At 34.1% G+C, this 264,336-nt stretch overlaps 38 protein-coding genes, 7 long non-coding RNA genes, 3 other non-coding genes and 1 pseudogene across 69 annotated transcripts; 27 read left to right on the top strand and 22 right to left on the bottom strand.

Annotated features, from left to right (window-relative positions):
- Nucleotides 1-2,310: 2,310 nt before the first annotated feature.
- LOC103867925 (putative receptor-like protein kinase At2g30940) lies at nucleotides 2,311-5,201 on the bottom strand. Its single transcript, XM_033290911.1, has 5 exons — nucleotides 4,107-5,201; nucleotides 3,621-3,914; nucleotides 3,295-3,547; nucleotides 3,012-3,224; nucleotides 2,311-2,926 (listed from the first exon to the last, which is right to left on the bottom strand). The coding sequence occupies exons 1-5, from the start codon at nucleotides 4,640-4,642 to the stop codon at nucleotides 2,858-2,860; spliced, it is 1,365 nt and encodes a 454-aa protein (XP_033146802.1). The 5' UTR covers nucleotides 4,643-5,201; the 3' UTR covers nucleotides 2,311-2,857.
- A 264-nt stretch (nucleotides 5,202-5,465) lies between these two features.
- On the bottom strand, nucleotides 5,466-9,354 carry LOC103867928. Its single transcript, XM_009146021.3, has 3 exons — nucleotides 7,278-9,354; nucleotides 6,999-7,187; nucleotides 5,466-6,884 (listed from the first exon to the last, which is right to left on the bottom strand). Exons 1-3 carry the CDS (start codon nucleotides 7,566-7,568, stop codon nucleotides 6,789-6,791), a joined length of 576 nt encoding a protein of 191 aa, XP_009144269.1. The 5' UTR covers nucleotides 7,569-9,354; the 3' UTR covers nucleotides 5,466-6,788.
- A 3,011-nt stretch (nucleotides 9,355-12,365) lies between these two features.
- LOC103867930 lies at nucleotides 12,366-13,952 on the top strand. Its single transcript, XM_033292032.1, has 5 exons — nucleotides 12,366-12,402; nucleotides 12,502-12,698; nucleotides 12,982-13,027; nucleotides 13,110-13,159; nucleotides 13,236-13,952. Exons 1-5 carry the CDS (start codon nucleotides 12,366-12,368, stop codon nucleotides 13,278-13,280), a joined length of 375 nt encoding a protein of 124 aa, XP_033147923.1. The 3' UTR covers nucleotides 13,281-13,952.
- Nucleotides 13,953-13,997: 45 nt separating this feature from the next.
- On the bottom strand, nucleotides 13,998-17,406 carry LOC103867929 (actin-related protein 2/3 complex subunit 1A). The gene is made up of 15 exons (XM_009146022.3): nucleotides 17,103-17,406; nucleotides 16,809-16,900; nucleotides 16,637-16,713; nucleotides 16,473-16,567; nucleotides 16,305-16,374; nucleotides 15,938-16,007; nucleotides 15,684-15,757; nucleotides 15,544-15,586; nucleotides 15,358-15,439; nucleotides 15,160-15,248; nucleotides 14,983-15,068; nucleotides 14,782-14,845; nucleotides 14,527-14,633; nucleotides 14,375-14,433; nucleotides 13,998-14,289 (listed from the first exon to the last, which is right to left on the bottom strand). Exons 1-15 carry the CDS (start codon nucleotides 17,170-17,172, stop codon nucleotides 14,222-14,224), a joined length of 1,146 nt encoding a protein of 381 aa, XP_009144270.1. The 5' UTR covers nucleotides 17,173-17,406; the 3' UTR covers nucleotides 13,998-14,221.
- Nucleotides 17,407-27,509: 10,103 nt separating this feature from the next.
- LOC117134185 lies at nucleotides 27,510-28,335 on the bottom strand. The gene is made up of 2 exons (XR_004458366.1): nucleotides 28,095-28,335; nucleotides 27,510-27,859 (listed from the first exon to the last, which is right to left on the bottom strand). It is a non-coding gene; the product is annotated as an uncharacterized LOC117134185 (long non-coding RNA).
- Nucleotides 28,336-30,259: 1,924 nt separating this feature from the next.
- Nucleotides 30,260-33,231, top strand: LOC103867931. Its single transcript, XR_004458367.1, has 2 exons — nucleotides 30,260-30,391; nucleotides 30,748-33,231. It is a non-coding gene; the product is annotated as an uncharacterized LOC103867931 (long non-coding RNA).
- Nucleotides 33,232-37,341: 4,110 nt separating this feature from the next.
- On the top strand, nucleotides 37,342-43,166 carry LOC103867932 (DExH-box ATP-dependent RNA helicase DExH6). The gene is made up of 12 exons (XM_009146025.3): nucleotides 37,342-37,783; nucleotides 37,878-37,968; nucleotides 38,060-38,375; nucleotides 38,465-38,539; nucleotides 38,641-38,685; nucleotides 38,948-39,041; nucleotides 39,129-39,187; nucleotides 39,284-39,409; nucleotides 39,663-39,715; nucleotides 39,954-39,987; nucleotides 40,188-40,277; nucleotides 40,358-43,166. The coding sequence occupies exons 1-12, from the start codon at nucleotides 37,669-37,671 to the stop codon at nucleotides 43,010-43,012; spliced, it is 3,753 nt and encodes a 1,250-aa protein (XP_009144273.2). The 5' UTR covers nucleotides 37,342-37,668; the 3' UTR covers nucleotides 43,013-43,166.
- Nucleotides 43,167-43,230: 64 nt separating this feature from the next.
- On the top strand, nucleotides 43,231-44,686 carry LOC103867933 (oxygen-evolving enhancer protein 2-1, chloroplastic). Its single transcript, XM_009146027.3, has 4 exons — nucleotides 43,231-43,715; nucleotides 43,796-44,028; nucleotides 44,106-44,156; nucleotides 44,235-44,686. The coding sequence occupies exons 1-4, from the start codon at nucleotides 43,469-43,471 to the stop codon at nucleotides 44,493-44,495; spliced, it is 792 nt and encodes a 263-aa protein (XP_009144275.1). The 5' UTR covers nucleotides 43,231-43,468; the 3' UTR covers nucleotides 44,496-44,686.
- A 729-nt stretch (nucleotides 44,687-45,415) lies between these two features.
- On the bottom strand, nucleotides 45,416-48,437 carry LOC103867934 (PTI1-like tyrosine-protein kinase 2). 4 transcript variants are annotated; one of them, XM_009146029.3, is made up of 8 exons: nucleotides 48,147-48,437; nucleotides 47,371-47,513; nucleotides 46,977-47,230; nucleotides 46,759-46,885; nucleotides 46,402-46,675; nucleotides 46,188-46,320; nucleotides 46,000-46,086; nucleotides 45,416-45,887 (listed from the first exon to the last, which is right to left on the bottom strand). In XM_009146029.3, exons 2-8 carry the CDS (start codon nucleotides 47,465-47,467, stop codon nucleotides 45,762-45,764), a joined length of 1,098 nt encoding a protein of 365 aa, XP_009144277.2. In that variant the 5' UTR covers nucleotides 47,468-47,513; nucleotides 48,147-48,437; the 3' UTR covers nucleotides 45,416-45,761. The 4 variants fall into 4 exon arrangements, with proteins under 4 accessions (XP_009144277.2, XP_009144276.2, XP_033146936.1 ...); XM_009146028.3 differs by having other exon boundaries at nucleotides 46,977-47,233; nucleotides 48,147-48,436; XM_033291045.1 differs by having other exon boundaries at nucleotides 47,967-48,391.
- Nucleotides 48,438-52,957: 4,520 nt separating this feature from the next.
- Nucleotides 52,958-55,666, bottom strand: LOC117133916 (annotated as a pseudogene).
- Nucleotides 55,667-55,715: 49 nt separating this feature from the next.
- On the top strand, nucleotides 55,716-58,949 carry LOC117133917. Its single transcript, XR_004457981.1, has 3 exons — nucleotides 55,716-56,380; nucleotides 56,748-56,781; nucleotides 58,737-58,949. It is a non-coding gene; the product is annotated as an uncharacterized LOC117133917 (long non-coding RNA).
- Nucleotides 56,551-60,431, bottom strand: LOC103867936 (probable myosin-binding protein 4). Its single transcript, XM_009146031.3, has 2 exons — nucleotides 58,701-60,431; nucleotides 56,551-58,035 (listed from the first exon to the last, which is right to left on the bottom strand). Exons 1-2 carry the CDS (start codon nucleotides 59,713-59,715, stop codon nucleotides 56,915-56,917), a joined length of 2,136 nt encoding a protein of 711 aa, XP_009144279.1. The 5' UTR covers nucleotides 59,716-60,431; the 3' UTR covers nucleotides 56,551-56,914.
- A 1,849-nt stretch (nucleotides 60,432-62,280) lies between these two features.
- On the bottom strand, nucleotides 62,281-67,153 carry LOC103867938 (callose synthase 1). Of its 4 annotated transcripts, XM_033291046.1 has the most exons (9): nucleotides 65,535-67,153; nucleotides 64,036-64,788; nucleotides 63,810-63,942; nucleotides 63,625-63,725; nucleotides 63,406-63,538; nucleotides 63,093-63,177; nucleotides 62,887-62,977; nucleotides 62,697-62,807; nucleotides 62,281-62,605 (listed from the first exon to the last, which is right to left on the bottom strand). In XM_033291046.1, exons 3-9 carry the CDS (start codon nucleotides 63,931-63,933, stop codon nucleotides 62,447-62,449), a joined length of 804 nt encoding a protein of 267 aa, XP_033146937.1. In that variant the 5' UTR covers nucleotides 63,934-63,942; nucleotides 64,036-64,788; nucleotides 65,535-67,153; the 3' UTR covers nucleotides 62,281-62,446. The 4 variants fall into 4 exon arrangements, with proteins under 4 accessions (XP_033146937.1, XP_009144281.1, XP_033146938.1 ...); XM_009146033.3 differs by lacking the exon at nucleotides 65,535-67,153 and having other exon boundaries at nucleotides 64,093-65,219; XM_033291047.1 differs by lacking the exon at nucleotides 65,535-67,153 and having other exon boundaries at nucleotides 64,068-65,219.
- A 5,162-nt stretch (nucleotides 67,154-72,315) lies between these two features.
- On the top strand, nucleotides 72,316-75,791 carry LOC103867939. Of its 2 annotated transcripts, none has more exons than XM_033291268.1 (2): nucleotides 72,316-73,123; nucleotides 73,426-75,791. In XM_033291268.1, the coding sequence occupies exon 2, from the start codon at nucleotides 73,442-73,444 to the stop codon at nucleotides 75,653-75,655; it is 2,214 nt and encodes a 737-aa protein (XP_033147159.1). In that variant the 5' UTR covers nucleotides 72,316-73,123; nucleotides 73,426-73,441; the 3' UTR covers nucleotides 75,656-75,791. The 2 variants fall into 2 exon arrangements, with proteins under 2 accessions (XP_033147159.1, XP_009144282.1); XM_009146034.2 differs by having other exon boundaries at nucleotides 72,321-73,123; nucleotides 73,415-75,791.
- A 207-nt stretch (nucleotides 75,792-75,998) lies between these two features.
- LOC103867941 lies at nucleotides 75,999-78,739 on the top strand. The gene is made up of 8 exons (XM_009146037.3): nucleotides 75,999-76,296; nucleotides 76,381-76,604; nucleotides 76,672-76,733; nucleotides 76,809-77,030; nucleotides 77,121-77,241; nucleotides 77,371-77,693; nucleotides 77,760-77,904; nucleotides 77,989-78,739. The coding sequence occupies exons 1-8, from the start codon at nucleotides 76,056-76,058 to the stop codon at nucleotides 78,247-78,249; spliced, it is 1,599 nt and encodes a 532-aa protein (XP_009144285.1). The 5' UTR covers nucleotides 75,999-76,055; the 3' UTR covers nucleotides 78,250-78,739.
- Nucleotides 78,609-79,748, bottom strand: LOC103867940 (histone H1.2). The gene is made up of 2 exons (XM_009146035.2): nucleotides 79,508-79,748; nucleotides 78,609-79,439 (listed from the first exon to the last, which is right to left on the bottom strand). Exons 1-2 carry the CDS (start codon nucleotides 79,682-79,684, stop codon nucleotides 78,843-78,845), a joined length of 774 nt encoding a protein of 257 aa, XP_009144283.1. The 5' UTR covers nucleotides 79,685-79,748; the 3' UTR covers nucleotides 78,609-78,842.
- A 2,871-nt stretch (nucleotides 79,749-82,619) lies between these two features.
- Nucleotides 82,620-104,020, top strand: LOC117133976. Its single transcript, XR_004458063.1, has 3 exons — nucleotides 82,620-82,701; nucleotides 93,955-93,959; nucleotides 104,010-104,020. It is a non-coding gene; the product is annotated as an uncharacterized LOC117133976 (long non-coding RNA).
- On the bottom strand, nucleotides 82,711-88,469 carry LOC117133975. 3 transcript variants are annotated; one of them, XM_033291269.1, is made up of 3 exons: nucleotides 85,662-88,469; nucleotides 85,048-85,591; nucleotides 82,711-84,971 (listed from the first exon to the last, which is right to left on the bottom strand). In XM_033291269.1, the coding sequence occupies exons 1-3, from the start codon at nucleotides 86,137-86,139 to the stop codon at nucleotides 84,845-84,847; spliced, it is 1,149 nt and encodes a 382-aa protein (XP_033147160.1). In that variant the 5' UTR covers nucleotides 86,140-88,469; the 3' UTR covers nucleotides 82,711-84,844. The 3 variants fall into 3 exon arrangements, 1 of the variants encoding a protein (XP_033147160.1); XR_004458062.1 differs by having other exon boundaries at nucleotides 82,772-85,591; nucleotides 85,662-88,467; XR_004458061.1 differs by having other exon boundaries at nucleotides 84,915-84,971; nucleotides 85,048-88,467.
- LOC103867942 lies at nucleotides 89,085-90,175 on the bottom strand. The gene is made up of 2 exons (XM_009146038.3): nucleotides 89,346-90,175; nucleotides 89,085-89,148 (listed from the first exon to the last, which is right to left on the bottom strand). The coding sequence occupies exons 1-2, from the start codon at nucleotides 89,661-89,663 to the stop codon at nucleotides 89,089-89,091; spliced, it is 378 nt and encodes a 125-aa protein (XP_009144286.1). The 5' UTR covers nucleotides 89,664-90,175; the 3' UTR covers nucleotides 89,085-89,088.
- Nucleotides 98,991-105,977, bottom strand: LOC103867943 (probable WRKY transcription factor 21). Of its 3 annotated transcripts, none has more exons than XM_033291270.1 (8): nucleotides 105,837-105,977; nucleotides 105,508-105,605; nucleotides 105,250-105,329; nucleotides 105,063-105,130; nucleotides 104,446-104,844; nucleotides 99,608-100,197; nucleotides 99,404-99,529; nucleotides 99,066-99,320 (listed from the first exon to the last, which is right to left on the bottom strand). In XM_033291270.1, exons 5-8 carry the CDS (start codon nucleotides 104,467-104,469, stop codon nucleotides 99,176-99,178), a joined length of 885 nt encoding a protein of 294 aa, XP_033147161.1. In that variant the 5' UTR covers nucleotides 104,470-104,844; nucleotides 105,063-105,130; nucleotides 105,250-105,329; nucleotides 105,508-105,605; nucleotides 105,837-105,977; the 3' UTR covers nucleotides 99,066-99,175. The 3 variants fall into 3 exon arrangements, with proteins under 3 accessions (XP_009144287.1, XP_033147161.1, XP_033147162.1); XM_033291271.1 differs by having other exon boundaries at nucleotides 105,806-105,957; XM_009146039.3 differs by lacking the exons at nucleotides 104,446-104,844; nucleotides 105,063-105,130; nucleotides 105,250-105,329; nucleotides 105,508-105,605; nucleotides 105,837-105,977 and having other exon boundaries at nucleotides 98,991-99,320; nucleotides 99,608-100,344.
- Nucleotides 105,978-112,933: 6,956 nt separating this feature from the next.
- LOC103867945 (E3 ubiquitin protein ligase DRIP2) lies at nucleotides 112,934-117,214 on the bottom strand. 2 transcript variants are annotated; one of them, XM_009146041.3, is made up of 8 exons: nucleotides 116,987-117,214; nucleotides 116,759-116,882; nucleotides 115,465-115,564; nucleotides 114,724-115,051; nucleotides 114,211-114,614; nucleotides 114,054-114,104; nucleotides 113,708-113,780; nucleotides 112,934-113,467 (listed from the first exon to the last, which is right to left on the bottom strand). In XM_009146041.3, the coding sequence occupies exons 2-8, from the start codon at nucleotides 116,874-116,876 to the stop codon at nucleotides 113,288-113,290; spliced, it is 1,254 nt and encodes a 417-aa protein (XP_009144289.2). In that variant the 5' UTR covers nucleotides 116,877-116,882; nucleotides 116,987-117,214; the 3' UTR covers nucleotides 112,934-113,287. The 2 variants fall into 2 exon arrangements, with proteins under 2 accessions (XP_009144289.2, XP_009144288.2); XM_009146040.3 differs by having other exon boundaries at nucleotides 114,715-115,051.
- Nucleotides 117,215-122,024: 4,810 nt separating this feature from the next.
- Nucleotides 122,025-123,063, top strand: LOC103867946 (photosystem II reaction center W protein, chloroplastic). The gene is made up of 2 exons (XM_009146042.3): nucleotides 122,025-122,286; nucleotides 122,579-123,063. The coding sequence occupies exons 1-2, from the start codon at nucleotides 122,193-122,195 to the stop codon at nucleotides 122,884-122,886; spliced, it is 402 nt and encodes a 133-aa protein (XP_009144290.1). The 5' UTR covers nucleotides 122,025-122,192; the 3' UTR covers nucleotides 122,887-123,063.
- Nucleotides 123,064-124,799: 1,736 nt separating this feature from the next.
- On the bottom strand, nucleotides 124,800-127,085 carry LOC103867948 (glycine-rich cell wall structural protein 1.0-like). Its single transcript, XM_033291254.1, has one exon. The coding sequence runs from the start codon at nucleotides 125,178-125,180 to the stop codon at nucleotides 124,902-124,904; it is 279 nt and encodes a 92-aa protein (XP_033147145.1). The 5' UTR covers nucleotides 125,181-127,085; the 3' UTR covers nucleotides 124,800-124,901.
- Nucleotides 127,086-127,667: 582 nt separating this feature from the next.
- On the top strand, nucleotides 127,668-128,603 carry LOC103867949 (monothiol glutaredoxin-S9). Its single transcript, XM_009146044.3, has one exon. It carries the CDS (start codon nucleotides 128,101-128,103, stop codon nucleotides 128,407-128,409), a length of 309 nt encoding a protein of 102 aa, XP_009144292.1. The 5' UTR covers nucleotides 127,668-128,100; the 3' UTR covers nucleotides 128,410-128,603.
- Nucleotides 128,604-129,806: 1,203 nt separating this feature from the next.
- Nucleotides 129,807-132,330, bottom strand: LOC103867950 (L-type lectin-domain containing receptor kinase IX.1-like). Its single transcript, XM_009146045.3, has one exon. It carries the CDS (start codon nucleotides 132,328-132,330, stop codon nucleotides 130,384-130,386), a length of 1,947 nt encoding a protein of 648 aa, XP_009144293.1. The 3' UTR covers nucleotides 129,807-130,383.
- Nucleotides 132,331-135,345: 3,015 nt separating this feature from the next.
- On the top strand, nucleotides 135,346-138,537 carry LOC103867951 (root phototropism protein 2). The gene is made up of 4 exons (XM_009146047.3): nucleotides 135,346-135,600; nucleotides 135,696-135,765; nucleotides 135,877-136,254; nucleotides 137,069-138,537. The coding sequence occupies exons 1-4, from the start codon at nucleotides 135,530-135,532 to the stop codon at nucleotides 138,323-138,325; spliced, it is 1,776 nt and encodes a 591-aa protein (XP_009144295.1). The 5' UTR covers nucleotides 135,346-135,529; the 3' UTR covers nucleotides 138,326-138,537.
- Nucleotides 138,538-138,820: 283 nt separating this feature from the next.
- LOC103868243 lies at nucleotides 138,821-140,695 on the top strand. Its single transcript, XM_009146355.3, has one exon. The coding sequence runs from the start codon at nucleotides 139,078-139,080 to the stop codon at nucleotides 139,975-139,977; it is 900 nt and encodes a 299-aa protein (XP_009144603.1). The 5' UTR covers nucleotides 138,821-139,077; the 3' UTR covers nucleotides 139,978-140,695.
- Nucleotides 140,696-141,696: 1,001 nt separating this feature from the next.
- Nucleotides 141,697-144,406, bottom strand: LOC103867952. Its single transcript, XR_004458052.1, has 3 exons — nucleotides 144,034-144,406; nucleotides 143,835-143,878; nucleotides 141,697-143,745 (listed from the first exon to the last, which is right to left on the bottom strand). It is a non-coding gene; the product is annotated as an uncharacterized LOC103867952 (long non-coding RNA).
- A 2,357-nt stretch (nucleotides 144,407-146,763) lies between these two features.
- Nucleotides 146,764-148,959, top strand: LOC103867953. Its single transcript, XR_004458612.1, has 2 exons — nucleotides 146,764-146,985; nucleotides 147,080-148,959. It is a non-coding gene; the product is annotated as an uncharacterized LOC103867953 (long non-coding RNA).
- A 5,007-nt stretch (nucleotides 148,960-153,966) lies between these two features.
- On the top strand, nucleotides 153,967-156,116 carry LOC103867954 (trans-cinnamate 4-monooxygenase). The gene is given in 3 exon segments (NM_001301932.1): nucleotides 153,967-154,838; nucleotides 154,913-155,046; nucleotides 155,475-156,116. Coding segments are annotated over 3 exon segments (1,518 nt in total). The 5' UTR covers nucleotides 153,967-154,053; the 3' UTR covers nucleotides 156,074-156,116.
- Nucleotides 156,117-156,306: 190 nt separating this feature from the next.
- Nucleotides 156,307-163,006, top strand: LOC103867955. Of its 4 annotated transcripts, none has more exons than XM_009146051.3 (20): nucleotides 156,307-156,530; nucleotides 156,702-156,774; nucleotides 156,921-156,943; nucleotides 157,074-157,249; nucleotides 157,362-157,427; nucleotides 157,500-157,542; nucleotides 157,669-157,754; nucleotides 157,918-158,013; nucleotides 158,110-158,164; nucleotides 158,318-158,411; nucleotides 158,501-158,708; nucleotides 159,058-159,193; nucleotides 159,275-159,312; nucleotides 159,663-159,729; nucleotides 159,813-159,905; nucleotides 159,986-160,011; nucleotides 160,117-160,422; nucleotides 160,531-160,870; nucleotides 160,957-161,006; nucleotides 161,097-162,690. In XM_009146051.3, the coding sequence occupies exons 2-20, from the start codon at nucleotides 156,733-156,735 to the stop codon at nucleotides 161,207-161,209; spliced, it is 2,058 nt and encodes a 685-aa protein (XP_009144299.2). In that variant the 5' UTR covers nucleotides 156,307-156,530; nucleotides 156,702-156,732; the 3' UTR covers nucleotides 161,210-162,690. The 4 variants fall into 4 exon arrangements, with proteins under 4 accessions (XP_009144299.2, XP_009144300.2, XP_009144297.2 ...); XM_009146052.3 differs by having other exon boundaries at nucleotides 156,308-156,530; nucleotides 159,040-159,193; nucleotides 160,531-160,865; nucleotides 161,097-163,006; XM_009146049.3 differs by having other exon boundaries at nucleotides 156,308-156,530; nucleotides 159,040-159,193.
- A 2,164-nt stretch (nucleotides 163,007-165,170) lies between these two features.
- Nucleotides 165,171-168,921, top strand: LOC103867956 (B3 domain-containing transcription repressor VAL1). Its single transcript, XM_009146054.3, has 9 exons — nucleotides 165,171-165,651; nucleotides 165,767-165,848; nucleotides 165,921-166,010; nucleotides 166,076-166,644; nucleotides 166,725-166,996; nucleotides 167,077-167,578; nucleotides 167,657-167,770; nucleotides 167,843-167,907; nucleotides 167,979-168,921. Exons 1-9 carry the CDS (start codon nucleotides 165,524-165,526, stop codon nucleotides 168,542-168,544), a joined length of 2,388 nt encoding a protein of 795 aa, XP_009144302.2. The 5' UTR covers nucleotides 165,171-165,523; the 3' UTR covers nucleotides 168,545-168,921.
- Nucleotides 168,922-169,246: 325 nt separating this feature from the next.
- On the top strand, nucleotides 169,247-169,317 carry TRNAG-GCC. The gene has a single exon. It is a non-coding gene; the product is annotated as a tRNA-Gly (tRNA).
- Nucleotides 169,318-173,012: 3,695 nt separating this feature from the next.
- TRNAA-GGC lies at nucleotides 173,013-173,083 on the top strand. The gene has a single exon. It is a non-coding gene; the product is annotated as a tRNA-Gly (tRNA).
- Nucleotides 173,084-173,087: 4 nt separating this feature from the next.
- On the top strand, nucleotides 173,088-173,175 carry LOC117134527. The gene has a single exon (XR_004458712.1). It is a non-coding gene; the product is annotated as a small nucleolar RNA snoR114 (small nucleolar RNA).
- A 928-nt stretch (nucleotides 173,176-174,103) lies between these two features.
- LOC103867957 (tubulin-folding cofactor A) lies at nucleotides 174,104-175,287 on the bottom strand. The gene is made up of 4 exons (XM_009146055.3): nucleotides 175,145-175,287; nucleotides 174,780-174,938; nucleotides 174,606-174,692; nucleotides 174,104-174,344 (listed from the first exon to the last, which is right to left on the bottom strand). Exons 2-4 carry the CDS (start codon nucleotides 174,930-174,932, stop codon nucleotides 174,252-174,254), a joined length of 333 nt encoding a protein of 110 aa, XP_009144303.1. The 5' UTR covers nucleotides 174,933-174,938; nucleotides 175,145-175,287; the 3' UTR covers nucleotides 174,104-174,251.
- Nucleotides 175,288-176,190: 903 nt separating this feature from the next.
- On the bottom strand, nucleotides 176,191-183,361 carry LOC103867959 (transcription repressor OFP2-like). Its single transcript, XM_033291677.1, has one exon. The coding sequence runs from the start codon at nucleotides 181,339-181,341 to the stop codon at nucleotides 180,391-180,393; it is 951 nt and encodes a 316-aa protein (XP_033147568.1). The 5' UTR covers nucleotides 181,342-183,361; the 3' UTR covers nucleotides 176,191-180,390.
- Nucleotides 183,362-183,761: 400 nt separating this feature from the next.
- LOC117134155 lies at nucleotides 183,762-184,514 on the top strand. Its single transcript, XM_033292033.1, has one exon. It carries the CDS (start codon nucleotides 183,762-183,764, stop codon nucleotides 184,512-184,514), a length of 753 nt encoding a protein of 250 aa, XP_033147924.1.
- Nucleotides 184,515-188,537: 4,023 nt separating this feature from the next.
- LOC103867960 (transcription repressor OFP17) lies at nucleotides 188,538-189,368 on the top strand. The gene is made up of 2 exons (XM_009146058.3): nucleotides 188,538-188,859; nucleotides 188,952-189,368. Exons 1-2 carry the CDS (start codon nucleotides 188,592-188,594, stop codon nucleotides 189,293-189,295), a joined length of 612 nt encoding a protein of 203 aa, XP_009144306.1. The 5' UTR covers nucleotides 188,538-188,591; the 3' UTR covers nucleotides 189,296-189,368.
- Nucleotides 189,369-189,732: 364 nt separating this feature from the next.
- Nucleotides 189,733-194,438, bottom strand: LOC103867961 (protein GRAVITROPIC IN THE LIGHT 1). Its single transcript, XM_009146059.3, has 2 exons — nucleotides 191,207-194,438; nucleotides 189,733-191,049 (listed from the first exon to the last, which is right to left on the bottom strand). Exon 2 carries the CDS (start codon nucleotides 191,029-191,031, stop codon nucleotides 189,790-189,792), a length of 1,242 nt encoding a protein of 413 aa, XP_009144307.1. The 5' UTR covers nucleotides 191,032-191,049; nucleotides 191,207-194,438; the 3' UTR covers nucleotides 189,733-189,789.
- Nucleotides 194,439-196,265: 1,827 nt separating this feature from the next.
- Nucleotides 196,266-198,077, top strand: LOC103867962 (CBL-interacting serine/threonine-protein kinase 11). Its single transcript, XM_009146060.3, has one exon. The coding sequence runs from the start codon at nucleotides 196,478-196,480 to the stop codon at nucleotides 197,804-197,806; it is 1,329 nt and encodes a 442-aa protein (XP_009144308.2). The 5' UTR covers nucleotides 196,266-196,477; the 3' UTR covers nucleotides 197,807-198,077.
- Nucleotides 198,078-204,712: 6,635 nt separating this feature from the next.
- LOC103867963 (LOB domain-containing protein 13) lies at nucleotides 204,713-210,240 on the top strand. Its single transcript, XM_009146062.3, has 3 exons — nucleotides 204,713-208,044; nucleotides 208,137-208,416; nucleotides 209,644-210,240. The coding sequence occupies exons 1-3, from the start codon at nucleotides 208,031-208,033 to the stop codon at nucleotides 210,154-210,156; spliced, it is 807 nt and encodes a 268-aa protein (XP_009144310.1). The 5' UTR covers nucleotides 204,713-208,030; the 3' UTR covers nucleotides 210,157-210,240.
- A 15,043-nt stretch (nucleotides 210,241-225,283) lies between these two features.
- Nucleotides 225,284-227,766, bottom strand: LOC117134050 (the record flags this gene model as incomplete). The annotated part of the gene is made up of 8 exons (XM_033291505.1): nucleotides 227,453-227,766; nucleotides 227,247-227,376; nucleotides 226,831-226,950; nucleotides 226,575-226,751; nucleotides 226,254-226,475; nucleotides 225,897-226,159; nucleotides 225,622-225,704; nucleotides 225,284-225,564 (listed from the first exon to the last, which is right to left on the bottom strand). Coding segments are annotated over exons 1-8 (1,524 nt in total), but the record flags the coding sequence as incomplete, so codon positions are not given.
- A 5,428-nt stretch (nucleotides 227,767-233,194) lies between these two features.
- On the top strand, nucleotides 233,195-235,101 carry LOC117134051. The gene is made up of 2 exons (XR_004458158.1): nucleotides 233,195-233,955; nucleotides 234,043-235,101. It is a non-coding gene; the product is annotated as an uncharacterized LOC117134051 (long non-coding RNA).
- A 434-nt stretch (nucleotides 235,102-235,535) lies between these two features.
- Nucleotides 235,536-243,674, bottom strand: LOC103867966 (protein NUCLEAR FUSION DEFECTIVE 4-like). 4 transcript variants are annotated; one of them, XM_033291504.1, is made up of 5 exons: nucleotides 240,411-243,674; nucleotides 240,198-240,326; nucleotides 239,437-239,629; nucleotides 236,511-239,346; nucleotides 235,536-236,230 (listed from the first exon to the last, which is right to left on the bottom strand). In XM_033291504.1, the coding sequence occupies exons 4-5, from the start codon at nucleotides 237,620-237,622 to the stop codon at nucleotides 235,798-235,800; spliced, it is 1,545 nt and encodes a 514-aa protein (XP_033147395.1). In that variant the 5' UTR covers nucleotides 237,623-239,346; nucleotides 239,437-239,629; nucleotides 240,198-240,326; nucleotides 240,411-243,674; the 3' UTR covers nucleotides 235,536-235,797. The 4 variants fall into 4 exon arrangements, with proteins under 4 accessions (XP_033147395.1, XP_033147393.1, XP_033147394.1 ...); XM_033291502.1 differs by having other exon boundaries at nucleotides 239,437-240,326; XM_033291503.1 differs by having other exon boundaries at nucleotides 240,198-243,674.
- Nucleotides 243,675-243,941: 267 nt separating this feature from the next.
- LOC103867967 (RNA-directed DNA methylation 4) lies at nucleotides 243,942-246,231 on the top strand. 2 transcript variants are annotated; one of them, XM_009146064.3, is made up of 10 exons: nucleotides 243,942-244,176; nucleotides 244,265-244,366; nucleotides 244,451-244,531; nucleotides 244,597-244,685; nucleotides 244,781-244,855; nucleotides 244,938-244,979; nucleotides 245,095-245,249; nucleotides 245,318-245,509; nucleotides 245,602-245,678; nucleotides 245,816-246,231. In XM_009146064.3, exons 2-10 carry the CDS (start codon nucleotides 244,273-244,275, stop codon nucleotides 246,091-246,093), a joined length of 1,083 nt encoding a protein of 360 aa, XP_009144312.1. In that variant the 5' UTR covers nucleotides 243,942-244,176; nucleotides 244,265-244,272; the 3' UTR covers nucleotides 246,094-246,231. The 2 variants fall into 2 exon arrangements, with proteins under 2 accessions (XP_009144312.1, XP_009144313.1); XM_009146065.3 differs by having other exon boundaries at nucleotides 243,987-244,176; nucleotides 244,243-244,366.
- Nucleotides 246,232-246,406: 175 nt separating this feature from the next.
- Nucleotides 246,407-248,210, top strand: LOC103867968 (U2 small nuclear ribonucleoprotein B''). 3 transcript variants are annotated; one of them, XM_009146066.3, is made up of 5 exons: nucleotides 246,407-246,658; nucleotides 246,890-247,062; nucleotides 247,208-247,301; nucleotides 247,620-247,693; nucleotides 247,791-248,210. In XM_009146066.3, the coding sequence occupies exons 1-5, from the start codon at nucleotides 246,586-246,588 to the stop codon at nucleotides 248,061-248,063; spliced, it is 687 nt and encodes a 228-aa protein (XP_009144314.1). In that variant the 5' UTR covers nucleotides 246,407-246,585; the 3' UTR covers nucleotides 248,064-248,210. The 3 variants fall into 3 exon arrangements, with proteins under 3 accessions (XP_009144314.1, XP_009144316.1, XP_033147397.1); XM_009146068.3 differs by having other exon boundaries at nucleotides 246,445-246,658; nucleotides 246,925-247,062; XM_033291506.1 differs by lacking the exon at nucleotides 246,407-246,658 and having other exon boundaries at nucleotides 246,796-247,062.
- A 228-nt stretch (nucleotides 248,211-248,438) lies between these two features.
- Nucleotides 248,439-249,947, top strand: WRKY25 (probable WRKY transcription factor 25). The gene is given in 5 exon segments (NM_001301948.1): nucleotides 248,439-248,657; nucleotides 248,783-248,899; nucleotides 248,990-249,474; nucleotides 249,557-249,718; nucleotides 249,809-249,947. Coding segments are annotated over 5 exon segments (1,122 nt in total).
- A 2,965-nt stretch (nucleotides 249,948-252,912) lies between these two features.
- LOC103867970 lies at nucleotides 252,913-258,457 on the bottom strand. Its single transcript, XM_033292294.1, has one exon. It carries the CDS (start codon nucleotides 258,095-258,097, stop codon nucleotides 257,561-257,563), a length of 537 nt encoding a protein of 178 aa, XP_033148185.1. The 5' UTR covers nucleotides 258,098-258,457; the 3' UTR covers nucleotides 252,913-257,560.
- Between the last annotated feature and the right edge of the window lie 5,879 nt (nucleotides 258,458-264,336).

The following is a 264,336-nucleotide window of genomic DNA, read 5'->3' on the forward strand; positions in this document are numbered from 1 at the left end:
GTTGAATTGCAATAAAATTTATAATTTGATGTAAGTCACAGTAAATAAATTTTCTGTAAAAAAATAAGTTACTATATTTTTAAAATTATTGAATGGTAACATTTTTGATGTATAAATTGTAGTAAGTAGGATTTAAAATAAATAAATATAAACAACAATAATATTTATTATAAATTTAATAAAATATATATAAATATGTTATGTTAAATAATTGAATAAAATTAAGGAAATATATTTTGCATATGTTTTAAACAAAATATACCTATACATATTTACATATAATTTTATGTATATAAAAAATTTAGTTACCAAATAGAATTAGAAATTAAAATTATATAAATAGTTTTGTTTTAAGTAATTCAAATGAAAATAGTACTTTATAAACATATTAGACTAATAAGTAATAGCTATTCGAAATTATTTTATGAGTTGACAAAAGTTAAATGTGAGACAATCATGTGCATATTAAAATAATTTAAAAAAAATTGCTGGTAAAAAAAAGTAACGTGTGGGACTTGATCCAAAACAAAAAAAAAAAAAAAAAAAAAAACAAGTTCTAATACATTGAGACTTTGATTGATGACGTGAGTTACATTTGATTAGTTTGAGCTAGAAGCAGAACTAAAAAATATTGCCAATCATAGAGTAATTTAATTTCTTGAGTTAATGTTTGACTTATGATGTGTTATATCATTTTTTTTTGTTTTTGGACTAGTGTCTTACGTTATTTTTTTAAGAGTAATTGGCGTAGATACACCCAGAAATTCATGTAATTTGTCATATAACCTTGTTTTTTTTAAATATTTTTAATGACTATAATACTCTTATCTCTATCTTTCTCTCTTCTTCCTTTTATGTATTCTAATCTCTTTATCTCTCGTACAAATTCTTCAAATCATTTTCTAATTCAACACAAATCTTTATTTTTTTATTCTAATTCTTTTGACACCCATAATGTTAATCTTATTATCTCACCACAATTTCAATGTTTCCAATTTCGAATCACAATCAACTTTTAGATAATATATACGTTAGTAGGTATTTTATTACTTACCTGCTATTATTTAAATTTTAATAGATTCTTAATCGATACATGAAGTGTTAGCTGTTACAAATAGACTTGGAGCTATTTAATAGATAATTATTTAATTGTTAATAATTTCATTAACTGATATATGATTTGTTAGTCGATACATAGATTGTTAGATGATACTGAAATTATTAGCGGATATGTTAGTTGGTATGTAGATTGTTACCTGCTATGTAAATATTTACCTGATAGATCTAGAGTTACTTGTTTTCGACAAAGCATAAGGATATTTTCGTCCGCACAATGTCAAAAGGTTACTCCTTCTTAGGTTATCCATAATTATGAAAATTCAGCAAATTTGGACCTTAATTGGGGAAATTCCACACATTGTCTTTTTTTTTTAATGTTTGTTAAGAGTTTTATGAATATGCACATGCTGTCTTACGTTTAACTTTGATCAGTTCATAAAATATCTTTTAAAAATATATAGCTATTTTTTTATTAGTCGAAAATATTTATAAACAACTACTTTAATTTTAGTTACTTAACCAAAATTATACATAAAATTTTAATTTTTAATTATATTTGGTAACTAAATTATATATATATATATATAATTATATGTAAAATTTAAGGTATTTTTTAGAATATATAGAAAGTATATTTTCTTAACTTTATTTTAATTATTTCATATAATTTATTTTATATCTATTTTATTAAATTTAAAATAAATATTATTATTGATATTCATATTATTTTTTAAATTATACATACTGCAACTTATACATCAAAATTACTAGTCAATAATCTTTAACTTATATTTTTACAATAAATTTACTACATAAATCTAATGTTTCTACCACATAAATCTTACTACGACTTACATCAACTTATAAATTTTATTACATCAAATCTAATCGGAGCCTGAATTTTGTTTGATGTTGAGTTAACAATTGAGTTGTCTATTTTCTCAAAAGATTAACTCAAAATTATAAATCAAGTACAATACATCATAACTCTAAAGATTAACTCAAAAAAATAAAACATATCCATGATTGATAACATTTTTGAGTTAAGCTTCTAACTCAAATTTAATCAACTATAATTCATGTCAACAGCTTTAAGCTGGTTTCATTTTTTTTTGATAACACGTATAAGCTGGTTTCATAGGATTTGATTATCAAGTGTTTTTTTCTTGTTTGTTTCCAGACTCGTCCATGGTCATCTTTTCTCTGTGCTTATCTACGATACTGCCTCTCTTCTTTTATCCCCCAAACATCTTTGTATACAAGTCTTTGTTTTTTTTTGTTTGTTAAAAGTATACAAGTCTTTGTTCTTTAATAAAATATCATGTCGCAATAGAAAATATTTTACAACAATCAAACAGAGAAAAATGGAGTATAATTGAGTGTTTAGTGTGTGTATGAGTTTCTTTTTTAATTATGATTTGATTTGATTGTTTTTTATTTATGTATTTGCTTTAGTTTCTGTGGTTTTGCTGAGTGTTTGTGAAGTTCTCTTTGTTCTGTATTTGTTGTGTTAGATGCAATTAGTTAATTTTTTTTGGTCAAAGATGCAATTAATTGTGTCTCAAAATGTGAACTGGAAGTAGAATAGAACAAAGGAAGTTTAGTCCAAAACCATGGAGATAAGTGATAAAGAAAGACATATATGGGCAGTTGCATGATCAGATATGATGCCAAAGAAGGAGGTTGAAAAGCAGACCAATGCATTTTATTGGCACACGTCTCAGGCGACTGTCGTTTAAACGCTTCCATATGGCATGGTAACTCCAAAACTAGTAATCAATTATTGTTGGCTTGGGATTCATGTTCCGATGATACTGATTCTAGAGACCTCGCGTGACCTGGTAACCTTCTGAGGCTTACGTATTGCCTGCACCAGAGACCGAACAAAGTAATGTAAGAAGTTAAGAAATGGACAATTGTTAAGGCAGCACAATTAAAGTATCATCAATTACATTACTATTCAGTAGCAAGTCATGCGGCTGGAGCATGTGAATCACATCTCCCATTTTAGGTCTCTGTTCTATTTCTGGATCAACACAGCGCAAGGCGATCAAGACAATCCGTTTGAGTTCTTTTAATGTTGGAAACTCGGGGAGGCTAGGATCAAGAACATCTACTATCATATGATTCACCACCATCTCTTTGATCCAGTCCACCAGATACACCTGAAAAGAAGCTTAAGAAATGTACAGCACATATAACAAAGGGTTTATGTTACACTATGTGTACGCTTACATGTGGTGAGCTTTGGTCAACACAGACTCTCCCGGAGACAAGCTCCATTATCAAAGTCCCGAAGCAATGAACGTCGATTTTCTCATCCAGATTATTAGGTGAAGGAACAAATGTTGGGTTCATTGGACTATCATTATGAGTTGGGATATCTAGTATTATCTTAGGGTTCCATTGATAATCAATAAGAATTTCGCTCGGTCTTATGTATTGATGAGTGATCCTTGGTTCAAGGTCTTCATGAAAATACGCCAGTCTGTAACACACAAAACATAATGAAACAACAACAAAAATGACATGGTTTGAAATGCGAAGAGAAGAGATCAAACCCTTTTGCTACTCCTTGAATGATCTTCATCCTCTTACTCCATGTCAGAGGTTGGTTTCTCCCTGAAGATCCATGAATCCATTCGTGCAAATCTCCTTTCTCTACATTCTCGTACACGAGAGCCCTAAAAATTCTTACAAACTTGTGAGTCAAGATTCCGAAGCAAGTCACACATATATATATATGTATGTACCTCTCGTCTCCTTCAATGCAGTATCCGAGTAGTCTCACAACATTCTTATGTCTAACGTTTGCAATCATCTCAGCTCTTGTTATGAAGTCGTTATCGTCATACCTGATTTTATTATTGTCTTGTATCAAAATATCAAAGATTCTAAGACAAACAAATATATAAACATGTATTTGAGATTTAGAGGGTTATAAACACTTAGATTAATCCTAATGTTTCATCAGGTTGTATCTAGTTTCGGCAGTGCAATCAATCAACGAGACCAAAGAGAGAGAAGAGTTAAAAGGTTAAAAAAACCTTTGATAGATGGGGAAGAACCGTTTGACAGCAACATTGACGGTACCCATCAAGATTCCACGGTACACCATTGAAGAATCTCCTTTAGCAATCAGATTCTCGTCTGCAAAACCATCTGTAATACTCTCAATCTCCATGAATGTAAACACGGTGAAGCTTCCAAAGCTGCTGCTGGTAGAGGAGAAGCTTCTAGTGTAGTAGGGAAGATGAGCAGATGACCATCCAACCTGAGAGGAGATTCTCCCGCTCTCTATATACTCGGGGCAACGGTTGTAAGGATTATATCGTCTGTCACTGTTTAAGGGAATGTGTGACAACGGCAGACAAAGCTTTGATCTTAGTCTGAATGGCTCTTGTCTACATCTTCTCCTGTGAAAGATGAAACATAAGGAGACAAAGACAATGAATGCTAAGAGGAAAGCTATGGAGGCGGAAGCTGTGATGAGGATCCATAGCTTGATGCCGAAGAAACAAGTGTGTTGTGAGAGTTTGTGTTCAATCAAGTCTGATCTTTGTGATGATATGATTCTGTTCATAGCTATTTGTCTTTGTAGTGATAAAGATGATGAAGCGGTGAGAGTGTGAAACAGTGAGATCTCGAGTCAGTTCTGCATTCTGGCTTTGAGTAAAGTTGAATCGATATGTTATTTTTATCTCTTTGAAATTGAAATGTGTTTTGAAAGAGTCTTGAGAAGATTTAGTAGTATTCATCCAAAGATGTAGCAAAAAGAGGTTGCTTGACTGTGTCTGTAACAAACATTGAGAGTTTTTAGCGATTAAAATCTTATACATCTCAAGGAGTTGAATAATTAACGTGTCACTCAACAATAAATAAACTATTTCCAAAAGAAAAAATATCAGAAATTAGTTTCTTATAACCATAAGATTAAGATGATCTATTATTCGCTTACTCTTCGTTCCATACCCTATCACAGTGTGTTTCAATTCCCTACGCTATTACAGCTTCTATGCTGCGGATTACATGTATGGTTGCATTTGGTCTTGTTAGTGTTTTATTTTAGTCTCAAACATTTGGTACTATATAACGTGGTTGTTTACTATGTTAACATGATCCATAAAGCTTTAAACCTATTTATGCTAGTAGCTGCAAGTTTTTTGAAGTCGTATCTAGTGTTTCTCTTAAATGAGACTAATTAATAGCCGTTCGAGTTGTAGCTTTTCTTGGTTTGAGTTTTGTAGCTTGGATATTGAACTAACTGATACAGAGAACCAAATATAGCATCACAAACTTAAGTTAAATTTAAACCAATATGTTCATGTCTTCAAATCTTCAATTCAATTTTGGTTGATGAAAAGATAACTCATCATGGCATTTGGGTGAAGTTGAACATAATAATAAAATTAAAAACACAAGTTATATTATATATGAAGGAGAGTTCATGCATCAAACCATAACAGATAGAGATTTCATATCTTTAAAATTTCCCGTCAGAACCTGATCCCACCACTCAACTTTACTCCAAATCTCCTCTCCCTGAGGTCTTTCCAGCGCACACCAAATCTCACCTGGTCTTCTGAAAAGCAAAGCCAGATTCCCACCATATCTCACAGTATACGACCAGTCTGAACATATCGTCCTAGCCAACAATTCTTCCACGCCTTCCACCACTCTCTAAGACTTCTGATTTGGATTATACGCTTTTAAGGTGTTCATAACACGATCATGGGAGTCAGAGACGGATCCAGAAAATATTTTAATGTGTGGCACATTATATATTTATAAAATCTTATTTATCATGTGTAGCACAATATTTTAATGTGTGGCACATCATCAACCACACATTCATTCACGCAACGCTTAGAAATCAGCATATAGTCTATTTCCCATTTTCTTTCCTTTGGCTCGTACACATAGCTTCCATAATGATGAGGTATGTATGTTTTGGGATAGGTTCTTCCTTCTAGTGCTCTGTCCTTCCTTCACGTAAATTTAAAATATTTCATATGATGATATGTTTAGTTAAGATATATATATATAATTTATAGAGTTCCGTTTGTTAATTTAAGATTATAATATATAAACATATTAATCAATTAATTCTATCACAATCAATCTATCATGTGTTTTCTCAAACAAAAAAAAAATCAATCTATCATGTATGAATTTAATTCTCTTACAAAAGTATTTTGGTAACCCAGAGAAAATTAACTAATATTTTTACGATTTTAAAAGTTCTTTTGTTAAAGAAAGTTTTTTTTCTTGTGACAAAGAAAAAGGTTATTTTCCTTGATGTCTTCCCTTTCTTTTGTATGAATCTTGAATTTGAGTTTTCTAGTTACGATTTTAAAAGTTCTTTTGTATGGAAGAGTCTTGTTTCTAGTTACGTTGAGAAACTTATTGTAAAGGGTCCGTTTAGCTTTTAGAAGTTCCGTTGTTCAAAAAAAAAAAAAAAAGCTTTTAGAAGTTCTTTAGAATCCGTCACTCATCACAAAGGAAATTACATTTTTTGGGGGTTTATTGGCTTGTACACAATTTCTTGAAAACAATCAAGACTCAAAAGGATTATCAACAGAAAAGCAAAACAAAAAACAACAAAAATAAAGATAGACACAATATCAAATCAAAATAAAAGAAAGCAAATACATAATCAAAAGTTGTTTTGGGATAGGTTCTTTCTTCTAGTGCTCTGTCCTTCCTTCATGGTGAAATGCATTAGCCTTTCATTTTGAAGTAGATGTCTTGAGAAGATCAAGAACTCCACAACAATTTTTCCACCACGGGGTCGTCTCAGCCCCACGCTCACCAGCTAACAAAGGCTGCAACCCACACATTAAGTTTGTCAATACATAATGACATTACAATCTCCTCCTAAGAGACAATTTAAGTTTTTAGTTTTGAGAATAGAGAGAGTTTTGCTTTAAATCTGTGACCTGATTGTCTGTGGATATAGGAACGTCTCGGTTTTCTACGGTGGTGCTGCTCGATGCACCAGCAACAGCCTTGGTAGCAACGTCAACGATCTTGGAGGAAATATCAGTCTTCTTCTCCTCAAAACCATGAAGCAAGGTGTTGAATCCTTCAAAACCTTTTGATAAAACATTGTCCACTACCTCTCTTGCCTAAAGACACAAGACCGTCATATTACAATATGTTTTAGCTTTTCGGACAACATACATGTAAAACGATGTAAGAGTGACAAAAAAACATACCTGTGTTGACACATTAGACACTTTCTCTGGTGCTGCTGCGGCTTCACTCTTGACCGTTTCTGTGGAGGCTGCAACGGTTTCTCCAGCATCGGTTAAAGACCTCTTGACGGTTTCCGCGGAGGCTGCAGCGTTTTCTCCAGCATCGGTTAGAGAGGTCGTGACAGTTTCAGCGGAGGCTGCGACGGTTTTCTGAGCCTCAGTTAGAGAGGCACCGACGGATTCAGCGGTGGCTGTAACAGATTCTTTGGCTTCGTTAAAAGTAGAAGCTGCCTTGTCCAAGAACGATGCCATTTTCTATCTGCGGATGCTGTAATATTTTTGTGTGAGAGAGAGGAACATATATATTTATATAACAAGCAATTAGAATATTCTCCAAAATGGAGAGGAATGTGAAACCAAGTGAGCTGTTAAGAGGGCCGTTTCAACGCCTCCAGCGAAACAACTAATCAGAATCTCACAACGTGACTTCCTTTATGAATTCTTGATTTTGTTTGACAACAAATTTATTAGCAAAATTTATAACTTATATTGTATCAATCATAGTCAAGAGTATAATAAGGTATATTTGAGGAAATGATTGGGTTGCATTATCTATTCAGATGGGTTGATGATTGAGGTATGGAGTTGTCCTACATTAAGTTGCATTGCCAGCTTCTTAATTCACATTACCAACTATAAGACAGCCCCTTTTAGTGCCCCACTTTTTTCTGTTCTTCTTTACGTATATAACGTGAATATTCCAGCAAAGTTTGAAGCCGTATGTCACTACTGTTGCTATACACGATTGATACATACCATTAATTGTGATTAGCGTGGTGCAACTTAAAATATTGAATAGTAAATCAAAATGGTAGGGAAACTATACCCAATCTTCTTAGTACTTAATTGTTTTACAAACTGTTTTTTTTTCTTCCAAAAGTTACAAGTGGAAAAATATAAAATAGAGAAATTCTCTAGAATATTCATTTTTAGTTTATTTTCACAAAAATAGCTTCCAATAAAGAAAATGACAAAAAACTTTTATTTAGGGGTAAATATACATTTATATACTAAGGTTAACTAATTTATACTAGAGTTTAGAGTTAAGGTAGAGTTTTCAAGGTGGAGTTTTAAATTTAAAAAATAAAAATTTAAAATTTTCAAAATAAAAATAGAGTATTGTGGTTATTTTTTTTTTTGAAGATTTTTTTATTTTTTTTAACACTACTTTCACTAAGAAACTCAAACATTCAGGCTACAATGGAAAGGAGAGTTGAAGAAATCCACAAACATAAACATTGCATCATAAAAGGAAGCTACGAAGAGTGTGATTGGCTATTGTTGTAATTGTTCTCCACAGCCACAATTATATCCACAGCTCTAAATCTACACCAGTCTTGATTTATATTTTTTTTAAAAAGCTCACAGCCGTTTTTTTAAGTCCACATCACTTCTTTAAATTTATGTTTTTATAATTGTTCTGCAGAGATAAATTCCTACAGTCCAAATTAAAAACTTTTAAAAAGTAAAAATCTAGAGCCAAAGCCAAAAAAGTCACACCAATATTTCTACAGCCAAAAAAAAAAAATCACAGTTCTTACCAATCACACCTTAAGACTCTAAGATAGAGAAAGATAGTGAATTCAGAGCAAGACTCGAATGCGTCAAAACAAGACTACGGCACCGCCAAAAACTTGAGATTTAGTCATTTTTGAGGATTATTTTGATGACAAAAAAATAAAAATAGTTATTTAAGAGAATTGCATATAAAATATGTTACTTTTAAAAGAATATATTTTAGTCTGACACAATGTGAATAAGTCTGACCAAGAGTTTATATATATAGAAGCCTTTAGGAAAAAAGGGGGTTTATATAGATGATAATAACTGATTCCAACATATCCAAATCCAACCGCTCTTTTGAATTTGTGCGACTTTAATATTAGTTTCGTTACACCAACTTTTGGTTTATAAAGCACAAATATTTTTCTTTGTTATAATGGGAGAGTTATGAAAACAGCCTAACTTTTCCTGTATACTAGGTTAAGACCCGCGCCTTGCGCATGATGAATATTATATATATAAATTATTTGATATATTATATGTTTATAACATATTATGAAATAATAAATATATATTGAATAATTAAAAAATCATTATCTACTACTTATATAATTAAATTAGTGCGAACATATAAATAAATTTTATAAATCAAAAAAATATTTTTTCCGTTTGATATGATATATTATTAAATTTAAATAATAGTAACATATATATGGTATATTTTAATATTAATATTTATTAGATGATGCTTTTTGCTCATATTTTTCTTTTATCATTTGTATATGTTATAACAAAAAGTCTAAATTATTGATAACAAAATTTTCACTATGGGATTAATGGTTTAAGTAATTTATCATATTTTAAAAAATTAAGTTGTCAATATTGTTTCAAATTTTTTATCAAAAAAATGTTCAAAGTAAATTTCAAAATTAAGATATTTATGTATTTTTTATATGGCATATAGTTTAATTTAAAATGATACATATATTTATATATTTTTTATTTTTGATACTTATTAAATGAGACTTTTAACTTATATTATTTTTTAATTATTTGTATCATGTCATAACAAAAGTTTTAAATCATAGATCACAAAATTTGAATGTGAAACTTTTAACAGTTTTAGTAATTTATACTCGTTTTTAAAAATTTAAAATATAATATATAAATATTTTTTTAATTTTTATTATATGGTTACTATGATTATTTAATTTATTTTAATAGCTTAAAATTAAACGAATATAATTACAATACAACTTATTTTTATCAAATCTTTATTATTCAAAATCATTAATTGTCATATATACTTTAGCCACATTAGGCAATTCTGTAATCTTATTTAAGGAAATAACGAAGCACATTAATAATGTATTTATTGTGTTTTAATAAAAAGGTTATTATATATTTAGATGGGTCAACCTATTTTTCTAAAGATTCTAAGAATCATTCTAGTGATGACATGTGACTACAAAAAAATATTGCAATGCTTCTCAAATAATATATAGGAGATCAGATCTCCACATTAATTCTGTATTGATGATTTCCGAATTTTATAATTTTTGTTTAGCCATTTAAAATATAGGGAAATTTAATCCAATAATAAAAAAAAACTATATTTCACAAATAACAATATCAATCCTTCTCTCCTATTTTCTCTTCTTATCTCTCTCTACTCTCTTACTACAAATCTAATATTTTCCCCAATATATTCATTCATCAAATTAACCCTAAAATATAATAACAATATATCGGTTAAAATAATGATATTTGCACTTTCCGTACCTTTTCACTTATTAAGGGCATGAAAAGAAATATGCCAAGTACTTGTTAAGGGCATAAAACAAATAGGCGAAGCGAAGGAAAAATAGTTCTAATTTTTCAATGAGTAGAGTAAATTTGCGAGAAATCCACTTGAACACTTATCAAAAGGGAAAATCGCATAAAAAACCTTAAAAGTGTCACTTACTAGCACTTTAAACCTTGAAGTTTTTTCACTAACACTTTTAACCTTCAAAGTGACATTTTTATCATAAAAAACCTCCAAAGAAGAAAAATGACCGGCTGAACAGGTTAAAAACAGTTTTTTTTTTCAAAAAATAATTATTTAATTAATAAATAAACAAAAGAACTAATAAAAATCAAAACATTTAACAAAAAAACTCATAAATTTAAAAAAAGTGAGATAAATAAATAAAAATTTAGAAAATTAAATAAAAAATAACTAAAAATTCAAAAATAAATAAGATCAAATTAAAATAGAGAAAAAAATAATAATAAATTTCAAAAAATTGAAAATTCAAAAAAGTTTTTTCCATTTTCAAATATAATGTCGGAAATTACATTGAAGATATGCCAAAAACATTCATTGGAGATATGTCGGAAATCACGGTTTTTGGCATATCTCCAATGACGGTTTTTGGCATATCTCCAATGATAATTTCTGACATTATATTTGAAAATGAATGTTGATAAAAAATTCATTTTCATTTTCATTTTTTTTTTGAAATTTATGTTTTTTTTTATTTTTCTCCATTTTAAATTGATCTTATTTATTTTTTGATTTTTTTTTATTTAATTTTTTAAATCTTTATTTATTTTTTGATTTTTTTTTAATTTATGAGTTTTTTTGTTTAATTTTTCGATTTTTATTAATTTTTTTTGTTTATTTTATTAATTAAATAATTATTTTTGAAAAACAAAACTGTTTTTAACCTGTTCAGCCGGTCATTTTTCTTGTTTGGAGGTTTTTTATGATAAAAATGTCACTTTGAAGGTTAAAAGTATTAGTAAAAAAACTTCAAAGTTTAAAGTGCTAGTAATTAACACTTTCAAGGTTTTTTACGTGATTTTCCCCTTATCAAAATGTTAGTTTTTAATATTTTTGAAATATAAGAACTTTTTTTTATTAGCTCTGTTCTTTTCATGAACGCTGCGATTAGCGTCAAGAAAATTACACTTATCAACGATGGTGGACACAACATCCCTGAAACAATGTCAACTTGTTTTTTAGTCGCACGGCAATCAACAAAGAGTGAAACAGGTACTTTAATCTTTGGTTCCATCAAATTTAGCTTCGTCGTAGTGTTCTTGTGAAAAGAACAGAGGTGGCCTGAAAAAAACAATTAGGCCTGGGACTTCGGTTTTTCGAAACCGAACCGAACCGAACCGTCGGTTTTTGGTTAACCGAAGTTTTTAAAAACAATTCACTGTTGTAAATTCCCATTTCGCGGCTCCTATCATTTTCGCTCTTTCCTTTTCTCAGTCGGCGGCATAAACCCGACGTCAGTTATGCGGACCGCCGTTGGCTAAACTCTTGATCGCGCCATCTCGCAGTCGCAAACTGTAACATCAATAGTGCTGTTCGTTTCGAGAACGCGCTGCGTCAACCACGAACGATCAAAAATGTAAAGAAATTTTAATGACAGCTCAGCAACCAATTAAATTAGAGAGTTAGAAAAGGCAATCATTAGACGCTGCGTCACTTCTCGTATGAGGTGGGAGACGCTGTTATTTGCAGCGGCAATAGAATTACAGAAAAGAGGAGCAATGGAAGTCGCCGGCGGCAACTATACAACAACACACCGTTAAAAATTTTCTCACCTGTTTGTTAATTATTGGTCGCCGCCGCTGACGCTGCGTCAGAGAAACGAACAGGCCTAATGATAATGAATCAAATGCAAAGGATTCTTTTCTCTGCTCCTCAATCATACCCCCACCCCCCCCCCCCCCCCCCACCCCCCGTCTTGTTTTCGACCTCAGAGACCGACGCTTCGTCTGCAGTATTGTCCTCTTCGCATCAAAAAGATCCAAAATTTCGAAGAAGAGCACAAACACATCTTCTCTCAAGGAACATCAACTTGCCAAATTCTCCGCCACCTGGTTCGAATGATAGTTTAGTTCTGTCTGAATACAGTCTTTTGATTCCACCTGGTTGTGTTCACATTGCTTATCCACATGATGAGAAAAAGAAAAAAAAAAGACACCTTCATGCAATTTTAATTTTAGAGTTTAAAATTTAACTTCGGGGTTACCATCTTTAGTTGGAATACTCTTCCTTTACTTAGACCATTCTAAGCTTGGAATGACATTGCTGTTAGTTATGTATTTGATCTGTCAGGGTGCATTTCTTCTCTAGTTTGACTTTTATTCTTTGACTCTGCAGGATATGGATCCTATGACACTTCATCAATTGTACTACATCGCAGATGGTGAACAATTCATAGAATCTTCTATTCTATATAGGTAGGTTTCTCCTGTGTCTACTTGCTAAAGTAATAGTCTCTTGCGCAGACAAGCTAGTGGATGAGGGGAGGACGTTTGATGCTGTTCTCGCCTTAGAGGTTTGTCTAACTTCTCTGATACTTTTTTTCATTCCTGTTTGATTCTCATAAATGTTCTCTGATTTCTACAATAAAGGTCATCCAGCATGTAGCCAACCCTGCAAATCCTTGTCAGCATTGACCATCCATCCCCAACGGAGCCACAATACTCTCTACAATTAACCGCTCTGTGCGAGCAGAGTACATTCTACAATGGGTAATCTTCAGTCTCTTGTTAACACCAAGTTTTACATTTGGTCTTTTGTAAAATCAAATCACCTGCAGCTTCCTAAAGGCTGCACACACCAGTGGTCAAGCTTTCTAACTCCTGAAGAACTTACTATGATTCTACAACGCACGTCACTTGATGTAAGCTGGTTCTCTCTCCCATCAATACTCTCTATGTTAAGCTGACTGAAACAATACAAAAGTACTATACGTCTGTGGACAAGAAGGATTGTTCATCTGGTTTTCTCTTAGAGGACATTGTGGTAGAAATGAAAAATCATGAAATTATTGGTTTGCAGGTGAAGGAGATGGCTGGATTTGTATACAACCCGATAACAGGAAGATGGTTATTGTCACAGACGACATAGGCGTAAACTTTATCGCTTATGGGACCAAAAAAGAATGATTCTGTAGAGTTATAATCCATCGTTCAAGCCTTGTGTTTCTGCATATCTGCTCCAAGAAGTTGCTTAGAAGAGTACAGTAGTTAAATTCGCAATAAGTGAGAATTGTATACAACCTAAAAACTTCAGTTGTCTGTTGTGATATACATCAGCAGATTTTGTTCTTGATTATTGTTATCTCATCCGAGACTAGCAGTTTCATTTTTGTTGATATTAAGTTATTAACGAAAATGAATCAATCTTGAAGCTTTGAAGATATTACAAAGATCCAGAGGCAAAGACATAGCTAAAACTTATGAATGCCCTTATACCAACCTTTATTAATGTGGTTTACAAAGTTGAAAACAATTATGAAATTGGAAATGGTTACAAAAGACTGGGGAAATAAAAATCTGATAAACAATCAAGCAAACCTTAGTTGTGATCCAGATTTGTATTATTTCTGTGTTTATTAAAACTGGTGGCCAAGCTCTTCTTCCATGTTCTCTAGATCCCATATGGCTATCTTGCCATCCAATCCTATAAATAGCAAACCAATATAGGAGGAACAAATGAATCCGGTTGATTCCATGAAGAAATATATGAGTTTTAATAACTGACTGACCTGAAGTGCTGAATCGCATTACTTTAGGACTCCCAGCTTTGCTAAGAGATACAATGGCACTACAAGTTTCAGGTAAGATTAGAGGTCAGGCTACCTTGCAGGTTATTTTGTAAAAGCAAAGGTAACTTAAAGACAAGACAGTATTTTCTTACTTTATGCAGTTATCATGAACGCCTTCACGTGATTTAGAGGACTCAGAAGCTTCGTTGGCTGTTGTAGCCTTTGACTGACCGTAGAATTTCGTAAATGCTTCAGAAAACTGAAAACATTAACATAATGAACAGACAGTTAGACAAAACAGAACAAGCTTAAGGAAAACTTGGGGAATAAGCTTAAGTTTCACTTATATTTATATATACTAAAGGGATAATACAAAACATATATAAGAAACAAGATTTGGTATGTACCTGCGAACTATAACTGGCACCTGAGGATTCCGGTTTCTTCTCTCCAATGTATCTGATAAAGCTCCTGCATACCAAAAACTAAATGCTTATAACAAAGCTAATATCGAGGTGTGGATTAGTAAGAGGATGGAAAGGATTCAATTATCCGCAAATAGCTGATAAGAGGAGAAAATTAAGAAGATATTTGTGAGAGTTACACACCATATTCCAGTATCATCTGCAGCGAAGACCATCGGGTTGCTGTCATAACCAACGGCTATCACCATTTTCTCAGATATAAAGAGGACCTGAAAATAGAAAGTTCCCAGATAATATATCAGTTCAGAACATAACAAGCGGAGGTTCTCAAACGTAAAACAAGGGTGGATGCTGACCCACATCACGAAGCGGCAAATCTCTAAATGCAACGCTTTGGGCTAAAGGAGAAGGACCAACGTCATCAACAAAGTAAATCATGGAGCTATGACCTATACAAAGATTACAGATACATAGAAAGTGAAAAAGCGGGTTGTATATATTACATAACAAAGTTGAATTTAATGAACAATCATCTCACAGGGTTAAGGATGTTCTGACCTACATAAGCTAAGGTGTTTCCACTTGGAGACCATTTCACACCAAAAGCCCAAGAATATGAAAGATCAAGCTGAAGAATTTGCTGTTTCAACAAAGACACAGCCCGAAAAAATCTCCCTAGTATTAGATGAGAGGATGGGGAGAACATGGTATAAGCATTAGTATATTCAGTCAAAGGAAACAAACCTCCCCGAATTTAGATTCTGCCGGTGAGCCTGCTTTTGGATCCCTGTATCATCCCAGTCAGTGAAGACACATAAGAAACTGGCCCACATCCGCAAAAAGTGGTTTTAGAGAGTAGATAGATGTTCAAGTAATGTGCTTACTTTGTGTCAACTCCTTTGATGAATGTTGAAAACACCCGACATTTTCCATCCGTAGATGTCGTTGCCAGAAGAATCTAATGCAAAACAGACAATAAGAGAACACCACATCGGAAAATTATTATTCTAGTTTAGGGATCATGTACTCTAGCCAGTGGAGAACTTTGTACACTATTTTCGGTAGATAAAGCATCTATAGAAAGACTGATCAATATTATAGCTACTGAAGTACACGAGGTTGTGTTGATTGCACGCACATTATTAGGATGCCAAGCAACGCTTGTGACTGAAGATTCATGCCGTTTCCGGATAAGTTTACTGACCCACCTGAAGAAGAGTAAAACCAAGGAATGTCAGCCTGCCAAAATACCAAAACTTTACACTAAATTCAAAACTTCACTCACACACATTCCAGATATTTTCCAAAACCTCTAATACAATACACAAAATATATATGTCCAGATAATAGAAACTAACATGCCAGTACATAACACAGTATCCACCAAAAAGAAAGTAGATTAAACAAGTTATATACCATTTAATAGACCATCAACACTATTTGTAGCAAAATGCCAAGGAAAAATCCATGACTAATAATGAGAATATAAGAGAAGAAGTAGTTACCAGTTATTCTCTTGCTCATAGTAGCATATACAAACAGTTTTAGCACCACTTCCAACAGCAAACTTGTTCTCTAAGAGTATTGGGAACAAAAAGAAAGTAGATTAAAGTTATAGGAAAAGTACATTACATATATTATTAACTAGAAAATGAATCTAACTTCTCGTTTACCATTTGGACTCCATTGGACACAGAGTGCAGCACGATTGAGTCTAAGAATAACAAGAGTTGGTACCCATTCACCTCCTTCCAAGCTCCACACGTACCTTCAGGAATTCCAGATTCAGTTTAAACGAACAATCACAAGAGTGAACAATCAAAAGATTGCAACTTACGAGTTCCTGTCATGGGAAACAGTGACGATTCTGTTGGACTTCGAGCTCCAATCTATTCCAGAAACAATCTGGTCATGCTGCAAACAATTCAAACAAAACTCATCAAGTTGTTGTAAGAAAAAGAATGCATGCTCATTCGTTTTCAGATGAGGAGAGAGACAGAAAGATTCACCTTTTCGAGGACGTGTAACCTCTCCCACTGGTCTTGCTCTTGTGATGATTTATAGATATGAACTTCATTGTTGTTAGGACAAAGTGCAACCACTACAAGGGGGAAACAGATAACTGATTATTATAGGCATAGACCAATTCAATCAACCTTGTGACTGATGTGCCTTCTTTAAGCAAAGACAGACAAACAAACACATGTCGGAACACGAATTTTACCAGAAAGATATCAACTTTCCGGAATTTACAAGAAAAAAATATTTACTTTCTCATCTTCCCAAAAGGACAATGAACTTACTGGAGAGATCAGGACTCCAAGCATGGCAAGTGATTGACTCTGCGAACCTGTGAACATCCACCACTGCCATGAATGATCCTTCTTTAACTCCAATTTTCTCAGATCTTCGGTGGTGAGATTGATTGGTGAAACTCCAATGAGATCCGAGACGTGAATCGAAAGAGAGATGTTTGTTTGTTGTTTGTCTTTTGCGCTAAGGCTATGTTAACTTAAAAATGACCAATTCAATTTTACTTTTCCTTTTCTAAAATAAAGCCAAAAAACAAATAAATGTTTTTTTCTCTACACTAATAACTTTCGTAAACTAAAAAAAGTCCGCCGACGTATTTTTGGGGGCGAGTAAATATTATAGATGCAAACAATTAACTTCAAGTTATTCCAATCTTTGCATGTCATTAATTCGTCGGAAGAAAATATACATGTATATATATATACATAGATGACCGGTCCGCACCCTGTGCGGACATAACAAAATTCAAAATATAGAATAAATAGTGTATAGTTTTAGAAGTAACGGATTTTACATCTTCATACCACCGTCTTTGCGAGAAAGCATCAGTCATGGAGAAAAGCTGGTACTCAATATTTGACATGGACGAGAGGGAACAAAGTAACTTCAGTATCAAGAGGCAGTTATTGTGTATATGTATAATTGCAACGTCCCAAAATAATTTGTGTGTTTAAGAAGAAAATTTCAAGAGGGATTTTATATTGTAATAAGGTAAGTCATTACAAACGAATTAAGAATTTAGACACATTAAGGTAAATTGGCATTTAAAATTTCAATAAATGTGATAATAACTTGGGCAAGAAATTTTAAAAATAAATAAGGTAACTTACATTTAAACTATTCATAAGTTACTTTGCAACTTGCACATGTCAAATCAGAAAACAACATGTACAATAAGAAAAGAGCTGAAGAAAAAAAAATGATGATATAGCTCACATTTCCAAAGAACATATAGAACCTCTTATTATAATTTAAAACAAATGATAAGCCAATATAAATAATTTTATAAATTTATTTATAATTTAATAAATGATTTATAAAGCATGCATGAAATTTATTAGACATTAATAGTTATTATGATACTTTATATGTAAATATAAGGCTTTCTATACGTATATAAAATCATTATATCAATTCAAATAAACATTTTTGTTTCTTATTTTATGTAATTTATAAATATATAAAAATTTGATCACATTATTACTCTTTCATAGTTTCAACAATTAGTTACCAGAAATAATTATTTCTAAAATTATGTAGATTATTTGGAAAGTGGTAATTGAATTATCCTTTCCTTTTAGATATAATTATAATAAATAAAATCCTCAAATCATCGGCCAATCAAATTATATTCATTTATGATCGATATGTAATAAAAAAAAAAATCACTTATATGACTTCTCAATCAATACGTAGTAGGTTTATATTTTTATAAATAATTTATAACATTTTATAAATTATTTTAAAATTCTGATAAATTTATTCTTTAAACAACGATAAATAATTTAAAAATAATATTAATAAACATGTTTGGATTTTGTTATATTTAAAATAGTTATTATATAACTATATTCGAATACAATTCATGAAGTAGAGTATAAAACTATTATAATTATCTTATATAAAATTTCGTTCATTATATTTTATAGTTTATAAATGTTTAAAGTAATAAATAAAATATTATTAATCTTTCTATAATTTAGAGAATTAGTTTCCATAAATTGTTATTTGTAATATTCTTTAGATTATATGGCACGTGATGTTAAATGATTTTAGACTTACCTTAAATTTATAGATCTAAATTAAATAAATAAAAATTAAGAACAATCGACCAATCAAATTATAACAATTTCTTGAAACTTCACCTATGAGCGACCCGTCACCAGAAATCACTAAAGTGACTTCTCTTTCAAAATATGGAATAAATAGTGCATAGTTTTAGAAGTAACAGATTTTATATTATCATTAATTAGAATTGTATTGTATATGTGTTGTAATTCTTTATTTTAGGTGAATAATATTAGTTTTACATAAATAATATCGAAAAATTTATGTAGACATATTAAAAGAAAATATAATAAAATTGAAAATATTATCCATAAATAATATAAATTATGAAGTACAATTCTCGATAAAGAAAACAAAATCCATTAGAAACCAGCAAAAAAATTCTTAAATTTTGTAAGCAATTGGACGGGTTAACATTATTTGATTAGATCTATAAGTTTCTAAATTTTATTGAACAGAAAATAATATTAAATTGACATACCGTCATCGAAATAGTCGAAATACTTGATTCGTAAGTTGTGAAGGTATACCGCGCATCTGCAAAATAATCGAAATATTAAATTGAAATAGTCGAAAGATTAAATTGACATACCGCGCATCCGCAAAATACTTCTCCGGAACTTCACTCGGAAATTTATCAGTTGTTCCAACAAAATTTGTTTGAAAGAAGCCAATTTTGTACGGATGCGCGGTTGTCCAATAATCACCAATAGCATCGTACAATTTGAATAACTGGACGACCTTCGCATCGCCCTCGGTTAGTTTCCCTTCAAATTGTTTGATGAGCTGTTCACCAACTGAAGCATGAATTCTTGTCCCCTACACGAAAATGAGATAAAGTCATATGAGTTGGATTGAGAACAAAAGACTAAAGACGATTATGAGTTGTAAAAAATGTAGTAATCTACTTACTTCTTTATCAATGAAAACCATTTCGATGGTGTTTCTGGAATCTTTGTTGTAATTTCTCCACAAGCGAAGAATCCTAACCTCAATACGTCATGTATCTTTACATGGTTTTAATTGCCTGATAAAAGACACTCGGTTTTTGGGAGCTTGAACTATTGACATACTGTTTTTAAAAAATTGATATCTTCACAACACTGTATTGTATTGTATGTAAGATCTTGGGAGTATATTTATATATAGTCGACTTTTCATAATAAATGACGTTTGAATATTTATTTTCTGCAGTAAATATTAAAATAGATTAAAGAAATATATTAACTCTACATTGTCATAAGTTGGTTTGCATTTAATATATATAAGAACTTGCGCAAGTAATACATACTAGGTGCACCGCCCGCACGCATGTGCGGGCATTAACATTAATATTAAATTGATATTATATTTACAACTATATAATACTTATGTTACATGTATATGGTTAATATGAAAGATTCGATGTTACATATTGATATTTATACTATGTTCATATGAACAAAGAATACATTCGAACGTTTGGAAAACGATCACATTTAACACTAATCTTAAAACATCATAAAAATATAACTGAGAGAAAACAAATATTTCACGCATAACCCCAATAAAAAAATCAGCCATGAAATATAAAAGAGAGATTTGAATTACCTGAGATTTATTATCATTGGTTTCATTGTAACATCATAGATGATTTATGGTTTCCTTTTCTAAGCCTTGAGTCAGAAAAGAGGTAATTCTAACAAAAATATTTAAAGATGTAAACAATCTCCAAAAGATAAAAAATTATATAATTGATAGGACAACGTCAATGAGTTTCAAAGTTTTTAAAAAGCTTTGAGATTACCTTTGGCTCTCAGACGTACCGAAGAGGATCACGCACAATAAATAAATTACACTTGATTAGCATACACATCTTATATTATATTCTTGATTAGTGATTTAACTTTATAAAAAAAAAAAGAATTACCTTTTTCGAAAGGGATGATCGATTTCTGGATAAACAGAGTCGTCTCTTTTTGTTAGTTGAATCACTACTGATGCAAAAATATAGATAGAGATACAACATGGAGAGGAAGAGATCAAAAATAAACGGAGAAGAAGAATCCTCCATAAAATTACCAGTAATGGTGTTCCCGTCTATGAGTTACTTATTGATTATCATACACCTACGCAAGATCACAAAAGTAGAATTTAAATTAGAACGATCAAAAACATATGAAAACTTAAAAAATAGATGCGTGAAATTAATGGGGGTGGCGTGATATTTATATAGCAAATTAGTTTAAGTTTCTAAATAACCTAGTTTTCAAGAGAAGCTATGAGATAGAATATCCTCTAATAAATTTTAATTCAGCTATGAGATAGGATATCTTCTAATAAAATTTTAAAGATATTCTGGTTATAATATATACATAATTTTGGTAACCCAAATCTTGTTATATATATATTTAAATATTAAATGCATGATATTAGGAAAGAAGATATTTCGTCAGTTGATTGCAACTCGTTTTTGATAAAACAAATCCCACTATAAGGTTTTAAATAATAGATAATAAGGAAAGAATAATGAATTTTAACGTTAAAACCCCTCAACTAAGTTTGTTTTGGGTAAAAAACCTCAAACTAAGTATTTAACGAAAAACTCCATAAACTAACTTTATTTAATGAATTAAACTCTAAAAGGTCATAATTACTATTACTACCAGTAAATCTTTAGTTTAGGAGTTTCTACACTAAGTAAACATAGTTGAAAAATTTTATCTTTAAAAATAAAAAAAAATTCAAAATATTGTAATAGGAGGATAAATTTTCAAAATACATTTTATAAATTAATGTATAAGCTTCTATAAATTACTTAGAACCTCTTATAATAATTTAAAAGTCTGATTTTTATTAATGTATTTATAATTTTATAAATGATTTATAAAGCATGCATTGAATTATTAGACATTAATAGTTATTATGATACTTTATATACAAATATAATTCTTTCTATACGAATATAAAATCATTATATCAATTCAAATAAACACTTTTGTATATTATTTTATGTAATTTATAAATATATAAAAAAATTGATCGCATCATTACTTTTTCATAGTTTCAGCAATTAGTTACCATAAATAATTATTTCTAATATTATGTAGATTATTTAGAAAGTGGTAATTGAATTATCCTTTCCTTTTAGATATAATTATAATAAATAAAATTAAAAATCATCGACCAATCAAATTATAACATTTTGAAGAGTTCATTTATGATCAACACGTAATAAAAAATCACTTATGTGACTTCTCAATCAACATATTGTAGGATTTATATATTTATAAATAATTTATAACACTATATAAATAATTTTAAAATTCTGATGAATTTATTCTGTAAACAACGATAAATAATTTAAAAATCATATTAGTAAACATGTTTGGATTTTGTAATATTTAAAATATTTATTATATAATTATATTTGAATACAATTCATCAAGTAGAGTATAAAACTATTATAATTATCTTATATAAAAATTCGTTCATTATATTTTATTGTTTATAAATATTAAAAGTAATAAATATAACATTATTAACCTTTCTATAATTTCGAGAATTAGTTGCCATAAATTGTTATTTGTAATACTCTTTAGATTATATGGCAAGTGATGTTAAATGTTTTTAGACTTACCTTAAATTTTTAGATCTAATTTAAATAAATAAAAATTAAAAACAATCGATAAATCAAATTATAACACTAATCTTAAAACATCAGAAAAATATAATTGAAAAAATATAAATATTTCACGCATAACCCCAATAAAAAAATCAGCCATGAAATATAAAAAGAGAGATTTGAATTACCTGAGATTTATTATCATTGGTTTCATTGTAACAGCAGAGATGATTTACGGTTTCATTCTCTAAACTTTGTGTCAGAAAAGAGGTAATTCTAACAAAAATATTAAAAGATAACAAATTATATAATTGATAAGACAACATCAATGAGTTTCAAAGTTTTTAAAAAGCTTTGAGAGTACCTTTGGCTCTCAAACGTACCGAAAAGGATCACGCACAATAAATAAACTGCACTTGATTAGCATACATATCTTATATTATATTCTTGATAAGTGATTTAACTTTATAAATAAAAATTACATTTTTCGAACGGGATGATCAGTTCCTGGATAAACAGAGTCGTCTCTTTTTGTTAGTTGAATCACTGCTGATGCAAAAATATAGATAGAGATACAACATGGAGAGAAAGATAACAAAAATTAATGGAGAAGAAGAATCCCCCATAAAATTACCAGTAATGGTGTTCCCGTCTATGAGTTACTTATTGATTATCATACACCTGCGCAAGATCACAAAAATAGAATTTAAATTAAAACGATCAAAAACATATGAAAACTTAAAAGATAGATGCGTGAAACTAATGTGGGTGGTGCGATATTTATATAGTAAATTAGTTTAAGTTTCTAAATGAACTAGTTTTCAAGAGAAGCAATGAAATATAATATTCTCTAATAAATTTTAATTCAGCTATGAGATAAAATATCTTCTAATAAATTTTTAAAAATATTATGGTTATAATATATACATAATTTTGATAACTCAAATCTTGTTATATATATATATATATATATATTTAAATATTAAATGCATGATATTAGGAAAGAAAATATCTCGTCAGTTGATTGAAACTGGTTTTTGATAAAACAAATCCCACTATAAGGATTTAAATAATAGAAAATAAGAAAAGAATAAGGAATTTTAACGTTAAAACCCCCCAACTAAGTTTGTTTTGGGCAAAAACCCCCAAACTAAGTATTTAACGAAAAATCCCCTAAACTAACTTTATTTAATGAATTAAAAGTATTATAATTATCTTATATACAAATTTGTTCATTATATTTTATAGTTTATAAATATTAAAAGTAATAAAATATAACATTATTAATCTTTCTATAATTTCAAGATTTAGTTGCCATAAATTGTTATTTGTAATATTCTTTAGATTATATGGCAAGTGATGTTAAATGTTTTTTGACTTACCTTAAATTTTTAGATCTAATTTAAATAAATAAAAATTAAAAACAATCGACCAATCAAATTATAACAATTTTTTGAAACTTCACCTTTGAGCGACACATCATCAGAAATCACTAAAGTGACTTCTCTTTTAATGTATAGAGGGATTTAAAACAAGGTAAGTCATTAAAAATGAATTAACAATTTAGAAAGATTTAAAATTCGAATTAATGTGATACTAACTTGCGCAGGATAATAGTTCACTTTTCCCTAGAACTTTTGTTTTTTTTTTTACTTGAAAAAATCAAATAATCAACAAATAAGACTTTATTACATGCCCTCATTCGAATAATCAAGATTTTTTTTCAGATTTTTGTACCGTATAAAATGGTTAAATCCCATCTTGGAGATCTACATTCTACACGTGATAGAAAATTGAATTGTATAGAAACGATAATTATGTAAGTACAGAAATATTCATAAACATTATATTTTAGTACACAAATGGAGGATACACTAAAATTAAAAATTGGATGATTTTTCTTTGATAAAAATCCATTCAAATAAAAATGTAAAACGATGCACTAAGAATTCTACCTAGCGAATTTTACCAAATATAATGACATGTTAATTAATATGTTTTGATCAAAATTTCTTATATACTTGAAACATACATGATGAGAAATACAAAGAAAAAAAAATAGCTTTTAAAAATAGTTAAAGTGTCTTTCTATAATAAAAGTGGTTTTTGAAATATGTGTATTTAAAATTTAGTTTTTAAAATAGTTAAAAAAAACTACTACCAAGAGAGACAATAGCGGTTATAGTACAGGAGGTCAATGCTTATACATACTTCCATTAAATTATTTAACTTATAGAGATATATTATGTCAGATCGAGAATAAACCCAAATATTGATAATAGTGTATGCTAAATAAATTAATTCAATAAAAATAATATCTTAAGTTAAGCTTCAAATTTATGTAACTTTTTTGATGGTTACGGAGAAGATTACATTGAAGAGATAGTGATCAAATTCAGTTACTTTAATTAACTCCATGTGTTGACAAGCCAGTGGATTGTCATTTGGCTGATCAAATTCAGACAATTGACAAGCCAGTTTTACAGACAATTGAATAATTAACTCCATGTGTTGGTGATATAGTAACGTGTTGCAGGGTGTGTTAGGTACACGGATTCTGAGGTAATAGGTGAAGAACCGATCAACATTTAATTGAAGGTTTTATCTTTTGAAATATTATATGATAGTTAAATCCAATTTTGTCACTTGAACACAAAACTATTAATGCAAAACACATGTATTATCAATAAAGCGATATAACTGCATGCAAGATACTTTTGTAATACATATATTTTTTAGAAAGTAATTGTAAACAAGTTTTTAAATGTATTTTGACATAAAATATGACTTTTTTTTTATAAAATGAGTTTCCGTACGATATCGCACGGGTTTCTTACCTAGTTGTAATAAGGTAAGTCATTACAAACGAATTAAAAAATTTAGAAACATTAAGGTAAATTGCCATTTAAAATTTTAATAAATGTGATAATAACTTGGACAAGAAATGTTTAAAATAAATAAGGTAACTTACATTTAAACTATTCATAAGTTACTTTGCAACTTGCGCAAGAAAAAAAAATTATTCATAAGTTACTTTGCAAAATAAATAAGGTAACTTACATTTAAACTATTCATAAGTTATTTTAAAATTTTGATAAATTTATTCTTTAAAAAACGATAAATAATTTAAAAATAATATTAATAAACATGTTTGGATTTTGTTATATTTAAAATAGTTATTATATAATTATATTCGAATACAATTCATCAAGTAGAGTAAAAAACTATTATAATTATCTTATATAAAATTTCGTTCATTATATTTTATAGTTAATAAATATTGAAAGTGATAAATAAAACATTATTAATCTTTCTATAATTTCGAGAATTAGTTTCCATAAATTGTTATTTGTAATATTCTTTAGATTATATGGCAAGTGGTGTTAAGTGATTTTAGACTTACCTTGAATTTTTAGATCTAAATTATATAAATAAAAATTAAGAACAATCGACCAATCAAATTATAACAATTAAATTGAAACTTCACCTATGAGCGACACGTCACCAGAAATCACTAAAGTGATTTCTCTTTTAATATATAGGGGGATTTATACATATTTATTAGGGCTTATTTGTGAACTAGTCATATTTGGAGAAGAAATTAAGTAAATGTCATTGATTTTGATATAATGCAGAAACTAACATTTAGCACATCTTTGATCCGGTAGAGGTTATTGTGGTTGACGTCGATATATTAATAGCACATCACATAAAAAAGCAACGTCACAACATTATTTACCGCATGCTTAGTTATTATGGATAGTAAAATGAATAGATAACATAGAAAGTTTTTTAATAAAAAAAGTATATTCCATATCACTAAAATAGTATATAATTGTAATCACATTCACGACCACTAAATATTAAACGCTATTCTAATTTTTAAATGCCAAGTCCCAAAAAATCCATAATCCAATGTTAACCTCAATATTTCATAAACTAATCCAAATTTTGAAATTTCAGTAAGATGCATTACTATTCTACATCAGACATATGGAATAGAAAAGGTTAAAATGTAATTGTAATCTAAAGATCATTTTAACATATTTCTCAAATGTTGATATGGTTATGCCTTCATGGAAGGTGGTAATACTTGCCCTAATGTCAACCCCAATCATACATAAACTAAACCCTATCAACTAATCACTAAACCCTACATGACAATATAAACCATAATTCAATGTCAACCTCAATCTTCCATAAACTAAACTCTAGCCACTAATCACTAAACACTACATAGATAAGACATAGGCTTTTCACTTAATTACCACAACCACTAAATAATATACCGAAACTCCTACTTAGTAAATCTAAACCCTAGTCAGGAACCTATAAACCAAAATACAATCTATAAATTGTTTTCTGATATTAAATCTATGAATTATTTGGTTTGAAAGGTTGCATATGGGTTATATCATACAATCTAAGTACTATGATAAACCTTACTGGGAAAACCTACATATTAAAGCCGCTCACACCCGCAACTTACTATACCTAAAACCCTAAAAATAAATCGATTTATAACAATGATACAACAAGAAAATATAAACCCTCTTATATCCTCGTAGCAAATCATATGTTGTTACTGGTAAACCATAAACCCAAATATAATGGAACAAAATAAATAGCACAGTACATATCGTTGAAATTATGAAATGTCTATGATTACATAAAAGAAGTTGATGCTGACCTCAACTATATCCCCTCACCTTCAAAATACTAAACCCTAAACTTTAATCACTAAACTCTAACCCAAATATAAACCAGAAACCCAAATAGAATGAAACAAAATAAATAACATAGTACATATTGGTGAAACTATGAAATGTCTAACCATACCCCTTCACCTTTTAAATACTAACCCCTAATTCAATTCAGTAAACCCTAGCCCAAATATAAACCCTAAATCTAAATATCAAAATCTACAAAATACATAATATTACGTAATATTAAATTATATTATGTAAATATTAAACTATACAATATAGATCATAGTACGATTTTTACAGGCTTAAAAACATGTAACAATAATTAAAACTTAAGAAAATTACAAACTATATTTCTAAACAAAATAGATCACTTTTTAGTAATCGTCAGATGGAATGAAACATGATAAAATAGTATAGCAATATAACATAAGTCTCAAATTAGAAAATAGTATTACAGAGAATGTATGGGACCCCATCGCAATAATTCCTCGTAATGTTTCTACAATTCCAAATGGTCGTCCTCTAGTCAGTCTTGGACAGTTCAATTCAACAGAGGTTGAAATAGTTATTTACCCTTTTCCAGCCAGCTAGTGCAAATCCAGTTTTGAACAATCAACTTGGCATCCCTAAATTGTCCATTAAAAATCTGAGACACCGAAAAAAGGTAAATGTGTTAACATGACTATCTATATACATCAATTAACTTTTACAAAGCTATTCCATTTACCAACTCACTCAGATGGAATGACTTAGAAATAGAATAGAAGAAACCATACTATGCAAAGAGAAAACCCCTAACTTGCGGTTACTATATGTTAATAAACAGATTCTGACATGCAATTTCAGATTCATGAAATCGAATCGAGCAAATCGAAACGTACAGTAGGAATGCAAATCGGCGAAAATCGACGCAAATGCCGACGGGCCTGTTACTTTCTTGTCTCTTCTGTAGATTTTGAAAGCGTTGAGCCGGAAACTCAGACAACAGCATCCTCTTCGCAAACGCCTTCTTAGTCAAACTAGCGCCGTGATTAAAGTCGGGGAAAACACAGTACGGAGAGAATCTGGGGTGGAACTACTCAATTTCTCTGATTGTTACCAATAAAAAGTTATTGTGGAAAAGGTGTGACTCTTAAAAAGACACAATTTATTTTTGCAGAATAATAATTATTAATTTAATATTATAACTAGTAGGTTTTCCCGGTTTCGAACAGGGACAATATGGCTATATTATATCAAAAGCAAGAGAAACAGTGAAAAGTTAAGGCATTTAGTTATAGGGTGAATTATAATATTTTTTGATAGCCATACAGTGCAATTTCTCTATTTATTATTTATTTAGCTAGGCTATTTTTAACCAACACTCATATATTTGTAGAAACAAAATATGCCGCATATACAGGATATGATCTCATTTTAGATCCAAAGTTATATATGGTCTTTAATCTATATTTGAATTATTATTTTTTAATCTATAATAGAATTTGATACAGCACAATTGTCCTGCGTGTTGAGAGTACTACATCTTAGTAAAAAGCTCATAAAGGGGAGGAGTGTTATACTATCTCTCTAAAGTCTTTTCGAATCCGTTGCTTAACTCTGGTTATGTATATAATGAATCCGCTGAGAAAATGGAACGAACGATGGGTGATATTTGATCCAACAACAGGAAAAATGGAGTACAAGTGAGTAGTATCAATTACATTTGTATTATCTCTCGTGTACTTCCATGATTCATGACAAAACGAAACAAACCAACTATATCAAGGGAACAATTTTGTTTGACAAACACAATCACTATTTCTCATGTTTGTACTAGTGTCTTTGTAAGACCATGCACGATGCTTTCAACACCCATTTCATTTTTAACACCCAATTTTTTTTTTAACATTCCATATCATCTTCTTTTTCATCCACCTAATTTATTCAACATCCTTTTCATTTTTAACCTTTACACTGGTTTGTTTATAAATATTCAACACTATACCCCACCATTTTTAATTCATATTTTTATCTTTATAATATAATCACTATATATTAATAATATTTTTGATTCTAATTAACTTAAAAACTAAAATAATGTAACTTTTAATAAGAAAAAATTTGAATTTTAAAAAGGTTATTATTAGGATTTATTTAACAAAAAAGGTTTAAAACACTAAACTAGTTAATTAGAGGAAAAAATAACGTTTTTTTGTGTGTCCAAATGAAATATATAAGAGTAGTCTCTATTTATAGATTGTAAAAAGTTATGAATTTTGATATAATTTTATTATTTAAAAATAAAAATATTATATAATAAATGAGTTTTAGTTATTGGGTAAAAATTAAAAATAAAGTAAATGTACACAACATTTCTATCTAATCAATTTAAGCCAAGTGGCAAAACTGGTCCACGTAAAATTTTATCAACATGTTAAATTTTCCAACGAATGTTGAATCCATAGAGATAGACACAATATTTCAACACTCTCATTGCAGGGTATTCAACAGTTGAAACTTATTTTCAATACCTCCACTGTGGGTGGTCTAACTTTTATCAAAACTCTTAAAATCATATAAAATCTTAACATTTTTACCAAAAAAAAAAAAAACAAACACAATCACTATTTCTCATGACAAAAGTAATCAACTATAAAGTGTGTGGGTTTGGCTGCATATCCATGATGTAAAATATATCGACCCACATCCATCTGAAATCATCCGCTTCGCATAAACAATTTGAAAAAAATACCCATATCAGCCCCACGGCGGTCAAACGGTGTTGACCCACTAAACTAAATTCCCAATTCTACAATAGTCCAGACTGTCCACTAAGGGGATTCTTTTATCTCCAATGGCTAGTTTAAGACGTTGACAAAAATCCGAAGACTTAGTATGGCTTGCCGTTTATGGAGTTTCAAATTTGAATTGACTTACTATGAGTCCAACCACCAACCATGACTTTCCTTATTCTGATAATTTCCATCCACTTCAATACTTATCCTATCATCCTCGTTCTCTGTAAATAGCAGGCATTCAGTGTAACATTTTTCATTCATTACTTCTTTTTTTTTATCAAGATTGTTATAACATAAGCAGTTGAATAAAATGGCTTCCAAGGCTTTGTTTCTGTTGGGTTTCTTTACTCTTTTCCTCCTTGTCTCAGAAGTAGTCGGAGCATCTGAAAGCCAGTCGGGTACGTAAAATATACAATCAAACTGTACAGTGTTTTATCAACCAAAATGTTTGCAAGACTAACTGCACCCTAAGTATGTAACATTTAATTACTAGTTTTATCTAACTCTTAGACGATCTCTAAGTCCAAAAAAAAAGTGGGTTTGTACGGTGGTCAAATTTTCGGGACTTACTAAAAGTGAAACCACACTTAGTTACGTATTAATTATCATATAAATCAAGACGTAGTTTATATAAAAAACAAGAGTTCCGAATAATTTTAAAAGGTAAGAGAAACTAATTTTGAACTCCGGCAGAGTAAATACACATTTCCCCATGCTAAACAATATTTTTGAAATAACATGTTGTTTTGGACAGGCACTGTTAAATTGGGGAGTGAGGAAACAATCCAAAGTGGTGATGGTGGCCGTGGAGGCTACAACGGAGAACGAAATGGGGTAGACAAGGAAGGACCAATTAATGTGGGATACAACAGAAAGGGACAATGGGGATACAGATACTCGGGTTGCCACCACGGCTGCTGCTTACAAATTATTGGCTGCTATAAATGCTGTCCGTAAGTCGGAAAGCTGTTTAGATTCAGTCTGGTCACTAAAACTATATAATGCATAATGGTCTGTTGAGTTGTAACCTTTTCTACTTGAACAATAAAATGTTAGAGATTCTAATGCGGAAGCGGGTTAAACCGAAGACATACCTTTAGCCCGGTTTAGCGGTGAACACTACTTGATACAATCTGGCAAGTCGGGGATGAAATCCCAGATGGAAATCAACCACTTGTCACCGTTCAAGTGCATTTCTAGTTGATTCTTATAGCTTTCTCTTTCTAAAACGTTTCTCTCTCTCTCTAATATTATCTTGTTATTACTTCTATATCGACCTCTTCTCTTTGCAATGCATGTGTCTTATTTATAGACAATCAAAGGATATATATGTGAAGAGTCACATATCTTCAAGGAAGAGACACATATCTTCAATGAACAAACACATACATTCATGAAGAGTTGCATAGGTTCATTTATGGAGTTTAACCAACAACTACCAGTTAACTAAACCGGTTCGGTATGCTGCCTAATCATGGGCGCAAACCAACCATAAACCAATATCTCCCACTCGCACATGATGGCGAGCATGTCAATTACTAGAGAAGTCTTAGAGATCAAACTTGAGAATCCTAACTCAGAAATCATACGGCAAATGAACCTTGCGAACCTTGCGAGTACACCTGCACTTGGGATCAAACTTGGGAACATAATGGTCTGTAGAGTTGTAACCTTTTCTACTTGAATAATAAAATCATTTCTAGTTAAAAAAAAAAAATCATTTCTAGTTTTATGATTTTTTCTTGCGGTATTGGATACGAAAACAAAAACAATTATGACACATGTTCAGACGGCTGTACCGTCAGATTAATATTCCCCTCAAGAAATAAAGAGAACTTCAAGAATCGGTTAATTAAGTGACATAGACGCTGGTTATCTTGCACATAGAATATAGACATCCATTGGCAATTGAGTTATGGAGTGACATCTTACAGGAAGCTCTATACGTCTACCTTCATTGTGTTTCTGCCAGGTTTGTTTTATAGAGCCACTTAATCTTCAAAGATGAAGAATTACAGAAAATCATGTTTATGGGTTTTGATACTATTGATGGGTTTTAAAGTTACATTGGTCTGAATGTTTTAGGGGAAATCTTGTTGGAGTATTCAAGGGGATATATGGAACTAGGGGAACTAATCATTGAGATTTTATTATAAGCTTTAGGGTTGAATCCTAACCATCTGAAAGAAATGGAATGCGCAAAGGGTTCATCGATGCTCTCTCGTTACTTCCCGCCTTGTCCTGAGCCTGATCTAACTTATGGCACAAGTCCCCATTCAGACAGATCTTTTCTCACTATTCTTCTCCAAGATCACATTGGTGGCCTTCAAGTTCATCAGAATGGTTAATGGGTGGAAGTTCCTCCGGTTCCTGGAGCTCTTCTTGTCAACCTCGGAGATATTTTACAGGTAATATAAGTTTATTATAGATAGTCATTAATCCGTATTGATCAGGCGAAGCAACGAGTGACCGAAAGTGCTTGGAAACAAGGGAGAGCTTTGGATAGTCGAATCTTGATGAACGCGCTAAGATATCAATGATGACATCTTCAGGAAGTGAGGGAATCAGAGACGGTGCTTTTTAGGATTTCTCATCCTCTGCCTTTATTTTTGAAACCATGTTAAAGATCGACAATCACACAGAGAACAAAAACAAAAAGATAAAGCTCAAATCAGCAATCACCGCCGTGCAAGAGAGAAAAGCAACCTAGGGGCTAGGGTTCGTTGATGTGAGGCTTTCCAATAAGAAAACAATCTTATATAATATAACCCTTTTTAATAATGTAAATTTTGTATTTACTTTTGTAAAAAAAAGTAAATTTTGTATTTGTATTCACTAAAATACTAGGTGATTTTTCCATACTCATGCACCGATATAAATATTTATAAAATAAATACTATAATAATTGATTATTATTTATTTTTAATTTTAAATTAATTTATAATTTTTATGTATAATTTATATTAATAATATTATATTACTTTAATTAGACATATGATTTTAGATATGTTATATCTAGTCGATTTTGTTATTTTTATAGTCGCTTTTGTTATCATTTGGATATATTAGATTGCATCTATTTCTCTGAATTCAACTATAATATTTATTTTATTTTAAATATATTAAAATTATTATTAATTTTCTTATTTGCATTTACTTTGGTTGTTCTCTTAGATATATAAATATATTTGAGGAAGATTATTTATAACTTAAGATATATTATGCTTAAAATGAAATATAAAATAAACTTAAGTGTCTGATTCTAAATTACGTAAATTAATATAACGATAATATTCTACCGCTTCATGCATATATATAAACTTTACAAAAGAACTAAATTATAACAGTTGGTTAATATTTTATTTTCAGTTGTTAATATTTTTTGAGTCATCCTATAGTTAACATATATTTTTTCAAATTCAAACTGAAGTATAATTATTTTTTATTATAATTAAGTAAAATGAAATTAATTTTATTTATCATTTAAATATGCATGTAGTTTCATAATATTTATCAAATTATATGTTGATTTTTTTAAAACAAAAATCAGAAAATAAAGTGATGATCAATATGAAGTTACATACATAAGTAACTAATACATTTTTAGAAGCTCATGAAAACATATCAATATTTACAATAATTAAAATATTTTATAAATTTTAAATAATTTTATGCCTTAGATTTATTAAATGGTAAACTGAAATTTATTTTAAATAATCTTAAAATGAGGTTCAAATTTGCTTTGGTATTTTAATTATAGTCATATTAAGTTCCACAAACATAAAAACATAAAATTTAAAAGCAAATTTAACATTATGAAAACAAATAATTTTAATAATGATAAAATATAATATATCTACCTCATTAAAGTATATAGTGGTATGTTATTTTAAAATATTTTGTAATTATTTGATCAAAAGATATTTGTTGTTAATTCTTTTTATTTTTTAATATCTCTTAAAATAAGCAGTTTAAAAAAATTGTGTGATTGTGTTTTAAATATAATATTATATAAGGAAAATATAATTAATAGATTTATACTACTGTAATTGAATATATTATAGTCAACTAAATATTTAAAAAGTAAATAAAACATTTCAATAATATTAATTATAAACTATTTTTTATCAATTAAACATATATCAATTTATGTTACTTAACTATTTTATGTAATCATTTAATAAAATAGATAGATATATAAAAATTATTTCTATTACTTTGAAAATATATATTTTTGTATTGTTTAAATTGTGTTTTAAAATAAATATTTTATTTTATGATGTTTTAAAATTATGTTTTAAAAGATTATGAGTGTGAATCTTGTTTTATGAAATCACATTATATGCAAAAATATATTTTCATCTAAGAAAATATAGATATAAAGAAATATTTTATTACTTCAAAATTATATATATTATGTTATTTAAAATGGAATATTTCTATTTTGTGAACTTTTCTTTTAATGAAATAATATTATATATACATATATTTTCTTTTTTAAATTTATTTTTAAACTTTATAAATGTTTCCTTTTTATTATATACTAGGTTAAGATTCGCGCCTTGCGTGGAATAAATATTATATATAAATTATTTATAAGTATTATATATTTTTTACATATTATGAAATAATAAATATATATTGAATAATTAAAAAAATTAGTAACTATTACGTATATAATTAAATTGGTAAAAATACTTAAAATAAATTTTATGTATCCAGACAAACACTTTTTTCTATTTTATATGTTATAAAATTAAGTTTAAATGATATTAATATAGATACATAGTACATTTTTAATATTGACATCTATTAAAAAATATTTTATACTCATATTATTTTTGATCATTTGTATTTCTTTATAACAAAAATTTTAAATTAATGATAAAAAAAAAATTTGTGGGATGTTTAATAGTTTTAGTAATTTATAATTTTAAAAACATTCAATGCAAAGTTTAAAATCTAAATATTAAGTTGTCAATAATTGTTCAAAATGTTTATCAAAAAATTTCAAAGCAAATTCGAAATTAAAATACTTATGTATTTTATATGGTATATAATTTATTTTTAAAAAATATTATTATGCATATATATAATATTTATAAAATGAGACTTCATACTTATGTAATTTCGTAATCATTTGTATCTTGTTATAACATAAATTTTAAACCATAGATCACAAAAATTTCAATGTGAGATTCTTAACAACTTGTCATTTATATTCGTTTTTTTAAAATTCAAAATGTAACATATACGAGAAAAAATCTAAATTTTTATTATATAGTTAATGTGGTTGTTTAATTTATTTTAAAATGAATTAAAAATGATAGAGAATAGACTGATTTTTATCAAATCTTTATTATTCAAAATCATTAATTGCTATATATACTTTAGCCACATTAGGTAATTCCGTGATTTTTATTTAAGGAAACAATGAAGAACATTTATGATTAATTTATGGTTAGTTTAATAAAAAGTTTATTATATATTTATATGGACCAACATATTTTCTAAGGATTCTAAGAATGATTGTGGTGATGACATGTGGCTACAAAAATATGTTGTAATGCTTCTCTTTTAATATATAGGGGATGATATTTGGAAAATTTGAAAAAGGAAACTATATAAAAATTTCAATAATAAATGTAATATTTTAATTCATTAAGGGTATCAGTGTAATCAACCATCGTGAGAGTTAACATGAGCGCGACACATAAGAAACTGACTTCTCAAATAATATTATAGAGATTAGATGACTACTTAATTTTGGTGTGATTGGAAAGTGTTTACAGAACTGTTGACAATGTCTCCTCAAATGACAATATGCAAGGGGTTTTAAAGACACAACTTCGCAAAGATTTGGTGTGTAATGGTGTGCATCACACATTTTGAATCTTATTGTTCAAGATGGCTTGGCTGTTATCAGTGATGCCTTAGAGAAAATCAGAGAAAGCGTGAAGTTTGTAAAGTCTTCAGAGTCGAGAGAGCAAATGTTTCAAACATGTGTTGAAACTGTTGGGAGCAAGAAAGAAGTTGGTCTTGTTTTGGATGTGGCAACGAGGTGGAATTCTACCTTTCGGATGTTATCTAGAGTTCCGTTTAGAGAAGCATTGCGTAATCTCTCTGAAGTAGATCCGAGTTACAAGTGCTTTCCATCAGATTTGGAGTGGTCTAGAGGAGCACTCATCTGTGACTTTTTGTCTCTATTTGCTGAGCTGATGAGATGACAAATCTGATATTTGGCTCATCATATCCAACTGCGAACTTATACTTTATGCAAGTCTGGAAAATAGAATGCTGGCTGAGAGCGCATGAGACTTCAGATGATGAGACAATTTGTCAAATGGTGGAAACAATGAAGCTGAAGTTTGACAAGTACTGGAAATAATACAGGGACATTCTTCTATTACTGCGGTGTTGGATCCAAAGTTAAAGTTTGCTGCCATGGAATATTGTTATGACACCTTAGATCCATTAACAAGCAAGGCGAAAATCGATCATATCCGAAAGAAGATAAAAAAATTGTATGGAGTTTATAAGAAGAATTCTAAGAGCACTACTGCTAGAACTTCAGAAACCACATTGGTGAACAATTTACCAGCTGGATATGGGGTAAGTAGTTGGTGTGTTCTTACTGTTTTTATGTTCATAATGCAGGAGTTTTAGTATTTGGTGTGTTCTTACTGTTTTTATGTTCATAATGCAGGAGTTTTATGCAATTTTTTCTCAAAATGCGGGAACAGGAAAAAAGCTTTAGATGTGTACTTGGATGAACCGATTTTAGATATGGATGCCTTTAAGACTCTAGATGTCTTGAGATATTGGGAAAACAATGCAACACGGTTTAAACAGCTGTCCCGCATGGCGTGAGATGTTCTTTCAATTTTTATTACAACTGTGTCTTCTGAGTCGTCATTCAGTGCTGGAAGCCGTGTTTTTATCAAATATAGAAGCTGACTTCTTCCATCAAATGCTCTCATTTGTGGAAGAAATTGGCTGCATGGGTTTGAAGTGAAGAGTAAGTTTTCTGATTTTATACTGAAATGTTTATATGTCTCTTTACTCAACTGCATTGTTTATATGTCTCTTTACTTGGCTGCTGTGATTTTTATACTGATTTGCTTGCATGTTTACTTGTGGATTTGCTTGTGAAGAAAAAGAAGAAGAAGAAAAAGAAGAAGGAAGGTGAAATTGAGGAAGAAAGAAGAGAAGGATGTGAGAGTAAGCGAAGGAATGAAGCATGAAAGTTTAAGTATCTTTTGTAAAACATGAAGAGTTTAAGTTTAAGTATCTTTTGTAAAACATGGAGTTTAAGTTTAAGTTTAAGTTTAAGACTTTAAATATTTTATATATATAAAATTTAGAATCTGTATATTCTTTAAATTAAAAATTAGATTTTTTACATTAAGTAGACGTCTAAATTCCATGAATAGTCCAACTCGTTATGGTTAGCTATTTGGTTATTGTCCTATTTGGACTTCGCCCAAAAACGTCCAAGAACAAATAAGCCCAAAAAATAAGTCCATCAGGACACAGTCCAAATCCACCCAGCCCGTGGAATTGACATACCTAAGCAGAAAACTCATCGAACAATTACATAGACGCCGTACAGTTTCTTCGCCCTCTACTGCTTTTCTTTTCTCAGACAGAGAGACAGACGAAACCCTAATAAGCGATGGGGAACAAGAGGTCCACGTCTGAAAATGCAGCTGGCGAGCAACCTTCCGTCAAAGCAACTAGGATTTGGGCTTCTAAGGTCATCCAAGACTTTCGAGCCTCCGCTAACGAAGGCAAGTCTTCTCTCTCATGATTGATCAAGACAAAAGCTCTAGTTGCGAATGTTTGATTGAGATGTGTTTGCTTTTTGTCTATTGCATTGTGTAGCTTACACGTTTGAGCATAATCTTTCAAACAGCGAACGTAGAGTCATTCATCTGATGTGTCGGAAAATGGGTCTTCGATCCAAAAGTTCTGGGTGAGTGAGTGAGTTCGTTGTAGTACTCTTAACAATGTTTTGTGTCTCTGATTAAAGTTTTTATTTTTAATATTGTGGATATGCTTTGTAGGCGTGGGGATCAAAGGTGTCTTTCCATATACAAAAGGAGTCACAAGAATGGATGGAAGTCAAACAGAGAGAAGCTCAGATGTGTCTCGTTTCCGCCAGGGGCTGATGCTATTCTGCAGGACTTGTTTACTCACTATCCACCTTGTGACGGAGACGCTGCTGAAACGTCGTTTAACAAGTATGTAGGTCGTTCAGGTAAACAAGGGCGATGGAGAGATGATGACTTTTTCCGGAAGCCACAGATTAGTTGTGACGAGATTGTAGAAAAGGCGGCGTCTTTGAGTTCTAGGCTAAGGAAAGATAAAGCTCTCCAAGAGGTTAGGAATACTCAGTTCTTGAGTTCTAGGCTAAGGACATATAGCAGCAGCGACTGAAAGGAAATTGTTTTTATTGGTTTGTATTACAGATCTCTAAGCTGCGGTCAAAGCTTCCCATTGCATCATTTAGAGACGCAATTACCTCTGCTGTTGAATCCAACCAGGTTCTGTGAACTTTTATTTGATATGTTTTATTTGTTCTTTTACTTCAGAATTTGAGATATAATTTGTATGAATATGGTGATGTTCTTATTCTATATGCCAGGTTATTCTCATTTCTGGTGAAACTGGTTGCGGGAAAACTACTCAGGTGATTGTTACTCCTTGTCTCTTGTAACTAAGTAGTACAACCATCCCCTTAAATATTATAGTTAATCACCCCTTGGATGAGGGTCAAGCTGTTGACTTATTCGTCCACGGATATCTTTTGTTATAAGGCTGTGCCCAATGTGAGGCTGGGAAGTTATATTAGCCAATAGCTGCAAAAAAAAAATGTCCTTTTGATTTACCCTTAATCTTTCATTTTTGAGGTTTCTCAAGTGCCTCTGTTGTTATTTGTTAATTTTTTTTAGGTGCCTCAATATCTTTTAGACCATATGTGGTCAGCCAAAAAAGAGACTTGCAAAATTGTTTGCACCCAACCTCGTCGTATCTCTGCCATGTCAGGTTGATCTTTTGAATTTTTGGTTTCAACTACATGTATGCTGTGTGCTGTAAACATCTTTCTTAATGTTTTTCATTCCTGTCTTGAAGTTTCTGAAAGAATATCCTGTGAAAGAGGTGAAAGCATTGGAGACAACATTGGTTACAAGGTAATTAATCTTTGTAGGTTTACATTTGCGTTTGGACATCAAAAGTGGGTGCGTTTCAGGGTTGTATTGTAGTTTGACTTTGTATTGCAATTTCAGGTTAGACTGCAGAGCAAAGGTGGAAGGCGCTCATCAGTTGTTTTCTGCACCAATGGCATTCTCCTGAGGGTGCTTGTAGGCAAGGGCTCTGTTAGCTATGTTTCCGACATAACTCACATCATTGTGGTACTTGAGATCTTCTTTATTTCATCCACTATCATGTGTTCATTAAGTATGTGTTTCATATCTATATGCCGGACTTCTTCAGAAAATTAAATTGCTTGAAGATATAAAATGAAATTGTGAACTGTCTGTCACTGTGGCATGCCATCTTGTTATTGTTTTGTCATCTAAGATTCTCCGCTCTTTTTCTTGGCTCTTTATTTGATTCTTTGGCTGTCTTCATTAGTCAGTAACCTAAATGTTACTTTGTTTGTAGGATGAAATCCATGAAAGGGATTGCTACTCCGATTTCATGTTGGCAATTATAAGGTAGATTCCTAGCCTTCTCAAACTATCAAAATGTTTATCATACAAGTCAACTCAACGTGACCGAAGAAACTGATGATAAGACTATTGTTCATTTTGTTGCCCACTGCAATTCATATACCATAGTGGTGCACATGTGTTTCTGAAGCTGCAAGCCATGATAAAGATACTATTTCAATTTCTTTGAGTGGATGGCAGAAATTCAGATTAGTTTCCAATGCTTTTTTGTTTAAATTTGCAGGGACTTGCTTCCATCAAATCCTCATCTCCGTCTGGTTAGTTACGCTCTATGTCTTTCTTTTATTTTGCACTGCTATGATAAACGTATAACAAAAGAAGAAAGAAAGAACTCCGACGAAATTTTATATATGGCCTAGGAACCTGAGATAGCTGGGCATTATAGACTTGGTAAATGTCAATATGGCCTGGCTACAGTATTATTTAGCTGATTTTTGAATATTTTCTGGATCAACAGATTCTAATGAGTGCTACGCTTGATGCTGAGAGATTTTCTGGATATTTTGGAGGTTGCCCTGTTGTCCGTGTCCCTGGATTCACTTATCCAGTTAATTTCTCTTTTATCTCTTTCTCAAACCTTGTGTTTCTGTTATGCCCAAGTATAATCTCCTTTCTTTGTGTCTGCAGGTGAGAAGCTTATATCTGGAGGATGTGCTCTCTATTCTTAAATCAGGTGGAGATAATAACAATCTATGCTCTACCAACTTGAGTATACCGGTCCAGAACTTGACTGATGAAGATAAACTTGCTTTAGACGAAGCAATCATCTTGGCTTGGACAAATGATGAGTTCGATGCCCTCTTAGATCTAGTTTCTTCTCAGGGAAGTCCACAGGTCTTCAACTATCAGCACCAATCAACTGGGCTAACACCACTTATGGTCTTTGCTGGAAAGGGAAGGATCAGCGATGTCTGCATGCTCCTCTCATTTGGCGCAGACTCGATATTAAAGTCTAAAGATGGTATGACAGCGTTAGAACTGGCCGAAGCAGAGAATCAGCCAGAGGCTGCTCAAATCATCAGGGAGCATGCTGAAAATTCACAGTCTAACTCTCAGCAAGCACAACAGTTACTTGATAAGTACATGGCGACAATCAATCCGGAGCAGGTCGATGTGAGTCTTATACTCCAGCTAGTAAGGAAGATATGTGGTGATTCAGAAGATTGTGGTGGTGCTGTTCTTGTTTTTCTACCTGGTTGGGATGATATAAACAAAACAAGACAGAGACTACTTGATAGCCCTTTTTTCAAAGATAGCAGTAAATTCGACATCATATGTCTTCACTCAATGGTTCCAGCAGGGGAACAGAAGAAAGTATTTAGCCGCCCTCCACGAGGTTGCCGCAAGATTGTGCTTGCGACTAATATTGCTGAATCAGCAGTTACCATTGATGATGTGGTTTATGTGATAGATAGTGGCCGGATGAAGGAGAAGAGCTATGATCCTCACAATAACGTTTCAACTCTTCAATCTTCTTGGGTCTCCAAAGCAAATGCTAAACAGCGTGAGGGTCGAGCAGGCCGTTGCCAACCTGGCATTTGTTATCATCTCTATTCTAGACTTCGTGCAGCCTCTATGCCGGAGTTTAAAGTTCCTGAGATTAAGAGGATGCCTGTAGAAGAACTCTGCTTACAGGTTAAGATACTTGATCCAAATTGTAAAGCAAATGATTTCCTTCAGAAGTTGTTGGACCCGCCTGTTGATCAAAGCATTGCAAACGCCTTGAGCATCCTACAGAACATCGGGGCCCTGACACCTGAGGAAGAGCTGACAGAACTCGGAGAGAAGTTTGGTCATCTCCCGGTTCATCCTCTTATAAGCAAAATGCTTTTCTTCGCTGTATTAGTAAACTGTCTGGATCCAGCACTTACACTGGCGTGTGCAGCCGACTACAAGGAACCGTTTACAATGCCTATGTCGCCCGTTGAAAGACAGAAAGCTGCTGCTGCGAAACTTGAGCTCGCGTCGCTCTGTGGCGGTGACAGCGATCACCTAGCGGTTGTTGCCGCCTTTGAATGCTGGAAAAACGCTAAAGAAAAAGGTCTTTTGGCTGAGTTTTGCTCTCAGTACTTTGTCTCCCCAAGTGCTATGAAGATGTTGGATCAGATGCGTAGCCAGCTTGAGTCGGAACTTAAAAGACACGGGATTATTCCAAGCGACATCTCGAGTTGTAGCCAGAACTCCAGTGATCCGGGTATACTCCGTGCCGTCCTAGCGGTAGGATTGTATCCTATGGTTGGAAGACTGTGCCCATCTTTTGGTAAAAATAGAAGATCTATAGTAGAGACTGCGAGTGGTGCCAAAGTCCGTGTGCATTCGCTTTCCAACAACTTCAACTTGTCGTCGAGGGAGTATGATGAATCTTTAGTTGTGTTCGATGAGATCACACGTGGAGATGGAGGCATGCACATAAGAAACTGCACCGTTGCTCGCGATCTTCCTTTGTTGCTGATCTCAACAGAGATAGCTGTAGCTCCTATAGAGAGTAGTGATGTTGATGATAGTGAGGAAGAAGAAGAAGAAGAAGAAGGAGATTCTAGTAATGAAGAGAGGATCAATATAAATAAAGTAGAGAGTAGGGGTGGTGAGAAAGTGATGTCTTCGCCTGAAAATTCAGTCAAGTTGGTAGTTGATCGGTGGCTGCCTTTCAAAACCACAGCCCTTGAAGTTGCTCAAATGTACATTTTGCGTGAACGACTAACGGCGTCCATCTTGTTCAAAGTGAGACATCCACGGGAGAATTTGCCGCCTCATCTTGGAGCTTCTATGCATGCAATAGCTTGTATTCTCTCATATGATGGCCATGCGGGACTTTCATCAAAACATTCGAAGACTGAGATGTATGAAACTGGTGGAAGGGAGGAGAAACCGAACTCTTTCCTTAGCTCTCTCTTTTGGTCTCCGAGTCTGAAAGAGACTAAGCCTTCTTCTAGAAAGAGGAAAAGGAATCGACAGCATGGCTTCAACACGGCTCCAACAGAAGCTTCATCGATGCCTAGGCAGCAAAGCAATAATCAGAGAAAGCCTGAATCAGCCAACAGTTTGGTTTCGGGTAACAAGAAAGAGAACAAGCCTTCTGATCAGGTCTGTGGGAATCAACAACCAAACACAGCTCCGAGAGAAGCTGCTGTATCAATAGCTAAGAATCAAAGCAGCAAGAAAAGCAAGACAAGGTCAGGCAACAAGTCGGATTCGGGTAAGAAGAAAGGCGTGGATGTTCCAAAGATTGATCTCCATAAAATGCAACGCGAGGAAAAAACAAAGCTGAAGGGAAATTCATGAATAGCCAAGGGTTATGGTTTTGGTTTTGGGTCCCATGGAGGCAGATAAATTAATATATAAACCAATCTATGTTGGATTGTTCCTCCATTCTATTTTGGCGGCTCTTGGGCGTAGAAACTTTATGAAATATATCATGAACCGTGCTTTTAATCGCTTTCATGTTGTCACAGTTTCTGAGTGTTGGTGTTGTTGTAACTCATAAGAGACTCTTCTAGCAGTTTCATGTACCTTAGTGAAATCATAATAGCATATAATGTCAACACGGCCACGTGGCGTGATGAGGCACATTTACAAGTATACAACCTTATCGCGACATCAACAAAGAAGATGCTCCCAAATCCAGAAACAGCCAATGAACATTGAACACTCTAGACATCAACTCTATACTTTTAAAAACACTTTCACCACTTTGGTCTTGACACTTCTTCAGGTTCAAACAGGAAAGAGAGAAAGAGAATGGCCTACAGCGCATGCTTCTTGCACCCAAGCACACTTACCTCCTCCACCGCACGGTCATCCTCCTTCCCCTCGTCCCTTCACCACGTGTCCTTCTCGAGACCCGTCCATTTAGTATGCAGAGCTCAACAGGCTCAAGAAGAAGCTAACTCCGCCATCTCCCGTCGTCTTGCCCTCACCTTCCTCGTAGGTGCTGCCGCCCTCGGATCCAAAGTCTCTCCTGCTGATGCTGCCTATGGTGAAGCCGGTACGATCCCAAACTAAGACACTTCTCTTTCTCTCTACACATCTCGATCATATCAATGAAAATCTTGAAACGTTTTGCAGCAAATGTATTTGGTAAGCCAAAGAAGAACACAGACTTCATGCCGTACAATGGAGAAGGATTCAAAATAGAGATCCCATCAAAGTGGAACCCAAGCAAAGAAGTTGAGTATCCAGGACAAGTCCTAAGGTATGAAGACAACTTTGATGCCACCAGTAACGTCTCTGTAATGATCACTCCTACAGACAAGAAAACCATTGCTGATTACGGTTCTCCTGAACAGTTCCTTTCTCAGGTTTCTCCTTACAGCATTAAAGTTCAATCAATATGAGAGTTGCAACAACTTGATGATACTGTTTCTGATTTCTGCAGGTCAGTTATCTCCTTGGAAAGCAAGCTTACTTCGGCGAGACCGCCTCTGAGGTAACTTCCCTTGCATTATATGGAGTTAGTAAACAAGAAGAGACAAGATCAAAGATGATGTTACTGATCTATTTGTAGGGAGGGTTTGATGCAAATGCAGTAGCAACTGCCAACATTCTGGAGACGTCTACACAAGAGGTTGGTGGGAAGAAGTACTATTACTTGTCGGTTTTGACAAGAACAGCTGATGGAGATGAAGGTGGGAAGCATCAGCTTATCACAGCCACTGTGAATGGTGGAAAGCTTTACATCTGTAAAGCACAAGCAGGAGACAAGAGGTGGTTTAAAGGAGCTAGGAAGTTCGTCGAGAATGCTGCTACTTCCTTCAGTGTCGCTTGAAAGTTGAAACTAACTATATCCAAAACAATATTACTGGAATGTTCTGTTATTTTGTTTTCTTCTTAATTGTCTCTTGTATAAAAACTATGGATCAAGAAAACAAAACAAGCATTTGAGAAGTATGAGTTTTAGGATTCAATGGTTGTTAAGTCTAGTGTGATGAATGAAGCCTTTTCCTTTTACTGGCAGAACTTTTCATTTGTGTCATGACAGAGTAAGAACTGAATATTTTGTTAATTACATTTGATCCCCTCTGTACTGAAACATCGTTGTAGCTGAGCTCTCTTTTTCCTCTAAATTAAAGTGAACATGAGAGCGCTGCATGTTGGTAGCCTAACAACAACAGAAAATGTCAACTTATGGGCGCAGAGAGAGAGAGAGAGCTGGCACAAAGAGAAACATGCTGCAACGTCTATCAGGTTTTCAAGGTAAAACTCCACTTGGTAGTTCTTCCAATCTATTAGCTGTTACACAGGCAATCAAATAAACACAATGCAGACCCTGAGGTTCTTCATAGCTCACAGAGATTTTTGCTTATCCACCAATATGTTTCAAACTTGAAACTCTTGCCGGTAACATGTACAATTATCGCAAGATAATGATGACCAAGTCACTCATGACGGGGAGAAAGGTGATCTAGTCTCATTTCAAAACTCCGGTGACAGAGCCTAGCCAGCATCTCTTTAAGCAAAAAAAAAGAAAAAAAGTTTGTGACTGACTAATTTCTGTTATTTTTATGACTTTGCGCACTGAATCAGAATTCCGGATCAGCTTAGAGAATCGACAGTTTATATGGCTAGGGTTCCGGAAGATATCTCGAGCTCCCTACACTACATTTTAGGGACAGTTCATAGATTCTCTGTTTTGTAATGCATACACTTTTCAGGCACTGTGTTGACTCTGTAAAGACCTAAAGAAAATAATTTAAATGGTCGAATCAAACCTTAAAATAGTTGTCACTAGAGTCAATACAAATATTCAAATGATCCCTTTTATCTATATAGAAAAAAATCAAAGAACAGCAAATGCAATACATCATTGTTCTCCTCCACGACAAGCACATACACAGGAGCCTGTTTCAAATCCGGACATGACACATGCAAAATAAAATATCTGTCCCCTTGCACACCAAAATGCAAACTAATAATTTCCATCCCCTCAAATAAATATATGATCTTTTACTTTTTTGTGTTTTAGTTTTCTTCCCCAAATCAGAGAAAGATTCTAACTTTGTATGAACAAGGAATCCAACACTCTTGCACAAACTCAGGGTTCCGTTACTGGGACTGGCGCTGGAGTTTTGAGAAGTGGCTGCAAAGCTTTCACAACTATACTCATATTCGGTCTAAACTCTGATTCATATTGCACACACAATGCTGCCACCGCTGCTAGCTGCATTGCCCACATTACAGAAAAGTTTAGAGATTAAAAAAAGGACAAGGCAATGTACTTCCAGTGATGCAAAAACTGAGTTATTTTCAGTCATGGGGTGAAGACAAGGTACCTTAGCTACTGATTTAGGAGGATATTCTCCTTTTAGCTTTGGATCAACACACTGCTTCACTTTGTCTTCACTGAGTCTCGGTGTAGCCTGCAATAATAATAAACAGCAAACTCCAACTTATAAGAGAGGAGATTAAGACAGAGCAGGATACAGATTTGGACAGGCACTGATAAACAAAAAAAACATACCCAGGTTACAAGACTTTGTTGGCCACGTGGCATTGTATGATCCACAGGTTTCCTCCCTGTCAAAAGCTCTAGTAGTACAACCCCAAAGCTATACACATCACTCTTCTGTGTCAACTGTCCAGTCATAGCATATCTGCAAAAATGGGAAGACACACGTTTTAGCTGCCTTGTATCTGGATGCAACAAAAGTTTTGACGGTTTTAAGGAAGATTACTCTGGAGCGTGATAGCCAAAGGTGCCCAAGACTCTTGTAGAGTGAAGACGTGCAGCATTGTCAGGAGCTTGATTTGAGAGATTAAAATCAGCAACTTTTGCCTGATAGTCTTCAAAGAGAAGCACATTGCTAGATCTCACGTCTCTATGTATGACAGGAGGCTGAACCTTCTCATGAAGGTATTCTAAACCCCTAGCTGCCTCAACGGCGATCTTCACCCTCGTTATCCAGTCAAGTGTTGGACCTGGCTGTGCACCTTGAACTCCCTTCCTACCTGTTATAACAACACATTTCAACACCCACAGATAAAATCAATTCTATTTTATAGTAAAAATGGGCTGGGAAGCTCAAGCATACCATGTAGAACGTCGTGCAGTGATCCCATCGTTGCAAACTCATAAGCAAGAACACGGAGGTTCTCATCGACACAATAGCCGACCAGCTGAATGAAATTCTCATGCTTCAGTCTTGAAACCATGGAAACCTAAGAAGCAAGCAAGCAATAGAATGTAAAGACAAGTTTCCCTAAGACAAAAGTTGAGAGAGGGGATTGAAGAAAAAAGAGGTTATATAACCTGACTCAAGAACTCGGTGTTTGTTTCAGCTTCAGGGGCAACATCGAGTTTCTTCAATGCAACTGCTTTACCATCACTTAGAGTTGCGTAATACACCCTTCCATAAGAACCCTCACCAATGAGTGACTTTGATCCAAAGTTGTCAGTCTTTTCTTTAACCTCCTCCACAGACAAGAGAGGAACTTCAATGGGAAGAGCTTCCTTGGGCGCCTCAGGTTTTGCAACAGCTTGTGGTTTTGGCTTATTATTATTTGCTGCTGCATGTGTGTGACAGACAAGCAACCAAACGTATTCCAATTAGAAACATACAAAGCCTCGAGTACACAAACAGTAGCACTATAACCTATTCCCAATAGATCAATAAGTTAAAAGAAGTCTCTTGTCAGCAGCATACCTCCTTCAGATTGCTGCCATTGAGTTTTCAGATGTTGCTCATCATTAGATACATCCGAATCTCCTGAAGTACGCCCACAACAGATCCACCTGTGCATGCTTGTTCTCCTCTTCAACTATCAATCCTCACAGTTTCTTTAGTCCCTGAAACCGCTCAAAACCACCAAAATCAACATGTATGCATACAAGAAACAATCTTCTACTATCTCGCCGCCATAGTAGCAGCATCACTTGAAACCTAAAATCTTCTCTCAGGTTAACTGTTCTCAGAAGTGATCCCAATATCATTCGTGTATATAATACAAAACAACCTAGCAAATCACAGTAACGTTTTTTTTTTCCAAAACGGATCAAGATTGCAACTTTAATAAGCACAGCTTTTGTAACAAAACGTTGGTTAATCTCTTGATAAACAAATTCAGTTGCTACAAAGACAAGAAACCCAACAGCAATATTACAAATCACAAAGAGACAAACTTTTGTCGGCAGATGATGTCGGCAATAGTCAACTAACTGGATTCAAAGATGGGAACTTTCGAACAAGATGCGTTACTCAGATGAGAAATCTACTCGAGTTAAAAAAAAAAAAAAACATACAGTGAGAATCGAATCGAGCTTGAAACGAAATCGAATCAGAAAAGTGAAGTCTATAAGTAAGGAAAGCAAAGATGGGTCTGACTTGAAACGATCCAGGAAGGTAGAGAAGATCGAGAGAATTGATCCTGAATCCAAAGTACAGAAAGAAGATTAAGTAATAAAGGAAAACTCTTTCTTTACCGGTTTGCACAAAACGTGTTTAAGCTGAGACTTCTCTTTGCTCTACTTCCAGAGGGGTTGCTTGCTTGCTTGCTTGCGTATGATTTGTCTCCTGTGTGGAGACGAGACGAGACGAGAGAGATGCGTGAGTGGAGAAGGAGGAGAGCTTTTGTTTTTGCTTGACGAGAGAGAGATGGGCAAACGCGGGGGGAAGGGTTATGAACCGGCCAAACCGAAAGGAAAGCCTAGCCGACTTTTTTTTGAGCTTTTTCTTCTTTACGTTTCTCTAATTTCTAATCATTTTTCCTATTCATTTTCCTCCTATAATTGAAAGTTGAAACCAATCACTCACCCTTTTTTGTTGTTTTCTTCTTGTGTTTTAATTATTTGAAGAACAAAAACTCAATTTACCTCATAAGTATTTGATTTTTATATTCCAGATATGGAACCTAATCATTATTTATAATTTTCCGAACCAAATTATTATTAGATTAAAGTATCCATACAAATCGCATTAAAATAAGGTTGAATTCTGATTTTTCTGTAATGCATGATTAGGGAAAATGGATGACGTGTAATCTGCTCACAATCACATTCAGTCGTGAAATATCGAACAAATTATTGATTTTTTTTAAATATGAAATCCATGTTTTAAAAATATAAAATTGAAAGTTTCAAAAATATATATATATATATATATAATTGAATATCATAATAGTCTCAAACCCAGAGTGTGAAAGTAACTTTACAATGCATTACCAATACATCACTTCTACTTATTTATAATTATTTTACATTCCATATATATATGATTACTTTTTTAAGTTAAAAGAGAAAAACAGTAAAAAATATATATATAAAAAAATATATAATACTGGCCTTAATACGGTTCTAAGATTTTCTATCTAATCACCTCTGAACCGGTAAGAAAAGACTTGTATGAGTGTATCTGAGGAATAGTGTTTAACTAGATGAAAATAATAACAGAATCTTTGAACTATTTATGTAACTGTTATAAAATAACTTATAATTTTATAGTATAGAGAAATTTAATTAAGAGCGAAATTTTATACCCGCAGAAAGGAGATACTACTGATATAAGATAATAACGAGAGAGAATATGTTATAAGAGGAAGAAGAGATGGTGTATTACAATTGATCGAAACGATCGTTTATATAGAAGTGAAAAAGAGAAAGTTACTGTGTGTGCATAGTGACGGTGGGCTCCACATAGTAAATAACAATGCGAAAATGTCAAGTTTTGGTGCGTATTATTTTAACGTTGTTTTTCTTCACGTTTACAACACTCCCCCTTGGAGACCAGTGTCACTATCGCTTCTTGCTTAACGTCTTTGTTGCCTCGTTAAAAACCTTTCTAGGAAAACCCAATGGGAAAAACCATAGTAAGGTAAAAAGAGTACAACTACGTAAGCTCCCCCTCGAATGAGCAGTCATAGATCCTTCTGATGACGCATTCCAATGTTATGGACATGTTTTCTGAATACCGCAGTCGGAAGTGATTTTGTGAAAAGGTCGGCTGCATTGTCGCATGATCGGACATATCTTACTTCAATCTCTTTCTTTTTCACGAGCTCTTGAGTCTATGAGAAGAACTTTGGATGAATATGCTTCGTTCTATCACTTTTGATATATCCGTCCTTTGTTTGAGTAACACATGCTGCATTATCTTCATAGAGGATAGTTGACTCTGTATTTCCGTCAATCCCACTGCTTGAACAGATGTGTCGGCTTATTGATCTTAGCCAAACACATTCTCTACTTGCTTCATGGAGTGCGATGATTTCAGCATGATTTGAAGAAGTAGCCACGAGCGTTTGTTTCTGAGAACGCCAAGATATAGCAGTGCCTCCAATCGTGAAAACATATCCCGTTTGCGATCGGGCTTTGTGTGGATCTGAAAGATATCCTGCATCTGCAAAACCAATCATTTGACCTTTTGAATCTTTAGGGTAAAATAAACCCAAATCAATGGTCCCTTGGAGGTAACGAAAAACATGTTTAATCCCATTCCAATGTCTCCGAGTTGGAGATGAGCTGAATCTTGCCAAAAGATTTACAGCAAATGATATATCAGGCCGTGTACAATTTGCAAGGTACATTAGCGCTCCAATTGCACTTAGATATGGTACTTCCGGACCAAGTATCTCTTCTTTCTCCTCAGGTGGTCGAAATGGATCACTTTCAATATTAAGTGACCTAACAACCATCGGGTGCTAAGAGGAGTCGATTTATCCATGTTAAATCGTTTCAACACTCTTTTAGTGTATGTGGATTGATGCACAAATATACCATTTTGTGAATGCTCTATTTGTAGGCCAAGACAATATTGTGTTTGTCCAAGATCTTTCATCTCAAATTCTCCTTTGAGATAGTCTGATGCCTTTTGTATTTCCTTCTGAGTTCCGATAATGTTAAGATCATCAACATATACCGCGATTATTACAAATCCGGACATTGTTTTCTTAATGAAAACACATGGACATATAGGATCATTCACATATCCTTCTTTTGTTAAATGCTCACTGAGACGATTATACCACATACGTCCAGATTGCTTTAGCCCATATAATGATCTTTGCAATTTTATTGCACATAACTCTTTAGGTTTGGAATTTAATGCTTCTGGCATTTTAAAACCATCAGGAACTTTCATGTAGATATCAGTATCTAATGATCCATATAGATAAGCTGTAACAACATCCATGAGACGCATCTCTAGATTTTTATCAGCGGCTAGACTCATCAGAAATCTAAACGTGATTGCATCCATAACTGGAGAATATGTTTCTTCATAATCGATTCCAGGTCTTTGAGAAAAACCTTGAGCCACAAGACGAGCTTTGTATCTCGTAACCTCATTTTTCTCATTTCGTTTTCGAACGAAAACCCATTTGTACCCGACTGGTCTCACATCTGCAGGTGTGAGTACAATAGATCCAAACACTTCTCGTTTATTAAGCGAATCAAGTTCAGCTTGTATTGCATCTTTCCATTGTTTCCAATCATGTCTCTTTTGACATTCATAAACAGATTTTGGTTCTGGATCATCGATTTCTTCATTTATTTCACTTGACACAATATATGAGAAAGCATCATCAACATCATCATGTTCATTTCTATTCCATATCTTCTTATTATGGATGTAGTTGATAGAAATCTCATGATTCTTTTCTGACTCATGATGCTCTACTTTGTCAGTATCCTCATTATTTGTTTCTTCCAAAATATTTTCCGCTATTTTGGGTGTGTCATTTATTTCGACTTCCTTTTGTTTTCTAGGATTTTTATTCTTAGAACCAGTAGGTCTGCCACGCTTCAAGCGTGTTTTAGACTCTCGTGTATCGTCTGCCTTTCTTTGCTCATTTGTTATTTTGATACAAGCAGGAGCATTCGCGGCTGGTATATGAGATTTAGTTACCGTTTTGGTATCCGCAAATGCATCAGGTAGCTGATTAGCTATACTCTGTAAATGCATGATTCGTCGAACTTCTAGTTCAGACTCTTTAGTAGGAGGATCAAGATATAGTAACGAAGGTACACTCCATTTGATATCATTTTCTACATTTTTGTTTTCTCCCCCTAGAACTGGGAATACTTTCTCATCAAAGTGACAATCGGCGAAACGTGCCGTAAAGACGTCACCAGTTTGTGGTTCGAGATATCGTATAATTGATGGGGAATCACAACCAACATATATTCCCAATCTTCTTTGTGGTCCCATCTTTGTACGTTGTGGTGGTGCTACAGGCACATATACTGCACAACCAAATATTCTAAAATGGGAAATGTTTGGTTCTCGACCAAACGCTAACTGTAGTGGAGAATACTTATGGTATGCACTCGGTCTAATCCGAATAAGTGCTTCAGCATGCAAAATAGCATGTCCCCATACAGAGGTTGGAAGTTTTGATCTCATGATCAATGGTCTTGCAATCAATTGCAGACGCTTAATTAAAGATTCAGCCAAACCATTTTGCGTATGAACATGAGCAACCGAATGTTCAACTTCAATTCCCGTTACCATACAATAGTCATTGAATGCTTGGGATGTGAATTCACCAGCGTTGTCTAGTCTAACTCTTTTAATAGTATAATCAGGAAACTGTGCTCGCAGTTTGATTATCTGAGTTAGAAATCTCGCAAATGCCATATTTCGAGAAGATAATAGACAAACGTGTGACCATCTACTGGATGCGTCAATTAATACCATAAAATAGTGGAATGGTCCACAAGGTGGGTGTATAGGTCCACATATATCGCCTTGAATTCTTTCAAGGAACTTTGGTGATTCTTTATCGATTTTGGTTGGCGATGGCCTTACGATCAATTTTCCTAGAGAACATGCAACACATGTCATTTTATTCCCTTGAGAAATCTCCTGGACTTTCAGTGAATGACCATGCGAACTTTCTATGATTTTACGCATCATTGTAGTGCCTGGGTGGCCGAGACGATCATGCCATAATGTGAACTCTTCTGGGTTCCGTTTTACCACAAGGTTTGATTCGATCTCATCGATATAAGTATGATGTAGTCCCGAAGGAAGTTCTGGAAACTTTTCCAATATGTGTTTTCTGCCACATTGCTCAGAAGTTACATACATGTATTTCTTTCCATCCTCAGTTGCAGACTGAGTGTCATATCCATGAAGATATATGTCTTTAAAACTCAACAAATTTCTTTTAGAACTCGGAGAATATAGAGCATTATTTATGGAAAATTTTGTTCCATTCGGTAACGTAAAGTTTGCTTTACCGGTTCCTTCAATCACGTCTGCAGGACCTGATATTGTATTGACGACAATTCTTGTCGGTTTTATATTAGAGAAATATCTCTTTTGTTTCAGAATAGTGTGTGTTGTTCCACTATCTGGTATACATATTTCACGAATCCGTTTCTTGGATTTTGCTCCATTAGTATTTCGATCCATTTCTGAAATTGTTATTAATAAAAGAAAAACATAAAATTCATTCATATAATAATCATATAAGGAAACACACAATAATTATACATTAAGGTGACGTTAAAACATCATTATTTGTTTAAAACAGGAAATGTAATAATTATACATGACAATACTGAAAATTATTCAATAGTCTTATTATAAGCATCTCAGTTCTCTTCAGGAGTAATCTAGTCCAGCTCATTTGCGAAGTCGGAGGCATCGAGGTACGATGTCCCTTCAAAGTTTTCAGTGAGGTTCACTTCTTTAGCTTTGCCTTTCGTGGACTCTTGATATAACTTACAGAGATGTGGAGGAGTACGACATGTACGGGACCAATGTCCTTTACAGCCACATCTGTAACACACTGTCTCACGCTTCTGGGTGGTATCCCCTTGAGTTTCTTTACCCTTAGAAACTTGTTCGGATCTAACCCACTTGTTAGATCCCTTCCATTTGGGATTGTAAGTTTTTCCACGTTTGTTGTTGAAACGACGACCATGACCTCGGTTGGTCTGGTTCCTCCTTTCCGAATTTTCTATCGCCGTAGCATTCACTTCAGGAAATGCCTTGGCTCCCGTAGGTCGGGAATTGTGGTTTTTGATCAGGAGCTCATTGTTCTTTTCAGCCAACATGAGCGCAACCATCAATTCAGAAAATCTTGTGTACCCGCATTTTCTGTATATTTCGGGCAGGAAGTGAAGCTGTTTGTGGAAAGTATTGTATGTTTTATTCATCATTTCTTCCTCAGAGACAGGGTTACCGCAATATTTCAGGAGTGAAACTATCCTCAGGACAGCGGAATTGTAATCCTCAACCTTTTGAAAATCTTGGAACCTCAAGTTTTTCCACTCTTCTAGAGCGTGAGGGAGGTTGACTTGTCTCTGGTTATCAAACCTTTCTTTTAAAGCTTGCCACAGTTCAGCTGGGTCTTCGACGCTTGCATAGTCGTGCGTTAGATTCTCATCTAAATGCTTCTTCAGGAAGATTATCGCCTCGGCTATATGCTCGGGCGGCGATTTGTTACCGATTACAATCGTTTGGTTATCTTTTTCATCACCAGATATGGTTTCACGTTCGTGACCCATCCGACGTAGTTTTCGCCAGTTATTTTGAGAGCCGGGAACTGAAGTTTCTCGATGTTTGCCATTTGTATTTCTAAACACAAAATAATATGTTTTATTAGAATTTCGTACTTTTAGAACGAACCATTTATATTAATAATACACGCAATTACAAGAAGAAACAATGCATAGAAAAGTAAACCGACATTAAGCGTAAATTGTTCAGGAGCAAATTCTCCAATAAAAAGACCGGCCATAGAAGCAAAAATTAAAATTGCACATAAAACCAAAAATATGCGAATCATCTTTCTTGCAATGAAAAACCGGAATGTGGCGATTTGAAAATATTTGAGAGAAGATGAAATATTTTGGATGAAGTAAATGAGTGAAGAATGAGTATATTTATAGATGAAAATACTGTTCATAGCCGTTTGAAAAGGGTAAAAATTTTGAAATTTTTTCTTTGTGACCGTTGGGATTAAATCGTATGAACTGAAAATTATTCTGAAAATACTGTAATAATCAGTCAACCAAATTCCGTAAATTTCATAATATTTTATATAGGTGACCAAACATTTATATAATAACAATAATATAATAAACAAATAAATATCAATCATATTATGGTGATAGAAAAATTATAAGATTAAATAAATTAGGCGGCGGCACAGCCAAGCCAATAATTATAGTGTAATTAGCAATCAAGGTTTATTAACGAGGCGACATACCGCCCGCATTAATATAGATAAATAATGATAATTAAAACAACCACTATAAAATTATAGATAATAATATAGGCGGTATACCGGCCATTATACCAGAGTAAATATGATACATATAAGTTTTACCGAATCGCAGAGTGATCGTGCTGATAACGTGTTATAAAATAACTTATAATTTTATAGTATAGAGAAATTTAATTAAGAGCGAAATTTTATACCCGCAGAAAGGAGATACTACTGATATAAGATAATAACGAGAGAGAATATGTTATAAGAGGAAGAAGAGATGGTGTATTACAATTGATCGAAACGATCGTTTATATAGAAGTGAAAAAGAGAAAGTTACTGTGTGTGCATAGTGACGGTGGGCTCCACATAGTAAATAACAATGCGAAAATGTCAAGTTTTGGTGCGTATTATTTTGACGTTGTTTTTCTTCACGTTTACAACAGTAACATTAGTTCATATAATTGTTTTGTATATATATTGACAAGGAATAGTGTTTTATAGCAAATCAATAATTATTTTACGTTATTGAAAAACTCCAGCAGAAATGTCACTAAATTTTTTAGGCATCGGCATTCGGGATCTCAATCGGGTTTCGGTTTTATCCATTCGGGTTTTGGTTTTTTGGGTTTATCAAAATCAACCCCATTCGAGTTATATAAAAGTTCGGTTCGGGACCGGTTCGGGTTCTATCGGGTTCGGGTCGGGGTTAGTAAAAATACCCGATTTGTACCTATTTTGTAACTAAAACATAAATGAAATCGGATTTAAAATACATGATTTGTATATATTTTAATAGCCAAAACATAAGTAAAATCGTTTCAAAAATAAGAAAAAACATCAAACGTGATCATTCAAAATCAAGCGAAAGATAAACATAGTTAGTGATAAAAAGAAAAAAAGATAAATGAAATCATAAAACAAAAACTAAGTTCTCATGAAATGAGAAACATTATTCAATGAAAACAAAACCAAAATCTAAAAACTTTAGGCTTCAACCGCCACATTCCACCATCAACCTTCATGTAATAGATAATTATTTTAAAAGTTCAATAATATCCTAAAGTATTTTAGATACATATTAAGAATTAAGATCATATTTGGTAGAAGTTCTTTTTGTCATTTTATATGTTTCGGGTTCTATCGGATATCCATTTAGGTTCGGGTTCAGTTTGGATAATACCCGTAACCCAAAATACCAAAAAAACAGGATCCATTCGGTATTTATATCGGGTTCGGATCGGTTCGGATTCGTTTTTATCGGATCATGTTCGGTTCGGATTTTCGGGTTCGGTTTATTTGCCCAACCTTAAAATTTTTCATACAAATAAAAGGATTGATGATGATGAGGTCATCAGCTTTTAAGACAGAGTGCTGAGGTAGAGATCTTTTAATTTTCTTCTTATGCTTTCCGTTTGGTGTGGTTCATTCAAATTAACTCTCAGTCAGTCTTCTCTGCTTAAGACTCTTCATCACCGTAATCTATCCATAATTTTGCAGGTATCTTCAGTTGTTCCCCTTCTTCTTCTAGCTATCTTTTCTCTTATTACTAGTGATAGAAAAGTGTTGAATCACTTCCAGTTTTGAGATATACTTTGTCTGATAACAAGTAGATTTTTTTTGTTTGAGTAGGAAAGGGTAAAATCTCATTTGGATTGAGCATGTGGTAGTAGCGTTAAAATTTCAGTTATATAATAGTCTCTGTAATCTTGTGGTTTCAGTGGGATGATTGGTGTGTTCTCCATTAAATAACACTAACAAAAGGAATAACAAATGATTCAGTTACAGGCAAATCATTCACCTTTTCTCAACCCCAGAGCTCTCTGTCTTCAACTAACTCCTAACATCTCCTTATTATTACATGCAGAAGCTCTCCAATGTTTAAAATCTCATTCTCTAAGGTAACAACTCTTTCTTTCCCTTCCTGTGTGCTTGAAAGAGCTGCTTTCTTCACCATATGGTTCCTGTGACCATCAGGCCTTGGAGCTTCCATTTTCAGCACTCCTGTAGCTTCTGGAAACGTTGAACTCTTTCTTAAGCATCTGTTGGAACTTTCTCGCTAGTCTCATCAGTTTCTGAGTTTTCACTCGTCTCTACACCCTCAAGAACTCCCATGCTAGCGAGGATCTCTTCTCTCGACTCATCTGGATACTTCACTCTATAGTACTCCAACTCCATCTCGAGATCTTGTATCTCCTTTTCCCTATCAGCCAAGACATCGTTTGCTCTCTCAAGCGCATCAACGTCGTGCTCCGCTTGCTCGTCCATCATCCTCAGGTACTGCAACGCTTCCATCTGGAGAGCTGCTTTCTCCTCCTGCAGCCTTGTGATCATCGCCATCGCTTCGTTTGTAGCGATGGCCGACGCGTTTCTCTCTTCCTCTAGCTCTTTGCTCAGCTCTCTTAGACATTTCCTGTCGTACTCTAGCTGTTGTTTCAACAGATCGACGAGACTTTCTCCCTCGATGTCGCTGCTGATGCTTGCAAAGGACTCCACAGATGCGGAGTGCTTTAGTTCCTGTGTTGGATTTGAAGTAGATTGAGTCTCTGTCACCTTTGAGGAATCTTTATCGGTATGTTCTAATGAGGGTTTTGGTGACTTCAAAGGCTCAGTCTCTTCATGATCATCTCCATGCTCTTCTTTACCAGAACCAGTTGCATTGTTTGATGTTAACTGTTCAGAATCTCCATTGTCCACATCCTTTACTTCATGACTATCATCTACTTCCTCACTGGATTGTTCTTCAGCTGAGACAGATACTTCTTTTGAGGTCAACGGCGGCTCCGAGTGTGCGTTGACCTCATCTACTTCTTCATTACTGAAGTATTCTTCTGCAACATTCTTTTCGTTAGTCTCTTTTTCTTCCTCACTAGACTGTTCATGTGCCAGAGAATCTGACGCTGAAGGCTTGAAGTCTCCTTCAGCTCCATCTTCCTCATCATCTGCAACAGAATCAGGCTGATGAGCAGACACTTTTTCCTCCATTTCTGCATCAGATGCTCCCATCTTCACATCAGAGTCGGAGATGTTTTGAGCAGAGTCTGCGGAATCATCATGCTCTTGAATCTGGAGTTCCTGAGAGGCAGAGTTTTCTCTAGGACTCAAGAATTCTCCACCAGAAGGAGATGAGTTGCCACTAGTCTCAGTTTCATTCTCTGCAAGAATAACTTCGTATTAAGAAATAGTAGTATGACATGAATTCATAGATTGTGACAAGTGTGTCATGAGGTATATTAGAGATATATTGGGTCCCAAAACGTGAATCTTACGTATAATTCACGAAACGGAGGTATTCTATAGTTATAACCGATTCATACACAATTTGTACAAGAAGCAATTACTTCTTAATCGAAAATACTTACACAAATAGCTTTACTAAATAAGAGTTGTCTTTATACTATTTCAAATGAGATCAAAAAATGATGGGATTAGAAGAAATCCACTAAAATATTTGAAATAGAGTTCTTAAGGAGAATAATTACTTTGAAAACAAAAAAAGAAAAGTCATGTTTTCTCAATTCCAAAAAAAATTATTTTTTTAGTTTGCTTTTTCTATCTTCTAGAAGGATATAGTAGACGATATATATATAGGTTCCCGATGTGTCGTCTTTCGAAATCAAAATCTTGGAATTGGACTTGTCAATCGATTCATAACCTTTGAACTGTGAAACCCATGAAAACCTTCAAAACTAAAAGGAAAGACTTGAGATCAATTTGCTCTTCAAATTTTTCGTTTTATTCTCGAGGGTCTTTGTGGGTTTCAGGTACTTCACAGTTTTAGTCCGTAAGATACAATATATCTCTAATAATGTAAACTTACCTTTATGTGTTACTTCTCCTGCATTGTCATCTTTAGGTAAATCCAGTGAGAATGGACGAGCTTCACTCATAGTTATAAGTTCAAAGATTACAGATGCATGCTCTCCTATTGGGACAGGTGGTTGGTCTTGAGTCTTATCTACAATCTTACGTTCATGCATGGGAGATCCGACGTTTTTATAATCTTTCTTCTTATCCTTATTGTCTTGCACATCCTGTTTACGCTTCGGTGTCTTCTTGTCTTCAAACGATGTCCTAGACCGAGACTTGCGAACACGTCTCTCAGGTGGCTCAACCACATTGAAGTCAGTCATCTGGAGGAAAGCATCATCATCTGTAAACAAAAAGTCAGACTCAGAGCCGGAGTGAACCTTCAGCTCTGTGTATCCCGCATGAGCCACACCGTCGCTGCGGCTTCCAGCGTCAGCATACTCACCACCGCTCGTCGCTGGTCTACGATCTCTCATCTTCTTCAAACTCCCACCGCTTCCTCTTCGGGTAAGATGATGCCTCGGAGCAGGAATGTTCGGCTTAGAGTTTCTTCCCCGAGAGCCTAACCTAATCAGTCTCTGCGTATGGTGCCTTGCCCTCCACGGTTTATCGCAGCAAGAACACGACCTAAGGTGAGCAGAATGGCTTGTGGAGAGCAGATCATACCCTAGCTTCCCTAGAAGCAATCTGTTCACGTCTGGATTCGGACCGGTCGTTTTGGTGAAGGACAGTAGACAATCGTTGCACATTCCTCGGCAGTCGGAGAGCTTGTTGTCGTGGTTTAGACACGACATGTAAGATGAGACCTCTGATCTGTGGTTTCTGCAGATGAGCAATCTCCAGTGGAGAGGATGGAGGATCTTGGAGCAGAGAAAACATGGCATCTGCAATCTGCAGTAGCGTGCGAACCAGACGAGGAGATAGGAGAGGAGAGCGTCGATGAGCATGAGGAATATGAGGAACCATTCGCATGCTGCGTAGGTTAGCACAGGAACCTTTTGATCAAACATGACATTTGGAACCATCTTTTTCAGACTGGTGGTGACAGTGAGTTCTGGAGAACATTAAAACTCATCTTCTTGAAAGCAAATTAAGGGGGGAAACTCAGAATCTTGTGTCTGAGATTTGCATATTTTGTTTAGCATTTGGAAGTAAGAACGTGAAAGATCCTAAACCTGAAAACTTGGCTTCATGAATAATCGGTCAAACAAACTTGTTCAACGATTTGTTATTTCTGGTTTGCCTAAATTAGTGTACATTCTTTTTTCGTATGAAGAAATGGTCGACCCGGTTTTCTGGAGAATCTTTTTAAAAAAAACTGATAATTTATTTGCGGTTGCAGTTAATAAAAAGTAAGAAATATACCATTTTTATTAAGTCACTAAGTCTACATCATAAACAGCAAAGTCATAGCAATATAGCATACTGAGTATTAAAACTGCGCGCATCACATATGACATGATATCCAAACTCCAATAAGAGATAGTTGTTGGTTTCAGTCCTTAGCAAGCATGGGAGACCTTAAGTCCTCTACTGAAGACTTGATTAAACAGGAGTCTTGTTTGAATCTCTGGAACAAAGGAGAGCATGGCCATCACCGAGATTACAACAAACAAGAGGAACCCCATCGTAAAGTCATGACCCCACCCAGTAGCGGTCCTGATACCAAGCATAGGAAGCTCTAGCTTCCGGCCCAAAATAATATATATGTTTTACCGGCCGTAAATTGACAATAAATTGTCCGTAGCTTAGTGGTAGTCATGGTGTGTATAGTCTATAGGTGATGACTTCGAATCTCCACCCCACCAAAATATTTTGAACATTGATAATATACTTACTATCACGGCCCTCAAATTTTTTTTAGCTTCTGGACCTCAAATTCAATGGGCCGGCACTGACCCCACCGCTAATTTCATCATTGAAGGCCAAAGCCGTTAAGTTAGACCATCTCCAATGATTTCTATTTTTAATTTTTAAATTGAAGTAAATTTAAAAATGAACTTGTGATTTATTTCAATGATTTCTCTCATTTTCTTTTTCAAATTTTAATATTGTTTCTCAACTTTAATTTATTGTTAATAACACTTTCTATTTGATCAAATCTAAAATTACATCACTTATTTTTAAATTTAACAAAAAACTAACTTTATTTAGTAATCATTTATTATATTAATAAAATTACATAACTACATACTAAACAATGGTAAAACTTTATTTAAATAGTAATATTACTATGTTTTCCCAAAATAATCAATCAAAATATGTTTTATTTTGTGTTAAGTTATATGTGCTCTATAATTTTATATTAGTTATGTATTTTTAATATTATTTTTTATTATTTTATTATATATATATCATTGTTGAATTATAAGTTTTTATTCGACTATTTAACTAATTTTTATTTATAATTATATTTTAAAAAGTTTAATCAGTATATACATATTAGATCAAAGTTTTAAAAGTAATATTTTGTTTATGCATAGGTTATGAACCACTCTTCTTGATATATGTTAAAGTGAGAACCATTTGAAAAAGCTACATACACTCAGACGAACATAAACCATGAACTCACATATACATTAAACATTAGTAGATAAATAGTTAGCAAAATTAAGAGACACATAGTGACATTAAAATGTAAACAAGAATGCACATACTCATATACTATGTTTGTCTTCAAATTCGGTGAGCTGAACATAATTCCATATTGTAATATGAAAAATCGTGAAGCTAAGATAACCTCAAGTATCCATGAGTGTTGAAGATGTTTTTGTTCTTACTAGAAGTGGGTTGAAGATGGTACTAAATTGGTGTATTAAACGTGGTTTACAACTGGTAATGATGAAAATGGTGTTTGAAGGATATGTGAGTTACATGTTTTCAAACCTCTTTCTGATATTTGGAGTGATGATCCGTTTGAAGAAAAACAAAAATTTAAGTATAGAATAAACTATGTTTTTACCGGTTTTTAATTTTTGTTGAGTTTTTATTGAGTCAAAATATATATTTTAGAGTTTGTTAATAATTTTACAAATCATTTCAAGTTTTAGATTGATTGGAAAAAAAAGATTTTTTAGTGGAAAATTAATAATTTTACAAATAATTTGAAGTCTTAGATTGTTTGGAAAAAAAAAGGATTTTTTAGTGGAAAAGAAGGATTTTTTAGTGGAAAAGAAGGATTTTTTTAGTGGAAAAAAAGGATTTTTTGTGGAAAAATGGATTTTTTTAGTGGAAAAAATCATAAAATGTAAAATTGTACAGATTCTTTACAAGTTTAGCAATGAATAAAATGCTATAGAACTTAGAAATAGAAATGATCATTTACCCAAAATAATTAAACAAGAGAACTTATATATTTGATAAAAATCGATTTTCTCTATTTTAAAACTTGTACTTACTTTCATTCTAACCATATCGTAATACAAAAGAAATACTTTGTAGTTTTTTTTATAGGAAACGCAGTTGATTACACCACGGCTTTAAAGTTTAAACAAGCAGAGATCATCCACCGGAATGCTTTATTATCTTTAAAATGTTTTTGTCATTTCAATCCTTTTTAACACTTTACCTTTTATATAAGGAGTTTAAAAGAAAAGAAAGGTTGGTTGATGCGTTAGTAGTTCTTTTTTAATGTTAACAAGTTTGTAGTTTAAATAGCTTAGGTGAAGCTGTCAAAGAAAAAAAATACGAAAATGAAAAGAATAATTGTTCCTATTATGTGTATCCATAGGCTGATACCAATCCCGCCAGGATTGCTCACGGGCTTATCGCCAATAAGTATATCTTCGGATTTGTTGGGCCTCGCCTTTTTGGTTGACAGATTTCTAGTGGGGTGGGCAACGGTTGAGTTGTATTACGCACACAATTATCCCTAGAGTAAACCTTTACACCAAGTGCGGCTTCAACAGCTCTTATCTGCAAAACAAGCAGATACTAGATCTTTAGACTCAAACTATAACAAAACAGAGAGCCAAAATAGAAAAAATGAGTGTATCTCTGGAACAACCGCAGGCAGTCTCCTCATGGGATGATCATCACTATAAGGATCGTTGGGAATATGGTTGTATGGTCTAAATATTTGGGCTAGCCGTTTCACTTCATTGTGGGCTTCCAAAATCTACAGACAAAAAAAAAGACAGGAAAATATTGTAAATTCTTTATCGAAGAAAGGAAGAAAAAGTTGAAATTAGCTTCACCTGAGGAGGTAGTTGCACGTCTTTAGAAAGATGCTCAACGACTTTGTAGAGAGCAAGAGCAGCTCGACATGCATTTGTGAGAAGTAGAGCCCTAGAGTCGAATAGAAGAATGTAATGAAATTTATACATTAAGAAAGAAATACAAGAGCTGTGTAAAATTCAAAATCTGAGCAAAATGATATTTTCATTTAAGCCACAAAAAAGACCTGTCAGCTCTGACACTGAGAGTTCTGGAAGGTTGTAAGCCGTCTGTAGGAGTAGGCCAGAGAGGCATGGGCCCTGGGCCATCTCCTAAATTCAACAAAAAAAATATCTTTTATACAAAGACAACCAGAATTATTATCTTTACAAAAAAAAACATTAAAAACCCTAAAAGAAAATGAAAATTTGGTGGTGAGAAGAGTCCAGTTCACTGTCATTAAGAGGAGAGACTTCAGGGCAAGGACAGAGGTGGATGCACTATGTTGTTATTTACAAATATTTGTTGCCCTTTGTAAAATAAGTACACTACGTACGTACCTTCAAAATATCGGTGGTCTTCAAGAAACTTGAACAAAGCTTGGATGTTTTTCTCGTAATACTCGAGATAGAAATTATGCATATCACGTGCATCACTCGGCCTCACTTTTCCATCCCCATGTGTTTCATCATTCTACACAAAAGTGAACGAAGCATGACGAATAATGCAAGATAGACAAACTGGAAATGGAAAAGGTTTTGTTGGTTTGGTTTACATACAGTTTTAGTCCAATACCAAAGAGAATTCTTAAACTTGAAAGCATCAATTGGAGGGTTCAAGGAGCAAACGATTTGCGACTCTTCAAGTGCAGCAAGCACACCTGATAGAAGCAACAACCGGTTATCTCGAGATTTTATAAAGATGAGAAAGTTATCGTGATTATGATATTTGTTACAGAACTCACATAGGTAAGCAATCCGAGGATGTGTGGGATGTATTTTATGGGCCACGCGAAGGATTGGTGAGACCTCTGGAAGACTTGATGGCACGGCCTCGCTGTCGGGAAGATTATTTGCTTCAGCTGGCATCTTTAGATCCTAAACAAAATGATTTGATCAAATAATTTAGCCACACAAATGCAAACAGCTACTCAGATATACCAATCCTATCTATTAAAATCAATGATTTACGATGGACAAGTTCGGGACTTGGAGAGCAATACAAGATAGGTGTTCAGCAGAGAGAACCTAAAATTTAGAGATATTGGCAAAAGAAAAATGATTTTGATCCCGTATGTGGTTAAAAAGTTATCTCTTATTTAAAAGTTCCACATGGGTAAAATATTTCCATCCAATTAAATTGACACATCAGATTCATGTCATGAAAACAAAACAAGGGTCCAACGTAAAAGGTTTCTATTCATGACTGTTACTCATCAAAAATCTACTATTATTAATTTCTAGCCCATCTCTTCAGCTTGTTACTCATCAAAAATCTACTATTATTAATTTATTAGATTGATAATATTATTATCAAGAATCTGCTATTATTAAAATTTACTATTATTAATTTATTAGTGGAGGTTATTTGTTCTACTATTTTAATAGATTTAGAAATTCTATTTGAATTTAGAAATCTTGAACAAATCACTAGATAGATTTCAGAATTAAAAGATATATATTTCAAAATCAGAATAAAGGGATTTGGAGTTGAAGTTTTCATTATCGCTTCTTCAAATATATAATTTCACAGAAAATATGTATGTCATCTATTTCATCGAATATCATTTTTCTTCTGAACTTTCTTGTTGTCCAAGAAATTATGAATTCGTGTTTGATAATGTATAAATTTAACACAAAAATTTTAAAAAAACTATCAACAAAACATCAATGACGTACATTTTTTTTTGACATCCAATGACGTATATATTTTCTGTCAGCAATCTCCTATACTATATTTGAGAAGTGATTTGTATATGTATCATCACTACATTAACTTTCACAAAAAAATGATGACATGGCTTAAAAGAAATATGACATGACATAAATTTAATTGTGACATGGAAAATTTACTATATTTACATTTATGTTTTTGGTAAGATTTCTTAATATAATAATGATGATTTTCTATATACGGATTTATATTTTTGAAAAAACTTCATAATATAGTAATAACTAATAAATTTTATATCAAAAATATTTTTTTTCAGAAATATTCATTTTGGTACGATTTTATGATACCTAATAACTTTTCTATATCTATTAAAATAATATGTTTTTATATATAAATAATAATTACGAATATTAAAATTTTACATCAGCATATGAATCATATTTTTATTATTAAAATAAGTGTAGTTTAAACTATATTTTATCAACGTATATAAGTTATTTTTATTTAATTTGTATATTATTAGAAATAATTTATATATTTACAAATATAAATATTTAAAAATGGTAATTAAATAAATAATAATATAATAAATTAACTTTATAAATTTCAATTATTTTTATCAAAAGTTAAATAATGTAAAATTAAAAGGTCAAAGTAAACTTGAATAAATCAAATTAAAAACAATTACATTATGGTTTTACTTTTTAAACTAATTAAAGTAAAATAGAAAAACAGAAAATTTTATTTATATATAACATTTTTAAATATTTTATATCTGCACATGGTACAGGAGAACTCCTAGTTATAGAACTGTGTTCTTCTTCGTATTTTTTTGTCAAGAATGACTTATCAACAGAACTGTGTTCTTCTCCATATACCTCCGGCCAGCTTTGACTTCCACACTCCGTCAACAAAACCTCCGACAGACAAAGCCATAAAGTTGAGTCGCTGGTGAGGAGTTCTTATAAAATTTGAAGTCGTATATCAATCGATGTTTTTAGGACACAGAAATATAAAGAATAACCAATAATACAAATCCAATCAAAATAACAAAGTTCAACTAAATATTTGTTATTTTCTGTTTTTCTCTTAAAAATAGTTATAAATTCACTCAAATCTAAATCCAAATTAAATCTTTACATAAATCCATACTATAGAATAACTCATGATTTTAAAATTTGTTTTAAAATCATAAAACCCAATGACAATAGATTGGAAATCATATTTTAAAATTATATAACTAATAACACTAGATTTGGCTTGAATTTATAAATCTATTAAAATATATAAGCAAATAACACTAAATTTGTTTCAAAAAGAAGAATACTAATTTATTATCTCTTCCGCTCTTTTTTTTTAACATCGTCAAACCCCCAATAACAATTTCTCATAGAATCCTTTTCTTTGCTTCAACAATCAAATGCCACTAACCTATTTGGATTTCTTTAGATTTGTTATATGCCTTATTTTCTTGTTTTTCACCGAGTACTTTAAATCTTACTGTCTATCCGTTGTTAACGATTTTGAATTTCATTTTTAATGGGTTTCGATTCACTGATTTTCAGAGAATAAGTAATAGTATAACCAATTATGAGAGTAAGAAATATTTAATGAATTGGCTCTCACAATTACATGCAAACTTTGATAGAGCATAAAATATATGAAGATTAAAAAAAAAGGTGTTTTTCAAAACCAACCCATATTTTCAAGTCAAACCCAAAACCAACCCCTTTTTTTTGTCCATACTATTCATCAATAAAATTTCAATACTATCCTTATGTTTTTGAATTATTCACAAAATTGCCATTTTTATTTATTTTTTTATTAATTTCGAAATTAACAAAAAACCAAATACGCCCTAACTATTTCTTCTTATCTACAAAAATGCCATCATCATCAATTTTTTCAACCACCATGAACCACCATTTTTGAGCTCTAAAGCTCTAGAATTCAATTTTCAACCACTTTTTTTTCTCATTCTAACCCAAAAAACTTCATTTCCTCTCATCTTCTCTACATTTCCATCTAAAAAACTCTCATAACTATCATTTTCATAATCACAAACTTCATATTTTCGAGTTTCTTCATTAGTGAATCGTTAAAGATGCTTCTTTTTGCTCATATTTGGAGTTTGGACGGTTGAAAAGGTTGGAAACGAGCTTTACACAGGAAAAAGATAACTATTGACATGGTTTTCGTTCTTTTTCAGATCTGTGTCGCGACGGTAGACTGTTTTGTATGTCTACGCCTCCGTGGAGACTTACGATGCAGTCTATTTGTCAACGCACGGGTTAGTTTTGCAATTGACCAGATAAATTATTTTTCTAACGCAGACTTCTCTAGTAGTCTCCGTTTTTACCTTTGACAACAAAAATAAAACTTTCGGTAGACTTACTAAGACGTCTACCTAAAAGAGGTTAGTTTTTCATTTGACCGAACTTTTAACTTTTCAAAATAGACTTCAATGGAAGTCTACAAAATGTAGACTGCCAACGAAGTCTATAAAAGGTCAGTTTTGCATTTGACCAAAACTTTGACTTCGTGGAATAGGTTAGTTTTGTGTTTGACCAAAAAGTTTAAAAAACAATCAAAAATTTATTAAATTGTAGACTTCATATGCAGTCTTCTTATCTTAAAGAAAAAAATGTAGACTGCGTATAAAGTCTACTTTTTTATTTTGGTCAAATGCAAAACCAACCCGTCGGATTTGAGAGTAGACTTCACAAGAAGTCTACACACCCGTAGACGTTCATTTCAATCTACTGATTGGAAGTCAAACTTGGTCAATTGCAAAACTAACCTCTTTCAAAAAAATTCAAACATGTAGACTGCATATGAAGTCTAGTTCTGAAAGTCAAATCTTGGATGAATTCTGGTCAATTGCAAAAAGTAACTTTTTTAAATTGTAGACTGAAATGAAAGTCTACATGTACAAAATCACAACTTTTATTCAACTATAGAAAGCAACCCGTAAAATGGTCAATTGCAAAAACCAACCCAAAGAGTAGACCTATTTGACAGTCTACGTCTGTAAACTGAAAAGAACGTCTACATCTTCAGAGACTGAATATTAAGTCTACATAGAAAAATCTATAAAAATCTGAATTTGTGTATTATTCATTAAATTTTTTCTAGTTTTTTTGTTTGACAGTGTGTGTTAGTTAATCCTAATGGGTTTGTGTGGTTTTGAAAAGATTTTTTTTTATAATTATGAAGGTATAATTCATTTGATTTGACAATGTTGTTAGCTAATAATTGTAGATATATTTGTAAGTCTCCGTTTATAGTTTTGCTAGTAAGGCTGAGCTTGTTTCAAAGCTGAAGTCGGTGACTGTGGAATATAAATTTACATTCTCAGCATATAAGACAATGAAAACTCTGTATGTGGCTAAGTGTCGTGTTCAAGGATGTGGTTGGAAACTTAGAGCGAGTGTGAAGAATGGGCCAAAGACATTTTGGGTGACAAAATATTCGAAAAGGATGAAGAATCGGAAAGGTTGAAGAATGTTCCTTGTGCATGATGGCTGTACACATGGTAAACTTCTTGAAATGACACAAGAAGATTATGATCTGGACAGAAGATGGTGCTAACCTATTCCTTACCAAACATCATTTAAAACAAATGACTCCGAATAGGCAAATACTCCTCTTATGCATGTTACGAATAATCGACAAGTACGGAACTTGATCGAGTTATCTAAGACACACTTTGTACGCCTTTGTGTATCAAGCCTGCGCCAAATACACTAGAAATTTTTGGATTGACTATATGTTAGATAATAAGTGTAGACGTTTTTGTAAATCTACAAATGTAGACTGTAGTTGAAGTCTACGTCGTAAATTCTATTAAAAGTGTATTTGTGTATTATTCATCATATTTTTTCATGATTTAATTATTTTACAGTGTATGTTAGCAAAATTTTAATGGTCTTGGATGAATTTCACAATTTAATGTGTTATAATTATACACTTGATACTTATTGCAAATTGTTTTGATTAGTGTTACTCTTGAAAATTTTTGGGAAAATTTTGTATAGATTTTCTTCTTCTCACATGTGTGTTAGTTATTATTTTAGCTTATGGTGGTTTTACTTGTTTGGTTGGTTAGATCTTGTGAAAAAATTGATATCTAAGAAAAAATTAATAATATCATACAAGTGAAAACAACTAAAAATGAATACAATGTTTATTGATTATGCATTAAAAATTATTTAAAAATTAAAATTTTATTATGAAAGTTATTACAGAGCAATATATTAAAAAGTATTCTTGAGTATGTTTGATTTTTCATAATCTTGATGCCTCAAATAAAGTCTTGAAAAAAGTACCTGCAAAATAAGATAGAGTTATGAGAAAAACATAAGATAAAAAATGAAATCAGATTTTAGTAGACTTTTTATTAAGTCTACGTAAAGTTATTGTTTAGTAGACTGTAGTTGAAGTCTACACTAATGGAAAATTTTCATATCTAAAAATGTGCATTTAGAAAATTTGAAAATACTTTGTTCTGGAAAATATTTTAAAAATGGTTTTTTGTCATCCTTGTAACAAAGCAAAAATATAATGTATGAATCTATAAATTTAGTTCATTATAAACACAAAATATCTTATAATGAATATATGGAAAGCTTACATTTTTGGGAAGATGATTTGAAAACATTGAAAGAGAATACCTGTAAAATAAAATAAAATTATAAAAAATAAGATAAAAATTAAAATCATATTTGAGTAAACTTCTAATGAAATATGCTTAAAAGTCAAGGCTAGTAGACTTCATTTGAAGTCTACCAGCAGTAAGTTTTAAGTAGATTTCAAATGAAGTCTACTGTATCAAAAAAAAATAGATCTGAAAAATAAATACATTAAAAATATGAAATAAGTTTAAATCTAAAAAACTTTTTAAAATATGATTTAATAGACAAAATAGTTATAAATTAAAGACATATTAATATGAATTTTAATATGTAACTTTATTTGAATATAAATACTAGAACACATATTTTAAATCTATAGATGTAAACCTTACATTTCTAGAAGGAGAAGAGAACAACTATGGAAGAAAATACCTGCAAAATAAGGTAAAATTATTAAAAAACATAGAAAAACAATTAAAGTCATATTTTTGTAGACTTCCAATGAAATCTGTTTAAACTTTGTGGTTTAGTAAATTTCATATGAAGTCTGCAAGCTTTAGTAAACTTGTTTAGAAGTCTACATTGTCTGATAATTTTCAGATCTGAAAAAATCTATATATTTTAAAATGTGAAAATAATTTTAAATCTGAAAATACTTTACATAATAGAATTTATAAGGTAAACTAATAGCAAATTAATGTAGAGAGCTTGATCTATAAATTTATTTGAATATAAACATGTAAATACATATTTAAAATCTATTAATCTAAAACTTACATTTTTAGAGGAGAAGATGAAATCCATGAGTGATAATACCTACCAAAAAAAGATAATATTGTGAGAAATAAATAACATTAAAATACACATTTAAAATCTATAGATCTAAAACTTACATTTTTTAAAGGAGAACATGAAAACCATGAATCATAATATCTAAAATGACAAGATAATATTGTGAGAAAGACTTGAGAACATTTTAGAGAGAAAGAAGATAATGAGAGAGTTTAGAAACAATTGAGAGAATTTTAGAGAGAAGAGAGAAGTTTTAGAGAGAAGGGAGAGAGTTTTAAAAACTTGTGCAGCCACTTTAGAGAGAGATTGTATAAATTTTGTTTATATAGGGAGACAAAAATGTAACTAGGTTAAAATTTACGATACTGTAGACTTCGTTTGAAGTCTACTAAAATTAAAATTTTGGAGTAGATCTTACTATAACATAGTAGACCTTTTTGGAAGTCTACTATAATAATTTAATTATTGTTGTTTATTTTTATTATTTTAATAATTTTAATATATGATTTATTAAATTTATTTCTTTATTTTTTAATAGTTATAGTATATGATTTCACTTTTTTATTTGTAAGGAACTTAACTTAGTTTAAATATAATGATTTTTTGTAAAACAAATTGAAAAATATAGACTGAAAAAGACGTCTTCAGATAAATAGACTTTATTGTAGTTCTACGAAACCCTAAACCACAAATCTCAAACCCTAAATGTTTTGCTTGATAATCAAAAAGTCTCATTTATACAAAATATAAACTATTAAACATTAATATGCAGATTTAAGTTAATAAAATAAAAAAAAAATCTAAAATCTAAAATCTAACCCTATGAAATCAACTACTAAAAGACATAACATGTTAGAACCTTTTGTTTTTAAACTATAAACATAGTCTAACACATGATAACCAAATTAGTATATATTCTTCAAAATTGTTCGATTATATGAAATTTTAGTTTATTTACTTCATATTATCCATTAGAATGATGATTAGTTAAAAATATCACAATAATTATTTTTATACATTTTTAAAATTAAATTATTAGATCAAATTAGAGTGTAGACTACAAAACAAGTCTATAAGGTAGACTTCGTAGGAACTCTATATATATGTAGACTTCTTTTATTATGTGTAGACTTCTAAAGGATAGAAACGTAAAATACATTTCTGTTTTTTGTTTGGTCATAAGGGTTAAATAGTACTTTCACTACTCCTTTAGGTTGGTTTTGCATTTGACTGAAAGTGGGGTACACTTTTACATTTGACTTGAATATTTGGGTTGGTTTTAGCAAATGTCCCTTTAAAAAATCCCCTATATATTATTTGAGAAGAATTGCAACATTTTTTTGTAGCCACTTGTCATCAATAGAATGATTCTTAGAATCCTTAGAGAAATAGGTTGGTCCATCTAAATAGATAATAAGCTTTTTATTAAACCACAATAAATACATTATTAATGTGCTTCATTATTTCCATAAATAAGATTACGGAATTGCTTAATGTGGCTAAAGTATATATAACAATTAATGATTTTGAATAATAAAGATTTGATAAAAATAAGTATGTATTATAATTATATTTTTTTAATTTTAAGCTATTAAAATAAATTAAACAATCATAGTAACCATATAATAAAAATTAAAAAATTATTTATATATTATATTTTGAATTTTTTAAAACGAGTATAAATTACTAAAACTGTTAAAAGTTTCACATTCAAATTTTGTGATCTATGATTTAAAACTTTTGTTATGACATGATACAAATAATTAAAAAATAATGTAAGTTGAAAGTCTCATTTAATAAATATCAAAAATAAAAGATATATAAATATATGTATCATTTTAAATTAAATTATACGCCATATAAAAATACATAAATATCGTAATTTTAAAATTTAGTTTGAACATTTTTTTGATAAAAAAATTGAAAAATTATTGATAAGTTAATTTTTTAAAATATTATAAATTACTTAAACCATTAATCCCACAGTGAAAATTTTGCTATCACTATTTTAGACTTTTTGCTATAACATATACAAATGATAAAAAAAATGAGCAAAAAACATCATCTAATAAATATTAATATTAAAATATACCATATATATGTTACTATCATTTAAATTTAATTATATATTATATCAAATAAAAAAATATTTTTTTGATTTATAAAATTTATTTATATGTTCGCACCAATTTAATTATATAAGTAGTAGATAATGACTTTTTAATTATTCAATATCTATTTATTATTTCATAATATGTTATAAACATATAATATATAAAATAATTTTTATATATAATGTTTATTCCGCGCGAGCTTAACCTAGTTTTATTGTATTTGCGATTTGCCACATATTTTGTGTATACCAATAAGGTGGCTTACATTCTCGACTCGTAGATGAATTACAACACTATAAAGAGTGCTTTTCCATATTTTTGTCATTCTACATATTTATACCACATGTATACAGAAGTGGTAGTCTTCCATCTTTGTACTTCCAGTTTGCGTTTTCAAAACCGTTTAGTTTAGAACATCTGTAAAAACAACTTTGTTCTTCAAATTTAAAGTTTGAAAAAGATTACCTAACTTTAATTTTTTTTGTATTTTACACTTAATTTTTTTATTTTTAATAAAGATTAATAAATAGCACAATAGTTATATATAACAATAATCATATATAATAAATATACAAAATTAATGTAAGAAATATAATATTCTAGTTATGTGTAAAATCATAGTTTTTATGATAATTATTATAAAAAAAAAAAAGAGGAACAACCCAAGTTATGAAATGACTAAAATACCCTTGTAAAACCTAATAAAAGGGGTTGTAATTGAAGAATATCGATGAGGAATCAAAAAAAAATTCGCCGGATCCCTTCTTTGCCCTTCTCCATCGCCCAGAATTTCCCCCTTGTCTTGTCTTCTTCCTTACCCGCCAAATCCTTCCTCTTTGAATCCCGTGAGTTTCCATCTCTTCCGATCTCCTCTTTTCTATCGAATTTGGGTTAAATCTTGTTCCAAGTTTTAGGTTTTTTTCTCAATCTCGGAAGCTTTGGGGGTTTTGGCAGATTGCTTCCAAAGTTGTTCGTTACTTTTTGTTGCTATACCTTTGGAGGGTACTTAGGCTTTGGGAACCTGCTCTTCGTCTCAACTTGTTGTTAATTTATAAGTTCTGATAATCCTAGGAGCTCTTTGTTATTCTCACCTTGTCTTATGCTGTTGTTCATATATATTGTTTGCTTGCTTGCAGGTCTATAACAGATTGTACTGTGATGAAATGGCAAATCACCAGCTGATGATGATGATGGCGGAGGAGAATCTCGAGGAGCATCATTTTGTGGAACCTAGACAGAACAATGAACTGTTTCCTCCTCCACCTCCTGCTCACGGCTACAAGTTTGCTTTCCAACCGCTACAAGCAACTGACCTTCAGATTGGTGTTTCACGTGATCAAAACGAGGTCTGGAACCACAGTGGAGAGATACACGAAGAACAACAGTCTCTCGAGGGTAAAGATGAGGTTGATTCTCAGGAGATCCGAGATGGAAGCTATGACAATGCTTATGACATCACATTTCCTGATAACGATGATGACTCCGAGGAAGCTTCGGAGAATGATAAACTAGCTTTAGTAGTTTCCGAGGATCTCAATGATAGCTTACAGTTAGGGGTGGGTCACTGCATGAATACAAGCCTTTCTCAGCAGCTAGAGTTGGCTCCTCCTCCTATTGTTCAGTGCAGGTCTCTGGCTCCATCTCCTGAGCATAATTTGGAAGTTGGTATGGAGTTTTCAGATGTTCTTGCTTGTAGGAGAGCGTTGAGAGATGCAGCAATCGCCTCGCGGTTCGAGATGCAGACGGTTAAATCTGATAAAACTCGCTTCACTGCTAAATGCGCTAGCGTGGGCTGCCCTTGGAGGATTCACTGCGCCAGGCTTCCCGGTGTGCCAACGTTTTCGATAAGGACTATCCACGGGAGCCACACGTGCGGTGGTATCTTGCACCTCGGTCACCATCAGGCTTCGGTTGAGTGGGTTGCCGAGGCTGTGAAAGAGACGCTGAGAGAGAACCCTCATTGCAAACCTAAGGAGATACTTGAGGAGATTCATCAGGTCCATGGGATTACACTGTCGTATAAGCAAGCGTGGAGAGGGAAGGAGCGTGTGATGGCTACTGTCCGCGGTTCGTTCGAAGAAGATTACCGTCTTCTCCCTCGGTATTGCGATGAGATTAGAAGAACTAATCCTAGGAGCATCGCTGTGGTTAACGGACACCCTGATGATGGGAGCTTCCAGCAGCTGTTCATCTCTTTTCATGCATCCATCTCTGGCTTCCTCAACGCGTGTCGTCCTCTCATTGCATTGGACAAGATTGTTTTGAAGAGCAAGTATCTAGGGACGCTGCTGCTCGCCACGGCCTTCGATGGAGATGGAGCAATGTTTCCTTTAGCTTTTGCGATTGTTAGCGAGGAGAACGATGGTAGTAGCTGGCACTGGTTCCTCTCGGAGCTGCGTCAGCTGCTTGAAACGAACACGGGTAACATGCCGAAGCTCACGATTTTATCTAACAGAGAACCGTCCCTTGTTGACGGAGTAGGAGTTAGTTTCCCAACGGCGTTTCACGGCTTCTGCATCCATCACCTCGTGGAGTCTTTCATCAAGGAGTTTAACAGCGACTCTGTTCTCGTGAACCTCTTTTGGGAAGCGGCGAAATGCACCACCGAGTTTGAGTTTCACGCAAAGGTTCACGAGATGCTGCTGGTGTCCCAGGAAGCTGCCATGTGGGTCAGTAACATCCCTCCCTCTTTGTGGGCCACGTACTGCTTTGATGGAACCAGGTTTGGTCATCTGAATGTGAATGTTACCGAGTCGATCAACGGTTGGATTCAAGAAGCTTCGGGTCTTCCTATAATCCAGATGATGGAGTGTATCCGTCGCCAGCTGATGACTTTGTTCACCGAACGCCGTGAAACAAGCGTGCAGTGGTCGAGTATACTAGTTCCATCTGCTGAGAGACTGGTCCTCGAGGCGATAGAACAGTCTCGTGCCTACCAAGTTCACAAGGCTAACGAGGCGCAGTTCGAGGTCATGACCGGTGAAGCAACGTTGTTAGTGGATATTAGATGCCGTTCATGTATGTGCCGCGGATGGGATCTATACGGTTTGCCTTGTAGCCACGCGGTTGCAGCGCTCCTCTCTTGCAGACAGGACGTTTTCAAGTTCACAGAGGGTTACTTCACTGTGGCGAATTACAGGAGAATTTACGCGGAGACCATACATCCAGTTCCAGACAAGACCATGTGGAAGAAAACAGAAAGTGGTGAGGATGGTGATGAGGTTATGATAACGCCACCGAGGGTGTTGAGACAACAGCCACGGCCGAGGAAGAGGAGAGTTCAAGTAGAGGACCGTGGACGTCAAAAGCGGGCGGTTCGATGTAGTAGGTGTAATCAGCCTGGCCATTTCAGAACAACTTGCACAGCTCCTACATAAAAAGATACAAAAGATGATCTCTCTTTTATACTTTTTTTTTTATAGGTTTTAGAACATTCTTTGCAAAGCTTTTCTCTTAAACTCAATTTTCAAACAACAGTGACAGTTAACTAAACATCTTTAAGAGTCAATTTATCTATCTTCTTATGTTATATAGCTTTGAGTAAAAAGAGTTTTCTAGTAGCTTGTGAAACACGCAACATACATATAGAATAAGATTGTAGCCAACACAAAACTAAACTAAATGGTCAAAACCACAAGAAACATCCGGAGTAATAGGGCTTGAAGCTATTTTAGTACAGTAGAGTATACACGTGGAGGGAGCAGATACATTGTCTCGTAACAGAAAACAAACTCAATCAATGGTCTCAGTCTTAGGAGTTTAACCAATCTCAATCTCATGCCTCTTGATGAAACCAAATCCGTTCATATGTCAGACAGATCAATGTGTGTTTCAGAGTTTAACAGCAACACGACGGCCTTCACACAGATTTTCTTAATCTCAACCATTGGCTTGCTATTAGCCGTCTCACTGCTTTACCGTCTAAGGAAGCTACGTTACTCCAAGATCATCCCTCGTCTCAGAGTGTCTCACAAACACAAAGGCCATGAGAAGCTCGAGAGATTCTCTCACTACGTTGGTAATATCAAATCTACTTAATATCCTCTTTGAAATCTCTGTGATCAACAGATCTTGATGCATTATAAGGAAATGCTGTTTGCAGTGAGGCAGATGGGATTCAAGGACAGGAGAGAATGTCCTCATCTCTGCAAATTAGCTAGTGAGTACATAAGAAAATCAGGTTGCTGCGAGGAAGACATCTACAGCTTCTTCTCTGAAGAGCCTGATGCTGATTCTCTCTTCATTAAACTCGTTGAGGAGTTTGAGAGATGTATTCTCAGTTACTTTGCTTACCACTGGAGCCATGCCGATCTCATGATCAGTCAGGTTTAACTTTCATAATCCTTTCTTCATAATTAGTAGAGACCGAAAACATCACATGGGTTTGTTTCAGATACTTAGCGCCGATGCTGAGCCTAAGAAGAAGCTCAAGCACATTGTCATGGCAGCAACGAGGTGATCCTAAACTACAAAAGACAATCCAGGTTGTGATTTTTATCAAATGATTGTTCCTTGGTTGGTATGTTATAGGGAACAGAGGTTTGAGAGGGTGACTAAGAATCTAAAAGTAGCAAGAGTGTTTAACACATTGGTAGAGGAAATGAAAGCAATGGGGATTGCACCTGTTGACGACTCGGAATGTACAGAAGTGATGGCTCCAGTTGCACACAAAGACAGAAGCCCGGTTCTACTCCTCATGGGAGGTGGTATGGGCGCAGGAAAGAGCACTGTTCTTAAAGAGATTCTCAAAGAGTAAGTAGAGATTTCAAATATAAGTTTCACTAGATCTATATGTGTCCTTGCTCTCATTTAGCTGTACATGTTTGTGTGCTTTTGGATCAGACCATTTTGGGCAGGAGCAGATGCTGTGGTTATCGAAGCCGATGCTTTCAAAGAATCTGATGTGATATATAGAGCTCTAAGCTCCAGAGGCCATGTTGATATGGTCAAGACTGCTGAATTTGTAAGGTTCTTTCTTTCTTTATAGGTGCAACAAGAATTCTTTTACAAATATATACTTATTACCTTTTGTTATATTCAAATATCTTGAAAATGTTATGAAACTCTTGACGTTAAAATGGATTTAAAACAGGTTCACCAATCATCAACAGATGCAGCATCGTCGCTGCTAGTTACAGCTCTCAATGAAGGGAGAGACGTGATAATGGATGGAACACTCTCTTGGGTACCATTTGTAGTCCAAACCATAACCATGGCGAGGAATGTGCATCGCCATCGCTACAGAATGGGAGCAGGCTACAAGGTTGGTGAAAACGGAGATGTTATAGAGAACTATTGGGAGCGCATAGGGGAAAGACAACAGCTGCAAGAAGATGGAAGGGAGAGAAAGCCATACAGGATAGAGTTAGTTGGAATTGTATGTGATGCCTATTTAGCTGTGATCCGAGGCATTAGGTGAGAGTGAAGTGTGTGTGTTCTTTTTAACATAAGGTTTTTGGTTTAACCATGTTTTATATGCAGGAGAGCAATAATGTGTAGAAGAGCGGTGAGGGTGAGATCTCAGCTGAGATCTCACAAGAGGTTTGCGGATGCGTTTCTTACTTATTGCAACATAGTTGACAATGCAAGGCTTTACTGCACCAATGCTCTTGAAGGATCTCCAAAGGTTAGATGCCAATTAAGAAAAAGAACCTGAAATGTTTTGAGTAATGAAAGTGAGCGAATCAATGTTTGTGGTATTTGTGTGCAGCTGATAGGATGGAAAGAAAAGGAAAAGACATTGCTAGTGGATCCAGAGGAGATAGACTGTTTGAAGAATGTAGGGAGGTTGAACGAGGATGCGGAATCTATTTATGAGCTGTACAGTAGACCAAACCCTGCTTGTGAAGCTGGATCGATATGGAAAGACATTGTTCTTTCTCCTTCCAGGTTCAATGTTCAACAGGAGCTCAAATACTCAATTCAGAAAGTGGAAAGATTCAAACAATATCTCCAAGAATCACCAAGATGAGGAGGAAGATAGAGAAGTTCAGCAGTTTTTCTTAGCTTTGTTTCCTGGTATGTCACAAAATTTGGTTTAATGTAACACTCCTAAAACGATCAAACACAAGTAATTCTCTCTAAGCAAAGAAAGAATGGGCATTGCTTAACTTGCTATCTACTTATGTAAGAAAACTTAATAGCAGAAACCAAACAGAATTGCACAAACAATACCAAATGCAAGAGATGTGTTGTAGGTAGCAAATGCATCAAATGATTCAGACATAACCTAAGAATCTCAACTTAACGTTGCTAAGAGAGAGAGACCAGTTCCTTCAAAGCACAGTTATATGTTATATGCATCTCTCTCAGGAGCAATAAAACAAGAAAGAAACTGAATCTACTCGAACACATTGATTCAATGCAAAAACACATCTTTGCAAACCCCATCACATATAGCTATTGAATTTTCAAACAAACCAAAAATTACAAGATAAAAGGGTTTCGAGAAGAAACCAAGACAAAGATAAAACTTTGGAAGAAAAAAAGCAAGCCCCCTTCATAGACGATTCAATTATACAAAGACTTTAACCCTAAGAGAAGCTAAAACCAATCATCTTCTTATCACTTCTTCCTCGTCGAAGCCCTCTTCGCTGGAGACTTAACCTTCACACTCTTAGCCCGAGCCTTCTTAGTCGCAGCAGCAGCTTTCTTAGCAGGAGCTGCAGCCTTCTTCCCTGGAGACGTCCTAGTCGAAGTCCTCGACGCTTTAGCAGGTCTCTCCTTCGCCTTAGGCTTCGCAGCAACCGCCTTGGTCTTCGAAACAGCAGCTACACTCTTCGTCTTAGGTTTGGGCTTCGCAGCGGCTTTAGTTGTTGCTGTTGTCTTTGCCTTAGGCTTAGCAGCAGCAGCAGGTTTCTTGGCTCCTTTAGCAGCCGGTTTGGCCTTAGCAGGAGCTTTACCCTTCGGTTTAGTAACAGCAGCAGCTGGTTTCTTGTTAACCGGTTTAGTCGTAGCCGCCGGTTTAGCCGCAGACGGAATCTTGAAAGAGGCTTTGACTTTGACTAGCTTCCCGGAAGCGACGAGTCTCCTGAGATTGACGAGGAGAAGCTTCCTGAAAGTTGGAGGAAGCGACTTCTGCTTCTCCTCGATGAACTTCTGAATCGCGTATTGGCTAGATCCGGTTCTCTCCTTCAGCGTCACGATCGCGTCTTTGATCATCTGCAAACCAAAATTCAAATTAACGAATCTGTAAAACCTAATCAGATCGGGGAATCTGAATCTCGTACCTCTTCGTAAGGAGGGTGAGACGAAGTGGTTCTCTTCCTCGGAGCAGCAGCAGGCTTCTTCTTCGCCGGCGTCTTCTTAGCTTTAGCGCCGCCTTTCGCAGCAGGCTTCTTCTCCGTCACCGCCGCTTCGGCGTCTCCTGACTCGACGACCACCTTGGTTTCTTCCTCCGTCGACATCTTTCTAGGGATTTGAAAGTTTTTTTTTTGATGAAGAAGAGGAGAGCTACGAGAAATGTTTATATAGTCTCAGATGTGAATATGAGAGACAAAGAGGTTTTCTATCTCTTCTCTCATTGGTTAATACCGTGAGTACTCGGATCGGTGTAATCCTTCTCTTGTTTGAATTTCGTCCGTTGGATTTATTCTCATCGACGGTGTGGAGATGGCGATTGCGAATGTTTAATGAGGAGGAGGGTTACTAGATGTGGATAGGTCCTCTCGGTGTGTGTTTGGTGTGCTTTTAGCCTCGAGTAATCTGGTCATAACTTGAGTTATACTTGATGAAATTCAGTTTTGTTTTCTCCAGTTTGGAGATAATTTTGTAAGGTTTATTTTGAATATCTAAACGTTTGAAATGGATTATTGTAGGATGAGAAAATCGGTTTTGAATCAAGGTTGGTCGAGGCTATGGTTTGTTTTGATAGTAATAAGGTATATTTGATTTTCCGGATAATGCTTGGGGGGAATATTGTGAATGTTTATATTCGTTGGAAACTAGACTAATCAAGGAGTGTAACGAACCAATATTTGTTGAAATCGGTTCATGTTTTGGTAGGAAAACATGCTGTTGAATCCGACTAAAGATGACCATTTTCTAATCTATGGTGTCAAACAACTTTGTTGCATGTGTGATGTGTCTATCTTTAGAAGAGTCTCGACTAAAGCTAACCAGAGGTTTATGAAATGGATTCATTTTCATATATCAAACTCATTATATTATGTAATGATTCACTAGATAATTTTCTTATAAATTTAAAATGTGTGAAACTCAGTGAGGCATATAGATAGTTTGACAATAACGACGATATATGAAACTATGCATCTAGCTTCTTCTTTTATCATCAATAGTGTCATATTCATTAGCAAACATAAATCATGATTACGAAATTCAGATCTTATACTTCTTATATATATATATATATATATATTATTAAACACATAGCAATATAGTTCTATATTGGAATATTAATTTTCTTAAAAAAAATTCCCCATGGTTTGAAACCTGGAATATTGATACCAGGTTTGAAAACTTCCCATGGTTTTAACTTTTAACGAACTAAAGTGAATATGTATGGACGATGTTTTCATATATAAGATCCGGGGTAATTAAATGTTCTTAAGATTATATTCAAAAGAAATTAGTCATTAGGGTTTCTTTTTCTATATTGTTATTTTATAAATAAAAGCCATCTACATATTCTTCTATAGTAAGATATGAAATCTCTCTTTGACACGAACATGAATATCACGAGAGTAAACGTGTTAGACATTCCACTAATCTTCCATTCAGATATTAACTGCGTTATTATGGTTTAATTTCGGATGTCAGTTACATTCTACGACTACGACTAAGCTAATGTTGGTTTCAAGATACTCTGAAGTCTAAAGTTTGCAAGTTTATATTTAGATAGTCTAAGATTACTTGTATAACCATTATCAGACATACAGTATAATAGTAACAATGAACTTTTACGCGACGGATTTAGTAATAACCTATTGAATGGTGATACAAATTACACTACAAGAAACATATTTTTTACGAGGGCAATATACGTTGTACCTTCGTCGTAAACGGGGTGTTACGACGAATTAACCTCGAAACACGTTTCGTCGTAAAACGTCCGTCGTAACCGAAGTTTCGTCGTAAATGACTTGTTAACTTTACGACGAAATATATTCCTCGTAAAACGCAGGGCATAGTTTCGTCGTAAACGAGACGTAATAATTCGTGGTAAACTCAACGTAATGGATTCGATGTAAAGCAGACGTAAATACTTGCGTTATAACAAACACGTAAACATTTCGATGTAAAACCCTCGTAAATATTTCGATGTAAACTCCACGTAAATGTTTCGACGGTAATCAGTCGTAAATATTTACGTCGAGTTTACATCGACGTTTCGTTTTATAATATAGATTTTGAATATTTTTTTAACCTCAAATATATTTAATTTTATAATATATATTTGAATTTATTTAAAATTCGGAATTTTAAATTATTTTAATTTTAAAACAAAATATGAAAATAAAAAAACATATATTAAAAAAGCATTTAAAAGTCATAATATTTAAATTCATAATACAAACCGAAATATTAAAAAAACTACATATCATCGAAGTAGTCGGCAGGGTTGCTCGGCTGTTGACGGGTTAGATCGGACTCTTGGGGGATCTCGTACTGGCAACCCAAGAGCGGCTCGTCTGTCACTCAACATTCGCTGCATAAGCGGATTTCCCACGGCCATCACGTCTAGCAAATCCTCAAGAGAGTCTAAACGAACCTGCTGGCTATCCATTCGAGCTTTCATCTGAGAAGTCTCTTCATCCCGTCTCGAAGTGTATGACGAAGTTGCCCTTGCAACTTCGTTAACAGAGCCTATACTGACTATTCGTCCCTTCTTTCTAGGAGCCAGCTATAAAATTAAAACATATATTAATATAGTTATTAAAAATAATGTAAACAAAAATTTTTAGTTGTACTACATCTTCGAAGATTCTGTCGGCTTCTTCGGTGGACAATGTGATGGGTAATCCATCGGGAGACTCCTGAGTTAGTTGCGTCTCCCGTTCTTCAATCCGAGTAGCCACTGCTTGAGCGAGTTTCTCAGATGCAGGATCCACAAAAACTCCGTCGGATGTGGCGTGAGTCATCTTGAATAGGTCAGACAGAGATGGTAAGACTCCCGTCTTCTCCAACTACAAAAAAAAAATTATTAAAAATTATATTAATTGAATATTTTAAAATAAATATTTAAAACAAAACTTACAACTTCTAGACGGATGCCTGCATGTGGTTTTTGGCCGGTTATGTGAAGCATGGGCAAATTACCATCTTTATCCTTCGTTTTTCGAGAAGCCGAGCACGAATTGGCCTTTTTGATCGAAGAGGGGTGCTTCCAATAGGCGATGAGGCCATCCCACACATCCTTCGTGAGCTCAGTGGGCTTTCCCTCATACCCGTCGAGCTCCCAATTGTCCTTCCAATCAGAGACTGTGTTGCAGAGGCGGACCTTTGCTTTTGCAACGAATTTCGCCTTCACCATCTCGGTGATTCCCAAAGACCAATGCCACTTTTGCTGAAACAAAATTAAAAATTTTGAAGAAATTACAATTAATAATTAATAATAATATTTAAAAAATATATACATATTTAAAAATGAAAATTTAATTAAATTTAAAAATCTTACCGTAAACATTTTAAACCAAGTGATCTTAACGTAATTTGGAGTCTTGCTCCAGTTCGGATATGCCCCGTCGTAGTAACCCTTAATCGTTTTCGAAACGCTCCGGCCAACACGGTTGTTAGCCCCAAACCTGAAAGGAAAACAATTTAACCGTTAGAAAATAAAAATAATTTAAATTTTAATGTAATAAAAATTTATAACTTACCAATATGTTCATGGGGGTTTATCGGGGTCTAGAACATCCAAACCCTCCCGTCCAGGCCGGGCAAGCAAATCCTCCACCATATATCTCGCGAATGGGGCATATGAAGGCACACACAGATCCGGATGAACTGCACCTTCTGGGATAGGCTGAGGTGCAGCCGCTGGAGGAGGAGGTGGAGGCATCTGCGGTGGAGGCATCTGCGGTGGAGGAGGACTCCAAGCAACTCTCTGAGAAGGCTGAGAGTCTGGAACTGCGGTGGAGGATGATGGACCGGAAGACGATGGACCGGAAGAAGATGTACCGGAACCATCATCGCCAAACAAATCTCTATAACTAGGTGCTGCTGATTTTCTTCTAGGAGCCATCTAAAAATAATTAAAATAAATTTAATCAATTACGACATAATTAAAATATTATTCCGTTACCTAACTAATCACCTAAACTAATTCCGTTACCTAACTAATCACCTAAACTAATTCCGTTACCTAACTAATCACCTAAACTAATTTAAAAAAAAAAAGAGAGAGAGAAGAGAGAGTTTACCTTAGAGAGAGCAAAGGAATTTGGGAGGAATGAGCGAGGCAGCCTCGCTCTCGGCGTCTCCTTATATAGATTAGGATTCGTCGTAAAAGCGACGTAAATTTACGACGAATTTACCAGGCCCGCGTTTTTCCATTTACGACGAATTTACCAGGCCCGCGTTTTTCCATTTACGACGAAATTACCAGGCCCGTGTTTTTCGATTTACGATGAAATTACCAGGCCCGCGTTTTTCCATTTACGACGAAATTACGTCTTCTGTGTTATTTTTACATCGATTTTACGACGCTTAACCCTAAACACCGAGAATGAAATCCCTAAACCCCAAAGTCACATATCATCTAACATCATATCTTATTTCATACTACTTCTTACTCTTTCTTTTAGAAAATGTTACAATAGAGAAATCCAACATTTGATACATATATTACATCACTCTACATCGTTTTCGTTCTCATCACTATTACATCACTCTAAATCGTTTCCGTTCTCATCACTATCATTACAATCATCATCGTCACTTCTCTCGAACTCGTCTTCACGTGTTTCATCTGTCGCATCTTCGGGAATATCTTCATATTGAAAGTTTTGCGGGTCGATCAAAAGGATTTCATCAGTTGGTTGTTCTGGTACCTCAACTTCAGTGATAGCGTCTTCTTCTTGCAAGGGCGGTTCTTCTCCAACGACAATGCGTTCACGAGGTGTAATTTTGATAGCAGTTACCCAGTTTATCCCGGAAGTTCGAAGCCGAGGATAAGGAAGGAAGCTAACTTGCTCGGCTTGTGAAGCTAAAATGAAAGGCTCAAATTTGTTGTATATTCTCCCAAAATTGACATCCACAACACCAAATTTTTTATACCGAATCCCTCGGTTCACAACAGGATCGAACCATTCACATTTGAAGAGGACGCATTTTAGCTTCAATAACCCCGGAAATTCCACTTCAATAATCTCCTGCAATATCCCGTAAAAGTCTGTTTCACCTTTCACACATATTCCGTAGTTACTCGTTACCCGATGTCTCCCATACTCGTATGTGTGAAAGGTAAATCCTCGTGTGAAATACATAGGTGATGTGGTGACCTTTGCAACTGGACCTTGAACCAATTCGTGAAACCATACGGGATAATAAGGATCGTCGTAATCAACCTGCAAAAAGCATATATATATTCTTAAACACTAACTTAATTAATATAATAGTATGAGATATATTACCTGTGATTTTAACCACTTGACAAAGTGCTTATCTTTACGTGTATCCACATCAGTTGCAGATATTCTTCGTATTGCTTCTTCAACTTGAGATACAAACATCCTGCAAATTGAACAAATAATCAAATCATACATAATTAACTTCAATTCATATAATTAACATTCATAAAAATATTTACCTTTCAAAGTAACGGGTCATTGCATCCTCGCAGTTGAGCAGAATATAAGTGTGGGCACTATGTTTATCTTCTTCACATGACCACCATACTTCTTTCGTTTTACCACCAAACCGTCCAATTTCGCAGAAAATGTCAGGAACACCATCAATTGGATATGATGTCGGTACTCCACCATCATCATATCTCCTAGGAACTCTTTTTCTCGTACGAACAGTTGGAGCAAAGTAGTATGATGTGAAGTTAAATGTTTCGGCTGTCAAACTCCCCGCAACTATTGAACCTTCTACCTTTGCAAGATTTCTTGCTTTCCCCTTCAAATGTTTTATCTGTCGCTCATACGGATACATCCATCCGTTGTGAACAGGTCCACGAAGCAATGCTTCATACGGTAGGTAGACAACTAGATGCTCCATGACGTCAAAAAATGAAGGAGGAAATATCTTCTCCAGGTTGCACAATATGATCGGAATGTTCTGATGAAGTTGTTCGATGACTTCTTCTTTGAACGTACGTGTGCTAAGATCTCTGAAAAATGCTCCGATGGCTGTATATTTTAAAAGGAATCAAATTAATAACATTTCATAACATATGTATATATATAAATTTATAATTACCTGCAAGTGCTTCGTGGACATTTGCTGGAAGGAGCTCGGCAAAAGCAAATGGAAGCAGTCGTTGCATAAACACATGACAATCATGACTTTTCATTCCGGAGAACTTTTGACCTCGTTCAATACATCTTGACATATTTGAAACATAACCATCAGGAAACTTAACTTCCGATGCAACCCAGTCAAACAAGGTTGTTTTGGCTGCTGATGACAACCGGAAGATGGGAACAGAAACGTTTCCATTGCTCTTGATATGTAACTCACTTCTTGAGCAAATATTAGGTAAGTCCATCCTTGACTTTTTGTTATCTTTTGTCTTCTCAGGGACGTTAAGAAATGTATTCATGATGTTCTCAAAAAAGTTCTTCTCGATATGCATGACATCCAGATTGTGGCGTAAGAGAAGATCCTTCCAATAGGGTAGCTCCCAAAATATACTCTTCTTATGCCAATTGTGAGATACACCATACCCATCAGGCATATTTCCAGGAACATGTCAATTTCCTCCAACCTTAACTGTTTCCTGAGCTCCGTAATAATCAATGTCCGCTTCGATCTGCTGGCCGTTGAGATATGGAGGAGGACTGTCTCTGACAATTTTTTTGTGTCGAAACAATGTCTTATTTCTTCTGTACGGATGGGCAAGTAGAAGAAAGCGACGATGACAATCAAACCAACAACTCTTCCTACCATTCTTCAGTTGAAAAGCATCTGTGGATCCAAGACAATACGGACAAGATAATCTTCCATGTATTGTCCAGCCAGACAACATCCCATAAGCAGGGAAATCACTTATCGTCCACATTAGAACTGCTCGCATCGTAAAATTGTTTTTCAAGGAACAATCGTACGTCCTCACCCCTTCTGACGACAATTGCTTTAGCTCTTCTATCAAAGGTTGATGAAAAACATCAAGAGACTGTTTTGAATGCTTCGGCCTTGGGATTAATATGGCCAAAAATAGAAATTCTTGTTCCATGCACATATCCGGCGGTAAATTATACGGCGTAAGAATGACTGGCCACAAAGAATATTGTCTACCAGACATTCCAAATGGACTAAATCCATCGGTGCATAACCCAAGATAGACATTCCGAATATTTGTAGCAAAAGCTCCGTGTACCTTGTTGAAATGTTTCCACGCTCTTGCGTCTGATGGATGTGCAACCTCACCATCTCTCTGGACATGTTCGGCATGCCACCTCATCGACGCAGCAGTCCTCTCAGATTGATATAATCTTTTCAATCTGTTTGTAATTGGTAGGTACCACATCCTTTGGTACGGTACCCTATTCCTCCCACGGCCTTGCGGTTTGAATCGTGGTTTTTTACAGAATCGACACTCTTCTAACTTGTCATCTTCCTTCCAGTAGATCATGCAGTTGTCGATGCAAACATCAATCATCTCCGAGGGTAACCCAAGACTATAAACCAATTTCTGAATCTCATAATAAGATTCAGCAGACACGTTGTCTTCTGGCAAATACTCTTTAAACAACTCCGCCCATGCATCCATGCAATTCTCAGGTAAATTATGATCCGTTTTAATATCCATCATCCTAGCTGCTAGAGACAATTTAGAGAGACCTTCTCTACAACCAGTGTAGATTGGTTGATTTGCAGCATCTAGCATTTCATAAAACCTTTTTGCATCCAAATTAGGTTCTTCTACATTTCCAGTTCCATCAGCTATTGTTGTAGTTGTTTCTAAAAATGCATCACTAATCATATCTTGAACCCTATCATGATCTACCATCTGCTCCTCTTGATGATAATTATATTCATTATGCACATGATTTGGTTCTTCATTATGATGAGCATCCTCAAAATTAGCATTACTACTACTAGCTTCATTTCCCCCATAACCCTCTCCATGTTGATACCAAATGTAGTACTGTGGTGTAAATCCTCTGTTTACTAAATGATTCCATACAGTTTCACTACGTGCAAATTTCGAATTCTTGCATTTTGAACAGGGGCAGAACATCTTACCGCTTTCCTGCGTGATCGGTGTACAGCCCGCCTGGTGCATGAATGTCTCTAGCCCGTTCAGAAATGCATTCGTCACTCTCCCGTTGGAATCTTTGTGCAAATACATCCAACTTCGTAACTCGTAAATACTACCGCCACCGACCATTTTTTCTTCTATTTTTTTTAAAAATTTTTTTTTCCGTTTGGGTCTTGTGAGGAAGAGAGTTGTGTGTTGTGAGGAAGAGATTTGTGGGAAATGCCATATATATAGAGAAATTTTCGAGTTGGGTAGTTGAAATATAACAACGATTTTACAAGGAAACTTTTACACGGATTTTACATGGTTTTTTTACAACGACTTTACAACGAACTTCGATAAGTTTTTCACCTAAATACAACGGTAACATGATTCGTTGTAATGTCGATGTAAAGTTTTCTTTTCGACGTACTTGCGTCGTAATATTACATGGCGTTTACGACGAAATTTGGTTTCGTCGGTTTCGTCGTAATTGCATTGTTAACCCACCATTTACTATTTCTAAGACGACGATAAGGAACCTGTGTCGTTCGTCTGTCTGCCAATTCAGTGGAACGACAAGGAGAAAGTGGACGGAAGTGCAGCTGGTTTGTACTTGAGAGGAACCTTTGACGATGGTCGGAGGTTCCACTCAAGTATAAACCAACTGCACTTCCCTCCACTTTCTCCTTGTCGCTCCACTGAATTGGCAGACAGACGAATGGCTCATGTTCCTTATCGTCATCTTCGAAATAGTAATTGGTGGCTGAATGAGGAGCAGAGTCTAAACGCCATCAGGTTCGAGAGGAAGAGAGTTGTGTGTTGTGAGGAAGAGAGTTGTGGGAAATGACATATATATAGAGAAATATGGTAAGTTTTACATGGATTTTACATGGAAAATTTACAACGAGTTTACAACGAATTTAGGTAAGTTAAAGCACATTGAATACACGTTTTCACCTTTATATAATGGTAACATGATTCGTTGTAATGTCGATGTAACGTTTACAACTATTTCGAATTCCACGTACTTTCGTCGTAAACTTACATTGACTTTACGACGAAATCCTTTCGTCGTAAATTACCATGGAGTTTACGACGAAATAATGTCTTGTCGTAATTGCGTTGTAAAGCTGATGTAAATTTACGAGGAAATAATTTCGTCGTAAAACACCGTTGTTACTGCTACGTTTTCTTGTAGTGTTAAAGTTAATATGTTTTCAGTATATGGATATACCAGAACTGCTAACGAAAGATCTGCCCCTAATCCTTTGATGACTATCAATACTAGAGCCGGTGTCCGCGCTTCGCGCGGATTAGATGTTTAATTAAAGTACCAGTAAATTAAAATTGGGAATTTCTTGTTTCTGAGAAGTTTTGTTTCTTTTAGAATGTGAAGACGGTGGAAGCGCGTCATCTGTTTCTCTTTTAAACTAAAGTAAGTCAAAACCGGGCGCTCATGGAGAGGCTGGCCATCAACCAGCTTAAGGTGGCTAACAACATCTACAACACACAGTCAAACGGTTAGAAACAATGTATTAATAAGCTATACGGGTTTTGAATTTATAAAACAAACAGATGGTTAATAAGTTCGGGATGTTGTATAAGTTTGAACTTGATAAGAAATCATCTAATTCTTACTCTTCTCCGCTAAAACAAATAAAGTAAATATTTTTTTTTTCAAAGCAACGCTAATATACCTCTTCATCGATCATAAGCATCTCAATCCCAAGAAGGATGTCAGGTCCTCCTTTCACATTCTTGCGAGCTTCCCAGTGATGAAGAAGCCTAAACTGCATGGTGGAATCTCCTAGCCCTGGTGAAACATGTCGGAAGAGGAGAGGGGAAGAAGCTTTGCCGGTGAGGATTGCGGTTTGTTTGCCCATGATGAAGGTATGGATTTTTTCGATCTGAGGAAAGAGTGATGTGGAAGGATGTATAAATAGTCTGAGAAGAAGAGAACACAAAGAGATAGATATCATCGAGCCGGAGGAGAGATGTGGAGGGTCAATAGTCATCTTGATTAGAGGATTTATGGCAGACGACTAAGCAGCCCAGGGACCAGGACGGGGACCGGAAACCGGGAGGGGAACAAGGACGGAAAACGTCAAACTTAAAATTCATAGATACGGATACGGCATATATATATATATATATATATATATATATATATATATAAAATACCTATACATCAAATAATTGAAACATCCCACATAAGATTTAAACAGTTTTTAAAATAGTTAGAAAACAATAGAATAAACTAATAATAGTTATATGACCAATACGAAAATAAACAATCAAACATATATATATATATATATGTGTGTCAATTGTCCTAAGCTAAACATAAAAGTAATAGAAAATCTATAGTATTAGTATAAACAAATTCAGATGGTTAAATATTATTTTTGAGAAAATTTCAAAAAACACGTTAGGTCACTTGGTTAACAGTTGTAGACTATAATTTTTGGGTTCGACTTTTTTTGTTCGTATAAATGAAGGTCAAAATGGTCATTGACATTTACCCTTCATCTTCTCTACACTAGGGGTGGGCGTTCGGGTACCCGTTCGGGTTCGGATCGGGTGTTTCGGATTTTCGGGTATTTCGGTATAGAGGTGTAGAACCCGTTCGGGTATTTCTGTACTTCGGGTCGGGTTCGGGTATTTTAAGTTCGGTTTCGGTTATTTCGGATCGGGTTCGGATATTTAGATTTTGAAGAAAAAAAAATGAAAATTTTCATTTCTCAAATTTCTTGTATTTAAATATATAACTTTTCACTTAACTATTTTTTATTTTTAATAGATTGCATGGTTAATAGATTTGGACATAACATTTTCAAACTAAAAAGACATTAATTTGGTTATTGTTTTTAAATTTTGGATGTAACTTTTTGTTAATTGCTGAAATAAAAAGTTTGACATGCATTTTAAGCGAAAAACAAATCATCTTCTACGTAATTGTATGTATATCATATGAATTTAAAGTATGTGTAGTATCAATATAAATATTTTATATAAAATGAAAGATGTAAACTATAAATATAAGGTTAATTATCATATGTTCGGTTATTTTCGGATATCTATTCGGGTTCGGATATTACCCGTTCGGGTTCGGATATCCAATCTCTCCTAATTCAATACCCGTTCGGATATTTTGCTACTTCGGTTCGGATTTCGGTTCGGGTTTTTCGGATCGGGTTCGGGTGCCACTTCGGATTTCGGGTAAAATGCCCACCCCTACTCTACACGATCTGAAACTTAATCTATAGCCGCCAAAAATTTTCTTACTTGATTTTTTTTATCAACTTTTCTTACTATTGATTTCTATGGTTCCATCATCTCATTTTAATTTTTTTTTAACATGTAAAAGATAAATCTAAACATTTCTTAGTCATATTTCAAGCAAAAAAAATCATGAACATGGCTTAGAAACGTTTCTGAGATGTCTCGGTTGACTAACCAAACCGTCCCCATTTGAGTCCTCTCCGTCTGTACCCGTGCCGTACCCGTCCCCGCGCCGAACCCGATACGTGAGACGGCACTAAGTCGGCGTACCCGTGCAACTTGACGATTGAGGTTCCATCTTGAATGGAGGCGTTATGCGGGAGGCGATGGGGAAGGGAATCGATGTCGGCATCGAGACATCGATAGATGGGAGGCTGATTGTGTTTCGCTTAGAGTTACGGGGGAGATGATATTTACTTTGGACATAATACGTAAGAGGCTGGGCCAGTACGTGACTTTTTTTTTAATTTTTGGGTTGAAGCCCAGTCTGGGATGACATGGCATATTGGTTGGTCAGGAATTTTTTTGCCTATGTGGCACACTTTGGAAGCCTCCAAAATAGTCTCTTTTATATAGTAGGATATAAATGAGTTATTTTTGGGTTATCATCTACATACTTTTTTTATGAAGGGGTTATCATCTACATACGCCAATACTCTTAAAATAAAGTAATAACATTTTTGGTATCATCTACATATATGCTAATAATCTTGAAAGAAATAAACTTTACCTTATCTATAGTTTTAATTATATGGGATACTTGTTAGTTGCCACCACCCCTTTGGCCATTCAAACACGTCATTTAGGAGGCGACTGGTTTTCCCGCTAGCACCCGCAAACGCAGCTTTTGCGGTTGGTAGCGGTTGTCGGCGGGTTGTAACAATCACTCAAATCGCTCTAAATCACTCTAAACCGCTTCAAACCGCTTCAAACCGCTTCAAACCGCTCCGAATCTCATAAATTCAAAAGCTGGCTCCAGCTAGCGTTTGCGGTTGCGGGCGGTTGCGGGAGGTTAAATTTTTTTTCTTTTTTTAAAAACAATATATATACAAAAGTAAAAATATTTAATAAAAAATTTAAAATTGATATTATGAAAATATTAAAATATATCTATTATATTTTAATTAATATTATAAAATTTTATAATAAAACAATTTCAATAAATTTTAAAAAATTAAAATTATAACTTTCTAAATATAAATTTTATATTTATTATAATTTTATGATTTTTGATATTTTTATAATTATATTAAATGTAAATATTGTTAATTTATTATTTGACTGTTACCGCATTTGGTAGTTAACCAGTCATAAGTCACCCGCAAATGCACCAATTTTTAACCGCAGTACCAGTCGTACAAATCTCTTAAAACCGTTAAAAATCGCAACCGCCCACATCCACAAACTCCCGCAACCGCAACCGCTGCGTTTGAACCAGTCAGACCCTTATTCATAGTGCAAACGCCAAAACCTCAAAAATAAATTTTTGCTAGAGATTATTTCCACAAGATTTCACCTAGTAACAGAAATTATGGATAATATTTACATATAATTAATGTAAAATAAAGTTTCAAATATTTTATATTTCAGAAAAATAAATGAATAATGAGGAAGATATGTGCCTATATATACTATTTTGACAATAATATTCCTATTAATTACGATCTTTCTAAGAAACAAACAAGTTTCATCATGTATTGGCTAAGAATTTGAACAATACCACCCCCCCCCCCCCCCCCCCCCCACCCCTCACCCAGAAAAAAAGGATTCAACTAAAATTTGCAGTTGCACCATTCTTTCCCAAATTTGTAATGTCACTCGTACGAATAAAATGACACGATCTCATATATATATATATACATGTATATTTTATTTTTTTCGTCTCATATCTTGAATCAGTACTACGCATGCTTTAGATAATGACTCCGAGTGGACGATTTCAACGAGATTTTAGAAAATCATTTAAAAAGAAAGATGAAGGAGACCATAATCCTATTCTTTTATTGTGGAGTAATGCAACAAGATTGTGCCATTGTGGTATATAGTTGACTCTCCATATTTTCGGAATCTTTTGGCTTTGGCCAAAGAGACCAGAATTTAGTGAAAAGCTGCCTGTTTAGAGCCATGAGAAGTGATTGGTTCAACCTATGGCTAATGGGCTATAGAACCACTATAGTTCATATCTTCTCCAATCGGCGTTTTCGACACAACCAATTTTGTTTATACCTAGCTAACACATAAATATAGTTCTTTATGTAGACTACTATCTTTTTTTTTTTTGTCATCTGAAAGATTATATTATCACAGGTGAAATACAGTCGAAACACACCTAAGCCGGCAAGAAACATTTTTCTTCCGGAGCCATAAGCCGGCAAAGATCGAAATCTTTCCAGAGCCATAAGAGAAAACTACTAGACAACTAAAAACGATTTACAAGAAACTCTAATACATAAGCCAAAATCCAAAACATAAACGAAGGAGTAGCGTTGATGATTGCAGTCCAAAACGCAGAGCACATCGATCTCCAAACAAAGGATAGAGACAGGTCCAAGAGACTTCATAGAGAGGGGTAGGGGACCTGAAAAAGATTCCTATCCAAAGAGCCAAAACATAAGGGTGGAGGATCCTCAAAGTTCCCGCAGCAACGATCCGGTACTTACATCAGTCCGTCCATATAGTAACATAGGTGAGCCCAAATGGATCTTCAAGGGAGACACGAATACTGAAGCACTCCAAAGAAACTTACACACTGAACATGGCTAAATAAGAGTTCTTGTAAACCATCTAAAACCGAAGATTAAATGTTTCTGCTGGATAGAAGAGCCAAGAAACCTCTGATGCCTCACTTGAGAGACTGCCAGACCAAACCCGAACAATGAAGAACCCACATCTGAACCAGCTAAAAACGACCACTGCGAACCAGAAACCAGATAAGGTCTTATGTAGACTACTATCATTCAGTTTAATATTTCGCGCACTTTTAACTTTCTTATGAAAGTATTATCTTGCGAGTGGTCAAAATAGTGAAAGTATTTTAAAAATAGTTAAGAATTTTTTTAGTTGAGTTGAATCCAACTCTCTATTTGGTCTTCGACTGATTACCCATTAAACGCAGCTAACCACAAGACAGACGAGTGTTTACGCATAGCATAAGAAAATTATTATACTTTTTTTTTTTTTTTGATAAAATTACAGGAGAACTTACGAAACTTATTGCATTGATTAGCGACGAAGTTTATACTTATCCCACTATTTCTAAGTTGTTTTGATTAGCGACCAAGTGTTTTTAGTATGAAACTTCTTGTATTTTCCTCCTATACTTCTCTCCACACGAATATCTGGATTTGTTTGCTGAATGTTTTAAGCTAATTTGTATGAGTTAATCTTCTATAACATTCAGCAATTGTGATATATGATCAGGCCCAGCTTAAAATGTATGTGGGCCATGTGCCATACAATAAATTTTACCTGTGTAAATACATGATTTTAAAAATTAGATCCTTGATTTTAAAGAACTCTAAAAATCAAGGCCCTAAAAGAGGTAAAACTCAAAAAGTCAGGACCCTAAAAAAGGTAAAATTCAAAAAATAAGGGTTCTAAAACAGGTAAAAGATTATAATGAAAATAAGGGAGCCCAGTGCATTTGCACCTTCAACACCACCCCGAAGCCGGCACTGTATATGATTTTTCTTTTTCTTGGAATTAAAATGTAACATTGCGGTATATGATAAAATATGTTGAAAGGTTTTAAAAGATTAATTTAGCTATTCATGTCACCAAAATGCATATAACTTTTTGGACACATAATTCTAGAACAAATATTGTTTGAGATGAAGTAGTAGAAATTTGTGTGATCTATTATGAAGTAATTCGCGACATAGTGTGAATGCGATGATCGAAATATTATTGTTGGAAGAAATTATGTGCCTCTTGATTTTCGATCTATGATTCATAAACTCTTTGCCTCCTTCTTTTATTTTTACTTTGTTTTGTTTTGTCTTACCGGTTTATGTGTATTAATTTCTTAGTTTTTACTTCTTTTCGATCTCCATCATCATTTCTCTTTTCTCACCTGCCCTTTCCTTTTGCTGATTTCTTCTATCTGATTTTACTCTTTGCTCGTAACTTGATGACGTCTCCTATCAATGAGATTTTGGTAAAATATTTATACTCCTATGTTTTTCTCGGTTGTGGTTCCCGATGGTTTGTCGTATTGACTTGCCTACTGCGCACAGCTTTCCTGCTAGCACTACTAGCAGATCTATCAATTCTTTCATTTGAGTAGGATTTGGATTCTGACGTCGATCCCAATGGGTGGGGGGGGGGGTCACCACACAACTTATGTTGAAGGTTCCTTCGAGCAGACTTTGGTGGTGATTTCTGATAATGTGTTCCACGCTTAGAGATTTATTAAGAACACCTTAATGCTGATGCTAGGAATGAGCATAAAATCCGTAACCTGAAATTCGAACCGAATCCGAATAAAAAAACATGATTCGTACCCAGTTTAAAATAAAATAAAAATATTCGAATGGGTCTTGTAGGTGATACAAAACATATACTTGAAGTGTTATTAACCGAATCCGAACGGGTAACCCGAAAAAAACAAAAAAAACCCCAAAAAAAATCGATCTGAACGTCCAAATTAATATGCAATATAAATATTAGAAACATAAATATGTTCTTCAAATATTCAATTCCATATTTACTTTGATATGATATCTAAAAATAAGTATTTAAAGTTTGAGTAAATACCTTAAATACCCAATTATATATAAATAAGTATTTATTTTTTATGTTTGGCTTTTAAATTTTAAATTTTATTGTGAGTTTATCCGAACTGATCTGATATACCCTGAACCCGAACAATATATGGTTACTTTATGAGTTTTACGATATGATACAAATTATAACTGAAACCGATGTGTTATATCCGAATCTGACAAACACTTAAAATTTTACTAGAATGAGAGCTAGGGTATGATACAATTAGAACTGAAATCCGAAAAACTAGATCCTAACACCAACATGTATCCAAACGCTTGCTGATCCTATCATAGTTGATGATATTTATATTTTGTGTCTAGTGGAAAAAATGATGTTGGTGGATTCATAAATGGGCCAGAAAAAATTAGTATAAGGTCCCAAATCTTATATATTAAAAGAGAAGTCATGACTTCTTTCATGTGCGATTTTTTTTTTATTTGGACCATCACTTAGAAATCTTATTAAATATATTTTATTAAGAATAATAATACATAGAATCTTTAAAATACTTTAATCATAATATCTTTTGATATTTTTTTATTTAAAATATAAATATATTTATTTTAAAAATCTAACAAATCTGTTTTAAAAGATTTTTATAAGATCTTCATTTTCGAAATTATATTTAAATATTTTTAATTAATTTCAAAATTAGTTTGAAATATTATTATACATTAATAAATTCAGTAATCATTTATAAAATAAAAAATAAAAAATTCTGTAATATTTTATATATTATATAATCATAATCAATCATATTAAAAGAAAATTATTATATTGAGCTAAGTATAATAAAATTGAATTAAATTTATAAATTTTATAAATTTTATTTTCATAAGCATAAAATATTTATGTTCAAAAATAAAATCTAATATGTTGGTAAGATGGATTAAGCAAAATATATAATACATGTATAAAATTAACATGTATTTCTTTAAAGCTTATAATATAAAATCTTTGTAACTACTTTAATCATAATATATTTTCATTTTAAATATAATATATATTTATATATTATATTTAAAAATTCTAATAAATCTGTGTAAAAGTATTTTAACAATAATTTAATATATTTTAAGTTATCGTTTATAAAATGAAAAATAAATAAATTATATCCTATTTTACCCACTTTATAGTCATGATCATGTTAAAGTACAATTATTATACTTAAATAAATATGCTAAAAGTATATTCAATTGATAAATTTATAAATTTTATTTTCATAAATATAAATTATTTATTTTAAAAATATAATATGATGAACGGCTTAAAATTAACAAACCTTATAATACATGTCTAAAAATTAACATATCTTAGACTTTTGTATATACAATAATATATTATCTAAAATGAATAAGTATAAAAAATATTAGTAAAAAGAAAAACAGCTTTGAAACACGGGTCAGAATTTAGCATAAATTAAATACAAAATAATTTTTAAATATGTTTTCTCATGAATATAAGAATTTGCTTAATACTAAATGCATATACAATAAGATAAATATATAATAAGAAGTAAAAATACATAAAATTTTAACCAAATGATTAATTATAACATGTAAATTATAAAATTATTATATTTGAAATATTTATATAAACATTTAAGTATATGATTAATGTTAAAAAAATATCACTAATGTTTAAAAATAATAATTTATGTATAAAAAAAGTAAAAACAAACATCCGCGCGGTTGCGCTGGTCAAAATCTAGTATATTCTTACAATTGCAAAATGTCGATGACTGCCATCTAATTTGCAAAAGGGTTTGTTCAATTATGGGTTCTATGAATCATTAAGCCAAACTGCAATTTCGTAACTAGGGGTGGGCGTTCGGGTACCCGTTCGGGTTCGGATCGGGTATTTCGGATTTTCGGGTATTTCGGTATAGAGGTGTAGAACCCGTTCGGGTATTTCTGTACTTCGGGTCGGGTTCGGGTATTTTTAGTTCGGATTCGGTTATTTCGGATCGGGTTCGGATATTTAGATTTTGAAATAAAAATTAAAATTTTTATTTCTCAAGTTTCTTGTATTTAAAAATATAACTTTCAGTTAACTAATTTTTTTATTTTTAATAGATTGAATGGTTAATAGATTTGGACATAAAATTTTAAAACTAAAAAGATATTAATTTAGTTATTTTTTTTAAAAAAATTGGATGTAACTTTTTGTTAATTTTTGAAATAAAAAACTTGACATGCATTGTAAGTGAGTAGCAAATCATTTTTTCGTAATTATATGTATATCATATGAACTTAAAGTATGTGTAGTATCAATATAAATATTTTATATAAAATAAGAGATGTAAACTAAAAATATAAGGTTAATTATACATATGTTCGGTTATCTTCGGATATCCATTCGGGTTCGGGTATTATCCGTTCGGGTTCGGGTATCCAATCTCTCCTTATTCAATATCCGTTCGGATATTTTGCTACTTCGGTTCGGATTTCGATTCGGATTTTTCGGATCGGGTTCGGGTGCCACTTCGGATATCGGGTAAAGTGCCCACCCCTATTCGTAACATTAACGAATCGAGCTATTTTGTACTTTGCAAGACTAATAATATTTCCTCAAATGGAAGCAGAGAATAGGGGTGGGCGTTCGGGTACCCGTTCGGGTTCGGATCGGGTATTTCGGATTTTCGGATATTTCGGTATAGAGGTGTAGAACCCGTTCGGGTATTTCTATACTTCGGGTCGGGTTCGGGTATTTTTAGTTCGGTTTCGGTTATTTCGGATCGGGTTCGGATATTTAGATTTTGAAGAAAAAAAAATAAAATTTTTTATTTTTCAAATTTCTTGTATTTAAATATATAATTTTCACTTAACTATTTTTTATTTTTAATAGATTAAATGGTTAATGGATTTGAACATAACATTTTCAAACTAAAAAGATATTAATTTGGTTATTGTTTTTAAATTTTGGATGTAACTTTTTGTTAATTGCTGAAATAAAAAGTTTGACATGCATTTTAAGTGAATATCAAATCATCTTTTATGTAATTATATGTGTATCATATAAATTTAAAGTATATGTAGTATCAATATAAATATTTTATATAAAACAAAAGATGTAAACTAGAAATATAAGGTTAATTATACATATGTTCGGTTATCTTCGGATATCCATTCGGGTTCGGATATTACCCGTTCGGGTTCGGATATCCAATTTCTCCTAAATCAATACCCGTTCGGATATTTTGCTACTTCGGTTCGGATTTCGGTTCGGGTTTTCCGGATCGGGTTCGGGTGCCACTTCGAATTTCGGGTAAAGTGCCCATCCCTAGCAGAGAAGACTAATAAAACATGGAATCATTAAGAGCAATAATAAACTTGAGAAACGAGTGTTGACAAATCCTACATTTTTACCCCCTAAACCCAACAACTATTGCAGTACACCCCTAAAACAAAGGCACTGCTCCGGATTCATATATCACACAATAATGGAGCAAAGGCACACACACAAGATACAATAAAAGTTAAGTTGTCATGGCTTGAGATGGCAATTTGGGGTGGCTATGCTCTGCTTCATAAGTAACAATAAGCATTGCCGGATCTTCCAAGCATCTCTCAACGTGCTTCCTCGCTGGACAACCTCTCATGCTACTGCATTTGTAATATCCCCTGCACACACACATTATTATTATCCTCGCTGATCAAATGTTTTTGTTGTCTAGTATGAGTTCATCAATCAAGAGAGAGTGTACCTGGGATAAGGAGAGCCCTTGATGGGTTTCTGACCATACTTTCGCCACGAATAATCATCAGGAGGGATATCTGCAACCTTGTTACTTATAGCAGGCACTCTTATCGATCTCCTAACCCTATGTTTCCTGTCAATTTCCAACAATGTTTTAATGCACAATCTTTCATTCTCTGTAATGAAATACAAAACAAAACATGCAAATGACCTTTTCTTAGAGCAGTGGCATCGGCTAGAGCTCCCGCATTTGATGAGGCATTTTCTCTTAGAGTGCTGAGAACTCTGAACCCCTACCAAATGGAAGGAGTTGTTTCCTTCTACATTAGCAACGCTGCCATCTATGCTAAGGGATGAAACAAAGGATCTAGTGGATGACATGGTTTGAGTACAGCTCGAGTTGTCAAAACTCAAGCTTATCCCGCCGTTGCACTTCCTTAGCATAATCTCACCTTGACGTTTCTGTTGTTGTTGCTGCATCTGATGACGGTGAGCCTCCAAGCGTTCATGTAACTGTTGATGTTCAGGAAACATATTCTGATGGATTGACTGGTTAAGCTGAAGGAGAGGCGCTTTTGCTTTTACATCTGAGTTCAAACTGAAGGACCTGGTCCCTAAAGTGAGGGAATCAGTGCTCAACTCATGGAAACCAGACCGGAGCACCTTCTGAGATGGTGGAGGTTCTGTTCTTTGGTGAACAGGATCAAGGAAGATGCTTTGAGACAAATGGGTCTGAGGTTCCTTAGCTCTTCTAAACCTGGCATGACCCACACTAGTAGTACTTAACAGACTCGACGCTCTCTTGAACATAAACACAGCTTCTCTAGTCTCAGACAGTAAACTCACGTTGTTGTACTCTTGATCTTGTTGATGTGGTGTACATAAGAGGTTAAGAACTCTATGAGAACTCTCTACAGCTGCTCTGTTGGCTCCTTCTATCTCCTCCATGTCTTTAAAGTTTAAACCTCCAAAGACTCTTAAAAAAAACAAAATCACTAATCTAGCCTAGAAACCAAAATGGGAAAGACCCAGATAGTAAAGTTTCCATTTTTACACAAACCCATCTCCACAGGAGACAAAAGAAAGAAGTTGCCTTTCTTAAGCTTGAAGAAGAAAAGATACAAGCTTTATCAAAGGAGGATCAAACCGAAACGAGAGAATGATGAGGAAGCGAAAGCAAAACGGAGGAGGTTCCTTGCAAGGTTTAAAGATAGGGGGGGTGTTAATGAGTTGTCAAACTGAAGATTCCTCCACCATCTTTCATTAAAGAGGTTCGAGAAAACGAAAGGTGTGAAGAGAAGACTTTCTTGACTCTCTCTCTCTCTCTCTCTCTCTCTCTCTCTCTCTCTCTGTAGCTTCTGCAATCACTCAACCACATCCCTCTGTTTTTTTTTATATTGTGATTTTACCCCAAAAACCACTGTGTAGAAATCATTTCTAAAGAAAAAAAAGACGAACTTTTATTCTGGCAAAAGCAAAGAGAGAGAAGAAAAAGGACGAAACCGGCTTCTGAATTCAGAGATGGGCCCCATTTAAAGACCTTAACTTATGTGAGATTTTGATTTAGAAATAATAATTAAACTAGGTTTTTGATCCGCGATCACAAAGCGCGAATATATTTTTTGTTGATAATCTATTCTATTAAAAAAGCAGTATGACCAGTTGATAAAAGTTGTGTCCAACTATTATTCTTTCTATTTAAAAGTTTTTTAATTATTCTCTTTTTTATTTAAACACTAACTGCTGTTAATCTTATATATTTCTACCGAATATAGTAACCACCTCCATTAGTTAATTCCTATATTCTCGGGAGTCGGGACCCATAACTCCCAAACATAAAAGAAGGTTCTTTCGTGCTTTAATTTGTTTTTTGTTTCAATCATCTTGAACGATCATCATATGATCAAAGACAATATGTTTACATCGATTGTTGGGCAATTGTATATTTGTTTGCTTGACCTAAATGGATCCATTATAAAAAAGAGAGTACAATTGCTACATTAATAAAGCCTAACCTAAAATAAATATAAACTCACTTTCAATGGTATTTGTTAACTTAATAATATATAGTTATAATTAATATTTGTTATTATCGTGATATACAGTTACCCAACAGCCCATGAGTAAAAATCAATATAAAAAAATATAATCTAATAATATATAATTTTCAAAATTAAATCAAATTTTACACCAATAAAATAAAAATCAATTAAGCTAAATAATATATAACGAGAACTGTTTTATAAGAAGCTTAAATTAAGTAATATCCATTCTATTAAATACATATATATATATATTAAACAGAATATACTAAAATTATTTTTTCAAAGATTTTTTAGAAAATTGTTCTGTTTTCGGTGCGGGTTGGATTTCATATTGGTTTTTGGGTATAATACTTTAAGAACTGTTCGAATATATAAGCCATGTTTAATAAAGTATGAAACTTTGATTTTCGGATCGATTCCGAGTCGGGTTTTTTAAGCACGAATATTCTTGACTAATTATGTTAGGTAACTACTAAAAAATATAATATATTGTAAACTTTACGAATAAAGTTTAAAAATAATTCTAAAATATATACGACACAAATGTATAGTTATGTAACTTGACATATTTAATATGGTTACCAAAAATTATATTAAATTAAATTAATATTAAATATAAATATGATTACAAAAAATAATACAAAAAAATATTTAAGAAAATTCAAACAAAAAATATACCCGCCCTTTTAAGGGCGGGTCAGAATCTAGTTTCTATTAAAAAATATATAACCTTATTTGTTTTGATTAGATAGAACATAATTTAAAACTTTACTATCATGATGTTTCTTAAAATAGTGAGATGTAAATATTTTAGTTTTAATTTTTTCCTAAATATATTAAATATAAGTTTTTTTAGTTTTGCAAGACTTTATATTATACCAAATAGTTTAAATATGGTGTTTTTGTATTTAAGCCGGATCTGCAATCGAACCAGTAAATTAAATCTAATGACATGTAGAAATCTATTTAAATTTTATTGAAAACTTCATTAGTTAAAAACTGATAAAATCTCGTAAAAATACTTGAAATCCATCATTAACCCGCAAACTGACACAGTTGTTAATTTATGAACATGATTTACTATTAATTTTTTTTTTTTATTGATAATACATAATAAATTATATTTTTGTCTATTTTTAATAATTTTGACTTGCACACGTCATCTTTTTTTTAAAAAAAATTATTTTTAAAAAAGTAAAGGTTTATAATAGAAGATTTGTTTTGGGCCACTGAACAATAAAAGATATTTTATGGGTACGATTTTGCAAAAGTAGTGTCGATGGAACACTATCTATAAAAATAGTTTCTTTTTTCCACGGCAGTATATTAGATACTAGTGGTTTGCCCGCGCTTCGCGCGGGATTTTTATCATTTATACAATTTTATTGTGAACTTTGTTGTTGAATATAATTTTTTTTATTGTAAATTAACTATTGGAGCTGCTAGTGTTAAAGTTTATTTATTTTTATTTAGTAACTAATACTCGCCTCGAGGTGGTGCTAGTTGTGGATAAGGGAGAGTATATGCTGGGAACATGGTAGGGGTATTCAATGAAACCAACTAAAACCAAATCGAATCAAAATAGAAAAAGAGGTTTACGTTTGGTAATACCGAATATACCGAAAGAATGTTACTTTAAAAAAAAACATGGTATATAGATATGATATGGTATATAACTGAGCAAACTGAATAAACCGACTAATTAATAGTAGTATAGTTATATGTAAGTTACATAAATATAATTAATAATATATACATAATTTATTTTATAGATATGATCTTCATAATTAAAATGTTGATTTTAGTAATTTAATATTTTGTTTTAAGTTAATCTTTTCCAATCTTTTTATCAAATTAAACAAAACATAATTTTTACCTTTTTGTTGAAAAATATATAATATTTTTTATTTAATAATATTATAGATCACTAATTTTCTTATTTTTATTCTATAAAAATATTATTATTATTAACTTAATATGTTTAATAATTATTTTAAATAGTAAAATAAAAAAATAAAAATATTCTATCTAAAACCCAAAATATCTTCATGTTTTATTAAAACCAATATCTACTCATATAAAGTAAATTCACAAAAAAATATTACTAAAGATAAATATATTTATGTTTTTTTGGTATAAACCCAAACAAACCAATAACCGATGGTGTATAAACCGAACCAGACCGAATTAGATATTGTTTTAGTATGATAGATTTTTTTATAAACTTAAATACCAGAAAACCGAAAAAACCTAACTGAGACAGAACCGGAATCTGAATTGAACACCTAGAATGTGGTTACCCTTTGAAGTTGAGTTATATTTTTTAATAATGTGTGATTGTATTGTGAATATCTTGAAAAAAAAAATTGGTTTAGTAAGTGGATTTATTTAAATATGAATGGAAGTAGTTGGACAATATATTTTATTTGTTGTTTACGTAAACGTGCATGGTGGCTTATTATAGCTGCATGTGCTTCAAATGAAGAAGACAAAATTTTAATTTGCTTATAAGGTTGCATAGCTTCATTAGGAACCATTTATGATGTTTAGCTAGTTGTCTCTTGGCAGAAACAAAGTTTTTAAAAAGAAAACAACAACATTGTAGCTCACTACGTCTTGTGCTCAAGTCATATGGAAACTCGAGAACACCTCTTCAGAAGACGCTCGTATACTCAGCAGATTTGGAAGGGATTGACAAATAAACTGTGGCAGGAAATTATGATCTACGTTCGAGGGTTTGCCAAATGTGTGAAACATGGTAGGAACTTTTTTTGTGTCAAGAACTTAAAAAAGAAAACATTATGTTAGTGTCAAAAATAAACATTGTGCGTCTAGCTTACTCGGCTCGAGAGATATCCAATTGTGACACATACAACACTAAGACATGTGAAGTTCCGTTAACTGCCAGCTTAGACAAACCGAAATCTGAAACATTAACCCTCATGTGTTTATCAAGTAATATTTTACTTGTGTGACTGCTTGAACATACCAGGTGTGAAGATACTCGAATCCTACACAAAACAATCATAAACCAACAAAATCAGATACCTCAAAATGGTAGGAACATAGATTGTAACACTTTGTTTTGTACTAAGGTTCACAAGACCTCTGGCTGCATCTTTAGCTATTTCTAACCGTTTAACCAAAGTAAGAGGCTTTAGAGAATGCATCCATAGCGTTTTTTGCCTCGTCTTGTGGATGCATATCTCTAGGATTTGTTCTCACCCCAAGCAAACTGGATACACATTTTGCTAATTCTCCATATAAGAGTTGTGGACTTGTGATGTATGACAGGTATGTAAATATGAGTATGTACCTTTTCGTTGCTCAAGAGGGTCGAAATGTAGATGCTACTGCGTTGAATGAAAACGGAGGAGATAATGTTACATGCTCTCCTTGCAAGCTTCATTTGATGAATATAGTTGGGGACATGTGGATAAAAAAAGGTTTAATGAGAGGATGAGATTCTCATCTAATAAGATCCCAAAGAATAGGAACAAAACAAATTTATTTCACTTGCTTACTACTGGGTGATACCATAGGTTCCCAAATAAATCCATGTTTTAATGAGGAAAAAGTAAAATTTTACATTATATAATTCATATGTATGACCAATAATACCTTGTCGAAACTCATCTGAAATGTATTGATGAATGAATTCCCATTTTTTACTTATGGGCCACCTCTAACTTCAAGAGAGGAAGAATGTTAGGCTCATATTCGTAAGCACTTCAAGATATAAATGAAAGAAAACTTATAAATGGAACTCAAATCAGAACGTTTGATCTGCCGGATCACAAAATCGCACCTTCACTCATAGATAGTTTGCGTCTGGTGAAGCTGCTTTCTATGAGCTGTTACGATCGTTTAAGGCTCCAGAGTTCCTATCTGAAACACAAAACAAATCATCATCTTCATGAATGAGTAAAACGATCTGGTTTCCCAAATTCATCACACCTAAACGCAAATGATCATCATAGTCCCTAATATTATGAAGCTCCTAATTCAACAAAACAGAGAAACAATAATAAGAAGAAATTAAGACTGTGAAGGGAAGTAGAAATACCTTTCCATCAACCAGAACCGTATCAAAACTACCAGCTCTCCACTCTCTTAACATTGCGTCCCTCCCGTAAACGAAGCAGTCTTGTCACAACACTCTCCCTACAACAACCAGCCTTCAGCTAAAGGGGTATCAAATTGGGAGTTAGACATTACCAGAGGGTTTGAGGGAGAAATTTTGGGATCTATGAGGTCATAGGTATGAAGGGATTTGGAAAGAGATCTCAGCCCGTATATAAATAATCATTGAGAGAGGTACAGAAAATAGCAAAGATGCATTGAAGAGGATGTAGTGGGTTTACTCGATTGAATGTAATAACTACAGAACCTTACTCTTGCGCCCCAAAGTGGAGGTGAAGCGGTACGGTTGTTATGTCGCAGAGCGTTGTTAGCCTCCGACCTCCGAGTATCACAGATTTGTTTCCGATTAGGTTTGGGTTGGGCCTGATATTAATACTTATATAAAACAGAAAAAGTGACAGGGTTATTAAGTTGTTAATAAACTAATTATAGCCCAATAAAAACTTAAGTCCAAACCAGCATGTGCGTAAAAGTCTAAAATGTCGGGAAAAAGAAGGTGGACACGTGTCCAATTTTAAAACACTCTCTGCTGAGGTGGCTCAAGGAGGAGAGTTTCTGTCCTACTTTATTAGTATATAGATTTAAAAAATCTAGTTGTTACCAATTTTGAGAAAGCAAATAGCGTCGGATATACCGAACATTGCTCAAATTTAATTATGAAACAACTTCTCGGGTCTATTTTCTTGCCTTTAATATCGGCTGATATATTTTGATATTTATTGATTCTTTAAAATTGGGAAAGTTTATAATTAATTGTATGTTATTAATATCATAACTTAATTCATGCGAAATCATACCTAAAGATATTGTATCTAGTTATCAATTCAAAGATGTTTGAAAATGAATATCAGATACCATAAGTAGGTGAAATTGTGTAAAAGTTGTTAGGGATCAAAATACATTATATATTTGATTTATAATGTACCATAAATAGGTTCATTGATTTACAAAAGTTGTTATGGATCTAACACAATTCTTGGTCAAATCTAATTTATAAAATACCATAAAATAGATTAATCTATGATTTTTAGTATAAGAATCAGGGTTTACGGTATAGAAAATGGTTTGACATCAAACACTGCATAAATATGAGTTTCAAAAAATATGGTACGACTCATATAAAAGTTAAAAAAGAATGTCATCTGTTTAGTCGACTTACAATCTACTATTTTAGACATGAAAAGATTATGTTAATTATAAGCATAGGCATAACTATGTAGTCATATTTAGTAACATATTGACATAACCGTATAATGTTAATGTAAATTATGTTGCTAAACGTTTGGAATATGTACGTGTAAAAAAATGAGTTTTTAGATTTCATGTGACACCTAGAGAAAATATAATAGGTTAGAACAAATAATTGAGAAAATATAACAGGTTAGATCCGATAAAGAACATTTAAATCTGTTAAGTCATTTGACATAACCGATTATTAAGCTAGAATAAATTAATTGTTTATTTAATAAGTATAATAGTATATGAAGTGATTTTATATTTAGTCACAACATTTTCAATAGGTCCAAAAAAACATGCCACAGTAATTTCAAATAAGACTCTATTTTAATAGATTAGATTTAACGCAAAGAAAGCAATTAAGCTTCTCTGTAATCATGACATTAATAAATCAAATTTAGCTTAAGGATATTTTGCATGCATAAGATTCTGTGGCTTTTTTTTGCCTCATGTCATCGTTATATACAAAGTTTCAAGTAAAGTAAAATTTAAGATCGTTTAATTCCAACGTTTTGAGTTTACTTTTTGTAAGTAAAACCAAAACTCCCAATCCCAAAAGAAAAAGTGAAATTAAAAGCTTCTTTTCTTCTGCAGTTTCTAACGGTTACTTTTATTTTACCAAATTTCCTTCTCTTTTACGGATTCTCAGTAGAAATCAAAATGACGATTTTAGCAATTTTTTTTTTTTTTTTTGTAAAATGTTAAATTTATACCATTTTTGTTTGAGACAGAAATTACACACAAACAAGGAAAATGAAATGCAACTATCTACCGCAACACCGAAAACAAAAAGGAAAACACGATAGCAACAATCAGAAACTGCACCATTAGAACCCATTCGATCAGAGCAAGTCTATCTTTGGCTTCAGATTGCGATGAACCATCACACTATCAGTCTAAGTGTACCAAAACCTCTGGCTTGTCTAGTGTATTTGGTACACTTAGACTGATACACACAAGAGTCGCAATGTCGAGTCACCTTTTTTTTTTAAATTTATAACTTCCTTTTTTTTGGTTTGACAATCGAGTTTAGCACAAAGTTAAAATTAGAAAGATGAATACAAAAATATCTACTGATTAAACATTTAAACGGTTCCATTACTATACTACTTTGCTATTTGCTGAGTAACTGTTGTACAGTATTAGAGCCTTCCCCCGTATATATATGTATATATCAATCTAACATTATTGTAAAAGGTTTTTTATAAAATACTAGAAATAAAATAAATGCTATACAAAATTGACCCGAGAATCATAGAAATCACCAACCCATTTGCTATCTATACTATTATTTGAGAAGTGAATTTGCGGATTTGTCATGTTCTCCATAACTTTAGTTTGTCTTGCTTACTTGTCATATTCTCCATGATTTTAGATAATTTTGCTTATTTGTAATGTTTTAAATAAAAACTACATTTATCTAAAAGTTTATGATTGTGTATATGGTATTTTAATTCATGGAGGATTTGTTAACACATGTACAAAGTAACACTTGACCAATAAATAATTGTATATATGATATCTTTAATAATAATAAATATTTAAATTTAATATAAACTATTTTTATAAATTCATATATTATTTTAATCTTATTTTTAATATTAAAAAACAAAAGATAAAAATTAAATATTAATCTAATAAACTGAATATAATGTATATAAATATGTTCAAAAATATTACAATACGTGAGAGTTTCCAAATATTTAAACACAATAACGAATATTTTTTTTTGATGAATTTTTTTATAATATATAAATAATTTGATGCTTGATTTAAAAATTTTTGAGAGTATAAACAATAATTTACCATAATATAAATTGGTAATGACTAATGCATCTATTAACAACTAATTTATGATGTCATAGTGATTTTGCTTATTTTTAATATCTCCATGATTTTAGAAAATTTTACTTATTTTTTAGGTTCTCGATAATTTTAGTTAGTAGATTTGCTTATATAATTTTTAGATTATTCACACATAATATGTTAACGTTTCCATTATTAAACTTAATAATGATTATTTTAAAATAAAATTTTCTAAAAGTTTATAGGGAAATTTCCACAAATAGCACATTCATAGTACCACTTTTCATGTTTACACTAACCACTTTTACCCTCACTTTTAATGAAGGGTAAAAGACAATTATACCCTTAGGGTTAACTAATTTAGACTTAGGGTTTAGAGTTGAGGGATGGGGTAAGATTTTTGGAATGTGAAATTTAGGATTCAAATAAATATATAAATAAATACTTTAAAAATATATAAAAATAGTTAAAAAATAGTTTCAAACATAATTTTCGTTTTTCAAAAAGAAAATTGAAAAAAACAAATTCGAAAAAGATAAAAAAAATTTATAAAAAAGTTTGAATTTGAAAAAGTATAATTCGAAAACATAAAAAAAATTTTACTTCTTTTTTATTTTTTATTTTTTATTTTATTTATTTTATTTTTTTATTTTTTTTAAATAATGATTTATTATATATATATAACAAGGGCATAATAGTCTTTTGCCACTTAGTGAAGAAGATATTTTTGAAAATGTCTCCTTAGTGGTTGTAAAAATAAAAAGTGGTACCATGAAAGTGGTAAACATGTAATTTCTCCATGGGAAAGGGAAATTTCCACAAATAGCACATTCATAGTACCACTTTTCATGTTTACACTAACCACTTTTACCCTCACTTTTAATGAAGGGTAAAAGACAATTATACCCTTAGGGTTAACTAATTTAGACTTAGGGTTTAGAGTTGAGGGATGGGGTAAGATTTTTGGAATGTGAAATTTAGGATTCAAATAAATAAATAAATAAATACTTTAAAAATATATAAAAAAAATTAAAAAATAGTTTCAAACATAATTTTCGTTTTTCAAAAAGAAATTTGAAAAAACAAATTCGAAAAAAGATAAAAAAAATTTATAAAAAAGTTTGAATTTGAAAAAGTATAATTCGAAAACATAAAAAAATTTTACTTCTTTTTTATTTTTTATTTTTTATTTTATTTATTTATTTTTTTTTTTTAAATAATGATTTATTATATATATATATATATATATATATAACAAGGGCATAATAGTCTTTTGCCACTTAGTGAAGAAGATATTTTTGAAAATGTCTCTTTAGTGGTTGTAAAAATAAAAAGTGGTACCATGAAAGTGGTAAACATGTAATTTCTCCATGGGAAAGGGAAATTTCCATAAATACCACATTCATAGTACCACTTTTCATGTTTACACTAATCACTTTTACCCTCACTTTGAATGAAGGGTAAAAGACACTTATACCCTTAGGGTTAATTAATCTAGACTTAGAGTTTATAGTTGAGGAGTGGATATGGTTTTTGGAATGTAAAATTTAAGATTCTAATAAATATATAAATAAATACTTAAAAATATAAATTTTTTTTTGAAAAATAGTTTCAAACATAATTTTCGATTTTCAATAAAAAAGTTGAAAAACAAATTCGAAAAAAAAATTAAAAAAGTTCGAATTTGAAAAAGTATAATTCGAAAACATAAAAAAAAATTATTTTTTTCATTTGTTTTATTTTTTTTTATTTTTTTATTTAAATAATGATTTATTATATATATATATAAATAACAAAGATATAATAGTCTTTTGCCACTTAATGAAAAATGTATTTTTGAAAATATCTTTGTAGTGATGGTAAAAATGAAAAGTAGTAGCATGAAAGTGGTAAACATGTAATTTCCCCATTAATAATTGTATATATGATATCTTAAATAATAATAATTATTAAATGTAGTATAAATAAAATTATTTTTACAAAGAATTCATATATTGCCCAAATGATTAGTTATGAAATACAATTAACTTTATGTGTGTTTATCAATATTTCTACGTGTGATTCGTTGAAACATAAACCTTTATTCAGTGGATTCAATTTTTTATTATTAATGAATGTAATGTATAAAGAGATTTTTCAAAAAAAAAATAATACTGGAGAGTTTCCAAAAATATAAACGCAATAATGGATATATATAATTATATGTGGGCATAAATTATTTATAAATATTTTGATGAAATTTTTGTCATATATAAATAATACATTGTTTGATTTAAATATTTTAAGAACATAAACAATAATTTATCATAATATAAATTGTTAATACATATATTAATAAATAATTTATGCCCGCATATGCGGACTAAACATCTAGTAACTTTCAATTTTTCTATTTTGTTGTGACTTTCGATAATAAACCCACGACACAACTAATAGAACACACATAACTTAATTAATATAATAGAAACAACTTATACAAATTTATTTCGGTAAAGAAAATAGTTAAGGATACAATCAAAAGTTTAAGGGTAAAATGATAGAAAACGATAGTAGAAATAGAAATTTTTTTTGTATCCAAATCAAATGAACCAAATCTCTATTTATTAGTAAAAATTTTATGAATTTTGATATATAAAAAATAAATTTATAAATAAATTTAGTTGTAAATAATTATTGTTGAATAATTGAGATAATAAAAGAATTTAAAATCTATGCAAGTTAATAATAAAGAGACACATGTGAAAGTGGATCTCATTTTCCTGTTTATTTAAAAGTTGAATACTTTCAACTTATTGAATCCCACTCGACATTAAATACCCTCATTGCTTTTTTTTTTTTTTTCAACTGTTAAAAGTATTGTTTCAACAGGTGCAATGTAAGTAGCCTAATGATAAGAAAATATTAACCAATGTAAAGGTAACAGATTTAATAAAAATCTCTCAACAAGAGAGGTGACTGATTACTTCTGAGAAGAACTAATCAATACCTTCTCTTTTTATTTTTTACTTATTTTTGTTTTGTTATTTTAATCATAGAGATCTGTGGAGACACTCTCCAATGCGGTCCATGCGGATGCCCTAACTATCTATCTAACTTCTCTCTCGGCACTATGTGAAAGTTGAGGACCCCTTCTCGTCACGTACGTAAAGAGCAAAGATAGGTAATTCGTCGTCTAGGGAAGCCAGGCTGCAGTGACAAATTGTAACGTTTGTAAGTCGTATAGTTGTCAGACATGCTTTTGACGCGAATTCATACGGCTAGGCGTGCTTATCCTGCGAGGTGGGTCTTGGATTTGAGCATAAAAAGGAGGGAATCGAGCATTTATTGATACGGGTTGAGTGTATTGATGATGGAAATGCGAGCCACATCCAACATTCACCCAAACTAAATATATCAAATAGACATGGTATATTTTAAGAGTTATCTATGTTGAAATTATGCAAATCTCAGACGGCGTTCGGGTCTTCGGATCGGATTCGAGCTGGTTTTTCTCGAATCCAGGTCTTTCGGGTCTTAAACACTTAGATCCAATGGATATTTAAAAAATTTCGGTTCGGGTAGATTTTTTTCGGATCGGTTCAGATCTATGATTAAAATGCCCATAAAATATCCATAATTTTGCGGATATATATCGGGCCAGGATCGATTTGAGTATTTAGGATCTGAAAAGAACATGACATACCCAACTCCATCAAATTAAGTCGATATTTTTCATATATATATATATATATATATATATATATATATATATTTAAAATAAATTAAATGAAACTATTAGTATTAAAATAAAATAATTTTAAACTTTAAATTTTACATTTTAAAGCTTCATATTACTTAAAAATGTTACAAAATAATAACAAATGTTGTTAACAAAACATATTTCAACTAAATTATAAAATAATATATATTAAATAGAACACACAAAAATCATAGTTTTGGATATACTTGTTTTTAAGTCAGGTATAAATCAGTTCTTATCGGGTCGGTTTTGTTCGGGTCCAAATCTATTCGAGTCGGTTTCTCTCGGTTCTGATTATTTCGGTTAAAATAAATTTAGACCAAAAATGTATTTGTAAATTTTCGGTTCGGTTTCAGGTTAAATATTTTTGGACCGGTTCTGGTTCAGGGCCAGAATAAAATGCTCAGGCCTATCTAAGACAGCTTCAGAGCCACAAACATTGGACATTCGCCAGTTTCTTCCCCAAATACGAATCCAAACCTAGTTTTGAAGTTCCAGTTCTTGTGTAACATAAATAATAAAAGTTCCACCTTTAATTTTTTTTGGGTTGACTAAATAAATTTGCAAGTCACACAATAATTCCGTGTACATCTCCGTTAGTCCAAACAAAGGAACAAATGTTACATAGAAATGACAACAATATCCTATCTTATCATACATTCAAATGTCCAACAAGACATACAATCTCCTTTAAAAAAAGTAAATCTTAAATATCCTCCTTAGACAACAAAGTGTCTATCTCACCGATCATTCATTTTCAGATTATATGAAAATATATATATCATTACTAAACTACACAGTACATTCCACAGCTCCTGGCCCTGCACTTCACTTCTTACTCCCGGTGGTCTTAGGGAAGATTAAATGTAGAAGTAGAAGATTGATTTTTGTTTCTTCTGCAGACGATCATTAAACAGTTCTTTTAGTTGTTGCATTCAGGGACCTTCCGAGCATAAGCTAGCACCATTACAAATTCCTTTGCAGAGGAACCTATAGTTGCAGCCACTCTTTCATGCTTAGATGTTGTTTCCAACCACAGCTCCACTAAGCTGTGAAGCTCCAACGTTGGGATCACTGCTTCTCCCATACATCTTATCTCTACCTGTCATACCACATATATAAACAATTGTACAAAAGGGTGAGTTAGTTTTATTTCAAACGTTCAAGGATCTTAGCTAATTAAAACGGTAAGGAACCGGTGAGACAAATTAGCCATGATCTCAAAAGGATTGTTCCCCTATCACGCTATACTTGTGGCAAGTGAGTCATAAACATTGACTCTTTTTATAGAAGTACGGTCATCTTAAGCTAAAGTTGCAACTGCACAAAGAAGGTTGCTTACCTCAGTTTCACTCTTGAGATCAAGCTTCCTCATAAGGTACTTTTGGATAAACGAAACTGGAATATTCCCATCCCTGTCATATAATGGGACAGCAGATCAACTCTTGCACAGTTTCTTCCAAACAGAAAATTAGACAGTCCCTATCAAGAACTAGGTGTGCGACAATGTAGCCCAAAAATATAGAGGGCTCTACTGAGAAATGTATACCACATTAATAAAAATGACATAAAAACTCTCTGCGTAAAACAACTGCGAAATCAAATTTGAAACGATAAATGCAGTAAGTAATATTTTGCCAAATATAAACTCAATGCCAAGAAGATAGAGCCTTCAAAAGAAAACTTACCTTATTCTCAAGTAGTTTGCTGGAATCTGAGGCAAGGATGTTTCTCCTTCCCTGAAATCAGTAAGTCTAGTCAAGATAACAAGGCATAGAAATGGAAAGACAGAGAACATCTTGAACAGCGGTTTAAGAAAACTCAGATACAGAGCAAGAATCTCACTGATTATTTGAAGCTACAAGTGAGAACCAAACAGGACCCTTTCTCCTCTCCTGTTTCAGGCTTTCTGAATCCGGTAGTGGTGGGATTCTTGAATCACCAAAAGTGGACGACCTTTCACGTCGAGTCCTACGCGTTCTTTTAACCGTGGCAGTTTCTGATGTTGTTGGATCACCATTATTTCTGATCTCTTCCTCAAGTTTACATTTTCGTTTATAATCCTTTGTTTTGGTTTTATTCCCCTGAACATCAGCGTGAGATGCATTTCCATGCTCAGACTTTGTTCCGTTTGCCACATCCACAAGAAAATTTAAAGGTTTCCAAAGGTTTAATTTGGAATCCCAAGGTTCAGCACCATCCTTGTTTCTTCGATTAGAGAGAGACTGGCTAGGCTCTGCATATGAAGACTGCAAAGAAAAACATATATAAATGCATTGGTAACTCCCTACAGATCATAATCAGAACATAAATTAAAAGACACAAAGCGAAAGAGAGTAATCAAATCACCTTCTTTACCTGCCTTTTACTCTGAGTAAAATCTTTAAGCGTTTCAGGCGAGCTTCCGCTCTCTGTGTGATCATCTCCAATTTCTTCTTCCTTCTTCACAGTTCTCTTAGTGAATGAACCACTACCACGCACATCTTTCCTCATGAGAGATTTTGTTCTCTTTCCTGTTGTACCAGTTTGTGCTGAAACCCTTGGTGTGTCTACCACCAAAGACGAGATAGACCTCTCTTTCCTCCTTGCAGGTAATGTGATCGAGGACACAACTTCAGGCGCCCTCTCTCTTTTTCGTTTTGGAGTAAATATTTTAGCCTTCAAGTCTTGCAAAATGTGGTCGGGCCTAAAAGATATGAATAAGATTGGTTCCTTAGCAAATGTATGAGTTCACCACCAACAAAAGCTTATACAGTTATATAAGAATTAGTACTAGTCTTCTAAGGGAGAGATAGTACTAGCGAGAATTGATTCTGGTTCTCACTAAAAATAGTTGATGTCAGCAAAAGCTAATCAGTATATATGTGCTTCTGAATAAAATCATTTTTCTTTGATTGATTCCACATTATGCCACAAAACTTATTGAGAAACCTTCCATATATGACGCATTCCAGCATAGTCGTGTATAACTTTTTAGCATTATGTTAAAATTATTTGTTTCATCAATAGTAGAAGCCAAATATAGAAAGAAGGGATCACTGCTGAACCAAGCCTCATGGGTAAATTGTGTAATAGCAATAGAGGAGAAGAAGAAACAACCTTAGTTTCTCCAGTGGGGCACCCCCGAGGTCAATATCACATACTGGACAACTCTCTATCTCATCCTCTGTGATTTTCTCATAGATGCATTTTCTACAAACTGCATAAAAGTGATATAATGACTTATCTCATTTATATAGATAATAACTATCAAATAAGAAAATAAATGATTTGTATCATATGTGATCAAATTACTTCAAATATCAAACAAACAATTTCTCGGGATTCATTAACAAAAAAATAATTTCTCGGATCTAAAGTTCAACTAAAAATGAGTAGCATTATGTTTAGAGGTTTAAGCAAGATGGCTGGCTGCCAAGTTTGAAACTTATTAGGTGCAAGAATAGATTTATCTGACTCCTATATAGCAATGCCGATTATTTTTTATGGCTTCAACTGTATCATGTACTAACAGTTGTATTGACAGGAACTTGTAGACTAGTGGTTGATAGACTTTGTCCAGTTTGGTATAAATCATGCACTTAGATAGTTAACAGCCTAAGGAAACGAGATAGAATAATATCAAAACACAATTAATTAATGGTGATACTGCTTGTTTGTGTCCCCAGAAACCAAAGAGAAAATCAAAATGAGAACACTTAATTGTGACAGTGCTGTAAGCAGATAGTGCAAGGCACGGTAAACATTCCAATTCAAAGGATGCTAAAAACAGACAGAAACTTCAAGGGAAATATCTGAGTTTTGGCATATGGAATCGCAGTTGCTAACATATACTTCTCTTGAATCAGATGGAAAAGAGCATGACAATATGTGGTTTACTTAAGCTCCACAACTACAGAATGTCAGACTACGTATAATAATTTGACTAGTTTTGCAATCGCAGTAAACAAGGAAATGTTCCCCGCTGTATAACTTTGGCATTGTACATTGGTGTTGTCAAATTAAAAAAAAAAAAACTTGAATAATATACAGAGAAATCCATTCGAAAGATGACTGTGTAATGTATTAAATGAAGCTAAAGGCCAGTTAGATCTTCAAGATATCTAAATTGACTTAAATTGAAATAGAATCTTGAAGAAGTAAAGAGAGGCTACTAGTACTGGTCCTTGTAACTTGAAACTTCCCAACACAAAACTTACATGCTGGATACAACAAAGCATGTGACACCCCTAAGTAACAACAACAACATGATTAGCCAACACCATTATCGTTGACCAAGAAAACACACCGCAACTTGAAGGCCAAAACCAAGATTATCAATCAATCAATCAAGTACGTACACGAGGAAGCAACTCAAAAACCAAATTTAAAACGTAAATCGAAAAGAACTAACAGGTGTGAAGGCACTCGGAGATAGTGGTGGCGTCGCGGAGGAGGTTATCGCAGAGAGAACAAGTCATGCATGCCACCACCGTCTCCCTCTTCACCTTAGCCACCATTTCTCCCTCCATTGCTCTCTATCGAGACGAAGATTACTCGGTTAATCGTTACGTACTATTATCCCCAAAAACTGCATGTAGACTTAAAAAAACAGCGACGACCCGCAGAGAAAGAAGCTCACCCAAATTTACGTTCACGTCGGCGATAGAGACGTTCGAATCCAAATCCGATGGGATCTCTCTGCACTTAATTTGAGGGAGACGATCTGAAATCGAAGAAAGGTTAATGCCTGCCTCTCTCTCCTCTCCTCTGTGGAGAATAGAAACTATCCCGTCGTCAAACAGTGAAGAATACACGTTTCCTCCTTTTTTTTCCTTTTTTTTTTTGTAAATGGGCTTTTCGGAATCAGGGTTTTCAAAGCCCAGCAGTAATGAACTCTCTGCGGTTTTCACTTTTGTTTACTTACAGTTTAAACTAAAAAAGGTAAAAACTTCTATTCTGAGAGCAAACGTGACTCAAATGTCTAACAAAATTAAGATAAGATTTTAGAGGATGGAACCAAATGAGTTGATGGATTAGATTCTGTTAACTTACTTCAATTAATGTTCCTACTAGGTGACCGACCCGCACCCTATGCGGACATAACAAAATTCAAAATATAGAATAAATAATGTATAGTTTTAGAAATAACGGATTTTACATCTTAATACCACCGTCTTTGCGAGAAAGCATCAGTCATGAAAAAAGCTGGTACTCAATATTTGACATGGACGAGAGGAACAAAGTAACTTCAGTATCAAGAGGCAGTTATTGTGTATATGTATAATTGCAACGTCTCAAAAATAATTTGTGTGTTTAAGAAAAAAATTTCAAGAGGGATTTTATAGTGTAATAAGGTAAGTCATTACAAACAAATTAAGAATTTAGAAACATTAAGGTAAATTGGCATTTAAAATTTCAATAAATGTGATAATAACTTAGGCAAGAAATGTTTAAAATAAATAAGGTAACTTACATATAAACTATTCATAAGTTACTTTGCAACTTACACATGTCAAATCAGAAAACGACATGTGCAATAGAAAAGAGCTGAAGAAAACGACATGTCAAATCGATGGTGTTTCCGGAATCTTTGTTGTAATTTCTCCATAAGTGAAGAATCCTAACCTCAATACGTCATGTATTTTTACATGATTTTAATTGCTTGATAAAAGACACTCGGTTTTTGGAAGCTTGAACTATTGCCATACTGTTTTTAAAAATTTGATATCTTCACAATACTGTATTGTATTATATGTAAGACCTTGAGAGTATCTTTATATATAGTCGACTTTTCATAATAAATGACATTTGAATATTTATTTTCTGCAATAAATATTGAAATAGATTAAAGAAAGATATTAACTCTACATTGTCATAAGCTGGTTTGCATTTAATATATATAAGAACTTGCGCAAGTAATGCATATTTAAAACAAGGTAAGTCATTAAAAATGAATTAACAATTAAGAAAGATTTAAAAGTCGAATTAATGTGATACTAACTTGCGCAAGAAATGCTTATTCTCAATAAGACAATTTTATATTGTCGACCTTTCAAAAATAAATGACGTTGCTATATTTATTCTTCACAATAAATATTAAAATAGATTAAAGAAAGTTATCCCCCTATTAACTATTTCACCGGGAATTTTATATTGTAATAAGGTAAGTCATTACAAACGAATTAAGAATTTAGAAACATTAAGGTAAATTGGCATTTAAAATTTTAATAAATGTGATAATAACTTTGGCAAGAAATGTTTAAAATAAATAAGGTAACTTACATTTAAACTATTCATAAGTTACTTTGCAACTTGCGCAAGAAAAAAAAAATTATTCATAAGTTACTTTGCAAAATAAATAAGGTAACTTACATTTAAACTATTCATAAGTTATTTTAAAATTCTGATAAATTTATTCTTTAAACAACAATAAATAATTTAAAAATAATATTAATAAACATGTTTGGATTTTGTTATATTTAAAATATTTATTATATAATTATATTCGAATACAATTCATCAAGTATAGTATAAAACTATTATAATTATCTTATATAAAATTTCGTTCATTATATTTTTATAGTTTATAAATATTGAAAGTGATATATAAAACATTATTAATCTTTCTATAATTTCGAGAATTAGTTTCCATAAATTGTTATTTGTAATATTCTTTAGATTATATGGCAAGTGGTGTTAAATGATTTTAGACTTACCTTAAATTTTTAGATCTAAATTAAATAAATAAAAATTAAGAACAATCGACCAATCAAATTATAACAATTAAATTAAAACTTCACCTATGAGCGACACGTCACCAGAAATCACTAAAGTGACTTCTTTTTTAATATATAGAGGGATTTATAAAAAAATTCAATGATTTCATGGTAGAATCATAATAGCACACGATATTCAATAATTCAACACATTGTTACAAGTTAAAGCTTACAATTTAGAGTCACTAAGACTTAGCATACAATTGAGACCCTAAACTTATCTATTAAAATGGATTTGTACCGTTAGATATATCATCTATATAATCTATATATAAGCACGTCCGGCTCAATGTTTTACTGGGCCCTGTACAATTTTAATTTTTATATGAGTAATATTAATAATCTGTAAAAACATGACCCTAAATTTTTTTTAAAACGGACTTTAAATCTTAACTAAAATTTTGCAAAAATATACGGGCCCTGTGCAAATTCATCTTGGGCACATGCCAAGTGTCGGGCCTGTATATAAGTTGTTTACGTGCAATTTATCGTGTTTTTTTTTGCATATCTTCTGGCATTGCCATCAGGCCAAGTTGGTTTAGATTCTTATACAAGGTCAGCTTTATGGATACTGCAGTTTTTTTAGGATGTGGACCAAAAACAAATAAGTACATACTGTTAGGAAAAAAAACTGTCATAAAAAACTAGTATGCAAGGTCGGCGTACATATAAATAGGGCCCCAAAAATAATTTTAGACCCCAAAATTTATAATTTTTGTTTACATAGATATAGTCACATGCCTCCGAAATCTTAGGGTCGATCTTACTAGTATGGGTTGGATACGAAGTAGAGCTGAAAATTATTATCCGGGATCCATTTCGGATCTGTTTCGAAAATAAGATAATCTAGGATATCTGGATTTGGAAAGAAGCATGAAATACCATAATACACCCCCCTTTTTTTTTTTGATAAAGGGCTTCTACCATAATACACTTTTTCTTCCGGATATCAAAATATTGGCTAACTACCGCAGTTGAAAAGATTAATATCTTAAAGTGGTTGGCTACTTGTAGTTTTGATGTTGAATTCATGTTCTCAAGTGGATGGGAGAGTTTAGCTCACCATTTGAAATTATTATAAGATGCAATAACGAGAAAAATTAATATGGTAAATGATAAGCTATTTGATTGTGGATTTATTAACAGACACAATTTTCTGGCTTTTATCGAGATAGTAAGTATCATCTCTAAGAACTTACTAGCCAAGGTTGTGATCTTTAAATCTTCGTATGAATTGTTAATCGTTGTCATGACTCTTAAAACACGTCACTGAAAGAATATTTGAAATCTTTAAATCACGATTTTTATATTTAAATAAGTTCTTTCAATTTCATTTAAGATACATGCAGAATTATCATTGGCATGCGTAGCCTTACATAATTTGATTGGTAAACATTATCGATCAGATAAATTCTCTGTTGAAGATCCCGATGACAATGCAGAAAATATGAAAGCCAACAATGCAAGAGATGATTTTGAAAAATGAATTTTTTTTTCAAAAGACGGTGAAAACATGGAAAGAGGCTGGTTTCAATTTATTTATTTGCAACAATATTATACTCTCTCTCTGTTCCCGAAAGAAAGATTTTCTAGAGTATTCACGCATATTAAGAAAACAATTAAGTTTTTACAATTAAATTTATTATTTATTTTACTATACATTTTCCAATAAATATCAACCAATAGTATTCAACCAATTCAAAAATTTTCAATTAATGTTTCTTAAAAGTATACAACTTTTCAACATTAACTACTAAAAGTATCTTAAATTTTTAGAAAATTTATCATTTTGGAACAAAAAATAAATCTAGAAAATCCTACTTTCACGAACAGATGGAGTATTATTTTTTTATTATTGATTTATAATTACAATGAACTCCATTAAAATTCGGTATAAAATGAATATATTACAACCAAATCTATTATATTCCATCTTATTTTCCAAAAGAATTCAGTCGAATCTATTAAAATAATTATAGTTACAATTCCATAAAATTCCATTGAATTCATTTTTTCAATAATTGTCATTCGGTTCAGTTGAGTTATTTTCTTCTTTGTCAATGTTATATAATTCGCTTCAGGGAAAATTTCATAAAAATACTCCAACTAAATTTTATTAAACTTTTTAATTTCCAAACATTTTTGCTATCCAGTTTAATACCCAAACTAATTAATTTGCTCATTTTAATCCATTTAATTTAAAAATTGTGTACATTTTAATACCCAAATTATGCTCATTTTAATAATAAGTTTCAAACTAAATTTAGAAAATCTCTATTATTCAAAAACAAATTGTAAAACCTTGAGATTTATTTAATTTTTTTAAAATAAAAGTAACTAAATTTTGGACAATCTTAATATTTTATAATATTAGTTTTGTTTTAATTTCAAATTAAGTTTGTTCAGAATTAAAATTTTATAAAATTTTAAATATTATCCAAAAGTTAGTTACGTTTATTATTAAAATTTAAAATAAAATTTGAAAACTTTCAGTTTTTTTTAATTATAGATTTTTTTTTAAGTTTTGCTTAAAACGTAATAATATTTTTGATTAAAATTAGCATAGTTTGACTATTAAAATGAGCGCAAATTAAAAAGTAAATGTATTAAAATAAGAAAAATATTTAGTTTAGGTACTAAATTGGGTAGCAAAAAAAAAGGCATTAGAAAATTTAACGAAATTTAGTTGATGTATTTTTAGGCAAGTTTCTCTTAGCTTCATTTTTTATACACCACAATTTTTCAGAGCTTAATTTCAAATTTAGTTAACAGCAACAACAGTGTTGGATGCAATTTTATGTAAACTTTTTTTTTGAGCAACTATTTTATGTAAACTTATATATAATCCACATCAGTAGAGAAGAGGGAATGAGATTAAATATGACACGTGGGGGGAGACCATTGGTGGAGAATGGATAGAACCATATCCAAGCTAGATGGTTTGTATTGGTTCTGAGAGATTTTTCTCCACCACTGATTTAGTTGTTATGCTCGATTCAAAAAGCCAACACAAGCAAAACAATTAAAGGTTGTGTAGTTGTTGTAAGCAAAAAAGAGAGATAGAGAGAAATGGCTAGCTTCACCGCCTCCGCTTCCACCCTCTCGGTCGCTCGTCCTGCTCTCCTTCTCAAGCCCACCGTCGCCGTCTCTGCTCCTGTTCTTGGTAAAGTTCGTTCCCTTGTCTCTTCTTCTATCTTAGATCTCACCTTATACTAGAAACTCAATCTGGTCACATGCAAAGCGAAGATCTCTTGGTTTGCTTTATATATTCCTTGTGTGGTTGATCTTTAGTAGTTTGGTGGAGAGTCAACATGATTTCAAGAAAACCATTTTGACTAAAAGTTCTTGTTGTGAATGAATGTGTGATTTAAAAATATATAGACCGGAGCTTGCAAGAACCATTTTGGAAGTCACTGGTTTAGAGTTGTGAACTTGTTTTTATTATTGTTGCTCAGGTTTGCCTCCAATGAGTAAGAGGAAGGGAGGAGTGAAGTGCTCGATGGAGACCAAGCAAGGAAACGTCTCAGCCGTGGGAGCTGGAGTTTCTGCGGCGGCTACAGCAGCTTTGACAGCTGTGATGAGCAGCCCGGCTATGGCTTTGGTGGACGACAGGATGTCAACTGAGGGAACCGGCTTGCCCTTTGGACTTAGCAACAACCTCTTGGGATGGATTCTTTTGGGAGTGTTTGGTTTGATCTGGACTTTCTACTTTACCTACACTTCATCTCTCGACGAGGATGAAGAATCTGGTCTTTCACTCTAAACATGAACTATATATGTTCTTCATCAGTGTCATCTCTCTCCTTTTCCATTTTCGTGTGAGGACATGAACCAAACAGTGTTATTCTGGTTACTTGTAATTTAAGCAAACACCAAAAAAACTATTTTTCATGTGTACATGTTTCACAATCTGTAGAATCAAAACACCTAATACATTTAAGAAACTTAATTTTGTTTATTATAATAAAATCTGCAAGAAAATAAAAACATTATAGTAGTTTAAATTCTCTAAATAAATATTAGAAAAACTCTTAGATATTATTGAAAAAAGATAAAACAAGATGACGAACACAAGAATCTTCTGGAGCTTTATCCCACATTAGTCCAATTTCATCGTTTGTTTTGTAAGCTTTTGCTCTAGCCAAAGGACTCCGTCCTCTCTTAAACATGTACCTGCCTTGGTATTTGATTAAGACCACTTGGTGATCCCGAATTCTTGATCGTAATATAATCCATGTCTGGAACTATAGAAATCTTCAACCTTTTGTTTTGGTGGAAATAAATCCCCTATATATTATTTGAGAAGCATTACAACATTTTTTGTAGCCACATGTCATCACTAGAATGATTCTTAGAATCCTTAGAGAAATAGGTTGGTCCATCTAAATATAAAATAAGATTTTTATTAAATTAACCATAAATATATTATTAATGTGATGCATTACTTCCTTAAATAAAATTATGGAATTGCCTAATGTGGCTAAAGTATATATATGACAATTAATTATTTTGAATAATAAAGATTTGATAAAAATAAGTGTGTCTTATATTATATTTAATTAATTTTAAACTATTAAAATAAATTAAACAACCATAGTAACCATATAATAAAAATTAATTTTTTTCTTTATATGTTATACTTTGAATTTTTTTAAACGAGTATAAATTACTAAAACTGTTAAAAGTTTCACATTCAAATTTTATGATCCATGGTTTAAATTTTTGTTATGACATGATACAAATAATTAAAAAATCATATAAGTTGAAAGTCTCATTTAATAAATATTACAATAAAAGATATAGGAATATATGTATATATATATATATATATTAATCTCAGAGTGAAAATTTTGTTATCAGTAATTTAATTTTTTTGCTATAACAGATAAAAATGATAAAAAAATATGAGCAAAATATATTATTTAATAAATATTAATATTAAAATATACTATATATATGTTACTATCATTTAAATTTAATTATATACCATATCAAATATAAAAAATATTTTTTGGATTAATAAAATTTATTTATATGTTCGCACCAATTTAATTATATAAGTTATAGTTACTGATTTTTTAATTATTCAATATATATATATATTATTTCATAATATGTTAGAAACATATAATATATAAAATAGTTTATATATATAATGTTCATCCCGCGCAAGGCGCGGATCTTAACCTAGTATAATAGTATAGATGTGGAAAATTTATTGGAGTTATAAAAAATGAATCCTCGTCTTTACCGTTTTATCAATTGTGATCTATGTTCCAGGGAACATAAACGGGGATGGAAAACGGCAAAATTTAAAAACTATTTGTAAGAGACTATTTGTTGGACTTATTACATAACATAAAATGTAATTGTAAACTTTGTGCGATAAGGAAAAAGTTATTACTACCTCTTTTCCAAAAGGAAAAAGTTATGTGCGATCAATGTATACTTATTTGTAAGAGACTATTTGTTGGACTTACTGCATAACACCGGCAAAATGTATTTGATTGCCTGGTTGTAAAAGACTATTTGTTGGACTTATCACTTACTGCATAACACAGGCAATATGTGTTGATTGATTCTACGTATGTCAGTATTTTTAATTTAATTAGTACCACTATTACTGATATTCAAGAAAGCTACGAATCATATAATTATGGGACAGAGGAGGAATGGAGAAAATGAATTAGAAGCTCTTATTTTATTTGATCATTAGATAATTTATTCGGTAATAATAACCATCTTCAATGCATAAATAGTGAAATAAAGAGACCAAAGTCACTTGCTACCCTGTCCACTGCCATGCAGATTATCAAAGTAACCTTTAGGATCACTCTCAAAGTTATCTCTTGAAATGTAAGAAGAACCATTGCTCCCCGGAGCCACCATGTAGCCTCCGCCACTACCGCCACCACTTTTCCCTCCTCCCCCACCGCCACCACCACCGCTCCTACCTCCTCCACTACCGCCGCCGCCACCACCACCACCTTTCCCTCCACCACCACCACCACCGCCACCACCTTTCCCACCACCACCGCTACCGCCTTTTCCTCCCATTCTTTAATTCTTAGGTAGATGTCTATGAAATTTTTAAAGTTTGTGTGTGAATGATAGTGGAAAGTGTAGATGGGACTTGGAAGTATTTATAATAGGAAATTTTTCAAATGGATGGTCCAACCAGTCTTTACAATTAATTATAGTCGTTGCATAGTTAATTGATCCAAAGCCAATCGCCTCGTAAAAGTAAGTAGTATCAACTCGTAAGGGAAGAAACCCATGATTTTTGCCATTTAAACATTTATGGTAGCAAACTAGCAATATAAAGCTCGACCATGTTTTGATACCTACCAATGATCCATTGTAGCATAGCGGTTAAATCACTAATCTTATTATACACTATACTTGAAACATATGTGCATCCGTGTTCGATTCCCTCGGAATTAGAACGTCTTTTATTTTTTGTTATGTCATTGTTCATGTTTTTTGCCTGTGTTTGTGAAATTTAAGCATAATATTGTTATGCAATTAGTCATGAAAATCTAGAAAATGCACGATGTCTTGTGTTTGTGAAGATATGCACTTTACTTCACGTAGAGTCCCTCATGATTCTCAATATCTCTTCCCAACTTACCGTGTATCTCTCTCTTAAGATTCCCTTCATCAAAGCCTCCCAAATCTTAGCGAAATAAACACATTCAAAAAAGAGGTGTTCAAGCGTTTCCAAAGGCTCATTGCATAGGACACAAGATACACTGACAGTCCCATTCCAAAATCTCATCCGATCACCCGTAGAAAGTCTTTCTTTCATTGCAGTACATAAAATGAATGAGTACTTCGGTGTTGCATATTTGAACCACACTTCATTATGCCTGTGACTAAGTTGATGTCTTTCTCTTATGACCTGCCACGTTTCTCCTGATGATACGTATATTTTGCCGTTAAAAGAACATGTGCAAGTTAATTAGTAGCAACGCAACATCAATAGTGAGGACTGAGGAGTTTTGAGTTATTTTTAACAAAGTCCATCCAGAGAAGACGTAATCCAAAAAATCCCAATATACAACTCAAACTAGTTTGATCCCTTTTATGTGACTAGTCAAAGAATAGAATTGGGTCTTTTCCAATCCCACTGCTTAAATTTTGTCGTTTTAATTTCAAAATTGGATGATTCTCTCTTCTTTGTTGGTTAGTGATATGAACTTCAAGCACATATTTTGTAACCTATAAAGAACCGTTTGAGGTGTTTAGAAAAAAAAGAAGCGTTTGTGTTCAATCACGAATTGTATTTGAACCAATCAAGCTACTTATCTGTTGTATGTCAAATATTAGGTTAATCAGTTAGGTTCTTAAACTGAATTTATCTCACATAAAATAGTCTTATTTTAGTATATGCTATTAAATACTTAATTTTTATTTATTTTTGAAAAGACAAACCAATTACAATTTGACAAATGGACAATATATATTCTAAGAATTTTTGTGCAGAGAATTCATAACACTACTTTTTTTCTATTTTCTTTTTATTTTTTATTTAAGATACCACATTAGAATTCTTTGATGGAAGTGCTCTTACTCCGTTTGAGCATGATTAATAAAGTTAAGAAACAGTTTCTTATATTCCGCTAAAAACCTCACCTTAAAAACCCCTATTATTAATTATGCTCTCACGGACCTATTTAAAGCCTATTGGTTTCTTCCATTTGGTGTTTTTCGGTCCATTTTGATTGAATTCCACTTCAGGAACAACAACTTACTTTAATTTTCATTCTTTTATTTTTTTTGTTGAATAAACATTGTTTTAACTTAAAATCAAATACTAGCAATTAAAAATAGACTAGTCCATGTTTCCTATATCACTCTAGGTTTCATCTCAACTCGAGGTTAGATTCCTAATACATTCATTGATCTACGTTTAGTTATATGAAGGGGGGGGGGGGGGGGGGGGGGGGGTAAGAATCTTGGCAAATTGCTGAAAAGGAAGTGGCAAGCAAGAGAAACCCATATGTATTTTTTATTCCTTCACGATCACTAGTGAAGTGTGATTGAGAGAATCTCCCAAAGAAAACAATATATCTTCTTGTACAGTAACATGTTCAAGAATTGGGTTATTATTGTTGGCAAATTGCTGAAAAGGAAGTGGCAAGCAAGAGAAACCCATATGTATTTTTTATTCCTTCACGATCACTAGTGAAGTGTGATTGAGAGAATCTCCCAAAGAAAACAATATATCTTCTTGTACAGTAACATGTTCAAGAATTGGGTTATTATTGTTGACACGATCCGATCCGATCAATCCGTAGAAGAATATAAGCATATCTCTTGGGTTATTCTCCACCACCTTGCGCTATCTCACACCCTTCATCTGAGCATGATTCTTGAAACAAAATAATATTCTTAGATAAAGAAAAGAAAAAGTTCGGTCCACATAAATATAAAATTCTAATTCTCTGGCATTAAAGAACTTGCAAATAAATATATAACACATGTGCCATATTCTTTAGCATATCTGCAACAAAGAAGCATATGGGTTCAATCGAAATGCTAATCTTGGTATCTAGGAGGAAAAAAAGGGTAGGTGAATTTTGATAATCTGCAACTTTTGTTGGTCCCTCCTTACTAATATCAAATAAAAAAAAAGAAACAAAATTTTGATTTGGTTCACAATAAAGTCACTTTGATGTACTTGGGGAACCTTATGGACGATCTTCTGTGATCTCTTTTTGGTCTCAACATTCTTTTCATCTTCCTTTGTTTTGTTATAAATAGCCTATGATTCAAGAAACTCAAGTCTCAGGCAACACTGAGCTTGATACTATAGGATATACAACAACAAAAACTCTTTTCTTCACCCAAAAGCTAGGTTTATTTCATGGGCTTTTGGTTTTAAATATCTTTCAATCTACAAGAGAGAAAGAATTTTGTTTCTTCTTCTCCAAGAAACAAGCCACAGATTGACTGAGACTTCCTTTAAGAAACCATGGATAAAGTTGTGAGAATGTCTTCGGATAAAGGAGTGGTTATATTCAGCAAGAGCTCGTGTTGCATGTCCTATGCGGTCCAGGTGCTCTTCCAAGACCTCGGGGTTCACCCGACTGTCCATGAGATAGACAAGGACCCTGATTGTCGTGAGATAGAGAAAGCCCTAATGAGGCTCGGGTGTTCCACACCGGTCCCAGCCATCTTTGTGGATGGGAAGCTCGTTGGTTCGACCAATGAAGTCATGTCGATGCACCTTAGCGGCTCGCTGGTTCCGCTGGTTAAGCCATTTCAAGCTAATCTATGTTAAAATGTGTTCTAACTTTCTAAACTAAACATATAATTCAATAAGAAACAATCTAAATCACAATCTAATAGCCGATGCAAGTAAGCAACCTTTGTAATGTAGCTTTATAAATATTGTTTGTTTGTAATTTCATTAAAGTGATCCTGTAATAATTGACTAGTTTAAGCTTTTATGGTAATATTTCAGGGAAGTAAAAGGATATAGCATTTTTATTAAATATAATTAAGGATAATAAATATCATTCACAGCTATATGCTTAAGAGTTAAGACCACACCCCTAAAAGAGAATACAAAGTGTATATATATATATATATATATATTTCTACATGGCGATTACAGACAACGATTTGTCTTGTTGTCTTATTCATTACAAGACCAGAATAAAACGAGTTGTTGTGTCTCACTTGAACTCCAAGAGTTGTGGGTTTAGAGGAGTGCGGGAGAATCTGATATTGAAGACACTGAAGTAACATTAATGGGATGTACATCAGTTACTTCCTTGTAGGCATGGGCGTTCAGATATTTGGGTTGGATTTGGGTCGAATTTTTTCGGTCTAAGTATTTCAGACCTTAGATATTTGGACCGAACTAGATACTTAAATTTTGTTGGTTTGGGTTCGGATCGTTTTTCTCGTATTTGGATCAGTTTTTCTGGGGTTCGGATTAGTTGTTCTATAATTAAAATATTTGTAAAATATCTATAACTTTTGGATCTATAGTGTATTCAAGTCTGGTTCAGATATTTAGGATCTGAAAAATCTAAAATACTCGAATTTTATCAAAATTTTGCCGAAATCCGTCATATTTATCTTCAATTTTGTTAAATAACAATAAATAAACTATTAATAATTGAAATTAAAGTTTTTAAACTCTAAATTTGACATTTAAAATTCCATATTAGTTAAAAATATTACAAAAATAATAATGAAGATTGCTGATAAAAAGACATTTCAACTAAAATATAAAGTAAAATATATAAAATAGGAAAAAATAATAAAATCAGACTTTTGGATATTCACGTTTTTAGGTCAGATATGAATCAGTTCTTATTGGATCGGGTTTATTCGGGTCGGGTTTTTTTGGGTTCGAATCTATTCGCGTCGCTTCTTTTCGGTATGGTACTTTTTGTTAATTTCAATGGTGAAAATTTGTGGTTATGAGGAGTGTATTTTGGGCTTGGTAGCAATGGTTCAGTCATGGTGTTGATCGTCCCTAATCATCGCAAGTTCTTGGCTAAGTTTCTCCGGCTCTAGTCTAATGGTTTGGAGCTTTGGTTCATGTTTACTTAGGTTATGACCGTAAATGTAAGTCTTCTCAGGATTCTCTACTGGTGTTTGGGCTCAGGAAGGAAGCATGACAGTATTGTGTTTCCATGTTCCGCGAGCTCTTGTTTGGGAGCAGTATTTGTTTCTTGTTCTTTTTTTTTTTAAACACCTTTGTTTCTTGTTCTTTATTGTGAAGCTATCGTATGAAATCTAATGATGCTACTTTCTATCTTTCACTCTTTGTGTTTTTTCAATTTATTTTTACAGAGTTAATTCTTTGTTGAATTTCTCCGTTTATAGAGGGCATTCTTTACCACTCTATAAGTCTTTTATAATGATTATAGAAAGCTAGTGTTTAAAAAATATATATATATGTTAAAGCTTTCTTTTTTTTCCACTAACACTGCATAACCTAAAACGGATCTTCTAACATTGGACTCAACAAACATATTATCGATCTTCCCATAATCCTTTTCACTTACTATAGAAACAAATTGAATTCAAAACCATAATGAGACAAGAGAACATATACTCCTAGAAGAAACTTTTTATACAGACAGAACACAAGCAAGTGCAGAAGACAGAGAGATAAGTCCACAATAAATAATCACGCTGCAAGAGAACAAAGTAAAACATGTTTATTTATATGATAACAACAGATGAAACAGAGCAAACGGATACAAAAGCATGCATATACTTAGGCTGAGAGTAGTCAGCGACCAAGTTGAGCGCTAGAAAACGTTGTTGTTGCTACTCCTCCACCTGAGCTTGATGATGATGACACATGATATGTAGCAATAGGCATTTTGTGTGGCAGATTAGGCAATGGTGCCTCCAAATTCAACACTTGGATCGCTTGCTTTATCGAAGGCCTAGAGTTTATGTCAGGGTGAGCACACCACAACCCTACAATCATAACACACTCTGCTTGTTTCATGTCATAATCTTTACCAATTTGGTGATCAACGGCTGAGATAAGTTCTCCTCTTCCGTACTGATCCCATACCCTCTCTACAAGACTTGGCTCAGGCTCAACTTTTCCTTGTCTCGGCTCCACTGACTTCTTTCCTGTGACAATCTCTACCAAAACAATTCCAAAGCTATAGACGTCAGACTCTTTGCTAGCCCTTCCGGTGCTTATGTATTCAGGAGCCATGTAACCAAAAGTTCCTGCCAATCCTGTAGTCTGGGGACCTAGCTCGTGATCCATCAACCTAGCCAACCCAAAGTCACCTAGCTTGGCATTAAAGTTTGAGTCAAGCATTATATTACTTGCCTTAATGTCCCTGTGGACAATGCATTGCTCCCACTCCTCGTGAAGGTAAAGCAACGCGGAGGCTACACTTAGAGAGATCTTGCACCTAACAGCCCATGTGAGATGAGGTTTCTTACCGAATAGGTGTGAGTCAAGACTACCATTTGGCATGAACTCATATACAAGCAGAAGCTCTTGTTTCTCATGACACCAACCAATGAGTTGAACAAGGTTTCGATGTCTCAAGCTGCTGATGATCTTAACCTCCGTGATGAACTCTTTCTTTCCCTGTTTAGAAGCACCGGAAAACTTCTTCACTGCGACCATTGTATCCAGGTCATTTAAGTATCCTTTGTAAACTGCTCCAAACCCTCCTTCACCCAACTTTCTTTCATACAAGAAGTTGCTTGTAGCTGAAGCAAGATCTTTATAAGAAAACCTTCTTGGCCCTGCTCCTCTTTCAAGATCTTCGTGTAACGATGTCAAGTTTTCTTCTGTCTTCCCCGCTTTCTCCTTTCTTTGCTTTCTCTTCCGAAACAATGCAAACGCACCAGCAACTAAAGAGGTCAACAGGACAAACCCAGCAAGAGAAACACCGACAATGATGCCTTTCATGTTTTGAGTTCTCTCTCTAGGTTCTACTACATCCAAGGTTGAGTTGAACTCCCAAGACAAAATCCTATGTGCTTCCGTATTTGCTCCTGTAGACCCCGAAAAGCCAATGGTAACTTCCGCAGGAAGCACCTTGGCAAGGTCAATGATGTAGAAAAGGCTTGAACTCTCCCGGGGATTAGATGTCTCTTCATAACTCCAAGAGATGCTCAAGTTTCTAGAAGCAGAATCATACGTGATCCGTGCATGGCATGTATCTTGGCTGTGCAAGCTTGCGTTCCAAGAAGTGTAGTTAGAGGAAGCAAGCGAGTTATTGTTGATCCCAACATGAGATTTAATGTCAAGAGGATCCCACTCATCATTAAAGAAAGTATCAAATTCGACATGCACAAGCGGGAACCGAGATGAGTAGCCGTTGGTTTCGTTAAAGAGACCTAAGAAACCACCAGCTGAATTAGGAGAGATAAGGATGCCTTGAGGGGCAAGAAAGAAAGCAAACCCATGGCCAAACTCTGTAGAGTTACGTGTATCAATCTTGAAGGTGAAACTGGTTGTGAAGTCGGTAGGCCTCCCTGTTTCAGGATCCCAAATAGCAACTTTTTTAGCGTAAGTAGCCCAACCAACACGACAAGTATAACCAGCATTGTTCAGTTCGATGGCGCCATTTGGTGTAGCGTCTCCTTGGTAAGCTATGTTGGGATCACCTGGTGTGAAACGTGAGATGTTAAAGTGGAGTGAGGTAGCAAAAGGGAGAACAAGAAGGACGGAAAAGAACAAGACTGAGTTTTTCATTGTGCTGGTAGTAAGTTCTGAAACCCGTTATGCCATTACTTATAATCGTCTTCTTTTTTTTTGTAGACTAGGGACCATCAAGTCAACTATGAAACTGAAATTATAAAACCAGAATCAACTTCTGATACCGAATCCGAATCAAATCCCTGTAACCACGGAGTTTTCTTTTGTCAGTCAACGTAGTCTATCTGCTACATGAAAGGATTCATTGTGCTAAACAACATAGTTTATCCTAAGAATAAACAAATGCTAACCCAAAACGAGAAAATAAGTTTCATTGGAACACGACGTGAAAAGAACTTTAAAACATATAAGGTATATACTCAATAAACAAAAGTATATGACACTTATGTAATAAACAATTGTGCATGATACTTTGATGTTCACAAAAGCTCCTATGTTGATTGTTTCTTTCTTCGTCAAATCAATCAAGCGAGTTTCGAGTGACAATATTCGTAATTTCGTACCGTTGACTATATCTGAATCCATGCAAGCACCCGAACCATGTATAAAGGATAAGAGATTACTCAAATGAAAACGAGATGTTCTAAACTCGTCTGGCGTTTCCTAAGAAGACGACATTAGTGTATGAATTGGATGATGCGTGATTAGGAAAATTGACGTAGACATTGGGCTCTTTTGACAAATAACAAACTTTGGCCCAAATTGTTCATTTTGTTTTCTAGTTGCATCTATTTCTTAGCCTTTGTTTTGTTTCATGCCTCCTTGGTTCAGCCGTCGTGAGGTTGGGACCGCTGTTTATAATTACGTAGCCCCACCCACAATATTTTTAAGTTTCTGATCAAGAATTTGCTCCAATCCGTTTTGAAAATTCGGATATCTGAAATTTCCATATCCATAAACAATAAATATGTAGTATTATGTTCTACTTTGTGGTTTTCTTTTATAGAATTATAATCGAACTAAAATGAAACTGCAATCCAAAATATCAGTCCTTAGATGACTAGGCACTTTGGTGTAAACTGTTGATTGAAACTAGACGGCATTACAGCTCATGGCGTTTGTACTTTTGTTAATAGATGATAACACCATCCTCTATGGTCCAACAAAATTCAAAGAATGAATTCATCATTGAATAATTTTATTAGACTTTATACTAAGACATACAGCCTTACCACCTTAAGAACTTGAACAATTATTCTCTCTGAATTTATAGGCTACACACGAGCCTCGTTGCTTTGACCAATTCGAGTATTTGCATTTCAGTGTGGAGTTTGGATGCGAAACCATTGTATAAAAAAATTAGAATAGAAGTAAAGAGTTTATAGAAGCAAGTATTCCATCTTGATAAAATAAAATACCCCCACAAGATTTAGAATCACCAAATCAGTCATGGTGACTCGTGAGTGTGCAACTTCTTTTTCTTGAAAGAGAGAGTGTGCAAACTTGGGGGTTTAAGAATTCATCATAGGATTAGAAAATCAATTTTCGAGTTCTTTCACTGTGATTTGAATAATGATTATAGATTGTTTAAGCAGCGAAAAATAATATATGCTTTATAGGTTCTGAATACTATTTTAGTTTAAAAAAATTATTACGTGATCGTACTTAGATTACTTACGAAAACAAATTTTGTTAGAAGACTGAAATATTCTTACTAAATAACATATCATATTCACAAGTTCATTATAAAATATAAAATCTACGTAAATCGGTTAGGGTTTTACGTAAATTCATACAATATGAATCTTCAAATTCAAACTACAAATGTAGTTTAAAGACTAGTCTCACCGGCAGAGAATTATTAGGGCAACTAAAGATATGAGATATCTTAAAGACGATAGGGATACGTGTATAATAATGATTGGACAAAAATGGGAAACTGGATTCTGAGAGATGATTTGTTGACGTAGCGAAACCTTACACCACGAGGTTTAAGAAGAAGGGATCACCACATATTTGGAGTGGGCCTATCCATGACATGTTCCTACTTTCCCTGACTTCCCTGGCTCCCACACCTCTCAAATCGTACATCCACTTTTAATTTCGCATTTCTTAGATTTATTATCTGTCAATGATTCATATGCATTTTTTTTTGTTAATTACATTAAGCATTTTCTTCCTTTAATTCAGAATTTTTAGGCTTTTACATGTGAAATCCTTTTTTTCCTTTTTGCTATCACTTTCTCATTAACCAAACCAAAAGTAAGATCGTGGTTTTCATCTTTGATCATTCACTTGGTTTTCATCTTTTTTTTTTTTTTGATAATCCAGGTATCCGGACCTCTCACTTAGTTCGAATATCCCACCATATCCAACTGGAACTGGCGAGAAAGGTCTTGGAGACCAAACGAAAACCATATTAAATCCGCCGTGGCAGAAACTCGAACTCGTGATGACGGATATCTCAACCGAGGTTCTTTTACCACCAGACTACGAGGTCCGGTTTGGTTTTCATCGTTGATCGATTCACTTTCTACAGAATGCTGCAAAAAAAAGAAAAAAACTAATGCATGATATCGGCTAATATTTAATTTAGATGACAATTACGTGTTATGAGATAAGTTAATATTAGCCATCTATATTCGTCGTCTGTCACATTTTATCCTGACTTTTCTGTTCAGTCGCCACGACATTTTTTTTTGTTAAAACAGTCGCCACGATAATACTGGACTTGATGATAACCTTTCTTCTGACAATATTCCTCATGTCCACCGTTTTAAAAAAGGATCTTAATATTATTGGTATAGTGAACATCTACGTATAACTAGTCTATGTTATAGGATCAACGTTTTAATGATAAGTTAATATTCAAAAAAATTCATAATGAACAACATAATAGATATTAAATGTTATCTACAAATTATCAATAGGTTGGAAAAACGTACGTATGTTGTTTATGAAAGGTATACATTCCCCAATTTCCTAAAACAGCAGTCACTACAAGTATATATATCCAAATGTGGAAAGGTTAAAAATAAAATGGTGAAAAGGAAACTGACCGACGAAGACTAACAGAAAAATCAGAATGATTTAGCTAAAAGAGATAATAATAATGAAACAACATAACGAAACGACAAATGGAAAAATTAGAAAAAGAAGACGGAAGACGCCAAAATGTACATTAATATTACATAGCAATTGGGTGGATTGAATGGGAACACGTTATGTAATTTTCAATATATAGTCACTCTCCAATGATGCCTCCATCGTCTCCTTCACTGCACATCCAATAACAATGGCGACTGAAGCAAATAACCCCATCAACATGAACTCAATGTCTTCATCTCTTCAGAGAACCGGTCAATGGTATGAACCGGTCTAGTCTCAACTATATAAGATATCTCCCACCAGGTTCATCCCTGATCATATGAAATTTCTAACTTGTATGTGTGTTAATGCAGGGTTTTCTCACAAGATATTCCTACAGATGTTGTAGTTGAAGTCGGAGAAGCTAATTTCTCCCTTCACAAGGTAACAACGAATCATTTTTACTATAAAAAGTTCTAACGATTTTGTTTTGTCTAGGTCCAAAATGGTTATAACACGAGATTTATTTGTAAATTTTCTTGATCTTGTATATAGTTCATGCTAGTGGCGAAGAGCAACTACATAAGGAAGCTAATAATGGAATCCAAAGACAGTGACGTGACGAGAATAGATCTCTCGGATATCCCTGGAGGTCCTGAGATGTTCGAGAAAGCTGCCAAGTTCTGTTACGGTGTTAACTTCGAGATTACCGTTCAGAACGTGGCGGCTCTTCACTGCGCCGCTGAGTTTCTTCAGATGACCGATAAGTACTGCGACAACAACCTCGCGGGTCGGACTCAAGACTTCCTTTCTCAGGTCGCCTTGTCTAGCCTCTCTGGAGCCGTCGTTGTCCTCAAGTCCTGCGAGATTTTACTTCCTATTTCTCGGGATCTTGGTATTGTCCGCCGTTGTGTGGACGTCGTCGGTGCTAAGGTTTAACTCATTCTCACTTACTTTATAAGTGTTTAGTAACAAAGACAAAGTTCAATCGTAGAAATCATAACTAATAATATAATTGGAAAATATTATAACTAGTATATTAGTGATATGAGTTAATCCACTTACGGGAAATTAGTCTTATGTTAAAACTCATCTTAACTATATGATATCAAATTTCGATTCACACAATCTAACCCGATCGACAATTGATTTGACATAAAGTTGGTCCAGTCAATTTGTGTTTCTTATTCCGAAATTAATTACCGAAGAACTATCATCTCAGAGACATAGAGACATATAGTATTGTCAGTTGTCGAATCGTCTATTTAATTTTTTTCATAAATGTAATATCATAATAAATCAGCGTTAAGAAAAAATTATGAGATATCTTCTTTTTTTTTTGCCAAATAAAATTTAGAAGAGATCTCCTAATTCCTAATGTATAAATGAAATGAGTCAATCAGTTTGTCACCAATCAATTTTAAGTTAAAATACCAATATTAGATCCTGGTCTTGGTTAGTGTTGGTTACTTTATTTTCAAACTTTTACATAACTTAATTAGTGTTTAGGTTAATTTATTTTCCAACATTTACATAGTAGTGAGTTAGTAACCAAAGTAAACCCCGATCTAGTATTTACATTCGTTTTCTGATCAGTTACTTCGGTTTGGTTAACGATCGGTTTAATCAACATAACATCTATATATTCTCTGTTTCAGTTCCTTGAGTGACAAGTATCTAAAGTTAAAACCGAACCTGAGGTTTTGTAGTGCTTATAACATTAACTGATGATACGTTTTTATTACAGGCTTGCAACGAGGCAATGTTTCCGTGTCGAACACCACCAAACTGGTGGACAGAGGAGCTCTGTATCTTAGACGTAGACTTCTTCACCGACGTCGTAGCTTCCATGAAGCAGAGAGGCCTCAAACCTTCTTCTTTAGCCTCTGCAATCATCACCTACACCGAGAGATCATTACGCGATCTCGTCAGAGACCATTCCGGCAGAGGAATTAAGTTTTCCGACCCCGAAAACAACGACTCCGAGGAGAGATCTCAACAGAGAGATCTCGTGGAATCCATCGTCTCTCTATTACCTTCCGACAAGGGACTTTTCCCTATCAACTTCCTCTGTTCTCTCCTCCGTTGCGCCGTCTTCTTGGAGGCTTCACTCGCCTCCAAGAACGAGCTGGAGAAACGAATCTCCGTCGTTCTTGAACACGTCACCGTTGACGATCTCTTGATCCCGTCTTTCACCTACGACGGTGAAAGACTATTAGACCTCGACAGCGTCAGAAGAATCATCTCTACCTTCGTCGAGAAGGAGAAGAATGTCGGAGTTTTCAACGGCGGAGACTTCAACAAAGGATTATTCTCAGCGTCGCTACAAAGAGTAGCGAGGACCGTTGACTCTTACTTAGCAGAGATCGCTACCTACGGAGAGCTAACGATCTCCAAGTTCAACGCTATCGCGAATCTCGTCCCGAAGTCTGCAAGAAAGTCAGACGACGATCTTTACAGAGCGATAGACATCTTCTTGAAAGCTCATCCTAACCTAGACGAGATCGAGAGAGAGAAAGTTTGTAGCTCAATGGACCCTCTCAAGCTTTCTTACGAGGCACGTCTCCACGCTTCGCAGAACAAGAGACTACCAGTAAACATCGTTCTCCACGCGCTTTACTACGACCAGCTAAAGCTGAGAAGCGGAGTCGAAGATAAAGAAGGAGCAGTGGTTGTACTCCCTGAGGCTGTAGCCACGCGTGGACAGGTCAAAGCTGATGCTTCGTTGGCTAAAGAGAACGAAGCCTTGAGGAGTGAGCTGATGAAGATGAAGATGTACGTTTCGGATCTGCAGAAGAGTGGTGGGGCAGCTGGAGCTTCTTCTTCGAATGCACCACCGAGCAATAAGAAGAGCAGCAAAAGTACTTTCTTCTCGTCGGTTTCGAAGAAGCTGGGGAAGTTGAATCCGTTTAGACATGGGTCTAAGGATACTTCGAACATTGATGAGGATCTTGCTGGTGTTGATATCACTAAGCCAAGAAGACGAAGATTCTCTATCTCTTAAGCGGGAAACAAAACGTTTAATCAACTACTTTTGCGTTTTTGTTCCTTCCGTGTGTGTTTAGCTTAGTAGTGTGCTACTCTTTTTTTCATTATTTTTTCCTTTTGATGCGTGATTTATTTTGTTTTTGGAGTGTGTTTATTGTATAATAATAAGTGTGATATTAAAAAGTAAAAAAAAAAAAATCAATACCACTAATTAGATTTTGTTTTTAATTACCCGGTTCCTAAATCGAGAACCGAATTACCCAAATCTAAATAAACCTAATCAAAACCGAACAGAAAATCGAATGTTCATGTCTAAACTAAAAGTATAAACTTTTATCAGTGACTTTCTTCAGTTCTAGATTGATTGTTTTAAACGGGTATGTAGGCTGGTATATCACAATTTAATTCTTATTTGTAAAATAATATACAAACTCGAACCTTATGAGTTTCAAAATCTTTATTAGACAATTCAAAGGTTTTAGTCACTAAAACAACTCGTTGCCGCTAATTTTAAGTTGATTTAAGAAGATTAGTACACGAAAAATCTGAAAAATTCTAATTTAAGGTCATCATAGGCTTTGTTTTTTTTCTTAATGTAATAAGCCATAAATAGATTAACGAATCAAATTTGTTATAGACCAGACAGCCTTGATCTACCGTTAAGAGATTTATGACCTTAGAAGTTATCTTTCCAACCAGCCTTTCTGTGACTTGAGTAGAGAGGGAGACAAAACCTAATTTTGATGAAATCTCTAAAACAAAGCACCAATGTCGGAGCATCTTCCTCCTCCTCAAAGGAGGGCTTCTTCCGGATTTGGTGATCCCGCATTGGTATTCCCTGAGTTTGCTTCAAAGCAACGTGGCCTCGAGAAAGTTCAAGAAGAAGAAGGAGAAGGTGAAGATAGCAGCTACGGCGGGAAAGGCTCTTTTGACCTGAGCTCCAGGTTCTCGAGCCCTTCCGTCTCTCGAAACGGGTTCGAAACCCCCAAAAAGACATCGTCTCTGAAGCTGCCTGGATTCAGAGAGGAAGAAGAGACGGACCGAAGTACGAACTCGGGTTCCTTTGTGGATCGCGAGGAGAAGAGAAAGTGCCCTGGATGTTTCAGAAAATGCTGTGCATGCACGTGCATGTTTCTTTCCATCGTTCTTATAATCTTGTTGTTGACAGGACTGTCTGTGAACTCTTCGGTGAAAGCTAGTCTGCCTCAGGTTTCTGTCACAAACCTCAGGTTCTCGAGGTTAGATTACGCTAATTCGAGTACGGATCTTTTGATGAATGCGAACATGAAGACGGTTCTTGAGCTGTCTAACAAGAACGACAAGCTGTTGTATTACAGCCCCATGAAAGCTGCTGTCTCTTCTGAGAACATAAACCTCGGACAGAAGAGACTTCTCGGATTCACGCAGAGTCCTGGAAACGTTACGTATTTGAGTATTCCCACCAGACTTAGAAAGTCAAAGGTCTATGATGTTGATGCTACGTTGCTGAGAAACAAAGAGAAGAAGCTTGAAGCTGTGGTTAATGTGCGTTTGAGTGGGAAACTGGGTTTTGATTGGTTGGGGTTTAGGATTCGGTTACCAACTGTTATTGCTTGTGAAGATGTGAAACAGAGTGATGTGATCAATGGACTCAAGCCCATGTGTGATGTTCGAATCTTTTCGCAATGAAAATCGATTAATACACAAGACCCTTTGTTCTTTGCTTTTATTTTTTTTGGTTTCTAATTTTTCTTGTTGTAGATGGAATAACATAGAAAAAAGTAATTAATAGTTTCTCTAAAATTAACATCGAAAAATCACAAAAGTATTTAGTTCTTTTTTTTTGCATTACGCATTTAAATTTTCATAATTTATGTTTTACTTAAGATTATGGGCATCTTTCACCATCTGACTTAGGTTGTAAATATATGGTTATGTTTCTAAGTTTGTTGAAGGTTAGTTTGATGTCAGAAGAAATGGGTTTCATTTCATGTTAGATGAAAGCATATTCACACTTTCAGAGCCGCGTTTCCAATCTTGAAAGAGCATGAAACAGAGATTATCAATTTTTGATTAGATTAACCATCTTCAAAGCAGAGGATATAAGTGCCCAATGAGACCATTCCTTGAATATTTTCAGTCAGAAGCTTTTTTTTTCTTTCAGGATATAAGATAAGCTTTTTTTTACCATACTCAGTTTGTCTCTCTTTGTAATTTAGAATTATATATTTTTTTTAAAAAGGGCTTTCATATTTAAATTGCAGTGCTGAAAATAAAGTTACAAGGCTATGAGTTTTGACATCATAGAGTTCAAAGTAAAGCTTGGGAAGGAAAGATAATTGACAAAATCATATGTAGATTATATTATTAGTTTCATCGATTTCTCTGTTAAATATAGAACGTTGGTAAAAGCTGAAACTTTATGCTTGGATTTTCTTGAAATTTGTGGCAAATGCCAAATGGGTTTGTTAAAACTTCACGTGTCTCCTTTACCACATTCAAAATACTCTCGTATTCTTCTTGTATCATTTAACTAGGTGTTTTTCTGCACCATATGCAAAAATTTTTTTTTTTTAAATTTAGATTATATTTAAAAATAAAATTTTGTAAGCTTTTAGATTTTATTATTTGGTTACAATATTTAATTTTACTTTTTTATTTAATTAAAATATAATCTTGGAGAGACTTTTAATGCATTTCTTTTGATTAAAATATATTAAATCAAATTCAACAAAATGAAAAGACATATTTGTTTGATATATAACTATCAAATCGTAAAATAAACAATATTTATAAAATTTATAGAGATTAAAAATAAACTAATGATATTGGCATTAGAAAATTACAAATAAAAAACTGTATAAAATTTAAAAAAATCGTTTTCATAAACAATTTGGAAAAATCGTTTTAGTAATAAAATTATATAATTATAAAAATATAACTAAATTATATTTCTGAAATTTTAAAATATTTTTATTTCTATTTTCATATTATTTATTGTTATATTATTGATGATCTATGATTTATTACCATATTCTATAAATTTACCAAAGTATAAATCAATATTAAATATAAATGTCCATATTACAATTAGCTTTAAACTATATAATTATTATTAGTATGTCATGTCATCATTTTTTTTTTTTTGAAAATCATTGTGGTGACACATGGCAAATCATTTATCAAACTAGGGTCGGCCCGCCCTACGGGCGGGATGATAATTTAAAAATAATTTAAATAGTTAGGATAAATATTATTTATTTTTGTTTAATATTTGTTTTTATTTTAAAATGTTTTGTTCTATAAGAATATAAATCATTATTTTATTGATTATTGTTCTTTATTCAGTTCATTCTCATTACAATTAACTAAACTTTTTCTTACGATTAATAAGATTATTTATTTAAAGTTTTATTCTGTTTTTATTTTGATGGTGAATAATTGTTGAATTAAAATGACAGTTACCTTCACTATTCTTTGATAAATAACATTATCTTTTTAATATTTATTTTAGTTTGAAATGTTTAGTTTTATAATATATAGTAATCATTATTTACTATTATAGAAATGTGCACATTAGTATGTGTATACATATATATATATATATATATATATATATATATATATAATATTAATATGTGTTGGAGAAGAAGACATAGACGAATTATTATAAAAATAATTATTTTTTATATGTGACAGACATAAATCCACTAATATGTTTTATCCTATAAATTATTCAGATTGTGTAATAAATTTTCTACTATACAAATAACATTAAAACTTTTGTAACGCAACTAATGTACATAATTATTTTTTACATTTGTGAATAATTTGAAATCATATATCTCAAACCAATCAGCTTCTTTCTAAAAATATTTCCTTAGGAACAACAACATGCAAAGTTGCTTCGGGTATTATTATATGCTTATATATAAACACGGTAAATTTCACTTGTATATGATAAATTAAACTGAATGTCATTAGAAAATAAGATAATTTATTTTCGCATCTCATAAAAACATGATAGAATCATAACATTTTGGTATGGTCTTAGGGTTATATATATTTAAAAATAAAATTATTTGAGTTCTTCTCCTTCGTTTCGTGAGTAATGTTTAAAAGACTTATGATTTTAGGAAATCAACAACAATTTTGCACTTTCTCTTTTCAAATCATTGACAAACTATATTATGTAAATGTTAGGGAAAAAAACATCAAACTATTTTGTATAAATTATGTATTTTCATTATATTATCATCTGCTGACTGAAAACGATATTAAAAATTTGTTTGCATTGAAAATTAAATACTAATGAGAGAAAATGATGGATAAATGTCTTAGTAGATTTGATCTTAATAATAAACAAAATTGAAACAACCAAACAACTCACCGGATCAACCCAGAATTTAGAGGGAAAATTTATAACTTTCTTTTTTTGGATTCTTTTACTTAATTAAATAAAAGCTATTTTAAAATTTTGAAAATTAACAACAATTTTACACTTTTCTTTTCCAATCATTGGCAAAATTTTTTTTTAACTGTTAGGATACAAAAGATCGAATTATTTTTGCAGAAACGTTGTCCTATAGTTTTTATTTTATTTCCTGAGAAGTAAACAAAACACATTTACATAACTTCCACCAACAATATGATATTATTTTATTTCTTCAGTGGAGATAATATAATATATTTTCTACCGGAATTTACACTTGAATTTATATTTGTCCCCTTCTCATTATTTTCATGCTAATGAGCATGTTCCTATAAAAATCTAACATATATAAAATCATTGCAGTGCGTACACTCGGGACAATTCCCCAACAATAGGGTCGTCTACTAACAGCAGGCTCAGTAACTACGGAGGCTTCTAAGCTCCATCTTCCTTATCAACTCATCCGAGAAGTCAAGACTTCATTTGAACCGCTAAACACAATCTTCTTTTTTTTTTCTTTTTGAAACTAAGTGTGAAAAAGTGAGAAGCTAAGTGTCATGACACTGCAAGCTCCACATACTCGCGGCCTGACAGCAGTAGATATAATCAAACAACGATCTGTGATTCTGAGATGCTCCAACGCGACGAACTCCTACGAAGTTGAAAGGTTAAAAGGTCACAGGCGAAGAAGACAAAGTAGAGCAGTGGTTTTCTGTGACTCTAAGAAATAAATCTTAACGGTCTCAAATAGAACAAAAGCTTTTCGCTAAACATTAACCAGATTAATTGCAAAATCACTGTAACTCGGGAAAAAGAGAAGAGGACAAATCTCGGAAGAGAGACAATGTTAGAAACAAACGATTTAACAATTAACACCAAAGCCTATCCAAAACTAAAGATATGATCCACTACAGATCATCAAAAGATGAAAGATTACAACAATCAAAACCCGTAAGAAAGGTACATATAGTTTCATGCGGTTCTGGAGTGCCTCTGTTTCTTCTTGTTCCATTTGCAGTGCTTATCTAAATATACATCAGTGAACTCTAATCACTAACATCTAAGCAAAAATACAAAATGTAGAGAAACTGAAAAGAAGATGATGAGAATATACCCATATTTGGTTAATTGTTGTTGCTTTGTTTTTCTTGGTCCTTCCTATAAGAAATTGACAAAAGTCATGTACGTAGAGTAGTTAATTAGAAAGAAGAGATGGAGGATACTTAAATTAGAGCTAGCCATTTTCCAGAAAATAAAGGGATATATATGTTTGAATAGGTTGGTAGGATGATTTCGAGAATAGGAATGGTAACCTTTTTATACTGAGATTTCCACCGCCTTGCAAGAGAGAAGCAGAAATAAATGTAGATCGTGTATGATTGAATCAAGGAGGCCTTTAAGAAGACGAAGGTGAAACTGATTAAAATCAGGGTCTGAGGAAGAAGATGAATCGAAACCCTAGACTTAGAGCCTACATCCCGCCGGTGGAGAAGAATAATGGTTCCACCATTGAAATAAAAAACGACGCGTTTAGAGACAGAACTAAACTATTTTGGAGATGGGCTTTTCAGAGCTTCATCTAAAACCCATTTGCAATCTAAAGCCCAAACAAAATATGAATCAGAATAAATGAAACGCTGCATTTTGTAAAGCGGGACAGGTGACGTCACGACTTCGACCGAATTGATGACGTGTCCACCTACGTGGACCATCTAGGAGGGATCCAAAGCTTCTTTTATATATACTAGGTCCTTGTCCGCGCTACGCGCGGATAGTATTTTGATTTTTTTTCTTCATATTTTTGTACTATTATGTCAATTGTTTAGTTTTATAAAATGTTATGTTTTAACTGTAAATTTAGAATTAAAAATCTAATTTTTCCTTACTGTTAATTTTTTTAAATCTTACCACAACACATTATACATGAAGAAAATATAGTTGGCCTTTATATTTTTATTTGGTGTAATATTGAAAATTTTGATGGTTTGTTTAAATGGCTTTTTTAAATTATATATTTTAGGATTGATTTTCGTGACTATATTCTATAATTGTCTAAAAAAATTGTTTGTCCCATATAGACATCCACATAAATATGGGCTTCTGATAAATTTGTTTATTGGGATATTTAGTTTCACTTTCAACTTTATTCCTTTTTTTGGCACCCTCATGCTAGCTTGTGGGGCTAGCCAACTTGGTACAAAAGGGTTTACAAAAGCTGATCAAGATGCGCGTGATCGGACACCTTTTGCTAGGCTATTCGTACGGAATTTTAAAGATCTAGGAATATAAGCAATAGAAAGTTCAGAAAATTCTTTGGATACAGCCTGTATTTCGTCGAGCTCCTTGTCCAACGCAGGCCAATCTTCCTCCTTTTGAATGAGTATAACCAGTTGTTCACAGTCGATTGAAAGACCATCTCTCTGTGTCCAAACTTCAGTATCACTTGCATTGCCCATAGCAAATCTTCAGCTTCCGCTTGAAGTGGTGATTTAGTGTGTGCATATCGGGCCTTGCTCCAAACAGGATTGGAAAGTCACCATCCATTAACACAAAGCCAAGTCCAGATATGTCTCTTTCATTTATCCAGGATGTCTAGCAGGAGCGTTTCTTTGCGGAAGAACAGTTGTGTCCGTTACCTCAACTCCCATATCAATCTCCATAATCTCGTCGATACATTGAGCTATCCTCCAACACTCTGCTTCAATTTTATTCGCTAATAGGAAAGACATAATTCCTACGATACTATTAATGATTGTTTTTTATTGTAACACCGATACGGCAAACTTATGTTTTATTTAACAAAACTCTTATTTTAATTTTGTATTAAAAAAAATCAATCATATTTTATATTATCCATAATTTTAGTAAATTTGCTTATTTGTCATGTTTTTATTAGGTTTTAGCTAAATCATTAATTTATTATTTATTTTTAGCTAAGTCACTAATTTATTAATTTAAAAATACCCTTAATTAATATTATATATATATATTAAAAATGAATTTTATTTTAGTAATATTAAATTTATATTTTATATTAAAATTCAGTTAGTTTTTCTTATTTGTCATATTTTATTAGGTTTTAGACTTTTAGATAGTTTATTGATTTATTATTAATTTCTAACTGATTCGCTAATGTGTTAATTAAAACAATACCCTTAATGAATTTTATATATAATTAAAAACGAATTTTATTTTAATCATATAAAATTTATATGTTATATTAATATTAAATAATTGATTCTAAAATAATATAATAAAATTATCAAAAAAATTTAAAATAAGATAATTCTTATATATATTTTGTTGCTATCTGAAAAAAATATTTTTATTATAAAAGTTAAAAAGATACAAAAAATTATAATTAAATATTATTCAAGAAAAAACATTTATATAAAGATATTTTCTAAATAATTTCTAACATATGAGTGTTTTAAAAAATTTAACACTGGATGTTTAGAACACGGGATTATGCTTATGAGAGAGTGGTTCGGGAATGGGCTTCGAGATGGGTCGAATGGGCTCTGAAAATAGTTTTTTTTTTTAACTCAAGCCCAGTCCGGATGACATGACATCTTGGTTGGTTCACAATATTTTGCCCATGTGGCAGAGCTTAGAAAGGAGGGATTTAGTCCCTTTTATATAGTAGGATTCTTATATATATTTTGTTGCTATCTGAAAAAAATATTTTTATTATAAAAGTTAAATAGATACAAAAAATTATAATTAAATATTATTCAAGAAAAAAACATTTATATAAAGATATTTTCTAAACAATTTCTAACATATGAGTGTTTTAAAAAATTTAACACTGGATGTTTAGAACACGGGATTATGCTTATGAGAGAGTGGTTCGGGAATGAGCTTTGAGATGGGTCGAATGGGCTCTGAAAATAGCTTTTTTTTTTTAACTCAAGCCCAGTCCGGATGACATGGCATCTTGGTTGGTTCACAATATTTTGCCCATGTGACAGAGCTTAGAAATGAGGGATTTAGTCCCTTTTATATAGTAGGATATATATACACTAGGGGATTTGTTTCTTTAATTTTTCTTAATGCCAATTGCTTCGATAAATTCAAGCAAAACTTCAATACGAGAGATTCAAGTCTTTGGACGTCAGTTATTCACCTGAGTTTTTTCATATGCGTGCAAAGGCTAGTTGTTAGTGTATGAATCACCTTCGTTGACTATTTTGATTTCTCTTGAACTTTCTTGAAGGAAATTACTGAAATTCACCACACGCCTCAAAGCCATGGCCTCATCTGCGGTAAGACACCGTCGTTTTGTGATCTTTTCACATATTAGATCCTTGTGTTTAGTCTCATGGTCCTAAGATTTACTCACTTTGTCGGATGTTTCAGGCTCTTAGTAAGAAGCAGTTTAAAAGGTATATGACCAAGAAATCACACTCATGCTGGTGGGATAGTCACATTTGTTCAAAAAGCTCAAAACGGTATCGTCTTGCAGTGTTTGGAACTTTTCAGAAAGAAAGTTCATGTTTTTCATAAACTGGGTTTCATAGCATGAATTGAGGAGAAATCCTGATTCTTCATAAACATAGTGTTGTAAATTGTCTCTGTATCTGTTATCCAGGCTGGCTGGTTTGCTCAATAACAGTTTACAACAGTACAGTAGGATGATCATGAGAAACCATGTGTAAAAGGTAAATCAATAATCAAACTGCTTTCTGTAGAAGGAAACGTACGTAACTGCTAAACTTCGAGAGAAATAGATCGTGGTTACCCTTTTAATTTAATTAGATATAGTTATATAATTATCTGAATATTTTTTAAATAGGTGTAATTGCAAAAAAAAAAAATATTCCAAAAAGTTTTAGGGATAATTTTTTTTTTTGGTGTCAAATTATAAAGATAAATGTTAGCAATGATCCTATTTAAATAGAATAGACGAATGAAGACGAGCTTGGAGACGAGGTGGAGACGAAGAGAATAACCGCAACAGAAGTGGCTGAACAGTAAAGAGAAGCGATAAGGCAATTGTGTGTATCTCTTGACTATTACAAAGATGGGTATGAGAGGCTTTAGAAGGTGTTGCAGGACATAAGAGAGGAATGGTCTTAGCATCGTGAAGTCTGGCTAATTAATAGTAGTATAAGAACACTGACTATTTGTTTTTCCTTTGATACTAATGTGTTGTGTTCTTGTTAGTTGTTGTTGAATCTAGACTGCAAATGAATACTGTATGTTTAAAGAAGTAAATCAGGACAATTTTCCTTAACTTCAAACAAACATGGTGTGTACTGTCCAACAATTGTGTTGTGGTTGGACAATTTTTCATTTTCATTTAGTTCATCTGGCTACACTTTCTTTTTTTGGTTCGCTCCTCTATCCTTAACTTTTGTTGTTTCTGTCAATGATTACACTACATGTTCATTAACATTGTGGTTGATATTATACATAGTAACACATGTTTGTATAGATCTCATAAAGGGAACACTTACCAGAACTATTGAAACTTATTAAAATAAGCCTAGTTCTGGCTAATGCGCACATGCTGCAATGTGTCGGTGGGTCCAAGTAAGAAGGCCCATTTTAAGATCGTGGTTGTGCAAACGAGAAGGTGATGTGGAAACTTATGATCCACTCAACTAAATGAGAAGTATATTATGGTAGACAAATTTGGGGGTAATGGTGGATATGGTGAGAGGTAGGTAACACCATTTCTCCATGTCGCTGTCTTTCGTGCTGGGCTTATCTCTTTCCTTATTTAAATACGCCACAAACAAATTACGTGACGACCTTATGTGATAGGCTATCATTTATTTTTGAAGTCAATAAATGAACCATTTCACAGATGATTGCCAAATTGACTCTATTGACATTGACATTGAACCATTTCACGTGGATGTGTATTCGCCAAATGTTTGAGCCTGTCTGTGCTTCGCGTTTATTTTAACAACCACAACTTTGGGACAAACCAGTATAATATGTCTTCTTAACGGCGTCATCTGTGACGGCGTCTCGAGCTGTTCAGTTTCAAACCTACGCTCAGTCACTGTTTCACACTGTTTCTTTCTTTTTTTCTCGCCGTGACGGATTTAATTTCCTCATGTGTTCATTTCTGTGTTCTACTGACTTTTTCTTCTTGTTTGTACATGGGTTTCTGTAACTTTGCATTGCTCCCCATTGGTCCAGCCGTCAAATGCTAATTGTTTTACTCTTTGTCAGTTTGTCTGATATATTCATAATATAAAAACGATACTCCAGTATAGTGTTACTAAAATTTTCTTGTTAATACATTTTCCGAAGGATATCTGAAATTATAAAAAACAATATTTAAGGTAAAAATTGGAAAAAAGAAAAAAGTCCTAAACCATTGGCTACATGGTATAGATACAGTCCACGTACCAAAAAAGAACCAAACAGCCTCTTAAAGTTTAAAAGCCGTTTAGACAACCTTTAATTAAACAATACAACGTACCTTTACTGAACGACCATCTACAATTTATGACATTGTTTTAAGAATGTATCGTTAGATATCGATCCGCGCAACTGTGCGTGTTTTTGTTTTCATTTATTTTTATATAAATATTTTGTTTTCAATTCTAAATTGGTATATATTATAATATATATGTGTTTATCAATTTTTAAAACATAATAAATTTTTTACTGTATATTTTTTTCATTGAATAGATTATTTCAAACTTTCACATGTATTTATATCTTCTTCTATATATATATTTTTGGATTATTATTTTATTATTAAAATCGTAACTATATATATAAAGATTAGTAAAATATTATTTTATTGTCATATCAAAGATATTGTAACATTTCACAAATTTATAAAGTATTTAAAAAATTAAACTTTTCGTTTCATAGATTTATATTATTGAGTAAATAATTAAACATTAAGTTTTTGTTTAATTTTTAAAATAAACTATATAGTTTAAAATTTGTTTTCATTTGTTTAAGGTAGTAAATATTAATCATTGTTATATAATATAATTTTTGTTATTTTAAAAAAAAAACTTTCTGATTTTAAAAGTTAACAATGACAAATATTTAAATATTTAGCATATAGATATATAGTATTACAATATTAAATTATATCTATTTAATTTATACTATCTATAATTCAATAGATAATCTATTGTTTAAATTCAATTATTGATAGCCCAATAAAATTTTCTAGTATGCCCAAAATTTAAATGATAAGATTATATATTAAATGTAACATGACTTTCTAGGAATAGGTCTATTAAGTCATTTTTTTTAAATTACACATGAATCAAAGTTGTGACTTCTGTTTTAATATATAAGATGTATGTAGAACATAAGTTAATAGTATTATTTTTTTTATATAAAAAAGAATCATTGTACATAGTAATCAGACAACAAAACGATATACGTAATACGTTTGTTGTGAGAAAAAATCGATTGAATCCAGTAACTATTCTAGAAAAAAATCATAATATAAAAAGACATATTAGAGCCTAAACTACCGAATGAGTGCAAGTTATTTACGAATCCATTCGAGGGTCTAGGGCAGATTACTAAAAACATTAATTTTTTGTGTTACTTATTTACCGTATAAATTCGAGTTTAGAGCAAATTTTTAAGACAAATTCTCAAATATAATAAAATACAGAGCGGAGTATAAGTTTTTTTTTTGGGGGGGGGGGGTGAGGGGAGGAGAGTTTTAGACTTAGTTTTAGATGAATTGTATTAAAACGATAAAACGAAGATTAAAGAAAAAACTTTAAAATCCAGTGTTATTAAACTTGTCATTTTATAAAACACTTTAAAATCCACTATTATGGAACAAAATTTAAATAGGAGATTTTAGAGTGTTTTAAATATTTTTAGGGTCTTTGAGAGAGATTTCTTAGTTATAAAAAAATAAAAATTCAAATCTCATAGTTTTAGATGAGATAGAGTTATTTAACAAAAATCACACCAAATTCTAATATTCACTTAAAATCATTTAAAAATTTACTAAGATCAAATCACTTTAAATTTCACATTCAAAATCATAGGGATGTTCACATTTAAATATTTTTAAGGTGTTTGAGAGGGGTTTTTTAGTTATAAAACTAAAAATCCAAATCCCATAGTTTTAGATGAGATTCTAGGATTGTTTAACCAAAATCACACCAAATTCTAATATTCACTTAAAATCATTTAAAATTTTATTAAAATCAAATCACTTTAAATTTGACATTCAAAATCATGAGAACCCGGCCCTACACCAAAATATTTTGGGTTTTCATGGCTTTGGAATATTCACAATTATATATTAATACTTTGATTTACTTACATATATATATATATGTAAGTATATATATATATATATATAAGTTTAGAATCCTACATCGAAAACTATCTATTCAAAATGTTTAAAAGCAACTTTATTTAGGCTTCGAATGATGACTGTGGTTTGAGCGGTGCGGGACAAACGGTTCTCACAGTTATAAAAATGTATAGATATATAATATATATAGAGATTTTTGTTACTGTTAACTGCAGGGCAGGGTGAGACGATGGTCACCATTCAAATCCTTAGTTTTTTGCAATGTTCGCAACCTAAGTATCTCACCGATATAAACACAATTATATTTAATTGTGTTTAAAACCCATATTTAAATACAATTGTTTTAAGTGACATTTCTGAGATATTTAAGATTTACAACCTTTCGAGTAAAATTACTTTTAGGAGGGGACTTACACTACGACCAATCTGTGCTTCTTTTAAATTTTATTTTTAAGTGTCTAGCTCAAAATTTTGATTTTTATTTAATAATTCAAACTTCATCAAAAAAGCTGTTGGCTAACTCAAAGTTTATGATATAATACCATGCTATAAGTACTTTTAGATCTAACTTTCGTTGAGCTGAAGGTCAGTCGGCCGAATAAGTACAAAACACTGCAGTCTATACTACAGAAATTCTTTGTTAATGGCATGTGGTTGGAAAGAGTATGATACAAGCGTATGACGTTAAATGACAAATTCAAATAATACAAAATAGCGATAAGTGATCCATCCCAATCATAAGTGACAGTTTTAGTCCAAACATAATGATAAATGTGTGTTTTACTAAACAAAGTAGGTTATTAGCTGGTGATCCAATTGCCAAGTTAATGCATACAAATTTCATGATATAGATTTAGTGAAATTTACTATAAATTTCATGTTTGTGCGTGTGAGAGAGATGTAAACAAAACAAAAGTGAGGTTAATTGAGCAACAAAAAGAACATAATATAGTGAATTTGTTGTTGAATAGCTTGGAACACAACAAAAGTATATTATATGGAATGGACCAGCAGATAAATCCTACATATAACTTAAGTTGCCATGAGATCGCATCTTAGGAATATATGTTTGCATTTAGTATCTGCTTAGGAGTTTGTTTTTCTTCCTTTCGCACCTCCAGGTGGAAGATATCATATAGTTATGCAAATGATATATATATATATATATATATATATGATTCATAATCATACGACTAAGAACCTCGTAACATCTCGATAATCTAGTAATTCTCCTACATAAAGCATGCTTCCTGAGAGGACGGACAACTGACTAAATTCTCTATTTTTTTTTTTGAATTATACAGAAGTATCATGGCCTCACATAAGTGATCTAGACTAGTCACGTGTTGCCACGTGACGGTCCTCTGTCTCTGGCGATGCCGAAATGTTAATTCCCCAATGGCCAGAATTCGAATCCAGAAGGCAGTACTCACAATTGTAAGCCCTTTACCACTAGAAATAAAAGCCCCGGTTGCTATGAATAATATATAGTTAATTCCACCATTGAAATAATACTAGTTTTGCTATAACTTTTTCAACTTTTGTTTCAATTTATGCCACCAAACTTATCCCCTATATATTATTTGAGAAACATTGCAACATTTTTTTGTAGCCACGTGTCATCACTAGAATGATTTTTAAAATCTTTAGAGAAATAATTTGGTCCATCTAAATATATAATAAGCTTTTTATTAAACCACAATAAATATATTATTAATGTGCTTCATTATTTCCTTAAATAAGATTACAGAATTGCCTAATGTGGCTAAAGTATATATGACAATTAATGATTTTGAATAATAAAGTTTTGATAAAAATAAGTGTGTATTATAATTATATTTATTTAATTTTAAGCTATTAAAATAAATTAAATAATCATAGTAACCATATAATAAAAATTTAAAAAATATTTATATATTATATTTTGAATTTTTAAAAACGAGTATAAATTACTAAAATTGTTAAAAGTTTCACATTCAAATTTTGCAATCTATGATTTAAAAATTTTGTTATGACATGATACAAATAATTAAAAAATAATATAAGTTGAAAGTCTTATTTAATAAGTATCAAAAATAAAAGATATATAAATATATGTATCATTTTAAATTAAACTATATGCCATATAAAAATACATAAATATCTTAATTTTGAAATTTATTTTGAACATTTTTTTGATAAAAAAATTGAAAAAATATTGACAACTTAATTTTTTTAAAATCTTATAAATTACTTAAAAAATTATCCCACAATGAACATTTTCTTATCACTAATTTAGACTTTTTGCTATAATAGATACAAATGATAAAAAAAATATGAACAAAAAACATCATCTAATAAATATTAATATTAAAATATACCATATATATATGTTACTATCATTTAAATTTAATTATATATCATATCAAATAGAAAAAATATTTTTTCGATTTATAAAATTTATTTATATTTTTGGACCAATTTAATTATATAAGTAGTAGATAATGACTTTTTAGTTATTCAATATATATTTATTATTTCATAATATGTTATAAACATATAATATATAAAATAATTTATATATATAATGTTCATTCCGCACAAGGCGCGGATCTTAACCTAGTTTATATATTAATTTTGTTTTATCAAACTTCTCTGAAAACTTTTGTTAAAAATGATCATATTATATTTATATTTTAGAAAAAAAAGATAATTACATTCAAACACAAGGACAAAGCAAACTTTTAGTTTTTTATACCTTCACCAAACCCTCTTCACTTTACGGTCCTTACCTACCCCCCTCATCAACCCACTCAGACACACAGCCATCCCGTTAAATCTAACGCCGTTTATCATTTCATGCGTTTCACCAACTCCCACGTACCTAACGCCGTTGTCTTTTTGCCGTTGGTCTCACTTCTCAAACCAACCAACCTCTTATAAAGTCGTCTCTCTCCCCACCATCTTCTTCCTCAGCAGCTTCTTCTGCTTCTCTCTCACATTTGCCTGAAAATCAACCAATCAATCAATCACTGTAATAACAAAAAAATCGAAACCGACTGTTAATAAATAAGTCTGAGCAATGGATCTTCTCTTGCTGGAGAAGTCTCTAATCGCCGTCTTCGCGGCGGTGGTTCTCGCCACCGTCATCTCCAAGCTCCGCGGCAAGAAGCTGAAGCTCCCTCCCGGTCCTATGCCGATTCCAATCTTCGGAAACTGGCTCCAAGTCGGAGACGATCTAAACCACCGTAACCTCGTCGACTACGCTAAAAAATTCGGAGACCTCTTCCTCCTCAGGATGGGCCAGCGAAACCTAGTCGTCGTCTCCTCCCCCAACCTCACCAAGGAAGTCCTCCACACGCAGGGCGTCGAGTTCGGATCTCGGACGAGAAACGTCGTCTTCGACATCTTCACGGGCAAAGGGCAGGACATGGTGTTCACCGTCTACGGAGAGCACTGGCGCAAGATGAGACGGATCATGACGGTTCCTTTCTTCACCAACAAGGTGGTTCAGCAGAACAGAGAAGGATGGGAGTTCGAAGCCGCGAGCGTGGTGGAGGATGTGAAGAAGAACCCTGACTCCGCCACGAAAGGGATCGTGTTGAGGAAGCGCTTGCAGTTGATGATGTACAACAACATGTTCCGTATCATGTTCGATAGGAGGTTTGATAGTGAGGATGATCCTCTGTTTATAAGGCTTAAGGCCTTGAACGGAGAGAGGAGCAGGTTGGCTCAGAGCTTTGAGTATAACTACGGAGACTTCATCCCTATCCTTAGGCCGTTCCTTAGAGGCTACTTGAAGATCTGTCAAGATGTGAAAGATCGAAGACTCGCGCTCTTCAAGAAGTACTTTGTTGACGAGAGGAAGTGAGTTTGTTGTTGTCTCTTTCGAGTTTGTATTATTCTTGTTTCTTGAAACTGACATTGAGAAATTAAAACAGGCAAATCGCGAGTTGGAAGCCTACAGGAAGCGAAGGATTGAAATGCGCTATTGATCACATCCTTGAAGCTCAACAGAAGGGTGAGATCAACGAGGACAACGTTCTTTACATCGTTGAGAACATCAATGTCGCTGGTAACTTCCGTACCCTTTAGGCCTTTTCTCTGTGTACTATTTTTGTTCCTTGTAGGATACGTAACCAGTCCTCTAGACGTTTCTTGCTTGGGTGAGAAAAGGACAACAGAATCCTATAAATTTGGGACACTAACTAAATCAGTTTATTAGGCTCATCTGGCAAACACTTTTCTGGTCGGAAAATATTGAGACTTTTATGCTTACGTGTCTCACCTAAAGGTGGTGGATTGTACTTGTGTAATGGCTTTTTAGTTTGATTTCTTTTGGGTGAATCCTATAAATTTGGAACACTAACTAAAAACAGTATATTAGATGGTCGGAAAATATTGAGATTTTTAATGTGTCTCACCTAATGGAGCTGGATTGTACTTGTAATGGCTATTAAATTTGTATAATGCTGATTTCTTGTTTATTTCTAATGAAAACAGCTATTGAGACAACATTATGGTCCATCGAATGGGGAATTGCGGAGCTAGTGAACCATCCAGAGATCCAGACCAAGCTAAGGAACGAAATCGACACGGTTCTTGGACCAGGAGTTCAAGTCACGGAGCCTGAGCTTCACAAGCTTCCATACCTCCAAGCCGTGATCAAGGAAACGCTTCGTCTAAGAATGGCTATTCCTCTCCTCGTCCCTCACATGAACCTCAACGACGCTAAGCTTGCTGGCTACGACATCCCGGCGGAAAGCAAGATCCTGGTCAACGCCTGGTGGCTAGCGAACAACCCTGAGAGCTGGAAGAAGCCTGAAGAGTTTAGGCCCGAGAGGTTCTTTGAAGAAGAGGCACACGTGGAAGCGAACGGTAATGACTTTAGGTATGTGCCGTTTGGTGTTGGACGTAGAAGCTGTCCGGGGATTATATTGGCGTTGCCTATTTTGGGAATCACGATTGGTAGGATGGTACAGAACTTCGAGCTTCTTCCTCCTCCAGGACAGTCTAAATTGGATACTTCTGAGAAAGGTGGACAGTTCAGCTTGCACATCCTTCACCACTCCACCATCGTAATGAAGCCAAGGTCCTTTTAAAATGACTTCTTTTTACACTATAGTGATGTTTGTTGAATATTCCTTGTTTTTGTTTTGTACTATTTTGTAAGGTGTTGTGTAAAATGGATTCGTTCCAATATCGCAATAACTATTGGTTCCCACTGTTTTGAAATTGATACTCTCAAATTACTAATGGGCTTTTAAGGCCCATTTATTAATAATAGCCCATAGCAGCGGGAGTGTAAGCACCAAGTGCTCTAAATCACAAATTTCGAAATTTTTTGAGAAGACCGTTTGCTCCCTAGATCGCTCGCTCGCTGCATCGTCGTCCTCGATTTCCCTTTTTGCGAATTTGATCAGTCGCGCCACAAAGATCCTTCGCCGTCGCCGTCGTCTCTGTTCCGTAGGAGAGATTATCAGTTTTCCGTTTCGATGCTCCAATCGCCGTTTTCGAGACGCGGTTAAGATACTGTCGAAGCCTCTCGAATTTTTCAAAGTATCTCTCTATCTTCTCTCTCGATTTTGTAGTTTATTTCGTAGAAAAAGAAAATTCAGCTAAATGCGATTGGGAATCAAAGTTAGAGATGAATGTTAAGGAAACGCAAATCTAGTTACGTAATCGTCGCGTAGTTGCGATTGAGAATCTGATTTCGAGATCCGTGTGCAGTCGTACAGCTGAGAACCGGCGTTGTTAAAGAATGCTGCAATGGATGGGAGGATCGAGGCGGAAAGTAGCCGCTGTAAGTGACTTTTGCTTCTTCCTTCTAGTGATAACTCAGAATCAGAGAGATTCATATTATAGCTTGGGTGAATATAGCCTGATGTTTTAGATGAGTTTGATTTCTGACTTGTTGTTTGTTCTCTTGCATCTTTTGGGGGCATTCAGTCGCATACATCGGTGAAGAAGAGGTGTGTAAGCTCTTATTCTGCTGTTTACGATGTGTTTTTCTTCAGCAGCATATGCTTCACTCACACTGATGATGTTGTAGACATTTAGTGCTTACTCACTTTAATTTCTTCTTTGTTTTGAACTTGTAAGGCAAAAACAATACTTTGAGCAGAGGAGAAGACAGCAGCATCAGTTCACAGCTGGGTCTGGGAGCTGTAGTTACGATAGGAACAGTAGTAATCAACACCAGTCTTTGGATATTCTCAATTTCATCAGCCTGTCAACTCCTGCTACTCCTGAATGCAAACCTTCTCCTCCAGAAGATGGTAACTATATGCTTGTTCAAGCTCTCATTCTGAGTGTGGACCAGTGAATTAATGCTCCGAGTCCTTACATATAATTCGATTTTGCTCTCTTCCTGTTTGTGTCATTTGTTAGTGAAACAAGTAGTGGAAGATCGGGATGCTGGTTTCCACAGTCTGAAGGACAATATTACAGGAGTAGGTAAAGTCTCCAAACTCATGATCAAATATGATCTGGTCCTCTTCGGCTTATGTAGTATGTGTGATGTTACAGGAAGTTCATTTAACAATAAAGCAGAAACTATTCCCTTAAAGAGGCAAGTCAGTTTTTCTTTGTCTTGCTTTCCTGTTATGTGACTGCCTAAGTTTTGTTTTTTCTTAATTATTCTTTTGCTACTGGAACTGCATGTCTGATAGAAATGATATGCTTCACTGTCTTATAGGATTTCGCTTAGTCTCCCTGACAACCAGACAAATGATTTTAAGAAAGAAAACACAACAGCGGATCTGATGGGCGGCACAGAGCGGAGTAAGTATTCAGTATAACATAGCATTTAGAAACTAGAAAGGTTTACTGTTTTCTCGTTCTTGTACATAAGTAGATAGTTATGTTTCATTCTAGTCTGACTTCCCTATCACTTTTCACTCTGTGCTCATCCGAATCTGAGCCATGGACATTGTACCTTTTTCAGAGTTATCCGTCTTTGATTTGGTTGGTGATGATTACACAACAACCAATCGGAAAGAATGTTCTCCATCTGAGCCTCACATGGCATTTTCAGTTGAAGGTATAGGAAATCTTATGTTTCCATGTGTACCTAAATAATGTTAAGACGAGATTTTTACTTTGCCTTCCTCCTGTGACTCTTACTTTCTCCATCCAGGTTTAGGTAAAATAAACACGGAAACTCCGCCTAGTTCTCCACAACCATCAAGCAGGTGAGTAGCATTCACGACTTTGTTTGTACTTACCCCTATTTTCATTATGTTTGTTTCCCCTTTTGTCTATTTGTACTGTTTTCTCTTACATGAGAAGCTAATATGTACTGTCTAGGATATAAATCAGTGATTGTATTTAATTTTTGGTGTAAGAAACTTTGCGTACGGGTGCTCCTCTCCATGGAATGATTCCGGTCAACCTATATCAAACGTCAGGGAAAGGCTCAGCGACTTTGAGAAGGAAAGGGTAACAAAGTCTCATTATCTTATCTTTTAGCTGTCTTGTTTCATTTCTGAGCGTTCTGGAGACCCAATTTTTCAATCTTCCTCTTACAGGACATTATTGAAAGTAGCAAAATGTTCCAAGATGACAAACGTTATAGGTCTCCCATCGACATACATGCTACATATGGGGGCACAAGTCAAAAACTGCGCACTTCCACTGATCACTTGCACAAACCATATATCAGCGACTCAAGAGGCTACTTCTGTGACACTGCAGATTTCAACAAAAGCAGGGTCTTTGATGAAAACGAGTGGAATGGTAATTCTTATGCAAATTGTTTTTTTTTAAATATATTTTTAGCACAACTCGCCATCTATGCAACTCTAATTATCTCACTTATTTTCTCTTAGTTACTCACGACCATCTACCTTCTGTAATCTACAGAAAATGGCTTGATCAAAGTAGCATGTCAGTTCGTAGTAAATATAGTATAACCTGTAATGAACACAGTTTCATGTAGTGTAACGTGAACACCACATGTAACACAAAAAATTCTGGTCCAAGATCATATATGCATCTTGTTTCTTTCTTTCCTAGTGAGATCAAATACCAAAATGTATGAATTGTTTTCTTCTTCTTACCTCATCAGCTAAACCCACCTTTCCAGATGACGGGGTGGGCAGATTTTACTGGAAGGACCAACAGCCACGTCAAGAGGAGAGTTTGAACCTTAATTTCAACAATTATGGAAGGGATTACACTGGGAGCCGCTCTTCTGCAGAACACCATGCTACAAAGAAGAGGTAGTTTTCAAATTCTCTCACTTCGTCCCTCTACGCATAGTGATTCTGTAACTTTTGACATTTATACTCTTTCGTCTCTAGGGATTACCTGGAAACGACCTGGAGGTCCAACATCGAAGGTGGGTTTGGTTCTACTAAATTAAGAATAATAGCTGCCTTCATATATACTTTTTATCAAGGAACTTTTATTTGACTATGTAAGTTGTCTTCATAGAATAAATAGTCTAAGCGTATGCCGTTTTAAAATTTCATTGCTTTACATCATTCTTTGGAAATTCCTAATACCTTCCATTTGATTTACTTCACTTTCGTTTTGTATCTGCTAGCTTACTCTGTTGTTGGAGTCTGAAGTTGGAAAAGTACTTTTTTTTTTGAAACACTTTTTTTGAAACACATATCTACTTATTTATTGGATTTATAGGGCGTTGGCCTATTTATTTGGTATATCCTTTGTTCTTCCTTCTTTCAGGTTCACCAGTTCGAAGACCACAGTGTCTAGAAAGGGCCATCGATCATCCGAGTTTTGAAAAGGAAACGTAAGTCAGATCCTTAAAATGCGTCTAGTCATATCTGAACTAATGACTGAAACTTTTTGTAAATAACATCGAGTTATTTTCAGAACCCTCGCCTTTAACTTTGACAAAGTATTTGACCCACCGGTTTGGTCATCCGTTGTACTTGAGGAAGACAAAGACAACCATAGCTTGCGTAGGTAAGCAACTACAATGTCCATCTTTCTAATTGTGTTTCATATGCTTGAGATATACTGACACCTATCACTATTTCTAACAGTGAAGAATCTTGCTCGTCTAGTGCAGGTATGAACCCTTTTCTAGAATTCTTATGAATCATATGTTTTCATGTTGACAAGATTTGTTTTTCCCCCTATTTATTGAACCGTCACTGTCCCTGAATCTTTTCAGCTTGGGCCAATGAAACCTCCATTTCACATGAGACCAATACAAGACAGAGGAAAGGGGAAATTGATTCTTTTTGCAACCTTGGAAACAAGAAGTATTTGAATAATGGCCTTTCCTATGAATCTTGGGAAGACTGGGATGTGGATGATCAACAACTGAAGAGAAAAGTTGGGTCTGGAAAGCAGGTCAGACTATCAAACCCAGGAAAGTTGAGATCTACCAGTCATAGAGACTCCTCTTCCCGTGGTGGTCTCGACGCCCCTTACAATTGGTTTGCAGAAGGATTTACAGCTGCAGGCATAAGCTCAGGTTTGTATCTCACTTATTTACCCTCAAAACATCTTCACTGGCCTAAAACATAATCATTATCTTGGCGATCTCTCACATTAAAGTTCCTGTTTTTGACCTCTGTCACAGATATTACAACCGAGAGAGACAAACCATATCCTTTCCTAAACCCCGTTGTTGGTAGCTCGCACCGGCGTCAATCTCGAGCCCCTGATTCTATTCCGGAAACATGGGTCCCTAAGTTTTCAACAGAAGGCAGTGGATATGGTGATGATGAACACAACTACATGAACTGTGTATCAGCAAACCATAAATCTAAACTAGCAGGAGACGTCTGCAGTTTTGGGAGTGATACGTTATCAGAGAACGATAATGAACAAAGCAAAGAAGTGAATGATCCAAAAAATCAGGGAGATGAGACCTCATCATCCGTTGCAAAGAGCCTCTCAGACGAAAATGAGTATGTACGGTAATCACTTCTCTATTAATTCAGACAAATCTGTTCTCCCATAATCCAATGCTTCTGACACATGGAGAAATTTTCATTGTTGTTAGATGTAACCCGAACAAGGAGGTTGTGAAAGCTCGGCATCAAGGAGACAGAGGTAAATTGAATTTCGTTTCCAAAAAAACTCCATTTTTCTATTATTAGTGGGATTACAGTAAGCTAACACATGAATCTTGGATATGATCAGGAGGAGAAAAGACAAGTAGAGACTCGCACCAACAAATGATAATGCTGGAAAGACGCACGCTTCAGTTCGTTTGTTTAAACAAGACATTGCTCCTTGACTCTTTAAAAACTTAGACTTAGGTAAGAATTTCATACTAGTATTCTTGTGTCTTTTATTTCAAGTTATCTCGAAAACTGAAATACGTAAATAAAAGTTCATGTTGCTTGGGCATAAGGGAATGTGCAAATTTGGCATACTTTTAGTCGAGGGGTTACACAGATGTAAAAATCAACAATATGTTGCCCATACAGGCGTTTAGTGTTTGCGTTTGCACCTATTCTTAAATGCAACTGTATTTGTTAGTCACATTACTCGCGTTCTGTCTATACTATTTTAAGATGCTTTTGCTGTGGTCCTGTGGATAAGCGCAAATACCATCACATAAAAATGTTTTGACCAAAGTTAGTTAGGGATGATTTTGCAGTGTGCGTGATGTGAAAGTTTAATCTTTTGTACTTTTACAAGGTTCCAAATAAGTTACTATAGATCTATAGTAAGATATTAAGACAGCCTATAGGGCTTAATTATGACATCTTTGTTCTCATAATGGATATTGGTGTTAATAAAGTTAGTACCTTTTCTTTAAATATGTTGCATACTTTAATTATATGGGGGATAATGAGATTCCTTGATGTTAGTATTATAGATAAACCGTATACTTTAAATAACAAGAGAAAAATTAATGTCTATTTGCAAGCTGGGAACGTGAGCCCCAGTTACAGCTTTATGTTGTGCATCAGGCATTATTGGAGTTTCTATCACTTGATTTTATTTCTTAGATGCCGTCCTAAAATGTCATTGGATGTTACTTACATTAACAATACCCTAATAATATTTGATTATACATAAACATTAACAACAAACAAAAATATTGTGGTTTGTTTGTTTCTCATGTGCAAACATGTCTGGTACGAGATAACACTTGCTACGTTAGTCAAGATTAGCGTGATGACAACTATGTCAAGAAGAGCTCTCACATGGCTAACACATAAAAATTAGCCTAATCATATCAAACTTGAGAAATTAGTTCTTTGATCCTAATATCATATATATGTAATTTAAACTAAATTATCTTTGGATTTAATTTTCATAGGCTTTGCTGGTTTATTTATTATGAATATATAGGTTATCCGGGTGCTTCCTGTAATTTCAACAACTTAATTAAGTGTTAAGTTTCGAGATTCGAGATCATTATCAGTTGTAAAATACTATGGCAAGACACAGAAGTTAATAAAATATTTTGATCTTTATAGTTGTTTCAGATTTATAATCAAATTGTACTTGTGTGATGTCAATATAATCTAACGTAGTGGTTCGGAGTTCGGACTATACAAGTCCGTTTCATGAATTAGTTGTGAATGAAAAGAATTTAATACAAGGATAAGGGGAAAGTGTCAAAGTGGCCCTGGGATGATTATCTATCTCTCCTGCATGCTAAAATCAAGAAGAATTCCATATATTATTTATATAAGAAAAAATACATATGTAAACATAGAAAATGGCAAAAGAGTACATATTTTGCTGTCACAAAAAAAATTCCATATAAAATTAACGAGAACAAGAAAATAAAATATATTTGTCGCGGACACAGCCACTTGTTTCATCCGAATTAATATTACTCGTTCTGTCGTTCAACAGGAGTCGTGACTCGTGAATTGGTGCGCGCTACTACGAGGTAGAATGGGGTGAAAACTGAAAAATAAACGTCGTAGCATAAATAGCTAGTGGAAAGCAGAAGCAACAAAGATTCCAACAAAAAAAAAACACGTGATTAAAAAACATGGTGTCAGTTTAGTGAGATTTAGATTTGTTTTTTATTTATCAAAAATTAAAAAAAAACATCAAAAAAAATAATTAAAAAAACATTTTACTCTATTTTTCATGGTAGACAAGATATACAGATACATGTATATGAATACCCAAAAAGGTGTGTATTCTATAAAAAAACATGTTATATGCAAAATACTAATTTTTTTTTTTTTTTGGTAAAAATGTAAAGATATTATTACCAATTTTCAATTTTTGACAGAAGTACAAAGACTACAAGAAGCAGATCAAAGAAAAATAAAAGACTAAACACCAACTCAATCTTAAGCTAACACAGGGACAGACTCAACAAGCAGAACCCGCTACCCGGAAGCCTCACCTAATCTGCACCACCGCTTGCCACAAAAGAAAGAACCGCAGTTATAACGAGAGTCGGAACCCGGTAAATTTGGCCCTCCCCGATGATCCGCTCTTAAGGATTGGCTCGACCAAGAACAGCTCGAGGTAAACAACATTAGAATCCGCCCACGCGACCAGACATGAACGCTAGAGGCCAAGTACGCCTGCGTCAACAAGACTGAGCAATTATTGGACGCAAAGCCCCAAGGAGCCATACGACAAAAACCTGCACAAACATGGGGTTAGAAGTAACCGCAGCTCCACCCTTAATACTCCGAGCTACCACACACGAGCCGGATGAACACACCCACAAGAAACACAAAAAACGCCCGGGCGCTAGGCTTCAAGTGCTGGGATGATGGGTTCAAACACGAGAAGCGACCTACCCAAATGACAACCGGATAAGAGAGCCTCGACACACACAGTCTCTGAGAACCAGAGAACTGACCGACTCGAACGGAAAACGGAACAGAACAATGAAGAACAGCCGTAAAACAGGAGGATACTCGATGAGCTTCACGCAATGGAAACCAGCATGAGCGCTAAGGGGAAACGCCATGACCAGAGGGGGACAAGCAGGTAACAGACACTGAGGATCCAAACCCAAGCCATAGACGACTTCTCGTCAGATACTCAAACGCCAAGGCACACGCCAAATCGAAGATCGCCGGAGACGACACACGACGCATCCGAACAGGCTTACAGACGCGCCGATGGAGAAGAACCCCACCGAACCTACTGAGCAAAGGACAACCAGAAACCTCCCTACAACGAGACACCACGCGCAGGGAGAAAACACGCGCCTCCGATCATCTCCACCAGGACACGAGAAGAGCCGGGATACATGTGTAAGAACAGATCCAGAGTGAAGTAGCCTCCTTCATGACCACGCGCTACAGACTGACCGGGATCCGCCGTAGATCTAAGAATGAAAATCGACCAGCAACAAATCCCAACCCCCAAGAGCCGACCCTAATCACCATCCACCGCTACACCTACCTCGCAGTGTCACCAGAAACTCAAGACGTCCGCCTGCTTCAGCCTAGGTTCCTCCGCCGGCGAAGCTCGAAACCCCAGGGACACACGCATATCGGAGGCAGCCAGAGGAGGAGAGAAGAGCAAAAGGAAAACAAGAGATAAGGGGAGAAGCAGCCCTCCGGCGACGGCGAAAGGGACAACCGCACCGGAGGCAAAACGGAGATGCTTGTTGGTGTGAGAGCAAAAGCGAGAGAGAGAAGAGAGAGGAATTGTTATGTTTTTGTTCTTCTTTCTAAACAAAATACTAATTTCATCTTCTGATGATGGTTTATTTAGGATAATGTGTTAAAATACATAGTCGATCGGAAATAGGAATACAAATCTAGATTTTTAGAGTATTAGTCAATACAAAAAGGTTCACAAGGGAAAACAAGAAGACGTTCAAAGTCTTCTTTGTGTGTGTTCCATGCATGGCATATTGGCATTCTAAAATTTATGAATGACCAAAAAGGTTAAAAAGCATAAACAACTACTGTAATTAGAAATTTATCCCAATTTGGAAGAGAAAATACCTAAAATCATATAGAAGAATATATAATGAGAATATAAAATTACGTCATGATATACACCTATTAATCATGAGTAATATATATATATATATATATATATATATATATTTTTATGATAAATAGTAGGGAAAGATATGTATATCTTATTTTCCAAAAAGTTGAAACCTACCAACTGTAAATCATGTAAATTAAAAAGTCAAACCAAAGTCTTTCATCGAATGTATGTTAGTTTGGTCATAAAGCGGCGTGTGCTCTCTCTCTCAACTCAACTCAACTCAACTCAAGTGTCGTGCATGCATCTCTCTATCTCTCTCCTCTTTCTCTTTTGCATGCTCTAATCCTTTCCTTCTCTCTCTATCTCACCCATAGTTTTAATTTCACATCGAAAAATTAAAAGAAAAAAAACAAAAAAAGAAAAAAAAATTCACCCAAGAAAAACCTCGCTGCCTCCTTCTCTTCGCCGTCACAGTCCTCTCTCTCTCCTTCTTCTTCTTCTCGCCGTGGTTTTCACTCAACCTCCTCCTCCTCCTCTGATCTTTAACGCGACTTGGATTGACCACGTCGATATGCATGTTCATGACTAGTCTCTCCTCCAATTCACGTCGATTCCACCTCCGATTCGTCTTTCCCTTCCTCTTAGGGTTTTGAGATTTGGAAAAATCTTGAGTTGAGAGGATGTTTGAAGTCAAAATGGGGTCAAAGGTGTGCATGAACGCGTCTTGTGGCTCGACCTCTAGTGTCGAATGGAAGAAAGGCTGGCCTCTTCGATCTGGTGCCCTCGCTGACCTCTGCTTTCGCTGCGGGTACCTCGCTGAGTCTTCTTGTTCTTTTACTACGTATATGCTTTCTTAAATTCATAATTAACTCAATATTAATACATGATTTAACTTTTTGATTTTGTAATGATTGTGGTTATAGATCGGCTTACGAGACGTCTCGGTTCTGCGAAACATTCCATATGGAGCAATCTGGTTGGAGGGAATGCTATTTGTGCAACAAGGTTTGTTTGTTGTTTCTAGTTCTTTATTTCTCTGTAATGTTTGGTTTGATTGAGATTGTGTAATGATGACAGAGACTTCACTGTGGATGCATTGCCTCTAAGCTCGTGGTTGAGTTTATGGACTACGGTGGCGTTGGTTGTTCCACCTGTACTAACTCCCATGTGAGTTTGTTGTTTCTGATGATTCTATCTTCTTCTGCGTCTTAACGATTATCTTTTCTTTGCAGAGCAAGAGAGGTGAGAATCCAGGTGTGTTTAGCAGATTACCAATGAATATGCAACAAACAAACGGAGAAAGTGGAATGAGCATTGACGGAGTAGTAAGAAGCGAAGCTAATCTCTTCTCTCAGCCACTAGTCTCTGGGGATGACAAAAGAGAAGAGTTCACGCCTCACCGTGGCTTTGGCAATCTCATGAAACAAGATAACAATGTCACCACCACTGGGTATACGCACGAATCATCATCATCATCCCCTGCACAGCCTTCTTTGAATATGGCTTTGGCAACACTTCCTTACAGCCCATCTTTTGCAACCCCCGTCGTAGACGGGAATAAACTCATGGGTGCTGGTGGTGGTGGTGTTGCTTCTTCTCAGTCTCACCTTTTCCAATGCTCAGCGTCTAGTATACTCCAAAAGCCTTCAAAATCTGTTCTTGGAACTCCTCCTCCAGGGACTAGCAAATCCGCTCAGGCCCGGATCGGTAGGCCTCCTGTTGAAGGGCGTGGGAAAGGCCATTTGCTTCCTCGGTATTGGCCTAAATATACTGATAAAGAGCTTCAGCAGATCTCTGGAAAGTATCCTTTTCCTGCTTATTTTCCTTGCCAAACATTTTATTTTAGAGACTTCATGTTTTTCCTTAACAGTTTTTTTTTAGTTTAAATTTAAACATTGTACCTCTCTTTGAGAAAACTCTTAGTGCCAGTGACGCCGGTCGCATCGGTCGCCTAGTCCTTCCAAAAGCCTGTGCAGAGGCATACTTTCCTCCCATTAGTCAATCAGAAGGCATTCCTCTAAAAGTCCAAGACGTGAGGGGGAAGGAGTGGACCTTCCAGTTCAGATTCTGGCCCAATAACAACAGTAGAATGTACGTCTTGGAAGGTGTCACTCCCTGCATACAGTCCATGAGGCTACAAGCTGGTGACACAGGTACTGTTTTTTACCTTCATATGCTTCGGTGAAATTAATTTTATTGCTTATATATAATATTTTGTTTTATATTGTAACAGTAACTTTCAGTAGGGTTGATCCTGGTGGGAAGCTAATCATGGGTGCCAGGAAGGCAACTTATACTGTAGACATGCAGGGGTGTGGCTTCGCCAACGGTGCCTCGAACGAGGACACGTCATCGTCTGGTGTTACTGAGAACCTGACCTCCATAAATGCTCCTTCTTGTCCGTCGCAGATGCTTGAAGGTCTGCCTGAGCATTTGGGGTCGCCTCACGGTGGTAACGGCGTGAAGAAGAGTGAGATTAACGGAGGCGATGATCAGTCACGGGGTAAGGAGAAGAAGAGGACAAGAACTCTGGGGGCGAAAAACAAGAGACTGCTATTGCATAGTGAGGAGTCTATGGAGCTGAGAGTCACTTGGGAGGAAGCTCAGGAGCTGCTTCGTCCCTCTGCTAATGCAAAGCCTACCGTTGTTGTCATTGAGGAGCATGAGTTCGAGGAGTTTGAGGAACCTCCTGTCTTTGGAAAGAGGACGATAGTTGTTACTTCAAGACCTTCAGGGTAAAAGTTCTGACTCTTTCTTTCACTTGTCAAGTCAGGCTTACAAGCGGTTTACTAACGAATATCTATGTGAAGCAGTGAACAAGAACGATGGGGATCTTGCGACGACTGCTCTAAATGGAGGAGGCTACCTGTAGACGCTCTTCTCCCAGCAAAGTGGACATGTTCAGACAATGTTTGGGACAGTAGCAGGTAAGAATCTCCAAGATCGTTTTGTTCTTGTTGAGTTCTTGTTACTGTAATTTGATATAATACCATTGGTAGGTGCTCGTGTTCTGCACCGGAGGAGAGTCTAAAAGAGCTTGAGAATGTTCTTAGAGCTGGAAAAGGTATAACTTGGACTCTCATTAAGATCTCAAGAGTCATTACACTAAGTGTCTTTGTGTATGTTTATTTTTAGAGTACAAGAAGAGAAGAATTGGGGTAAGCCAGACAGCGAGAAATGAGCAAGAACCATCGGGACTAGATGCGCTAGCGAGTGCAGCAGTTTTAGGAGACGCTTTAGACGAATCAGAGGTTGCGACCACGACGAGACATCCAAGGCACAGGGTTGGATGCTCGTGCATTGTGTGCATTCAGCCGCCAAGCGGGAAAGGTAGGCACAAGCCCACGTGTGGGTGTACAGTGTGCAGCACCGTGAAGAGAAGGTTCAAAACGCTGATGATGAGGAGGAAGAAGAAGCAGTTGGAGTGCGATGGAACAGCAGCAGTAGATGAGGAGAACAAGGAAGGAGTCGAGCCTGAGAAGAATGAAGGAGAGAAGGAAGGGAGGATAGACCTGAACAGTGATCCTTATAACAGAGAAGACGCTGAAGCTGTGGCGGTGGAGAAACGAGAAGAGAGTAAAAAGAGTGAAGGAGGGGTGAGTTGGGGTGTGTCTCAAGGCGGCGGTGTTTTAGGAGAAACGGAGGTAGGAGGAGGAGAGGCTGAGAAAACCACCAGTGAAGAGCAGAAAGTTACAAGCTGATTTGGAAGATACAAGAGAAGAAGCTAAACTCGTAGCTACTTTGTATTCATATATAATGTTCTCTAAGGAAGACACCAAGTGGAGAAGAAGAGAGTGAGAGAGAGAGGTACAGTTTTGTGCTTGGCTATGTCATAGGTTTATTAGGAATAAGCTTCTGGTCCAAAAGAACAAGAATGGCAATCTTCTTCTTTTGTGTTTTTGTTTTGTTTCTTTTGGCTTTTATGGTATGAGGTGAGTTTGAGAGGGTGGGTTTTAGTTTTGTATCCATTGATCTAAGGCAAAGATGGAGCTTCGGTGTTTGGTGATGAAACAGTTGAATTTTTGTTGTTGTTTTCATCCTTACATGGAAAGCATCAATTAGGTTCAAATTATAGATTCTTCTTCTTGATCCATTTTACAAATGTGTATTGAATTTCTACATGGCCAGCAAGCATTTAAGAGAAAAAAGCAGAATACAAAAAACAAAAAAAGTGAAGTTCACTAGACTCGTTTATGGTATGGTTTCTACTCTATTACTTCTATACGTAGGAACAACTATGAGCGATTTATAAACAGTTTTGTAAGGGGTTTTTTCCATTTTTGTTGTTACAAAGTTTGCAAGTCTTTTTCAAAGTAGAAAAAGTTTTACGGCCATGTCTTGTCTGCTGAAGAAAAATTGTTTTTGTAAGCTAGAGAGAGTATACAGGTCGCATATCATCAAAAGCACGAGTGGTCTAGTGGTAGAATAGTACCCTGCCACGGTACAGACCCGGGTTCGATTTCCGGCTGGTGCAATGAAGAGCTGTGATGATATAAGGCTTTAGCTATGGTTGGGTCCATCGCATTTCTCTGATTAATCCAGATGTAATGCCACCATTTGACTGAGCTCTTTCATTTTTTTTTTAATCCTTTTTTGTGATTATATAAATTCTAGTCATGCTATAACTATATACTAAACACACTTGTCGAGTGTACACTTTCCAGGAACATATCTACCCCATTGTAAAATATAGCTTCTGTTAATTTAATTCAGTCCAACAAATATGATTACAATTGACAATCTCACAAGGCCCTTATTAGCACCCTTGGCTTCATATTTGGTAACATACTACTCCAATTATTCTTTGTATGTTTCATTTTTAAAATCAACTTTCAGTGTACATCTCGTATATCTGGAAATCTGTTTTCTCTGGTTCATTTCGAGGCTGCTTATTTTAATTACACTGAAGAATGATTCCATGTGTCTAAGTTGGAGGAATTGGTCAGGTGTCATCATGATTGTATTTGTGTAGAGACAGTTGGAATATTCTGTGTGTCAGGGAATTAAGGAAACCTTTTGCTTTCGCATTGAAGAATCTCTGCTTTTAGTTCTTCATTTCCGTGGGAAACTCCAGCCATGGTAACAATTTTTTGTGCATCATCTTGTGGCATATAGTAATTGTTGGGGTCAAAAACGGTTACGACGGAATTACCATCCGAAAATCCTCAGAGATCGTATTTCCGAAAGAGTTAAAGAAGGGATGTAATTTTCGTAAAAATAAACTATACGAGGTTATTTCTACGAAGAAGTATTCTTTGGGATTCAAACCAAACGATCGTCCCGCTCGGTCACTACGTAGCAACTAAGCTCGGGCCAAAGCTCGGTCGCTACGTAGCGACCGAGCAATCGTCCCGCTTGGTCGCTACGTAGCGACCGAGCTCAGCCAAGCTCGGTCGCTACGTAGCGACCGAGCGATCGTCCCGCTCGGTCGCTACGTAGCAACCGAGCGATCGTCCGCTCGGTCGCTACGTAGCGACCGAGCGATCGTCCCGCTCGGTCGCTACGTAGCGACCGAGCGATCGTCCCGCTCGGTCGCTATGTAGCGACCGAGCTCGAGCCAAAGCTCGGTCGCTACGTAGCGACCGAGCGATCGTCCCGCTCGGTCGCTACGTAGCGACCGAGCTCAGCCAAGCTCGGTCGCTACGTAGCGACCGAGCGATCGTCCCGCTCGGTCGCTACGTAGCGACCGAGCTCAGCCAAGCTCGGTCGCTACGTAGCGACCGAGCGATCGTCCCGCTCGGTCGCTACGTAGCGACCGAGCTCGAGCCAAAGCTCGGTCGCTACGTAGCGACCGAGCGATCGTCCCGCTCGGTCGCTACGTAGCGACCGAGCTCAGCCAAGCTCGGTCGCTACGTAGCGACCGAGCGATAGTCCCGCTCGGTCGCTACGTAGCGACCGAGCTCGAGCCAAAGCTCGGTCGCTACGTAGCGACCGAGCGATCGTCCCGCTCGGTCGCTACGTAGCGACCGAGCTCAAGCCGAAGCTCGGTCGCTACGTAGCGACCGAGCACTCGTTTCGCTCGGTCGCTACATAGCGACCGGGCTCGAGCCAAAGTTCGGTCGCTGTGTAGCGATTGAACCTTTCCGAACATCGATACGACACCAGTCTTTGCATTCTCGTCAAACCTTCGAATGCTATCTCCCGAAGACCGTAGCAAGCTCAGTCTATGTTTCCCGCTATTCTAATTCATCGATCAAACTTCGCGGATTAGAAACCGCGGAAAACTCGTAGTAAACGTGTCGAGTCGGAAGACGGCCCAAAGGGACCTAAAACACGACTCGAGGCCCATCCTACGATTTTTCCTAACCAAAAGCCCGTGAACCACAGCATGGTTCGCGCTTGGCCCGGGAAGAAGGATAAATGTCAAGTTTCCGCGGATAAATACGGAAGTTTTGAAGATAATTGTGAAGATCGGGAAAAATGGAATATCTCCGTTTTTATGCTATGACGGCTTAAGGGCAGAAGAGTAAAAGCGTAAATCGACCTTGGAGCTAGTATATAAGGAGTCCTAGGCGAGGAGCACAAAGGAGAACTTTTTCAGAGCAAACTTAGCACTTAGAGCGATTTAGGCAACTTTCCGTTTTTGTTATTTCGAGCTGCGACTCAATTAGGTTTAGCCGTCTTAGGGTTGCTAGAACTAGGAATCTCGCCGACAGCTCTCGAGCCCAGGCTTATACCTTGTTGTAACGCTCATACGCAGATTCGGAATAAGACCTATTTTGCTCTCTTTTCGATTTCTTATTTTTATCGTTGTTATTCTCGTGTTCTGATTGCTTGACGTGTGGTAATTAACAGATATCCGGGTCCTCTGGGAAACTAGGGTTTTCTTAGTTTCCTTATTTAAACGGAAATCGACAGTGCGAATTTCGGTTCCCACAGTTAACAGTGGGAAACTAGGGTTTTCTTAGTTTCCTTATTAAAAGGCTTTTGCTTTCGCATTGAAGAATCTCTGCTTTTAGTTCTTCATTTCCGTGGGAAACTCCAGCCATGGTAACAATTTTTTGTGCATCATCTTGTGGCATATAGTAATCTCACAATCTCTTGCTAGTATTTGAGCCTACAGAAACCACTATGACAAAGCTGGCTTTTTGGTCGCATTCTTTTTTATTTCTGGTGGCATTATGGTATAAAGTTCTTTTGAGCACAAGCCTTTTAATTTAGCGGAAACTACAGATAACGCAAATAATCTATTGATTCTTAAAATACCTAGAATAGTTACCTTTTTGAAATCGTTGAGAGTCGGAAGCTCTATCCGAGAACCTAGAATAGTTGCCTTTTTGAAATCGTTGAGAGTCAGAAGCTCTATCCGAGAACAAGGGTAAAGAATAAGCTTTTAAGCTCTGAATATAATTGCAATAAAAAGGTAGTTCAATACATTAGACGTGAAGTCTATATATAAGAACCGTAAAACAAATATCTAATATGAAAAGGACTTATCTAACTAATAAGAAAACCAATAACTAAAAGATAAACACAAAAGCCAACGTAAATAAAGGAATAAGCTCTATCAGTTTAGTAATGAACCAAGCCGAAACCAGTGAGGATGCGCTGCATCACCTTCTGATCCCAGAGGTGTGAAAGAGATGGAACATAGAAATATAGCTCAATCAAATTCATAGTTATTCAGTATATTAAATGGAATACTATCCATTAGTATAGCTTTTTGTTTACCTTCCAGCCGGTGATATCATGTTTCTTAGCCTCGTTGTATTAAATTATATCAGATGACAAAACTAGCAATCATCATCCTCTGTACTGAGTGTCTTGGAGACCATATCTCAGAAAGAGATTCAGGTTAGCACATCACTGATATTACCCAACTAGTGCATTTTTTGTTTTTGTTTTTTTGCTATTTCTTATGTATTATGATTTGGTTTAGAAATGACTTGTGGCTTCACATTTAACTAATAAGTACATCTGCCAATACTTTATTTTGGTTTTACAATTGAATGGTTTACCTATCTCGTGAGACTTTCCCCTTTCTTATGTATCCTGAAGTTCTTTTCCATTTTCATCCTTATTTTTTCTCGGCATAGTTTCATGGTTCCATACTTCCATTAGTTCATCAAAAGATTTTTCTGCTCAAAATGTTTCTCAATGTGTTGGCCTCAGACCTGTCTTATCACTGGTAAGTTGTGATATCCAATCTGTTGATGATTATTTATCAAAGCACCAGTGGTCTAGTGGTAGAATAGTACCCTGCCACGGTACAGACCCGGGTTCGATTCCCGGCTGGTGCATTTAGAGCTGTGATGATATTAGGCTTTGGCGATGGTTGGGTCCATCGCATTCTACTGATCTTATCGGATGAGATTTGCCGTACCCTGAGCTCTTTTTCCTTTCTTTTTCTTTTTCAACTATGTTCTTCACATATTGTTCATCTCTGTACTCTTAACAATTTTACTGCACTATCTTCTTTTTTCCCTCTTAACGTTGCCATATAACTACCTTCACTGTCTTCTGATTAGATTAAATATTTAAACACTAATATAACAATTTCCCTCTGATGTAAAAAAACATATAACAATTATCCTCAGATTAGGTCTATTTTTTTATAAACAGCCCATGTTGTTTACAAGATTGTCAAACATAAATACTCTTCTTTATGGCAGTAATTTTCTTTACACAAAGCTTTGCATCTTTCATTCTTTTTCCTACACATAATTTCTTCGGCTTTCCAACCATCAGTGAGAATCACATGCTGACATGCATATGATGGACCATAACGTATCCCGGATATCATAATGTTTTGCGTTTTCAGTTGCAGAGCTAACCAATTCTGACCGGACTGGTTTGCACAATATTGTGCTTAATCTTATGAAAGCATCCAACTTTACTGTCATGATTCAAACAACAACAGGTCCCTACCAGAACACAGCTGGGTCGTGGTACATGATGTCTTATGCTTTGCTCGGTGGCCAATACCGGAACACAGATCCTCCCGCAATGTTCATGCTTTGATCTAATTTTAAATTTTGTTACATTTACAAAACCAAATTCAAAGCGTTGTATATTAATTATAATATCGATAGTTTCTATTAAGCGGTCGTGCCAAACCCACTACTCTTCTCATTGAGCTACCTTTTCTCTCGCTTCTTTCCTCATCTACCATTAAATTTGTCAATCTCATCTAAGTGTTATGCTTATTCTTCCCCTTCTGCTAACACTCTACGATTTATTCATGTTTCAATTTAATATAATAAAATGTCTCATTTTTCTTTCTATTTTATCTAGCTTATTAATTAGACAAATATATAAAGAAAAGTCACCAGAATGAATCAAGAGCAAACGAAAACACTTGTAGCACTGAAAGAAAACCGAGAGTCTTACAATTAATAATCGTCAAACTCAGCAATTAACCATTCTCAGAATACACACACCAAACAAGACTCACAGGATGGATAAAAATCAGGCATCTTCAGTGGGAAACTGCTTCTCCACATCGGCGACAGTCTTCTTTGCATCTTCAACTTCTGGACCTGTCGTCTCTTCCAATCCCGCCTGCCAAAATTTTCAGTTTTTTTTTTTGTAAGAGACAAAACACACACACACACACAAGAACAGGAATCACACAGTTCCCTCTATTGTTTGTCTTTCATAAAAAAAAGGTACTTTCATGCAGGGAATTAATAAATAATCGGATCACTAAATAAAAATACATAAAGCTCTAGTTTAAAGACAAAAAAACTACTCTCAAGTTTGTTTTTAAAACATAGACATATAATGAGTTATAGAGATGGGGAAAGTGTTAAGTAATATTACCAAAGTGGACTTGAGGTCAGCTAAAGCAGACTCGAGACGTTTGTGGCAATCAGGAATCATCATCCTCGACTCACCCAACACATTCTCCTACATCAACCAACCACAGAGATAATCAGACAACGGATCTCTGAAGCAGAAGGAAGCTCCAATACAACACACACAGACAATGATCACCTGCTGTTTGAGGTCGTAAGGGTCAGCACCTTTGTCCTTCATGTCAGCGGTCTTGGCAGCTTCCCTCTCAACCTCTTTCTCATAGGAGTGAAGCTCCTTCACGATCCTTTTGCAAGTTGATGTCTTTATCTTCAGATTCCTAATCGCTTCCATTGTTTCCTGGGCTCAAGTTCCGAGTCAGTACAAAGACAGATCAACCCCCGCAATATTATATTAATTAGGGTTTCTAAGATTCGATTTCCGATCAGATATTCGACAGCATTACAGCAGATCGGGAACAAGTTTGATTTTTATGGATCTAACATTGGAAATGGTCGGAGATTATCAAAAACCAGTATAACAGAGAGTAGGGTTTAGAAACGAACCTGGAGGGAGATCGAAGACGAGAGCACGCGGCGCTGAGCGAATAATCCAGAAACAAACTAATAGACCCCTTTCCCCTTTCCTTTTTTTTTCTCTTTCTTTAGCTTTCAAGTTTCAATCTTAAAGTAGAGTAAATTATTACTCTTTTTTTTTTTGAACAACTGTAAATTATTACTCTAAATTTTAATTTACTCTGATTTCTACTTAATAACTTACCTAAAGTATTTTTTTCTCCTTGCTATAGAGGAAAAATACATTTATACACTTTTACTCTAATTTTTAATCTACTAATAATAGCAATCCCAATTAATTCCAAAGGTTATGTGCTTTTATAAGAATCTCAATTCTTGTTAAAAGTTGTGTTTGTTCATTAAAGTGTCTTTTGATTAAAGGTTGTGTCTCTTCCTTGATAAAAGTTGTGTTTGTTCATTAAGGTGTCTTTTTATTAAAGGTTGTGTCTCTTACTTGTTAAATGTTGTGTTTTTTCATTAATCCAAACTAATAATAAGAATCCTGATTAATTCCAAAGATTGTTTGTTTTTATAGGGATCACGATTTTTGTTAAAAGTTGTGTTTGTTCATTAAGGTGTATTTTTATAAAAGATTGTGTCTCTTCCTTGATAAAAGTTGTGTTTGTTCATTAAGATGTCTTTTTATTAAAGGTTGTGTCTCTTACTTGTTAAATGTTGTGTTTTTCTCATTAATCCAAATTAATTGTTCATTAAGGTGTCTTTTTATAAAAGATTGTGTCTCTTCCTTGATAAAAGTTGTGTTTGTTCATTAAGGTATCTTTTTATTAAAAGTTGTGTCTCTTACTTGTTAAATATTGTGTTTTTTCATTAATCCAAACTAATAATAGGAATTCTGATTAATTCCAAAGATTGTTTGTTTTTATAGGGATCACAATTCTTGTTAAAAGTTGTGTTTGTTCATTAAGGTGTTTTTTTATAAAAGATTGTGTCTCTTCCTTGATAAAAGTTATGTTTGTTCATTAAGATGTCTTTTTATTAAAGATTGTGTCTCTTACTTGTTAAATGTTGTGTTTTTCTCATTAATCCAAATTAATTCCAAAGGTTATTAATAGATGATAAATATTTTTCAAAAAATTAGAAAGTTGTGACTATTCGGATAAGTATCTTTACAAATGACTACTTTTAAATTTAAAGGACGTGACTATTTAAATTGAAAAGATGTGATTATTCAAAAAGATTTTCAAAATCTATAAATAGTCCATGTCTATACATTTCTCAAAATAAAAATTTCACTAATCTAACTAATAATAAAATGGTGAAAAAATGTTCTATGCAGTTATTTAGTACAAATTTTTAGAAGGTATTCAAATCAAACGTTGTCAACAAATTTCCAATTAATTCCAGAAGTCGTATCTTTTTATTATAAAATATAATTAATTTAAAATTTTGCCAAATTATTAAAGGATGTGTCTTTCTATAATTTGTGTCTTTTTATTATGGTATTTTCAAATCAAATTTGTTTTTCAATATGCAATTTAGATGTTTCTTTTCATCATAGAATGTATTTTACATCTAAGAAATGTAGAATACGTATATTCTTTTTTTTTAATGTATTAGTTCAAATAGATGTGTTTTTCTATTATAAAAGTCAAAATAGCATAACTAATCCAGCAAGTGTTTTTCTACAATTATTAGTTTTAAGAGTGTTTTGAAATATTTTCAAAATTGTATTTTTCATTATAAAAGACAAATTACTTTTAAAAGATAGTTAAACCAGTAAGTATTTTTCTACAATTATTAGTTTTAAGAAATTATTTATCTCAAATTTGTGTACTTTCAACAAAGGTGCATCAGTCTATTTTTAAATCAAAAGCTGTATCTTTTAGCAGTCATGATTTTCAAATCTATTTATATCTCTGTGTGAGATTATGTTATTTGTATACTTCGAAGTGTTATGAATTTCTACGGTTGTGTCTTTTCAATATCCTTTATATACTGAAGTAGAAATTATTTGACCAATCAGATTTTACTCATGTGTTTACAATCCACAAATATTTTTTTGTAACTGCCAAAAAGATTAAATCCCTATTTTCACAAACTACCATCATCACACACGATGAATTATGTAACTTCCAGTTATGTCAACTCCTTTTCAACATTTTCTCTGTCTTTTTTTTGAACTTTACATTTTCTATGTCTTCTTATCTGCAGTTTCATCTTCTCTGGCTTTTGAGTGTCTCAAAGAAAATCGACAGAATTTTATGATTGCAGTATTCAAAGTTCATTCTTCTCATTTCCTCAAAAGAATATAAACTGAACATGTCATCAAAATATATCTCTATTTTGTAGATTAGTTTTTCACAAAAGGACAGAAAAATGAGAGCTTTATTATCACAAACATGAAGTTACTTTTAACGTGAAAGAGGTATGCTTGTGATAAAAATGTATACCCATTTTATATTTAAAGTTATAATTTTAGAAATTTGTTTCAAAAGATGAGACTCAACTTTAATTGTAGACATTTCTTATATGGCAAAGAGACAGAATTTTATGTGAAACAGAAGTCAATGAAGAAATTTAAAAAGGAAGCTTATTACATTTTGTTTGCTACGTATTTATGTATACATTATTTTACAATTTGGGAATTTTTGCTAATCTGCCAATGATATTTTTGCCAGCATATATTCCAAACATGTAAACACATCTACAGGTAAATATTCATTTGAGATCTAATTATATTTGTGCCTACATCACATTTTTGTGTCTTTGTGTCTTTTTTACTTTCATTAGTTTTCTTTATAATTTCCAAGGTTGTGTTTTTCATTATAAACGGTTGTGTATTTTCATTATAAAAGTAATATTAGTTTAAAATCAATCTATAAAATTTTGTGTGACTTTATAATATATATATATATGTATATATAAATATATATATATACAGGAGATTAAATTAATTTAAAATAATTATGTGTCTTTTTGTATGTAATTATCGAAAAAGTTGTAAAAATGTTTAGATGTGTTTTTCTGTTATAAGAAGGTAAATGTGTTTTTCATTGTTTTGTAATACATTATTTTAAGTTGTTTCTTTTCATTATTAAACAATTTAGTTTAAATTTTGTAAAAGTATCCAGCTAGTGTCTTTATCTAATTATGTGTCTTTGATTATGCAATGTTTAAATGTATTTTCATTCTAACAACGTATTAATATGTGTTTATAAAAGGTTTTCATAATGCATTATGTGTCTTTTTGTAATGATATATTTTTTCAAAATATATTGTAAATGTATTATCTTAAAATAATTACTTTACATTTTGAAAAGTTATAGCCCTTCCATATAATTTTTTAAAAAAAACTGTAAATAGTCCATATTCATGAGTTTCGTGTTGTGTGATTATATGAGAGAATTTTTCAACTGGTTCGTGGAAAATATCATTTTATATACTATCTTTTGTTAAAAGATCCTTAATCGACCATTTTTTTCAAATTAAGTTTGATAAAATATAATTTATATATCGAATTAAATCAACTCTACATTTTGGAATATAACTTATCTTTTTCATTTGTAAAAATTTCTTGCTAAATGTAATTATGCTTTTTCCTAAATCTGAGCATTTTAACTACACCATGTAATTTTGTTTTACCATACATATATTTTTATGTGGTTTCAAACAAATCATTAATTACCAAAAAAGATCTCTTAACTTTATAAATTACATTATAAATTTAGTAAATGATTAAATGTATATTTTATCTGGTGTTGACAAATTTGTAAATTTATTATAGATTTTTAATATTATTAATAAAGAAATATAGCTGCATGCAAAATAATTTTGTAACACATGTATTTTACTAAAAGCAATTATATAAAATATGACATATTATCTTTTACAAAATGAGTTCTCGTGCGATATCGCACGAGTTCATTGCCTAGTTAAAATAGTATTATTTGTCGGTTAAAAAAACTATTGTCTATGTTTTTTTTTGTATTTCTTTTTTTCCTACCATTTTAATTTCTCTTTTTACATTATCTATTTGCTTTATTATATTGGTATATTACCAGTCAAATCTGTAGAATGTATTTTCAATATAGTATTTTAGAATGTTTTGAAATATCTGCTTATAGTAAACAATTTTAAATGATTTTGGATGAATAAAATAGTAATTTTGGTTAATAGTTTTCAAACCTCATATGAAACTATTTTGTGATTTGATTTTTCACATTTTTAGCGTGAATTTTATAGTTGGAGTAGTTTTACATTGGACAAATTTGTGGTTGTTAAAAAACAAAAATTTATGTAAATGTGATTTGTTTCTGATGGGTGGTGTAGTTTACTGGTTTTTGTGTGTAAACAACATTGTTTTTTGAAGGCTAACACTACTGTTTCACTGTCTAATTTCCATAACTTTTATCTTTTTATATATAAGTTCACACAGAATTGGCAGTCTATGAAATCCAAATTCACACAATGATAAAATAAGAAATATTTTATTCGTCAAAATATGTTGGCTTGTAACTCAAAACCAATTGAAAACGAATATAGATTATCAAATACTTCTTACATATTATTATAGTTCTCAATCTTATATCAATGTTTTAATACTTGATGCTCTTTAATCGAGAAAGTTCATTCAGAAATCATACTCTATTCACATGTCTTCGCTGAAGTTTCATAAGCCAAACAGAGGTAGGAGATGGGAACAGTGGTCCTCTTTCTCTTCTTCCTTCTTCAAAAAGATGAGAAGAAAGCAAAACTTTAAAGATTAAATCACATCTATGTTTCTTGATTCTTTGGTTAAATCTCAGTTTATGTGTCAGTGGTCCTCTTTATCTCCAGCGATCATGCACTCTCGTATGTTTATTCCGGACTTGTTGAGTTTCAAACTGTTCATGTCTCTTCCATGTTGTTTTTACCGCCAATTTCAACTTTGTAATTTCAAAATATTCAAAGGATAATGGCGCAATCAATCACCAAGTTCTAAGAAATAACACTAACAAATCTTGAAGCAGTAGATTAACTCTGTTTATATGTCATAGAAAAGACAAGAATATGGTAAGTGGTCAATTATGTCTCAAGTCTTATCAGTACTTGCACGCCCTTATAGTGATCGATCATTTTTGAATTAAAAAACGACAAGATGATAACTACTTTTATTATTTGGTTCCATTGCTTAAAAGAAAAATAAATAAAAGAAAAGGAAAAAACATAAAACTACAACTTCACAAGACAGAAAGATACTAATACTCATGTTACCGGAGGTTAATTAATTATTGACATTACATTAAGAGGGTTTTTTTTAACTTGGTTTTTGTAAGTTGACGCCAGATTTGCTCGAATACCTGGATGATAAGATCATGATACTCCTTTGGATTCAAGGAAAGGTAACAAGCAAGAAGATCCTCCAAGTCTTTTGAAGCTCTGATGTTGTTCTCTTCTATCATCTCCACCATTGATTCTCTGAAGTCTTTCTTTGGATCAACCGAACTCTTCATCACTGCAAAACTCTCAAGAACAGCTTGTTTGTTCTCTGATCTAGACGTGCTTCTACGCGTACCTGAGAGTTGAATTCTAGGTGAATTTACTCTTCTGAGGTTTATCCCTGCAGATGATTTTCTTCCACTAGAGACTTGCTTTTGGTATTTCTTCTCTGCTATGCATTCATCATCTTCATCTTCTTCTTTCTCTTTACTAATCTTCACAGAAAGATGGGGTTTTAGCGGTTTCTTGATTGAGTTTCTTGCAGGACAAGCTTTCTTTGTGAAAGCTTTGTTGTTTTCTTTGATCTTAAAGTTGGAATGATCGACGAATTCATCATCCTTCTCTTCGTAGAAACTATACACAAAATACTCAGGGGATCTTTCAAGAGCTGGAAATGGGCAGTGGGAGGAATCTTGACCATTCATCTTGCTCTTGTTAAAACCTGCAGATGCAAAAGGAGGAGTGTTTGGTTTAAGAGATGGCTTGTAAAGTGTCTTTCTTTTACTCATCCTTTTTCTGTGAGTAGAATTTCTTGGTGAGTTGTGGTGAGGACTGTTAGCTACTAAGCTGTTGGAGAAATGAGAGGCTGAAGATTTATGAGGAAGAGAATCTGAGGAGAGTTTTTTCTTGTTAAAAGTGTTTGAGGAAGAATAAGAAACAGGTTTGTTTTTGGGTTTAGTCATGTCTTTGAGCTTGTGAAACCATGCATTTGGGATCATATCTGAAAATTTGAACTTGTGATTCCCCATCTGATCTCTCACTCTTCAAAAGATTTTTTGAACCTCTCTTATATAATGAAACTTTGTTTTGTTTCCCTATTATAAAGAAAAGCCGAAGAAGCAGAATCTCTATGTGACAGATAATGAAGCTAAGATTGGAATGTATGTAGTGAGAGAAGAATAGGGGCCCAATTTCAGAAAAAGCTTAAAGAATGACTTATGTTTGTATAATTATCACCAGCATCAGCATGAACTACTTGAGACATCACATTTACACACGCTTTAATTCATTTAAGGATTATTTAAATAACTTCAGTGCGGATTATGGTGGATAATTGATTCAGGGAGATTTTAAACTGATTGACTACAAATATAATTTGATTAATATTATATGAGATAATAACCATGTTCCTAATTAGAAAACGAAAAATAAATAGATGAACAAATAATGTAAATAGATGAACAAATAATGCAACGAAAATCACATATACAATAAATGAAAAAGCTAAAAGTCTATGAAATTAACGTTACCAAGCAAATTTTTAATAATTTGTAACAAAATCAGTTTCAAGGAATCACTAAAAAGTATATTTAAAAAAGTTATTATGACCAAATGGCAAGACAAAAACAAAAAAGAAAATGCACTTTTTTCTTCTAAAGAAGCTTTTGGACTAAAACGTTCGCGCCATTTGCAGCCTTTAGTCCTAAATAGATAAATAAAATTTATAATATAAACAAAAAAGAATCAACATTTAGCTCAAAACCTTTCACATATGTAAATTATCTTGGCTAGTACACATAATAATGAAATTATATATTTTCCTTTTGGATGCTTCTTTGAATTTGGTAAAGTCTGAACCCATATCTTATGTTTTAGGTACAAATAATTTTATATAGTTTTGTTAAGGTGATACAGGTATGCAAATGATGAGAAAAGGATAATCGAATTTTCTATAATTATATTAAGGTGATACAGGTATGCAAATGATGAGATTAGGATAATCAGTATTTTCCTTTTTATTTGAATATCTGAATAAATAGGAGCAGCTTTTGAGTCGTAATGATGATTTTGGGGAACATTTGGTCCAATATGTCCACTATCGCCGAACACTTTGAGACCATTCTACATGGGCGAGTAAAGTTACAATCAACACAATCGTAGAACGAAGGGATCACAGGGTCAACCACAAACGTACTATACTGGCTTGAATGAACTTTAAGTCACCCATCCAAAAGTTGTAGAGATTTTGAATGTGAGACTTGATCATTCTAGACATATTCACTGAATTTTGATGCAATCAATATCGAAGCTGATTTTGAAATCAAAACAGCTATTCTTGTGCACTCTTCTCCACTTGTAACTTTAATTTCAAGCATGTGATTTGAATGAACCGTATGATATAAAACCATTTCCAATACAGTTCTATTTTTTTTTTTTTTTGAAACACTTTCCAATACAGTTTTATATTTTTATAGAAATGTATACAAATCTATTGAAAATGGTCTAGGTCGTCTCGAAACTTCAATAAACTGAAGATGATATATCTCACCACAAGTCATACATGACAAAGCTCTACCGCACATCTTATCAAAGCAAATAGCACAACCAGTCAGATATGACACCGATATAAGAACTTGAACCATCTTATGTTTATGAATTGATGCAAGAACATTCCAATCTCCGATGACTTTTTCCCCTAACAAATTACTATATGAAAACGGACTAGGTAGGAGTGTCAAAGGGTGTTTTCACTGAAGAAGCCTGTTTTTTTAATGGTTAATCAGTTTTCTTCACAGAATTGACGTGTGGAAGCAGCTGGTTGTGCATTTGCGGAGGATACCAAGTATTCTCTATCACATATCATACAATATTCCCATTCGTTAAGCTTACTCATATAGATCGGTCCCATCACATGAATATGGACCACAACATATAACGTCCAACATACAGCTGGAAAAATTAGGGCATGCTAGGCCTAAAAGAAGCAAAGCATTTATACTTTCTTTGACTAGTGTATCTGTTAAACTATATAATCTAATCTCTCCTTGATACATTTACATAAGTTAGTTATTTATGTTATTACACAAAGAGTTGTAATTCTTCAAGTTGTGTCCTTTAGTATAAAGAGTTGTGTCTCTTATACTTGTATTGATTCGATCTCTATATAAAGATCAATCATCTGTTGTAAACATATTACCGAATCTCAATAATACAAAAGTATTTTCAGAAAAGTTTATAAGCCTGAAACGTCTATCTTATTCTTTCTCTCGAACTCGTGTGTAACACACTGTGATCATTGTGTAACACAAGCGGTTGGTAAAAGATTAACATGGTATCAGAGCTTTACGTTTGAGAGGACAAAGAAAAAAGCACTAGTAAGAGAAACACTTGGCGTGGAGAAAAGGAGGCTAGAGGATTTTGTCATACGATTTCGGAATCACTCGAAACGATGAAGAATCAAGTAATCCCCATATTTGATGGAGAGAAGTACGACTTCTGGAGCATCAAGATGACAACCATTCTCAAGACCAGGAAGTTATGGTCTGTGGTTGAAGAAGGCGTAGCAGCCCCACCAGCACAAGTGGATGAAACCCCTGAAACAGCAAGGACAAGATCGCTTAGAGAAGAAGCGATGATGAACGATACATTGGCTTTGCAAATCTTGCAAACTGCTGTATCAGATCATATATTCTCACGGATTGCAGCAGCATCAACATCCAAAGAGGCGTGGGATGCATTGAAGGAGGAGTATGAAGGCTCTCCTCAAGTTCGTTTGATTAAACTTCAAACATTGCGAAGGGAGTATGAGAATCTGAAGATGTATGAGAATGAAGACATTAAGGTCTTCACAGATAAGATAGTTGAATTGGCAAATCAATTAACTTATCATGGTGAACAGAAGTCAGATGTTCAACTCATACAGAAGATACTCATCTCTCTCCCAGCCAAGTTCGATAGCATAGTCAGTGTGTTGGAGCAAACAAGCGATTTGACTTCAACAAAGATGACAGAGTTGATCGGGATCTTGAAGGCTCATGAAGCAAGGCTGGCTGCAAGAGAAGAAAGCACCAGTGAAGGAGCATTCGATGCTCGTGTTAAACACAAAAATTCTGGTGTTACACAAGACAACTCAAAGCGCCAAGGAGGCAAGAAGTGGTGCGGTTTCTGCAAGAGAGACAACCACAATGAGAGCGAGTGTTAGAGGAAACAGAAGAAGGAAGATCCAAAAAAGGATCACAGAAGTAACAAGAAGTGTTACAATTGTGGCAAGTTAGGCCACTTTGCAAATCAGTGCTACTCAAATAAGAAAGAGAAGGCACATGTGAGTCTCGAAGAAGATTCAAATTAAGATCACATGTTGTTCAGTGCGAGCGAAGCAGCAACAACAGTGATGGAAGATGTCTGGTTAGTAGACAGTGGAGCAACTAATCATATGACAAAGGAGGAGAGTTACTTCTCAAAGCTTGATAGGAGTATCAAGGTTCCAATAAAGATTGGAAATGGAAGCACAGTCATGACAGCCGGTAAAGGAGACATTACCGTCATGACTAAAGGTGGCAAGAAGACCATCAGAAATGTATTCTTGGTTCCGGGTTTGGCGAAAAATTTGTTGAGTGTTCCACAAATTGTTTTAAGCGGATACCGGGTGAGTTTCCAAGAGAAGAGATGCATCATAGATGATGCAAAAGGAAGGAGGATAATGGATATCCCAATGACTCACAAAAGCTATCGAATCAAGATGAGTTCGGCTCAGGTAGAAGAGGCCTTGAGCGCTAGTGAGCAAGGAAAGATGGAGACATGGCACAAAAGACTTGGTCATGTAGGCGACAAAAGGTTGCAACAAATGCAGGACAAAAACTTGGTAAAGGGATTACCAAACTTTAAAGTCAAGAAGGAAGCATGTGAGGCGTGTAGACTTGGAAAGCAATCACGCAAAAGCTTCCCAAAGGAATCTCAAACTAAGACAAGAGAGAAGCTTGAGATTGTACATACGGATGTATGTGGGCCGATGCAGCACCAGTCTGTTGATGGAAGCCGATACTTTTTGCTATTCTTGGATGATCATACTCACATGTGTTGGGTATACTTCATGAAGCAAAAGTCAGAGACATTCTCACTGTTCAAGAAGTTCAAAGCAATGGTGGAGAAGCAGTCGGATTGTACCATCAAGACACTGAGATCAGATGGAGGTGGTGAGTTCACTTCACGAGAATTCAACCGGTTCTGTGAAGAAGAAGGAATCAATAAGCAAGTCACCTTGCCTTATTCACCACAACAAAATGGTGCAGCGGAGCGCATGAATAGGACCTTGGTGGAGATGGCTAGATCGATGTTGGCAGAGCAAGACTTACCGCTCAAGTTATGGGCAGAAGCGGTATACACTGCCTCATATCTTCAAAACCGTCTGCCATCAAAGGCAATAGAAGAAGATGTCACTCCTATAGAGAAGTGGTGTGGACACAAGCCAGATGTGTCACACATGAGAATGTTTGGTAGCATATGCTACATACATATCCCAAATCAAAAGAGGAGGAAGCTAGACGTCAAGGCAAAGCGTGGAGTCTTTATTGGATATAGCAACCAATCCAAAGGCTATAAAGTTCTCATTTTGGAGAATGAGAAGATTGAAGTATCAAGAGATGTCGAGTTTGAAGAAGGAAAGAAGTGGGATTGGAAAAGGCAAGAAGAAGTGAGGAAGACATTGGAGTTGTCTATGGAAGACTCTCACTCGCCTGAGGATCAAACCGAAGGTGCATCCAGTCCTGAGGAACAAACCGAAGGTGCATCCAGTCCTGAGGAACAATTTGGAGGTACTTTCAGTCCTATTTCTTTTCAAAATGATGATCATGATACTAGTAGTGGAGATGAAGAAACTTCTGAGGCACCAAGGAAGTTCAAGTCCATGGTTGATATCATGGAAAGGGCACCGAGAGTAGAGCTTGATGAAGCGGCTCAAGCTATAGAAGCTTGTCTTCATGCAAATGAAGAACCATACACTTATGATGAAGCGTGTGGTACCAAGGAATGGAGAGAAGCAATGAATGAGGAGATAGCCATGATTGAGAAGAACAAGACGTGGGAACTAGTGGACAAGCCAAAGAAGAAGAATGTGATAAGTGTGAAGTGGATCTACAAGATCAAGACCGATGCAAACGGCAATCACATCAAGCACAAGGCGCGGCTAGTTGCAAAAGGGTTCTCTCAAGAGTATGGTGTTGACTACCTTGAGACGTTTGCTCCTGTCTCAAGACATGATACAATACGAGCCATACTTGCCTATGCGGCTCAGATGAAGTGGCGATTGTATCAGATGGATGTGAAGTCAGCCTTTCTCAATGGCGACCTCAAGGAAGAAGTGTATGTCACACAACCGCCTGGGTATGTGACACACGGGAAGGAACACAAAGTGTTAAGGCTACACAAAGCTTTATATGGTTTAAAGCAAGCCCCAAGGGCATGGTATGGAAGGATAGATTCATACTTTCTTCAAAACGGTTTTGAGAGGAGTATGAATGATGCGGCCTTATACATCATGAAGCAAGGAGGAGATGTGTTGATCGTGAGTCTATATGTGGATGATATAATCATCACAGGAAGCAACATTCAGAGCATCAACACATTCAAGGAGAACATGAAGAAAGAATTCGAGATGGTGGATCTTGGATTGTTGAACTACTTTCTTGGAATGGGAGTAATTCAAGACAATGGAGACATATTTCTTTCACAAGAAAAATATGCAAACAAACTTGTAGACAAGTTTGGGATGCGAGACAGCAAGAGTGTAAGCAACCCACTTACACCACAAGGAAAAGGAGTTGAGGATGACAAGGAGTATGGAGATCCGACTAAGTATAGAAGCATCATTGGAGGGCTTTTGTACTTGTGTGCATCAAGACCTGATGTGATGTATGCAAGCGCCTATCTCTCAAGATACATGTCATCACCTCGCATGAAGCACTACCAAGAAGCCAAGAGGGTGTTAAGATATGTCAAAGGAACATCAAACTTTGGAGTGTACTTCACAAGCGTGAAAGAACCAAGACTTCTAGGCTACACGGACAGCGATTGGGATGGTTCTAAGGAAGACAAGAAAAGCACTTCAGGTTATGTGTTTACTCTTGGATCAGCCATGTTTTGTTGGCAGTCAAGCAAGCAACAAACAGTGGCGCAATCAACGGCTGAGGCAGAGTACATAGCCGTGTGTGCAGCAGCAAATCAAGCAGTGTGGTTACAAAGACTATTTGAAGACTTTGGTCAGAAGTCTGAAGGAGGCATTCCGATCCTATGTGACAACAAATCAGCAATAGCAATTGGGAAGAATCCGGTGCAACACAGAAGGACGAAGCACATAGAGATCAAGTACCATTTCGTGAGGGAAGCTGAGCAAAAGGGAATCATTGAACTGAAGTATTGCAAAGGGGATGATCAACTCGCAGACATTCTCACAAAGGCATTGGGCGGTTCAAGATTTGAAAATCTAAGGAAGCAGCTTGGAGTCAAGTCGAGATATGATTAAGGAGGAGTGTTAAACTATATAATCTAATCTCTCCTTGATACATTTACATAAGTTAGTTATTTATGTTATTACACAAAGAGTTGTAACTCTTCAAGTTGTGTCCTTTAGTATAAAGAGTTGTGTCTCTTATACTTGTATTGATTCGATCTCTATATAAAGATCAATCATCTGTTGTAAACATATTACCGAATCTCAATAATACAAAAGTATTTTCAGAAAAGTTTATAAGCCTGAAACGTCTATCTTATTTTTTCTCTCGAACTCGTGTGTAACACACTGTGATCATTGTGTAACACAAGCGGTTGGTAAAAGATTAACAGTATCGACTCCGGTTTAAGCCCACACCATAAGTTTGGTTTCCATAACATTAGTATGGATATAAAACCTCCAAGGTCCATGAAACTAGCGGATGATTCATTTTAATTTTTTAAATGTTGATTTTATTTTTCACTAGACGTGGGACCGTGTTCAACAAACGCTGCTGCATTGACCCACCAAACAATAAACAACCTTTTCAATATTCATTAAACAAAAGTCATCATCTTGGACTTTGTTCATAACTCATAAGCAAGAGCCACCAAACACTCACCGTTCCTAAACTTCATGGGACTCCACCATCATGACTCTCACATCCAAAGACGTGAACTCCACGCAAAACAAGCCAATCCTCTCTAAGTTTATACACACCAAAGCAAAACAAAAAAGCGTAAAGAGAATCATCACACCAAAGCAGCAACAACAACAACAAAAAGATTCAAGACAATGAGAGTGAAAGCAACTTTGATTAACTTCAAATCAAAGCTTTCCAAATCATGCAACAGATTTGTCTCTCTCTTCCGCTTCAGAGTTAAGAGATCTCTCTTTATCAGACCTCTTCGTCGTGCTCGTCATGCCAATGTCAAACCTAGACATCATCATCGTCATCCCAAGAAGCCAATCTGTTCCTCTTCCTCTTTGCTGTCTTGTCTCTGTTTGTTCAGCAAAAACAAAGACTCAGAGATGAGCCAAAACAAACCTAGAAGTTCCTCTTGTAAGACAATTTATCAGATCAGTTTTGGATAAAAAATGAGACGTTATTATAAGTTTTTTAATCTGTTTTTTTTTTCAATTCTGATTGTGCAGTTAGTGTGAAGGATGATGATTCTTTGAAGTATATGCATTCCCCTCTTACACCAGCAGCAGCCAAGAAGCTGTTCACTTCACCCATCACGACGCCTGTTTCTGCAAAGCGGACCAAGAAATCACTAGGCACAAGAGATACATTCGAAGACAATGCAGTGGAAGACGCTTGCAGGAGCTTTGAAAACTATCTGATTCAACTGATTGTTGAAGAAGGGAAAATGGATGACTTGATGGACATAGAGGAGCTTCTGTCCTCTTGGAAAAATCTTAAGAGCCCTGTCTTCATTGAACTTGTCTCCAGATTCTATGGAGAGCTCTGCAGAGACCTGTTTTCAGGTGAATGACCTGATCCAAAAATGATCAAAACAAAAAACTTTTTTTTTTATCTTTCTTTGGTAATCATTGAAAACACCATTTTAATGTTTCTAAAAGCAAAGTGAAACTTAAATGTGTGAAGACTATCAAGATTGTATATTTTTCTCTTGAGTATTAAATAACAAAGAATTTGATAGAGGCAAATTTCAGTTTTAGAGTTTATATATTGATCTTGTGAATGAATAGATTACAACCAGTTAGACTAGTGTTTCTAAGTTTCTAACTTTTAAAAAAAAAATCCAATATTCATTTTCTCTTTGTAATTTTGTATACATCCAAGATTCATCTGGCCAAAGCGAATATGAACTTTTACTGATGCACCGAGATTTAAATTGCTTCTAGAATCAACAGACTGAATCTTGAATGTGTACATAGTTACAAAGCAAATGATATCCTTACCTACAAAACTTTCAAAACTAAAGCAGAAATGTTTAACAATCAAATCTAAAAAGCTTTTTTCTTTTCACCTTTTTGTTTGATAAAGATAAACATGGGATTTAAACACTGAATCTCCAACCTTAAACCCCGGCATTGTGATAAACTCAACTCTCAAATCCTCTTGTCCTTCTTCCTCTTTTCTTGTATCATCACCCACTACAGACTCCATGTAGGCACCTGAGAATCTGGTTCCTCTTCTGACCACAAAGATCTTCGCTTCTATATCCAAAGAAGCTGCTAACGATCCAAGAACCCATACCCACTTCGCCATTTTCGCAAAGATTCGATAAAACACAGTTCTTGGATGCTTACCAAGCAGAACAAGCCCCCTCATATCTAAATTCCCAAAGAAGGAAGCTTCCATCAACGGATGAACAACTAATAGATACTTCTGACCGCAGAATCTCGCAAACGCCGAATCTGGAAACGCTGTCAACGCGTCCAACGGATCATCTAAACTCATCAGCTCAGTCACGTCAGAAGGAATAAGCTTCATGCCGTGGAACATTCTCTGAACGATGTACGACTCAAAAGCATACTTCTTGTCTGAGTTCTTGGCGTACGTTACATTAGGCACGATAGATTCAACTGCTTTCTCAAGATTCCATTCTGTAGCTTTCATGAGAGTGATCAACGGCTTTGCAAAGTCGTGTATCGACTTAGAAGCAGCTCTGAACACGAACTCAAAGGAGGAGACGCTCACGAGCCTCTCTTCGAGTTTGTTATTCTCTGCGACCAAACAGTTTAGTGTCTCCTTGAGAGAGTGAACCTCACTCTCCTTTGCTTTCGTCTGCGTCTTGAGCTCCCACAAATGCTTCTCGTTCACTTCCACTTCGTCTCTCAACCGGTTCAAGCAAGAAGCAGCGTCAAGCTCGGTCTTGGCTTGGAGCTGCTTCGTTTTGAGGTAGAGACGTTTGAATCTTCGTATCGTTTCGAGGTGAGAGACGACGAGGTTGTCTGCTTCTATGATCTTGTCTGGATCGTAAGGCAGATGAGCTCGTTGAAACTCGAGATACGCGAGCTTAAGAGCTGAAACAGCGTCGAACAGCTTGGAGACATCATCATCGTTCCAACGGGAAGTTGGAATCTTCTTTCTCGAGGGTTTGCAAGTGATATCTTCGAAGGCTTCTGCTACTACTTCATCAGAAGGAGTGTTCGGATTCGGTTTATGGTCAGGGAACACACCAATGGATCTAAACTTGCAGACTTTAACGAACTTGGAGATGATGTCTGAAAGGTTCGATGTTTTAACGACAGCATTCTCCATTGATGGAACAGAAAAGCCCTTAAAAAATTAAAATTTTAACTTATATTAGTTTAAGTCATAGCAAAGACTTAAACACATATGCAAACGAACAGAGTTACAGAGACCGAAACTGTAGAAGAGAAAGCTACCGTTTAAAATCGATAGAACAAAAAGGATTGAAGAAAGAAAGATCCACCTGTTTGTGTGTGTGTTTGTACACTAGTAGCAGCCAAAGCACAAGTTCGAGAGTTTTGTTGCTTCTTTCTCTGTTCTCTCTCTGCTCTACACAAAATGCTTCTTGTGTTGTTTAACCTTGGAAATGAGGTTTATATTATCTATCTATATTCTTCTTTTTTAGATCTTGCTCGAAGACGAAAATAAGCAAGATTTTAAACATAAACAAATACTATATACAGCCTCGTTAATGGTGATGATTCTGGGAATCCTAAACCATAAATCGACTATAATTGGCGTTTAGTTCTCTTTGATTTTCACCTGTTTTCAAAACAATTAGTATTTTATTTTATTATATATTTTTGAATAAATCTGGGAATCCAAGAGAAAAAACCTCAGGAATCTCAACAGACACCGTCGAGGAGAAACAAAAACCTTTGTCTCTCTCTCTATCTTTATATTTTAAAAAATACTAAATCATAACTAAATTAAATAATTAATTTGTTCAACTGTGTAAATCTTATACTACTAAACTTGTTCATGCTTCTTCAAGTGTTTGGACTTTTGAGGGAAAGAGAAAGGCAAAGTACCAAAAGAGGTTAAAGGCTGATTCGCACACGAGTTTTCTATCACCCTCTTCTGTCATCTTTGTCTCTTAAACTAAAAACAAATTGCCTGTCCCAAGAAAAACGTTCGGACATGTACTAGTTACTGGGCCTCGTCTAAAGGCCCATTTTTTAATTGTTGGGTTAAATTTAACCCTTTCTGAAAATACCACCAACACCCGACTGAAATGCCTTATCAGGAAAGCGAGAGTTCCTTCTTCATTATATTTATGGCAAATGTGAATTTGTCGTGCAATCCCAAACATTTATTTACAAAATCGTTCAGACGAAGCTAACTAAAAAAAAAAGAATTTTTTTTTTAAATAGTTACAGTGGCATGCGGTCCAATGTTTCTCTCCCCCTTGGCAACCTACTCTCCTAGACCAGTTAACTTGGTTTCCTCTTGCTCACCGGACTCTTTACAATGCTCTGCTGATTTATTATTCTTCAAATATATATGTTCCACCACTGAATCTTTCAAAGATGAATCAAATATGTTCGGAAAAGTTGTTTGTGTTGCGATGATTGTAATTTGTATGGTTGTATATTACTGGATTGCAATAAAAAGTTTTGTCAAAGAAATATATCCTAAACATTACAATCAACTGTAATAGCCACCAGGCCAATGTGATTTCATTGTTTTTTTTTTCCGAAAATAGCCTAATATGCATACATACGCAAAATTTTATACATACTCAAAACTAATATCCGATTAATCTTCGATATTTAATCAATTATCCACGCTGACGGTCCAACTCACGCGTAATGTAATTTGGAACATGGACTATTCCACTGGAAACCTATAATTAAATATGCTCGTACGGGCTTCTTAATGTCACGTAGGTGTTAAGTTCATAATATATGGACTGATATAAGTAAGGAAAAGCCCAACAACATTTTCATGGCAGGTATATACTCGAGTCGTCGACCATGCAGGCATGCATTGCAGACTTGCAGTAATTCATAAGACATCTATTTCCCAACTCGTTGATTTCATTTACATTTTGTAATAATCAGGCTAGTTCAATGGTGTCATGGGCCCTGGAACAAAAAAAAAATTTAATTTCCAAACTATTATTTTTCTTGAAAAAAATCTGATAGATATTTTATTTTTCAAAATACTAGAAGTATTTTTATAAATAAAATTTTAAAAATAAAAAAAAATATTTTCATATAAAAAAATTTGGATCTTTTTTCTTATTCTTAATATAAAAATACATGTATTTTTTTTTTTAAAAAAATCAGATCCTTGTCTATTAAGAAATAGGAGGCAATAGATTGGATCCGAAACGATCGCACCGCTTGCCCTCCTATCTAAGCCGACCCTGGTAATAATATTAGTTCCCGAATACTCTAATTCATCATGCTTTGCATGGTTATACCTATTGAAAAAAATCACCATAATTAACCAGTGGGCATTGGACTATTGACACTTGACTATTTGAGGGACAACACCAACAGTTTGATCTCCGTTAACCACCAGATAATTTTATATTGCACTCTTAGAATCCAAAGAATAGTCAGTTGACATTAGTTGCCGGACACTGAACATTGTGATTAATTCACTAAAAAAAAATCACGATGTTGTTAGCAAAAGAATAATAATAATATCGCAATGTTAAAAAAAATCACGTACGACGTAAATATGATATGTCCCGTATTCTCCTTTTATTATTAAATTAAATAAATAAACAGATTTACGACGGATAATTTTTTGGTGCCGGTCCTTCTGAACAAAAGAATAAAAGGCTTATTTGCCAAATAACAAAAAAAAAATGAAAATTAGATTTTGGGAGAGAGAGTAGAGAGAGATAAAAAGATAAAGTAGGAGAGAAGAGAGAATTTTGGTTAGTTAGTGTATTTAAGTTTTTTCTATGTATATAGGGTGCAATTTCCCAAGAATAAATAGGGGATAATATAGGATGTTTATTTTGTCAAAGAAAAGAGAGGATGTTTTGTAATAATATTTCCTTATATATTGACCAATAAACAGATAAATAATTAGTCTTCAATCAGACTAAATAATAGAGGAAATAATTAGTCTCCACTCTCCAATCAGATTAAATAATAGAAGCATATCTCAGGACCGATTTTCAAAAACAACGGGACGGGTAGAAGCTGCGGGCCAACATTCTGAACCATCCAGCTGACGTCGACCTGTTCTACCGTTGGGATATTGTCGCGTGTTATCATCTTCTTTTTTTTTTTTTCGTAACACGTCGCGTGTTATCATCTCCTTTTATAAAAGGCACCTGCCACTATCTCTTGGAACATGTTCTGTTCGAATTTACCGTTCACTACCTTCTTTTAACACGTCCTGCGCTACATTAAGAAAATAAAAACCATATGAGATGAGACGCCTTTTATACGGAGGACCTACTTCTTGATGTACGTTTTCCTTTTACCATATATATAAAGGGTACGATAAAACTTATGAGGTGTTTAGGTTCGAGCTTGACTCGCAACGAATCGGGTTCTTAGACTTTGTCCGGCTATCTACTAGTTTGTCTCATTCAGTTTAGGTTTCTTTGTTTAGTTTCGTTTTCGCATTCCGCTACTTGTTTACTTTGTAACGTTTGTTTCAAATTCGAAAACTGGTATAATAATTTAACATTTTACCAAAAAAAAGAAAAAAAAACTTATGAGGTGTTTAGGCTAATTAATCACGGGTAGGCAGAGGTAATAAGCAGCTGGAGAAGCCATCCACAACAGAATAATTGGGTAACAAAAGACGACGTAATAATTTGTGTAATTGTCCGATTTTGTATGTCAAAAAAAAAAACATAATATGTAGCGTCTACCGAGTGTGCAAAAAGATAGAATGAAAACCATCATTTTTAATATAAAAACGAAAATATCATTCAACCATTAGGATATAGATTGGTTTGGATTGATTTACCAATTTTGACACCCCTATGGGTTAACCCTTAATATGTTTCTTGTCTCATTTTGACACCTCTATGTATATAGCTAAAATGAGACAAATGCCATGAATTGTCTGTCCGATTAGTGGGTTGTATTGTTATTAAAGTTCATATGCTAAATTTTCTTATGAATATAAATATTCTTCAGTTATTAATCGTTGAATTTCACTCTTTCAAAGGTAACCATTTGTTTTCTTTCTTTCTTTTTCTGGGTTCAACGGTTACATTTAAATCATTAATTCATCCAATATTTGCTCACCTTAGAGCATCTCCAAAAAAGAAACTCTATTTTGAAGTTTCCAAAACTTTATATTTGAAGTTTCAATGTGTTCTTCTCCAAAAGTAAAACTTCAAACCTAACTTCAAAATTATTTATATTTTACACTATGATCCTTATATTTGTCATAATTGATGTAAATTCATAAAACTTCTATAAATAACTAATACATATATATAAATATTACAGAAATATTAATTAAAAAAAATCTTACACTAACATATAAAATTATAAATAAAAGTACATAATTAAATATTAAACTGCAAGCAAATATTACATTATTGCATAAAATTATTTCCATAATGCTCCCATATATGATCAACTAGTGCATTTCGAAGTAAGAAATGATTCTCTTTATTTTTTATTTGTAGATTACGAGCCAAAAATTGTTGAAACCGGATATCCTCATAATATGTCTGCTGATAGTTTGATATCATCAAACGAAAAAATCTTTGATCTTTTAAACGAAAGTACAACAAGCAGGGAAAAATGTCATGAGATGATTGAATTACGACTGCAAAATGAAGCAAAAAAGTTAGCTTTTAAAGAAATAAAAGAGGAAAATAAAATATTGCTAAAAAACTTAGCTTCTATCGATGATGTTAATATTCGTGAATACATTCGTTCTGAACAAGAAAGAATCATACGAAAAATGCGTCAAAAGCAACAACAACAATCATCTTCGGTTACACAAAATTTGTTGAACAATATTTTGGAGATTTTGGAGGTTCCGGAGCAAATTTACCAGACTATTAGTGTTGTTATAATATTTAATTTGAGTAATAATTATGTCTTCATGTGTCTTTTTAATAAGTTTTTATTATGGTTTTTTGTAATATTCTTGTTGTTTAATTCTAGTTTTAAAATATTATAAATCTTGTTTTATTTTTTTATATTTAATTTCATGTGTAAAACTTAAGTTTATATAACAAATTTGAAATATTTATGAGATATAAAAGTTTTAAGGATTAAAACAATAAACAAAAAAAATATTTAAGAATTATAAATATGATGTATAATTGTAAGGACCAAAATGCAAATAAAAAGATGAAACTTCAAATTTGAAGTTTTGAAAAGTGAAACTCTATATTTGAAGTTTCACTATTCAAAATTTCAAATTTGAAGTTTTGAAGTTCCTTTTTGGAGAGCAAAAAACTCTATATTTGGAGTTATAGAGTTTCTTTTGGAGATGCTCTTAGGACTAGAATAAGAGATCTTGAAGCTTCAGTTAAACTCCTGTTTTAGGCATCTTTAAACTTTTTCTCTTTTATCTTTTTTAAATACCAAAATTTGAAACTTATCTTTTTAAAGTTCTTTGTGACCACTAACAAGTAATCTCCCCCCTCCTTTATAAAGACATATAACTACTCCCTTTTAAAAATCTTATTCCAACCTCCATTAAAAGTAAACAAAACCAAAAAAAAAAACACGACAAGCTAACGTACGTGTTTCACACGCTTGTTGCTCTTTCTCTGGCTTCAACAGTTATGCCGGAGATCGAGATTGTCGCCGACGACGGCGACAACCGCAATAACAACGCCTTGTTCGGAAAATACGAGCTCGGGAAGCTTCTCGGATGCGGCGCCTTCGCCAAGGTCTTCCATGCTCGCGACCGCCGCTCCGGCCAAAGCGTCGCCGTCAAGATCCTAAACAAGAAGAAACTCCTCGCGAATCCAGCCCTAGCCAACAACATCAAGCGCGAGATCTCGATCATGCGCCGTTTATCTCACCCCAACATCGTCGGGCTTCACGAGGTGATGGCCACGAAGACGAAGATCTTCTTCGCCATGGAGTTTGTTAAAGGAGGAGAGCTGTTCAACAAAATCTCGAAACACGGACGTCTCAGCGAAGATCTCAGCCGTCGCTATTTCCAGCAGCTGATCTCCGCCGTCGGTTACTGCCACGCGCGCGGCGTTTACCACCGCGATCTCAAGCCGGAGAATCTCTTGATCGACGAGAACGGGAACCTGAAGGTATCCGACTTCGGTCTCAGCGCGTTGACGGATCATGTCCGACCCGACGGTTTGTTGCATACCTTGTGCGGCACGCCAGCTTACGTGGCGCCTGAGATTCTCTCCAAGAAGGGATATGATGGCGCTAAGGTCGACGTGTGGTCTTGTGGCATCGTGTTGTTCGTTCTCGCCGCGGGTTTTTTGCCGTTTAACGATCCGAATCTGATGAACATGTACAAGAAGATTTACAAGGGGACGTATCGGTGCCCTAGATGGATGTCTCAAGATCTGAAAAGGTTCATCTCTCGTCTCCTTGATATCAATCCTGAGACGAGGATCACTATTGATGAGATTCTTAAGGATCCTTGGTTCGTTAAAGGAGGTCTTAAAACGATCAAGTTTCACGACGAGGTTGATTTGGATAATGGTGCCGTGAAGGGCAAGGAAGATGGTGGTGGAGGAGAATCTGAAGCGGTTAAGAGCTTAAACGCGTTTGATTTGATTTCTTTCTCCTCGGGATTAGATCTTTCCGGTTTGTTTGACGGTTGTAGTAACTCTGTTGGTGAACCGGAGAGGTTCCTCTCGGAGAAGTCGCCGGAGAAACTCGCGGAGGAGGTGGAGGAGTTCGCGAAGGTGGAGAAGCTGAGGGTGAATAAGAAGAAGGAAGAGTTTGAGTTCGAGATGGAAGGGCAAAACGGGAAATTCACAATCGGAATATACATTTCGCGGCTGAACGATTTGCTCGTGGTGGTGGAGGCAAGGCGGAGAGGTGGCGAGGTTGATTGCTACAAGGAAATGTGGAATGACAAACTTAGGCTTCAGCTTATTCGCGTTACCGATCAAACGCCAAACGCAAGTATTTAAAAACGTTACGGGATTTATCATGATGCGCTTTCAAATCAAACGCCAAATTACAGCGGTTGGATTGGCTGGATTGATTTGCGTTCAACTATGTTTTTAGAATTATCATCCAAAAAGGAACAAAAAAAAGTTGAACATATCTATTTAAATTACTGTTCTAAATTGTAGGGTATTTATTTTGTGCTTTCTTATTAAAAATGTATTTTCAGCTATATGTTGACAAAAGAAAAAGTTTGGACTTCCATTTTTACTAATTGGTTTATTCAACTTTTCACTTGACGATTTCAGAATTCGGCTTATCATGTTCTATCTATTTCAGTTTAGTATTATATTTTTTTTAGAAAAATATTATATTATTCTATTATTAAACATATGAAATGATTGAATGGGAGTTTCCACATCCAGTGGTGAAAAAGATAAAACGGGTTGTACAGTTTATTTATACTGTACAACTTTAGAAAGCTATCATTGTCCACTTGATTACAACTCAAAAGGAGTGCAGGTTAAGGAACCATTATCATTATTAAAGCATCTTCTTTTATTTTGTCAAAAGATTATTAAAGCATCAACATAACCACTCGTCTAAAATCATTGTCAGCTGTACCAAATATATGCTATCACATGATCATACATCTAAACAATACTAACGCATACATAATTATCCAAATTATATGGTTAATATAACAATATATATCAAATAAAATGTATTATATTTGACAACATAATCATATTTTATCGTCAAAATAGTGGATAGAATGTTGGAATTCAACAATCCAATATTTAAACCGGTTCATTCCAAATAAAAATATATATGAAGTAATTTTGCTTATTTGTCATATATATATATATTATTATTATTTATGAAGTGATTTTGCTTATTTATCATGTTTACCATGATTTTAGGTAAATTTGCTTACTTGTCATGTTTTTATTAGGTTTTAGCTAAATCATTGATTTATTATTTGTTATTAGCTAAGTCATTAATATATTAATTTAAAATTATCCTTAATGAATCTTGTATATAATTAAAAACGAATGTTAATAATATTAAATTTCTATGTTATATAAAAATGAATTTTAAACAATATCTTTACTGGATTTTATATATAATTAAAAATGAATTTTATTTTAATAGTAAAGTTTATATGTTATATGTTACGTTAAATAATTGATTATAAAATAATATAATAGAATTATAAAAAATAAGATTATTCTTATATATTGTGTTGCTATCTGAAAAATATTTTATTATAAAAGTTAAGATAAAAAATAATTGATAATTAAATATTAGTCAAGCAAAAAAATTATATAAAGATATTTTCTAAACTATTTCTAAGATATGAGTGTTTTAAAAAAAAATAACACAATAGTAAGTATATATTTTGATAAAAAAATATTTGACATATATAAATACTTTGATGTTTGATTTAACTATTTAAAATCCATAAATAATAACTTATTATGTTGGTTTTAGATTAATAAAACATAAACTAATAAGTATTCATCAGAAGTTTATGCCTGCATGTGCGCACCTAGTGTATAAAGTTAATTTATCTAATTTAACAGATTGGATCGGGTTTTTTTTTTTGAGAAAATTTTGATCGGTTGGTTTTGGCGGAATTTTTCTTTGACTAACAGTATTCATTTGATTTAATTCCGTATGAACATGTGCTAAGCTCAAACAGCAGTTACTGCCAACCTTTTAGTTCTGAGTCAGGACGTAGATGAGGATAATATAGGAAATTAGGCTGTTTGGTATGAATTAGGAAAGTAGTTAATGAAGGGAAAATGTGCTTGTTGAACCTTAATATTATGCTTCTTTGATCAAAACAATCAAACTAAATCCATCTAATGGCATGTGAATTATAAGTTGCACAAAAGACAAAGGCAATCGAATCCCCTATATAATAATTGAGGATCTTTTAAAAAATTGTAAATTTAATTTTGTATTAATTACAAAGTTATCTTGTTTATGTGTATTCATTTATATCTTTTTATTGCGGATGTGGCATCATTAGAAAGACTTACACTAAACTTTAGTCTACTATTAATGTGATCTAGAGTAATTCTTACGGACGAAAACATTTAATATACCCCGAATTAATATTGCCTCAAACGAAGAAAACGGCAAATAGTCTTACGAAAATAATGTAATGATATTATGATAAAGCAAAAAAGTAATATAGTTTCCGCTGGCAATTTCAGTTTCGATCAAACAACACATACATTAACAACTGATAATGGTATTGGTCCTATCGGTTTATATACTAAGTTTTTTTCATCATAATACATAGCCAGTTGTCAAACCTTTAATATTCTAAGTGTTCATGATAATACTTGAGTTTCTTCAGCTGTCAAACGTTTCTTTCAAAAGAACCACACCGTAGAGTAGAGATATAAAGAACCAATCACACGAATATTAAACAAATCAAAGAAGAAATTATTTATGTGATTCATTTTTGGATAAAAATATGCATCGTGTACAATTAGTCTAAATCCATTCACAAACCAAGCAATAAAACAAACACATATTACATTCGGTTCATTATTATTATGTTCATCATGTCATCACGTACACTCTTAATCTCTAAATTAGTTGAGTTTTGGTTATGATGGGTTGAAGACAACAATATGCGTGGAACTTTATAAACTATACTCGAATTGACATACAATGAGTTCACATGTATCAATACTATTAAAAAGGAAGGAGTCCTAAAAAATCTACTTATATAAGGTTGTTGGACCTTTTACTTTTAACCTACAAATTAAACTAAATATATCTAAACTATTAATATGTCATATTTTCTATTTTTCTCTTATATCCTATTGTTAATTATCCTATTTTTGTGGAACCATTATTTTCAAAAAATATCCTAATAATAATACCCACTATCTAGGATTAATATTTTGAATCGTTACTAAATTAGTGATTACATACCTTACGATTTCAAATATGATCAAACACTACTTTATTAAATAAAGTTGACATATCCACTTTGATTCATGCATAAGAGCCCATTGAACTGGTATATGCAAATTATGCATTGCTCTTTTCTTCCACCTACAAATAATAAACACGAACAACCAACTTTAGAGCCGCAACATTAAAATGTTTTTTTTTGTAACTTAAAATGTTATTAGTAATCATTTGAATTGTCATATAAGAAAGTTTTATGACAAAATTAAACAATACTTTTAGTATACACAAATCAGTAGAAAAACGTTTTAGCCACATATGTTATTATTTAACATATAATTACTCAAAATTATAGTATAACAATGTACTACAATAATATGACTATAACACATCAGGATCATATAACGAATTTGACCACATGATATATCATTTTTTAAGAAATTAAATTAATTTATTTAAATCATTTTTTTATAAAGACTACTTCCAATAATAGTGGGCTCTTGGAGTTTTTACCGGATTATATCAGATTTTTAATTAACATTTTTTAAATCTGAACCAGATTATATACTGGGTACCGGATATACTGTTTGATCACGGCTCCGAGTCGGATAGGAAAACGCTTCTTAAAATTCAAGAATCATAACAAAAAACTCTTTAATTATTTTTTCTAATAAAATTTTATAAATTCATGCAAATTTTACCAAAATTATCAACAAAAAAAGATACTCGTGCTTTGAAAACGGGTCAAAAAAGTAGTACCTTTGAAATTGAATATAGATAAAATAGTATATATTGATGGTTATAACTATGATAAAAATATGTAATAATAGAAACTCATTTTCAATTTAAAATAATCAACTCATATCGTTACTACATTTCAATATTGAAAACACATTGTTCTTCAATATAGTATATACTATTAAATCACACATATAATCTTTAAATCTACTTCGAATAAATACTACACTTTGATTTTTTTTTGAAAAACATAAATTTGTAAGATTTCAAACAAAAGATAAAAGTAGTTTTCCAATCAATATTGGATCAATAGGTAAAAAACAAACCCGCACTTTTAAGTGCGGGACAAAATCTAGTTTAACCTTATTTTCAATGACCTCTTGAATTAGCGAGTAAATATGTATTTAACAAATTTAACAAATTCTTTTATATTATATACGAAAAAATATAAGAAAACTATATCAGTAGAAAATATAGTTAATATACAGTTTGTCTATTTTGACGTTGGTTAAGTGTCATTTTAATTTTAATTGATCAAAACCATAATCAATCAAATATTATCAGTTTTTAAGGTTAGAAAGCCAAAAATATCTTAACAAACGCGTGATACACACATACAGAATAATTAACAGAAATTTAGGTAAGTATAATATTTAATTATTATTTATCTATTAAAAAATAATATAGAAAGCTTAATCATTAAACATATGTATATATCGAATATTTATGCTCTCTACACAATTCTTCAGTAGGTAATTATGACAATTTATATTTAATACTAAAAATACTTTGGCACCAAGGAATGAATTGCCTAATTTTTTCGTAGTAAAGAAAAACAATGATAACTTATATAAGTTAATGTTAATATAAGTTATATCATAGTAGTTAATGTTAATACATGTTTCATGTTAACCTAACGTGAATCTTATATAAACTCTCGGTTGCAAGTCATTAAAAAAACTCTCAGTTGCAATCTAAGAAAATCATCATCCTTCTAAGTATCTATTCTTTTTTTTTTGTCTGGTTAATTATGCTATTACAAATTATGAGAAATATTACATAGATGATATTACCGCCGACAATTCTACCTGTTTTATGAGGACTCACGCCTAACTGCATCACCCTGAGTAGCCCTATGAGATCCATTTCTAACGGTACTGCTTGCGCCATGCTGAAGATCTCTTGTAAGCATTTTTTCTAATTTTCTGCATAATTTGCCTTTTCCGAAAATTGAAACTCAGACCTCTTCTTGTTGAAATTGCGTTGTCTGGGGTTTGAACCCCATACTTGGTGTAGAACCTCGAAATTGCGTTATCTGGGGTCAGACCTTCTAAGTATCTATTCAGCTTAATATTTCCGTACAACATATAATTGTGAATAAGGAAATCACTTAGTTTTCATCAACCATGTCGAGTGTTTCTTTTCTTGAGTCTTTCTTTTGTCTACTCCATTTTCATGTCGAGGTTTTTTCTCTACAACTTTATTTTCTCGTGAATAATGACAAATTAATGTATGAATAATAACACTTTATCATTGTAGACACGCGCTAACTTAAATCCATTTTCTCCTTTCGAGTTTGAATGTGCATTGTTGCAAAGTTTCGACGTCCAAATTTTCCGGCCGAGCTTCGTGGTCCAGTTGAAATAAAAGAAAATTTAAAAACCAAATCAGATTTAGATATGATAATCTGTAAATTTCAAATCTTGATAAGTTAAAGAGACAAACCTTAAAAGGTGCTATTCATTAACCAAGCAAATACAAAACTCTATAAAAAATATGGGACCTTCAATACTTTCGATTTCATGTAAATCAAAGAACATTTTTCATCAGTGAAGAACAAAGTTATTTCGATAAGAGAAAGAAAAATATCTAAACCAACAAAAATGAGAGAGGATGAGTCAAAGTCATGTTGGAAAAAAAGATAAAAGATTTTATTTATTTTTGTATAAACATGTTTTAAGAATATTTACTTTATTTGGCCCATAAGAGCAGCAGCATTAATGAACCCCCGGTTGGGGTTCATAATTTGAATTTTTATTATTTTTTTTTCATTTTTCGTTTGATTTTTTTTTTTTTTTTTAAAAAAAATTGATCAATAGCGGGTCGCCACATGACGTGGGGTCCGCTGAACAGTAATGATCTGGGTTCATGCAGAAGGAGCGTGGCGAGACAGAGTTATTACTGTAGCATATTATAATATTTTTTTTTTCGGGAAGCATGTGAACCCCCTTAATGAACATCCAATGCTGGTGCTCTAAGTATACTGATAGTTTATTTGCCCTATAAGTATATTAGTAATCGGGATTTATTTTATTATGGCCCATAAGTATATCGGCATGCTCAATTTTGAATGTTTTAATATGGGCCATAATCAGCCATACTTACAAATTATAAGCATAATCCAATTTGTATTTGTCATTTTTTTATATTTTCATTTTTTTATATTTTCATTTTCCATCTTATGTAAAAGTGTGGAATTCTGAAAATTAGTGTAAAACTTTAAAGCTCAAATGCAGTCCCGGTCCTAAGATATTATAGGTTCAATACAAAAATAAAAATCGAGGCCCTAAATAATTCCTAAACATTTACATTTATAAATAATTAACATTTATGATTTTTCGTATAGTAAAATAAAAAGAAAAAGATATTTAATATTTACTTTTTTAAAAAAATGTCTCACAATTTTTAAGCTTCCTATCTTCTCCTAAAGATGATATTACTAATGCCTTCTCTAAAAAAAATATATTACTAACAACAACAAAATAAACCCCAAAATTCTTTAAAAAACGTAGGCCCCATTCAATTGTTTCATGTGCATGTGGTCAAAATCGGACCTGCCCTGAGCCTATCAGAAATTTAAACTGTGGTCCACAATTCCAACACAATTCTAATTATAATTGGTTCCGGTTTAATATATAGATGATTATATAAACAATCCAAAATGGTATACATGGGGGTGATTGGTTGGGTTGTAAGAAGTGACTTTAGCTTTAATTTCCATCTACAACCTTAAATACTACCAATCATGATTTATCTTAGTTTTTAAAGGTACAACCAAAAACCTAAAGCTACAGCAAAAACAGACAAAAAATGGTTGTAAAAATCTTATTTTCTAAAGCTTCATCCTTTTAGCCGTAGGAAATTTTAAAGCTACAACCATTAAAGCTAAATCAAAAAATTCTACAGACTAAATTCTAAAGTAAATTTTCTATAGTTACAGTCCAACCAATCACCCCCCATATCAAAAAAATCGATCATTTATAAATTTTAAATTTGTCAATTCTATATATTTTATATCTTAACTATATAAACTCACCCTTATCCTAGTGTAAGTAGTAAATACCAATAAGTGTATTTTGCGTTATATTAGGTTCATTTCCATTTGTTAACTCTTTCTGAACCAAATTAAAAACTACAAAGAGCCAAAAAATACCTTAATCCAAAACAAAAAATGCAGTATTGGTAGCAACAATATAATGAAAACAGTCAATCAATGTAGATTGATCCGAAATTTGGTTCAAATCCAATTCCATTCTAAGGGCATGTAGTTGGTTAAACCAATGCATGTTTAATTAGGCTTAGATATACTTTAGGAATCACTTTAGGAATGTATCTTAAGTGATTTCTTTTACTCTTATGGAGGGTGATTTGAACTTTGATCAATGTTCAAGAAAGTGGGATAATAATATAAAAGGGGCCACTTCATGGTCTTTGCTTTTTCGGATTGGAAGACAAGACTTAAATCAATAGTTCTGATCTTATAAATTTATTGTTACTAAATATAGAAAATTCCTTTTCTGCTACATATATTATGGACCACTAACATATTTACGTGGCCAACAATTCTAGTTACCAATGTAATAGCGGGATCTCCTTCAATTCTGAAACAACAAACTAATTTTGAAAAAACGCAGGCAGTGGTAAAGACTTTACCTTTTAAGTTTTTGTAATACGCAGGAGACGGATAACTTCTCAAACTTGACAATGGGCCTTGATTAAATTGGCCTACAAATTTGCCTATTGCTGTCCTTTACACATAATGGATTTTGAAACTGTATTGTTTCGTCCAACGATCAAATTGACGCTGAGAGGAGAGTTGAAATTGGACTTAAGTTGGTTAGCTGCTTTATCATGGCCATGAAGTATTGAAATTAGTTTATGCTGTTGCACAAAAAATATATATTAGTTGATGCTATAAAAGTATAAAACAATAAACATGTTGTTGAAGTTGGTTCAGTTATTGGATTAAACGGCTGAAAGCGAAGAATAAGCAGCACAATGGAAAGATTACTAGTTGAGAATATACTCTATTACATCAACCACTGAAGTTGAAGTGATTGATCTGATGACTCCCTCAGCGAGCTGCAGAGGTTGATCGTCTATGAGACTTTGAAGAGGCCAAGAGTTTCTGAGTTTACAGACTTGACAAGGTCTCTTTTTTTTTTTTTTTTTTTTTTTAATTTCATAAAGTTGTAAGATAATATTCCCGTCCTTAGCCAAGCAAACACTGTCCGCAGGCCCTCCAAATATTTGAAAAAAATTACATATACTTAGACCTCCAAAACATAATTTTCAGGACTCTAAAAAAAATTAGTTGAAATCTTTATTAATTCGCCTATAGCCCTCTAAATCTTAGGGCCGAACATAATAACAGAAAATTCAAACCTCATTATAGTTATAAACCTGAGTAACAGGAGGTGTGGAGTTGGATGGTTCCACAATTCTACACCAATTTTTGATTATGCAACTCATAGATTTGGAAACAATGTACGGAAGGAATCACTTATGGCCGGCTTAGCGTGGACAGCCTCAAATGAGACAGGGACGACCATACTTCAAGGCACTGCAACGGAAGATTGCGTCAGTTCAGCTCTACTGGCGGAAGGATTAGCTATACGAGAGGCCATGCTGCAAGCCCAAGCACATAGACTCTCCAACATCATCATCAAGTCAGACGCTCAGATCATCATCCGAGCTATCAACAAACGAGAATCAATCAAGGAAATTTGTGGAATCCTCCAGGATATCCACAGCTTATCTTGTGACCTCGATGTATTTTCCTTTAATTTCATTCCTCGCACTGAAAACAGAATAGCCGATGCACTGGCTAAGAGTGCTCTGCTTAACTGCGCCACATTGTAGTCCTCTTAATTTCCTACTTTAATGCATTTGCCGTTCAAAAAAAAAAGGAAACAATGTAGCCATTCATTCAATCTAGATGACTACTACTAAGGGTCCAATGCGTTTGAGAAGTTATACATATCTGATACAAAGTTCCACTATTTTGTGAAGCTTTCAAATAAATATACATTCAGAAAGGAATAATAGTATTCCGATTTTCGAGTGTGAAATTGATGGGATCCTGTGTGCCCATGTTCTCGATCTTGACTATATTTTGTGTGCAGTCATGCATGTTAATAAGACCTGGTGAGACTTGGAAAAAAAAAACGAATCATACGAACTATAATTTTGTAATTACGGTCAATAATTTAAACTATGATCTACGAACTGGTTAACGCATTTAATTTGGGTTCTTAGACGGAAACATCCTCCACGTGCAGCCACATGTCAATATGTTGTGTAATTCATTCTTCTTTTGTAACCACTTTTCTTATGTACATATCTATCGTATAAGATTTTCCTTTGTACAGTTTGACATATAGCATAAAGCACGTGGAGAGGTTTGACAAAAGAAAATTTATGGAATATGGTTTGGTTTCTCAATACATTAACCGCTGGCTTACACGTCTGTGAATTGTTTACTACTGGTTCGGTTAATCGGTTTGCTTCGGATTTGGTCGAATCGGTACGGTTCATCCGGATTGTAGGACTCTAGTGCTTGGCTCCATATTAAGTTGAGCCAAAGTGCAAGGATCGATACAAGCGGCATATTAATTTTTATTTTCTTTCTGCAACTAACTTTCTTTATATATAAGTTAATTAATAACAAACCACAAACTCTAAAGTTTATAAAAATAATTATGAATTGTTTTGATCGTTGGGCATTGAACTTATTGGAACTGAAATGGATTAAATATCTTATAATCAGAATATGAATATTAGGGAAATTGCACCCTATATACATGAAAAAAACTTAAATACACTAACTAACCAAAATTCCCTCCTCTCTCCTACTTTCTCTTCCTATCTCTCTCTATTCTCTCTCTCAAAATCTAATTTTCATTTTTTTTTTGGTTATTTGGCAAATAAGCCCATAAAATTAAGTTTCCTTGTTAAGGTCTTCGGCCGTATATCTTCCAGTATTTGTTCATACATATGATGGATAATAAATAATAATATTTTGCAAATCTCGAGCATACTCAAAATTTAATAAAGTAATATCTTAGCGTACAAGAGTAAGACCATTAAAGTTTTTTAATCGCCGAGATGATATATGTCTATAATTCTATAGTTATAAAATTTAAATTAAAGAAAGACTATTAATATAATCCACCATAATGACTCTCCTAATTTTTATTAAGAAGCTCTATTTCCTCCATTTCTTCTCTTCTTTTTCACGTCTCCTCTTTCATTGATGCTCTCAGGAACAAGCTTATAACTAACATCCTTGGATGTCCAGAGACAGGTAAATTAAATCACAATATATATAATCTTGGTGAAGTTTCGATAATAACCTTTGGACAACTTTTTGGTGTTGGACTGATTGGAAAACGGCAGAGAAAGATTTAGCGAGTACCACGAGATCGTGAAGAAGGTAAAGAAAGATCCAACCTTCGAAAAGACGACGGATCATGCTGTGATGGGAATCAGGAGACATGTGGCGGTGCCTCCAGGGACAACGTTGAACACCGTGACTCCATGCGCCGCTTGTAAGCTCCTCCGCCGTCGTTGCGCGGAGGAGTGTCCTTTCTCGCCATACTTCTCGCCTCACGAACCTCACAAGTTCGCCGCCGTTCATAAAGTCTTCGGCGCCAGTAACGTCTCCAAAATGCTTTTGGTAATTTGTTTTTTTTTTGGTAAAATCTTTTGGTAGTTAGTTAATTACCTTATACACATATTTTTACAAAATGATCATTGAATCATTGAACAACTTTATAATATAAGACAAATAGATCATTTAATCTTCTTTTCAAAAATACTAATAATCTAGTTCTTTTATTACTTACCCTTTAGATCCATATCACACTTTTCTTTCTTTTTGGTTTATATAGATATCATTTTTTGAAAGAATTTTAAATTTAAGTTTATATAGATATCATATCTGATTAATGGGATATAGTTGAATGGATCTACCACAGTTTTTGTTTGACTCACTCCAAACTAAACAATGTTTTCCCATTTTGATAATTTCTAATAGTCCAGGCACAAATTTAGATTAAGGGATATATTATTATTAATAGATTATAACTCAAGCATGCACATCACTGGATTTAAATCTAGCTTATGACATCACGGCAACATTAGAACAAGCCACTAAGTTACATATTTTGGTTCTTTTTTTAGCCAATTATCGAAATTATAAAAAGAACTTGTTTCTATTAACAATGAACTTTTCATTTTGCATAATTATACAAAATATCATATATTGTCAATTTCCTCTATACCATCTAGTGCGCATTTGGGTTCTATGTTGTTTAAAAAGTTTTTGTCACAAATATAGACTTTAAGAATCAAAATGACCAAAATTTTTCATTAAAGAAGTAAATATACACGTATACCCTTACGGTTAACTAATTCAAACCTTAGAACTTAGAATTAATTAGGAGTTGGGATTTGGGATTGAAGTTTAAAATTTTATAAAATAAAAATAAATAATAAAAATTTGAAAAATAGTTTCAAAAAATATTTTCGAATTACAAAAAGAAAATTTAAAAAATAAAAATAAAAATAATTCAAAAAAAAACAATTATAAAAAGTTTGAATTGAAATCATATAATCTAAAACTATAAAAAAATATTATTATTATTATTATTTGTATTTATATATCTAGGGTATTAGGGTTTTTTTACTTATTAAATGAAATATTTTGGTCATTTTCTTCTTAGAATATATTTTGGTGACAAAAACTTGAAAATGATATATTTAGGAGAATTGTCCAAAAATATATGTGTAAAAATATCCTTATTAGTTAAATAACTATCTAACACATACAATTGCTATTTTGCATAGAAATAACATTCCCTTCTTGTTAAATTGTGAACTTGTATATAAATTATTTTTGCAGGAAGTTGGAGAAAGTCAGAGAGGAGACGCAGCAAACAGTTTAGTCTACGAAGCCAACTTAAGACTGAGAGATCCAATATACGGTTGCATGGGCGCAATCTCCGCTCTTCAGCACCACATTCAATCTCTCCAATCGGAACTCACCACAGTCCGTACAGAAATCCTCCGCCACAAATACCGAGAAGCCGCCACAATCACTTCCTTACAAAACAACAACAACAACAACTTCAACAATACTACAACATCAGTGTCTGATCATGCTGCTCTCGCTGCGTCCATTCTGCTCCCACCTCCACCGCCACCGCCTCCTCCCCCACGACCACCAAGGCTGTTGTCTTCTCAGCCAGCTCCACCGCCTACGCCACCGGCTTCTTTACCGTCTCCGTCGATGGTGGTGTCTTCTTCGTCTTCTAATTCATCTGCTACCAATTCTATATATAATCCTCCTCCGTCTTCGACGGCTGGATACAGTAATTCTCTGTCCAGTGATAACAATGTTCATTACTTCGATTAAATCAGAATTGTGTTCTTGATTCTGCTTTCTTGGATGCTATTGTTTTACCCCTTATAAGCTAGACACTTGAATGTTGGTCCATGATGAGGATAGGGCGTGAATGCTTTGTTTATTTGTTTTTCATGTAGATTAATAATTACATAACTTTACATTCAGTTTTGCTTTCGTGGTCTTGCGTGCAAGACACGTACACGACTTTGCACTGTAAGTTTTTTTTTTTTTTTGGTAAGTTCATATGGAAAAGCTTAAGATGATATATTTAGATATGCATTTGATGTGATTTCACCTTTTTTACCGTTATAGTCTGTGTACGTAATCCAAAAGTGACGTGCAAAGCTCAACTTATTGATGTTATTATTACAGTATTCCTTTTACTATTAAAAATAAAAATGTTAAGCAAAAAATGAAATTTTATCCATGAGAAAAACTCTCATGCACACGCTAAAAACCTACAGGGTGTATCACTTTTTATAATTTATAAACCTACGTTTTAAATATGACTTTTATAGAAAATCATAACCGGGGAAACTCCATGCTAATGATCTTTGGATTTATTATAAAAATATATATTTCTGGCGTTCTGTTCTAAAATATATAAATGAAAAACATCATATAAGATAGTGGCTAATCTTTTTTTGAACTATGCTAATCTTATTAAAATACATATATATATACAGTATATAATTATTTATTAGTGTTACGGTTTTACTGCTACATGAAATATACAAACACCAGCTAAAAAGTAGGTTTTGTTGAATGTTCTAGTTTACAATTTTTGAAGATAATATTTGCCTTTCACGTACCGCTAGATATAAGGAAACGTTTGCTTCTTGGATTCATTTTTTCTTTTTATGTCCAAACCGTGCAACTTCAAAACGTACAATGGAAGTAGAGAACAAACAGCAAATCAACATCCTTGAAAATAATATAGCGGTAGCTTGAAGATTTAATATATACGAGTTTCGACTAATTAATTAGTTATGAGCATTACTTATATTATGTTAGATTTAACATTTAATGAAGGCGTTGACTAACATATAAGTTTGGCAACGAGCATTCCCAGGTATTGATTTTAAACTACTTTATTAGATTTTTAATGTGGTTTAGACTTTTATGTTAAGGGGATCAATTGATCAATTAAATTAACGACAGCCGTGTAGCAGAATCTATTTATATCCCTAACAGAGTTCCAGAGTAATCACATGACGCAATTACATAAACTAGTTAGTATATAGTACTACTACGATCTGATGTCTTGATTAGACAGAGCCCCATAAGCTTTTAATAATTACATTAATGTTTTCTTAATTCCGAGCATTACCCAAATGCATACAGCTCAGGGTTTGCTTCTTCACATTCATAACCGCTTTGACTAGTTCTCTCCCCGTTTCAAATAGGGAATATATAGAAACTGCTCAATACGTTGAAACAACAAAAATAAAACTATATAGTTCTTCCATCAAAACTCTATATATTCTTAGAAGTTTTTCTGGTTTTTTTTTGCCAAGGAAGTTTTTCTGGTTTAGTGCATGATTGATTAAGAATTCAATGTTTTTACACTAATGTATCTAATATTTGCGGATATTAGATACAAAATCATATCAAAGTTTCTAACGCGCGCTATTGCATATATTTAAATATATTTGTTTATTCTGATTAATGTATTGTTTCACAACCAAAATTAAAATTGTAAATACCACTTATTACATGGTTAGTAATTACAACTAATAACATGATTAGTAAATGCAACTAGTTACACGGTTAATAATTTATTCATGGTTGTTGCGATTTGATGTGTTGATTATCTCGATAGTTCGTTTGATCTTGATTCTATGTTTAACCGTAAAGACACTTGCGATTTGTTTTCCCAGTTCACGACCTCTAGTCGTTACGTCTGGGGAGAGTCGGAGCTCTCAACTTTGTACTAGCTCTTCACCGGAAAACTCCTCCGGTGTGGATTACACAATCACAATAGCTAAGTACAATGGATCGTCTTATCTACCTTCTCCTTCGTGTGCAGGTATCGATGTGATACCAGACAGGTAGACGATCGGGAACGGTCACGGAGCTCGCACCAGAACTTCGCTGTAGCGTACAAGCTCGCCGGAGAAGATGATCACCTCGATCTTCTTCTTGAACTCAACTATGAGGCCGTTAAGTTGTTACAACAACTTAACGCTGATCCGTTCCTCCTTTATATGGGTAGGCTTCGAGGTTCGTCTTGGCCCATCACACTTGACACAAGACGTAGGCCCAACTGTTTCTCTTGGGCTTCAAGGTTGTTTGACATAAGGCCCACAAACTCCACCTTGTCATAACCTTGATCTTCATCTCTCTATCTGCCGACAAAGAACTCGAAACTCTAAGCGAAGCTCTGCTCTGCTCTGCTCAGATGGCTTCAGCTACTACTCCATATCTCCGACTTCTCTGAACTCTTCGATCATCTCCACTGATGAATCGAACCAACAAAAGAAAACTTCTCTTCCGATCCTGGACCATCAACGAACTCCACCTTCTTCCGTAGGCCCTTCTGAACTCTTGTGCTTCCTTTCAGGTAAACCACCACAGAACCCGAACCACAACTTCGATAATTTTCAACTTCATAAGTGAAGATTAGCACCTCACTAATCTCCTGCTTGTCTTACTTCCTCTTACTGCGAGATACCAATTATCAAAGCATCTCAGAGGAAATTATCAGACGCTTCATCAAACTGATACCTTCACCGACACCAGAGCCTTCTCCAGTGTTCTTCCAGGTACCGCCTTTGTTAGAATATCTGCTAGGTTGACCGTAGTATGAACCTTGACTACTGATACTGAACCATTAGCTATCACATCTCGAATAAAGTTGAACTTAGTATGTATGTGCTTAGTCCTTTCGTGATAGCCTCCGTTTTTAGCTAAGAAGATTGCAGACTGTGAATCACAATTAACCTGAACTGCTCCTTGATCGTAGCTTAGATCTTCACAGAAACCCTTAAGCCACAATGCTTCCTTAGCTGCTTCGTTTAACGCCATGTACTCAGACTCCGTAGTAGATAGGGCCACTATGGGTTGAAGCCCTGATCTCCAACTCACTGTGTTACCTCCAACCTGAAATAAGTAACCAGTGACTGATCTTCTTCGGTCTAGGTCTGTAGCGTAATCAGCATCGCTATAACCTTCTACTCTGAACATTTCTCCCTTCTTAAACCATAAACCAAACTCTGTTGTACCACGAATGTACCTTAGAATCCACTTCACTGCTTCCCAGTGCTTCCGTCCTGGTTTTCCCATGAACCTACTCACTACTCCTACTGCGTGAGCTATATTTGGACGAGAACCCACCATGGCATACATTAGGCTGCCCACTGCGCTAGCATAAGGTATATCAACCATGTGTGGAGGTTCCGTTACTTCTTCTTTCTCATCTAAACTTCTGAGCTTGAACTGTGCTCCCAGAGGAGTTGTAACAGGCTTACAATTGGCCATGTTGAAGGTTGAGAGTACCTTCTCAAGATACTTTCCCTGTGACAACTTCAACGTCCCCTCCTTCCTATTTCTCAAAATATCCATTCCTAGGATCCTTGTAGCTGCTCCTAGATCCTTCATCTCAAATTCCTCACTGAGATTATCCTTTAGTTTCTGAACAACCTCCATGCTCTTTGAAACTAGCAACATATCATCCACGTAAATCAGAAGATAGATCCGGCTTTTCACATCTTCCCCACTAACGTAGACACACTGATCATATGGACTTTGTCTAAACCCCTGATCCTTCATAAATCCATCAAACCTCTTATTCCACTGCCTTGGAGACTGTTTAAGTCCGTAAAGAGACTTCTTTAGTAGACAAACCATATCTTCCTTTCCTTTTACTTCAAACCCCTCCGGCTGTTCCATGAAAATCTCTTCCTCTAGAGTACCATTCAGAAAAGCTGTTTTTACATCTAGCTGTTCTAGATATAAATCTTCATTCACCACTAAGGACAAGATAATTCTGATCGAGATATGCTTGACTACAGGAGCAAACACCTCATTGTAGTCAATGCCTTCCACTTGTGAGTATCCCTTTGCCACAAGTCTACCTTTATATCGCGGAGGCTCAACCCCAGGTATTCCCGGTTTCTTCTTGTAAACCCACTTGCAGCCAATCACACGCTTCTTCTCGGGTCTTTGAACTAGATCCCAAGTCTCATTTTTGTTCAAAGAGGTCATCTCTTCTTCACTGGCTGCGTTCCATAGATCTCTATCCTGGGATCTTATAGCTTCTTGATAGGATTTAGGCTCATCCGTTTCAATGTCTTGTGCAGCAGACAACGCGTAAGCCACAACGTCAAAATCGTCATATTTCGACGGCATCTTGACTTCTCTTCTCTTCCTGTCCCTTGCTAGAATATAACTATCCAAATCCGGTTCATCTTCATCCTCTTCTGTCATATCAACTGTTGTTTCCTGTTCCTGAACTGTAGATTCTCTCTCTGAATCTGAAACTGCTCCACCTGAAACTGAGCCCTCTGCTGACACTGAACCCGAAGTGGACGCTTCTGAATCATGTTCACACGGAAACAAACTTGGACCCCTGATCAACCTTGGACTAAAAGTCACGCATCTTCTGTCTTCCTTTATCACAGCTTTCCCTCTTTCTTTCTGATTGTCTTCACTCATTTCTCTAGATAAAGTAGTTCTCTGAGAATCCTTGAAAACTTCTTCTTCATGAAATATTACATTTCTGCTAATCGTGCACCTTCCTTCATCAGGTAACCACACCCTGAATCCCTTTGTACCCTGGGGATAGCCCACAAAATATCCTTTAACTGCTCGTGGGCTTGTCTTAGCTTTAGTTACATGAACATACGCTGCTGACCCAAACCTCCTTAGATGTTTTATCCCTGGTTTCGCACCTGACCATAACTCTTCCGGCAGTTTGTAGTCGATAGCTGAGCTCGGAGACCTATTAATCAAATAGACTGCAGTAGAAGCCGCTTCTGCCCAAAACCTTTCTTCCATTCCACTCTCTGAAAGCATACACCTTACGCGTTCCATTATGGTTCGGTTCATTTTCTCTGAAACGCCATTTTGTTGAGGTGTATATACGCACGTCCTGTGCCTTTTTACTCCAGTAGACGCACAATAACCATCAAACTTCTTATTGCAATACTCGAGCCCATTATCTGTTCTTAAACATTTGAGTTTCCTTCCCGTTTGAGTCTCGACTTCCACCTTCCACTCTTTGAATGCCTCGAAGGCTTCATCCTTAGTCTTCAAGAAATAGATCCATACTTTCCTCGAGTAGTCATCTATAAAGGTGATAAAGTATTGCTTTCCTGCCAAACTTGGAACCACTGATGGAGAGCCCCACAAATCTGAGTGAACATATTCCAAAACCTCCTTCGAAGTATGCTTCCCTTTCTTAAAGCTTTGCTTATGCGCTTTTCCAAACACACAGCTTTCACAGAAGTCCAGCTTATTAACTTCATGTTGATTTAAGTAACCTGCTTTAACCAGTAGCTCCAAACCCTTTTGACTGATGTGCCCAAATCTCGAATGCCACTTCTGTGTAGAATCAACCTGAGAACCCGCTGTACAGCTCTCACCCTGGAGAACCGTTCCCTCTAAGTAGTACAATCCATTTGTATACTTTCCTGACAAAACCTCTGCTCCATTTTTGAAGAACTTGACTGAAAAATCTCCTCCTTCATAGCTGCATCCTGCTTTCTCTAAACACCCATAGGATATTAAGTTTCTTCCCATAGTTGGCATGAACTTCACATCTGTCAAGATTACAATAGACCCATCTGGTCTCTTGATACGAACCTTTCCTACTCCATTTATCTCACTGAAAGTGTTGTTTCCCATCAACACTTTTCCACCACTGCACTCCTTGAGATCAAACAGTACTTCTCTGTTTGGCGTGATGTGAAAACTTGCGCCAGAGTCCATCACCCACTCGTTCCTCGTGTCTTGAATACTAGCCGTTAGTATCAAAGGTTCTTTCCTAGTAGTTGCAACATTCACTGAGCCTGTACCTCTAGCTTTGCCTCTGTCGGGGCACTCACGTTTCCAGTGACCTTCTTTTCCGCAGATGAAACAAGCACCTTTACCTTTGCTATCCTTTCCTTTCGAGAAATTTTTTCCTCTACTCTTGGACCTGTTCCTAGTATAGTTGCTCCTTCTGTCTCCTCTGCCTCTTTCACTAACATACAAGCCTTCTGCATCACTCTTACTTCTTCCCAGAGCACCTCTCTCTCTGAGCTCAGTTTCCTTTGCGTATGCTGAAGTGACAACGTCATTCACCGTAAGAGTATCCTTTCCACTCCCATACTTCAATGTATGAACCAAAGGTTCAAACTTGGGAGGAAGTCCTGTGAGGATCTGAATGGCTTGATCCTCATCCGAGATTTTGATACTTAGGCTTTCTAGATCATTCACCAGCTTCAGGAACACATCTAGATTTTCCTCAATACTCTTCTGGTCGTTCATCTTGTAGCTAGCAAACCTTTGCTTGAGGTAGATACGATTAGGAAGAGACTTAGTTTGATAGTCTCTCTCAAGTGCTCTCCAGATACCCAACGCTGTTGTTTCCTTCATTACTTTCCTGATTATCTGATCACTTAGACTCATCTGAATAAGACTCCTTACTCGCTTGTCTTTTGCTGCTTTGGTTAAATCTGGCTTGACTTCCTTTCCAGGCTCTGACTTGTCTGCATCAGCCTCTTATAATGCCGGTGGTTCTTCCTCAAGAACGGAGTCTAGACCCAAGATTTCAAGTGCACAAAGCATTTTGTGCTTCCAGATTCCAAAATCACCTTGCCCATCGAACTTCTCAACTTCAAACTTCCCTTTTGTAGGCTCCATAGCTCCTTGACTTGCAGTCTTGATCAGAAACCGAAAGCCAGAAGCAGTCGATAAGAACTACAACACCTTTTCAAGCGACTCGCATCAACCAACCTAGAATCAATCTTCAACAACACACACAGAAGAGAACAGATAAGTTTCGAACCTTGACCCGATCTTTCTTACTTGCTGGAGACGTTTCTTCTTGACTGATCTTGACGCTTGAAACTGCGGAATGATCAAACCTTTGCTCTGATACCACTTGTTGCGATTTGATGTGTTGATTATCTCGATAGTTCGTTTGATCTTGATTCTATGTTTAACCGTAAAGACACTTGCGATTTGTTTTCCCAGTTCACGACCTCTAGTCGTTACGTCTGGGGAGAGTCGGAGCTCTCAACTTTGTACTAGCTCTTCACCGGAAAACTCCTCCGGTGTGGATTACACAATCACAATAGCTAAGTACAATGGATCGTCTTATCTACCTTCTCCTTCGTGTGCAGGTATCGATGTGATACCAGACAGGTAGACGATCGGGAACGGTCACGGAGCTCGCACCAGAACTTCGCTGTAGCGTACAAGCTCGCCGGAGAAGATGATCACCTCGATCTTCTTCTTGAACTCAAATATGAGGCCGTTAAGTTGTTACAACAACTTAACGCTGATCCGTTCCTCCTTTATATGGGTAGGCTTCGAGGTTCGTCTTGGCCCATCACACTTGACACAAGATGTAGGCCCAACTGTTTCTCTTGGGCTTCAAGGTTGTTTGACATAAGGCCCACAATGGTCTTGTTACACCATACTCGTGCGAAGAAATGCAAGTTAATAAGAAACATATAGTTTAATTATACTATAGAATAGAGTAATAGGTCGTATACAGTCAGTCGTATGTGCATTTCTCAAGGACCTAAGCCATTTAATCATGCATGCACCTTCACAGAGACCAATGTTTTCTTCATATATCAAATTAAATTTTGTTTGAGGGATTCAGTTAAATTAAGTAAAAGGATACTATATTCAGATAAATATGTCTAAAATGATGCAAAAGTTCTACACAAACTACAGGAATGCGAAAACACAACATACGTACTCTTTCTCTGTTTCAATCCAGAGCCATCTCCGACATGTGACTCACGAATAATGAGACTATTATTTGTTCGCAAGATACAATTTAAAGTCGATGAGAAAATAGCAATTGAAATACGACATATTCACATAAATTTACGACAATAAAACAACAACATTTGGCCATATTTACAAGTTGCAACGATATACAAACGAGCATAGCTATAAATATAAAATTTTATAACTGAAAACGCAAATCTTTTTAATATTTTTTTTAATGTCACCGTCTAAACTGATCTAAATTTTTTGTTTCGTTTAAGACTTATTTACCATCTAGGCACCACCTATATCAGATTTAAAACATTGATATATATATATATACCTATAAATATTTCTAGCTAAATCACAAGTTTGTAAATATCTATTATTTTTTTTTAAACTATATATATTAAATCACAGGTTAATATTTTATAAAACAATTGAACTAATTACAAATGCTGCAAACAGAAATATTGAAAAAAAATATTAAAATTATTTTTTCATATAAAATTGGGATATTTATATATAATATTTATAAACATATTATGTTAAGGGATATATAGAGAGAGTACAATTTAAATACGGCAATTAAAAGTTCCACAAACTAAAATCTATAATTTTTATAGTTAATCAAATATTTGGTATGTATTCAGATGAGAGTTTGAGGTGATTTGTATTAAAATAACAAATTCATTATTATTAAAACATGAATTTTAAAAATTCATTTAAAATCTAATGTTATTGAACTTAATTGACATTTTATAAAGTATTGTGGGATCCAATGTTATTGAAAATATTTGAAGCTGTAAATTTTTAAAGTTTTGAAGTGATTTTATAGTGTTTGGATGAAGTTTTTTAGTTTAAAATAAAAAATCTAAATATTACTCTCTCTGTTCCACAAAGATAGACTTTTTAATATTTTCACACATATTAAGAAAACACATTAAACTACCATAATAAATGTATCATTTTTTGTAATTTTAAAATTTCAATAACTTTTAACCAATAGTAATTTAATAAAGTCAATTAATTTTCTTGAAGTTTACATTTTTTCATAGAAACACACAATAAATACATCTTTCTGAAACAATTTTTTTTCTAAAAATCTATCATTAAGGAACGGAAGAAGTATGATTTTAGGTGAGATTCTAGAATATTTTAACAAAATCATGTTAAACTCTCTAATTCATATAAAATCATTAAAAACTTATTCAAAATCAAATGACTTCAAAATCTATATTGAATAGACCCCTTAATGTCTCATCCTCCATAAATGGCCTTGACACGAATATAGGGGCAAGGTGGTTTAATATCCTAAATAAGAAGATGGGCTTGGACTGAGGAGTATTACTTCTTGAAACGAGGTCTTTATACTAAAGCTGATATAGAATCTGTTTTTGGCAAGGTCCATACGAGCTACATGTTGTGGAAACAAATATTTATTGACAGCTTCATTTTGGTCTCTAAATGTCGGAAAGTAAAATTACTCTATATCATGGATATTCCATAGGCTTCTAAAGACGTGACTCGTTGCAATCTCCTTTTTGCGCATAATGGTGGATATAGGAGATGAAATATATATGATGGAACCATAGACCTCTGTTGGATCCCTGGTTCGCTTTTTGTATCGTCATGGCTCAGCAGACATGGAAATTCCTTTTGTTTTGTTTGGTGAGTAAGCTTCTTCCGAGACCTCCGAGACCAGGGTGGCATTGGCCTGATGCGATATTTTTACAGTTTCAGCTTCTCTTTCAAATTTCTCCCGTCAACTTATCGGAAGGTATTGGCATTCCCATTTGGTCCACTGGTGAAAACTCTTTTGTTGGTTTAGCTTAAATGCGATTTGGGAAATTGTCTGTCCGAGCCGCTAGTTTCATGGCTGCCTTTAGTTTGGATTCTTTGAAACAGAGTTGTTATTCCGAAGCACTCTATTACCACTTGAATCGTAGTAAATACCTCTTGGAGAATGGATGTTAAACCTGTTTTTCTGCTTTGTTGCCGGCTTAGGAATCATCTCTTTTTCAAATGTTTTTTTCTCAGCTTCGTTTAGAAAACATGCTACTCAGTCAGGGCCGGCTTAGGAGTCAGTGCAATGGGGCATAGGCCCAGGGCCCAACTTTTTTTTGGCATAATTAGTATTAGGAAGGGGCCTATTTTTTCAGAAAAATAGGAAAAATAGAAGGGATAGGGACCCGATTTTTTTTTAAATTATCCATAATATATGTATAAAAAAAAATTGAAAATCATTTTGCTCAAAGGTCCACAGTTTTTTTGAGCCGGCCCTGTACTCAGTCAGATATTTACAGTTTAAGACGTTCATATATTTTGGGATTCACAGATATCATATTGTGAAAGTTAACATTTGTTTCCTTGTGCTCTTCGTATCTGTTTTGCTGTTCAGTCTCCGTTGGTTCACTGCGGTTTCAATCGAGGACGCCATTTTGTGGTGGTTGTTTTCTTGATTCCGCAAAACCCAACTTGTTTTTGCAACTCCGTTTAACTGTCTAAGCTTTTGTCATTTGCTATTGAATCTTGGTCATTGGTTCAAGTCGAGTCACGAGTTGTCTCTTACATATCCTTAATGCCGGACTATTTCGAATATATTTTAAAACTTGTTTTATTTCACACCGTGCTGAAACCAAACTGAAATTTACAAGTATATATCTTATTATTATATAATTACAAAAGAGGAAAAATATGTACTTAAATATTATTATTTTCAAGATATTGATATATAGGTGTATTTATCTTCTTAAAAAAGATTGTTATATTTTTTATTTAAGAGTTATTAATTACTGTATAATTTTGTTTTTATACTTTTTATTTTTACATGTATCAAAACTGAATATCTTTGTTATTTTAGGATTAGTAACTATTGAATAATTTCCATTTTTAAATATTATGGTGGCTATAATAATTTTTTTCCTTTAAAAATTAGCAAGTTTCTTATAGTTTCTTGCATATCTTTTTAGCTTAAATTTAATAATATTTTGGTTAAGAGTTATATCAAATAATTTTCTTCCTTTTAATATTGGTAACTTACTGTATTATAATTGGACAAGAAACAGACTTCCTTTTTACCCTTTAATTTATGTATCTTTTTAACATGTTTCCTTTTATAGCTATTAGTTTTATCAGTATTAATTTTATATTAATTACTAACTTTGATATACCAAGTTTTTTTTGGTCGAATCGATAAACCAAGTTTATATGATAAATATACATATATTTTATGAAAATAAATTAAATAAATAAAAATAAGATGTTATTTAATAAAATAAGAAAGTTTTTTTATATAAAATAGGATATGTATTGAGTTTTTTTGTGGCATCGATATATGTTGAATTAAAGTTAAGTAGTCATCTAATATCCTAGTGAATAAAATAAATACAAAATTTACATTATTGAAAAGGGTTATTTAAGATTGTTTACTTATTGAAAAGGCTTAGGTATTGCTTTCCTTTTGAGCGGCGGTGATTGTTGATCTGTGCATCATCTTTTAGTTTGTGTTCTCAGTGTGATTGGCTGATTGTCGATCTTGACATGTTTTCAAAAATAAAGGCAGAGGATGAGAAATCCTCAGAAGCACCGTCTCTGATTCCTCTCACTTCCTGAAGATGTCATCATTGACATCTTAGCGCGTTTATCAAGATTCGACTATCCAAAACTTTCTCTTGTTTCCAAGTACTTTCAATCACTCGTTGCTTCGCCTGAGCTATACGCAAGAAGATCCTAGTTGGCCTGCACTGAGGACTATCTCATGTTGCCCTCTATGACATAAACTCCTGTTATTTTCACCATTGGTATATTCTCAGCCGGAAAGCCAACGGCAGTCACTGCTTGGTCTGTGCCCCCTCGACGTTCCCCTTTATGTATTACCCTGAAAGCTCTGTCGCAGTGGGTTCGAGGATATATGTTTTTTTGGGATTGAAGATAAAAATATGACGATAAATGCGTTTAGCCCTTCCCAAGCATGCATGTTGCTTTGGTTTTTAAATTCGCTGGCTTCATCGACGGGAAAATATATGTAATTGGATATCGCTATCATGACCACAGAAAGAATGTGACGTTGTGTTCGATATAGAAACACAAACCTATGCTTAAGGAAACTAAATGGGAAACCGACGATATGCTGAATTCTACGCGTTGGGTGAATGCATGCGTGGTTGATGATGTATTGTACTACCATGATCGGGAGGTCGTGAACACCTTAAGTGCGTATGATCCAATTCAGAAACCTTGGAGAGCTGTGGAAGGCGTGGAAGAATTGTTGGCTAGGACGATATGTTCAGACTGGTCGTATACTGTGAGATATGGTGGGAATCTGGCTTTGCTTTTCAGAGGAAGAAGTATGATTAGGTGTTTGGAGATTTTGCTGGAAAAACGTCAAGGAAGGGATATTTGGGATAAAGTTGAGTGGTGTGATCATGTTTTGTCTGGAAATTTTGAAGTTAGGAAATCTCTAGCTGTTGTGGTTTGATGCATGTACTCTCCTTCATATATAACTTGTGCTTTTAATTTAGTTATTATGTTCAACTTCACCCAAATGCCATGATGAGCTCTCTTTTCATTGGCCAAATTGAATTGAAAATTTGAATATTCCAGTTACGTTTAATATACTATTTCTCTTTACAAAATCTTATACACATCAATATAAAACATATACATACACCGATACAAAACTCATATCAATAGAACATAAAACAATAACGAAAAAGATTGAAACCTCTTTTTCAATCATCAAATGAAATATAACTTGTAAATAGTAATTATATGTTAATAAATATGGCAAATAAGAGAAGAATCAAACTTGAAAAAAAAAGACAATATGTTCCATTTCATAAAATAGTATAGAAATACATTCTTTGTTCATCTCCTTCCTCGTCTTCGAATGCGAAATCAAAACTTACAAGTTTTAACGCTTCGTCTTCACTCAATTGAGAAGATGGATGCACAGAGCCGAAACGTCGTCACCCAGGTGATGTTCCTCGCTGCATCGGCTGTAACTGCAGCGGCGAGCTGGCGGTTCGGAAGCAGAGAAGATTGAGATTTTGGGAGAAATTTTTTGATCACAATACTCTCAAAAATCCCACATAGATAATTTCATAAAAAAATCCCACAAATCTGAGAAGAAACAGATTCATCTTCTCCAAATTAAAAAAAAAAATTACTTGCAGAGGATGAGTGAATATCAAAGTGCCAGGAGTAACTTTTGACAGGTAATTATTAGGAATTTTTTTTTATTTGTTTTAGGTTCATCGGTTGTGTTGAGGGACAAAATAGAACTATTATACAAAAGTGAACCTGTGTATTAGGGAAATTCGTTATGTAGCTAATTAGTGTTTTTTTCAATATCATACGGCCCAATTTCCCTTTTATTAAAACATCTAATACTATAAAGAAGAATACTACTCTCTTTTCCTCTTGCCACGTCAATAAATAAAGTGAGGAGGCATTGACACGTGTTCCCTTTATTAAAACTTTGCGTTTTATTTAATCTGTTCATGATTCGGTCAGGTTTTAGTTTTGTTGGGCTGTGTCTTTTCTTAGTCCAGCCCATATCATTCTAAAGAAATGGTATATGTAATTAAACGTTGCGTTTGGTTTAGGGTTTGTGTTGTGTCCATCTTTGCATCTCCATTCCCTAATCAGGCAGCCGATCTTTCATCTTCTTCCGGTACGAGATGCTACCAGTAACCGATCTCCTCTCATAAAGCCCTCCATTAGTTGACCACATATGATCTATATTCAATGCAATCCTTGAGACTGCAAGGCGGTGGACTTTCTACTATAAAAAGAGGTATGAGTTCCTGCTTTTAGAATCATCATTCGTTCTAAACTAAACAGTAAACAAAAAGTGTGAGTTATGGCTGCCGTCTTGATTCCATATTATAGTTATTCATTGTGTTTTGGAGTTTATGTTGTATAATTTTTTGCTGAGCCTTTTCCCAGCTTTTTATGATTGATAATTTTTTTTAAATCTTCATATTTTACGACTGAGTAATTTCTCCGGTTCTGACTATTCATTGATGTTTAGATATGTTTCACCATGCTGGATCCATATTACAAACTTCTTTCGTAACTATTTTTTTTTAATGGCTGCCTGATAAATCAAATTGATTCAGCTCCACGATTCATCTTCAAGGCTTGGCTCAGATGTGAAAGGCGGTCTGTAAACATTCTAAATAGATGTGAGTATTGCTTTTCTTGAACTCATCTTCTCTTTGTATCTCTTAAATCTATCTTAGATTAGTCTACCTCCTTTTGCTTGCGCATTCATAAAGCTGTTCGCGGAGACGTTTTTTTACAGAGCATGAGGTTAATATGAGACGATAGCAGCGTTGTGTTTCGCGGCGGCCATTGATGCGATGGACGGACGATTCGGTTAAGGCAGATGCTTCTTCTTAGGCTGGAGAGAGGTGATGAATCAGATGATGGAGGCATGGTAACAAGTCCCAAATTTACCAGAGGAGGCTTCTCCACCAGGATAAAGGGGTGACATGCTCTTGATTGATGTAAAGGTTAGCCTCCTCATCTTCCTTCCCTCGCAATTCTTTTCAGTTTCGGATTACTTAAGAGCAATTCTGACATTTTGAACTTCATAAAGTTAATTGGACTAGATCTGAGTTTTTTTTTTATATTTCTTGGTTAAAAGGGTTTGTAAAATCATCTACCCATGTTTCGTTTTCTCATTTGTGCATCTATTTAGTGACAAAGTAATTAAAGCTTCAAAATACATTTTTCAATGTAATGAGATTAGAAAGGCAGGATATTTTGGTGACCATAGTTAATATAGAAATCTCTATCTTTTGATTGGTGCAATTTCTTCAGCCTACTTCCAAATTAATGTTTTCACCACCAAAGAAATACATCTGAGCAATTTAGCTAGAATATGATGTAATTTTTGTTTAATTATGGAATCTTTATGGGTTATTAAAAGGAAGTTTGATGTATGACATACTTCATATATGCTACTCAGCTTCTGCTCAATCCGCACAGCTTCAGTGCTTAATGCTTGCAGATTACTTGACGTTAAAAGACGTTTCCAAAGAGTGTTCTCAGAAGTAGCTGAGAGACGAAGCTATAAGAATCTAGCGTGAGTAAACCGCATTTGTTGCAGTCTGGGAATGTGAGCTCTAGAAACATCTTGGAGAGGTTTCTCCAAAGAACTTTGCGCCAATGAACACTACAAGAAAACATCGGGATACTGAGGGAAAAAATCGTCGGTATGTCGTCGGAATAACGCTATTCCGAGGACATACCGACGAAAAAAGTCCTCGGAAATAACTCCTCGGAAATTCATAATTCCTCGGAATTCCGTCGGAATTTTCCGACGGAATTCCGAGGAAACAAAATTCCGAGGATACTCCGAGGACACGAAGTTCGTCGGAAGGTTCCTCGGAAAATACCGAGGGAATTCCGATGGTCCAATCCTCGGAAGTTTCGACGAAATATTCCTCGGAATGTTTATCGGAAAATACCGAGGAACTTTCTTCCCTCGGAATTTTCCGAGGAAGTGGAGTTTCTCGGAAAATTCCGAGGAACTTTTTCCCTCAGAAAATTCCGAGGAACTTAAAGTTCGTCGGAATTTGCCGAGGGGAGAAAGTTCCTCGGAATTTTCCGAGGAACTCCATTCCCTCGGAATTTTGAAAAAAATTATTTTTTTAAAATTTTTTTTTTTTAAAAAATTAATTTTATTTTTAAAAATTAAAATTTTTAAAATTTAAAATTAAAATTGAATAAAACATAAAATAAAACATAGTAGATAATATTCAAATTTAAATAAAACATTCAGAGTTTTTGGAAAAAAAAAAAACTACGGGTCTTGAATGTTCGGGAACGTCTCGTTCGGGTACATCCTCTTCATCATCTCCATCATCTGCTCGTTCAGCCTCTTCTGGGTCTCATAGCCCGCCTGTTGAGCTGCCATCTGAGTCTCCAACGCAGATATCCGATCATCCTTGTCCTTCAGCTGAGCCGTAAGAACTTCTGGATCAACATACGCATGTGGTGCAGAAGAAGGAGCAGCCGACCGGGAGCGACGACCCAAACCGACCAAACGTCCCTTTTTCTTTGGAACCGACTGAAATATAAATAACCAAGTTAGATAATTTAAATTGATGATAAAATAAAAATCAAGAAATAATTAAATTGAACTTTTAAAAAAAAAAACTTACCGATTCAACGATTTCGTTGATTCGAACCCGAGACAAGTTGGTCGAGGCCGTCGAATCGTCATCATCGGTTTGAAGCTGAGACACTTCGTCATACACCTGAGTTTGGACCAGGTCGACCACGTCCCTCACAAGACCATCATCAATCTGGCCGGTCTTCTTGTTGGTATACGCCCTTTTCATAAGGGCGAGATCATCAACTGGGTGGCCTTCATTTTCTTCCGCCTTGAAAAAAAATAAATTAGACAAACATTAGAAATTTGAAAATGCAAAAAAATAAAATTCTGAAACTTAAATAATTGAAGAAAAAGCGGTTGAGCTTACCATGCGATCCGCCAGAGTGGCAATAGATTGAGCACCCAAGTTATGCTTGTAGATGCCCTTTCCTTTACGGTCGCTCCTGCGGTTGTTGGAGTTGGTGGAAGAAGTTTCTTTCGTCTCTTCTTTATCCCAATGCGCACACAACTCCTTCCAGACCGTGTCGTTCATCGACTTTGGGACCTTTTAATTTAAAAAAAAAAGTTTAATAATTTTAAAAATAGTTTAATAAATTAAAAATTGTTAATAAATTAAAAACTACCTTGTTTACTTCCCACTTCTTCTTCCACTCGTACATCTGCTTCCCATAGTTGTCCATAACTTTATGGACAAAATGGTGATAGATAGAGAGCGTATCATCGGCATTCCAGTTGAATTCTTGCTGAAATAGTTTAAAAATAGTTTTTAAGCACAAAAATATAATAGTTTAATAATTACAAAAATCGTCGTTTTAATAAATAAAAAATAGTTTAATAATTAAAAAAATAATTTAATAATTACAAAAATAAGTTTTAATAATATTTAAAATGTCTAATAAATATAGAAATTAGTTTAATAATTACAAAAATAAGTTTTAATAATATTTAAAATGTCTAATAAATATAGAAAATAGTTTAATAATTACAAAAAATAGTTTTAATAATATAAAAAATATAATTTAAAAATTAGAATACTTACCGCAAACTGCTGAAACCACAGATGCTGCTTCTCGACAGGGAAGTGAGTGAAAGTCGGATGTCCGCTGTCGAGGGCCGAGTACATCATACGGTTGATCCATGCGCTGATCCCATTCCCGGATCGGTTGAACCTAATAAAAAAAATAAATTATTAATAAAAAAATAGTTTAAATAAAAAATAGTTTAAAAAATAAAAGTTTAAATTACCATGTTTGACCATGTCCATGTGGATACTCAGTGAGATAGGGAAGATGGTCACGACCGGGCTGTCGAACCAACTCCGCAACCCTCATCACTCCCAGAGGACCGGGTGCAGCAGCGGGACCAGGAGCGGGTGCAGCAGCGGGAGCGGGAGCAGCAGGAGCGAGTAATGGAGAGGGAGATGTATGGTATGAGCTGTGGGGCGAAACGGAATCCTGAACATGGCTGGAAGAACCCCGAGACTGGCTCCCCATACCACCCCGGCTACGACGCTGGCGAGGCCGGATCTGATCATCATTAGACCTGTAAATTAAAAAAAAACATATTTAAAAATTAGTTCTAATAATTTTAATTAAAAAAAACAGTTTAAATAAAAAAAGTTTTAATAAATAAAAAATAGTTTAAAAATTTTAAAAATAGTTTAAATAAATCCCAAAAACATAATAATTACGAAAAATAGTTTTAAAAATGTTTAAAATGTTAAATAATTACAAAAATAGTTTTCATAATATTAAAAATGTTTAATAAATATAGAAATTTATATTTTACATATAAAATACAAAAAAAATGTTTTTAAATATTATATAAATGATTTTTAATCTTAAAAAAAGTTTTATAGATTTTAAAAATGTTTAATAAATATATAAATGAATTTAAAATGCAAAAAATAGATTTTATATACAAAAAACGTTTTCAATATATATATATAATTTCAAATTCGATTTTTATAACCACAAAATTAATAAAAACTAAAAAAAAAAATCAAATCAAGTGAAATACATAATCAAACTCGATTTTACACAAATCTACCATTCACCCTAACAAAATCTATAAATCTCATTCCAAAATCATCAAATCTACTTAAAAACCATACAAATCTAACCTAAAAGAGTGGGATAGGGTTCTTACATGATTATGGGGGAGGATTAGGGGAGATTCGCCGGAAAAACGCGAGAGAGAACGGTGGAGTCGCCGGAAATCGCGAGAGGAGAGGCTCAGCGGCGCGGAGAGAAAGAGAGAAATGGGGAAGAAGATCGGGCTCGCCCTAATATTATGAGGCGTCCGACGGAAACTATCCGTCGGAATTTCCTCGGAAATATTTAATATTTCCGTCGGAATTTCCTCGGAATTCTTTGATTCAATTTTCCCGAAATATTTGGCGGCTTGGTTTACCCGGTTAAATGAAAATATTCCGACGAACAATGATTCCTCGGAATACCCTCGGTAATCTCCGAGGAATTTCTGAGGAACCAGGGTTTGGGGTTTTAAAACATCGATTATTTTCGCCGTATTTCATTTCTTATACAATTATAATGCATACCATTGAGGATTCTTTGTATAGATGATCATAAACCATGAAATAACACAATTTCAAAAATAATTGTAAGTATTCCCTTTACCATTTATTAAAGTGTATAAGTGTTTCTCTTATGTTGTGTGGTTTTCGTTCATGCAATCGTAAAAGTGTTTGTTATTGGATAAAACACCAAAGTTCATAGTTCCAAACATCATAATCTGGTTATGACACTTAATGAAGGTTATATACGTGTTATTCAATCCGTAAAACGTTGTTTTCGATTTAAAACCCCCAGTTCCTCGGAATTTCCTCGGAATATACCGAGGAGATTCCGAGGAAATCCTTATGTTCGTCAGCATTTCCTCGGAATATACCGAGGAGATTCCGAGGAAAAAGAATCTATAATCAAATCCCCATCTCCTCGGAATATCCTCGGAATTTTCCGAGGAAATTCCGACGAACATAATGAGTTCCTCGGAATTTCCTCGGAATTTTCCGAGGGAATTCCGAGGAACTTGGGGTTTTCAATCGAGAAGATCTATTCCGAGGAAATTCCGAGGAAAACCTATCTGTCCTCGGAATTTCCTCGGAATTTTCCTTTAAAAAAAAAAAAAAAAAAAGGTCGACGCTAGTCTGTTTCCGAGTCGTCATCACCAGATGAATCTGAATCTGGATCTTGGTGAAACTCTCCAATCACTGGTTCATCCTCTACGTGAACGGCGGCTTCTTCTCCGAAGTCAGTTAAATCGACTACAAGGCCAACTCCACCTAAATCTTCTGCTGCACTTAAGTTGCCGGATGTGCTTGGTTGTAGTGGGTCTTCCAGCTCAGAACTTCCCTGAACTCGGCCTCTCGGGTTGAGTCTTGTAACAGTAACCCATGGATCATCTCTGTTCCTTACCCGGGGGTACTTGATATAACAAACCTGATCGGCCTGAGAAGCAAGAATGAAAGGATCATAATATTGCAGCTTCCGTCTTGAATTTACTGATGTAACACCAAATGCATCTGTTCTCACACCTCGATCTGGAGTGTTGTCGTGCCAGTCACAATAGAAAACAGTACAGCGCAATCCAACCATGCCCAAATACTTGATTTCCAAAATCTCATTTATGTGTCCGTAGTATACATCATCTCCTGATGCAGAACAAACACCAGCATCGTAAGTCGTACTCGAACGTCTCCTCTTCTGAGTTGTGAATGCATATCCTCGAGTACAAAATCTCGGATATGACTTCACAACAAAGTTTGGTCCAACGACCATCTCGCGTATCCAATCGTCAAATGTTTCACCTCTGGCCAAACCATCACTCACATAAGTAAACATCCATCCACCAAATTCTCTCTGCTTCATTTCTTCTAGTTCGTCCTCTGTGGCGTATCTATATTCTAACCGCTTTTCTGCCATGAAAATCCTTTCATATTGAAGAACATCTTCGCAGTTGGTGAGTAAATATGTTTGCAAATGACTGCGCTCCTGATCAGTAAGTCGACGGTCCTTTGGTTTTCCGCTAAGTCGTCCAACGTCTGTGAAAATGTCTGGAACCTTCCAATGATATGTTGCCCGTTCGCCTCTATCATCATGCCGAGCAGGTCTTCTGTTTTTGGTCTGAACTTCTGCTGGAAAGTAGTACTCGGCAAAGTTTGAAGTTTCTTCATTGATCATCTGTGCGACTATAGACCCTTCCACCCTACTTAAATTTTTCACCATCTTCTTCAAATGGAACATATACCGCTCATACAGATACATCCATCTATACTGCACAGGACCACCAAGTTCCAATTCTCTTACCAGGTGAATAACAAGATGCTCCATAACATCAAAAAATGAGGGAGGAAATATCTTCTCAAGGTTGCACTGAATCACAGCTATGTTAGTCTTCAAATTTTCAATACCTTCAAGAGTCACTGATCTTGTGCATAAATCGCGGAAGAAACCACTTATCCCTGCAATTGCTTCATGAACATTTCGTGGTAATAGTTCCTTGAAGGCAAACGGAAGGAGACGCTGCATCATTACATGGCAATCATGGCTTTTCAAGCCAGTAAACTTTCCTTCCTTTCTGTCGATACAGTTACGCAAATTAGATGCGTAACCGTCTGGAAATTCCACATCGTTTGAAATCCAATCAAAGAACGCATCCTTTCCCGCTGCATCAAGTCGGTATATGGGAAAAGGAGCCCTACCACTCTCATCAACATGAAGTTCTGAACGAGCACATATATCGACTAAATCCAGTCTTGACTTCAAATTATCCTTTGTTTTACCTTGAACATTAAGGATCGTGTTCATGAGATTGTCAAAAAAGTTCTTCTCGATATGCATGACATCTAAATTATGCCTTAGTAGATGATCCTCCCAGTATGGCAGATCCCAAAAAATACTTTTTTTGTGCCAGTTATGTAGGTTTCCAACACCATCTACCGGAAAATGCTCATGTCCACCGACGTCTGGCGTCCTTTCTGCACCAAAATCTCTAAGTTGTGTCTTCAAATCTTTCCCACGAATTTCCGGAGGTGGACTGTCAAACACCCTCTTGTTCTTCGTAAACAAATTCCTACTTCTACGATATGGATGATCTGGTGGTAGAAATCTCCTGTGACAGTCAAACCAACACGTTTTCCTTCCGTGTTTTAGTTGGAAAGCATCAGTGTTATCTTGACAATATGGACATGATAGCCTTCCATGCGTTGTCCATCCAGATAACATACCATATGCTGGAAAATCACTTATTGTCCACATTAGTACTGCCCGCATTTGAAAGTTTTCTTTATACGAAACATCGTATGTTTCAGCACCTTGAGTCCATAGTTGTTGCAACTCATATATTAGTGGCTGAAGAAACACATCAAGTGATCTCTTAGGATGCTCTGGTCCGGGAACGAGAATCGAGAGAAACAAAAACTCTCGTCGCAAGCACAAGTTTGGGGGTAGGTTGTATGGTGTAAGAATGACTGGCCATAGAGAATACTGTCTTCCACTCTTGCCAAACGGGCTGAAACCATCAGTACATAATCCAAGGTAGACATTTCTTCTCTCATACGCAAAGTCGGGATACTTTGATTGGAAATGCTTCCACGCTTTTGCATCTGAAGGATGTCTGATCTCACCATCTGTTGAGTGCTCCGCATGCCATCTCATTGGTTGCGCTGTGCGTTCAGACAGATACAGCCTCTGCAACCTTTCCGTCAAAGGCAAATACCACATCCTTTTATATGGTACTGGAACTCTTCCACTCGTATCTTTATAACGAGGCTTCCCACAAAATTTGCATGAAACCCGCTGTTCATCCGCCCTCCAATAAATCATGCAGTTGTCTCTGCATACATCTATTACCTGATACGATAAACCAAGACCAGCTACGAGTTTCTGAACCTCGTAGTATGAGCCAGGAGCTACATTATCTTCGGGTAGAATACCTTTTACATAATCAGCAATCGCATCCACACAGTCTTCAGCCAAATTATAATCCGTCTTAATGCCCATCAATCTTGTAGCAGATGATAAAGCTGAATGACCATCTCTGCAACCTTCGTACAATGGTTGCTTTCCAGCATCCAACATATCATAAAATCTCCTAGCTTCGGCATTGGGTAAATCTTCCCCTCTAAAATGATCATTTACCATCTGCTCAGTACCTACACCGTAATCTACATCCGTTCTAATTGGATCTTCTAATCTAACCGCTGGCTGAGGTTCGCTAGTACTACCAAGTTCATAATCAGTTTCTCCATGATGATACCAAATTTTGTAACTTCGTGTAAACCCACTCAAATATAAATGAGTCCAAACATCCCATTCTTTAATAACTTTTTTATTTTTACAATTAGAGCAAGGACATCTTAACATACCTGTTTTTGCTTCCGGTTGTCGGTGAACTAACCCCATGAATTCGGTTATACCTTGTTGGTATTCTTCCGTAAGCAATCTCGTGTTCGGATCCAAATGAGGTCGATCGATCCAAGAACGAAAATAATTTGAAGAAGACATGTTTTTTATGAATCAAATTCGTGTGTAAAGAAAGTGAGAGGGAGGATGAAGATATGGTGTGAATGAAGAGGAAGAGGGGTGCTTGTATTTATAGTTGAAATCCTGCCGACGGTCCGAGGAAATTCCGACGGAATTCCGATGCAAACGGCTAGTTCGTCGGAATTTCCTCGGAATTTTTAAAATCCCCCCAACGGCTCTCCAACGGCTCTCTAACGTCTATAATATTTCCTCGGAATTCATCGGTTTTTTCCGAGGAATACTAGTTTCCTCGGTATTCCGTCGGAATATTCCGACGAAATGAATTTTCCTCGGAATTCCGTCGGAATATTCCGACGGAATTCCGAGGAAGCAAAATTTTGTGTTTCCTCGGAATTGCCTCGGAAATGCCTCGGTATATTCCGAGGAATTCATTTTCCGTCGGAACGTCCGTCAGAATACCGCTGTTTTCTTGTAGTGGAATAGGCTACTGGGGTGAAAGACGGAGAGATTGCAAATCTAAAAGATGAGGATAAGGTTGATCATTTGATGTTGGCTCACTGACTAACTAGAGACTAAGGAACTTGAATCTCGGTGCAGCATCCATTCTTTGTTTTTATCTATTCCTGAGTTCTGTTATTGTTGGGAAGTTTATGTCCTTACCTTACAAATGACCATTGTTCCACCTGTAGAAAAATCAGTTGGAGAAACAAAGATTTTCTAAAGCTACAATTTCAAAGCTCTTTGGCTAATTTATAATGTTAATTTGAGAAACAGGTCCATAAAACGAGCACCTCAAACTGCACCGTCTGATTTTATTCTAGGGTGGGGAAGTAATTGTATTTAGTGACTTCTCTGCTGAGAAATCAAAATATCAGAGGTAACAACAATCAATATGACAAATATGATTTAGAAATTCTATGTCAAGTCAATCGTGTAAAACGCAAGCATTATGATGACTTTAGCTGTTTAAATTAATTTGAATGAAATACATATACATAAAATATGAACTTCTGTTAGAATTGTGAGAAAGTTAAAGGATAAAACTTATTAAACCAAGCTTTGTTATGTCTTTTAGTTTTTTTTTTTGCAGATATATATCTTCATTGTGTTCATGGTCAGCCACAATCAATAAAGTGAGAAATAACATTTTTACCGAAGGAGCCCAAAGTTACTCTCTTCTTTCATTCTCTCTTACAGGGTTACAGTATTTAGCGGCAATAAACCAACCCTGTAATAAATCAGGTAAATGGTAACCATATTTATATAATCCCTCTGTCACCTCCGTTGTTGTATATTTTTCTCAAGAGTTATTATGTTGTCTTTAACCAGGTTTATTACGAGTAGTTGTTGATCTCTCTCCAAGTTATGAGCTTCCTGCTGGTTTTGAGGTATGTCGTAATCACATTTCAGGTTGAGCCCAAAGTTGAAGCTGAATCATGGTTTGTAATGTCTGGTTTTAATGAAAACTTCGTTGTATTGGGAGAATGGTTAGGCGGTAGTCCTAAACAGAAGAAGAGATCGAAAGCAAAATTTGGTAGGAGATTTCTTTGAAGAAGGCGTTAAGATTAAGAATTTTCTCCAAATCAGCTTTCTACAGAGATTGAGTTATTCACGAGGTGGTCTTAGTGAAAGGATTGATGTGAGGGCATGTTTCAACCGAGTATAAACACTGAGAGTATTCTTTGGTTTCTATGTTTAACCATCTCTTCTCCTGCTCATGCGTAAATCCGATTTATATCATTTTTGGAATTCCATACATCTAACCGAGTTTGGTATACAATGTGGAATTTCACAAAGATTGTAAAAAAGGTGGGTGTGGGCCGTGTGGCAACTTGGAATCACCACTTGATTTCGACCAGCAATATGTAATCCAAACAATTAATTATTACGAACTGAAAATTTATGTTTAATATTTTAATTTACGTTTTAATTAGGTTGATCTTACAACAACATTCATATAAATAAAAAACATTTCCATTTATACGAATTATAATAACAAACATGAATGACATACCAAACAAAATAACAAACATGAATGCTTTTTTTTTGGTAGAGCATGACTGGTATTAAATAAACTAATACGGCTCTGATGTCCAACGCCAAATAAAGCATGAATTAAGGACAATATATTACAAGATGTATTATGTGGTCAATGACGGTTCTCACGCTCAATATTCTAACATCCTACATAACTAACTAAACATGGCATAGAAATAATGGTTCACAAATGATATAACCAACCCCCGTTGAAGTTAAAAGCAAATATCAATCCAAACATTTATATTTACAAATGTTCATTGAAATATAAGATGTTTCTATATTATTTTTAATTTACTGCCCCGCCCATAGGGCGGGTTTACCCTAGTTAATAAAAAAATTCCAATACATTTGAATAACTGTGAACAAATATACTTTAGGCATATGTAGGTAAGAGCTCTAATCTTAAATTCTGCGAAAGTCATGTGGTTTAGGTGGCATTCTTGCTGTTGAATACGTTCACGCCGTCTCAGTCTCACAAAATGTTTAAACTGACGTCTGAGAATATGTTGGTTAGTGTTGAAATCTCATAAAAACATTGTTACTCACTTAAATAACAGCCACATGATCAAAGATTCTTGGACCCACGTTCGAACCAACAAATCATCAACTACGCACCAACAGAATGTTATGTTGGGTATATTAATGGGACTCACACGAAAATTCATGAAGTCATTCTTCCCACTTATATTCAAACAAAGTCGTTTTAAATTCTTCAGCATTCATAAATGATCTTACACTAATCAAGAAAAAATATACTATTGAATTTGCTATTATCCAGCGTATAAGAAAAAAAAAACTGATTTTAGATTGAAAAGTGGATCGTTAGACTTGCATGCTTCTTTTTATCTCTATCTACTTTTTACTGCACGTCTATACTATACAAAATTTTTTACTTACTCACCATCGGTTTAACAAACGGCATAAGTATACAAAAAATTAGTTTGGTACTAAAAAACTTTTGCCCTTTGATGAAGTGAAAGCTTGCGTGGATAATAACCCGCGAAAAACGCTGTTTTTCTTCTTCAAAATATGTTGTTCTTTTTCCTACCGCGTAGACGAGAAGAACTTGCGGTTGCGTAGATATAAAACGGCGGCGAGAACGGCAGCGATCGAGCAGAGCGTTCCCCAAAATATGAAAGTGGTTTGAAAGCAATACATCCCATAACACTTTCCGTCAAAACGTCCGTCGAAGGCAGCTCCATCACGGTAAACTTTGGCGGCGAATAAACCGAAACCGAAAGAACCAATCGGAATGCTTCCTACAACGATGTTGTGGTTAACTCCAAAGTGTTTTGTCCCAAAAAGCTCGGCAGTCATTGTGACCGAGAGAGAAGTCAAAGCTCCTAAGAAGACACCGATAATCGCCGTGCTAGTGTAGAGAGCGATGTCGGAGTCAATGAGGAGGACTAGAAACGAAGCAACCATTGCTACCAATGAAACCGCCATAGAAACCGGGCTTGATGGCATGTACTTGTTCCTGTAATGAATATAAAATAATAGAGTTAGACTTAGAATACATTCCGAGAAGTAAGGAAAAATATTATAAAAATGGTGATCGATTTGTCGAAGGTTGTTCAATGAACTAGACCAACCACGTAGGTGCAACATGCAAGGAATACAACATATGTTATAACTGTACGTGCTAGGTCAACGTAGTTGTATTATTAATGGGATAACTGATTAGGTTTTTAATTAATTAGTACTATCTTTTTGATTAATAAAAAGGGCAACGGATAAAAGGTCAAAAGTGATTTTACCTAGAGAGGAAGTAATCAAGTAACGAAGGAAGCAAGCGGCCAAAAAACCCGAACGACGACGAGAGAGCGACCAAAGAAGTGGTCGCGGCACAACCACGAGATTCAGCTATTTGACCAAGGTTGTTCATAAACACTAGTCCCACCGTTGGACCGAACAAATACAGACCGAAGTCAATCCAAAAATCGAGTTTCTTACATAGTTTTGTCCACTCAACCTCTTCTTTAACTCCAACTATCACCTTCTCATCAAACTCTTCTTCCTCTTCTTTATTTTGATCTTCTTCACTAGGAACTTCCAAGTCGTGTACCTTTTGTTGGCTTCTTCTAGCGGAAACAAGCTCTTTGACTCCCACTCCAACTGGTATAGCGAGAGGAGCAAGAAGAAACAAAACAATGCCAACGAGCACTAAAACCGCAGGAGCAGTGAGAAGACTCGTAGCCACAGCGTAAATCCCCGTGGCTATAGTCACAACAAACAAAACAATAAACCCCACGTTAATATCCCATGACGAAGACGACGTCGCTTTTGCTTCTCGCATCAGCATAGGAGCCGTCACGAGACAACCGACCAATGGGACGAGAGAGTTGAGCAAAAGATAGCCAGAGGCAGCTTCGCGTTGAGACGAGTAGAAGAACGTTTGAACCATGTCGGTGTAGATTTTCCCACTCAAACCTTGATAACTCGCCGTGATCCCCACGGCAACTTGACGGTTCACCGGAAAACTGTTGATGGCGACGATGTAACAAGCCGTGTTGATCCAGCAGATGCTGTTCCCCGCCAAGAAACTCAAGCCCCAGATCTGGTAAAACGACAACGTGAACATCTTTTTGACGATGCAGAGATACTGGAGACCGTAGCCGGCGAAACCTAAAGAACCACCGGCGAGAAGGACGAGTGGCAGAGGAAGATAAACGGCGGCGATCCCGGAGATAAAACCGAGGACTTTTCCGGCGTCGGAGGCGAAAGAGAGGTAGTTGAGTTTAAACTGAGAGATTGAGAGAAACTCTTTGAGCTGTGAAGAGTAAGCAGGGAAGCTCAGGTTGGTGCCATTGATAGACTGAAGCCAGAGGATTGCGACGAGGCTAAACCACCGGAGAACGTTTGGAGACATGTTTTATTAAGAGAGAGTGCTTAATTAACTCGGTTGGAAAATTAGAAAATATGGAGATGATTCGTTGAGTGGATTCGAAGTCGATTTTATATTCCTAAAGGGATTTAGTGTTGTGGTAATCAGAAGGAAGGTGTGGTTAGTTTCGTAATCAAGAAAAAGGAAGAGCTAAATTAATGCATAAATTAAATGCTGATGTTGCCTGTTTTCTTTTAACGTTTTGTTTCAGTATTTACAAGCGTTTTAAGTACATTTTCTATATATAAATGATTTAGACTTCTATTTTATTTAAACTTTTTTATTAATGATTAATTATAATATTACATATAACGAAAAATATTAAATAATGATTTCACAATCCATAATTCTATCTGTCTTATGGAAATTTACTGTCTAACAGAGTATTCTTTGAACTATGTTAGAGATTTATATATTTTTATTAATACTAGTGGTTTTCCGGCGCGGTTTTTCTAATATTATTATGGTTTTGTTTTGGTTTTAAAATTCAGAACATTTTTCAATATTATTTGAGAAAATAAAGTATGTATTGATGATATAGAAATCTATTAATTTATTATATTTGATTGTAATCTCTGCATAGTTGATTTTAAAGTTATTTTAAAATAAATTTAAGTTTAAATATATGCATATGACACTTTAAATCTAAATATATGCATGACAATCTAAGTTTAAATATATGCTTGACAATTTGAAAATGTAATAGCCGATTTGTTTATTGTTTGATTGAAAATAATTAATTTTAATTACGTATAAGATTAATTTTAAAATATGGACTTCATTCTTCATTTATTCTTTATTTAGCTTATTTTGCATCATCATTTAAAAATAGATGAACTCTTTTTTTTTTTTCATTTTTCATACTTATCAGCTTTCATTGTTAGCCACAAATATTTTTCCGTATCCTCTTCTTTTTAATATCATAATTTTTTACAGCATATTAGTAACCTATTAGCCTTATGTGGTTACAAAATTTGTTGTGACGTGGATTAAAGATGTTCGTAAGCATGAAACAAACTATAATGCATCTTGTTGTGCAGATAAGTAACAGATATCGAACATTGTTCTTTTAAACTAATACGTTTTTCTACTTTTGGTTTGTTAATCCTAACTTTAAAAAACTTATTTCATTATTGTTAGTGCTGTATACAGGTCATCCAATCAGTTTTTGCTTTCTTTTTGAGAAACGGCCTTCATATCATCCAATCAGTTAATTTCTTTTATTTTTCACAACATTGACTTGCCTCTGTTCCAAAAAGAAAACATTTGCAAGTTAAATTGTTTTTAAAACTGATTAATATATGTGTGGGTGCTGGGTGTATTGGTCACTTTTTCAATGAAGACCAACACACCAGCCACATTTTAGTTTATAATTCATTATAACTTTGCATATATCTAGGTTTATAGATTTCTTGATGGGAAGTAATTGACCTGTAACAGAAACTTCTTGTAAGATAACGATATTCTAGCTTCAAATTCAATATATATGTACTGATAATGTAAAGAGGCATAAACATACAATGTAAAGAGCCATAGACATGCGTTTAGATGTTTTCATGTTGAGACGTACCCTTCTTCACAAGTATACTGTAAACTCAGTGCACTTTGGTCGGATCAATCTTCAACAGCATGTATGCATCCAACTTTTTCATCATATTCCCTTTGAATATCTCATTGTAGATCACTTGCTGCATTCTACAGACATTCTCCTGCAAAAACAAATAAACAACTCATCTTTCAGTTACAACACAAAACTCATCTCACATTTGTTCCACGTATTTAGTGTCTCAAACACTTACAACTGTGAGACAGCAGCTGCAACTCCATGAAATCTATCAGGTCCATATCATTCACATAGCTTGAAAAGGCTTGAGGTGTAGACCCCATTTCCCTTTGTTCTCTCGCTTCCTATTCTTCCCCATATACCTCTCTGCTTCAGCCATCGAACAACAATCTGCCACTTAAGCTCCATGCTCCACCCAATCCTATATCCTGTCACATCCAAACAACCAAACATATAGATAGTAGCAATGTATTTACCATGAAATACTTGAGCCGTTTGACCATGTAGTACACGCCCACAACACTTAGGAGTAGCTCATCATGGTCTTCTTTTGAATGACCAAAGACTTGCTAATTTTCTAGCACAACATCAGTGTGCAAACCATACGAAAGTAAGATCATTTAGTCACAAGCAAGTAAGCAAGAACGGCGTTTCTTACTTAAGCTTGATAAGCATACCCAATAATGAACAAACTCACTAATATGAATATCAAGAAGGTTTTGGTTTTAACAAAATGATGGAAAGACATAAATATGTTATCAAAATCCATCCAGTTATACCAATCAAAAGCATTAAAAAAACTAAGCTCACCATAAAGAGCTTATCCAGAAAAAGTTGAAAACGTTGGGTTTTTATAAAATATAACAAATAACTGATAATTGATATTCAAATCCATAAAAGAGACCTAAACCCATTGAATTAGCTAGAAAATAACACACACACACGATGCAGGAGCTGAAAAGTTGGAACCTTTAAAGAGTGGAGATAGTAACTTACACGAACACGGTCAGCGAAAATATGCTAGATCAATTTGAACATAAGGGCTTCAGACTGAAGTTTGTCGGTAGTTGCCTGATCGAAGACAAACTGTTGTTCACCTTTTAGTTTTGCTTTCCTTAGCTCCATCTATGTCGAATCAAGAAAAGAAAAAAGCAACGTAAGCAAAAGAAAATATGAATCAAAAGAAGATAAAATTTGATAGGAGGTTACCTTCTTCTGCGTTCCACCTCCAGATTTGGCAGGTATAGAGGATGGCAGTGGAACTTTTTCTTTCTTCAGTGCCTGCATCAGCAAGAGAAACCATTATCAGAAGACGAAGTGTCGGAGGAGAATGGCCTCGGCATCTCGGCGTCTTAGTTTTAGGTTTGGGTCTTTGTGGTAGGTTTTTAGGTTAATTGATATTAGAGACCAAACACATACACACAGTCCAAACGTAAATTTAAGCCCAAAAAAACGAAATGTTGTTATTGGTTGATTATTTTAAGTGACGTTATGTTCTTTTTAGTATTGTGATGTATGTAATTAATCTTTTCTATGACTTGAAGCCTAAACCTCCTAATTTAGAAACGTTGATGAACAGTTAGTAAAAACCACCGGACTAAAATGATTTCCACAAAAAACTTTTATTTTTACAGTCTAACAATTAATTATGATTTAGTAAAGTTGTTAGATGGTGAAAATAAAATTAAATAACTACGATAGTAATAAATTTCACAAACTCACAAAGACCACTAATCTTTTATGACATTCTTAAGTTACGTTACTTACGTACAACGGTATATAAGGATATATAAGTATATAACTAAGTTGTTGACAACAGAAGTACGTGTATAAATATAACTAGTGATGGAGCGAGTTCCTGACGTATCAGAATTATGTGTTTTCATCAAAGTAAAATGTTTACATAGAACGTTTCTACCATACCGGCAACCAACTCTTCATGCTTTTTTATATCATCCCATGAGAAAAAACATATACTTTTGTGTGAGAATTAGATCATACCACAGTTTGCTAACCTAGTTTAAAAAGAGAGGAAATATACATTCGGGAAAGATGTTAGTACATGATCAAGTCAATATGTACATTAACATTATCGATGTCAAGAAAATATTAAAAACTCACATATTGTTTATTAAATTTCTGAAGTGTAGCACACCAACATTTTTAACTCTGTCCGAACATGAAGAAATTTTGAACCCCTTCTTTGAGAATGCAACGAACCAAACAATCTCGCAAACATCAAATACAAAACGATGTATTCAACCTTTGCAGAAGCCTTGACATAACATGATGCTTATATTAGCAAGATTTCCAGGAAATCAATGAATATCCGAGAGAAACAGACTGTGATCCAACCCGTCCCGTGGAAATTACCCGCCCCATGGCCCTAAACTGGACATGCAGGACACCGACCCCAACCCCTAACGCCAAGCACACCAACAACTTCATAAGTAGTGCCTTCTAGCATCTAAACAAGATACTCATAATCCGCGTATGTAAAACTAGAGAAAAATCTACAAAATGTATTTTAGCCGCTACTTTTCACATATTGTAACACCTTTAAGGCTGCTTGATATAGTGGATTCGATGAACTGATGAGATTCATGAGAACTGGCTGAGCCATAGTCGTCAGATAAAGGTCAATGAGAAGGTCTCCAACATCTTTCTACATTTCAGACTGGATTCTACAAGGATAGAGGAGACTTGCAAGTAAACTTGTCTCATCCAATAATTTGATAACATCAAACAATATCCAAACCAAGTATTCACTCTTTGATATCTCAAAAATTCAGCATATCTAAAATACCAACATATATGATTCATACAGACACTATATCTAAATTCAATATGGATAATGACATGATGATACTAGAAAAACTTATAAACTGCAACGTCTGGTACTTATTTTTCGTTTTCATATAGAGTTGTACCTTAAACTATATATTATTATATTAGAATAACATATCAATACATAAATGCACCATTGAATTTCAAAATCAACATTATTGGAAACACTTACAACAAAACACGTATTGTGACAAACATATATGTTTATTTGTAGGGAATAAATATGACGTTCTAATTAAACGCTAAATTTTCTATTTTTCACAATGATAAGTTACATTCAACTACTATTTAAATAAAGTCTAACCAATTAATGAGTACGGTCGCACAATAATTCGAATTCCTGATATATAATAAAACTCACTAATTCACAATTGGCATATAAATATGTACTAAAACAATATAATGTTCACAACTAAATTAAAAATCGTGATTGATACTTTCATTCTCTTTCACGTTTCATGATAAAAGAAGAAGCGTTAATTGATGTCCTTGTTTCTAGGAAACACGCACCATGACACAGGTTTAGGATCGAAACTGACTCTCCCGTCATTGACCTACTTTCTTGCGTATTGTGCAATTTGTTCTTTGATTTCGACGTAGAAATTGTAGATTGGTTAGGATCAAAACCGACTCGTCCGTCATTGAAATATTTTCTTGCCTATTGTCATCTTGTCCTATGTTTTGGTCTTTTGGACGACGTGAGAATGGTAGCTCGTTTAGGATCGAAACCGACTCGTCCGTAATTGACCTATTTTCTTCTTACTATCTTGCCTAAGATAATTCTTATTTTTTTTTTAAACGTATAAAATAGGAAGAAATGATGTTTAAAAAGACAGCAAAAGAAAGAAGTCGTAGCTCGTTGGTTGATATCCAGCTGTGTGTTCTTCATCAGACAATCTCCAATAATTTCATACCGACACCAACTCCAGTGGTACTCCAGTTGCCAATTCGGCTTACCTTCAATCTTTTTAAAGACTTCTAACACATTTATTTTATTCAAATTAAACATTTAGAACATTAGAGATTCTTTTTAAAAAAATTGGTCAGGAGGCTTTTTCTTTTTAACATCTCTATTAATTTACCTTTTTTATAAATAAAACTTCAAATTTATAGAACAATAGTGAAAAATATTCACATACAGAATACTGTGAGTCTGTGAGTATGATAAAGAATAAAGAATGGAAACAAACAACCGTACACAGAAACTAAAGAGTAAGATAGACTCAAAACCACTGCATCCGATCCACATTTAGAAGCATCATACTTTTTTTCTTTTGATCAACAGAAGCATCATAATTCAAACCATATTTTTAGGAGAGAATCTAAACTTGTGTGGAGTATGATAGGCAATCAAAAATACTATGTTAAAGACCGCCTTGTCTCTAAGACGAATTAGATATTTAACCGAAAAATAACCCAGCTGATTCTGTCACCTAGAATTCTCTCCCGCCACACATAATAGGTCGTTGCTTGGAACAAACATTTCAGAATGAATATGCTCCATTTGAAACTAGTTTATGTATATATCTTAACCAGGGTGCAGGTTTCTTGTGCTTTCTAAATATAAGTAGTCAAACTGTTCTCATGTTCTGACATGTGCAAAACATTACTCGGCAATATATTAACAATCATGTTATTCTTAAGAATATCACCTATCTTCAATCAAAATAATTTGGCTGTAAACACACTCATCTTCGTTTATTTGTCGAGAGACAAATCAGCATTTCATCTACAAAAATCAAAAACACCAAAGCCCAAAACTAAAATAGAAAGCCCGAAGATCATTTCAAAAGCCACATTGTATATTAGTGTTATTGGCTAATTCAGCCCAATATCACAAACCTTTTAGCTTTTCCAAAAGCAAAAATTGAAGAGAAAAAAACCCGAAGCGAACAGAACAAGTGAACAACCAGACACTCGCCATTCGGTTCGGGTATCCAAAATAACCCAATCGGGTGGGTCCGGAATGCTTAAGCGAATATTACTTATCGGTTTAATTAGATTTTAGGGTTTAGTCTGTGCGAGTCTTTCTTGGTTTCGAAGCAGCAGCTTCGTCTCCGGCGAACAGAACCCTGACCCCGGCGACTTGGACTCCGGCTCTGGAAACTCAGCAGGCCTCGGTTCGAAGGTAATCGACTTCTCTCTCTCTCTCAATTGCTCTTGATTTGAGAAGCGAATGAAACAAAAAACTCAGAGTGTGCTGAGGAATCCTGAAGGTTTGACAATGGATGGTGTGGGGGAAAGCTCTTCGGTAGGAGAGAAGCCTGTGGTTGTTAGGGTTAAGCGTAAAGTAGGACAATCTCCGCTCGATGCTTTCTGTAAGTTTCAGTAGAATCTCTCTTTGGATCTTTACGCATATGCTATCTATGTATCTCCTAAATTGAATATGTTGTGGCAATTAGGGCTGGAGATAAATGAAAGACCTTTCAAACGACCCTTACTCGACTTCTCAAAGCTATCTTTATCCAATTCCGAAACGAAAGGTACTTTTGTCCTCTTCTCAGGTGGTTTGGACTCGGTGGAATCTTGAATTTTGTTCATGTGGCAGAGGATGTGAAGCCCAAGAAGGTGCTAGTGCGGCATTTGGAGACTGTCACGGACTCTGAAACCACTGTTGATATCATCCACTCTTTATTTGTGAGTGAACTTTGTTTTTTTTTTCTGGTTGAAAGTATATACCTTTACATGTTTGTTTTAATATGTTCTGATTGTTGTTATTGTATGTTCTGCAGGAGTCTGATCTTGTTGAGCAGAGTTGCAGTAAAGGAAAGTTTGAGGATCGAAAAATTGCCTTCAAGAAAGAGAACGTATGTATTGTTTTAGGGGTCATGTCTCTTCACTGCTACTCGAGTGCTAGCTTTAAGTTCGTTTTGTTTTTTGGGTCTGCAGAGGAAGGAACAGCTCTTGACCAAAGCTGTACAGCAGCAACAGGTAACATGTTTTTTTGAGATTAGCATTTTAGGAGGAGATCTCATTACTCATTTTAAGTTATCTAATTCGAAACTTGTGTAATCAATTTAATCAAAAGTTCAACTATTCTGTTTAGACCGCTGCACAGAATGCTCGGTTTGAGCAAATATGGCGGAGCAGGAAGGGAAACAAGGAAGACATCCATGATAAAGAACTTCATGAGAGGTGTAGTTTCTACGATGTTATTCGTGTTGATGCTGAAGAAATGGGACCAGGCGATGCACCACCAGAGTAAGTTCTCTTGTAATATGCATTTGTAGTTTAGCTTTGGCTGAAGTATTTTATATCTATTGCTCTAGGGTTGAATCCTTGGAGGACCAGAAAATGCTGGCTAGTTTCTTGCCTCTCCTTAGAGAATGCATTCCAACAGCAGCTGAAGAGATTGAAGCTGGTATCCATTCCAGCCATACCGAAGCGTATGTTTATGATTTCTACGCTGTAAACGAAGAGATGGATATCAGTGAAGACAGTTCTAAGCACCAGTTTCCTCTGTGCGTAGTTTTTCATACTGAACTCCTTTCATTTATTTGTCTTTTGCCTCTTGTGTCACCTGCTGCTAATTTCGGTTCTGGGGTTATTTTAGTGTCATAGTTGAGGAGGAAGAAGAGTTCTACGATGGACCTGATGATGAATCAGACTATGACTCTGATGATTCAAACGGTACATTTTTACCATTCTTGTTGAACTTCTTAGACCAGTGTGGTTTGTATAGTTGATCCATGGTTGTGCTCTGTGTCCTAGATACGAAAGTCAAGAAAGAAGTACTACTAAACTATATAAATCTTTGTATGACTCAGCTGAAGATCATCCAAGGAATGATTACCCAGACGAGATCTCTGAAGAGGACTCTGAAGAAGAAGAAAAAGAAGAAGATGATGATGAGGAAGATGAAGATGAAGAAGAGAAGAGTGAAGCCTCTGATGAATCAAAAGACGAGGGGAGTTTAGAAAGACATGTGAGAATGGTCCTTGATGACGATGAGGAGGTCTTTGATGGTTATGCAGAAGAGGATGTGAATGTTTATGGGGATAGCGATGATGAGGAGTTTGAGGACGCTAAGTGGTCTTACCGGTGAGATTCGTGTAGCAAATGAAGATGCTAATAAAAGACTATTAGTGTAAGGCTGTGAATCAAAATTGTTCACCTTCTGTTAAAACAAATCTAACCAGAGTTTGGTATAAGCGATCAAAGAGTTTCTTTCATGTTCTTCGCATTCGTATACAGTGCTTATACCAAGAGAAAGAACAAGTGACCTTCATATAGTGCTTAAAATATTTAATTTTGTTGCTGTGAGCTCGCTATTCATAAAAAAAAACAAATGTTTAAATCTTAATGTAATCATCTTTATTATTTTATTAAATAAATATGTTATAAAAATTTCAGTCGGCTATTCGATTCCCGGTTCGACCGGTCCAAATGTAACTAGTTAATCAGACAACAAGCGAGACGACGTCGTTTAAAGGTCTTGAACTCTGCGAATTCTTAGGGCTTCCGCGTCTCTCTTTCAAAATCACATTAGAGTTTCTCGTATCGTCATCGTCTTCGCCGCCGTGAAGCTCAGTGGAAGATGTTAACGGCCGATATACCACCGAACCAGTCAATCTACATCAAAAATCTCAATGAAAGAATCAAGAAAGAAGGTACACTCTCTTCTCTCCATCTGATTTCGTCAATCGATTTCAATACTCGTTGAATCTAGCGGCGAGATTGTTTAGTGTTGTATCTTAGTTTGCCTTGAGCTGCTAGCTTCCTAGGGTTTTCAAGAATCGTATTGAATCTAGCGGCGAAGTTTATGAGAAAGATATGTTGGCTCGAGGGGGGCAGTATCAGTCTCGTGTTGTTTAGATCTAACGTGGTTTTTGTTTTGCCAGAATTGAAGAGATCTCTTTACTGTTTGTTCTCACAGTTTGGGAGGATTCTCGATGTGGTTGCTTTGAAGACTCCTAAGCTCCGTGGCCAAGCTTGGGTTGCCTTTAGTGACGTCACTGCTGCTACTAATGCCGTTCGCCAGATGCAGAACTTCCCTTTCTACGATAAGCCTATGGTCAGTAAATCTTCTCTGTGTTAGTTATATGTGTTTTCAGCTGTTTCTTTGTACAACTAAAGATTGCCTCTTTCGGGTGTATGGGCTATTTATTTGCTTCCAGTCATGTGTATGAAACTAATGTGTGGTCTTTTTTTGTGTGCAGCGCATACAGTTCGCAAAAGAAAAGTCAGATTGTATTGCTAAAGAGGAGGGAACTTTCGTTCCCAAAGATAAGAAGAGGAAGAAAGAAGAGAAAGGTAACTGATCCCAGACTTATGCCTAGATTAAGATTATGGTTTTTTTATTAGTTAGTTTTTTTTCATAATTTACTGTATATGCTAGTATTTTGATAAGTTGAATCAAGACCTATATATAAGGGTTTCTACTGACTTATAAGAAATTAACCAAGAGTTAACCTTAATCTCCAAGAGAGTTTATGGTTAATAGGAAGCTTAGCTTAAATCTCTTTCTTAAGCAAAAGTGGATTCATATCAGTAACTTTGATTTTACTTTCTGCATTTTGTCTTTGAGTTGTTAGATACAATGGTAAACTTCTGTTACATGATTACTTGCAGCTGAAAGAAAGCGTGAAGAAACCCAACGACCAAACACAGCTAATGCCCCAACTCCACAGAACGGAGCCCCTCCGGTAAGTGCCTTCTTCAGAACAATAATCATCTTTCTAAATATATTGTATTTGGAAATGATATTGATCTTTGTTGTTGAATCTTTACATCTTAAAACAGCCATCGTCGTTCAAGCCGAGCGGACAAGATGCGATGCCACCAAACAACATACTCTTCATTCAGAATCTTCCGCACGATACAACAACCGCTATGCTTGAGTTTCTCTTCCGTCAGTATCCGGGATTCAAAGAGATAAGAATGGTCGCCGCTAAACCAGGGATTGCATTTGCGGAGTTCGAAGACGATGCTAAATCTTCCATGGCTATGCAAGGGCTTCAGGACTTCAAAATCACTCCCCAGTTTCCAATGCTCATCTCTTTCGCCAAGAAATGAAGAGAAATGCTTGTGTTTTTGTTTGTCTTTTAAGATGATGACAACGAGACTTAATGTGTATAACCGACGGTTTAATGTCTTGGTTCCATTGACTCCGGTTTGGTTTAATCAGAGACCCTTAATACGCGGTTTCACATTTGAGGAATATCTCTTTGGCATTAAGTCAACCATTTATAGAAATATTAAATTAAAAATGATGTTTTAGGCAAGGCAGAAAAAGACAAGATAGAGAATCTTGCTCGATACGCAACCGTTGTCTTCTTTATCCTCTTCTCATAGATCATTTCATTTCTCTGAGGAAAGTTTCTTTTTTTTAGCAAACCCACTTTGTTTTTGTTCCTGTGAGTTTGAAAGTTGTCTCCTTTTGTTAAGACCATGTCGTCTACTTCTTTCTCCGACCTCCTTGCTTCCTCCGGCGTTGACTGCTACGAACAAGACGAAGACTTTCTTGGTGGGTTTTACCCGAAGAGAACCGGGTCGGGTTTACCCAAGTTCAAGACGGCTCAGCCTCCTCCTCTTCCGATATCACAAGCTTCTCATGGTTTCTCCTTTTCAGAGTTACTTGACTCTCCTCTTCTTCTCAGCTCCTCTCATGTAAAGCTTCCAACTTTCTTATCGCTTTTCATCTGTATATCAATTTTCCATTTTGAAATCCATGACAATCGGAAAACTATGATTCACTGGTGATGTTCAGTTATTTGGCTTGTGTTTACTTGCAGAGTTTGATATCTCCCACGACAGGAGCGTTTCCATATCAAGGCTTCAATGGAACAAACAATCACTTAGATTTTCCCTGGCAGCTACAAACGCAGCCGCAACCGCCAAACGCTTCTTCTGTATGTGTTTTCCTTTACCGTTTCTGAGACCATCTACACTTCCCTTTTGCTGAAACCAAAACTTGTTTCCTTTACCCTTTCTTTATACAGGCTTTACAAGAAACATACGTTGTTCAAGCTATCCAGAAGAAGCAGGAGGATCCGGTTCATCGTGAGTTTGGATCAGATCACCAGGTTAAGGTACCATCATACATGGTGGTGGGTAGGAACTCTAATGATGGTTATGGTTGGAGAAAATACGGTCAGAAACAAGTGAAGAAGAGCGAGAACCCTAGGAGTTACTTCAAGTGTACGTATCCCAATTGTGTTTCCAAGAAGATTGTTGAGACTGCTTCTGATGGACAGGTCACTGAGATCATCTACAAAGGAGGTCACAACCATCCTAAGCCTGAGTTCACCAAGAGACCATCAGGATCAAGAAGAATGTTTAATCCTTCTTCTGTTGTTAGTGAAACTCATGATCAGTCAGAGAACTCGTCGATTTCGTTTGAGTACAGTGATCTTGAGCAGAAGAGCTTTAGATCTGAGTATGGTGAGGTAGAAGAAGAGGAGGAACAACCTGAGATTAAGAGACTGTAAGTAGTTTTTTTAGTTAGTGGAAGCAAGAGGTTTTTAAGAGAGAATTTTTTTTTGACATTTGAGTTTTTTGATTAACAGGAAAAGAGAAGGTGAAGATGAAGGAATGTCTGTAGAAGTAAGCAGAGGAGTGAAAGAACCAAGAGTTGTTGTTCAAACAATAAGTGAAATTGATGTTCTTCTAGATGGCTTTAGATGGAGGAAGTATGGTCAGAAAGTTGTCAAGGGAAATACTAATCCAAGGTTATAAATCGTTTAACTAGTTTCTTGGCTTTTAAGAAGTTGTTTTCATGTTATACTAATCGTCTTTGTTCTAACTTATATATATGACAGGAGCTACTACAAGTGCACATACCAAGGTTGTGGAGTGAGGAAGCAAGTAGAAAGATCCGCCGAAGATGAGAGAGCGGTTCTCACTACCTATGAAGGAAGACACAATCACGACGTCCCAACCTCGCTGCGTCGGTCATGAAAACAATACATTCCTGGGACTTAAAGTCTCTAGTAATAACATTTTAGGATTTGGTGAAAGTAAAACACCTACTATGGCCATCTTTTGTGCTCATTACAGTTGTTTATTTGTAACACAGCAAGTAAGGAGTACATTGTGTTGTACAGAGTGGTGGTTAGTATTTATTTTTTATCTTCTTAGCCACGGAGAACCTCACTATTCATTTGTCTGACTTCAAACACTTTGGAGATGTTATTGAGACATGAATTTGTATAGAATTTGTGAATTTTAAGAATTGATTGATTTAAAACAAATTATGTGGATTGTGAAATTTATATAGATTGACTTATGAAATTTGATCATATTTTTTTAGATTAATATAGATTTTCATGAATTTGTATTACCTTTTTCTATCATTCTTTTTGTCAAGTAAATATATAACTTTTTTTTCCTAAATCATATAGCATGATTCTTTATTTTTTTTTTCAAATCTATACTATTATTGATGAAATGATTTAGCTTATTTGTCATGATTTCCATGATTTTAGGTAATTTTTCTTATATGTGTTTTAATTAGATTTAAGCTGAGTCATTAATTTATTAATAGTTTTTAGTTGAGTCCATAATTTATTAATTTAAATACTATAACTATAAAATATGTAATTAGATATATAATTATTTTGATTTTGCTTATTTGTCATGTTTTCCATAATTTTAGTCAATTTTGCTTATTTGTCATGTTTTATTAGGTTTTAGCTTAGTCATTGATTTATTAATAATTTTTAGCTGAATCGCTAATTTATTAATTTCTTAAAAAAATTTCGTAATGAATTTTGTATATAATTAAAAATGAATTTTGATTTAATAATATTTAAATCTATATGTTATATTAAAATTCTTATTTTCTTATTTGTCATATTTTATTAAGTTTTAAGCTTTTATATAGTTCATTGATTTATTATTAGTTTTTAACTGAGTATTTATTAATTTTCACAAAATCCGTAATGAATTTTGTATATAATAAAACACGAATTTTATTTTAATAATATTAAATTTATATGTTATATTAAATAATTAATTATAAACTAATATAATAAAATTGTGAAAATATATTTAAAAACTAAGAGAATTCTTATATATATTGTGTTGCTATCTGAAAACAATAATTTTTATTATAAAGTTAAAAATTAAGATATAAAACAATTTATAATTAAATATTAGTCAAACAAAAATATTTATATAAAGATATTTTCTTAAGACAATAATAAGTACATAGTACGTTTTTTTGACATATATAAATAATTTGATGTTTGATTTAACTATTTAAAATCATAAATAAAAATTTAACTTGTGACTGAATTCAAAACAAATTTTCTTGCTTTTACTTTAAACCAGTTTAATCTGTGAAACACTATAACTTAAGACCACTAGAAGAATAAAAAAAAGTGAACAAAATACAAAATAAAATTTCATTTGAGAAAATGAAAAAAAAAAAATATGAATTTTTGTTCAATTTGTTCCTTATCAAAATTGCATAGGAAAATTGTTTCTTATAAATTTATTCCTCCATGGGGAATTTAGAAGAAAAAAATGGGATCTATCTTTCAATAATTTGACTAAATTTTAACATAACTCGTATAAATTTTGAGGAACAAAGAATTTACCATAATTTTTTTCTTTTGACATGTTCACCAATTAGAGTTTTATTATGCCAATTTTTGGATTAGTAAGACATAAAATAATAACTATTTGTAAGATGATTATGCCCTCATGTGCGGACAAAACATCTAGTTAAAAAATAATAGTAATAGTGACACATAAAAAATTGGACAATTCTCTTAAATTGTTTTTTTTGTCACAAAAAAGCTCTCAAAGAGGAAAATGATCAAAAGAGGTTTCATTAAAAAAGCAAAAAACTATTTCACCCATTGTTTTATAAATATATAAACAATAAAAAATAAATTTTTTTCTTAATTTGGAATTATATGTTTATAAATTCAAACTTTTTATAAATTTTTAATATTTTTCGAATTTTGTTTTTATATTTTTGTTAGTTTAGAATTATTTTTTTTCAAACTCGAACTTTTTTTAAAAAAAAATCGATTTAAAAAAATTGAAATTCAAAATTGCTTTCTGAAACTATTTTAAAAATTTTATTGCTAAAATTTTAATATTTATAAACATAATTATATATTCAAAAATGATAAAAATGTATATATATATATATAATTATTTATTAAACTGTAAAAGTATATAAAATTGTAATAAATTATAGTATTGGACATATAATTTGGATTTAAAGTGCAAAATATATTTTGTAAGAATAACTATTTTTTTTCAAGTTTTTTATCACATGGATTTTGAAAATGACATGGATACATATGATATTTTGAAAGTTGAGTTTTATGAATAAAAATGAATAAAATTCATCTCTCAATAACACTAGATTTAGTTAGAATTAGAGAATCAATAATAGCTAAACTTTTGAATAATAAGAGATTTGAATGGATTTTGAAAATTCTTAAACCAATAACAATGAATTCTATTAAGATTTTTAAAATCTAAGAACCAATAACAATTGAATCTCAAAAATTTTAAAATTCATTAGAATTCAGTAACTAATAATCTCCTTTAGTTTCTTGTGTTTTGTCTTTTTCTTGATTTTTTTGTGTACGTTACACATTCAAGATTGATAAGCAATAATAGTGGAATGTAATCACTTTTTCATGATATCGTCACATTGTGCATTGTGACACCCCACTCTTTAATATTTTTCTACAAAAATTATAAATCCGTAATATATTATCTATACTATTAAAATAAAAAAACAAATAAAAATTATTCCTTAAACTTACAACTTATTTATAATCTTATACCTTTCAATTTTAAGCATTTATTGTATTTTCCTAATTTAATTAAAATAAAATTATTTCTTCCTATAATCAAGCTAACCAACAAAAATTTACCATATTTTGATACTCTACGCAATCGATTTTAGATAAATTTATATTTTAGTTATTATTTTTATGTTGTAATTAAAGGTACTCCTAATTTTGATCGTAAGATACTGATAAAAATGCACACATTTTCTTTATTTAAATCCAATATATTCCAAATATCTGAGCTACTAAATTCCATAAAGTTAATAAAATAAAATATTTTAAAGATTACAGAGTTTTATAGCACTAAAATGTAAATTATATTTTTAAAATATTTACGATAATATAAAAATTAATATATTTATACAATTATAAGTTATCCGCACGGACATCCGGATCAAAGACTAGTTAAAGTTTACAAGTAGTGTAATCAATAACCATTTACAAAAAAAATAATAGAAACAATAAATAAATAGAAACAAACAATAAATAGAAACAATAAAAAATATATAGGCTCATCTTTCTTCTCTTCGCTCATATACCTCACTATTTCTCTGTGTCTTCTTTAGTTGACCTCACCCAGGGGCCGAGGCAGCTTAGTGGGTGGGGGGTCAGCTGACCCCATTTATTTTTTGTAAAAAATAAATTTTAAAATAAAATTTGTATCATTTTTGTATTGATCCCATTAAAAAAATAAATTTGACCCCACGAAAATAATTACAAAACATTAAAGACAAAATTTAATTACAACTAATATATTTTTATTTTTAAACCTTTGGATTTATATTAGTTTTAATCTTATTTTCTATAATTACAAAAAATTAGTAAACCACTAAATATATTTTGTAATTTTAAACATTGTTAATGTTAGTTTAATATAAAAACATTAAAAATAAACAAACTTAAAAAAAAGTTTTAAGCTATGAGTGTCCAGTACATTTGTAGTTTTTTTTGGAGTAATACATTTGTAGTTTTTTGGTCGTTTATACATTATGCTTTTGATTTTTTTCTGATCCAGTACAAAATATTTCTGGCTCCGCCACTGACTTCACCGAAGTCTTGGAACCAACCTTTTAGTCATCCTTTATCACCCCAAGTAATAACAGAGTCCTCTGTCTTCTTCTCCATCTTTATAACATTCACATTGCACTCTCATTCTTAATGCATTCTCCATTACATTTTCTCCTCAAAATGAAAATATAACTTAATAGTTTAACCCTAAGCGTACTCTCTCTACTCACTTTCTTGTTCATATGGATAAGAAAAAAATCATAGATTTAGGCAGAGAAGAGACGAACTCATCACATTGAGGCGTAGGGCAGGGTCCAATAATTCATGATTGACTTATGTGCCATCCAAAAGTAAACTATAGGAGTTTGTTTGCCTTTGACGATTAGTTCATTTGGGAAATATACCTACCATATATGACCTCCATGCAAACGCAAACACTAGAAAGTGCAAAGTGCATGCGTAAAAGTGTAAAGTAAATGATTGGGTTGGTTTTTTTTTTTTTCCCAAATTGAATTATATTAAAAGGGCCAAAGCCCGTTAGCCTCACAAAGGTTCGAAGGCCCATACCGAAAAAACCGAAACAAATACAATACTGGCCTAAGGCCCATACCATCACCATCAAGACCGACCAAAGCCCAAAGCCCGAAACGCCATCCGACGGACGCGCTGAATCAACACGGCGCCACATTGGAGCTCAGCGCAGCACAAACCTTCACCAACTAAGATCCTTCTACAGAGAGCATCAATCGGACACACCGAGAGCTCATCCGGATCACCCATTCACCCACTCGGGATTGAATCCCGAGCCTACAGACTTTGCTTTCTTCTCTATTAATCGTCATCGCCATTGAAGAGCTTCATCATCTCGCGAGATCTCAACCAATCCGACCCAAACAACCAAACCGAAGACAATAGACAACATCCAAACTACCTAAAAGAAACTACAGGAACTAAGGACCCAAGACTAGTACGAGTACCAAGCCGACAGAGCAGATCTTTGAGAGCCTCCACCCTTCGGAACCAAAATCCGGCGATGGCAGAGCTGTGTAAGCCTCCCCTTCCCAGCGACACAACCGGCAGCGACCGAGCTGAGTAAGCCTCCATCTCCCGGAGAAAGGCCGGCGGCGATGGAGCTGTAGGAGCCTCCACCTCCCGGATTCGAACCTTGATCTGACAAACTGACTTTCCTCGCCGAAGCCCTCCCCGCGACCGCATCTTTACTCCAGAACCGAACAACAACGAAGAATAGGAACTGAAATAGAGTTCAGACAAGGCGAAAGGTGAGAGGAGACGAAGGAGAAGCAAGTAAGAACGTTTTGCACGAAAAAAATGGGTTCCGGCGACGGCACGCACGCTCACGCGCCGACCGATCGCCGGATCCAAATAGATCTACTTTCTCTCTCTTTCTCTCTCTCTCTTAATGCTTTTGTCTTTCTTGGTTTGGGTTGGTTTTGGTTTTACATATAGTGTTTATTATTTTTGAATTATTATTTTTTCATTTCCCACATAAAAATCATCTTCAGATGAACCATTGATTCTAGGAAAACATAAATACTCGATTCCATTAGTTATTCTGTTAAAACTTTAAAATAACAGTTTAAAAAAAAAACTTTAAAAGTATAATTCATTTGACACATATTTTTCTTATACATTTAGTAACATCCTGAAACATTTAAAAGATATCACATGCACTTTTAATCACTTGTAGAAGTAGTCGGCATTTCAATTGTGATATTTTCATTAAACTGATCAAAACATTATGGAACAACTCCATTAACTTGACGACCTTTGAAAGGCCATCACAATGATCATAAAGATCAATATCCATAATAATTAGTTTGTTTTGGTTCGAATATGTTTAACACCATCAGAAGGCGTATGACCTTTAATCATCCAAACATTGATTGGGAAATAAAAAAAGAGTTGATTATGTCCAATCTGATTTGATTGGGAACATATACTAAAGGCACAAAACATAATAGTAGACAAAGTTGTATATAATGTTCAGAGTTCTATTTCTGCTGTATTCTATGTTGATTATGTATCACCGGTTTAGCTTTCTGAATCGGGATCTTATTCGCAATAATAATAATAATAATAATAATTCTTTGATTGGAAAAAATAAATCTCTAAATTTTAGTTAGAGTAACCTGTAATGGATGATAGTCAGTAATGTATGTCAGTTATATATATAATTATTATTTTTTAATTGTAATATATTCTTAGAAAATTGATCTTATCTATTAAAACAAAAATCATGATTTATTTTATGTGCATTTTTTTACTTGGACCATCCCTTAAAAAATATGATTTTTAGTTAAATTATCATGTATTTTCTTAATAATAAAACCGAAGAATCTCATTAATAATCATCTTATATACTGAAACCAAACTATAACATTTAATACAAATATACAAGAAAAATTGCTTGAAATACACTAAGTTAGATACCATTTTTTAAAAATACACTTAATCAAAAATATTTTAACATTGGATTTGGGATTTAATGATTATTGTTTAAGTTTTAGTATTTAGAGGGTAGAGTTAGGTTTTTACATTTCTAAATATATTCTTAACATTTATAAATGATTTAAGAGAGTTAGGATTTGTTTTCTTCATAATAAATTTAATGTATTTATGAAAACAATATCATTTAAAGGTAAATTTAAAAAATGGTATCAGATATTAGGTAAAGATTTGCCTGTTTTCGGTTTAAATCAATACTCAGGAGAAAGTCACATTTTTTTCAAAACCATTTACATTTTCAGTAAAAAAATTTGCCAATTTCTTTTGGTGGGAAAGAAAATTAACGGAAAAGGTACACGAGAAGTAGTATTCTTTTTTTTTTTAATCCATTGTTATCGGTTCCTTCATGCATAATTATTGAGGCCATTATTAATTTGTCCATATATAGTAAATAGTATTAACTTTCTTGGACGTTATATGATTGAAAATTTTATATTATTTGAACCATATGGTTTGTTTATCAGCTTCAAATTAATGCTTTAGGATTGGTCCACCTACATGACTACATCTACATGTGATAACCTGCATGATTGGTTCCCGTCTTGAGTTCGTATTATTATCAATAAGTAATCAAAACAATATTTATATTTAACCACCGAAACTTTAAAACCAAACAAACTGGTCTAAATACGTTGCATTACAGTTGAACATGCAGTTCTTCTGTATTTTCATATTATAATGAGTTAAGACCACAGTTTAAAGAAAGTCTCGTTTATAATTTAACTAGTTGGTCCAATACTATGATTCAGTTTCAGTTTAACTATTCAGTTTCATTATTACTTGACATTTAACTATTTAGTTACTCATCCACACACGAATGATTGTTTTTTACCCACCCACAAACGATTTTACCTTTCGTATTATTTGGTTCGACTTTAAAAAAAAGTTTTGTTTTGTATTTGGGAATTCTATCCTTAATTGTATTACAATTCGATTCTGTCCTATGATCCAATTACATATGCATATAGTTAAAGATCATATGATCTTGTCCTCATTGCCACGGACGACTAAAAATTAGATTACCGATTTAACATAGATCTTGTCCACATTAGTACATTACAAAAGCTTTTTGTTTTTAATGATATACCAAAATAAATTTAAAAAAAATGAAAATATTCCCTCCGGGAATGTTAATAAGAATCTATTTTCGGATCTGAAAAGAAATAAGAAATTAAGAAAATAGAGACAGAATTAACGAAGAATGAAAACATTAAAACACTAGTTAAAATCCTCAGAGATGCTATCAAGGTGAGGCTGCCACATAGACACCGACGCCGACCGACTATGTCTTCGACGGTGACGGTTCTCTTTACCGGCCGAACATTTCTTCTCGGATGACGACAACATAACATCTTCCAAATATTTCTCACACAACGTCAAATCAAGATCCTTATTACTAGTACTTACCATGTGATTACTATTGATGTCGTTGGCGTTTCCAAGAGTCTTTCTCCGACGTTGGACATCCTTTTTCTTCTTTGCTTTCTTCTTCTCCGGCAAGGAAGTATCCGGTATAAGAAAATAGATGCTCCCACGCTTAAGCTCAGATTCAGGAGACAAGATCAAGATCTTACGTACAACTCCTTGAGAACATGGTTTGCTTAAGACATGGTTAGGGTTCGCCTGAAGAATCTCACCGGCTGTCATTGGACGAGTGATCTCATCGACGTGGCCGTTGAGATGTACGATTCGGATCAAATCTAAGGCTCCACATGGAAGTACACAAGCTAAACAGCACCGTAAACTATTTCCCATATCTTTTTTTTGCTAAAAAATCTTATAAGTTTTCTTATCAAAAATTAAAAAGAGAAAAAGACTGAATAAGTTTTTAAAATTGTTCTTTGTCGTTGTTGTTGTTGTGTGTGTATTGTTTTGTGAGGAAGACGAGCTTACGTATATATAGAGACTAGAGTAAACAAAAGCGATTCATTAAGGGTATGATTGGTTTTTCCGCTACCACCCGCAAACGCAGCTTTTGCGGTTGGTAGCGGTTGTTGGCGTTTTACAACAATCGCTCAAACCGCTCCAAACCGCTCCAAATCGCTCTGAACCTCATAAATTCAAAAGCTTGTTCCAGCAATCGTTTACGGTTGCGGGCGGTTGCGGGAAGATAAAATTTTTTTTTTTTTCTAAAACAATATAAATACAAAAATAAAAATATTCAATAAAAAAAATTAAATTGGAACTATAAAAATGCTAAAATATATCTATAATATTTTAATTAATATTAAAAAACTTTAAAATAAAAATATTTTCTATATTTTTTTAAAAATTAAACTATAACTTTCTAAATATAACTTTTATATTTATTATAATATTATTATTTTTGATATTTTTATAATTGTATAAAATGTAAATATTGTTAATTTATTATTTAACCGCTGCTGCATTTGGTAGTTAACCAGTCATAAATATCCCGCAAACGCACCAATTTCTAACCGCAGAACCAGTCGTACAAATCTCTTAAAATCGCTAGAAACCGCAACCACCTGTATCCGCAAACTCCCGCAACCGCAACCCGCAACCGCTGCGGTTGAACCAGTCAGGCCCTTAAAGGGAGCTTAACCATACGGATACGGATGTTTTATTTACTGGAATACCCTTCCTTCTTGTTGTGATTATAGAATTCAAAGATTGTATAAAGAATAACTCTCTTTATTAATGCTCAAGAAACTCACTCAAAACTTAAGCTCAATCTCTAAACTCATAAGCTATGCAACACACTTGCATCTTCTTTATATAGAGATTTATAATTCCTAATCCTAATAGGTAGTATATCTAGATAACTCCTAAACATACTAGTATTCCTATATTCCATAACTCGGTAGGATTAGGTGGATAACTTCTAACTCAAGTTTCCTTTTCTTTCAAGCTTATCCCAACATTCTCCCCTTTAAGCTTGAAATCTCTTTTACTCAAATCTTGAATACCGATAAGACAGCGCATCTCTACGAATTTAATCCTTCCCAACGCCTTGGTTAATATATCTGCCTTCTGCTTATCACCTGAGACGTGCACCACACTCACTTGACCTTTCTCTACACACTCTCTTATGAAATGATACCTTGAATGTATGTGTTTGCTTCTTCCATGAAAAACTGGGTTCTTAGAGAGGGCAATGGCAGACTGGTTGTCGATTTTAATGACCACCTTCTCGCAAGGTTGCTCTGTAACTTCACTTAACAGCTCCTGTAACCATATGGCTTGCTTGGCTGCTTCAGTCCCTGCCATAAACTCAGCCTCACAAGAAGATAAAGCAACAGTTCCTGTTTTTGTGAACACCATGTAATCAAATTTTCACCAAGGTAGAAGATGTGTCCTGTAGTACTTTTTCCATCATCAGGATCCACATTGTGACTGCTATCACTATATCCAACTAGTCTCGGTATTTCTGGTGCTGCACGGGTGAAAACTAAACCATACGATGTTGAGCCTTGGAGATATCTCAAACAATGTTTCATCGCAGCACCGTGTGACTCCTTTGGTTGGTGCATGTATCTCGACAAGACTCCTACCGCAAAGGACAGATCTGGTCACGTGTGTAGAAGATATCTGAGACATCCAACGTTCCTTCTATAAGTTGTAGCATCGATGTCTAGTTCATCATCAGCTCTCGAGAGTTTCATTCCTGGCTCCATTGGAATGTGTGATATGTTGCAGTTCTTCATGCCACTATCCTCAAGTATTTTAAGCGCATAGCGTCGTTGGTTTAAAGTAATTCTTCCTTCATACTGCTCAACTTCAATCCCGAGGTAGCATGTTAACCGACCAAGATCACTCATGTCGAATTTTGAAGCCATCTCCTTCTTGAACTCTCCTATGATCCTTGCGTTCGCTCCTGTGTCAAATAAGTCATCCACATACACTGCAACCACTAAGAGTTCATTGTTTACGGTTCTTCTATACACCGTTGGCTCTTTAGAACACTTTTTGAACTTTAGACCTTGAAGAATTTGATTCAATTTGTTGTTCCAGGCCCTTGGTGCTTGCCGTAATCCATATAAGGCCTTATGAAGTTTGTAAACTTTTCCTTCACTTCCCTTTACTTCAAAGCCCTCAGGTTGTGTCACATAAACAATCTCGTTTAGTTCTCCGTGTAAGAACGCTGTTTTTACATCCAAATGATGAACTTCCCATCCATTTGTTGCTGCCACACTAATGAGTAGACGTATAGTTTCTAATCTTGCGACTGGTGCAAATACTTTCTCGAAGTCAATTCCGTGTTGTTGTACATACCCTTTAGCAACCAGACGAGCTTTGTACTTGTTGATAGAGCCGTCAGAATTTCTCTTGATCTTGAATATCCATCTCAATCCAATCGGCTTTACACCACTCGGAAGGTGTACTAAGCTCCATACTTCGTTCTTGACAATAGAACGGAGTTCATCCTCACACGCTGTGATCCATTCCTTTAGCTCACACGCCTCTGCAAAAGTTCTTGGTTCGCTATTAAGACTTAGAAGTAACATCTCTCCTTCTTCCTCCGCAAGTAACACATAATCTTCTAGGTTAACATAGTCATCGAGATACTTGGGTTTTACGCTCTGTCTATCACTTCTTCTTAACGCTATTACCTCGGACGTATCTTCTTCTTCTTGCGTTTCTTCCTCCTCTGTTATAACATCTTCAACATTATCTTTCTCACTACCTCATGTATCTCTCTGCACGTCTCTGCTGATTCCATGGTTGCCAAAATCTCCAAGTGAAACTACAAACTCTTCACCGCCTTCTGTACTGATTTCATTCCAGTTCCACCCTTTGGATTCATCAAAAATAACATCCCTGCTTACTATTATCTTTCGTGTCTCAGGGTTTAGCATACGGTAAGCTTTGGAGCCTGGTTCAGTACCCAAGTGAACTAACATGCGAGAGCGATCATCCAACTTCTTAAGTCCAGCTTTCTCTGTTTTTGCATAGCCAATACACCCAAAGATCCGTAAGTGGGAAAAATTTGGTTTCCTTCCACGATAAACCTCATATGGTGTCTTGTTATCTAGGGAGCGTGTAGCTATTCTATTGATCAGGTATGTTGCATGTCGCACAGCCTCACCCCAGAAGCAATTCGGCATGTGCATGTGTTTTAATATGCTTCGTGCCATCTCCATTAAAGTTCTGTTCCTACGTTCCACAACTCCATTTTGCTGTGGAGTATATGGGGCTGTGAGGTGTCTTTTAATACCTGAGGTTTCACAGAAATACCTGAACTCTGATGACACAAATTCTCCACCTCTATCTGTCCTGAAAGTTATGATCTTCTCCTCTGTTTCTTGCTCTACTACACCTTTTAGCTTTTTGAACTTCTCGAATGCATCATTTTTGTTTTTAAGCAACATAGTCCACATGTATCTAGAATGATCGTCGATGACAACAAAGACATACCGGTTCCCACTGAATGTGTTTGGTGTTATTGGTCCACATAAGTCGCCGTGCAAGAGTTCGAGCCTTCTTGTTGCTCTATAACTCGTTGCTTGTGGGAACGCATGTCTTGCTTGCTCTCCAAGTAAGCACGATGAACAGATTTCCTTTAAAACATGAATGCTTGGTATACCTGTAACGAGTTCTCTTCTTACCATAGCTTTCATTGTTGTGTGATTCACGTGCCCCAGTCTAGCATGCCAACGAGTTGATTCACTTGTCTCTGTTAGGTGTAGTTTGGTGGACGTCTTAAGACCCATTCGTACTTTGTACAAGCGATTCTTAGCTCTATTTGCTTCAACAAGAAGTTTCCCATCACGGTCATGCATAGTTAGGTATTCATCTCTTAACCGTATATCACAGCCAGCCTCGGTTGCTTGCCCTAGGCTAATGATATTGCTCTTCAGGTTAGGTATGAAGTATACATCTGTCATCTTTCTTGCTTCTCCTTTCATGTCTATGAATGATATGGTGCCTTTTCCTTTAATGTCAATCCGCGAATCATCTCCAAATTTAACTTTCCCAGTGATAGTTGTATCAAGCTCCGAGAAATACCTTCTATCACCTGTCATATGGTTGCTGGCTCCATTATCAAGGTACCACATGTCTTTGTTATCCCCGTTATTATGATATTTCTCCGGGAGACAGTTCTTCTCGTTTAAGTAGACGACCTCATGCATCATCAACTCGTCTGCATCTTGTGTGTCACTTCCTTCGTTCTCTTGAGTTTCCTGTAGTTTAAGTAAACGATCAGGGCAATCACTAGCATAGTGACCTATCTTGTCACAACGATAACATGTGACACGCGATGGATCTCTAGGTCCATAATATCGTCCTCGACCACGTCCTCTGTAATACGATCTTCCTCCACGTCCTCTGTTCCGAAATCCTTGATTGTAATCACGATTTTGTTGTGTTGGTTGTGTTTCAGAACTTGAATACATCAGCTTGCTTGTATCTTCTTGCGGTTCTTCATCTTCAAGTACCCTCTCTTCATAGACTTTAAGTCGGCCTATAATGTCTTCAAAACTGGTGTCGTTGAGGTCCAGTACCTGTTCTAGTGAAGCTACAATATGGATATATTTTTTTCGTGGAAGACAACTCAGAAACTTTTTAACAAGTTTTGGTTCTTCCATGCTTACTCCTAGAGCCGCTGATTTTGAAGAAATCTCTGCTAGTTTGCCGCTAAAGTCATCTATTGTCTCTGTCTCTTTCATCTTGAGACGATCAAACTCATTCATCAATGTTTGGAGACGGGCTTCTCTTACTCTTTCCGCACCAACGTACCTTGCTCTGATTGCTTCCCAAACCTTCTTTGCTGTATCGAGTTCTCCAACTTGTAAGATAAGTGTCTCCGGAATTGACTGGAATAATAACGCAATGGCTAGATCGTTTTTCTCTCCTGTAGTTGTTTCTTCATCAATCGCCTCCCACACTTTGTGTACCTTAAGCGCCATCTTCATTCGAATGGCCCACACTGTATAGTTTGTTGCATTCAGCATGGGACACTTGATAGAGGATGATGCTCCATCTTTAGGTTTCACGGTTGTGGTAACGATATCACTACTCATCTCTTCCTAAGCTCTGATACCAAATATAGAATTCAAAGATTGTATAAAGAATAACTCTCTTTATTAATGCTCAAGAAACTCACTCAAAACTTAAGTTTAATCTCTAAACTCATAAGCTATGCAACACACTTGCATCTTCTTTATATAGAGATTTATAATTCCTAATCCTAATAGGTAGTATATCTTGATAACTCCTAAACATACTAGTATTCCTATATTCCATAACTCGGTAGGATTAGGTGGATAACTTCTAACTCAAGTTTCCTTTTCTTTCAAGCTTATCCCAACAGTGATTAACTTAAGCAGCCCACCTATTAGTGTTCACTTTTATATCTTTTATTCCACTCAACTAATCGAAATTTTTATCGTTTGACAAATGACTGAAAATATTAATTGATTAAGTAATATGATTATTTCCGGAACTTAATCATACAGAAATGACATTTAGACTTTGGCAAAAAGACTTGCACCAAACTACTAAGTGTTACAACATATGCTTATCCAATAATGAATTCGTAACAGATTTGAACAAAAAAAAATTCTCAACAGATAACTGCGGACCCTCATTCATTCATATGCCATGTTCGTTTTACCAACGCTGGACGCAGCGGCAGCGTCCGATAATTAAGTCTTTAATTACGGCAACGTACAACACCGGTGACGCATCAATGACTTGTTTTCGAGTCGCTGCGGCAGCTAACAACAAACTAAACAAACACGAAAAATTTCAGCGTCACGGCGTCTCGTTTTTTTATGTCTCCGGCAGTCAATCGGCGATTGTTTTTACCTTCGCTTCTGTTTTTTGTCTTTATTGCTGTATATTTTTGAACGATGTCGCTGGAACCAACGATAATGAAACGAACATGGCTTATGGAAAAAGAAAAACATGTATACCTATGTAAACCTATGTATAACATCCATTAGTTTTTGCCAGTGTCATCAGTTTGTTTATATTTGTTATAAGAAATTAATTCAGTTAATTATTTTTGTTTTTTAAATCATACAAAC

Source organism: Brassica rapa, chromosome A05, assembly GCF_000309985.2.
Source record: "Brassica rapa cultivar Chiifu-401-42 chromosome A05, CAAS_Brap_v3.01, whole genome shotgun sequence".
NCBI classification, from domain to species: domain Eukaryota; kingdom Viridiplantae; phylum Streptophyta; class Magnoliopsida; order Brassicales; family Brassicaceae; genus Brassica; species Brassica rapa.

Bases quoted from the DNA above. Each gene is read 5' to 3' on its own strand.
- LOC103867925 (XM_033290911.1), bottom strand. From the start codon at position 4,642: ATGAACAGAATCATATCATCACAAAGATCAGACTTGATTGAACACAAA. The intron at 3,225-3,294 runs GTAAGCGTACAC...GCTTCTTTTCAG, and splicing joins TTGACCAAAGCTCACCACAT to GTGTATCTGGTGGACTGGAT. The intron at 2,927-3,011 runs GTAATTGATGAT...TCTCTGGTGCAG, and splicing joins ACTTGCTACTGAATAGTAAT to GCAATACGTAAGCCTCAGAA.
- LOC103867928 (XM_009146021.3), bottom strand. From the start codon at position 7,568: ATGGCATCGTTCTTGGACAAGGCAGCTTCTACTTTTAACGAAGCCAAA. The intron at 7,188-7,277 runs GTATGTTTTTTT...TTGTGTCTTTAG, and splicing joins TGTCTAATGTGTCAACACAG to GCAAGAGAGGTAGTGGACAA. The intron at 6,885-6,998 runs GTCACAGATTTA...TGTGGGTTGCAG, and splicing joins CTATATCCACAGACAATCAG to CCTTTGTTAGCTGGTGAGCG.
- LOC103867930 (XM_033292032.1), top strand. From the start codon at position 12,366: ATGGAAGTCGCCGGCGGCAACTATACAACAACACACC. The intron at 12,403-12,501 runs GTTAAAAATTTT...TCAAATGCAAAG, and splicing joins CAACTATACAACAACACACC to GATTCTTTTCTCTGCTCCTC. The intron at 13,160-13,235 runs GTTTGTCTAACT...TCTACAATAAAG, and splicing joins ATGCTGTTCTCGCCTTAGAG to GTCATCCAGCATGTAGCCAA.
- LOC103867929 (XM_009146022.3), bottom strand. From the start codon at position 17,172: ATGGCAGTGGTGGATGTTCACAGGTTCGCAGAGTCAATCACTTGCCAT. The intron at 16,901-17,102 runs GTAAGTTCATTG...TCCCCCTTGTAG, and splicing joins TTGGAGTCCTGATCTCTCCA to TGGTTGCACTTTGTCCTAAC. The intron at 14,634-14,781 runs GTACATACCAAA...TAATGTTTTCAG, and splicing joins GTGCCAGTTATAGTTCGCAG to TTTTCTGAAGCATTTACGAA.
- LOC103867932 (XM_009146025.3), top strand. From the start codon at position 37,669: ATGGGGAACAAGAGGTCCACGTCTGAAAATGCAGCTGGCGAGCAACCT. The intron at 38,376-38,464 runs GTTAGGAATACT...TTTGTATTACAG, and splicing joins AAGATAAAGCTCTCCAAGAG to ATCTCTAAGCTGCGGTCAAA. The intron at 38,540-38,640 runs GTTCTGTGAACT...TCTATATGCCAG, and splicing joins CTGCTGTTGAATCCAACCAG to GTTATTCTCATTTCTGGTGA.
- LOC103867933 (XM_009146027.3), top strand. From the start codon at position 43,469: ATGGCCTACAGCGCATGCTTCTTGCACCCAAGCACACTTACCTCCTCC. The intron at 44,029-44,105 runs GTTTCTCCTTAC...TGATTTCTGCAG, and splicing joins CTGAACAGTTCCTTTCTCAG to GTCAGTTATCTCCTTGGAAA. The intron at 44,157-44,234 runs GTAACTTCCCTT...ATCTATTTGTAG, and splicing joins TCGGCGAGACCGCCTCTGAG to GGAGGGTTTGATGCAAATGC.
- LOC103867934 (XM_009146028.3), bottom strand. From the start codon at position 47,467: ATGCACAGGTGGATCTGTTGTGGGCGTACTTCAGGAGATTCGGATGTA. The intron at 47,234-47,370 runs GTATGCTGCTGA...ACACACATGCAG, and splicing joins ATGGCAGCAATCTGAAGGAG to CAGCAAATAATAATAAGCCA. The intron at 46,087-46,187 runs GTATGTTTTTTT...TTATTATTGCAG, and splicing joins AACAAAGTCTTGTAACCTGG to GCTACACCGAGACTCAGTGA.
- LOC103867936 (XM_009146031.3), bottom strand. From the start codon at position 59,715: ATGGTTCCAAATGTCATGTTTGATCAAAAGGTTCCTGTGCTAACCTAC. The intron at 58,036-58,700 runs GTAAGTTTACAT...TTATTCTTGCAG, and splicing joins AGGAGAAGTAACACATAAAG to AGAATGAAACTGAGACTAGT.
- LOC103867938 (XM_033291046.1), bottom strand. From the start codon at position 63,933: ATGCCAGCTGAAGCAAATAATCTTCCCGACAGCGAGGCCGTGCCATCA. The intron at 63,539-63,624 runs GTATGTAAACCA...ACTTTTGTGTAG, and splicing joins TTTGGTATTGGACTAAAACT to AATGATGAAACACATGGGGA. The intron at 62,606-62,696 runs GTTGTTCCAGAG...CTTGTTTTGCAG, and splicing joins CCATGAGGAGACTGCCTGCG to ATAAGAGCTGTTGAAGCCGC.
- LOC103867939 (XM_033291268.1), top strand. From the start codon at position 73,442: ATGGCAAATCACCAGCTGATGATGATGATGGCGGAGGAGAATCTCGAG.
- LOC103867941 (XM_009146037.3), top strand. From the start codon at position 76,056: ATGCCTCTTGATGAAACCAAATCCGTTCATATGTCAGACAGATCAATG. The intron at 76,734-76,808 runs GTGATCCTAAAC...GGTATGTTATAG, and splicing joins ATTGTCATGGCAGCAACGAG to GGAACAGAGGTTTGAGAGGG. The intron at 77,694-77,759 runs GTGAGAGTGAAG...TTTTATATGCAG, and splicing joins GCTGTGATCCGAGGCATTAG to GAGAGCAATAATGTGTAGAA.
- LOC103867940 (XM_009146035.2), bottom strand. From the start codon at position 79,684: ATGTCGACGGAGGAAGAAACCAAGGTGGTCGTCGAGTCAGGAGACGCC. The intron at 79,440-79,507 runs GTACGAGATTCA...TTTGGTTTGCAG, and splicing joins CTCACCCTCCTTACGAAGAG to ATGATCAAAGACGCGATCGT.
- LOC117133975 (XM_033291269.1), bottom strand. From the start codon at position 86,139: ATGCCTGATGGGTATGGTGTATCTCACAATTGGCATAAGAAGAGTATA. The intron at 85,592-85,661 runs GTAATTATAAAT...TAAAATATACAG, and splicing joins TGTCCACGAAGCACTTGCAG to CCATCGGAGCATTTTTCAGA. The intron at 84,972-85,047 runs GTAAATATTTTT...TTCAATTTGCAG, and splicing joins ATGACCCGTTACTTTGAAAG to GATGTTTGTATCTCAAGTTG.
- LOC103867942 (XM_009146038.3), bottom strand. From the start codon at position 89,663: ATGACTATTGACCCTCCACATCTCTCCTCCGGCTCGATGATATCTATC. The intron at 89,149-89,345 runs GTATATTAGCGT...TGTGTGTTGTAG, and splicing joins TGCTTATGATCGATGAAGAG to ATGTTGTTAGCCACCTTAAG.
- LOC103867943 (XM_009146039.3), bottom strand. From the start codon at position 100,344: ATGGAGGAGATAGAAGGAGCCAACAGAGCAGCTGTAGAGAGTTCTCAT. The intron at 99,530-99,607 runs GTCATTTGCATG...GGAAATTGACAG, and splicing joins TGCCACTGCTCTAAGAAAAG to GAAACATAGGGTTAGGAGAT. The intron at 99,321-99,403 runs GTACACTCTCTC...GTGTGTGTGCAG, and splicing joins AAGGGCTCTCCTTATCCCAG to GGGATATTACAAATGCAGTA.
- LOC103867945 (XM_009146040.3), bottom strand. From the start codon at position 116,876: ATGGAGGGAGAAATGGTGGCTAAGGTGAAGAGGGAGACGGTGGTGGCA. The intron at 114,615-114,714 runs GTGATTTGATTA...TTTTCTTTGCAG, and splicing joins GTAAAAGGCAGGTAAAGAAG to TCTTCATATGCAGAGCCTAG. The intron at 113,781-114,053 runs GTAAGTTTTCTT...ATTATATGACAG, and splicing joins GCAAACTACTTGAGAATAAG to GGATGGGAATATTCCAGTTT.
- LOC103867946 (XM_009146042.3), top strand. From the start codon at position 122,193: ATGGCTAGCTTCACCGCCTCCGCTTCCACCCTCTCGGTCGCTCGTCCT. The intron at 122,287-122,578 runs GTAAAGTTCGTT...ATTGTTGCTCAG, and splicing joins CGTCTCTGCTCCTGTTCTTG to GTTTGCCTCCAATGAGTAAG.
- LOC103867948 (XM_033291254.1), bottom strand. From the start codon at position 125,180: ATGGGAGGAAAAGGCGGTAGCGGTGGTGGTGGGAAAGGTGGTGGCGGT.
- LOC103867949 (XM_009146044.3), top strand. From the start codon at position 128,101: ATGGATAAAGTTGTGAGAATGTCTTCGGATAAAGGAGTGGTTATATTC.
- LOC103867950 (XM_009146045.3), bottom strand. From the start codon at position 132,330: ATGAAAAACTCAGTCTTGTTCTTTTCCGTCCTTCTTGTTCTCCCTTTT.
- LOC103867951 (XM_009146047.3), top strand. From the start codon at position 135,530: ATGGCGACTGAAGCAAATAACCCCATCAACATGAACTCAATGTCTTCA. The intron at 135,601-135,695 runs GTATGAACCGGT...GTGTTAATGCAG, and splicing joins CTTCAGAGAACCGGTCAATG to GGTTTTCTCACAAGATATTC. The intron at 136,255-137,068 runs GTTTAACTCATT...TTTTTATTACAG, and splicing joins TGGACGTCGTCGGTGCTAAG to GCTTGCAACGAGGCAATGTT.
- LOC103868243 (XM_009146355.3), top strand. From the start codon at position 139,078: ATGTCGGAGCATCTTCCTCCTCCTCAAAGGAGGGCTTCTTCCGGATTT.
- LOC103867955 (XM_009146049.3), top strand. From the start codon at position 156,733: ATGCTGCAATGGATGGGAGGATCGAGGCGGAAAGTAGCCGCT. The intron at 160,012-160,116 runs GTATGAACCCTT...GAATCTTTTCAG, and splicing joins ATCTTGCTCGTCTAGTGCAG to CTTGGGCCAATGAAACCTCC. The intron at 160,423-160,530 runs GTTTGTATCTCA...CCTCTGTCACAG, and splicing joins AGCTGCAGGCATAAGCTCAG to ATATTACAACCGAGAGAGAC.
- LOC103867956 (XM_009146054.3), top strand. From the start codon at position 165,524: ATGTTTGAAGTCAAAATGGGGTCAAAGGTGTGCATGAACGCGTCTTGT. The intron at 166,011-166,075 runs GTGAGTTTGTTG...TTTTCTTTGCAG, and splicing joins CCACCTGTACTAACTCCCAT to AGCAAGAGAGGTGAGAATCC. The intron at 167,579-167,656 runs GTAAAAGTTCTG...TATGTGAAGCAG, and splicing joins GTTACTTCAAGACCTTCAGG to TGAACAAGAACGATGGGGAT.
- LOC103867957 (XM_009146055.3), bottom strand. From the start codon at position 174,932: ATGGAAGCGATTAGGAATCTGAAGATAAAGACATCAACTTGCAAAAGG. The intron at 174,693-174,779 runs GTGATCATTGTC...TGGTTGATGTAG, and splicing joins CTTACGACCTCAAACAGCAG to GAGAATGTGTTGGGTGAGTC. The intron at 174,345-174,605 runs GTAATATTACTT...AAATTTTGGCAG, and splicing joins CTGACCTCAAGTCCACTTTG to GCGGGATTGGAAGAGACGAC.
- LOC103867959 (XM_033291677.1), bottom strand. From the start codon at position 181,341: ATGGGGAATCACAAGTTCAAATTTTCAGATATGATCCCAAATGCATGG.
- LOC117134155 (XM_033292033.1), top strand. From the start codon at position 183,762: ATGAAGAATCAAGTAATCCCCATATTTGATGGAGAGAAGTACGACTTC.
- LOC103867960 (XM_009146058.3), top strand. From the start codon at position 188,592: ATGAGAGTGAAAGCAACTTTGATTAACTTCAAATCAAAGCTTTCCAAA. The intron at 188,860-188,951 runs GTAAGACAATTT...CTGATTGTGCAG, and splicing joins CAAACCTAGAAGTTCCTCTT to TTAGTGTGAAGGATGATGAT.
- LOC103867961 (XM_009146059.3), bottom strand. From the start codon at position 191,031: ATGGAGAATGCTGTCGTTAAAACATCGAACCTTTCAGACATCATCTCC.
- LOC103867962 (XM_009146060.3), top strand. From the start codon at position 196,478: ATGCCGGAGATCGAGATTGTCGCCGACGACGGCGACAACCGCAATAAC.
- LOC103867963 (XM_009146062.3), top strand. The intron at 208,417-209,643 runs GTAATTTGTTTT...TTATTTTTGCAG, and splicing joins ACGTCTCCAAAATGCTTTTG to GAAGTTGGAGAAAGTCAGAG.
- LOC103867966 (XM_033291504.1), bottom strand. From the start codon at position 237,622: ATGTCTCCAAACGTTCTCCGGTGGTTTAGCCTCGTCGCAATCCTCTGG. The intron at 236,231-236,510 runs GTAAAATCACTT...TATTCATTACAG, and splicing joins CTTGATTACTTCCTCTCTAG to GAACAAGTACATGCCATCAA.
- LOC103867967 (XM_009146064.3), top strand. From the start codon at position 244,273: ATGGATGGTGTGGGGGAAAGCTCTTCGGTAGGAGAGAAGCCTGTGGTT. The intron at 244,367-244,450 runs GTAAGTTTCAGT...TGTGGCAATTAG, and splicing joins ATCTCCGCTCGATGCTTTCT to GGCTGGAGATAAATGAAAGA. The intron at 245,510-245,601 runs GTGCGTAGTTTT...GGGTTATTTTAG, and splicing joins TCTAAGCACCAGTTTCCTCT to TGTCATAGTTGAGGAGGAAG.
- LOC103867968 (XM_033291506.1), top strand. From the start codon at position 246,811: ATGAGAAAGATATGTTGGCTCGAGGGGGGCAGTATCAGTCTCGTGTTG. The intron at 247,063-247,207 runs GTCAGTAAATCT...TTTTGTGTGCAG, and splicing joins CTTTCTACGATAAGCCTATG to CGCATACAGTTCGCAAAAGA. The intron at 247,694-247,790 runs GTAAGTGCCTTC...ATCTTAAAACAG, and splicing joins CACAGAACGGAGCCCCTCCG to CCATCGTCGTTCAAGCCGAG.
- LOC103867970 (XM_033292294.1), bottom strand. From the start codon at position 258,097: ATGGGAAATAGTTTACGGTGCTGTTTAGCTTGTGTACTTCCATGTGGA.